The sequence below is a fragment of the Heloderma suspectum genome, chromosome 4 (genome assembly GCF_057233095.1).
Source record: "Heloderma suspectum isolate Gila_16-S chromosome 4, 16-S_ref, whole genome shotgun sequence".
In the NCBI taxonomy this organism is placed as follows: domain Eukaryota; kingdom Metazoa; phylum Chordata; class Lepidosauria; order Squamata; family Helodermatidae; genus Heloderma; species Heloderma suspectum.
In genome coordinates, this window is record NC_139461.1 from 26517571 (window position 1) to 26805928 (window position 288358).

Sequence of the window (288358 nt, forward strand, 5' to 3'; positions counted from 1 at the left end):
AACTCTTTTCCAACAGCACAAGAGGCGACTCTACACATGGACGTCACCAGATGGTCAATATCGAAACCAGATTGATTATGTCCTTTGCAGCCAAAGATGGAGAAGCTCCATACAGTCAGTAAAAACAAGACCTGGAGCTGACTGTGGCTCAGATCATGAGCTGCTTCTTGCAAAATTTCGGCTGAAATTGAAGAACGTCGGGAAAACCACTAAACCAATCATGGAAGGCCTAAATCATATCCCTTATGAATATACAGTGGACGCGATGAATAGATTTCAGGGATTAGACCTGATAGACAGAGTGCCTGAGGAACTATGGACAGAGGTCCGTAACATTGTTCAGGAGGCAGCAACTAAATCCATCCCAAAGAAAATGAAATGCAAGAAAGCCAAGTGGCTGTCTGATGAGGCTTTACAAGTAGCTGAGGAAAGAAGGGAAGCGAAAAGCAAGGGAGAAAGGGGAAGATATACCCAACTGAATGCAGATTTCCAGAGAATAGCAAGGAGAGACAAGAAGGCCTTCTTAAATGAACAATGCAAAGAAATCGAGGAAAACAACAGAATGGGAAAGACTAGAGATCTCTTCAAGAAAATTGGAGATCTCAAGGGAACGTTTTGTGCAAGACAGGCATGATAAAGGACAAAGAAGGCAAGGACCTAACAGAAGCAGATGAGATTAAGAAGAGGTGGAAAGAATACACAGAAGAGCTATACAGGAAAGATTTTAATGTCCCTGATAGCCATGATAGTGCGGTCACTGAACTTGAGCCGGACACCCTAGAGAATGAAGTCAAGTGGGCCTTAGGAAGCATTACTAACAACAAAGCTAGCAGAGATGACAGTATTCCAGCTGAGCTATTTAAGATCCTAAAAGATGATGCTGTTAAAGTGCTGCACTCAGTATACCAACAAATTTGGAACACTCAACAATGGCCACAAGACTGGAAAAGATCAGTTTACATTCCAATTCTAAAGAAGGTTAATGCCAAAGAGTGTTCAAACTACCGTACAATTGTGCTCATTTCACATGCCAGCAAGGTGATGCTCAAAATCCTACAAGCTAGGCTTCAGCAGCATGTGAACCGAGAACTACCGGAAGTACAAGCTGGGTTTCGAAGAGGCAGAGGAACTAGAGATCAAATTGCCAACATCTGCTGGATCCTGGAGAAAGCAATTCCAGAAAAACATCTATTTCTGCTTCATTGACTATGCTAAAGCCTTTGATTGTGTGGATCACAACAAACTGTGGCAAATTCTTAAACAGATGGGAGTACCAGACCACCTCACCTGTCTCCTGAGAAACCTGTACGAGGGTCAAGAAGCAACAGTAAGAACCGGACACGGAACAACTGATTGTTTCAAAACTGGGAAAGGAGTACGACAAGGCTGTATATTGTTGCCCTGCTTATTTAACTTATATGCAGAGTACATCATGAGAAACGCCGAGTTGGATGAATCACAGGTCGGAATTAAGATTGCTGGGAGAATTCTCAACAACCTCAGATACACAGACGATACCACCCTAATGGCAGAAAGCGAAGAGGATCTAAAGAGCCTCTTGTTGAGGGTAAAAGTGGAGAGTGCAAAAGATGGCTTGAAACTCAACATTAAAAAAACTAAGATCATGGCATCTGGCCGCATCACTTCCTGGCATATAGAAGGGGAAGAAATGGAAGCAGTGACAGATTTTATTTTCTTGGGCTCCAAGATCACCGCAGACGGTGACTGTAGCCATGAAATTAAAAGATGCTTGCTCCTTGGGAGGAAAACTATGGCAAACCTAGACAGCACAGTAAGAAGCAGAGACATCACCTTGCCGACAAAGGTCCGTCTAATCAAAGCTATGGTTTTCCCAGTAGTAATGTATGGTTGTGAGAGCTGGACTATAAGGAAGGCTGAGCGTCGAAGAATTGATCCTTTCGAACTGTGGTGCTAGAGAAGACTGTTACGAGTCCCCTGGACTGCAAGGAAGTAAAATCAGTCCATCCTAAAGGAAATCAACCCTGAGCGCTCCTTGGAAGGACAGATACTGAAGCTGAAGCTCAAATATTTTGGCCACCTAATGCGAAGAGAAAACTCTCTGGAAAAGACCCTGATGCTGGAAAAGATTGAAGGCAAAAGGAGAAGGGGACAGCAGAGGATGAGATGGCGAGATAGCATCACCGATGCAATGAATATAGACTTGAGAACACTCCGGGAGAAAGCGCAGGACAGGAAGGCTTGGCGTGCCATGGTCCATGGGATCACGAAGAGTCGGAGACGACTTAACGACTGAACAACAACAACAATTGCTTTTAGGATTAGAATGTAAAGTTGCAACCTACTAAAGGAGAGACCACAATGTGGTAGTACAGCACCAGCTTTGCATGTATAAGGGCCTAGGTTCAATGACTGGCATATCCAATGAAAGGATCTTAAGGCTAGGGAAAGACCTTGCCTGAAACCTGCTGTTAGTCAAAGGGAGACAGTAGTATTGGGCTTGGTTAACCTACAGTTTGACTCTGTTGAAAATATTTAGGGTGGTTAAAAAACATTGTGAAGTGCTCTGTAATGATCTCTCCAAACTGGGTGAGCAGGCATTAAATTACAAATGCAGTTCAGTGTAAACAAGTGTGAAGTGATGCACGTCGGGGCAAAAAAATCCCAACATCATGTATAAGCTGATGGGCTCAAGTGGCAGTGCCTGACCAGGAAAGAGATCTTGGAGTTGCTATATGCATCTAAGGTGAGGCTACACTTGAATACTGTGTACAGTTCTGGTCATCAACAAGGATATTATAGAGTTGGAAAAGGTGCAGAAAAGGACAACCAAAATGATCAAGGGGCTCAAGCAAGTCCTCTTTGAAGAAAGTTTACAGTGTTTGGGGGTCTTTAGCTTAGAAAAAATGGCCAGTGAGAGGGGACATAACAGAGATGTATAAAATTATGGATGAAGAGGCAGAGATTTGTCTCCCTCTTAGTATTGGGGAAAAGGCGGGATATAAATAATAATAATAATAATAACAACAATAATAATAATACTACTACTAGTAGTAATAGTAGTAGTAGTAATAATAATAATAATAATAATAATAATAATAATAATAATAATAATAATAAAGGAACCTCAAGTGTGGCTCTCTGCCTCTCTCACTCATTCTTTCATTCACTGTTTTCGCAGTAGCTGCTCACTCTCAGCAGGGGCTCTATAACTTTGCCTTGTTGTTGGCTTTAGTGGTAGGCTGGTTGCTGTGATCTGGGCTACTGGATGAGGCTTTGGGGCTTGTCAGTTGCAAGGTGGGGTAGGGAGAGGAGAACGCAGAAGCCATCACCCAGTTAATTGTGGTGCGGGAGGAGACCAAGAGAAAACAGGAACGTGATTGGCTAGCTGCAGTGGTGCACTGGAGGGGAAATTGGAGGCGTGGGTGAGAGGGAGACCAACGTGGACCTGTGCTGAGAGATTTTACAGCACTGACTAGAGCAGAGCACTTTCACAGTGATGAGGAAAAGATTCACCCCAATTTGAGCACTAAGTGAGCGTGTTGGAATCTGCCTCCCTGGTGACTGTCTGATGTGGCCTTGCTTGGACAACGTGGAGGGGGATGGGGAGAAGAGGCCCCAAAAGGCCTCCACCCAAGCCTGGTGCACAGCGCTGCCACTTGAGCCCATCAGTGTATACATGATGTTGGGATTTTTTTTGCCCCGACATGCATCACTTTACACTTGTTTACACTGAACTGCATTTGCAATTTAATGCCCGCTCACCCAGTTTGGAGAGATCATTACAGAGCACTTCACAATGTTTTTTAACCACCCTAAATATTTAAAATTAAAAATCTAAATATTTTGAACAGAGTCAAACTGTAGGTTAACCAAGCCCAATACTACTGTCTCCCTTTGACTAACAGCAGGTTTCAGGCAAGGTCTTTCCCTAACCTTAAGATCCTTTCATTGGACATGCCAGTCATTGAACCTAGGCCCTTATACATGCAAAGCTGGTGTTGTACTACCGCACTGTGGTCTCTCCTTTAGTAGGTTGCAGCTTTACATTCTAATCCTAAAAATCTAGCATTATCTGGTTCCTAGAATGCTTCAACAACAAGGTGATGCTATTGGCACATGTGGCAATCATGTGGCATATCATTGCCTCAACCACAAGTCCTAAACACACTTGTTTTTCTGGCACAACAAGTCTTTAGAGTGAGTTTGCAGATTCCTGATAGTTAACGTTCCGAGTGTTGCAGCTGAGGCAGCCAAACTACAATACTATTTGGTGTGGATGGCCACCGCACCAAATGTACTCACTCTGCTCTTTCTACCTCTAAAACATGTTTAACAGCAAGCATCATTAACTAGTCACCCATGCTTAAACAAGTTAAGAGGTATCTTGTGGCTGAAAGAATGAAACACATCCTGTTTCTAGACCAGGCTAAACCACACATGTGACGAGCCCACAAAAGTTAGAACAATTTTCAAGGCTTCCTTTCTTCAGAATGCCAATCACTCATAATTCTCTCAAATTATTACGTTTATCTGGCTTAGCCTTCTTCAGTTCTTGCCATAAAGAGCTCTAATAAATTAAAAAGCTGATGAAAGGTAAACAAAAAGGCAAAAAGAAATGGTTCCCAGCATTTAATTTCCAGAATATATAAATCAGCCTTGCATTTTAGCACTAGCCTAGTAGGCAACCAGGAAATCCATGCAGGCAAATTCTTGGAATTCCATGCAGGCGAGTGACTGGGCTGGTGGTGGCGCAGGGATGGTTTGCTGGATCCTTCACTGGAGCCAACCAGTGTCATATCCGTGCTAGGTTTAGAGGAAGGAACGTTTCTTTCTCCATGTCCATCACAGAAAGATAGTGGTCTGGTGGGGGAAAGATGGATTGCTCTGCCTCCACCAGTCTGCTTGGTAGAAGGCTTTTTTTAAAACTTGCCTGATAAGAAGCTAGTTTTCCCTGCTGGCCTTTTAGATGGTAGTTCCACTGCCCAAGGCCAGAATGGAAATGTAGGTTACTAACTTCTGAGCAGGCTAGTAACTTTTGTGGGCTTATCTACAAGGCTGATATAAATGCCATGATATTCCCACCTGATTCCTTGGCAAGAGTAAATAAATACAGAGAAATTCTGTTTATTAATTTTGCTTCCACACAGTTGGAATAACTCCTTTTGGTGATAGCTAACCGAATCCAGAATGGGCCTGAAGAAAATGTTCTCTAGCCAAAGGATCTATTTTTACAGTACATAGCACTCCACAATTATGCCATACACTGAGCCTCTTACAGTCTTTCACACCATCTACACACATTCTGCTAAAAGTGTAGAGCAGGTACAAACAGACTAGGATCTATGCCAAAGGTTCTTGCCAAACTCAAGCAATGGTTTAGGATACTTAGCACTCAAAACATGCACACCACAAGCAACCGATGTCACTAACTAACCCTTCCCACATCCTTCTAAGACAGGTAGGTCAATGCTAACATTACAGCTTTGCAGAAGTTGAATTAAGGCAGCAACACAATATGCTGAAAGCCACAAGCCATAATTTTGTCCCTTCCCTGAATAACATGCTGTTGTTTGCAAGAATGCATCAGCTGTCAAAAGCACTGAGGTTTTTATAAGATGCAGATTTCTCTCCAACAGAAGTCAGTAGCTGTTGGACTATCTGGAAGGTGAAGATTTCCAGTTGTAGGAGAAATCCCCCTTTCAGTTTTGTATCACATTTATCACTGCAACATTTCCTTTTGGATGTGTTGTACCAGTCTGCCCCCATGTGGCTTTCCTTGGGCACAAAATCAGACTGAGGAATGTAGGGTTATTGCATTAGAGTAAACTTAAAGAATTGTTGGGCAACGTTGCTGTCAAATGAGGGTGGTCTGCTTCTATGTCTTGAGTTTCTCATGTGGGGCATGTTCCCCTTGAGCAGCACAAGACCTTTGATGAAGGCACAAAAGATTTCTAGCTTGGTCTTTAATTGGCTGGCAATTGCAGTTTTGCCCAGCTGAGTGGCTACAAGGGGGCACGTTAGTCTTTCCAACTGAGTAGCACAAAGAGACAAACATGATGCCCCTACCAATCCCAGGTCTTCCCCTGCTACTTCCCCTGCTGTTTGGCCACCTGCCAATGCCAAGTCAGAGGACAATGAAGGCTTATACCGAAGCCAAGGGCCACATCACAACTAGGAAGATCATTGCTGTTCAGAGTAGGCATGGTCAGGCACCAGCTGAGGGCCCAGACCCGGCAGAGGCCCACTGACAAAGAGCCCCCTGGACTTGCTCCTTCTTGTCACCATTGCAACCCGCTGGTTCACCCACCTCGTGCTCTGGCCCAGACAATGGTGGAGCCGAAGATGCCACTGTCTACTTGCTTACCGGTTCTCTGCCTGTCAGGTGAGGTAGCAGTAGCAATGGTGAGAAAGAGGAGGAGCAAAAGCAGCTGGTGACAACGGTGGCGAGAACGCAGACTCACTGAGGGAAGGGGCCCATTGAGGGTGTCTTGCCCAAGGGACTTCAAAGACCTGGAGGTGGCACTGCTGCTCAGGCAAATTTCAAGCCCAAACAGGAAGACCTTTATAGCCCTTCGGTTTAGGAGGGCTCAGTGGCCAGCCTGAGTGGGCGGAAACAGTCCAGAGCCTGAGAAATACTTAACTGCCATGAATGCTCCAGTTCTGTGGCACATGACACAAGGCGGCTGCACACAAAGCCGGTTTTGGCCGGAGTCGCTCCTAACAAAGCCTTTCTTCTGCCCACAGACCCAATAGTGGCAGTCCAGTGGGGATATATTCAGAGACAGTAACATTTGGACTTTGCAGAAAAACGGGGGCTGAGGAAACGGATGCCCTTGGAAGCCTCCATGCACATGTAGAACTCTGTGTGGTCTTTGGATCCTGCCCTTATTGGGGCCCCTCAGAAGTAGGGTACGAAAGGGGGGGGCTATATTCAAAGCTTTTAAGAAACAGAGGTGCACCAACTGTACTTTATCAGGACCACTTAAACTGTGTTTATGGAGTTGATTTCAACACAGAGGAAGCCTAATCGTGTAGCTGCATTTGTTCACATCCATCCCTTTGTTGATTCCTCTACTGTTGAAATGTAAGCCATAGGTTTCTCAGGGCAGAGACCTGTCTTGTTTAAGTGTACTCTGTAAAATGCCATGGATTATTCTCTATCAATGAATACTAAAAAAAATAACACCACAATTAATTTGGACTGTGTTTAATTAGCATATGTATTGTTACATGTCTAATAATGTCAGAAAATAGTAAGATTATGAATAATGCCACAATGGGTCAATTGCACAGCAAGGCTGAATCTGAGCTGAGGCTCAGCACTAGAACCTTTTTCAGTGCTATGGCTCAGTCCTAAAATTCAGGAATAACGATGAAGAGGCTGTGCCTGCTACCGGACCTACAGAGTCCATTCCTTGCACCAGATTAACCAACAGCCTGACTTCCAATCTTTTCAGATTGCTTGCGGCAAAAAGTGTGGAACGAGAATATTTGATAATGTAGAAATTGCAGTTCCTCCCACTTTTTATATGAATGGGCTGCCCATGGCTGCTGTTGCACTCAGTGATGGAATGCACCTGAATTTTCTTCCTTTAACTCCAAATTAGGCTTGTCATCTTTTTTCATTTCTGGCAGGGTTCCTGTGCTTTTAGCATGCAATAGGCAGAAATTCAACACAAGAATTTGCTCCCTGTGTGAAAGGCTCTCTTCTCAAATTTCTACCTGCAATACAGCTCTTAAAAATCACAGGAGCTTCACAAGGGGGAAAATTGGCAGTCCTTTTCTGAACTCCCAGGGCATGCCTGCAGTCAGCAAGCCTTTCCTTTCATTGATTTTGTCCATTACTTCAGCTGTAAAAATATGATATTCTGTATTTGAGGCTTGAAGACTACAGGATATGGAAATCTTCAAAGGCCATAAAACTTTCTTCCCCAACCAGGTGCCCTCTACATGTTTTGGACCACAGCTCCCAGCCAGACAGAGGATGGTAGCCGTAGTCCAAAACATCTAGAGGGCACAGGCCTCTGGGAGGCTGCCATAAAACATAGGAATTCTGTAAGACAGTGTGTGTGCGCGCACATATATATTCCATGCACCTGCTACACAGATTCTCTGGCACTAATATTCCTTCTATATATTCTTACTTGGAAGTAAGCCTCATTGTATTTAGTGGGTCTTGGTTCTGAGAAGTCATCCAAAAGCCTTAGCTGCAGAGTTTTAATCTTCTGCAGATTTGGGGGAGTTGCCAACTTTTCAACTAGCCAATGTAGTTGTATCTTGTAATAATTTGCCAATTTCTGCAAAACAACCCGCTGTTAAAAGGTACATGAGAAGTCCCCCCCACCCCCATCAGCTGCCAACCCTCTATTATGTAGAAGCCCCACTGAATTCACTGCGACTAACTTTGCATGTGGAGGCCGCGGTGGCTTGGTGGTTAAGACGCTGAACTGCAGACTGGAAGGTTGGCAGGTCAGCAGTTCGAGACCCGAGTGCCGCGTGACGGAGTGAGCTCCCGTCTTCAGTCCCAGCTCCTGCCAACCTAGCAGTTCGAAAGCAAGAAATTGCAAGTAGATAAATAGGTACCGCCTCGGCGGGAAAGGTGACAGCGTTCCGTGCACCTCGGTGTTCAGTCATGCCGGCCACGTGACCACGGAAGCGTCTTCGGACAGCGCTGGCTCTTCGGCTTAGAAATGGAGATGAGCACCGCACCCTAGAGTCGGACACGACTGGTTGGGGACACCTTTACCTTTTTTTAACTTCTGCATAAATATGCACAGGGTCAGGCTCTAAGAATCTTAACTTTTGCCTTAAAAAAAGAAAAGAAAAAGTTTTCCTGACTTCTTGGCTTCTGTACTGCAGACACAAGGAACAGCAAAGAGACCATAACGGTAGAAATCATTAGTAGCAATAAACTAAAGCAAAACAGTGCAATTGCTGGGCCAGTGGGTAAAGAGAGAAATATTTAAAGGGAGAGAAACTTGACCGTCATTCATCTTTTGGATTTGATTTTCAAGTTTATTTTTTTTTTAAAGATCTCCCTCCCACCTCTACTTCTGCTGCACCGGTCGTGCACGCGAACCACACGATCAACCCTTGGAGCGACCACACGGCTTCGACCCGCGCAGGCCGCTTCGACACGCGTGCCCTATCACAGGCTAGCCGCTTTAACCCCGCCTCCTCTCCCTCGGATTGGCCAGGGATGGCGCCAAGCCCCGCCCACCCCGCGTCTCGTGGGGCAGAGGGGTCGGCGCGCTTTTTGGATCCCTCCTCCTCCTCCTCGCGCTCTGCTGTTGCTATAGGAGACGGGAGACGAGGCCGTTATTCCGACCCCCCCCCCCCCAAGATGCGGAGCCGCGAAGAAGTGGAGGCCACGCTGCACGTCGCTAAAGTCGACCCGGAGGAGCTGCTTCCCGTCGTGCAGTGCCTCGGCTTCAGCGCCCAGGCGGACGCCGCGGAGTGCTGCCTGCTGCAGCTGGAGCCGGAGCTTTGCGCCGAGCTGGAGGCGGGGCGGAGGTACGAGCGCGCGGATGCGGCAGCGCCCTCTCGCGGCCCGGCGGGGCAGCGCCCCGTGGCTTCCTGGTTTGCCTTTTTGCTCCACAGCGACCCCTGTCGATTCGGAACGTCAATATCCCACGACTACTCCTGTTCAGGCGGGGAATCTTCTAGGGTTGACTTTAGCCGCAGGCTTTCCAGATTATTATCTTGATCTCTCACTTTTAAAAGTACCCTTGTTTACTGTGGTTTTAATGTTTTATATATTTTGTATTGTTTTATTGTGTGCTCTTTGGCTTTAATTTTTGTGAACCTGGGGATGATGGGAATTGCAGTCCACCAGCATCTGGAGGACTGCGGTGGCTTAGTGGTTAAGACGCTGAACTGCAGACTGGAAGGTTGGCAGGTCAGCAGTTCGAGACACGACTGGTTGGGGACACCTTTACCTTTACCATCTGGAGGCCCAAAGTTGGGAAAGGTGAAAATTTTATTTATTTATTTATTTATATTTAATCTCTATACCGCCCAATAGCCGAAGCTCTCTGGGCGGTATAGAAATGAAATAAAAATAAATTAATTAATTAAATTTTCGCCTTTCCCAACTTTGGGCCTCCAGATGGTGGTGGACTGCAATTCCCATCATCCCCAGCCAGCATGGCCAGTGGTTAGGGATTGTGGGAGCTGTAATCCAGCAACACCTGGGGACTGATGGTTGGGAACAGCTAAATCCATGAAAGCCAGTTTTTAAAACTCTTTTCAAATAAGGCATATCTCTTCAGCTTTTAAGGGTGCAATCCTGTCCAGATGGGTGGCTGCCTCCGAACTCGGAGGTGACTGCCTATCCAAAGCAGCACAGGAGAAGCACAGAGGGGATCGTTCCTTCCGCACTTCTCCTGCCCTGCTTTTTCGGCTAAACAGCCAATCGCAGCTGTCTAGCTGTGGGAGCACGGAGGGAGGCTGCTCTACAACACATAGGATGTGTTGTATAGGCAGCTACACTCTCTTCCTGTAGTGCCCCCAACCATGCCCCTTTCTGGCCACTCCGCACTCCTCTTGCGAGCATGGAGGACAGGGCTGTTCACACTGCCTCTGAGGCAGCGTGGAAGTGTGGGGAGGTCGGTTCCCAGAAAACAGCATATCCTATGGCCTTTTAGCTGCTGTCTAGCAGCCATAGGATTGCTCCCTAAGTTGTTATAGTGTGTGATAGTTATTATGTATACAGCCCATCAATGGAAGTGTACTTTAGGGTGCAATCCTATGCATGTTTAGACCGAAAAAAGTCCTGCAACTCGCCTGCTGGGAGTTGTAGGACTTTCTTCTGTCTAAACATCCATGGGATTGCACCTTTTAAGTGCTTTAAAAGCAAAAAGAGGGGCAGAAAGACAGGTTCTTTCCCACAAGGTGCCTACAATCCCCATTTTGACAGTGGGGAAGACAACAAAGTTAATTTCTATGCTGCTTTTTGGAACAAAGGCCCCCAGAGGAGAGAAGAGACCGCGATAGATTGAGATATTTAGCAAGGACAGGTAGGAAGGTTAGCAAATGCAGTCATGCATATTTAGGCTGGACCAACTTCTTCAGCTGGAAGGATGCTAAGGTCCTTGGTGGCAGAGCTACTTAGGAGCTGGAGTTGTCTGTCCCGCCCCCTCCTGGCGGTGATGTCATTGCACCCACCCCTAAGCAGCTTGGCTGGGGAGGGCCAACCCCCTTCCCAGGCACCCCTTCCAGCACACAATGGGCTGGACTGAATGTAATGCTAAACCACGATTTAGCATTATGTTTGAATATAGCCAAAGAGGATCCCATCTAAAGAGGCCTCTGTGCCTTTTCATTTTGCATTGAGAGAAGCACCTGCCAAGCCAGATGCGACATCTCACTTGTTGCTTTTGGCACAGGCAGCGACTTCAGAAAGTGCTGCTGTCCAGACACCAAAAGCAATATGGCAGGTGCCCATCTTGGGGAAGGTGACCGGATGTCTCAGAGGCCTCTATGCTGAGGCAGAAAACAAGATCCTGAGCTCATTGAATTGGGGGCCTAAGAATGATCAGCAAAGAGAGGAGGAACTAAGTTAAGAGGCTAGCTGTTTTTCTTAGTTTGTTTGCTTTTAACCTGAACCAGTAAAATTCACAATTTTGTATCGTAATAATGCTGATATGTAACATTTTGAACAATTGTAACCTAGCATCTCTTCATTAATTTTTGCATGCTGTTTTAAAGTAAATGCTCTTTTTAAACTATTGCTGTACTGAATCTATGCATAATTGTTTTGTTTTGAAGCCTGGTGATCCGTGGAGACAGAGATGAACATGCTGTGCTATGCAGTAAAGATAAGACCTATGACATGAAAATAGCAGATACCTCTAATACGTTGCTTTTCATACCTGGCTGTGAAACTCCAGAACAGCTCAGTGTAGACAAGCCTACTTCTAACATCCTTCACACTCAGGTATTTAATGTGTGTTATTGTCCTTTGGTGCCAACTCCAAGGGGCTAACTATCTTAAAAAGTAGAGTTGTTCCCTCCCCGCTTTAAATATATACTTTTTATTTATCACATTGGTGTTCTTCTTTTCTTCCAAGGAATTCAAGATGCATGTAGGGTTGTCCCACTTTGTCCTTAGAACAATCCTGTGAGTTAGGTTAGCAGAATGAGAAGAACTGATTCAAGATAACCTAAAAAGTTTCAAGGCTGAGCAAGAACCTAAACGCAGGACTGATACATTGGTGGGTGGATGATCCAGTCTATCGAACCAAATAGCCTTTTCTTCCCTGCTAACTCTGTGATTCTGTATTTACAGGAGTGTTACTTCCATAAAGAAAGGGTGAGGGAAAGCGACCATATGAAAGCTACCATTTTGGTGGCACGGCCACGTACAGGAGTTGCTCTTTCCCAGCCTCTCCATAGGGCAAGTCCTATTTGCCTGGCTTTGGTCACCACCCAAATGGCCACCTTCAGCTGGAAACCAGAAGGCTGCATTATGACTAAGATCTCTTGGCTCATCATGATTCCGTTCTCTCTTTTAATACACAATGCTGCACCATGGGCACTTAAGATGAGGATAGGTTCAGCAGTTGGGAAAGGGGAGAAAACAAAGGTATGTTTAAAATGGTTAAAGCAGGGGTGGGGAACCTGTGGCCCTTAGCACATTGTACTCTAACTCCCATCAGCCCTAGTCAGCATAGTCAGGGATGATGGGAATTGTCCAACATCTGGAGGGCCAGAGGTTCTCTATCCCTGCTTTAAAACAATGCCAAAGGATTAGTTAAGAGGGAATGGAACAGATATACACAAAGGACTGAAGTTCTGAAGGACTATCTAATTTGCCAAACAGACACCTGTTGCTGATTAGTGGAGTCCAGTCTCTCAAGTGCCAAATTTGCACATTAAGCATGGCAAATTCCAATTCAGATTCTTACTGTAGATTGCAGGCTTCTCCAATAATTTCTGGGAACTAAGAAGATGTCGGCCTAAATTAAAGAAACTCAAGAAACTTCTAATGGAAAATCCTTATGAAGGACCGGACAGCGAGAAAAAGAGGACTTCAACTAAATCGAAGGTAAAAGTAAGACATGGGTGGGTGGAAAACCAGCTAGAAAAAGATGCAGCAGCTTTTAAAAAATGTATAATACAGATGGATTCTGTGAAAGAATAGAAAAGAAGCAATTGAATTAGCACAGGGTAATAACTGCAACTGAAAAGTGTCCACTGATACTGGACTATCTGCCACTAATCTGGTATGGTATACCTATATTGTTCTTCCCATATGGCAGATTGCAGACAGTGGGAGTAGGCTGAGGGAGGAGGGGGAAAGAGGCTTGCCTAAGGCCACCCCATGAGAGAGGTGAGCTTTGTATCCAGTGCTTCTGATTCACAGCTGTCTCTTATCCTAGAGGTGGGGAACCTTTTTTAGCGCTAGGCCACATTCCTTTAGGTGTAATCTACAACGTATCAGTAGTGGGTTGGGCCCACACTTATCCATCCACACACACCTATATACATCCTCCATACATCAGGATTATGTTTCCTTACTGGGCTTCCTTTCTCAGTGCCCACCAGGGAAACGCAGTGAGCTGCCAATTGAGAAAGAGTAATTGCTTTGTTTATCAGGAACTCAGTAGTGGGACTCTGCAGCCAATCCCTGTCTTACTCCCGCTCAGCCATTTTCTCCTCCCCCTGCTGATTGGCAGGAAACAGTTGAGCTGTGCGGGAAATGGGGTTGCAGAAGGGGCAAGCGGAGTGAGTGAGGCCTGGGAGGAAAGGCTAGCAGGCCAAGCAGGAGGCTGTATTCTCCACCTTTGCCCTAGCCAGTACTAGCTCTCAAAGGTTTATGCTTTATACCCAAAAAGGTTAGTCTCCCAAGGTACTAGAAGGATGTCACTTCTGGTGGTCCTTCTCTCTATGACATGTAAAGCAAAATAACTGATGTTAGTGGAAGTGGAAAGAATGATTGTGTCAGGAGCGCCCTGGCGGCCTCTTTCAGTCTACTCCAATAGCTAACTCAAGACACAGACAAGAGGATTCTTTTCAAGGCTTTAATCCTTTTACAACTTAATGACTCTTTCAGATGCTAATCACTAGCGACTAAGCAAGGAACAGCAGAGTAGCCTATGCTCCAGGTTAGGCAGTTGGTCCCCGTTTGAAGGAGAATCACGGGAAGACCCTGAACGTATGGGCTAGGGAGAGATCCTCCCTCTTTCCCTTGGGTTCTCGGGACGCGACTGTACCTTGTGTGCCAAACGAGCGCTACGGCTCCTTTCCGCGCCCTCCAGCTGTCATCGCTGTCAGCATCGAGTGTCCAGCAAGCCCCCCTCCTGCACTCTCTCTCTGCCAGGGTCACTATCTATCCCAGGAATGCTGGCAGGAGGAATCTCTGCCAGCTGCTGTGCCTGTGAGAGATGAGCGTGCTCCACTCCCATGGATTGCTGTTCCTCCTCAGAATCAGAACTGCTCTGGGGCTCTGTTGGCTCAGTTTCCACCCTGACAGATTGATTTTAAATACTTTCCCTGGGAAGCCTAAAAATAATTTGAAGGTGTTTATGTTAATGTTTGCTTTGTTGTTGTTGCTCACAACATGTCCATCACTTTGACAGGTGAGGCATGTGCAGAGATAGGACTTACATGCTACAAGGACCTGGTGTGGGAGTAATGTATCTTTGTGCAGTTTGAGAGCAAGACATATTCTCTCTCTCTCTCTCTCTCTCTCTCACATGCACCGCTGTGTGGGATCCCTATCAGTAAGGGCTGAGTAATCCACTGTCAGGGGAGATGGGGCAGGTTTTGTCCTTACTGCAACCATGTTCCCAAGTGCGCCATTTTTCTCCCCATAGGAGTGAACAGCAATTATTCATTTATGCAGGGGAAAGTGAAGGGGTGGACTTGAGAGGACATCACTGGGGGTGAAGGCTAAATCTGTTCTCTGTCCCTGACAATGCCAGTGACCCATGCCATTGAGAATACAGTTGCTTCTATCAGCATAGCCCCTTTCTAAGTTCTGTTTTTTGGTCACACAAGATCAGGGTAGGGAACCTGTGGCCCATCAGATGTTGTTGGATGACAGTTCCCATTATCCCTGGTCACTGGCCATGCTGGCTGATGCTGATGGGATTTGTAGTCCAGCTTCATCTGGAGTGCTACAGGTTCCTCACCCCTGCAGAAGATTGTGATGGAAAGCTAGGAAAATGGGGTGGAACGTCAAGAGGCTTTATGTACGATATTATAAACACTTAGTTATATAGTACTATCAATGTACATGGAGCTTTATAAAGTTACATGATCATAAAGTCTAGCAGGAAAGTTAATGTTGGCGTAACACTTTTGTGTATTCTGTTTGCATTCTTTAGTATACTACAGAAGACTTACTAGACCAGGTCCAAGCAAGTGAGGAAGAAATAATGCATCAACTGGAGGTTCTAAAAGCATGTCAAATTAAAGGTATTTGTCTCTATAGAAGGAGAGCACGCAGGTTATATTTTATATATGGAGTCAGTTTGCACTGCTTTTTTTCTCAACTTCTCTTGGAATTCCTCCTTAGTTAAAAGTAACAGTTGCCAAGCCTTAAACGTTAAGGCATAAAGGTTGCCTTCCTTAATCCTACTGCATTGTTACATTAAAAAGGTACACAGAATAGGAAGCGGTTAAAATTATTTGCGTGGATTGTGAGAAGTTTCCAGACATTTCGACAGTTAAGGGCACAATCCTATGCATGTTTAGAACAAAGTCCTACATGCTGGCTAGGAATGCTGGGAGCTGTAGGACTTTGTCGGTCTAGGATTGCACCTGAATTGCACTTTCATTAAGACTTGAGTGCCTCCTGTGCCATATCTGATTTTGGTTATGGTGATTGCAGAAAGTTGCATTATGTAGCAAAGTAACACAGCATTTTCTTATTCCTGCTCCACTTTATTTTCCTCACCTTGGAGTATTATATTTTTATTAAAAGCCAAGTCTTGAGCTGTGCAACATAGGAAGCTGCCTTATACCAGCTGCCTTATACCAAGCCAGAACACTGGTCCATCTAGCCCAGTATTATCGACACTGACTGGCAGCTGCTCTCCAGGTTTCAGGCAGGATCTCCTAGCCCCACCTGGAGGTGCCAAGGACCTGCGTGAAAAGCATGTGCTCTACCACTGAGCTATGGCCCCTCCCAATTGAGCTACGGCCCCTCCCAATTTACGGCCCCTCCCAATGTCTGTCACACAGTTGTGTGACCAGGAAACAGAATCTAGTTCAGAGCTGCGCAGATAAAGTTGGGTTCCGTTCTCAATAGCTCCAGCTGAGCTCTGTGGGATAAAGTAGATAAGCTGTAGTCTTGAACACCATTTGGGTGTGCATGTAGAAAAAACCCTTCTCTAGTCAGTGATGCAAAAGGTCTCTGATGTACATGGACTGCCCCACTTTAAAAAGTGTTCCTCTTTTTAAAAAAAGATGTGGAAGATCAAAGCCTACCTTTCAAAATACCTTCATTAGAGCAATTTTACGAAGTTAACCGTTGATTCTGCTGGCTACAGTTGCTTTAAGCCTTGTTTCTCTGCTTGGCAGGATATTGGAGCATTCTAGACTTTGATTATGAGATGAAATTGTTGAATCATGTAACTCAGCTGATATATACCGAGTCCTGGCCATTCAGCAAGGTTCCTTTAAGTCTCTGTCTTCAAGAGCTTGGACCCCTAGAACCTAAGTAAGTTCTTTTGTTACCTACATAAAGATGTACAGCATTTCATTCTGGAATAACAGGGCTCACCCCCATATTTTGAGTTGTGAAAGTGCCCTCATTCTGTGGTGTATAACCTGCCATTTAGACTGCTAGTTCTCTCAGAACCGCATAGGTCAGACTTGGGTCCAAACTAGATGCAACATTAAGTGCATCATTAGAAACCACTCCAGTTAAAAAAAAGTTAATAGTGAGTGACTGGGTGGCCCTAACTTTTACTGGGAGAGAGGTTTAACCCTTCCCTCTCCAGCCATGATCCCAACGAAGATCCCCCTACCAGTCTGGGTATAAGCCATAGGGAAAAAAACTCCCATTGGGCTCATAGACATGCAGCTAAGGGTAATAGTCATGCCAGGTAGTATGATTTTCATCAGGATTGTGACTGGGGAGAGAAGAATTAAACCTCTCTCCCCACATGCTGCAATCCTGATGAAAATTGTGGTTCCTCTCCTGCATCTACTATTATATTTTTTAAAAACCCTTTTGACATGGTTTCGAATTATGTATTTAGCATCGTGTCTAGCTTGGCCCTTAGTGGATTTTGCCCGCTCTTGTAGCACTGAATGATGGGGTTGTGGAATGCCATCACAGTTGATGGAAAATACGAACACAGCCTTCCCAAACTTGGTGCCCTCCAGATGTTTTAGACTTCAACTCCCATCAGTTTCAGCCAGCGTGGTCAGTGGTCAGGAATTCTGGGAGTTGAATTCCGCAACAATGGGAAGACACCAGGTTGGGGAAAACGGCACTAATGAAATGGGGAAAACAAGCCAGTTGTGAACTCCCTTGGCTGAAAGTCCAATACAAGGGACTGTTCTTGGTGCTCTGCAGGAACAGTCTTCACAATGTGCCCCCCCCCCACTCCCTTCAAAGCAACATAGCACTCTAAACTTGCATATGGTGCTATACCTGCACTTAAATATTTGTCATTACAAATTTAAGGGCAGTTGTTTTATCCAACTACAAGAATTATGAGGATTAACAGAGGTGGCCATATTCTGTAGCCTGCAATAATGTACTTATCTTAGTATACTAAAGTAGACAAATGTCTGTTCCAGGGAAATGATAGAACACATTCTTATGAGTTATGGACGGAAATACATAGATGAAGGTAAGTTACCTCAGCGATTGCATGTTTTAAATTAACAATGATAATAATAACAATTTTAAAAAACCTAAATAAGTAGGTGATATACAACATGTACAAGTACATAATGGTAGACAAAAATAAAGATAGTTTATGTGGCCACATACGAATAGCAGAAGTGTGCATATCAGTCCACCAAACTAGATGTCATATGGGCAGATCCTTTTGTTTATACCCATGCTCTGAAACACAATTGCTATTATGCAAATATAAAATGACTACCTATAAGTTTACCATCACATTACCAGTGTGCGGTGGCTGTAAAAAAAAGAAAAGAAAAAAAGGCAAACTTCATGTTAGGCATAATTAGGAAAGGAACTGAGAATAAAATTGCCAATACCATACTGTCCTTATACAAATCTATGGTGCAACCGCACTTGGAATTCAGTGTATAGTTCTGCTCACCACACCTAAAAAAAAGATATTGTACAGCTGGACAAAGTGCAGCAAAGGGCAACTAAAATGATCAAGGGGCTGGAGCAACTCCCCTATGGAGGACAGTTAGAACAGCTGGGATTGTTTAGATTGGAAAAAAAGACGAGTAAGGGGAGACATGACAGAGGTGTACAAAATTATGCATGGTGTGGAGAATGTGGATAGGGGAGACATTTTTCTCCCTCTCTCCTAATACTAGAATTCGAGGCCATCCCATGAAACTGATTGGTGGGAGATTCAGGACAGATAAAAGGAAGGGTTTCTTCACGCAGCACATAGTCAAACAATGGAATTTGCTACCACAAGATGTAGTGATGGTCACCAATCTGGATAGTTTTAAAAGGGGGTTAAACAAATTCCTGGAGGAAAAGGCTATCAATGGCAACTAGTCTTGATGGCTATTTGCTACCCCCAGTACCAGAGGCGGTGAGCCTATGTACACCAGTTGCTGGAAAACATGGGTGGGAGGGTGCTGTAGCACTCATGTCCTGCTTGTGGGTTCCTAGTCGACAGCTGGTTGGCCACTGTGTGAACAGAATGCTGGACTAGATGGACCCTTGATCTGATCCAGCATGGATCTTCTTATGTTCATACACTACTTAGATCAATGAATCATCATGTTTAAACCTGGGTTTGCCCCACATACATTCCTTGTAGCCACACCTCATTTGAGGAGCAAATGCTTGGGATGAGGGGGCAGAGTACAAGGAGAGTGATAGTGGTTAACATCCTTAACTTGTAGACCCCCTTTGCCCTAAAAATCGGACACCTCCTTTCCTGGTGGTTATATGTTGTAAGCGCAGACCCAGACTTCAACAAGTTCTCCAAATCTGTCCAAACAGCTTAATTTTTAAAGTAACTGGAATTTTTTTCAAATGATTTGGATGTGCTTAAGTTGTTTTATGAGTTGCTTGTGTTTTTAATATTCCTTACTAGCCACAACTTACTTTGAAATGAATGAAGAGAAGATATGCAGAGCAATAGCACAAATGCTTTTACAAAACGCAGTTAAGTTCAATCTCTCAGAATTCCAAGAGGTATGGCAGCAAAGTGTCCCTGAAGGAATGACAACTAGACTGGACCAATTAAAGGTAGTATGAAACCAGTAATTTTACACCTGTAAAAATACCTTAGGTGGGTTGTGGAATTAATGCTCTACAGCTAGGACCAGGGAGGCCAGAGCTGAAATCCCCAACCCATCAAGCTCACTGGGTGACTGTGGGCTGGTCACTATCTCTTGGCCTAACCCACCTCACAGGGTTGTTGTGAGGATGCAGTTGGGAAGGGGAGGACCATGTACACCACCCTGGCCTCCTTGGGGGAAGGGAAGATAAAAATGTAATAAATATGTGGTGTGGTATTTTTCCCCTATATCTTATTGACTTAAGGGTTTGGCCCTTGTGGATCAGTCCTCCAGACCAGAGACTATTTTCTTGTTAAATGTTGAAGATTTACCAGAAGATAATCAGGAAAGATTTAACAGCTTGTTCACCACTAGGGAGAAATGGACAGAAGCTGAAATAGCTCCATATATACAGTAAGTAGTACAAATGCACTCGTGTAGATGGACCAAGAGCATGCGCTTTAGGTCTTATCTGTGCTGGACCTTACAACATCGCAAACATGCTATACATAGCGTGTTGCACTTGGATCTATACAACTGACACTGAATTTTTTTAAGCCTCCTGCAATTCTCTTTCTGCTGGTGTACTGCTAGGATCAGTCTTTCTTTCTCTTTTCCCTCTGTGTCTGACTTGTTTGGGCAAACTGAATCCCTCAAGCTTCAGTTCTCATTTATATGTTTGATATTAGTCAATTCCACCAGTCCTTAACATTTGTTAGCCTCTCCTACCTACCCAACACTCTTTCAGATATTTGGCATATTGTCAGTCCCAAGCCTTTTCTCATTCCGCTGTGATAGTGTTGCTAGCTATCCTTCTTGTCTAAGCACACTGCTTGGGATTAATCTCTGGATTTTTCTTCCCTCACATCTCAGATTCATGCAGTTGCTAAAACGTGTGCCCTTCCTCCATCAACGATGTTGCTAAAAGCTCACCAAATTTCTAATGATCTCCATCGTTATGTAGTAGCAATGTAGAGGGTCTTTAATTTCTGCAACAGTTAAACATGCAGTAGTTAATTCTCATCCACAATATTGCAATAGGCTTTTCACTAATCTTCTCCTCTCCTATAATAATCTATGTGTTGAACTCTACTAACGGAATAATCTACTTCACTGGCTGGGGAATGGTGGGAGCTGTAGGCCTTTTTTTCTGTCTAAACATGCATAGGATTGCACCCTAAATTACTTTATTGGCTTTGCAAACCAATCACATGGCTTCATTTTGCAGCATAAACTTTAGTTCCCCGCCACCCTTTCTTTCAAATCTCTTCTTGCTCTCACTCAATTCCTTCATTTCCTTTTGCATCCTTTCCCACAACCCTTTGTTCCTTTTTCCCAATTCCTGTATTCGACCCAGCATCTGTGCTGGTTGAAACAATGCATTGTCATACTTTACTGATGAATCTGTAACTTGGCTTGGAGTACTTTTGATAACAGAAGCAGTTAGTCCTGTTAAATAGCTTTTGAAATTGCATAAAAAGTGTGTGTGTTCTATTTTTCAGGGACTTATGTTCAGAGAAGCAAACGATTGGTACACTGCTGACAAAATATGCTCGTTCTTCAATGCAGAATGGACTCAAAGTTTATAATTCCAGAAGACCCATTTCATAGGAAGCAACACTGAATAAGAGCTGAAGATACTTTATAGATTATCTACTGGTGGCTCAAATTTGGGATGGGGGGTGTTTTGTTAATGTCAGCAATTTTTGTCACTGGTTAAAATCCCAAGGATCTTCTGTTATGCATGGAACAATATTAAAATGCATTGGAATTCTTAAATAGAATTTTGCAGATGAAACTGATTTGTCTGGAAAAGTTCAAAATACAATGGACAAATACTTTCTTCAAACTTTCTGGAACTACCTCTGTAGTGAATAATAAATAAATAAATAAATAAGGCTGTATTAGAAGTTCAGAAGCAAAAATAAACTCTTCTTGTGTGTTAAATACCATACCATACCATAAATTGGTATGGTAATATAATAGGGGTCATCTGCTAATTTGGCAGGAGCAGTTTAGGGCAGAGAATGGGGCTTTAGGGGACTACTTCCTATTCATGTTTAGACAGCTGGGGAATGCTGGGAGTTGTACAACTTTTTTCTGTCTAAACATGCATAGGATTGCACCCTAAATGACTCTGCCTTTGCTGCCCCTTATACCTGGCACTCCTTTCCAGGACATCAAAATGACGCCGCCACTTCAAAATCTACCTTTGGCAATAGCTCCTTGGCCCTCATACTGAAATTAAACCTACCTACATGTAAAACTACTGGTTACCTTTGGCTCCATCTTCCTCCCATCTCTTTTGTTTCTCCCACTGTCAAAAGTAACACTGTGAGCTCCTTGGGGCAGGGACCTGTCTTTTTGTTTACGTTTCTGTGTAAAGTGCCACGTACATTAGGGGCTTAAGACAAAATTATGGGTGTGGGGAAGAGAGCTATTAATGGCTACTAATAATGCTGGGTATGTGGTACTTCCAAATTCAGAGGCAGTATGCTACTGAATATTAGTGGATGGGGAGCATGAACCTCCATTTCCTTGCCTGTGGGCTTCCCAGAAGTATTTGGCCACTATGGGGAAAAAGGATGCTGGACCAGGATACCTCTCAATGCCAGCTGCTGGGGAACATGAGCAGGAGGGTGCTGTTGCAGTCATGTCCTGTTCGTGGGCTTCCCGTGGGTACCTGGCTGGTCCTTGTGCGAAACAGAATGCTAATCTGGACTGGTCTTTGGTCTGATCCAGCAGGGGTCTTATATTTGCTTAGTTATAAAACAGATGTTGCTAATTTAACTGTAATGAATTTTTTTTTTATAACATCCTTCCCTCTACTTGGCGCCCTCCAAATGTGTTGGACTACAACTCCCAGAATCCCCCCCGCCAGCACGGGCACCAGGTTGCGGGAGGCTGCTCTACAGGTGCATAGAAAGAATTTCGCAACTGATCTCCCAGGACGTCTTCGTTTTACCGCCCCCTCCCGGGCTCTTGGTAGTATCGGCGTGCTGGGATTCGCTGCGCCTGCGCGCGAGGGCGAAATTATTCCCGGCCAGCCAGCCCTTAAGCCTTGCCCTCGCGTGAGATAAGTTCCCAGAGCGAATAAGGAACCATAGAGACGATTCCACCAGGGGACGCGCTGCACGCATTGCGCGCGCATACTTCCGTTTCGCGAAGCGGCCCCACTCGTCGTTGGTGCGCATGCGCTCCATTATTGGATACAATCTTTTTTTTTAAAAAAATCCGCCCCTTCCTCGACCCGTCAGTTTTTCTACCTCAGATAACCTATTGGGCACCTGTGTCTCCCCCTGCCCCCCCCAAAATCCCCAGAAGTACACTATAATAACCGAGGGCGACGGTGACCTATGACCGGCGACGGGAAGCCATAGGATCCAAACAAAATGGCGGCCGTGCCCGCCGAAGGCGATTTGCCGCGTAGGTGTGCGGAAGGGGCCTAGGGAGAGCGCGCGGGGCTAGCGGCCGTTCACATTCAGGCGGTCGGGAAGGGAAGGAGCGTCTCGCCTGCTCGGAGCGTGTCGCCTCAGCCGCGCTAGTGCGGACTTTCCTCGCCAGCCCGGTCGGGAGCCTTGGGAGGAGACGGGGTCCCGCCAGCTATAGCGAGGCGATCCCAGCCAAGACGAGCATAAGTGCCGCCGCCGCCGCCGCCGCCCTGGACAGGGACCTTCCGTTCTGCTCCGCCCCACAGAACATCGACCCGCCTGAAAAGCCCCCGCTTCTCCTGAGGGCAAGCGACGTTCCTCTTAGCAGGACAGCCGCGCCTCCTTGTTGGACCTGAAGGCTAAAGCGTCGCCTGTACTGGACGGATTGCAGACCCTGCCTCAGAACGAGCTGTCCGCCCCCCCATCCCATATGTAGTATTTCAGCTGGAGCTGCCCTTCCCCCCACTCCAGTTGCAGCTTGAGCTTCAGCATCCCCAATCTTATTCTACTCCCCTTTTCAGCAACATAACCTATTGAAAGCAGGACCCTCCAATCCTGCTATGAACCCCTTTAAAAAGTACCCCCATTCTGCGTAACTTTGATAATAAGCCAGCTTGTTATTCCAGCTGTCAGACCTTCACAGAAGCCTTGGCGGTAGCCATATTTCATATTTCAGCCAGATGTTTACCCCCAGATTAGGCCAAGAGGACTGCCTGTGTTATTGTTGGCGTTCCTTTGTAGAGAAAGGAACACGAACAATAACCAGTCCTTGTTCTAGAGGTTTCAATAGTAAACCTAACTAGATACCCATAGGATTAGCCTGGGAGGCTTACTAGCAGGCACACACACACCAGTTTGGTCCAGATTCTCTCCCCTAAATTGAGCCAAGAGGATTGCTTATAGGTTATTGTTAGTATCTTTTTCTCCAGATATCAGATTCAACAATAACCTGGCCTTATTCTAGAAGCATATCCTTGGGTCAGGCAGGTGCCCCTAGAAGCTCCTATCTCTTCCAAGACAGAGATCTCCTTTTGCACTACACAGCGAAACGCCCACAGAAATGGTGCTACTAGTTTGCTTTGGAAGCCCGTAGAGTGACAATCCAGACGTTCCAAAGGCTGTCATTCTTTAACCTGGATAGGAGAAGCTCTGTTTCTAGAAATGATCCCTTGCCTCATAAACTGTCAATAAGTTGCACCATAGGCACTGAGCATAACGTAAATCCTAGTTTAAGAGATCAGTATTAATAGCTTTCAGATTTAAGGAAACACTTTAAAAATCTCCCTTATTCTGTTCTCACTCTGAAGACTGCACTATTTTTTAAATGGGTAATGCTGCTTTTTTGGACATCCCTGAGTAATCTGAGATTTACTGGTGAAAGATCTTTAATGAGAAGGAACTTGCCAAGAAAGGAAGAATTAAAAGTACCTTTGAAAAGATTTCTAATGAGTATAGTGGTGGTGATGTGTGTTTGATTTTCATGAAGATTCAGTGCTGCTATTCATGATGAACAGGAAGAAAGGCGACAAGGGATTTGAGAGCCCAAGACCTTATAAATTATAAGTATCTCATACTGATTTTTTTCTTATGACCATAGTTTGATATTTTTAAAACTGTGTTGAAGTAGACCAGTGTCCAAAATGCACACATTTGTGGAAGGTTGATATTTAAAAAGTGTTGGGGAAACTGGAAAGACTTTGAAGTTGTATTTTAACAAGCAGCTATATTCTATAAATCTAAAAATGTAGGATACTGCATCTTTAATATCTTTCTGATACATGTAAATGTATTTGATTTAGTTTCCTATCCATCAAAATCATTGTCCTTTGTGCCTGAAGGTAGCGCGCAACACGATATTCAACCAACAAATTTAATATTTTATGGGGATTACCATTATTGATGTGGGGTTGTTTAAAATTAACTACTATGATCAGTTTAGTTTGTCAATCAAACTAGTTCTTATATGGTGTTCCCTTGACAACAGAACAGCATAGAACATTATGGAAGTCTACTTGGATTTGAGTTTTGCCGCATCTAATGGTATTGTGAAGAAAGATAAAACAGATAAGAACTATTGGGAACTTGGGGCAAAACTATAGGATACAAGGAATGTGTGATTGCAGTTGGCTGATCAGAATTGGGACAACAGGAAGGTTTTAAAAACCCATGGCTTGTTGGGTTAACTGCTCGGTTGTTTAGCCCCTAAACAGCCCTGCAGTCTAGGTTCGGATGTCACGCTCCTCAACCTATGAAGGAGCCAGTCATGGGTTGTGGAGTAAAAGTGAAAGAGGCAGGCTCCCTGCAGGCAACATGCCTGCTCTCTCCCACTTGTGCATAACAACCCATCAGTTTCTAAACTGATGGGTTGTTGTTACATGAGAACCAGGTCAATATCTTCTCAGTGACCGGGTTCGGACAATCAGCGGGGGAAACAATGCAGCATCAGTTGTTTCCCCCGCATGTGCTGGTCGCATGACGAATTAATTACCCACCCCTTGTCATCTGAACCTGGCATGCAGGGCGGGCGTAGTTCATTTTCATCCACCTTACAACCCACATTGTGCAGTATGGGTTATAGGGTAGGTGAAAATCAACTACGTGCACGCCAGCTTCAGACGACACGGCAACCTGCTATGTGGCATGGGTAATTGGGATAATCCCAGTTGTGTGACCGGTGGGTGTGGGGGAAACAACCGGTGCTGTGTTGTTTCCCCCGCTGATCATCTGAACTTGCCAAGTATGTTTATATTGTCAATAAATTTTCTTGGTGTTTATCACAGTGTTGAATGTGTTACCTACTTAGTGTTAGCTTTCTTCTGAAAAATGTGAACAGTAGTGAAAATACTGTTTGTCCAACATTAATGAGTCACTTGTGGAAGGTGAATAATTCTTTCCACATAATCTAAAAACTATTATGTGACCCATAGGTTGAGGCAGGGAGGTAGGCTAGCAACTTTTCTTTAGCAACTTCTTTTCTAGTTTTCTGAAAGTCTATATATATTTGTCAAGAGTCTTATCTTTTTTTCCCCTTCTTTCTCTTCCCAGCACAACCCACCAGGTGGTCTGTATCAACAGCATAAATTTCCAGAGAAAATCTGTTGTTGTAAGTATATTTAGTGGGAGGGGCTATAGCTCAGTGGTGGAGCACATGCTTTTCATGCAGAAGGTCCCAGATTCATTCTGTGGCATCTCCAGCTTAGGGCACAATCCTATGGCCGCTAGACAGTGGCTAGACAGCCATAGGATTGTTTGGTTTTCAGGAACCAACCTCCCCACCCCCTCCCTTGCTGCCTTGTAGGTGGTGCGGATCGTCCCCAGGCTCCTCACTCAGAAGAGCAGCATGGAGCGGGGATAAGGGGGCATTCCCGGGGTGGGGAGTGCAGAAGTGCCGGTATGACGCTTCCTGTGTGTCATCCGGCCTCCCGCCCAGCTCCGAAGTCCCACGGCTCTATAGATAGCCAAAATTGGCCTTCTAGCTGTGAATGCGGGGTGGCTGGAGCACAGAGGAGAAGATCCCCTCTGCACTCCGCCCGCCCTGCATTGGATAGGTGGTCACCTCTTGTTTTCGGAGGTGGCCGCCTACCCTAATAGGATTACTCCCTAAAAGGATCAGGTAGCGAGTGATGCGAAAGACCTCTGCCAGAGAACCTGAAGAGTCACTCCCAGTCAGAGTGGACAGTCCAGGGCTAGATGGAAAAATAGCTTCCTATGTTCCCATGTAATTGACATAGTGAATGGCTATGTCAGAAGTTTGTAGTCTCTTACTATGACTGCTAAGTGGGTTAACTCTGCTGGTATTTTTCATGTGAAGTATTTCACTGCACCCTAGTTGTTTCTGCATTCAAGATGAAGCTAGACAGCCACTTGTCAGGGATGGTTTGACTTGGATTCCTGGATTGAGCAGGGGGTTGGACTCAATGGTCTTATAGGCCCCTTCCAATCCTACTATTCTGTGATTCTTTCATCACATTCATGCACAGCGTTCTGCTGTACTACTTACAAAACAAAAGAAAACTATGAACAGTAATCTAGAAGAGCGTTATCTCTTTCTTTAGTTAACTAACCTGTTTGTTCTTTACCAAGCTGACCTGCAGCCACCGAGTGCCAATGCTGTAGATTACTGCTGCAAGTGCTCAGTTAATTGCTGTGAGAATTTAGCCAGAGCTAAAATGTGAGGAAATAATTGTAGTCTTAATAGGAGGAAATTAATTTTGTCTAGAATCCATGCCGAAAAAGCATACCTAAGAAGTGGACTTTCAGGTGTTTGAGGTCAGCTTGCACTTCTTTAAAGAAGTGTTGTTTCCACTTAAATTAAGCATCCTAAGCCATTGAATTTACAGAAATTGAAGTCAGAATTTCACCTTGGTTATTTATTATTTGTTTGTTTAAGATGGGCCCAAGCTTTTGAACAACAAAAAGGGAATGTTTTATGGTCTTTTCCAAAAGCCTCCAGGTGGGTTTCTGTGAGGAGTATGTTCCACAATACCAGGGCTACTGTATAGAAAACATTGTTCCAAATTTTAAAATTTATCTAAAATTTATTATTACATTTATGTTTCACCGTTTTTCCTCCAAATAACCTAACACAGCTTACATGATCCTCCTCCATTTTATCCTCTCAACAACCCTATGAAGTAGGTTAGGCTGTGAGTTAGTGACTGGCCCAAAATCACCCAGTGAACTTCATGGCCAAGTAGGGACTAGAACCCAGATTTCCTAAGTCCCAGTCCAACAGTCTAACCACTACACCACACTGGCTCTCATTCTACTATATCTGATATTGGAAGTGTGTTAGTATTTGGAATGGGATTTCCTTGGGTGACCTCAACAGCTAGGCTGGCTCTTTCAGGGAAAGTGCTCCCTAAGATATGTAATGCCTGAACCATTTCCTCATTGAAAAAATAAAATAAAATTCCACTTTATCCTCAAATTCTAGATGGCTTATAATTGGTTCTAAATGTCAATGCTAGCATCTTTAATTGCACTCAGAAATCAATAGGCAGCTGGTTGAGTTTAGCTCACCACAGTTCTTATATATTGCTGCCTCTGGCTGGGCATAGGCTGCCATGTTCTGAATGCTGTTTATGGGCAGCCCCTGATAGTACTGAATCCTGAAATTTACAAAGGCTGGGAAGATTGCTAGATGCCTCCTTCAATGGAGCATGAACAGCTGTATTTCTCCTCCTTGGGTTGATTGAGAGTGGTGGATTTCAGTGGTACATCCTCCTGTTTTTCATGAGCGTTTGTGTTCCCAGGAACCAGTAATGTATTCCATATGCTGTCTTTTTATGTGAATACCCCCAGGCTTTGGAAGAATGAGTGCCACTAAACAAGCTGGGTCTATTGTTTGTCTCAATTACAATGGGGAAAGCTTGAATAGTCTCAGTAGGGTTGGAAGGGGCCTATAAGACCATCGAGTCCAATAGTTCTGTGTGTGTGTGTTTTTTTATGTTGGATTGAGGAAGGTGTTGCTGCTAGAGGATTGTGATCTGATTCCCAGCTGTTTGTTGCAACATCTTGACATTCCCTGTGGAGAAGCTTACACTTGGATTTAGGCGGCTGAGAAGCTTCTCCAGTAGCATGGATGAAGTTTGCAATGGAAAAAAAAAGAAGCGTCCCATGTTACACCAGCAACCACTGTACCATGTTTTTCTTTTCTGTCTGAACAATACAAAAAAGGGCCCTCTAAAATGCACCAAACAATTCTTCTGCGCATACAGATATGTCATTATATGAAGCTGGATAGTTAAGCTGTCAGGCAGACCTGACCAGCCCTCCCTTAATCTGCTGTCCCCATTTCAATGGCCATGCTTTCTTATGATATGGTATATGCACATTTTCAGTTTTACAAGGAAACATGCTTAAAATGGGAGCATCAGCAACTCCCAAGACGCATAAATGGCACAGGGACAATGGCAAAAGGGAGATTTGGTGTGATCTAATAGAAGGTGTTGGATTTGGATCAAGGAGATCTGGTTTCACATCCCTTCTTCAGCTATGAAGTTCCCTTGGCGACCTTGGGCATGACACCTACTTCACAGGGTAGTTTGGGGGGAAATGGAATACCTGCATAATCACTGCCAGGGGTTCCTTGGAGGGCAGGAGGGGATAAAAGTGTGACAAAGAGGAAGGGATGTCCCCTATGACAAACAGCTCTTTAAGGTCTTGGCACGATGTGTGCTACGTGGATTGATTTATGGCTGCTTCCTAAAGCCATTAGTGCTGCAGTTCTCAAACTTCTTGGTGGACAAGTTAATAAATGTGGGGGTTTGGTGTTCTACAAATCAACACAAATATATAAATTATACTTTAATAATCACAGTCTTGCATTTCTAATGTGATGGATTTGCCTGTATTTGTGACCAGAGCTCTGCAAAGACAGGTGTAATGTTTGTCAGCTTTAGCTTCAATTTCAGCTTTCAGCCTACTTTATATTTGGACTTGAAAAGCCCATCTTGCAGAGGTATATGGCCTGGTCAAAATGGCCTCGGTCTCTGTTATCAGGAAAGAAAGAAAAAATCAAGTGCTAGGCCAAGTACAGGTATTCTTGACTATGTTCTGCGACCTTCCCACAGACCACCTAAATGAAGCGTGTGGACCAAAGTTTGAGATCCTCTGCACTAGTGTGTTTTTGTGCGCCAAAGCCATTTCGCAAGTTATGTGAAAAGAGTAGCAGTGTATACACTTGCCTCTGAGAAGGGGACCGATGCAGCAGTGTACAGTGTCTCATGCTGTACGTTGGACTTCCTTTGTTGACCAAAGGATATGTTTCAACTTCCTTGTTGCTTTTTTGACTTCTGACACAGGAGAGTGCACTTTAAAAAGCAGTATGAGAAATGACCTGGGGAAAGCTAGTCATTATTAACCTTTCAGATGATACAGAAAGAAAGTTTTTTTGAGGCTCTAATTCCATGTTATAAAAAATCACTTCAGGTATATATGTCTTCAATATAAAGCATATAGTGATCATTAGAGAAGTATAAAATATGTTTAGCAGTATATACATCAATTAATAATAATATGTATATGCATTCCTAATGTTTTTCTTTTAAATCTGTAGGGCTACGTAGAGCTGACAATATTTCCCACAGTTGCAAACCTGAATAGAATCAAGCTGAGCAGTAAACAATGTAGGATATACAGAGTGAGGGTCAATGATCTGGAAGCAGCTTTTATTTATAATGATCCCACACTGGAAGTCTGTCACCATGAGTCAAAACAGTAAGTAAATGTGTCATACTGGCTAATCTGTCTAGAATCATTATTAATATTTTTCATGTTGGGATATAAAGCAGGCTTCAAATCATGGGTACTCCTTAAACACAAGATTGTAGCACATTTAACAAGTGCTGAAAGTAAGGTAATGAAGGGTGAATCTTAAGAATTTCTCCGATTTGGAATAGGAGTGAGCAGTGAGGTGGCTAGATTTGTTGATGACACCAAATTGTTTAGGGATTGCCAAGAGTTCCAAAAGAATCTCTCCAGACTGTGAGAATGGGCGTTAGCATGGTAAATGAAGTTCAGTGTAAGCAAGTCAGTGTAAAATGATGCATGTTGGGGCAAAAAATCTCAGCTTCATGTATATGTGGATGAGATCCAAGCTGGTGGTCACTCATCTTGGGTTTGCAGTGGATAGCTCAATGAAAATGTCAACCCAGTGTATGGCTGCTGTGAAAAAAGATAGATTCCATGCTGGACATAATTAGGAAGGAATTGAAAATAAAACTGCCAGTATCATACTGCCCTTTTGCAGATCTATCATGCAACCGCACTTGGAATACTGAGTACAGTTCTGGTCACCACACCCCAGAAAGGATATTGTAGAGCTGGAAAAGGTGCAGAAAAGGGCACCCAAAATCATCAAAGGACTGAAGCAACTCCCCTAGGATGAAAGTCAGCAACATCTGGGACTGCTTAGCTTAGAAAAAAGACATGAACCGGGAGACAAGATAGAGGTGTACAAAATTATTCATAGTGTGGAGAAAGTAGACAGGGAAACATTTTCTTCCTCTCATAATACTGGAACCCAACGTCATCCCATGAAGCTCAATGGTTGGAGATTCAGAGTACAATCCAGTGTTGTCACAGCCCTAGCACTAACACAGTTGCGCTAGTGCACATCAAGCCACCTGTTTCCTTTGCACTAGTAAGTGCTAATGACGTTGCGCTAGTATTAATTTACACTAGCGCAACATCATTAGTGCTTTTGATACCACTGGATTCTACCCATAGGACAGATAAAGGGAAATGTTTTTTCACACAGCGCATAGTTAAAGTATGGAATTTGCTACTGCAAGATGTAGTGACGGCTACTAACTTGGATGGCTTTAAAGGGGGATTAGGAGAAGGCTATCAGTGGCTGCTAGTCCTGATGGCTCTGTATTACCTTCAGTATCGGAGACAGTGTGCCGCTCATTGCCAGTCCTGGGGAACACAAGCGTGAGGGTGCTACTGCATTCATGTCCTACTTGTGCACTTCCCACAGGCAGCTGGTTGGCCACTTAACAGAATGCTGGACTAAATAGGCCTTTGGTCTGATTCAGCATGGCTCTTCCCTACTTATGATATCTTCAGGGTTTTGTTGTAGAGCTTGAAATCTGATCATGGTTAAAAAGAATCTTTAAAAAGGGGTTGCAAGCTTCAGTTAGTTTAATTGGTTGCTGTATCAGTTAAATCTTTAATTGACTAATCTGTGCTGGCCAATTGGGGAGGCTGCAATTTAGGGGCACAGTTGCTTCTTTTTTAGATTGTTTTGGTTCTGCTGTGTTGCAATAATAGGGCATTGGTAGACAATTTTCATGATGGCCTTTCCTTTGAATGGTGATAGCACTTGTTTGTTATTTAATTATTTATTTGTTATGTAATTGTAAGTTATCATACACTTTCTGCAGTATCTTAAAAATGTGCCTACATTGAGGTTTTGGTAATACATTATATAAATTTAATTGAATCATTTAAAATGATAGCCCATAGATTGTTTAGAAGTACTCAGGCAACACTTGTCTTCCACTTTTGGTATAGTTCATTACTGCCTTGCTGATTCCAGAGAATGAGAAATGCCCAATAGATAGATGGGTTTTAATGTACTAAATTTTACAGGTGAGAGTTTGTAAGCTTTTGAACTCCCTACTACTGTGCGTCAGGCAAAAAGAGACAGCTGCATTTATATTCTGCATAACTTAGACTACCACCATCAATGTCATAAGTTTGGATAGCAAGGGATCATAGGGAGGAATTGTTGGTGGCTACTTCATAGCTATAGAACTTCCTTTCCCAAGAGACTTGCAAAAGCTCAAGCCCCCTTTGCGAATGTGTCAAAACACTTGTGTTTAAGCGGAAATGTTTTGCTATGGTTAAGTTTCAAGATGGCTGAGATCTTAGTGTGCATTTTCCTTGGATACTTTTATTGGGAAATGATCTTGGGTTTTCTAAAATTGTAATTAAACCTTAGGGTTGGAATGGGCTAGAAAAGTAATTCATTTTATTTTGAACTGACACAAAATAATATTGAGGCCTTGCCATCTTAAATCTTGGGAAATAAGCAATCTACAATTGGGCTGGTTCAGATGTAACACCAAACCATGGTTTGGCGCTGTATGAATGAGTCTTGTGTTTAAACATGCGGTCTGATTCCTTCCTTTACTTCTGGGTTAGTGGCCAGCCAGAGTTTGCAGTTGTATCCAAACTGGGTAAACCATAGATGCCTGCAAACCAGAACTGCAAACCACACTTTGTACGTAGTTTGCAGTTCTGATTTATACAAACCACAGTTTGCCCTGTTTGGATATAACTGCAAACTCTGGCTTGCTGCCAACCCAGCAGTAAGGAAGGGAATTGGAGCAAGTGTGAAGAGGAGGGAAGGTAAAGGAATGACTCTGTGAACACAAAAGTTGTTCACATGGTGCCAAACCACAGTTTGGTGTTGCATCTGAACTGGACTAATATGCCAAACCTGAAAGCTTGAAAGAGAACATACAAATTGCTTTGCCAGGGTCAGATCAAGATCCATCTAACCCAGTGCTCAGCCGCCCCAGGTTCTTCAAGAAACTCACAAGCAGAGCATGGAAGTTACATGGTATACTTTTTCGCTAAGGTATTGGTTCCCCCAAAGGTATAACTTCTGCTGGGTTGTGTTTTTTTTGCATGTTATACAAAGAACAACAAGTTAACAATGCAAATTCTTAACCTGTTTAGATAAGCTTGGTAGGATACTATCAGTCTTGTTTTATATATAATTCTGATTGAATTGCTTCAGTTGTCTTAGTGCATACCTTTGGCAAAATGCCTTTGGACTGATACACAGGCATCCATGTAATGAGAAAGACAGCGATGTTGCTTGCCATTTTCAGGTGAAGGAGAGAAAGGTTACTATAAGAGTTTCATTTTTCAAGGTGTACTATAATTTCGTACGCCTCCCACAAAGTAAGTAGATTTGAAGGAACTTACAGTCACTTGAACTTACAGTTCAAAGTTGGAAAAATATACTAATGGCAAAAGAGTGTGTCATTTTAGATTATATGCAATGTTCAGCAGCACTGACCTTCTGTGACTAAGTCAGGCTGTGAATAATTTTGTTGTTTTTCCCCATATATCATTGGATGATTTATTGCCAGGCATAAAACAGTTATGGATGCATACTGAAGATGTTTACATAATTAACTGCTACGGGGGCGGGGACGATGGTAGAGGCTAGGGTGTCATATTAAGACAAACTACTGTGATCACAGACATGGCCTCACATCTTAGTTAACAGAATTTACACAGAACTTGTGTAAATTACTTTCATCAGAGCAGCCCTTTAACTCTAGGTTTTTGTTACTAAGAAGTGTGGAAGAGTCCCCAACTGCTTAACTAGCTCAAATGATAGTTTTGTGGGAATAGTCTAGTTTAATTTTGCTTATTCCCAAATGTAGCACTGATTGTGCATGGCCTAAGGAAAGCTTTCCCCTTCTTTCAAAACAAAAGCTTCTGCAAGAACAGTTACAGTTATCTATCTTAGCAAACAGTATCCCTGGTTAAAGTATACTTTGATGTATACACACAGACCTCATGTTCTTGACCAGGGGTCCCCAACCTTTTGGGATCAGTGGGCACAGTCTTGACAAACTAACCTGAGCATTCTGTAAGATTTTCCTAACAGGTTTCTGCTAGTTTTAGGTCAGACTTGGGCCATCCAGGTCAGGAGGTCATACAGACCTTTAGTGTTAAATATGAATGAATATATGGCCAAGGGATTTAAGCCCAGATCTGTAGTCCCCAGACATAACCATTTATATTCTACTTACAAACATACCCATAAAATGTCTTATTCACCATATTGGTCCTCTAAATAGATTCCTCTTACACTGAATCACATATTTGAGCAGGACCAATTCACATGTGAAAAAGAGAACAAAACAAATAATGGCTTCTGTAAAATATTAGCCTCTATGCTCAGGAGTCTATCTTTCATTACTTAAAATGTGGCTTGTTCCTGTCTGTGAATACATTGGTATTTAGTATCTAACCACAAGTTCCCTCTAAATACAGACGTTTTAGAAAACTGTCCCTTAGTGTTAATCAGAGGCAGAAAAAATCCTGTATCATATTTACTTTAAAGTGAGTTGAAATTAGTGTCCCTGAAATTAATATCGAAGATGAGCGTTGTGTTAATTATAATTTCTGGTGCTCATTATATGCCATAATCACTAAAAGATTTAAAGATGAATACACCATTAGGACAAAGACACAAATTAAGAACTGCTTTAGGGATGAATTATTTTTGCTAGGTTTGCGTCTGATTCTGGAAAGAATTAAATGTACAGCTAGACCACTTTTACTGGAACATCATATACTTAGGGCACAATCCTATGTATATTTAGATTTTAAAAAGTCCTTCAAGGCCTAGTTGTAGCACTTTTTTCTATCTAAACGTGCATAGGATGGCGCCCTTAATAACTTACAGGAATCAGCTTTATCTCCAAGTTCATGTTATAATAGAACCACTGTTGTAAACTGTGGATATTTTTTTAATCAGGATGTCCAATTTTTGGTACTTCTAATGCCAATAGCCTTCAGGTGACCAAGTCAAGCTTGTTGGACTCTTTCTGAAATTCTGGTAATAATGTAAATGATGGTGGAAGGTTATTGAGAAGATTTTGCGCAAATGCTGTAACTGGCAATGTAGGCATGGTCCTGAGAAAGCAGTTAGGCCTTAGTTGATTATTTTTGCCAAGAGATCCTTAAGGGGCATTCGACCCAGTTTCTTCCATTTGAGTTTTCCCAGTACCACTACCCAAAATTTTAACTGGGAATACCAGGCATTGACTTTGAGACCTTTTACATTGTAGCACGCCTTCCCCTGGAGGTTCCTCACTGGGAATGCAGCATACCAGCACCCCATACCTCTAAATCACTAAGGATACAAGTGATGTGTATTCTCCATGCTGGCTGGGGAATGCTGGGAGTTGTAGGACTTTTTTCTGTCTAAAGTAGCATAGGATTGCATCCTAAATGGCTTGGGCCCTGTAAGTCTTAGAGGTTGCATTTTTCTCTGGGTCCTGTTACAAATGTTCAGAGTTGTTGAGAGCATCTTCTTGACTGTTCGGTTTGTGTATCAAATGTGTATAATGAAGATGTGTTATGAATAATAATTTTGCAGCTCCCTTTGGCTGAAGACTCTCCAACATCTGAGCCTGAAGATTTTCCAGAAGTAATTACCTTTGGGGGGCTGTCTTTTGATTCCTGTAGATAAGCTGGCATGTGGCAGTTCTAACAACAAGTTTAGTGGGAATTCTCTTGGCAGTATTGTTGCTATTTAGCTGGTGTGGCATGCCTTGATCCTTCAAATTTAGATAGGTTAGACAACTCAGAATTTGAAGATTGGGAAGCTAGGTCTAATGTACACATGAATGACCATCACTTGCTATCATCACTTGATTATCTCATTTGATGACTCCTTGCTCAATGTTTGATTTGGAATGGCTCATTCATACAGGAAAGTTGCCACTTGAGCACCATCCATAGTATTGTCAGAGCTAAAAACTGGACTAACATCTATTCTCAATGCTCCAGGATGCTGTCCCTAAGAGGTAGGAGAGATTAGGTCTGCGCTTCAGGTTTGAGGTTCTGCAGCCCCTGAACTATCCTTGAATACTCAGTGTACGCTCTTACCAAGATAAATGCCCAAAGAGCATAATGTTTACTCAGTATGTGGTGGGTAGGGGAATGAGATGTGGAAGGAAAGCTTTAAAATGAGGTCATGTCTGACTTTTGTGAGGGTTTTTTTTTGTTTGTTTGTTTTTTGCTCAACCCCTTTAATTGTACAGTCCCCCAGCAACTTTTGAGGTGGATGGATTGGTATGAGAAAGAAAATATTGTGATTTCTTTTTTTACATTTGAACCTTGTGGATAGTGTTCATGTTGGGCATATTATATTTAACAAGCTGTAATGGAAATCCTAATAAACCTTCAAGTCAAAGGAGAAAAGATTCAGTTGCTATCCTTCCTTTAAATAGTTGAATTTCATTGAGTTATTTCAAACATGATATTATTGCTGTTGTAGGTAATAAGTAATTGTAAAATATATCTTGGGAGAGGAGCTGAAGCATGTTAAATAAAGGAAGGGTGCAGCATATTTGTAAACTAGTTCTGTAAAAAATTTACTGTAGGACCCAGACTAAAAAAAGGTATTCTCTGTTATTCATTAGATCACCCTTTAAAAGATTGTTAGAGGTGTGTTGTAAAGCCACCCAGGCAAGGAACTCAATTGACTGTGAAATTACCACCATTAGAGTGTAACAGGATGTAGATGAGTTAGCATTAATGAATGGGATTCATTGTGGCTAGGAATTGGCTGGCTGAGTCTTAACTCTGAATTTCCATGCATTTTTGTTCCGAACTATAATATACAAAAGAAAAACCTATATGTATAACATGCACAATATATTATATATTATAATCCAAGTCAACAAGATTACCACCACAATAAAAATGATTTCAATCATATAGGCAGTCTGTAGTCATTTGGAAAATCATTATTTTGTCAGATGTGGGGAGGCAGAAATATATTCAGCCTATTCTGTGGCAGTTTTAGTGGCTGCCAAGTTGGCTTCCTGGTCTAACTGATGATGATGGTTCCTGCCTTTTTAAAGCCCTTCTTGGCCTGTAACCAACATACCTCAGAGGCCACCTCTTGCCATACATACCCAGCCTCTGCGTACATTGTACAGGGCAGGCCCCATGCCACATGCAGTGAGGATATGTCAAGGGTAGGCAACCTCCAGATGTTTTGGACTACAGCTCCCATCAATCCCAGCCAGCATGGCAAATGGTAAGGAATTATGGGAATTGTAATCCAAAACATCTGGAGGACGCCAGGTTGCCTGCCCCTCGGAAACATGGAGCAAGAAACGGGATCTTTATCCCAAGGTTCTGGAATGACTGCCCCAATCAGGTCTAAGCTGTACAGCTGTTGTGGCTTTTGAAAAGGGATGTAAAATGTATCCATTTCAAATGTCCTGTGGCTGTTGAGTACCATTTCTGGTTCAGCAGTACTGCTGCTATAGTATGCAATGTTTGAGTGATCATTGTTTGAGACTATTATTTTAAACTGTGTTTTAAACTTGTTCTGGGTGGGAGGTGCTGTCTCCAGCATGTGAAATCCCTTTCACTCCAAACCCAGCTTGAATTTGAATTTGAGGAGACCATGGTGTTCTTCCATGTTGCAGGAGAAATCTCAACTACTTTTCCAATGCATATGCTGCTGCAGTCAGTGCTGTGGACCCAGATGCTGGAAATGGAGAGCTGTGTATTAAGGTGCCATCAGAGCTTTGGAAACATGTTGATGGTAAAGTATAGAGACCCTCTTGATTCTTAAAATGAAGGTGCTGTAGATTTGCTAGCAGCCTATGATAATTTTACATGTATGGTGTTGTGTGTTGGCAGTGGATTAGTGACACTGCAATGCTGGTGAAGTGTTTTTGATCTTGAGTTGTGGATCAGACAAACCATTAGATTAATGGGATTTATGACAAGTTCTTGGAGTTTCTTCAAGCACAATAAACTACTTTCTGTATACGGAAAAAACTATATCAAGAGAAAAATAATCTGTAAATGTTTTCAATAACCATATTTAAAAATAGAAAATCCTGTTTCACTCAGGATTCCTAGACTGTCTTCAAAGATTGCAACATCAACTTTTTATCTTTTTTCTTGGAACATGAAAGTTACAAGCACAGGATGCAAGGCTGAATATTAAGGTTGGGTTTGCCATGTTTATTCTGAGGATGAGTTAATGCATACATCTTTAAAATTTGTCATTTATTGTTGCAGAATTAAAAGTCTTAAAGGTACATATCAACTTTTCTCTGGACCAGCCAAAAGGAGGCCTTCATTTTGTGGTACCTAATGTGGAAGGCAGCTTGGCAGAGAGAGGAGCACATGTCTTCTCTTGTGGATATCAAAATTCTACAAGGTGAGAATTGTTCAGTCTTATCCTCATAGTACCTGCACATAGCACCTGGTTAGTGCAAGCTTCATTAAAATGTCATAGGCCTTGTAATCACAAAGTGCTGTGACAATTAGATATTAGTCTTATTTTGCTTCACAGTTACTTTGAAGTATCTTAGGACCACTTCAGACATGACACTTTCCTTACATGGGTAGGAAGAAAACAAATAATGATATGTATACCGGGAATCCACAGCCAATTGCAGCTTTTCAACTCATGAACAGGCAGTAAAATAGAAATGTGCATATTCTTTACACAATGGGCCAGTTCACATGATCAACCGAGCCACTGTGGTGGCTTGTTTTAATCCCTGGCATGCGTGCCATTTGCCTAATTACCTGCCTGGGGGTGGCTTGTTGTGTCGTCTGAACCCGGGTGGCAACAGCAGGTCATGGGTTATTTGGGGGTTGTTTCACCCTCCAACAAGCCATCCCGCCCAGGTTTGGATTAGGGAAATGGAGCCCAGCACACACTGGGGATTAAAACAAGCCACAGTGGCTTGTTTTGATTATGTGAAGCAGGTCATTACTTTATATAGTTGTCTCTATTAATTAATTAATTACATTTCTGCACTAATTTATGGGAAACGTTATAAAAGAAGGCACCTCTTAACATCTCAACATCAGTGGTAGTTGCATTCATTCTCCTCTTGGTTAAACTTTCAGTATTAAAGACTCAAATCTGTGTTTTGACCTCTAATGCAAATAAAACTGATACAGATGTTGGTATTGTATCTATAGTAAAAGATGATACTAGTTCTACCTGTCTGATCTCTCAATGTTTCCTTGATTCCTTTTATAAAGTAAAATTTAAAAAAAACTTTTAAATTGCCAAAACCCAGAAAGTCTGGAATAATATTCCTTGAAAGGAGGAGATCTAATTGAACATAAAATAGTAACGCAGATGCATCTTCACCTTGATGGCAGATAAGTCATAGGATTAGAGGGTAGCTAAGGGATTGGCCCTAGGTTGTGATGTTTTATCCCAAGACCCAACCAAATCTGCACACACATACAGTCAGTGTCACCCACTTCCTAAAGCTTTACCAGGAAGTGGAACTTCAAGAAATATCTTAGACTAGCCAGACTTTTACTGCTGTGGGTTACCACTTATGCATCTCCAAAAAAGAGGACATGCATCACCAAAAAAGAAATCAAGAGAGGATATCAATTTGCATAAATTTTACATATGTTAATTGATATGTATGGATGCAGATTTAGAAAAAATTACTAAAACTTAAATGGAAATACAATGTATCTCACCATAATGGGAAAGGCTGTGACCTGGTGACCTGTGTGCCTAGCGGCTCAGTCTGCTGTTCAGGTGCTAACTGTTGATGGCCAACTTCAAGGCCCCTCCTCTCCTGACTTCTTATAGTTCTTTATCTTTGTACCAGACCTGGACTGGACAGCCCTCCAAATAGACATCTGTCCTCTATAAAGTAGGACACATGTCCATCCTATGTAGAGCTACATCTTATTGAGCATGACAGCAGCTTTTAACATAGAGTGGAAGCCTCATGAAAGTCCTAAACTGGCTAGGTTTTTGTAGCTCATTGTGTTTTGCGCATGGTAGAATGAAGTTTTGGCAGTTTGGGGAGGGTCACATCTTCCAAGCTACCTATTTTTTTACTGGCAGAATTGTATAATTTTGGTAAAGTTAAGGGCTAAAATGCCTCCAAGTGAAGTAACACAGCATTTTAGGAGTGTAGTCTCAATTTATTGTTTTTAACTTTATTTCTAGATTTTGGTTTTAATGTCCTAACTTTATCTCTAGATTTTGGTTTCCTTGTGTTGATTCATATTCCGAACTATGTACATGGAAACTGGAGTATACAGTTGATGCCACAATGGTGGCTGTCTCAAATGGAGACTTAGTGGAAACAGTGTATACTCATGATATGAGAAAAAAGACCTTCCATTACATGCTGGCAATTCCAACTGCAGCATCTAACATCTCTTTGGCTATTGGACCATTTGAAATTCTTGTTGATCCATACATGCATGAGGTAATACTCTTCACATGATTTTATGTGACATTTTTCATATTTTGGTTGAAGTTCTTGGGTGATAATTAAGATTTCACTCCTGTGATATTGATCGTATACGAATTTTAAATTGGTTATCTTGTTTTGTTTTGAATGTAGTGTTATGTACCCTGAGTTTTCAAGGCTAGGTTTGGATAAAGAGCTAAAATAGATTATTGACAGCCAGAATCAAGCTGGAATGTCAGTCTTTCTCACACTTCTATTTCTTCTTGTCCTGCTTTTTGCTTTGTAAATATTTCATTTTTCTTCTAGGTCTGCTCCCATACCTTTTGAAGAACGAGTTTAAGTTTAACTTGCAGTCAGTTCCAATGATTGGGAGCAATGTGGTACTCAAAAGCTTACTCTGTGGTGCTATTTATTGCAGATAAGGTGCTGTCTGTAGCCTTAAACCATGCAGTTAAGCCTAGTATTAACTCCCATGTCCTATGTTTCAAATGCTGTGGAGGTTTGGTAACATTGCAGTCAAATCACATAGCCAGAAGCTGCAGATAGCCATCTACTCTTGCTATTGTACAGCTCCCAGCTGTCTGACAAGCCTGATACTACAAATGCAGAATCAAAATTACTTTCCTCAATATTTCCCTTGTGCAGAATTTAAGATTTCAAATGTTAATATTTAGCTATTTGCTAATTTACATTTTTAAAGTTTTATTCTTTGTTGTAGGTGACTCATTTTTGTTTGCCGCAGCTTCTCCCACTTCTCAAGCATACGACATCATATCTCCATGAAGTGTTTGAATTCTATGAAGAGATACTTACCTGTCGCTACCCTTACTCCTGTTTCAAAACAGTTTTTGTAGACGAGGCCTATGTTGAAGTAGCTGCTTATGCTTCTATGAGCATTTTTAGGTTAGTATATACGACTCTTACCTAAAATATAGTGGTTTAATAAATGCGCGGATATCTGCTATATCTCATTATATCTTACATCATTGGTAAAGAGATATTGACCTGGTTCACACATAATGACAACCCATGGTTCAAACAACCCATGGGTAGTTGTGTACACGCCAGAGAGAGCGAGAGCGCACGCGTGCACTGCCTCCTGCATGTGTGCCACTTTCATTTTTACTAAAAGATGTACAGTCGGCTCGTTCATTTTATTTATTTTGTTTATTTATTAAATTTGTTAATCGGCCATCTGGCCGGTCACCCGGCCACTCTGGGCGATGTACAACAATCAAAAAACAGTAAAACAGTTCATAGGTTATTGAGCATGACATGCAAACCCTGACTGCGGGGTTGTTTAGGAGCTAAAGCAGTACCTGCTCTCTTCCGCTTGTCCCTGACAGCACATAGGTTGTTTAGCTGTTACGTGCAAACTGCCCCATTGCATCTCATCTTACATCATTAGCATTACATTAGTGGTAAAGAGATATTTCCCTCAAAATCGCTAGATGTTTTATGTCAGCAGATATGCAAATATATCATGCTGAATTTTATTTTTTTTATAAAGGCAACTCATAACCATCACTGAAGTGCAAAGGCCCAAGGATAGTGTTAGATTTGGGCCTAAACTGTGGCCAAAGCTCAACTGTAGACTCTCAGTCCTTCCAGATTTTAGATCAGCTTATAGAAAGGTTACCTTTGGTATCAATCGCACAGAGTGTATTGATGTGGTAAGAATTGTAAATTACACATTGCTTACATTTTAAGTCCCAGTAACTTTAATATGTATGATTTCCAAATTGACTAGTGTCCTATGTAGCCAGGCTTAGAAACATAGGGTATTGCTCATGTTGATTACTTTTAACATGCTTCCAGTTTTAATTTTGTGGCTATAGTCCAAAGTGCATGTGGCAAGCATTGTGTGCTGTTAAATGGGGGACCTTTTGGGCCACACCGCTTTCCTGAAACCGTGCTTAGAGAAGTTGGTTCTGCAGCTCAGCTTCAGAAGTTGCCTCTGATGTAGTACACTGAACTGTTGCCAGTTTGGGGGGGGGGGGGGAAGGTGGAGGTTTTTTATCTATGCAACTGCTATGTAAAGTTGCTGCTTAAAAAAAGAAAGAAAAGTACATCTTATATAAAATGTTACTAATAAATAATACATTTTGCTTTACTTATTTAAATGGGCAGAGTGGTGTGCTTGATTCTCTTGAATTGTTTCTGTTTCAGCATTGTGTATTTGCTTGTTTGTGTTTTTAATTTAGCACAAACCTTTTGCACAGTGCAATGATAATAGATGAGACCCCACTGACCAGGAGGTGTTTGGCTCAGGCTCTGGCTCAGCAATTCTTTGGCTGTTTTATATCTAGAATGTCTTGGTGAGTATATCTTAAAATATATAGTCCATAGGTAGAATTTTGCCTATGAGTATGTGAAACTTTAGTATTGTTAAACATAATGCAGATCAATATTGTGACCATCACAGCAGTCATACAAAAATTTGGGTTTCTTAAATGTATGACATAACTTATAAACTCTTAGGGTGCAATCCTATGGCCACTAGTCAGCGGCTAGATGGCCATAGGATAGGTCGGTTCCCTGAGAACTGACCTTCACCTCCTCCAGTGCTGCCTCGTAGGCAACGCAGATCGGCCCTGCACTCCGCACTGTAAGAGGAGTGCAGAGCGGTGGAAACGGGGCGTTCCTGGGGGTAGGGTGGGGAGGGTGGAAGTGCCGTTCCGATGCTTCCTATGCGTCATCCGGTGTCCCCGTCCCCACCCCCCGCTCCGCCTTCCCACAGCTAGACAGCCGAAATCAGTGGTCTAGCCACGAACGCAGGGCAGCTGAAGCGCGGAGGGGACACTGCCCTGCTTTGGATAGGTAGTCACCTCCGAGTTCGGAGGCAGCCGCCTATGCCGATAGGATTGCACCCTCCATTATATATATTTATTTACTTAGATGTTGGGTCTCTGGGAATTGTAGGACTTATTTCTGTGAAAACGTGCATAGGATTGTGCCCTAAGTTGCCTTTTTCCAGAGAACATATTAAACTAATAAACACCAAAAAGAGATTTAAAATGAATCTCAAAAACATTGCTGTTGTAGCAAAAACTGAGAGTCCTGTGACGCTTGGAAGACTACGTTTCAGAGAGGCTTATGCATATATGCAGCAGCCCCTTACTCTTTATGGGGAGCTGTTGTCAAGGGTCCTTGTGAGGAGTGGGGGTGGGGGGTGGCGCAGAGTTGTTGCTGGAAAGGGGGAAGCTGAAATCGTCCTGGACCTGCTGTAGACCCCTGTTAAAAAAGTAGATGTACAGAGAACCTTGAAATTTGCAAAGGTAGGAACACATTTAACTTGATAGACATGCCCATTCTGGTACATGAATTCTGTAGCTGCCGTTTTCCAAGTTGACTGATACACAAATGGGGATATGCAGTAACTCATGAACAAATGCATATAGGAAGCTGATTTTGGTGGCAAAATATAGGGTTTTTTTAGCCAACCTGGGTAGAAGAACTATTACTAGTCACAGTTATGACCTGTATGTTCTAATAGATAAAATGCTGCATCTGTGTCGTTGTACAAGACCATCCATTTCTTCCCAACTATAATCCAATGAGGTTATTTATTTATTTATTTATTTATTTATTATATTTCTATACCGCCCAGTCGCTGAAGTTCTCTGGACAGTTCACAACAATTAAAACCGCAAAACGCATAATAAAATACAATATAAAATTTAAAAGCTTAAAATTACAATATAAAAGTACAAACCACAATAAAACATAGCAGCAGTGCAGAGGTTTAAAATACAATAACAGATTTAAAACAACAGAGCTGAAAGATGAAAATGTCTGGGAAAATAAAAAGGTCTTCACCTGGTGCCGGAAAGAGCGCAGCGTAGGTGCCAGGTGAGCCTCTCTGGGAGGCTCATTCCACAACCAGGGTGCCACAGCAGAAAAGGCCCTCTTCCTGGTAGCCACCCACCTCACTTCCTTTGGCAGGGGCTCCCAGAGAAGGGTCGCTGAAGGTGAACTTAGGGTCCAGGCAGGCACATATGGGAGGAGACAATCCTTCAGATAAGCTGGCCCAAAACTGTTTAGGGCTTTGAATGTTAATACCAGCACTTCGAATCAGGCCTGGAAAGGGACTGGCAGCCAGCACAGATGGAAGAGTACTGGCATAATATGATCAAGTTGGCCAGGCCTCATTAAGTCTTGCTGCCCTGTTTTGAACCAGCTGAAGTTTCTGGACCATTTTTGAAGGCAGCCCCACATATAACACATTGCAGTAATCCAGATGAGAGGTTATGAGAGCGTGGATAACTATAGCTAGGCTACCTCTGTCCAGATAGGGGTGTAGTTGGTATATCGGTCTAATCTGATAAAGGGTGCTCTGTGCCACTGAGTCCACCTGTGCGTCAAGTGATAGTTCTGGGTCCAAGGTTAGTCTAAGAGATGGGGACTGACTGAAGTGCACAGGGTGAGCTTCAAAACAAAGTAGGGATCTGAACCTGCATCTTCCTGCTGCTAGTCTGGATGTTATTGTGGTGTAAGCTTTTATAGGCGTGTCCTGACTCTTTATCAGATGTGACTTAAAATGAATCTGCCATTAGAAGAACCACGAGAAGTATTTTAAATGTAACCATCAGAGGCAAAGTTGTCCAGTTTTTCAGTAGGTTTGTGATTTTCATGAGACTCACTTGTTGCCAGGACTCACACATTAGTTCACAGCTCATCAGTCTTTTATTTACTTAGATATCTGGCCAAGGTTGTGTCGGCTGCTAAAATATTTATAGTAGGAAAGCATCAAGCAAGAGCTGCTATTTCTGAGTTTAGACTAATCTGTGAATCAAGAGAGATGGCATTCTTATTTTATTTTTGCTTACAGGTCAGATGAGTGGGTATTGAAGGGAATCTCTGGCTATATTTATGGTCTTTGGATGAAGAAAACCTTTGGTGTGAATGAGTATCGTCACTGGATCAAGGAGGTAATGCACCCATTCAGTCAACTGAGCTCCCACCTGGAGTCTATAGCTCAGTGTACAGCTCAGACACTGGTTTTCCTCCTCAGTAAGAATTGGGCCTATTTTGTAAGGGCTTTACCCTTCTACCAAGTGCATGATTTTTTAATTAGTCCAGGCTATCAGGTTGTTTTCCTCAAGCATCTTTATAGTCTCTATCAAGAAGTGTGATGGGTTTTGCTATAAAAGGCAAAATAAATTATTTTTAAATGATCTTGATTTAATTTTCTAGCCCTGCATCCAGTCTCCATTTTTTAAACACCTTCACATGTTATGGAAATATTGCATTGTATGCTCCCAGCCCTGGAAATCACCACTGTCTGATTCTCAAGTATAAATTCACTCTGTCCACTGAGAGTAAAGTACCGAACAATAGATGGAAGAAACACGGGCCTCCTATACCTTCAAGAGTTGGGTAGAAGAGAAAGTATGTGTGTTAGTATTAGATCAGACCCAACACTCCCACATTTCAGGGACAGTCAATAGTGGTAGCAAAGCTGCTTTTCCAGACAGCTTGTCTGCCACTGTGAATCTTCAAGTTGCAGAACCCCAACGAGCTTTTGAGGAAAGTGCTTATCTACAATGGGAAATAGTGGGTCTTGGGTTAAAAGGGGGAGTGTGCATGATCCAAATGCACAGCCTTCCTGTGGTGGGTACATGCATAAGAAAAAAATCATCACTGGATCCCCAGGAATATGTTTTTGATTCTCATATGCCCACTGTATCGCTAGCTATGGTCTTGCCTACAGTTGCTCTTTTCTTTGTAACCCAATACACATTTGCAATATTAATATGTTCTGCATTTCAGGAACTAGACAAAATAGTGCTGTATGAACTAAAGACTGGTGGAGTCTTACTGCATCCAATCTTTGGTGGAGGAAAAGAAAAAGACAAGTATGTTTGGTTAGGCAGTTAATTGATTTATAGGACCATTAATACCCTCTCTCTCTCTCCTCTCTCTCTCTCTCACACACACACACACACACACACACACACACTTTGGGTGAGTAATGAGACCTAGGGCCAAAGGCTTAATTACCTCCACCACTTAATGGTCCCATAAAGCACATCCCTGGTAAATCTTATCCCTGTTTGAATGACAAAATGGAAGTGTGTTTTTTATTTTTAACTGTTAAATGAATATATTAACTGAATATCTGTTAAGCAGTCCAAAAACTGTTCCAATGAAAAGGACATAATCTTATTGGAGACGTGAAATTCTGCTACTTTCACAACTACTAAAATTCTATTAATATCTGATGCATGTCAGCTTTCAGCAAGCTCTGCAATTTGTTAAATAGAGCACATGTAGTGGAAGCTTACTCTTTGTAGGCATGTGGAAGGAGAATGTTTATTGCTCATTAAGTGATGGTGAAATACTAGGTCTTAAGTCTTAAACCATCTTTAGACGATGGTGTACAAAGCATCATCAGTTAACAGTATTGTTCAACATAAGTTGCTTAATGTCAAGTTGTGCCCAATGTCCTTGAAATTGATTGGTTAAAGTAACTGTAATTGAAAACTAAAGGCTGTTTAAACACTTCTTCACTCTGGCTGTTTACCACTGGCTTGCTGCTGGAATCACTAACCGGCTTGCACGTGTCCAGTTATGGTTTAAGTCAGTCCTGTAGGCTTACCACTGTTTCCCCTTGCTGGCTCATAGCAGAGGTTTGAGAGTAATGCAGCTACTCCTGTGTTCGTATCCTCCATAGTATTCAGGCATTCCGTGTAAAGGAATATGGAATAGCCACTATTTCCATTCTCAGCATGATAAAGCAAAGTGGAACAGAAGTAGTTTGCTCTCAGCTAAACGTAGAAGTGGCGCCGTGTATTACTTTGCTACTGAAGGTCACGTAGACGTAAACTGCTACTGTTTTTAAAGCAGTGGGTGAATGATCCATATATTTATTTGCAGTGTGTCTAAATTTTAATTTTAAACCCAAACCTTCAGAAGTTTTTAAAACCTGAGTGAAATGTGTAATACACTACTCGATCTCTGTTTTTAATATTATAAATATTTATAAGTAATAGTTTACAACACTTGAATTATTAGAATCCCATCTGGCTCTTTTACTTTTTGTCTTTCTGTTGTAGCCTGCTGTTAACTGTAATGGGACTTTTCCATAAAATGCAATATAAAAAACCCTGCTGAAATTATCTTGATTTAATTTTCCAGCCCTGCATCACATCTGCATTTTTCTATAAAACATCCTCACACGTTATCATGGGAATACTACACTATGTTTCAGTGCAAAGCCCACCTAGTCATGAGATTGATAGAAAACAGAATAAGCATGGAGTTCATGTTACAAGTAAGTGTTTGGATTATTACTGAGATAGATTTACATTTTACTTTTAAAATTAGTATTTCAAATTTTCTACTTACAATGACCTTTAAAAATGGTTGCATTTAACTGCCTTACATATAAAATGTGCTCAAACATTGGAATATCTGTAGAAGTTGAATAAAACAAAATGGCTGACGCAGGTAGAACATTGGCTGTGTGTATGTCTGTATGTGTTTATTCATTTTGATTTGTATCCTCAGTTAAGCGGTTGGTACTATGGACCCTCTCCCCGACTGAATTTCCCCCTTCCACCTTCAGTGTGGCTTAGGGATACACTTGCACCAGCATTAACTGTAGTTAAAAGCTTACACGATTCTCTACTTAACCAGGATTTGTACCCAAGGTTTGAAGTTGGTTAACAAATCCGGGTTAAGAGGGAGTCTGTTAAGACTTTCATTCAGCCTTTCCCAACCTGGTGCCCTTCAGATGTATTGAACTGCAACTGCCATCATTCCTAACCACAACTGCTGTTGGTTGAAGTATCAGTTCAGCTGCAATCCTATACATACCTAATTGGGGGGGGGGGAATAATTGAATTTGGTGAGGCTTACTACTGAGCAGACTTGTATAGGTTTGTACTGTTAATTGTAGTCAAGACTCGGGTGGAAATTTTCTCTGGGGCATGACTGTGTGATCCCACAACCTGTTCCTGACCTCTTAACCATGGTTAACCCAGAGCCAGCATTACATTTCCACTGGCCCAAGCTATTAATACTTATTTATCTGTTGTATTTGTACCCCACCTCAAAATATCGCAGATGAAGTCGTCACAAGCCAGGCCTAGACCTGCTTAATGTCAGCAGCATAACTGCATCATGTTGCCTTAACTCCAGTTTCTGGAGCTCAGACTGCATGGGCACCTCTCTGCATGGTTAGCTGTTTGCATAATCAACTTGTGTGGTTTGGGCTGATTTATAACCACACCCGGAAAACGAGGTTTCCTCTTTGTGTCTTGGATAGCATGCCATGGAATCAGGCCACAGTTTACAAAAACGATGGCATTCACCATTGACTTAAATGATTCAATCTGTTCCCAGTGTTTTTCACTGGAAACAGTTTAAATAAACTTAAATCTCTTATCAGCATGCTTTGTGTTGCTGTATGCATGCTGTAAGGAAGCCACTTAGAGAATGAGAGTATCAACAGCTGTGAGTCGTGATAGATAGATAAATAGAACCTCCAGTGTAGAGGCAGTATACTTCTGAATACTAGATGCTGGGGACAAGCAGCAGGGGAAGGCCATCATCGTAATGCTTTTCTTTGAGCTCCCAGAGGCATCTGCTTGGCTCCTGTTAAAAACAGAATGCTGGACTACATGGACTGTAGGCTGATCCAGCAAGGCACTTCTTACGTTCGGTTTGCAAACACGATGTATCTTGGAACTGATGTATTTTGTGAAGTGTCTTCACTTCAAAGTAGTTGCAGGAGCGATGACAAGATAACTTGCAAGAGATATGGTTTGAAATTTTGTTCTCCCACCCTAGCCCCCAGGCAGGGTACAATTTAAAATCAATCTCTGAACCATCTTCGGTTGTATCTGACTTTGCTTTAAATTATCTATATACATACAGTGGTGGTGTTGCCACTGATATTTATTAAGGATTTAAGATCACTTTGCCTGTTTTGAATATTGACTAAGGCTATCTTTGTTGTAGGTTTTCAACAAACTATTAAGTCTGGCCAGCACTGCTTCATCCCAGAAGTTCCAGTCTCATATGTGGAGTCAGATGCTGGTTTCCACATCTGGGTTTTTGAAATCTATTTCCAATGTGTCTGGGAAAGATATCCAGCCATTAATAAAGCAATGGGTGTATCCTTTCTCATTCTAGCTCCGGGCTAGTTACCATGAAGATAAAAAGTAGCTATTCCTTAGTCCTGCTAAACAAATGCACTGGAAAGACAACCTTAACTTTGTCTAAAGCATTGCAAATATTGATGTTTAAAAATCTGCTCAAATTGCAGTCTGTCTTTTGTAACGATTCATAGCAGTCCAGCTTACTGTGGCTAATTTGTTTAATTTTCAGTATTGTGGGAGGAGTGTTTTGTAGTTATGTGCTCCCTCTGAAAGACATGCAGTGACTCTGGTTGAATTCAAGGCCGAACTATACAACAAGGGTCCAGAGGATTTTCAGAAATGTTCACAAATCAGATAATGGGAAATGCCACGCTGTGATGTATTCTCAGATGTAAATTCCAAACCATTGTGGCACAAAAGACTTGGGACTGCATATTAATAAGTTCAATCACTCTAATAATTAATAAGAGAATGTGGGTGGTGCAGAACTTGTTGGCAGTTGCAAAGCTGCTTAGTAATACAAATCTGTGCTTTCAGTAGTATTTCAGTTTACCTTGCGTTTAGCTTTGAGATACAGTGAAGTTCACATGCACACACAAAAAACAAACAGTGACCTGGTTTGCATGACACAACAGCCCATCATGGCTTCATTTACCCAGGGGCGTGTTGCGTTCCATGGGTGTTATTTTTGCATGGCACCTGAGGCTTGTGTTGTGCAAGCCCAAGTGATGGTTATTTGCGGGTTAGACCAAATGGCGCCTGGCACAATGTGACAGCCCTGACAGGTAAATTAAGCCACGGTGGGCTGTCGTGCGAACCAGGTCAGTATTTGGTATTTGCATAGGACCCTATTCAGAAAGGTGGGCACATCTTTTACATGCAGGAGTAGAATCTCAACAAGGAGAATCACGTACCCTGAAGTTACTTTTCATAAAGTCCTATATGGTGAATAGGGTCTCCTGTAGTAGGGTCTCCTGTAGTAAATGCACGCACAAGCAATTCAGTAGTAAAGGTGCATCATTGTCTTAAAAGTGTGCTGTGTTTCTCCTCACTTCTCAACTTCTTAATAAAAGCAGTACAAAACTTAGAACTTTAAGGGTCGGTCAGTTGAAGCAAATTCTGTGTAAATATTTGTTTAGCTTTTAATTTAAAATGTGTATTATGTAGCTTAGTAAAGTCACTCCTGTATTGCTGTAAAATCGGAAAAAGCTTTATCCCCCCTTTTGGTGTTAAACTTTTTCAATATAAAAAATCTAATATAATATATGAATTCTAATTAGTATAAGCACAGATCAGGGCTTCATACAAGGTCTTCAAACTGCGCGTCACCTCCCACTTCAAGGTATGAGTTTGAAACGCAAACAGTTCTGAATGCAAAAGCTGTGTGACCTCTTTTAGCAATTGGGATTGTTATTGAAGTGTGCAGCATTTTAAAATCTCCATTTACATTGTACATCCAACTGTAAATTAAAGAAACCATCAGGAATGTTTCCTTCACAAATTTACATGAAGTGAGAAAGTTTTGCTTGTTGTAGGTATACTGCTGCAATTCTGCAAACCTGAGGAATGTAACTTGTGTATCTGTATATCCATTATTATCCTATTTGGTTTGACCAGAGATCAGAGTGGCGTGGTAAAATTTTATGGCAGTTTTGCATTCAATAGAAAGCGAAATGTACTAGAGTTAGAGATAAAGCAAGACTATACGTCTCCAGGGACGCAGAAATATGTGGTACGTTCTGTTTTCTCCTCTTTTTCCTAAAATCTGTCAATTATTAAATATTTGCTATGCAGTTGGGTTTTTTTAATGTTACTACCATCGAATTAGATGAACATCTTGTTTGGTGTTCTGGACCTTATCTGTTAGACAGGAGTTAGTGGCCCACAGTTACTTTAAATACATTTGTTTATTGCATATAATTAATGTATGTTGAGTATCGTTTTCGTTCATATGAGATGTTTTATTAATATAAGAGCTAAAGTTGTATTCAGTTGTGTCTGTCCATTAATGGAATGGCATCCGTCAGCAGAACAGATTCCCCTTGCCCCATGCAGCCCCCCATACAAGGAGCTGCAGGCAGGAGGAGAGGGAGGGAAAGTTCCATTTCATGAGTGGGAATCTGCTTGTGTGGCGCTGAATCTTGCCCATAGTTCACATTTTTTACTCTTTTGCTGTTACCCTCGCTTGAGTTAACTCTTGAGAAAATCTGATACGTGGATGCAGAACTCAGTTATCTCCTGGCTTACTTGTTTCTAGCTGGGATGGCAAAAATTCTGTGTGAGCTCAAAATCTACTTTTTAAAATACAAAATAATGTGGAAATGGGATTATACTGAAGGTAATTGGCCAAAAAACAAAAGTGAGATAAGGAGCGCACAAGGAATGGAACAGCAGTTTTTGACTAGTGCAGGTAGCTCCTGAGGAAGGAGTTCATCTCCAAAACATTAGATGGGCTGGTACAAAATAAACAGGCACTTCTGTGATTTTGTGTCCTTTTTGTTTTTTGGCTACTCGGTGCCTCCCTGTTTTTGCTAAAGGTACTTGGGCCACACATGACTCAGTAGAGAGGCAATTTAGTATAGTGGGTAGAATATTGTGAACCTGGGAACTCCATGCCTAAACACATCTCTGCTTACCCATGAAGCTTACCACCCGATGTTGCCTTGGGAAAATTACTTTCTCTCAGTCTAGCCTGTGAAGTGAAAAAGCCATTCTGAGGTAGGGTGGGGATACAAATATAACACACACAGTCCTATCTTGCTTGCCTCTACATTAAAACATTACTACTGTTAGTGTGTATTTTTTAAAAATATTGTGGTAACAATAAATCTTTTCTAAGGGCCCTCTCAAAGTGACGGTGCAAGAGCTTGATGGATCCTTCAACCACACACTTCAGATAGAAGAAAACAGCCTTAAACATGACATACCCTGTCACTCAAAGAGCAGACGGTATGATTTATAGTGTTTATTATTTTTATTTATTTATTTAAAACATATGTATCCTGCCCTATATCATTAAGATCTCAGGGCTGTGTACAGGTAAATTCAATTTAAACAGTATAAAACAAATAATTTAAACAGCTGAAAGCATATTAAACTATTAAACAAGCTAATACATAAAAAAATAAAAAATAAAACAGTTAAAACAGTGTGCAACTTAGGGAATTCATTTAGCCCTCAAAGACTTTGGTAAAAAGCTATGTTTTAACTTGGCACTGAAATGAAACGAAGGTCTGCACCAATTGGGCCTCCATGGGGAGGATATTCCACAACCGGGGTGCCACAGGAGAGAAGGCCCTCCCCTACATCCCACCATAGGGCATATCTCACACTGGTGGGATACAGAGGAGGGCTCCTCTGACAGATCTCAATCCTCAGGCAGGCGTATATAGGGAGAGTCACTCCCTCAAATAATCAAGGTCCCAAGTCACTTAGGGGTTTAAATGTCATCACTAGCACCTTGAATTCTGACTGGAAGTGTATTGGCAGCCAGAGCAATTCCTTTAAAATTGGTGTTATATAATCTTTACAAGCTGTTCTGGCCATCAGTCTAGCTGCTACATTTTGCACTAGCTGCAATTTTGAGTCGTGTTCAAGGGCAGCCACATGTAAAGTGCATTGCAGTAGTATAATTGGGAAGCTACCAGTGCATGCACTACTGTGGCTAGGTTATCCCTGTCCAGAAAAGACTGTAGCTGGCGGATCAGCTGAAGCTGGCCCCAAGTACTCTGGGCCACGGAACCCACTTGGGGCTGCAGTGACAGGAATGGATCTAGGACTATTCCCAAGCTCTGTACCTGCTCCTTCATGGGGAGTGCAACCCCATCCAGGACAGGTTGTTTACCCAATTCCCGCACTCGGGAACCACCAGTCCACAGAGCTTCTGTCTTGTCTGGATTTAGCTTCAGTTTATTGGCCCTCATCCAGCCCATCACAGCCTCCAGGCACTGGTCCAGCACTTTAACTGCACTTTCATCAGCATACTGGTGACACTGCATCCCAAAGCTCCTAATGACCTCACCCAATGGCTTCATATAGATGTTGAACAGGGGTGAGGCTCAAGAAAAGAATAAAAGTCTGAAATGACAGTGGGCAAAAATAAATCGGGAGACATTTGCTTTGATTAAATGAAGTTTTTATAACTCAACTCTAGCTATCTTATTGCCTGCTTTTATTTAAACATTTAAACTGTATTTGTAGAACATAAAAAAGAAAATGATTTTAATACACATTTTAATCATGCATTTTTTTAAATGCAGAAATAAGAAGAAAAAGATTCCTCTAATGAATGGAGAGGAAGTGGACATGGATCTTTCTGCCATGGAGTAAGTTTGTGTATGAAACGAAAGGGAAGTTGTTCCTTTTCCTGAATCTGATGCATAGGGCTGTCCCAGGCACATAGAATGATACTGGCCCAATCAAACAGCAGCAGTATGAATGCAAAAACCAGGAGCTGAGCTTACATACATCCCACCCACCTCGCTCTGTCAGAGAGACAGTACTACTTATCCATTTAGGAAATGTTTCACACCCCACCCTCCTCATTGAGGAAGTGTTATGGAAACGAAGCAGAGGACATTTAGCCTTCTATGATCCCTAGTAATTCTGTGGATCTGGCAACTGCTTATACTAGCTTGCTGATGGTTACATATGTAACATATGTAGGTTACATGTGTAACAACGATAATGCAAGAAGTGGCCTCTGTGGTAAAGTTCATTGTGCAACTTTAGAGCTGAATAACAAATCCTAAGAAAAATATGCTGAACTTACAAAAATCCTACCTTGAAAGCTCTTCTGTGCAGAAATAGCTGGAATTCCATGTGTAGGTGGTCATGCATGACAATTACAGATTCATGCAGTACACATATGCTGGGAAGCTCCCCAGCATGCGCGCGCGTGTGTGTATAATATGTACACACACACACACACACTCGGACTCAATTTAGACATAACTCCAGACCAAGATTTGGTAGTGGAGACCATCCCATGAGCTTCTGCTCTCTTCCCTTCCATTCTTGGTTTTTGCTAACCATATTTTGCCATGATTCTTGAATTGGCAAGCTGTGGTTAGCATAGTACCTCCAAACAACTATTTGAAATGGGTTTGCAAACCATGGTTTGGAAGCAAGGCGCTAACCATAGCTGGCTAGTTTGAATGGCATGGCAAACTGTGGTTAGTGAAAACCAGAAAGTAGAGAAGGGTACCTGCATGGGAGGGGAGGAGATAGTACATTAGTCTGTAGGTAGGCTCCCAGTTGCCAAGTCATAGTTTGGGCATTACATTTAAGTTGAGCCAGGTTGCATGTTATTTCTAACCAGAAGGGCCTTCTGTGTAGAAGTCATAACATGTGAAGCCATCTTTAAGGTTAGAAGTTCAAGTTTTATGTCTTGCTTCTTACCTATTCTGCCTGATATTTCAAATTATTCTGCATGATATTTCAAATTGTAAATTGTAAGCAACTGTATGATATTTCAAATTGTGTAATTGGAGACATCACATTCAGTCAATTGTTGGTCTTGCAGAACAAGAAGAAAAAAGAGATAATTTTATTTTTAGGATATGAAGTTTAGCAGCCACCGTGTTAAAATATTATCAAAATTCTTTATGTGTTTGGTGCATTTTAAGCCCTAGCCCAAGTTTTGGTCATCTCTTTTAGTGCTGATTCCCCTTTACTCTGGATAAGAATAGATCCGGATATGTCTGTACTAAGGAAGGTAGAATTCGAACAGGCTGACTTCATGTGGCAGTATCAGCTTCGATATGAGAGAGATGTGGTCGCACAGGAGGAATCCATTTTGGCTCTCCAGAAGTTCCCCACTCCAGCGTCACGACTTGCACTGACTGATATACTAGAACAAGAGCAGTGTTTCTACCGAGTGAGGATAATGGCATGCTTCTGTCTTGCAAAGGTGAGAAGTGGGCATGTCAGACAAGCTTCGTGAGAGAGTTCCATCAAATGCTGTCACAGGTTCTAGAAATGTGCACAGCAGCAAAGCGTGTGTAGAATTGGGTAGCTCCTGGGGAATCTGAGCTTGAGCAATTGGAGAAAAGTGTGAACAGGTTTTTTTCTCCCTAGTTGCTTGGAAACCAGGGATTGTCCCTAGAGCAAGAGTGGGTTACCCATCTAAAGCTGTCCCAGACCCACCCCATGTCCTTAAGTCCCTGTATTCATCTCTGTAGCAACTCTTCCCCTATTTTTGTGACACTGTGGTATCCTGTAGCTTGCCATGGTGCTTGCCCAGGATCTGACCAGCTGTTGAATCGTCATATTGAACATAGTAGCAGATATATTTGGTTCTTGGCCCTGTATAACTTTATGTTCACTTTCAAGAGGGGGAAAACAGAGGAAAAGAAGAAGCAACTGGTTGCTGTCTCTTGAGGCTGGAAAAACCCGATTTATGTTTTTCCTTTTTTTCTTCTATCAATGTACATTATTTGGTACTCAACAAAATAGGTGGTATGAAGTCTGCAGACTTGGGGCTAGTGGTTCTAACTCTTCTGGTCTCTTCAGTCCATTGACTACATTTTCCCATCTCCATTCCCCACATCTATAAACAAAATAAGACTATACTTCATATTATTGGCTACAATCCAAAGGACTGCACAACCAGCTCTGTGTACCTAGCTGGACTTTGGATTTGTGTTTTTCAGACAGCAGTCCCCATGCATACACCATACAGCAAAGAGCTTTTTAAACCTGTGGTTATTTCAAAAGTTTGTGACTTGGCATTGAAGGGGTGATGACTGATGTCTGCTGTACCAAGAAAAAAAACATCCAGTCATGCTAAGGGGACATGCAGACCTTGGACACCCTCTTGATAATGGCCAAGGAACAGAATATGCCTTTTCTAGGTACAAAGCTGTACTGCAGAATTCCAGGCTCTTTTACATATTTTTACACATAAGCAGTTGAATAAAAGTTACAACCAACTGACTCAGTATTCAGCCTCATGAAACTGTTTACCAAGAGCTTATACATGACTGACGTGTAAAGAAAACTGCATTATTTCTGTCAGCGAAAGGATGCTGAACTGGTCCCCAACCTCAGTTGCCAGACAAAAGGAGCAAAACCTGCTCAGAGGCTATCTTAGAAAGGGCCTATTTCTTTATCGGATTTGTTTTCTGCTTTCATGCCGGTGCCTCAAGGTGGCTAGCACATAGTTGCCACTTCTTCCTACAGTTGTCTGGCAACGGAACTGTGTTTTTGGAACTGTTCATTATGGAACTGTGAACAACATAATTTAATATAATGAGAAAGAGAACTGTTTAATTTATTTGAAAGTACTCTAAAGTCAATAGCTGATTCAGAACAATTTGCATAAAATGTTATTTTGCAGCTTCCAAATGCAAGTTTTCAAAAACTTATTTGCAAGAACATATGTGCACTCTTGCTTAAACTATGGACTCCTATGTGGACATGCAAGCAAATATTCATTCTCTCCATCATAGATGTAGTTCTTTGAGATCTCATCCAACGGAATGAACTATTAGTACTGTTTTCCATCTCCCCTGTAAGGCAGCCTTCCCCATCCTGGTCCCCGCCAGATGTCTTATGGCAACTCCCATCAGTCCCAGCCAGCATGCCCAGCAGTCAGTGATGATGGGAGTTGACATCCAAAACATCTGGAGGACACCAGATTGGAGAAGGCTACTGTAAGGTAAAGGTGGAATACATTCTCCTGTATCTTTCTGTGAGTTCTTGCATTAAAGAAAGCTGTCTTATCAACTCCTGGGCTACTGTGTTGACAAATGCAATGCATGCTAGTTTCCTCAATCCTTTATTAGCCTATAAAATAGACTTCTTAATTCAGGTTGTTGGGCAGTCTTTGTCCCAGTATGCCGATAGTTAACTTTGCTTCATTGCTCCCTCTGTTTCTCTGGTCATAACTTAAAACTAGGACAGAGTTCTGAATTGTCTGTTCTCTTCGGGTGGTCTTGTACTCTCAGGGTGGCTGAGGCGTGTTTGAAATCAGCATTGAGGTTATTGGCAGGGTAAACTGAGGAAATTGGTAATGCTGATGCCTCTTTCATGACTGGCTTCTGTAGAGATTGAATATGTGGTTTTAACAAATAGAGGAAAAAATCTGTCTGAAATGTAAATGGGAGAAAAACAATTAAAACCTGATACTGATTGTGGGAAGATAATTAGTTGCAGATGACCTTTAAGTAAAACTGTTTCCACACACTATATTTCCAGTTTATAAAAGTGTTGGTGGTGAGAGGCTGTCTGGCTATAGGTAGTACATTCATTTACAGCTCTGTTCAGCCCCACAGAGTTCCTTCGAAGCTTATTTAGGGGTTCCTCAGCGACAAGGATGGTAATAGCAAAGAAGCTGCCTGACAACTGTTGTCTGCTTTCGCCAATCTTTCCTGCCATGCCCAACCATATAGAAGTGTTGGGCGCAGTCTAGGGCACAAAAGCCTGGCTAATGCCTCGCACAGATTGATTGCATGTCCTAGGATGTGCCTCAGAATCCTCTGCTGTACACAGGGATTCTATGGCAAATATACATGAACTCTTTAACAGGCAACCATATGGATAGGAGGGTTTGAAAAATACTGATTTTAAGTATCTACCTGCTAAGTAGTTAAAAGATCTTCTTCACTTCTTGAAGATTTCCTCACCTCCCTGCCCCCCCAGTTTAGAATGTCATTAAGAGAGGAGTTGGCATTAGGGAAGGGGCAGTGAGCCAAACATTTCAGTGTAGTTAGTAACTTGGCTTTTCTTTTCCTTCCTAACTATATAGATTGCAAATTTCATGGTGAGTACATGGACAGGACCACCAGCCATGAAGTCTCTCTTCACCCGAATGTTCTGTTGTAAAAGTTGCCCAAACATTGTGAAAACCAATAACTTCATGAATTTTCAGAGCTACTTTCTGCAGAAGGTAAAAGGTCATTTACCGTCTTATTGTACTTTGCTAAATATGGTGGCTTCCCATAGCAGAACCGGATTCAAAGGTGGACTAGAGGATGAGAAACAGGAATAGCTGTAGTATCTGATACACAGTAGAAGTAGTTTTTTGAAGATACAGGTTGCCCACACTTGAAACACTGGCCTGGTTTGCATGTCACAATAAGCCAGGTTTGCAAGTCATGATAAGCCAAGTCTTGCCCGTTGGAGGACTCCAAGAAGGCACTGTGGGCCAGAAGTTCCTCATCCCTGGTTTAAACAAACCATGGACCTTCCATCCATGGTTTGTCCAGCATTACTTGTAAACAAAGAACTCTAGCTTGTCTCTCCCCCAACAGACCAGAGTCATAAGCCACAGTTTGTTGTTGGCTTATGGCTCTGATCTGTTGGGGGAGAGACAAGCTAGAGTTTCTGATTCACACATCACAGTAAACAAACCACAGAAAGAAGGTCCATGCTTTGTTTAGTCACTCCCACTTGAAGTAGGGGCAATTGGGCAGCATTTATGAGCACACTGCTCATAAACTATACGCTAGCTTACCATGACATACGAACCAGGCCTTTATGTACAGTCCCTTGCCACATCCATCTCAAAAAAGAGGCTTTCGCTTTCCCTACAAAGAAAAGCTAAAGGGATTTGGGCTTTTTAGTTTAGAAAAAAGAAAACTTAAGTGGGTGGTGGGGTGGGACATGCTGAAAGATTTATAAAATCACATGTGGAAAGAGTAAACAAGAAAATTATTCTTCCTTTCAAAATATTAGAACTCAAGGCCATCTAATGCATACACACGCAACTTGCAGCCCACATGCAGCGCTTGGCCAACTTACATGTGGCCCCCGGGCCCCCTCCCCAGCTGATTCATCTCCCTGGCTCCTGCTGCCCACCAGACTAGTGCTGGGGGCAGCTGAAGAGCAGTGCACTGTTCAGCTGTTGCCAGTGCTAATCGTCAGGACAGCAGGGAGGGAGGAGTGCAATGGGATCACAACACACCAGAAAGGAAAGTTTAAAGCTTCCCATCCTTGCACGCTGAGATGGGGTGGGTGAGTGTGTTTTTCTGTGCATGTACGCTTACATGTGAGAGAGAGAGAAAGGGGGAGGGGAGCCCAGGCCCTGCTCATCACTAGCTCTAGCCAGCCCTTGGTGGCAAAATAGTTGCCCATCCCTGATCTAATGAAACATGTCAATTATAGATTCAGCATTAAAAAGAAAGCCCCTCTTCACACCGCACACAGTTAACTTAATGGAATTCATTACCACCACCACTTGTTTAGACAAATTAACCAACCAGGTCCCATCAACCGCTATTAACCATGACAACTAATTGGGACCTCCATGTCCAGAAGCAGTAAATCTTTGATTACCAAGCGCTGAAGACAAAATAGATGATGGCTGTCCATCGTATTTGTTCATGAGCTTTCTGGGGTCATCGGCCTGGCCACTGTTGTAGACAGAATACCGGACTACTTGAACTTCTGGTCTGATCCAGCAGAGCCATTCTTACATTAATTCGCATCCAACATTATGGGTCTAAATCCCAGGGAATGTTTTATATGGTGATCTTGTGTAACACCAATCCTGTTGGAGAAGATTCTCAGTAGAATTAAGTGGTATATTGTAGGGTGTCACATGGAAGACACAAGCCCACTCGTTTAATATTTGAATTAAGGCAATTCCTCATTAATGTTGATCCTTCTTCACAGACAATGCCTGTTGCGATGGCCTTACTGAGAGATGTTCATAATCTGTGTCCTAAAGAGGTTTTAACATTCATTTTAGACCTAATCAAGTACAACGACAATAGAAAAAACAAGGTAAAAAAGTTGCTTAAAAAGTTAGCATTTTCTATTCATAATCCCACTGTTTTGAGGTACAAAGGACAACTATAAGGCAGATTGGCATGTATTTATATGCAATGCAAGTGGGGCCTGCAACAAAATATTTTAGTGTGGAATGCTCCTGTTCAGGGTTCCAGATAGCTAACTATGCCCTCTTTCCTCTTACTCCTTCTAGAGCTAGCCCCGCCTGTTCCCTTCATGCATTCGGAAGGGCATGCCTTAAGGGTGCTTTTCTTTCCCTTTCATCTAATGCCAGGGAGGCTGTGGAGGTCCTGAATTGTTGCTTGAGTGCAGTTATGGATTGGATGTTGGCAAATAAACTGAGACTTAATGCAGACAAGACAGGTGCTGCTAGTCAGTGGAAAAACTAATCCAGGACTAGGAGTTCAGCCTAGCCTGAATGGGGTTGCACTCCCCTTGAATGATCAGGCTCATACTCTGGGGGTGCTCCTTTATCTGGCTTTGCTCCTGGATGCTCAGGTTGCTGCTGTTTCCAGGTGTGCCTTTGCACAACTTTGGCTAGTGCACCAGCTGTTCTCTTTCTTGGAGAAGCAGAGCTGGCTGCAGTCGCACATGCTGTGGTCACATCCAAGTTGGGTTATTGTAATGCAGTCCATGTGGGGCTGCCCTTTAAAAGTCATCAAAACTTCAGCTAGTGCAAAACGCACTGAGAAGGATGTTGGTTTTATCCGCTTCATGGGGCATATTCTGGTGTTATGTGAGCTATGCTGGGTTTCAGTTCATGTCTAGACACCATTTAAGGTTCTGGTGATTATCTATAAAGCCCTGAATGGTTTGGTGCCAGGTTATTTGAAGGACAGTTGGATCTGCGAGTTCTTAACAATCATCATTGGAGGCCTTGCTCCATGTCCCTTTGCCTTCAGAGATGTGTTTCGTTGGGGCATGGAACAAAGCTTTTTCTGCAGTGGCACCAATGTTGGGGAATAGCCTTCCTTGGGAAACTTGATTGGCGCGCTCTCTTTTAGCCTTTTGATCAAGACATTCCTGTTTTGTTAGGCTTTGGAATTGTTTTCTCCACACCCTGCTGGTACGACTAGTTGAATGCTGCTGTGGATTTTTAGCGATTGCTGTGATATCACTGTATATGTGTTTCACCTATATTGTAAACTACCTGGGGGGTGTTTTGTAACTGAAAGATGGGATATAAATCAAATAAATATGTTCTTTGGATTTAGTCCTGCATTTATTCAGACAGAAGTCCCATCAAAGATGATGGGAATTCCCCGTGTGTAACTGAAGGCAGGATTGGAGCCTTGACTAGAGACGCAAGCTCAGTGGAATGCGCCTTTGGCAGGTGCTCTTCTTTTTTTGCAGTGCCCCATTCTGTAGTGCTTGTTTATTCGCATTTTGATATTTGATTTTAGTTTTCAGACAACTACTACCGCGCTGAACTAATAGATGCACTGGCAAACTCTGTAACGCCTGCCGTCAGTGTGAACAATGAAGCCCGGACACTGGATAATTTAAATCCTGATGTCCGCCTCATTCTTGAGGAAATTACCAGGTTCTTAAACATGGAAAAGCTGCTACCCAGTTATAGGCACACCATTACGGTCAGGTATGTTACAGAAACATCTTGAATTCCTGAAAATATATCTGAAAGAAAGACTCCATCTTTTTTTTTTTCTTTTTTCTTCATCCTACTTTGCTGTTTATACTGATGTAGTTATTCTGATCTTAGACTATGTAACTTTTAATAATCTTGCTATATTGTCAATAAACATGCAAAAGCCATGAGATAGAAGAGAGATTTAATAGGCACCTAAAAAGTCCTTCTACAAATACTGCCTTGAGAGAAAATGCATCATTAGGCACTTCTAAAACTAGAGCATTTGTATTACTTGGAGCCGCAGCTTTATTTTCTTTTGATCGTGCACAACAAGAGGCTTCATGTTGATGAGTTAAGTGTGTTCTGTGTATACAGTGTGAGCCAGTCCATGTGCCGTCCCCTCGCAAGCACAGATCACTGAAATGTGAGGCCAGCAATAGGGGAATCCCATGCATGGAGCAACACACATGGGAGGGGGAAGGGAAGGAAGCTGTAAGGAACCAGATACTCTTGATATGTATCTGGATTGCCCCCATATTTACTTGCTGATTTTAGCATAATATGGATTGTATCTTCTCTCCTAGTTTATGTTGCATTGGATAATATACTGAAGAAATTAAATGGTCCCAAGCTTCTTTAGAACTCTTCAGAAATCAAGAAGAATCTTCTCTTATTAATGTCACCCTTTGATAAAATTCTAACTGAGGCAATTTAAAAAACCTCACATGAATTTGTCATATTTTAGAACTTGTAAAATTAATAAGCAATTTGCTAGGATGACGCTAAAATAAAAATGTATTTCCTGTGCCTAGACATTTAGAATTTACAAGACTTTTTTATTCCCTTTCCCTTCACCCATATTCCTAGCTGCTTGAATGCCATTCGCATACTACAGAAGAATGGACACGTCCCAAGTGATCCTGCTGTCTTTAAGTCCTATGCAGAATACGGGCACTTTGTGGATATCCGAATAGCGGCTTTGGAGGCAGTCGTTGACTACACAAAAGGTTTAAAATAAATGTTTTTACTATTCAGTACATTGCAACGTAACTTGCATTACCATTATAAGGTCCTTATAATTTTTATATAAAAGCCAGTTTCCTGTTTTCTCACGCTCTTCCAACAATTTGTTATGCTTTAGAATGATCGAGAAACACAGCCCAAAATAGTACAGTGTGGATGAGAACAGATTTGGTCCTTAATGATCACCGTTATTAAGCACAACTTTTTAAAAGGGTTTTTTTTAAGGGTTCAGTCTAATGTAAAAATTAAATAATAAAAAATGAGCATAACTATACAGAGGGGGTAGCTGAAGATGTGAACAAAAAAGTCAGTATCGAAAGGCAAAGATCTCCTTATCTTAATTTCTGTATCATCATCAAGCTGCTGTTGTGCTGTGAAGTGTGAAGTTTCACAAGTTTGGTGTTATTAGAACACTTACTACTTTAGCCGAGCAACGAGATCATTGGGATTGGAAAATCCTTGTGGCAGCCAGCAATGTATCTGCCCATGTAGAATGCATCTTGTATGTATTAGTATAAATATCAAAGGGCTGCATATGCAGAGTTGCCAAGCTCTTTAGAAAGCAGCTCATGAAAGCAGTTCACCACCTGCTGCCACAGGTTTTCATTTTCAAGCTTGAGGAAACTTCTTCTGCATTGACTTGTCCGCCACAAACAGCTGCATATTCCACATTCTAGGGTGCACACTCAGTTCGTGCCCAGGACTCTTGTGCCTCACCATTGCAGCATGTGAACTAAGTGTATTCTAGAACACGCTCACTTCCCTGAAGCTGTTGTTGTTGAAAATTGGTGGAGCTTCTCTTTCAGGGCAGTTTGCCCAGCATTACTGGTCTTCTCACTGAGGAACCTCAGATAAGCTTTTATGGAGTGACTTGGTGCCATGGAAGACAGGCTGAAAACTACTGTGGTTAGAGCTAGGAAAGGAGGTAGTGTAATTGCTAAAGTTCTCTGGTGGAAGAAGCTGGATTGGGCACTGTTCTGAGCGCTAAGCTGTTCAAGGAATCCTTCCCAGCTGGTACCTCTGATTTTTAGAGGTAGGATACCAACTTGTGGTGGGAGGGTTTTGTGTTCAGGCAGTTGATTATGTGCTCACATTTAACAGGTAGCATTTGGGAGTATATGGAATATATGTCCTTTGGGTGGAGACAATCATGGGGCTCCCATATGAGCTCTAAGCCAGTAAACATAGCACAGAGTAGCCAGAGCACCTATAGGAGCGTGTTTCTGGAGGGACTTTCCCCTCCAGAATGGAAGTACAGTTTTCAAAATTAAATTCAAGAAGTATAAATAACTGTACTGAAAAAGAAGAGAAAAAAATTGAGAGAAAATCTAAATCTGTGAGGGAACAAAGCATAACGTTTGTAGATTCTTCCCCCCCCCTTCCCCCGTCCAAATTTATAAGAGTGACAAATAATCTGTTCTCTGTTAATAACTGTGTTATATATTCCCATTCCGCTTCTTCTAGATTTTTTTCTAATCACTTCTTGTTTGTGAGATTCACTATCTTGTTTAAGAGGTCATACATTTTGTCTTTATAGTTGATCGAAGCTACGAGGAGCTACAATGGCTGCTTAATATGGTCCAGAATGACCCTGTGCCCTATGTCAGGTTAGACTTCCTCACTGGCAGTCAAAGTTGTATAATTCCACTTGCTTTTCTTTATATTTGAGCATACATATTTATTTCTCTTTATTTCTAAGTATATTTTTCAAGTAATCTGTTTCTAACTAGCTACTTAAAGGTTTATTGATTTGGGTTATAAATCTCAAATGAATATTTAAAAAAATCCTATTGCTGTCTTGCCATTCCTCTTAAGAAACTTGCATGGGACTCCCAAATAATATTTGGTCCCAGACTTCCTGAGCTTCAGAAAAGGAAATATATGAGGTGTCTTGTTCCCATAGGGCATGACAATCCAGAGTCAAAAAGAAAAATCTTTTATATTCCACCAAAATGTAAATAGTATTTTGATACTGCTGAGTCAACAGACTGTACTGGTTTCCAGTCTGGATCTGAGGGTAATTTGTAGTTGTTAAGCAAGAGGGCAGCACTCCTCCACTTCCCTCTGGAACAAGAACTACTCATAGCAGAACCCTAAGATTGCTGAGAATGTAGGGAGGCCCTTGTGCTTTGCCTAACAACTCTCCACACCTCTTTACAGAGGCCTTCCTTCTCCTTTTCAAACCTTGGCTAGAGACGGAGGATCTCTTAAAAATTTTCTCCTTTCAAAAAATAAATCCACACTAGTCCCAGTGTACTGGAGCGCATTTGGGCATCATTATATATTTGGATACTAAAGAAAATATAAATTGGCTTCTAGTCCATAGCTGGGGGACAAAGATTATAAATGATACATTTGTAGCTGAACGTGTTGCCTGTTGGTTTTTAAGTTAGAGAGTTTACCAGTACAAGTCTGTACTCCTGGTGACCTGGATAATGACAACCTTTGAACACTGCAGCCTCTTTTCAGGTTTTTCCCTCTTGGTTTCTTTTCTTGTTATTTCCACTGACCATTACTGCCCCAGGATGTTTCTCTAAAATGGCTATTTGAAGCATTTTTAGAATCCTGTGTAAGTTCATTGAACTTAATTTCCTAAGATGATGTGAGCGCCAAGGGACAAGTTTGACTATAAAGTCAAACTTTATAGTTTGCAATCCTTGCAATCCTAATATAAAACCATGGAGCCAAATAAGATTGGAGAAAATGCAAAATCTAGGAATGGAAAGATTTGATTTTATGTGGCTTAAAAGTTGACTGTTCTCTTTTAGACATAAGATATTGAACATGTTGACAAAGAATCCACCATTTACCAAGAATATGGAATCTCCTTTGTGCAATGAAGCTCTAGTGGATCAGCTCTGGAAACTTATGAATTCAGGTTAAATCTTCTTTTTAATCACTTACTATTTTTAAGAAGTTGTCTTAACACACAAAAAGCCTGGTGCTATGCATATTTACTTAGAAGTAAGTCCCATTGAGTACAGTAGGGTTTATTTTACTTTATTACATTTGTAGTCTGCCTTTTCTCCATGGAACTCAAGACAGCATACATGTAGTTCCCAGGCAGTCCCCCATCTGGCCAAAGCTAGACTCGTTTTCATCAAGGTTGCTGAATTATGTGCCTCCAAGCCTTATTGCAAAGGATTACAGTTTAAGGCATACAGATGGAAATCCTTTGGATTTTGTATTCAGTCCTAGCAGAACTTTCCCTACTGTACAGGGTGGTCTTTTGGCTAGGACTGAATTAACCATAATGCTGAGCATGTTCAGGGTGGTATTTACCATAATGCTAAGTATGTTGTTAACAAGAACCCTCCACTATTGTTATTTTCTGGGTTTGCCTTTGTGTAGTGAACATGTGGACCTGTCTTCTTATGATGGGCTGCTTCGGGAGTTTGCTCAACTTAGCAAATAGTGCATCGTGTCACAACAGAGCAATAACAGTCTCAGGGTCAGAGTTGGGGCTCAGTCACTGAGTTGGTACAGTCCTCCTTTACAAACTGTGTTGCAGCAGGTAATTTTAGATCCTGTGTGTAAGTGTGCATAAGTCTTAATCATTTGTACACACACACCCTTTAGAGTTGGTCTAAAGTTGGTGGTTCTCTTCTTCCTCATCCATTCCATGCTTTACAACTGCTTAAACTCACTTAAATCATATCGCCATCATGACTACAGGAATAAAATGGAGTTTGCTTCTGTTGCCCTGATGATAAACACATTTACTTGGGAATAAGCACAATTTTGTTGTATTTTATTTATTTACTGCATTTTCATTCCGATTCAGACAAATATTGTCTTCCAAATAAATAAAACATCAATAAAAGAGACAGGCCTTGCCATCAGGCTTACAAACTAAAATGACAAGACACACAAAGGAAGGGAAGTGGAGGGAAAAGGAAGAGGAGGGAGGTCAGTTTTTCAAAGCCAGAATAAGGGGGTGAGCTATACATTGAAATGCACTTCAGGCCAGGCTGATATTCCCTTGCTGGTGTTCCTGCTTGAATAGCAATAGGTTGCTCTTGTTCCTTTTGCCGATGGATGGGGCCAGAACGTTCTTTCCCCTTCCTTCTGCAGTCCCAGGGCAACTGTCAGTTGGAGCTGAGTGTTCTTTCTGGCAGGGAGACAGAAGTGGCCTTTAGAACTGTTGCTTCTCTGGCCAAAAAATGGGCCAGGTTGGCCTCCCTCTTGGCTTGATGTTATTCCTGGAAAGCAAGAGTGCAGCCTCCCAGTGGCCTTAGGTCCCCTGGCCGAGTGTTAGTAACCACGTACATGCCTACCTGACTATACATTGCCTTTTAAAATGACAAGAAAGAAAGGATGCTGCAGTGGCAAGCAACATCAGTCCTTGCATGCCCCAATCATGCGAACATTGGTGCTGACTCCATGTCGGCCTGTTTGCCACTAAACCCCTGAACTACCACTCTCTGGGTGGTCATTTGGTTCCCCTTGGGCTGCGGGGCCCTGGACTTTGGCCCCGAAGTCCAGCCCTAGCTACACCATTGTGTACAACTATCACTATAGTGCTGGTGGAAGGGGAATACATGGGGAGCAACTCCCCCCAAAAGGACTATCATTTATCTCCTTGGTCGGGGCATAATGTACTGAAAGTTGCAGAAGTGTAATCCACTATCTGAAATAATTTCATAAACCAGGGGAAAAGTTACTGGTTATATACTCTGTTTGCATTTTATGTCAGGGTGGAAACTGAGCCAATAGAGCCCCAGAGCAGTTCTGATTCTCCTCTGATTCTGAGGAGGAACAGCAATCCATGGGAGAGGAGCTCGCTCATCTCTCACAGGCACAGCAGCTGGCAGAGATTCCTCCTGCCAGCATTCCTGGGATAGATAGTGACCCTGGCAGTGAGAGAACGCTGGAGGGGGGGCTTGCTGGACGCTCGGCGCAGACGCAGGGAGTGACGACAGATGGAGGGCACGGAAATGAGGTGTAGCGCTCGTTTGGCGCGCAAACAACGGTCGTGTCCCAAGGACCCAAGGGAAAGAGGGAGGATCTCTCCCTAGCCCATAAGTTCAGGGTCTTCCCGTGGTTCTCCTTCAAACGGGGACCAACTGCCTTACCTGGAGCTTAGGCTACTCTGCTATCTTTCCCCAGTGCAGTTCCTTGCTTAGTCGCTAGTGATTAGTATCTGAAAGAGTCATGAAGTAATAAAGGAATAAAGTCTTGGAAAGAATCCTCGCCGTCTGTGTCCTGAGTTAGCTATTGGTGGGGACTGCAAGAGGCAGCTGGGCACTCCTGACATTTTACACCTTACCTAATGTACATGACATGTTCTTTGTGTTCCAATTAAATTGATTGGGAGTAGATTCAGGGAGACAAGGTAAAGTACTACTTCAAACAACACATAATTAATTATGACTTTTGCTGCCACAAGATGCAGTAATTGGCCATTAGCTTAGATGGTTTTGAAAGGGAATTAGACAAATTCATGGAGGGTAGGTCTATCAGTGCGGTTAGTCATGATTTCTGTATGGAGGTTCCAGTTCCAAAGGAAGTCCCAACATCCTGCTTCCCATAATGGCCAACCATAGGCTTCTGGGAAGCCCACAAGCAGATCACGAAGGTGTTGGCTCTTTCTTGCTAGTGCTCCCCAGCAACTTTTTCCTGAATTTTGCAGGAGAGGTCTTTGAGCAGGATATTTGTGTGTCTTTTTCTGGAAAACCCGTGTGACTTTTTCCCCATGCGCATTCCTTCATGGAGGGGGAAAGCTACACAAGAATAGACTTTCAATTGCTACTGATCTGTATTCCTGTAGCAGTAAAATCTTATCCATTATATACAAATTGGTCTTCACAATTTGGCATGCTGCTTATGGTGCTAACATGCAAACATTTTTAGTGTTCTTCTAGGGGATGTTAATGGCTGTGTGCTCTCTATGCATAATTATTTTTAGTGTTTGGAAGCTTACAGCTGCACCAGCAGGCAGCTGAAGCAGTGTGGGGGGGATAGAACCCGCCTTGGTTAACTTTTTGGAAAGATTTACCAGATGTCAAACTCAGGAAGTAAACAGTTTGGATCTTGCCACAAGAGAGTTCATGTTCCTTTTCCCCCCTCAAGAGAATTGATTGTACTAAAGTTAGTCTTTAACTCGTCGACCTTGTTGTAACAAAAGGAGTGATAATAAGAGATGTTCTTGATTTTTATTGAGTTAAGAACATAAATCTCTGTGAATCATGTGGACCTTTTGTTTGAATTTCACTTTCTGTAAAGAGCAATTGCGAAGTCCCACAGTACCAGTAAGAATATGTCTTAGGATAAACCCCCACCCATCCATTCAGGTTTAATTATTTGAAACTTGTTAAAGCTTAAAAGCCCAAGAAGGAAAACAAATGTTCATGGTTTTTGTTTCCTATTTTGGGAGTGTAAAGTGCTAGAATATAGGAAGCTAAAGCTAGTGAATTTTGAAAAAAAAAACCCAGAAATGACTTATATAAATATTCCGTAGTATTTCACTTTTAATTTTTAGAATATTTTGTATCTGCTTCAATAGTGATCTGAGTGTTCATTAATCAGTTTTAAAGTTAAAATTAGTGTGTTTTTGTTGGTGTAAATGAACAGATTAATTTGTTCATCCTGCAAATACACAAATTAAAGTTTTGTTTTTTCTAGCTACTGTAGAAGCCAGTGTAGATTTAATTATGATTAAGTCATTTGCAAATGGAAGCAGTGACAGATTTTATTTTCTTGGGCTCCAAGATCACTGCAGACGGTGACTGTAGCCATGAAATTAAAAGATGCTTGCTCCTTGGGAGGAAAGCTATGGCAAACCTAGACAGCATAGTAAGAAACAGAGACATCACCTTGCCGACAAAGGTCCGTATAATCAAAGCTATGGTTTTCCCAGTAGCAACGTATGGCTGTGAGAGCTGGACTATAAGGAAGGCTCAGCACCGAAGAATCAATGCATTCGAACTGTGGTGCTGGAGAAGACTCTTAGGAGTCCCCTGGACTGCAAGGAGGTCAAATCAGTCCATCCTAAAGGAAATCAACCCTGAGTGCTCCTTGGAAGGACAGATACTGAAGCTGAAGCTCAAATATTTTGGCCACCTAATTTGAAGAGAAAACTCCCTGGAAAAGACCCTGATACTGGGAAAGATTGAAGGCAAAAGGAGAAGGAGATGGCAGAGGATGAGATAGCTAGATAGCATCACCGATGCAATGAATATAGACTTGAGCACACTCCGGGAGAGAGCGGAGGACAGGAAGGCCTGGCGTGCTATGGTCCATGGGGTCACGAAGGGTCGGAATTGACTGAACAACAACATTTGCAAAAGAAAAGAGAAAAAAACAATCTCTGCTTTCTTATCTCTTGGGAGACTTGTTCAAGTTTGGATGACAAGAACAGCTGAGCTTTATTTCATTGTTTTTTCCCAGCCATTCTGAAAAGTCTTATCAGTGCAAAGGGGTCTGCATCTCCATGGACAACCATACAGTGTCATATGCTGCGGGCTCTTGTGACAGTTATATCCATTAGCATTTGTCTTGTAATTTTCCTCTTTGGTTAGTTTTGTTTGAGACATGTGCTTCTTATCTTGTCTCCTACTTGCATCTCTTTCCCTATTAGAAACTGTCCATTCAGTAAACTGCTGATGCAGCATGCTTCCAGATGTGTCAAAATAATGCCCATTTTCGCTACCTGCATAGTAAACATATCAGTTCACTGGGTGCAGTTGCAGTTTGTTCCTGGCAAATTGTGTAGCCTTCCATTTGCCCTCTACCTGTGGCTAAAACTCAGCACTGGCATTGCTAGTTAGCATGGTCATACAGCTGCTGAGGCCCACAAACTGTTTAGGGGGCACCATCAACCAGAAATGTCAGACACTGCTACCTTCGCTTGGTCTTGTGTGTATGTTCAGATGTGCACTTGGCAGCACAAGTTACAAATGATCTCTGCACAGTGCAGTTGACTGAGCCTCTCTTGGCCTGGTAACCTCTGCTGCAGCCAATAGGAAAGAAGACATAAATGAAATCGTGGTGGCCTTTGTAAACATATAAGCCATCTGCCACTCACTCCTCTCATAAAAATACCAATCCTGACCAGCCAGTACTTGCTCTGGCCAGGCGGAAGTGGCAGAGGGGTGACGTGAGGCAGTCTCTAGGCCAGGCTTCCCTAACCTAGTGCCCTCCAGATGTTTTGGACTGCAGCTTACCAGACCATTGCCTGTGCTGGCTGGGGCTGATGGGAGTTTAAGTCCAAAACATCTGGAGGACACCAGGTGGTGGTGGGGTGCTGGTTTGGGCTGTAGCTAGCTAACCCAGTTATGTGTAGCTCTATTGCAACACACAGATCTCAGGCAAATCTCAGGTCAGCCTAGCACTGCTACAACTGTATGCCTTGCCACCCAACAGCTCAGAACTTGGCTCCCAGTCTCACTGCTGCTGTTCTCTCAGGTAGAATGGCTGCATGTGAGGCTGGTGCAGAGGCACTGGGGCTGGAAGCTCAGACAAGCACAGTGGTGAAGCTGTCGTGTCCGTTTCTCAAATGGCTCACTTCAGATGGAGAGCTTATATAGGAGCTGAAGATCCCACCCCTTCCTGGTTCTCTGCCAGGTCCTGATCTGGGCAGGTGCTTACATGAGCTTTCTCATCTTCCCGAGTAGACCCAAAGTGCAGCTTTACAGGCATTTTGCTAGCAGCCCTGAAGCTTCTTTTGGACATGCTATCTATCTCCTGTGCTCCTGCTACCTGGGGGTGACAGATAGGGGCAGTCTAAGAGCTGGCCAGTAACTCAGCTAGCTGGTGTGGAGACCTGTGATTGGAATGGCTGGGTTGTACTGTTCCTCAATTTTATTTATTACATTTATTAATCGCCCATCTGGCTGGTCACCCAGCCATTCTAGGTTGCTGGCAATCTGCTGGGTCCTCTGCTCCTCTTTCAAGGAGACCCCCATTTCCAGAGCTAGACAGGAGGACCAAACCCTGATTTTTGGTGGAAGTCTGGTTGGATGTAGATGGTGGGCTCCCTGGCAGGCCCCTCTCAAGGATTCTTAGATGGGTGGTAGGGGGAGGCGGTGAGTGCTTTAAATGTGGCTGTCACCCCCCCAAAAAATCCTGGTCCTACTAAAGTTAAAGATCCTTTTGCACTGAATATTTCATACTTCTAATCAAAGGCAATCAATAAAATACTTAGATTGTAATTAAAACTATCAATTTGAGAAAGTAAAGCATTTCCCAAACGTAATGGTAATTCTGAGTGAAAAAAGGTAGTAGAAGCTAGGCTTGCTAGATTCCTATTCTGTCGCTCATTTTTTGCTTCAACGAGACTGCTGCAGTGTGCTTATTATAGGACTGGAAGTCTTAAACAGGAAAAGGACTCAGTTGTATGGCATAAAAATAAATATAAGACAACGGGTTCTTATCCAGTGAGCTCGGTTACGTGCTGGCATGGGTTATTTTTTTTACTGATTCTTGTGACGTTATCTCCTTCTGACCCCATATCATAAGCTGAGTGTTAAAATTTTTAGGAATTTAACAAGCATTCGGGACAAAGTTTTGGGGTTTGGGAGACTGCAAGTCAGTAAAAGTCACTAAAAAAAGCCCTAGATTAGTGAAGGCTGTTTGTGGTCCACAGTGTTTTAAAAAGAGCCCCAGAAAATTTGGCATTTGTTTGAGGCAAGTGTTGTCCTTCTCTGTTTTGTGGAGCATGAGCTACTGTGGGTGGGTGGGAGAGAAGGTGGGGAGACAACATATTAGCAATGTAATTTATGGGGTTTTCTGTAGAATGTGATAGAAAGGCCAGGTGGTGAAACTGCTGCTTGATCCAACTTGACTTAACAATTTCAGAGTTACAAATGGTTATTTGTACTATGGAACATAAGCGATTGGCTCAAGCTAGTTTGGCAAGGCATAGGCTGTTGCTAATAATATTTCTAAGTTTATCCTTTTCCAGCAGGGCAGCCTTTTCTCCCCTGATACTAACTGTGCTGGAACAAGCACTGTATTTTGTTGTAGGCCCATGTATAAATTTATGCATCCTGTTCCGTACAATTCCCTTTATTTGGGAGTTGACCTAGTTTTTAAATCCCAACTTGGTTTGGTTGGGAGGCATGGTGATGGTTGGAATTAATTTGCATTTGTTGAAATCTGGAATAAAGTTGCAGTGAAAATTTTATAACACAATAGTAGAAGCAGAGTAGTGTGGTATCTCCTATTGATCTCTGTTAGGACTTTGTTCCTACTCTTGCAAAGTGGTGTGGTGTGTATAGAAAGAGTGCCTCATTTCCTACAGCCTTGATCATAGTTTTCACCAGAACTGGCTTTAGGAGGTACACGGCTTGACAGTGTGTGCAGATGATTGAAAACCTCTGTTCTCCCCTTCCTTCATAGGTACATCCCACGACTGGAGGCTGCGTTGCGGTGCTGTCGACCTGTACTTCACGCTGTTTGGTCTCAGCAGGCCTTCTTGCTTGCCACTGCCAGAGCTTGGGTTGGTCCTTAACCTAAAAGAAAAGAAAGCAGTGCTGAATCCTACCATCATCCCCGAGGCAGGGGCAAGTGGTCCGGAACCTCCTAACAATCCAAATAATCTGGGTCAAATAGTTGGCTTCCAAAGCATTGTAAGCCATTCCTTGATCTTGCACAATCCTCCCCAGACCTCACAGTAGTTCAGTTAACCACAATCAGACAGGCCTTCATTTTCAGGCTTTGCTCTCTGTCCTCGTCTCATTCTCCTAAACCTGCCTTGTAATGTCAGCTTTAAATCTGTTCTGCTTCCACTTTTTGGAAATAATTGTCTTAATGTGTGCCTCTCCTTATCACCACCACCCTGGCTTATTAATCAAGCCATTAACTTTTCCTCATTCATATCACCCAATAAGTTAAATTTTGTCCATGTCCCTTAGAAGATGTAGGATTTATTCAGTAATCAGTGGCACAGATGTCAGTAGTATATGCCTATGTGGCGAACTGTGCCTCATAGATGAGCGATGGAGAACATCCTAAAGGAGCGTGGCTTTCGCCTTTACATCTAGGCCGAAATGTTTTTTTACCAATATAAATATGCCTCTCAGAAAGAGCTGTATCAAAATTGTTATATGTAAACTTCTTCATACCTGAACACATAAAGGTAGCTGCTTTTGATATTTGTCACAATGTGTCACAAACCTCTTTCTATAAATGTTGTTTAGGAATGTATTGGTTGTTTGGTGGATTTGGAGAGTGACAGCTTTTTGTATTGTATTTAGTAGGACTGATGACTTTTATTCTCAGGAACTACTCCTGCAACTGATGAAATGAGGGGAATTATGTAAATTGCCTCAAATTCCCGGACAAATTATTATTGCTGTTTATGTTCTTGCCACTATTAATCTATTTTTTTTTTGGATGAAAAGATTTTAAATTTCAAGTTTTTAATTGCTTCTTCAGGAGGATGATCATCTTATTAAGGAAACAGCAGTCATCCCCCTTCCTCATCAGCAGGGGTTGAAGCGGAAGGCTGACACACCCCTTGGGTCCCCACTGGAACCAGGCCAGATACTTGAGAAGACTGAAGACAGTAAAGTCAAACTCAAAATAAGAGTAAGTAAATGGTAGGCAATTGGAGAGATTACCTGAGATAGCTGTTTTATCAGAAGTGGCCAATCAGCCCCATTGTTAAGCATCTGATGATACCACCAATCCAATCATGTATATGATTGATGAGAGACCATGCCCCATTTGGAGCATTCTCTGAGGAAGGGGCAGAGCAGCAAAGTAATACTATAACGTTTGATCTTGCGATGTCCAGATGCTAATCTAGTTTAATCTACCCCATAGTGATGGGGAACTGCTAACACTTAGTGGTTGGGGCTGAGCACCCCATTGTCTCCTGCATTCTTTTTAGTTGTGTAACAACTGTATCTTAAATGCCATGAACTGTCCTTCTTGTGTTTTTTTATCCTGCTTAGGGCTCCCTAACTCTGAAAGCATCAAGCTGTTAATACACAGTGATGGGTGTGTTTTTTTAAATGTGCATGCTCATTTTGATAATTTAATAATTTAAAAAATAACAAATTTTCTACAGTAAAATTGGTTCACAACATGTTTAAGGAGATTAATCAACACTCCCTAAAATTCTTCATTTTTTCCTCCTGATGTTACAGTTTTCAAACTCTCAAGAGGAAGAGGAGATTGATATGGACACTGTTCATGATAGTCAAGCTTTTATCTACCATCATTTGAATATGCTAGAAAGACCATCAACACCAGGTTAGTGAAACTGGTGGCAAGCCACTCATAAACTTCACGTTAGTCTTTGGTGTGAATCTCTGGGCAATATCCAAGAGTGCCATTCTGCAAACTGAAATAGTGCTAACGGAGCTCCCCCAAATCTTTCTGTTGCACAAGTGCTTGTACATTATAGTTGTGCAACCACACTTGTACAAAAACAACTTTAGTTGGGTTCTCTTGTGCATAATTCGGAACCTAGTTTCTGCTAGCGTATTGTCATGTGCACCAGTGGAATGACACAGTTAGATACTGCACTTAATGATCCTTTTCCCTAAACCCTGCCTTCTAATCGAAGTGGAGTTCTAGGCATCATTTAATTACAGAGTATGAGCTAAGCACTAAGATCTGATTTCTTACACAGATGGGTTGTATGTGGTAGATGACATCATTATGGGTGCTTCATTCATTCATTCATTCATTCATTCCATTTCTTAGCCACCTTTCAAGACCATAGTCTTCCCAAGGCAGGCTCTCCCATGTTAGCACTCCCTTAAGACAATCTACCATGCTTCACATTCTTTCACTCTAAGTTAGAACATCTATGGCATGGAACACAGCCTGGACAGCTGTAGCCCCTCAAGGTTAAGGAATGACTTGTTAGGGGACATTCATTCTGGCATGTTGTGATGACATCAAACACTATGCCCCTGAAACCTCTTACCAGCAATTTTATGTAGATGTTAAACAGCATCAGAGACAATACTCTGTGGAATCTCTTCCCATGAAGAGCAACAGCATTTTCTAAGCACCTCCTTCTGGAACCAACCCTTCAGTAAGGGTGGAACTACTGCAGAGTGATGCCTCAAATCCTGACTTGTCCAGAATGAATTACCGTGGCTGATGGTATCAAAAGCTGCTGAGAGGTCCAGAAGAATCAACAGGGCCACATTCCATCTCTCTACCACTGAATGTTGTCAACCAGAATGATCAAGGTAGCCTTGGTCCTAAAACTGATCTGAAACCAGACTGAAATGGATCCAGATAATTGGCTTCTTTGAAGAGAAACCAGAGATGATTGCCAACCCCAAAGGGCAGACAAGAGACTGGCCAATAGTTTCCCAAGTCAGCAGATCCCAGTGATGTTTTTTTAAGTAGGGGCCTAATAACCACCTCTTTCAAGTGGCTAAAACATGCTCCCTGGCAAGGATATGTTAATTACCATGCTGGCAACACTTTCTAACTGGGCTTCACAAACCAGGAAGGGGGCAAGTTATGTCATAGATCTCTCCAAGTACCTTGTGTACATTCTCAAGCACATGTGATAGATGCTAACAGGGTTTCCAGTTAGTGGTAGATTCTGCCACTAAAAGGCATTGAGATCAGAATAGATGCAAACAATTTTATCAGCTAAAGTCCACCAGGCTACTTTTTGACTACCCTGAATAGCTCCACAAAATGGCACTCAGCAGACACAACACTGAAAAAAAGTAAGAACCCTTTATCACCAACACCAGCATAGGATAGACTCTCAGATAGCATTCTCTGTCCCCAGTCTTCCATCACTTCGCTTCAGCTGCCATCCCAACCATTTCCATCACCTCTCCAGAAGACCAAGGACCCAACCTGGATCTATTCATTGGGAGAGAATGCTTAGGAGCCATTGTGCTGACAACCCTGATCAATCCAGAGTTCCAAAATTCAACCAGAGCTTTGTAAGGATAGCTTGCCAAGTCATCCAGAGTCTTTCAGAGGGCAATTTGGAAACCTATCAGATCCAACAACCTCCATGGGCAGACTATTTTAATAGATCCCCAGCCCTGCAGAGGTTCTGAGTATCCATCATACTCAGTACTCACCATATAATTATTTTGTGCCTTTATTTTTTTATTGTAAGCTGCCTTGGGTACAGTTCACAGAGAGGAAGATTGTAAATAATCTTTAAATACTTTACTCAAGCCAAACTCTTATGGAAGGCAACATTCAACTACATTTCAATTGCTGCATGCAGTGACTGTTCACCAGGGTGTCAGAAGAGGGGCCACATCTCAGTGGTAGAGCGCTTGCAGAAGATCCAGAGTTAAAGAGAATCTTGGGTGGCAGGGATGCCACTAGTGGCGGACACACTTCTGCCTGAGACCCCGGAGAGCTAATGCCACTTGCACTAGACAATACTGGTCTAGATAGACCAATGGTTTGACTCATTATATGGCAGCTTCCTATGTGTGAAGGTTTTATTATACCTTCTAAACAGCATTTACTATGTTCAAAGGGACCTTGGTAATCCTCGTAGCACTCTTGTAAGGAGTTATCCCATTTTACAAATGACATCTTGAGAAAAAGGGACTGACCACTCATTGAGCCCATGGCTGAGGTCACATATGAAATCTGGTCTCCTGTGTATGGGTCCAGCACTACTTGGTTACAAAGGTGTCTTTTTGAAATGAGTTTCAGATGAGTTTTGTAATTTGTCAAGTAACAAGAGGACAGCAGCTCATCTGAATAATCTGTAAATGTATTGAGTTTAGTCATGACGACCCAAAAGTGGCCTCTAGGATGCTTATGACTTCTCACATTTGACAAGTTTCCAGCAATGACTAGTGTTTTTCCTGTTCTGAGGCCAGTTTTCTAACATACTCTTGTACTGTCTCCACTGGGTTCTTTTAAGGAAACACACACCCTGATTGTTTTATTTTGCTAGGAACATGTAACACATTTCTTCTGGGAAGTCTTAAATAAAAATTCTTACATTGACAGGCCTTTCTTTGTCACTGATATTTTGTGACCACATATTTACTGGCTTTCTTTCAGGCCCTTATAATATGGGGGGTATTGTAATTATTGAGTTTTATACAGCCCTCTTTGTGGATCCCTCTCTCTTTCAGTTGTCCTGTGCTTTGTTAGGTGTGGGGAAGCAGTCTCACAGATCATGAGCCACTGGCTTAAGACACATCACTGAGCCAAGTGATAAGCAGAGTTGGAATAAGTTTTTGTTCTTCTGATGGCAGATAGTGAATTACTGCGATCAGAAGAAGTGAAGGGAGGGGATCAGAGCACATTAGGGGCAAAGGGAGCACGTGAGCCGAAAACCAAGATCTGATCTCTGAACTGTACCACTGCTTCTCACCACTATATCTTGTGGTGGTGACTTCACTTCAGACTTCAGTTCAAACAGAAACTGGAACACAGATTCTGAAGGGTGCATCTAGAAGGGTTTTTTTTTTTTTAAGTTTTGGTACAGTATAGCACCCACAAGTTAGTACCAAAAATGACTTGACTTAAAAAGATATGCTGAAGGTTTTTATCAAATATCCAATGAACATGAGACAATAAAACTGTAACTGCTGTTATTGAGACATGCTATAGAAATAAATGAAGTTTCCAATAAGATTAGCCTGTAAATGTAGTGAATATTTATAGCTCTTTACTAGTGTTTTGTAATACTTGTTCTGTGCTATTCTTACACCCTAACAGGGGGTATAAAATTATAAACAAGAGATTCTGGAGAACCGTGCTGGAAAGTTAACAGATAGTACTTTAGGGACCATTGTATCAGCAGCTGCATACGCCATATTGTTCTGTGTCAAATATGCTGGGAAAGAAATGGGCGCAGTGCAAATCCGTGGAGTTCAGGCCAGTTGGAAGAAATTGATATAGAACGCATAGCAGACAAATAAGCTATTTTGGGATTTGCATTTGTTTGGATATCCCTGGAGCACTGCAAGGCAGTCTTTTGCCTCTAGAAATGAACTTGTCCTTTGACTCTACAGAATATGATAAGTGCCGTTCTTTCCTGAAAAGTTTGTGATTTAACCACATTTTTGAAGACGTGGGGCAAAGTAGTTGAGGATTGTATTCATAAGATTGTATGTCAGTCATTGCCAATTAACTGCCTTGATTCACCTCCCACATAAATGGATATCTGACCCATCAGCCTGTAAGGCCACTGAGTAGTATGGCCTGACACATTGCTTTCTTGTCTAGAGAAGAAACCAGTGTACCACAAAATGTGATGATAGCTTTAAAAAAAAGAATTAGGCAAATTAAAAAAGGGTATTGATGGCTGGAATCTTCATATTCAGGGGCAATATACCTGTAGATCACCAGTTCCTGTGAACAACACAGGAGGTTGCTATCACCATTATACCCTGTCATCTGATTGGTCACTGTTGGATGCGGGGTGCTGGACAAGATAGACACCTGGGGCTGATTTAGCAAAGCAGTCACTTGGTTCTTGGGTTCTACTTGGATATTTGGACTCGGAGGCGACTCTACACATGGACATCACCAGATGGTCAATATGGAAATCAGATTGATTATGTTCTTTGCAGCCAAAGATGGAGAAGCTCTATACAGTCAGTCAAAACAAGACCTGGAGCTGACTGTGGCTCAGATCATGAGCTTCTTATTGCAAAATGCTGGCTTAAATTGAAGAACGTAGGGAAAACCACTAAACCATTCAGGTATGACCTAAATCATATCCCTTATGAATATACAGTGGAGGTGAGGAATAGATTTAAGGGATTAGACCTGATAGAGTGCCTGAGGAACAATGGACGGAGGCCCGTAACATTGTTCAGGAGGCAGCAACGAAATCCACCCCAAAGAAAAAGAAATGCAAAAAAGCAAAGTGGCTGTCTGAGGAGGCTTTACAAGTAGCTGAGGAAAGAAGGGAAGCGAAAAGCAAGGGAGAAAGGGCAAGATATATCCAACTGAATGCAGAGTTCCAGAGAATAGCAAGGAGAGACAAGAAGGCCTTCTTAAATGAACAATGCAAAGAAATCGAGGAAAACAACAGAATGGGAAAGACTAGAGATCTCTTCAAGAAAATCGGAGATCTTAAGGGAACGTTTTGTGCAAAGACGGGCATGATAAAGGACCAAGAAGGCAGGGACCTAACAGAAGCAGCTGAGATTAAGAAGAGGTGGAAAGAATACACAGAAGAACTATACAGAAAAGATCTTAATGTCCCTGATAGCCATGATAGTGCGGTCACTGAACTTGAACCGGACATCCTAGAGAGTGAAGTCAAGTGGGCCTTAGGAAGCATTGCTAACAACAAAGCTAGTGGAGATGACAGTATTCCAGCTGAGCTATTTAAGATCCTAAAAGATGATGCTGTTAAAGTGCTGCACTCAATATGCCAACACATTTGGAACACTCAACAGTGGCTGCAAGACTGGAAAAGGTCAGTTTACATTCCAATTCCAAAGAAGGGCAATGCCAAAGAGTGTTCAAACTACTGAACAATTGTGCTCATTTCACATGCCAACAAGGTTATGCTCAAAATTCTACAAGCTAGGCTTCAGCAGTATGTGAACCGAGAACTACCGGAAGTACAAGCTGGGTTTCGAAGAGGCAGAGGAACTAGAGATCAAATCACCAACATTCGCTGGATCATGGAGAAAGCAAGAGAATTCCAGAAAAACGTCTATTTCTGCTTCATTGACTACGCTAAAGCCTTTGATTGTGTGGATCACAACAAACTGTGGCAAATTCTGAAAGAGATGGGAGTATCAGACCACCTTACCTGTCTCCTGAGAAACCTGTACGAGGGCCAAGAAGCAACAGTAAGAACCGGACATGGAACAACCGATTGGTTCAAAATTGGGAAAGGAGTACGACAAGGCTGCATATTGTCACCCTGCTTATTTAACTTATATGCAAAGTACATCATGAGAAACGCCGAGTTGGATGAATCACAGGTCAGAATTAAGATTGCCGGGAGAATTATCAACAACCTCAGATATGCAGATGATACCACCCTAATGGCAGAAAGCGAAGAGGATCTAAAGAGCCTCTTGTTGAGGATGAAAGAGGAGAGTGCAAAAGCTGGTTTGAAACTCAACATCAAAAAAACAAAGATCATGGCATCTGGCCCCATCACTTCCTGGCATATAGAAGGGGAAGAAATGGAAGCAGTGACAGATTTTATTTTCTTGGGCTCCAAGATCACCGCAGACGGTGACTGTAGCCATGAAATTAAAAGACGCTTGCTCCTTGGGAGGAAAGCTGTGGCAAACCTAGACAGCATAGTAAGAAGCAGAGACATCACCTTGCTGACAAAGGTTCATGTAATCAAAGCTATGGTTTTCCCAGTAGCAACGTATGGCTGTGAGAGCTGGACTATATGGAAGGCTGAGCGCCGAAGAATCGATGCTTTCGAACTGTGGTGCTGGAGAAGACTCTTAGGAGTCCCCTGGACTTCAAGGAGGTCAAATCAGTCCATCCTTAAGGAAATCAACCCTGACTGCTCACTGGAAGGACAGATACTGAAGCTGAAGCTCAAATATTTTGACCACCTAATGCGAAGAGAAAAGTCACTGGAAAAGACCCTGATGCTGGGAAAGATTGAAGGCAAAAGAAGAAGGGGACGGCAGAGGATGAGATGGCTAGATAGCATCACCGATGCAATGAATATGAACCTGAGCACACTCCGGGAGAGAGCAGAGGACAGGAAGGCCTGGCGTGCTATGGTCCATGGGATCACGAAGAGTCGGACACGACTTAACGACTGAACAACAACAACAACCTATTTACTTTTGAAAAGTCATTCATACAATTACTAATTGTGTGAATGGTGTCTCTTCTAGTTTGGCCGTGTGTGTGTGTGTGTAAGGGGAAAGGACAAACAACAGGGCATATGATTCTTAGCCCAGACCTAGCTGTCATTGCTATGTAACATATCAGTTGGACGCGACTTAACGACTGAACAACAACAGCTGTCATTGAGATAATTGATAAAGCATTGCAGCCCAATATTTTATCAGTTTGTTAGCTTAATTAGTTTTTAAACTTTTAATCAGTTAAGTGTGGTCCCCCCCCCATGATAAATTCACAAGAACTTATGAAAACTGCCGATGGCAAACACTGACTTAAGGGGCATTTTGTCTTCCCTTTCACCCAGTAGAAATGCCTCTTCTATTACAACGCGTATGGATCATCTAAAAGCAGAGAAATTCTTATTCTTTCTTCAGAACTGTTGTTTTTATTCGTATGCAGATTCAAACAAATCTAATAGCTTAATCAATTGACTAAAAATTCAGTTAACTAAGATATCCTTAATTAGGTGGACAAGCCTTTCCCTAATGCTAAACAAATGAGTATAGCCCTTCTGAAATCATTATGATGATCAAGAAAGTTTTGTTTTATGTACAAACATTGTGTTCACTGCACACTCTTTGTGACTCTCAGAAAAACTGGGTGGGGTGATTTTTAGTGTGTGTCTGTGTTAATTCATTTCCAAGCTGTTTCTATTCTATCATCATTTCATAGAAATGGGAGTACTGTAGCTCAGGGCAAATAGCCAACCGTAGAGTTTTTAATTTGATTAATGTAGGGCGTTTTATGAGCCAGCTCTGCTTAGTTTTTTAAAAAATCTAAATACAATAGTAACGTTTTTTCTGTAGAAGAGAAACACGATTCTTGAAAATGCAAAATTAACACCCTGTTTTCTGTTTGTCCAGTCTACTGTTGGAATGTTAATTATAACTCTGCCCTAAGTGCAATAGCTTTGAAGGCATCTGCACAAGCCCTTTTTAAGCCTCTGATGTCATTCAAGATCTGACTTCTAATATGAAAAACAGATTTAATTTGCTATTAAATCTTCAAAAACGGTAGGGAGTGTTCCACCCTCCTTGCAGGGATCAAAAGAACCAAAAGACCGGACTGCATTTAATTTTAAGCTTCAGCTTTCAGGTTATATTGCAGATCATAAGATTGTTTGTACATCATACTGCATGTGTGAATATGAAGACTCTGTTCTTGAGCATGGTAACTTGTAAAATCTATTATTTAGTAACTACGTCTTTATTCTTACCTCCATCCAAGGACTCAGGGCAGCATACATGGTTATGTTGTGTGCTTCCCCCTCCCCTTATTGCTATTAAATTGTCGTTGTTCCATCAATGCACATGGTGTCTTCCAGAATTAAGGAACATAGAGAGTTCCCCGCTGGCAAGGAACTTACAATCTAAAATACACAGCGGGGAAACAATCAGAGGGACAACAGAAGAGAGGAATGAATGTGGGCAAATGCCAATACGCAGAGATCTGGTTCACATGTCACAACAAGCCATTGTGGGTTAATTTACAGCCTGGATTGTTTTAGGGTTGTGGGTGGTTAACCACAACAATAACCCAGCCTGGCTGGGTTCGCATGACATGAAAAGCCATGGCGTTTAAGAGGGTAAGCGAAACTAACAGGGCTGACTTACAAACATACATGGTTACAATGAGGCTGTTTATATGTGGTTTCCAACACTGTGTAATGCAGGGAAACGTGGAAGTTCGATGACCTTGGGCTCTTTGAGCTGGCAGAGGTGGTCTCAAGTGTGTCGGTGGAGGAACTCAGGACAGTGGTTCTGGGTGACTTCAAATACCATGCTGAAGTTGTCTCTGGAGTTCCAGCTTGGGATTTCATGGCTTCCATGACACCCATGGGATGTCTCAGTTCATCATCAGCTGAGCACATGAAGCAGGGCATACCCTGGATTTGGTTTTTGCTCCAAGTTGTGAGATAGGTATTCTGAAAATTGTGGGGATCCAAGTAACCCCATTGTTATGGTCAGAACATTTTCTGGTGAGATTTGAACTCACAGAGCTACTTCCCTCCTGCAGGGGTGGGGGACCCATTTGGGTGGTCTGCCCCAGAAGACTGATGGAATCCAATGGATCTCTGAATGCTGTTAAGGATTTTCCATTGGGGAGAGCTGGTGATCCAGCCAAGGCCCTAGTCTCACTGTGGAACAGTGAGATACGGAGGGATATTGACTTGATTTCATCTGAGTGCCGTCTCCAGCACTGTAGAGCTCGCTCTGCTCCTTAGTATACTGGGGAGCTGCAGTCAGTGAAATAGGCTGGACATTGGCTAAAGCGCAAATGGCGTAAGTCTTGAAGCAGTGATGACCGAGCATGTTCTAGAGCAGATAATTGTGCCTATTGCATGGCAGTGCAGGCAGCAAAGAAGTCTTATTTTGCTGCCTCCGTTGCATCCTCAACTATCTGTCCAGTGGAGCTCTTCCTGGTGGTCCAGGGACTATTAACATCCTCCCAAGCAGTTGGGGCCCTGGCCCCTTCAAGGACCTGCTGTGACATTTTTACATCGCACTTTGAGGAAAAAATTGCTTGTCTCTGTGGTGAACTTGATGCTGTTGTTTGCACAGTTCCAGTTGAGGTGTCTGTTGCCACCGTCTGCTAGATTTGGGTTTTGGGTCTCATTGGCTTTTGATACCATCGACCATGGTATCCTCCTGGATTGACTCCGTGGGATGGATATCGAAGGCATTGTGTTACAGTGGTTCTGGTCCTATTTGTGGGGCTGATTTCAGAGAGTAACATTGGATGACCATTCCTCAGCCCCTTGACAATTGAACTATGGGGTTCTGCAGGGTACCATCTTGTCCCCAGTGTTGTTTAACATCTATATGAAGCTGCTGGGAGTGGTCATTAGGGGATTTGGAGCCAAGTGCTCATCAGTATGCTGATGACACACAGCTCTGTCTCCCTGTGACATCTGATTCAGTAGTGGCTGTGCAAGTCCTGGATCAGTGCTTAGATGCAGTAAGGGACTGGATGAGAGCCAATAAACTGAAATTGAATCCTGGCAAGACGGAAGCCTCGTGGATGAGTCTGAGAGATAGGCTCATTGCCTGTTCTGGATGGGGTTGCGCTCCCTCTGAAAGATCAGGTCCATAGCTTGGGGATACTCCTAGACTCATCATTGTCACTGGAGGCCCAAGTGGCAATGGCAGCTCAGGGTGTCTTTTACCAGGTTTGGCTGGTTCACCAGCTACTGCCTCTCCTGGACAGGTATAGCTTGGCCACAGGGGTACAGGTGCTAGTAACCTCAAGACTGGATTATTGCAATGTGCTCTATGTGGGGCTGCCCTTCAGGCTGCTCCAGAAGCTGGAGCTAGTGCAGAATGCAGCAGCTCAGCTGTTGTCGGGAGTTGCCCCTTTTCAGCATGCAACTCATTTGCTGAGGAAACTGCACTGGCTGCCCATTTGGTCCTGGACTAGGTTTAAGGTTTTGGTACTAGTGTACAAAGCCCTTAAACAACTTGGGACCAGGATACCTAAGAGAGTGCCTTCTCCATTACCAACCTGCCCAGTCACTGAGGTCATCAGAGGGCATGCTCCTGGTGGTTCCACATGCACCTGTGGCCCAGTTGGAGTCCACCAAGAAAAGAGCCTTCAGTGTGGTGGCCCCCTTTCTTTGGGGTTGGACTCGATGTTCTTGTAGGCCCCTTCCAACCCTATGAGTCTATGAATTCCCTGCCCATTGAGGTCAGGCAGGCGCCAACACTGTGTCGCTTCCAGTGCCTCCTAAAAACAGTTCTGTTCCAGGAAGCATTCCTTAAATGATCAGCCACAGTTTTTGTTGGCATTTTGTTTTAAATTATTTTAATATGATGTTTTCATCTTTTATCTTTACTATTGGACTTCTTGAGTTCACTGTTCCGGAATCTGTTTGGATGGGGAGCAGTATACAAATGTTGTAAATAAACACAAACATAAACCGGTGTTTCGTAGTGTCCAAAGCCACACTAGGATTGATGTATTTGCTGAGTGATCCATATGGAAAAACTTCCCTTTTATTGCAGTAACACTAGAACACAAGGGCTAGGGTTGGAGGGCTGTTGAAAGCAACAGCAGCCATCATCATGAGCAGCACCCAAATTTGGGGAAATGGTGGAAGACAATAAAGTATATCATAGCTCCCTCTTCTCTTCCCATTTTCTTGTTCTTGGTGTTTGTAGTGGCTTCCATTGTCAGGTATATGGGAAGCTGTTGGCCTTCTCCATAGGGACAGCTTTCCCCTCCTGATTCTAAACATCTGTTCCACAGTGAAACTAATAATTATGTTGGCCTCTGAACATCTAAAACCAGAGGGAGGTGCCAAGTGAATAGGCTAGTATAATGCATGTTCTGTTCCAAGGAATATTAGTAATCACTTCAAAAGCAAACTCCAGTACCTCACCCTCTGCGGTTACTTCAGCTAGTTACTAAAAGAGCATGATTGAGTCTCTTCAACCATTAGGAGAACAGAGCACTCTTGAGGGCAGCAGGGCGTACATTGTCAATGCATTCTCCTTAGAACAATAGGAAGGGAAGTCCTTGGATCGAGTTATTAATAACAGAATTTTGGGTGATAAAGTATAAAACTTCATACATATTGAGAAGTACTATGTGAAGGCTCAGGACTTACAAGCAACTATATAAATATATTTAAATAGAGTGAAAATTGAGTTTGAGGGGACAGAAGCATGAAGAGAGTACGAGGAAATTTTTGCCGTTTGCAACAGGCATGTTCATCTTTTTGGCTGTAGCTGCATCCTCACTGGCTAACAGAATCCTTTTTCTTAATGATTAAGCTTTTTGAATAGTGAACTTCCCCAAACCTTATTGAGGCCTTCATATAGATATTTTCAACTCTAGAGTAGTTATAGATCAAAGTGGGGATCAGTTCTCAATGCTTTATCTCACAGATGTCTGTTTGCAGCACTTTAGGCTGCCTTGTGAAAGGCTTCCTGTTCCATGTGTTTTTGATGTGGCATATCACTGTAACCTCATTTGGGGAGTTAGTGCTAGTAAAGACTACCTGCTGGCAAGGAAGTGAATATATTTATTTATTTCATTTCATTTCTATACCACCCAATAGCCGAAGCTCTCTGGGCAGTTCACAGAAATTAAAACCAAACAACACACAATAAGACAATTTAAAATATATAGAACATTAAAACCACAATATAACAATACAACCACAATAAAACCTAGCAGCAGTGCAAGAGTTTAAAATACAGATTTAAAACAGCAAAGATAAAAATTTAGAAAGCTAAAATGCTAAAATGCCTGGGAAAATAAAAAGGTCTTCACCTGGCGCCGAAAGGAATACAATGTAGGCGCCAGACAAACCTCACTAGGGAGCTCATTCCAGAGCTGGGGTGCCACAGCAGAAAAAGCCCTCCTCCTAGTAGCCACCCGCCTCACTTCCTTTGGCAGGGGCTCACGGAGAAGGGCCGCTGATGATGATCTTAAGGTCCGGACAGGCACATATGGGAGGAGGCGATCCTTCAGGTAACCTGGCCCCAAGCCGTTAAGGGCTTTGAATGTTAACACCAGCACTTTGAATCGGGCCCGGAAGTGGACTGGCAGCCAGTGCAGCTGGAAAAGTACTGGCGTAATATGAGCTCGCAGGCCAGTCCCTGTTAACAATCTTGCTGCCCTATTTTGGACCAGCTGAAGTTTCCGGACCGTTTTCAAAGGCAGCCCCACGTATAACGCATTGCAGTAATCCAGACGAGAAGTTATCAGAGCATGGATAACTGTAGCTAGGCTATCTCTGTCCAGATAAGGGCGTAGTTGGTATACCAGCCTAAGGTGATAAAAAGTGCTCCATGCCACTGAGTTCACCTGTGCCTCAAGTGACAGTTCTGGATCCAAGAGCACCCCCAAACTACGAACCTGATCCTTTAGGGGGAGTGCAACCCCCTCCAGAACAGGTTGAATATCACCTAGCCGGGCAGACGAACCACCCACTAACAGTACCTCCGTCTTGTCTGGATTGAGTTTCAGTTTATTAGCCCTCATCCAGTCCATTACCGTGCCCAGGCACTGATTCAGAACAGCCACTGCCTCACCTGGTTTTGATGAGAAAGAGAGGTAGAGCTGGGTGTCATCTGCATATTGATGGCACCTCAGCCCACACCTCCGGATAACCTCCTCCAGCGGTTTCATGTAGATGTTAAACAGCATGGGGGATAAAATAGAGCCCTGTGGAACCCCATGGCATAATTGCCATGGCACAGAGCAATAATCCCCCAGCACCACCTTCTGGAATCGGCCATCCAAGTAGGAGCGGAACCACTGTAGTGCAGTGCCTCCAACTCCTAACCCAGACAACCTATCCAGAAGGATACCATGGTCGATGGTATCGAAAGCTGCTGAGAGGTCCAGGAGAATCAACTGTTGCATCAACAGCAACATATAGCTAGATTTCAGTGCCTGGAATTAACAAGAGATAACACTTTAAGCAAGTCTCTCTTATTTTTCTATGTATCTATGTATTTTGGTATTTTGTGTTGAAGTTAACTGCATAAAAATTATTGGGGCATTACTGATACCTGATGTCTTTGTTAGTGCAGAGTGTTTTTAAAACCATGGTAGCAAGCAAGGATTTTACCCCAATTTTCACCTCTAAAGCTTACAGAATTGAGGCAAAACAGTAGGGTTGGGGTTTATTTTCCAAGGAACTTCAGAAGATGTTTGAGAGCTTTCACAGATTTGTTTCGTACAGTTTGCTTTAAGTAAATTAGGCTACGATCCCCTGTGGACATTCCTGGGAGTAAGCCAGATAGTAAGATAGATAGACAGATAGACATATATATTTTGATAGACGGCAAAGTTCATTTTGTACTTTTACATTTGGTTTCTAAACTTGTGTTTTGAAATGACTCTGAAATCTGGTATGGTTTAGAGTGTGTTAGATGTGTGTACCCAAATCATCAGGGGCGCACTTTTTATGTTCACGCAATGAATTGTGGATGACAGCTTCATAGTTATAATGTAAGCCTGTAATGTAGAAGCTGTAATCATGTGGTCAGAGGCTTGTCTGGGAATAGAACAAGGCAAGAAATCCAGCACATTAAAGAGATGGTAACGCTGAACAGACAATATACTTGAAATTCTCGCTAACCTGTTAAGCCTTAAACACTGTGGTCCTTTCATACGTTAGAGGCCGTTACCACCTCTGTGTGAACTCTCCAGTCAACTTCAAGGCAGGTTCAACTACTGCCATTCCTATGTTAATCAGAAATGGGGCACAAAAATGTATTGTTGGCGTTTCCCCTCCCCTCCCCTGTGCACACAGGTTCACCACAATTTAAGATTGTTTAATTCAGAGTCCCTATAAGACATTTTATAACATCATAAAATTGGCTGGGCATAGATATGGGGTGAATTTGTTGCTTTGTTCACTAAGGTGGGGAAAATGGTGTTTTCTGCAGTGTTTTTTTCCCATCTAAAATCTAGTTTCCTCGCCTACATATCATAAGAACATAAAAGCCTGCTGGATCAGAGCAAAGATCAATCTCGTCTAACCGTTTAAGGGCGCAGTCCTATTGGGATAGACATCAGCCTCTGAACTCGGTGGCTGACACCTATCCAATGCAGAACAGCAGGAGCACGGAGGGAATCCTCTCTTCTGTACTTCGGCTGCCCTGCATTTTCGGTTAGATGCACAATTTCAGCTGTCTAGCCGGGACATGTCGGAGTGGGAGGAGGGGAGGCTACATGGTGCATAGCAAGCATAAAGGCTTCCACAGCCGCCTCCCTCCCCACCCCCGGGAACGCCTCCTTTTAGCTCTCTCAGCGCTCCATTTCTGAGCACAGAGACTGGTGAGAACCGTGTCACCTACAAGGGGGAGGGGGCAGGAAGCATGGTTTTCGAGAAACCAAAAAATCCTATGTCCGTCTAGATGTTGTTTAGTGGCCATGGGACTGCTCTCTAAAATGCTTTTAAAATATGTAAATGCTTTAAAATATAGTAGATAATGTTGAACTTTGACTACAGGGACTTGGGTTCAAATCTCTATTCATCCATGGATTTCAAGGCTGGCTATTTTCTTTCTCTCAGTCTAAACTCTACCTCTTAGGTTTGACATGAGATTAACATGGGGTAACCCCAAACTCTTGGAAGAATGGTGGTATAGAAAATAGAATAAAATGAAAAGTAAACATAATGTAGACATGAATATAATATAATAAAATGCTCTGGATTCACTAACCCACTGACAGAAGTTATCAGAATCTTTAAATTGCATTCATAACAGATGCTGATTTTTTGGGAAGTCTGAACATGTGACATTTTAATGTCACTCAGGAAAAGCAAGCCGACCACCTGATAGTGGTCAGAACGCTAGCAGAAAGCAAAGCAAGGTCATACACGCAATACACACGCACACACACGCACGCTCACACACATATATATGTAACATTTTTAAACTTTAGTTCTGCAACCTGTTAAATAAAAATTGTTAGGAACCTCAGAAATCCTGAAAAGGCCTACCAAATGTATCTGGGATTGCTAGCTGAACAGAACATGCATGTTGCCTTGTGATGAACATGGAAGATAAAAGGGGAAAGATAATGGTATTGATCCTGTGAAAGAACTTGCCATCATATTTGTCTGGGGTCACAAGAAGAAATGGTATTTGTGTTGGTATTTGCATTCTCTCTCCCTTCATCTTGAATGCTTGTTTGAGTTTCCTTTTCTATTCAGACTGTTGGGCAAAGGTGCTACGCACATGCTGTACTATACATATTCATGTGGAGTTTGGATGCATCAGTTAAAGATGCTTGGGTCATCTGTGGCAGTGAGAGAGGTAGTATGATGTAGACAGTGACCTGGTTCGCATGATTAAACAATCCATGTTTAACCATAGGTTGTTTGGGAGTGCAAGCAAACAAGCATGGTGGCTCCCAACCACTTCTGGTGGGCTAAACAACCCCTTGGGTTCTCCCTGACGTGCAAACCTAGAACTCTGGTTTGCGGAGGGAGAACAACCCAGAGTTAGAACTCACGTTTTGTTCTTGGGTTATAACTCTGGGTTGATTCTTGGTCAACAACCCAGAGTTCCAGGTTCGGACATCACGAACAAGAACCCAGGAACACAGTGTCCCTGGGTTGTTTAGCGCACTGGAAGCAGATAAGCAGTCAGGAGCCAGCATGCTCACTCGTTTCCACACCCAAACAACCTGGGTTGTTTAATTGTGTGAATCAGATCAATACGTTGGACTGGAACTCTGGGAGATTTGGCCTGATGTCATGTTTTTAGCCATAGCTTCCCTTGCTTATCTCAGATTCTCATCTATAAAAATGGGTATCATTATAAAGATATAAGGAATTACATTTTGTTTACTCCAACTGATGGTCTGCCTGGCCTAGGACTGTGTACTGTGACAGATAACAGCTCTTCAGGTCTTTGTCTTTGCTATCGAGTCCTTTAACTGGAGATACCATGCATTGAACCACACACATGAAAAGCATGTGCCCTCCTGGTGAGCAATAGGCTCTCCCTCCACTTTACTTATATCACCTGATTGTTCAAGGTTATGCAGGTGAAATTGGTAAAAACTGTAATGCCATTTTCACAACTTACAGACAGTTTTAGCGTTTGAAAAAGGCTACATGGATGACATTTGATTAAAATTGTTAGAGTGGTAAAGAAGTTGCCCAATACAGCTTGAAAAGCAGCTCTTGCAAAAGCATTCTTAAAACTTGCAACCCCAAAACTGCTAAAATGCATGTGGTGTGTATGCATGAGTTGAATGACTGACTTCCCCAGTCTTCAGAATGTCCTTTGAAAATTCTGTGTGCTGTGTTGCTGTAAAATGGAATTTATGCCAATCTATTCCAGGTAAAGAGCAATCTTCGTTGGAATTGTTGAGCATATTGCCAAAGCCTGTGCCTCCACTGCCTGGTTTTACTAAAGAGTCCAGCTCCTCCAAGCACAGTGAGCACCATCACCACCACCATCACGAACACAAGAAGAAGAAGAAGAAACACAAACACAAGCATAAGCATAAGCACAAACATGACAGCAAGGAAAAAGAGAAGGAGCCTTTCACCTTCTCCAACAGCCCTGCCAGTGGACGGTCCATTCGCTCGCCTTCACTGTCAGACTGAAGCAAATGACTGCAGAGTTGATAGAGCATCTGGAGGCAGTGTGCTTTTTCCCATGTCTTTAGAGTAAAACGTGAGTCACTGCAGTTATTCAGAACCTATGTCAAGATCTAAATTCCAAATTTCTGTTCTGTTGGCCAGCTGCAGTGATCAAGTTCAGGGGGTGGGGAGATAATGTAGTTTAGGGTTCAGAGACATTTTCTATGACAGTATTCTTCATCTGTCCTCCTTATATTTTCCTTTCAAAGAGAGAAGCAACTCCTATTTGTGCGTGTGTCCTACATCCACAGCCCAACAGGGTGTCCTGCCAAAGTGAATTATGTTTTAAACTTTTGATGGCTGTCATGAAGTGTGTATTAAACAGAAGCTGACTGCCAAACCTTCTGGAAAAGCTGCCATTCCCTGTATAGTGTTGTATAATATAATGTAGACTTCCTGAGGCCTTTGTATAATCTCTTTAACCATTGCAGGTGACCCACCACTTTTTTTATTGCCTCAAATGGTTCCTTACCCAAAGTAATAAGTGTTTTTTTTAAGATGCTGTTTTTAAAAAAATAATTATGAGCATAACCCGTTTCAGTTGAACTGCACATGGCAATTGTTTCCATAACGTTTTTCTTAGCAAAAAAAAAAAGCCCCTACTGTGTGTGCTGTCCCCTGTAATCAGACTCATAACTGTATAATGAAGTTTGAGCCAAAAACCAACCCTCAAAAAACTGGCAAAGGAAGCTGTTCCATAAAATGTCAATTAACCTTTAAAATACTCTCCTTGTGAGGGAAAAGCCATTGCAAATACTTAAACTCTCCCATTTTCTAGTCAATTTGCTTGTGAACTCTCTGACAGGATCCATTTAAATGTGCAGTGAGTAAAGTCAAACATGAAGCTGTGACTTAAGCTGTTTTATTACATAAAGTCATAAAATCCAGCAGGTATTCCATTGAAGAGCTTGATAATTATGTAAAGTAGGACTGCTTTTCAACACTTTTTTCATTTCTGTGTAGCACTAGTGCTTGCTTTCTTCCCCCAGCCCCTGATTTCCTAGAATATTTTGAGTTGCTTCTACAATCTGGTTCAGAGCTTTTCTTGTAAATGCAGACTTTAGGTTAAGATTTTTTTTAATTTGGGGTGTGTGTGTGTGTGTGTGTGTGTGTGTTATATAGCCTATTGACAGTGGAAAGAGTAATGCTGATCCATAAAAAGATGAGGGACCCAAGAAGATTTTTTTTAAAAGAGAAGGTAATCTATTAATAAACACTTTTATACAATGTGTTGTTGAGTGTTATATATTCTTACTGTGTATAATTATCAGTGTAAAAACACGAGCCAGTGAGGAAGAGAAATATGCATTCCAACATGCAAGCCTGGGTCTCGTGTGTGTCTGGCTAATGCTGTATTACCTCAAAAGTGCAGTTTGGCCTCCGTTCTGGCCTTTGGGTGTGAGATTATAATAAGCGTCTTGCATAATTACACTGATGTCATTGCTGGTTTTTAGCTGAAGTCTGTGGCAGCTTGCTATTGGTTCAGAATTATCTTTATGTTTAAGTTCTTTGCTTTAATAAGAATTATTTCGCTTGTACTGTTGAGGGGAATGCAGTTTGCATAATTACAAATCAGAAGCAGTACTGTGGGATGCCTCCAAATGGACAAGGAGAAACGGGGTGAACCATACAGAGTGAGGTCCCTCAGCAGGTATGCATTGTATACATTCAAACCACTGAAAGGTGCGGCTGTTTACCCGAACCCATACTGCCAGATGTACATCCATTTATTACATTTACTTAGGGCTCAATCCTATGCATGTTTAGACAGAAAAGTCGTACACCTCCCAGCATTCCTCAGCCAGCCATTTCTGTCTAAATATGCATAGGATCATGCCCTTATTTTTTTTCAAAAAAAAATTAAACCACCCTTTATTAAGATGGATACCAGGTTGGTGTAGAAAGACGTTCAAATTTATAATGGCAGATAGAATATAATAAAAGCAGCAACAACAACCATCATGCAAACAATAAAATGGCTCAACAAAATGATAAAATAGTCAGGAGGCAATACGAGCGTTTTAAATGCCCAAACAAATAGAAATGTCAGGTCCTATTTTCAAAAAGATTGCAATGTCGGGACCAGTTGAACAACCTTGGTAAGACCATTCTAAACTTGGGTTGCCATTAAACAAAAGACCCTTGCCTCCCTTTGAGGTAGATTACACCCACCTATGAAGCTGTGATTTCCAGCATATGCATACCAAATGACATACAGACAACATGATCTAATTATTAATAGCGTTTGACTGGAAAGATGGGTTTAAATCCGCATTAAACCCTGAAGCTCACTGGGTGACCTTGCTAACCTACCTCACAGGTTTGTCATGACAATAAAATGGGGAGGGATTCCTTATAGGAAGAGTTGGATATATTGGTAATAATGCCAGTGAGACAGTCACACATGACCAACTGCATTCAGATTTGACACTAGCCCTATGCAGGCATTTGTCTGCAACACATGAAGGGCTAACGTGGGGATGGAATAGGCACCTCTGACTATCTCATAGATCTTTATGCACTGAGTGTGAAAGTCTGTATAGGGGCTTGTAAGTTCGTTTGGCTGAATGTGCTGCCTTACCAGGGTTCCTGATAGGGATGTGCACCAACCACAAGAATTGGTTCAGACTGTGATTTGGCAATTTGGAAAACAGCCCAATTTGGCTTCGAGCAATTCAGAGGCCAACCATTTCAACTCAGATCCAAATATTGATTTGGAAATCCAAACCTTCATGCTTCCAGTAGATTATCAGTGTAAATGTTTAAAGGTATAACTCCCTGCCCCTCCCCTAGTTCATCAGAAGGGGATGAAATTTGCAGGAATAGTAGCCCCTTAGGAAGGGATTACATCTGCCAGGTTTCAGACAAATAGGTACAGGGGAGATTGTGCTATACGCTTTTAAATTTAGATTCTTTTAAAAAAGGGAACTGCCCATACCTTTTTTATTTCTTGGCAGAGTTGGATGAAATGTGCAGGGATAGTTGCTCTTTCTGAGGGCATCAAACCTGGCAAGTTGTAAGATGAATAGATTCAGGATTTTATGTGCCAGAGCAGCCTTTACAGTTTGGGGGTTTCCAAAAAAGGATACTCTTATCCCCCAGTGTTTTTTGTTGACAATTATTATGAAAATAACATGCAGTATAGAGGGGGCCCTGGTTAAGAAACCTGCAAAATTTCAGAAGTGAACAGGTTTTTTGTGGAAGGGAAGTGTTCAGATTTTGGAGGGGGGCAGGGGGTGTTAAAAGATTCCACGGCTTTTTTGGCAATTTGTATTAAAATCATGTATGTCATAGAGGTGTCTCTAGGCAAGATACCTGCAACATTTCAGAAGGATCGGTGCAGGGGCTAGGGAGTTACAATGAATAAAAACAATTTAAGGCTTTTTTCCTGCTGAGTTGGCACCAAAATAACAGAAAATGCAATAGGACAGGTAGATGATGGATTTGGGTCAGGCAAAGGCAGAAGGACCTGAACATCCAGCATTTTCCAAGCAAGCACCCAATGCCTCATCCTCTAAGGTCCTACAAACTCCACCAAACCTCTTTTAACAGTTCTGCTTCTGGGGAAGAGAACTAGCAAAGAGCACTGAACAATGGATCGGTCCTGTTTTTAACATCCCTTCTGAAAGCACTGGGATTGGAGAGCTCTGGTATAACCATTCACAGTGATCAGAAAGTAGAGCTGTCAGTCACAAAACTACAGCCCCACCTCTCCTTCCTTATATGGAGAGCTTGGGGAGAAATGTATCAATTTTTGGAGACACACTGTCTGTGTCCCTCCAAACCATGAATTTTCGTGAGTGTTTGGATTCGGTCTGCTATTTGCACATCTCCCGAATCTATCCAAATCATCCTGATTTACCAAATCTGAAGCAGTGGAATGTTCTTACAAGCCCCTATGCAGATTTTAACAGCCAATATGTGAAGATCTATGAGGAAGCTGGGGGCATTTTGTTGCACCCCTCTGCTCCTTTAGCCCTATGAGCATGTCAGGTGAACACCTGCATAGGGCTTATCTCTACGACACTAAGGGTGCAATCCTATACATGTTTGGACAGAAAAAAGCCCTAGAACTTCCAGTATTCCCCAGCCAGCTGTCCAAACATGCATAGGATCACATTCGCTGGGGAATGCTGGGAGTTGTAGGACATTTTACTGTCTACATGTGCATAGGATTGCACTTTAAATTGCTGTCTGTGAGGGGGAAACATACTATATGAAACTCCCTTCAAAGATGCATATTAGCTATTCGCAGTATCCATTTTTGCCAGAGAAACACCAGCATTAGAAAGTGTGGTTGAACCAATATGGTGGGGCTAGGGTGTTAAACTAGGAGCTGAGAGACTCAGGTTCAAGTCTCCACTCAGTCCTGAAGCTCACTGAGTAACCTTGAACCAGTCACTCATTCTCATCCTAACCTAGCTCTACAGGTGTGTTGTGAGGATAAAACAGAGGGAGGGTGAGAACTATGTATATCACTTGCAGCTTCTTGGAGGAAAGGCAAGATATAAATGTGATAAATACAATGAGAACAAAGGCATCCTGTGTCTGTGAAACAGGGATAATGCAAAGCAGTGTGATGGCATCAACAGTTCTGGGAAATAGCAAAAATAAATAAAATTGTTTGAAAGCAGCTCTAGCCTGTGCAGACCTGGCGTCAAGGATGGGCACAGTTGGGTACTTGCTGAGAGCCCACACCCCAGCATGGGCCTGCTGACGAGTCCCATGGAGTTGCTCCTTCTCCATTGCAACCTGCTGGTTCACCTGCTTCTCACTAGCCCAGACAATGGTGGTGAGAAGGAGCAGCAGCAGCAGCAAATACCACTGCCTACTAGCTCACTCTGCCTGTCAAGCAAGCAAGTGGTAGCAATGGTGAAAGAAAAGGATGAGGAGCATTAGCAGCTGGTGACAATGATGGTGAGGAGGTTGACTCACTGAAGGAGGGGGACCATTGAGGGTGTCTTGCCCAAGGGCCCTCAAAAGACTAGAGCTGGTACTGACCGCTGTGTTTGTGGTACACTCAAAAAATAAAAAGCCGCTTATTGTAATTATACCATCTGGGCTTCGTACTGTAGGGGGCAGCAGGCACTTTGCATGAGTTCCCCAAGCTGCATGTGATGCTGGCCTGCCCGCTCAGCCCAAGGGAGAGTGCCTTTTTCAGAGTTTCGCCAAACCTGTTAAGGAGCATTATAAGCCTCCCTGATTACAGGGGGATTCCTACGTGCCACTCCGAAAAGGTCTCTGGTGGCTTTGATGTTGTAGCAATGAGTCCAGCTATCCCAATTCTGAGAGCTAATGCAATATATGGCCAAGGGGCTGTGCTGAAAGTCTATCTGCTTTTGAATCTTGCCTCTAACATGAACAAATAGCATGAACAAATTTATTACTGTATTATTACCAGAGAGAGGTCCTTCTAGAATTTTCTGCCAGGACAACGTGGCCAGCCTTTGGTGTTGCACGCTTTGACTTGGGTGTGTGTGGATTTGCTGCTCCACCTCAGGCAGCAAAATGCCTTGGGCCAGCCCTGCATTCCATCCCCATCCTTGCATTATAAGGTTCATAATACTGATCTGCCCGTATGTGTTTATTACTGAGATAAAGTATGTGAAGTACTTTGAACATTCCCTATAAACTAGAAATGGGATTACTGCATTGTATCCAATGTTAGTCCTACATAGAGCAAACCAATGGAAATGAATGGGACTTGGTCATGACTAACTTAAACCCAGTTCTTTTCAATGGGTCTACTCTGAGTAGGACTGAAATTGGATGCAACCTACTGTTGGCTTTTTTGTTTATAGGACAGATTCACTGGAACCCAAGGCTCTGCAAGATATGTTATTAAATCTCCTTTATGCAGAAGCATGCGTTTGGTGCTGAATGATCAAAATGGTCCCAATACAACATGTCACATGTTGTTCTAGTCCAATTCTCCCCCTCCCAAGAAATGTCTCCAGCAGCTTGGAGCTGTCAAACTTTTAAACTGTAGCTTTGTGCAACAGCTTTCTTGCTGGCTTGTGGAATAAAGCTCAGAATGATAGTCTTTAACTGCCAGCTTATGGTGACTGTTTTAAATCATAGTTCACTCTTACATTATCCATCACATAATCTGGGCTGCTTGTGCCCTGTGTGTGAAAGAGTTCTGCACCCATGACAGACAAATTAAAGGTACCGGCACAAATAGTAATAATTTGCTTCATCGTGCCTGCACAAGTATTATCATTTTAAAAGTGGTTTTCCTTCAATGGTTGAAATCAAAGAGGGAGGAACAAAGTGGCAGAAATCACAGAGGTGGCAGAAAGAGCTGTTCCTCTAACCAGGGGTAATGGGGTAACTGTCCCAAAGCAGCTGTACATGGTAGCTGTAGGGAAGGAAAGATTCCACGACTACCCCTCCTCCCTCAACTGTCACCACCAGCAGCCATTCCAGCAAACCGTATGGAGGGAGCTGACAGGGAATGCAGGGCTATCCTACCATTCCTGCTAGCTAGCTAGCTAGCTAAATAAATAAATAAATAAATTCCTTTTCCCTCCCCATTCCTTTGTCCTTGTGTGCTGCGTCTTTTTAGATTGGAGGCCTGCAGGCATGGACTGTCTTGTTTAAATGATCATATGTAAGCCGCTCTGGGACCCTTTTTGGCTAAGGAGTGGCATAAAAATACTTCAGATAAATAAAATGAATAAATAAAATGGGTGTGGGAAGGGGGGGAATGGACAAAGAACAGGCAAAGTAGATTCTGATGGAGAAGTTCCTTCCAGAGCATCTGTATGATGCTGCCTCCCTTACTTCCTCAGCTTCATTCAGATAACTGTTTGAAAGCAGTCTTCTGTAGAATGTGTTATAGCAGGTGTGAAGAACTCCATTTTATTTCTGTGCTGTGTGTGTCTAATTCTGTTTAAAGTTTCAGGCCTAGGGCTTGAAATATGGGGTGCCAGTTTGGACTTCCATTTCTAAGCCCTAGGGGTGTCCTGTAAGGTTCGAGAGTACCCTGGCTCAGGCTGAGATGGACATAACGGGTGGTGGCAGCCTACTTTGATAATTGTTTGTTCTTGCCTACACTGCTGGGAGCCAGGCAACCCCCTTCACAGCAGGGATGGGGAACGTCTGGCCTGCAGGCCTGAAAAAGCTGCCAAAGGTTACCCATCCAGCCCAGTAGCTTCTTCCCCTGGCCCCACCCCCCTCTATCAATGAGGGAAAAGCTCTCATATCTAATCAGTGGCTGATAACTGCTGCCTTTACATTAAAGTAAAAACGTGCAGTCTTCCCACTGTGGAGCCTTTCCACGTTTACAGCGGGCTCCTAGACAGCGATCACGTCATTGCTGACAGGGGAAGCTTTTAATTTTCAAGATTCCATAGAACTCAGTGAATCTCTCCAGATCTTTTTGAGATGGAATAACCAGGAAATACCTCTGGATGTGCCCTGGAGGTTGGCAACATCATGAAAAGGACCGTGAGTGAGTAATCTCAATAGAAGAATAAAAGTTCTGTGTGAAGAAGCCCAAAGTCTTCTCAACACTTAGCAGGGGAAAATACTTATCCCTGATCAGCTACTAATTGGAGACAAGGTCTGGGGGGGCAGAGTGGGGGGGGGCTGGGGAGGAACTTGCTGAGGGGGCCCCACAATGACTCTATGCCTGGATCTTTGCTGTGGGGCCCCTAGTCTCTGGGAGCCAGGCCAGGCCCCATCTATCTTGCCACCTTCCTTCCCGGCTGCAGGGAGTTCGTCCGAAGGCTAAGATCTGGCACTATGCATGCCTCCAACATGCCCACTGTAAGATGCGGAGTGAGGTCGGGGAAGGAACAGATGGCCTACAACCGCCAGGGAACCCAGAACAACCCCCCAAAATTGCAGTAAAATGACTCCTTGGAACTCTGCTTTTTCTGGGAGAAAACCACAGATGGCTGCAAAGTCGCAACTGCGTCATCTATCACGGGAGACCTCGACTCGCGCCTGCCCTGGAGTAAAAGCCCGGTGTAGATGGGGCCTCAGACACACTTCATACAGATTGCCAATGTAGGTACAGCTAGTGAAGTACTGGTGGCCTAACAAAAGCACCATAGATACCTGTCAGGCCTTCTTGACAGGGGCATGGGGGGGGAGCTCATTTTGGAGCCTAATATGGTCACATGACTGTATGCAACTTAAATTTACAGTGTAAGCATGTCTACTCAGAAGTAAGGCACATTGAATACAATCGGGCTTACTCCCAGGAGTGTGTGTGTGTGTGTGTGTTTCTTACTTGCTTTTATTCAGGGTTGGGGGTCTTGTTGTTTTATTGCTGTGTCAAAGATAATTTGAAGCCATTTCTGATGCTAGGGGTATAATTTTATTTTTTCCCAAGTGCTAGTTGGTGGCCTTTCCCCGACCCCCTCCCTCACAACCCTTTTCGTGCTGGTTGGTGGGAATTGTAGTACAGAACATGTGCCACCCCTCTCTTTAAACCTGCTTGGGTTGGCAGTGGTGGTATTTCTTTTCCTTTTTAAAAATCTGCGTGTGGTTGCTTGTGGGGTGGGTGGCTTTCTGATGCAGTCAGAACTCATGCCCATGTTTACCTCTGAGTAATCCAGTCCTTCTGGCTTCAGACCAGGCCTTTATAAGATGGATTTATATTTGTATATTGTGTGTACTGCTTCTTACTGTTGCTTCTTTGGAGGTTTGGAGGGGGTGATGCTCATGTAGAGAGATGTGTGTTTGGATGCTCAGAAACTGCTTGCCATGCTTACCAGCATTTTGGATGTTTTTATGAGTGGCTCTGGGGATATTATTATTATTAAGAATATAAGAGCCATGCTGAATCAGACCAAGGGTCCATCTCATCCAGCATTCTCTTCACACAGTGGCCAACCAGCTGTCAAACAGGAACCCACAAGCAGGGCATGAGCGCAACAGCACCCTCCCACCCATGTTCCCCAGCAACTGGTGTACATAGGCTCACTGCTTCTGGTACTGGAGGTAGCACATAGCCATGTAGTAGCTATGTGCTACCAAGACTAGTAGCCATTCATAGCCTTTTCCTCCAAGAATTTGTCCTCCTTTTAAAGCCATCCAAATCGGTGGGCATCACTACATCCTGTGGTAGCGAATTCCATAGTTTAACTAAGCGCTGTGTGGAGCAGGGCTTCCTTTTATCTGTCCTGAATCTCCCACCGATCAGCTTCATAGGATGACCCTGGGTTCTAGTATTTTGAGAGAGGGAGAAAAATGTCTCCCTATCCACGTTCTCCACACCATGCATAATTTTGTAGACCTCTATCATGTCTCCCCTTACCCTCCTTTTTTCCAAGCTAAACAATCCCCACTGTTGTAACCTTCTCTCATAGGGGAGATGCTCCATCCCCTTGATCATTTTAGTTGCCCTTTTCTGCACTTTTTCCAGCTCTACAATATCTTTTTTTAGGTGTGGTGACCAGAACTGTACACAGTATTCCAAGTGTGGCCACATCATAGATTTGTATAGGGAGCAGTATGATATTGGCAGTTTTATTCTCAATTCCTTTTCTAATTATGCCTAACATGGAGTTCGCCTTTTTTTACAGTGGCTGTACACTGGGTTGGCATCTTCATTGAGCTGTCCACCACAACCGCAAGATCTCTTTCCTGGTTGGTCACTGCTAGCTCAGATCCCATCAGGCTATAGTTGAAGTTGGGATTTTTTGCCCCAACATGCATCACTTTACACTTGCTTACTTTGAATCACATTTGCCATTTAGATGCCCATTCTCCCAGTTTGGAGAGATCCTTTTGGAGCTCTTCACAATCCCTTTTTGTTTTAACTACCCTAAATAATTTGGTGTCATCCGCAAACTTGGCCACTTCACTACTCACTCCTAATTCCAGATCATTTATGAACAAGTTGAAAAGCGTTGGTCCCAGTACAGATCCCTGTGAGACCCAACTATTTACATCCCTCTAGTGAGAGAATTAACCTTTCATGCCTATGCTGTGCTTGTATCTCTGTGTCACCTTTTGCAGTGGGTTACTCCTGGGTTCCGAAGACTACTTTTCTGTGTGGCTCTGAGAATATCACCACCACCACCACCATGATTTGGTATGACTGTGTGGATTCTCCCCCATTGTTTTGCATTCATGATCTTAAAATGGTGGGGATGCACATGTCAGGAGCTGGATTTTGGATACTGTGTAATGGCTTGTTGCTGGTGGAATAGGATAATGTGGAATGTTTTCTGGTGTAGTTCTAAAGGTTAGCCCTTTGCCTCTTGTAACCTGTTGATCCCACCTCTCATGATCCCTTGGTCCCATTACTATGACTAATTCTCTGCCACAGGCCTGTGCCCCAAATCTTTTACATACCTGGCACCGGCCGTGGTGGGGGGAGGTCTAAAGTGTTAAAGCAAATGCTTAATGAAAGAGGTTTTGCGGAAGGATTTGTTTACTGCAGAATAAGTGATTGTGCCATTTTGATTCCTCTGCCAAAGGATGGACAGCATGTTAATGGGCGGGTTTAATAACAAAATGAGGATATGTTTCAACTATGATTCACACTGGAAGATCAAATATGGAATCGTTCCATAACACGGCAAGGATACACATTGACTTTGTTAGTCATAGTCTTTTTCTATTCCATTATTTTAGACAGCCAGCTTGTTCTGTATTTTTTTTTAAGTCTGCTTTTCATTTTTTATATGAGATATTTGAGGGACAGAAGAAGAAATTTCCAACGTGTGTCCATTTTAAAAGCTTGTGCCTAAATGTTTGGGGGTGAAAGTGATAAGACACTGATGCTGTTCTTACATAAAGATTGCCCAGAGCAATCTACTGCAAGCACCATCTTGAGGGTTGCCTCTTCTTTCACTCTTCCAGGACTGTACAAACTACAATGACCATATTCTCAAATCTGTAGAAAGATTCCCAGTAAACAACTTGATTTTAAGTTTGATTATGCAATATCAAAGTACAAGATAGATACGTTGACCACTTAAATGTACCCTTTCTTATGCCTGCATATCTGCTGAAATCCTGTCTTCTACATAACTATCGAAGGCACAGGGGCCTTGTCTTCTTTTGCATCTGTTCACCCTGATATAAGTGGTGGAAGCTCAGTGCAGAAGGTTCCGGGTTTGGTCTGTGGCATCTCCAGGTAGGAGGAGATAGCAAAAACCAACCTGAGATCTGGGAGAGCCCCTGCCAGTCGGGAATAGTTGGCAAGATGGATGAATGTTCCAATTCGGTATAACCAAATTTCATGAAGTACTGACTGTTTTGGGGAAAAGCCATAGTTCAGTGGTAGAACCCATATTTGTGGGGCTGGCCCTCCCATGAGCACGAGTAGCAATGAATTGCACCGCTCCACCCATTGCTTACACCAGGAGGACCGGCCAGCACTACCTCCAGTGGGTGCTCCAGAGAGCTCTGCCAGATGTTCTCCTGCCATGGCATTTGCTGCAGCAAGAGAGTGGCCAGCAGGGCTCTCCAGAGCAGCCACCCTCTGGAGAGGATTGGCTGAGGAAGCAGCTGGTGCAGCTCTTCTGTACAGAAGATCTCCTAGGACACCCCTCTCACAATGCTTGGCTCTGAGGAAGGACCCCCTCAGAGCCAGGCATTTTGGCCTGGCTGGCTCTCTGAAGAGCTGTGCTGGCTGCTTCCTCTGGCGGTGTAGCTCATGGCAGTGAAAATAAGGGGGAGTGGGGGGGCGTGATGCAATGGGGGAAGTGGAAGAGGGATGCAACCCAACAAGGGGAAGGGGGTGCCATGCAGTGGTGGGAAGGGGTTGAGGGAGCACGATGTGGTGGCAAGAAGGGGAAAGTGGGTGTGACATGGTAAAGAGAAGTGGTGGGGGCATGATGTGGTGAAGGGAAGGGGTGTGATGCAGGAAGCGGGTAGGGCGCAATGTGGCAGCAGTAAGGGAAGGAGGGTGGGCAATGCCGAAAGGGGATGAGGTGACGCAGCAGCACCTGTGCTCTCTTGACTCAGGTGGTGGGACAGCTTGCACTGGGGCTGTATATTAGCATGTGGAATGTCCCAGGTTTCATTCAGGCTCAGCCCAAGACATTTTGCTTCCTGAGGCAAAAGACAAGATGTAGGGTGGTCAGGTGTCCAACAATTGTCTACTTGAAAAGCTGTCAGAGGACAGTCATATATTTGAAGGTGTCCTCTATTTCAAGGGTGGGCTGAAGGTAGCTCTCCAGAAGTTTTGGATTTCAACTCCCAGAAGCCTCTGCCAGCGTGGCCAATGTCCAAGAATGCTGGAAGTTGAAGTCCAACAAAACAGGAGATCAACTTTCTCCCCACCACTGCTCTATCTGACGGACTGTCCCGTTGCAATGTATCCTCGCCACCTAACAAGAGTGCTCCTGTTCAGAGTTCCAGCCAGCCATGCCCTCCTCCACTCCCCATCCCCCAGTTTCCTTTTCCAACTGACACTCAACATTCCATATCTACTGCACATGTGCAATTCTGGTTTTGGAGGAGTTTTGCCCCCTTAGCTCTTTTGGGGTTTTTAAAGATTTTTTTGTTCTTCTGCAAATGTCAGGCTTCCCCCGAGCATACTGATACCTCCCTCATGTTTCTCAGTGGCCCCATTTTGGCTACATTCCTGTCGGCACTCACCTCATTGTTAGAGGGAGTAATGTTTTAAAAGTATTTTCTATGTAGGAGAAGCATAACATGTGAGGCAGCCCTGAAAGCGTGCAGTCCAGCACACTTTCCTTACAGAGCTTCATGGAACACATGGGCCTGATGTATTTTTATCTCTGTCTTTTCAGCGTACTTGTCCGATTGTTGTTGTTCCTTTTTTTTTTTTTAATCAAAATAAACAAAACAGAAATTTAAAAATTGGTCTTGCTGTGCGCTATGCCATTAACTTTAAAATTATACACAGAAAACCCAACAATATTTTAGTTACTTAACATTCAAGGCAGGAGAAAGTGCAACAAAGGGGAGATAGGAAACTTTCTTATACTTAGAGGAAACTTTCTTATACTTAGAGGAAACTTTCTTATACTCAGTGAAAACATGTAAAGGCTTTTTTTTTTTTTAATGAGTGTTTGACTTCCAGTTGAGAAGTCAAGGTAAAAGTAACTTGTTTACTCCTCCTTATTATCTCTCCATTATGATACAAAACAGGAATTGGTTTATTCATTTGGACACCTAAAGGGTCAGTCTGGTGGCACAAAAGGTTCCTGAACCTTTCCTAGTAAGTGAAGTCACGGAGAACCTTGTGGGCTTCCTTCCTCTCGGCATATGTGTCTCCTCCATGTATTTTATTACTTCTTTTAAAACACACATTACCAACTTTTGGAGAGCTAGGAAAACTATACTTTCATTCCGCAGACCTCATTTTTTTCATCCATATTTCACTTCAAGCAAAATTCACTGTGAATTTACTGTTTTTGAGGTAAAATGTAAGAGGGGAGTCAACAGTGCTGTAGTAAGATTAGTGACAATTGTCAGGGCATGCGGAAGTTGCCCTCAGCCTTAAGTTGCCACTAAATTTTGCCTCCAATTCAAAGCAACTGACCTCAAGCACCTTGGCTGGAAAACAAATCCTCCAGGTCTAGATGCAGGCAGAGATGCACACAGTAATGTTCTGGTCCTGACACACCACATCTGAGGGGCAAAACAGACATGGTATAGGCTGTTGTCATATCAACATAGAGACCCAGTTTGCACCTAGCAATAACCCATAGGTGGTTAGGGTTATACAGGAGCAAGCCCACTGCATCTCGCCTGCTCACCACTTCTGCTTTGCATCTAGGTTTGAAAACAACCCAGGAACGCCCCATTGTTGGTCAGTGTGACATGTGAACCTGGAATTCTGGGTTGTTGAGGGGGAACAACCCAGATCTTGAACCCATGTTTGTTGTTGGGTTAATTAACAGGTTAGCACACTTAACTATGGTTAGTTATTATGTGTGAATTGTGTCATTATGTGCATCCTATCACATTTAGATGTACATACCATTTCAGCCTGTTAGCTTGTAGTGTTAGCATGCCAGTGACTGGCAGCATAGGTGAGCACACCTAAGCTACCGATAACTAATGCTACAAATAAACAGGCCAGTGCACATGGGAAGTGCAACACATAGAACATTTACATGGGTAAGCATGCACTTCTGGCTATATGGGTAATAAGCATGTACCTGTGGCTGCATATGTCTGTTTCAGCCTTCACCAAATTTGCCTCACGTGATTGTGGAGGGGCCAAATGAGGTAAGAATGATAAGGCATTCTGTAACTTGTCCATGCTCTAGAAAGTGGATGTGATGTGTGTGCATGCTGCTGACCGATCTGAAGAAAGTAGTGTGGGATAACCACACTTCCCCTGTGCTCTGATGCTTCCAAAAACAAAGGAATGCAAAACCTCATGATATTCTTATCACAGAGGATCGCGCTCCAAAGTGTGCAGAAAGTGTTGCCTCAAATGAACTGAGCAAGTTTCACTTTGTGACTGCTTTTTTTTTTAACCTGTTACATTATTGCTCCATCAGCTACATCTTTATCAGAAAGTGACAAATTCGTTTGCGTTCAAAATGCATGGAAATTGTCCACCATTTATTTCCCACATTGTTTACCAGGAAATAGACCTGGAACAGGAAGAACAGGCCAAAGGGCAGTATTAGGACTAGCTGGAAAACTTCATACATCAACAAACATTTTCCGCTATAAAAAGATGTCAGAGTCTTTGGAAAAAGGGAGGTGCCATTCCCGCCCCCCTGAAAAAACCCTCTGCCTAGGGCTTTTTTTGCCAAATGTTTGCTGCTGCATATTGATTATGCTTCATCAGAGGCATTGGAGGGAGAAGGAAGAAATAGGCCTGGAATGCATTTTGCAGTTGTGGATACATAGCCTACACTTATACAAGTCACACATACTCTGTTCTGGCTCTTCCCTTGGGTGAATGGGGAGGAGGGGCAGATCCTGCACACATGATTCCACTGCTCCTTCCACATGTTCATTTTCACATGAAATTGTTGTAGGAATAGAACTATGACATCATAGCTATGATATCATAGAAAGAAACAAAAACACTTTCAACCTCCAAGTTGCAATTCAGGGCCCCAAGTGTAACCCACTAGGCCAGCAATAGGTGACTGACAGCCTGTGGACCAAATCAAATCCACGAAGCAATTGTATCTACCCCCCAGCAACACTCCCAGCCATTTTTAAAAAACAGGGGGAGAAAGTTGCCTACAGTTTCAAATGGCTGTAAAAACTGCTGTCAAAAGCTGAGTGCAAGAAAGAGACCCCCACATGTGAAGGTTATGCTTCTCTTTGGATTTTGTATACAGTGCCCTGGTTCCCTAAAAACATGCTCTCCATTATGAAGGTTTTACTGGGAGCCAGCACTAACTTCACTACATATCTTGAGCATCCTACCCTGAATGTCTCAGGCTGTGCATCAAAATTCTGACCCCACACAATCCACCTGACTGGTATGGTATGGAAGCAGCCATGAGGAACTAGCATGTAGCAGGCTGATTTTCCATCATGTTTACTTGGGAGTAAGTCCCACTGAACTCAATGGGTCTTAATCCTGATTAGATGTGCACAGAATTGCACTGTTAATCTCGGATCCCTCACCTACCCACCAATGGGAAGATGCCTTTTAAACCTTTGGATCTGCTTTTCAATAAAGCATCTTTGGCTGCCTTTACATTAAAATAAAAACCCGCAGTCCTCCCATTCTAGAGCCTTTCTGTGTTTACAGCAGGCTCCCAGAGGGCAAGCACTTGATTGCTGAGAGGGGAAGCTTTTAATTTGCAAGGTCCCATACAACTCAATGAAACAGCGCCATCTAGTGGCTGTTTTAATCATGTAACAATCCGACTTAAAATAAATAGTTCATTAATTCCAGATCTTTTTGAAATGGAATAACCAGGAAATACCTCTGGATGCACCCTGGAGGTTGACGACATCATGAAAAGGACCCGCAAACTTCTGTGAGTTAGCAATCTCAATAGCAGAATAAAAGCTCCATGTGAAGCAGCCCTTTGAGTTTTTTGGGAAGAAATTCTTATGGTTTTGTTTTAATCCAAATGTAAAAAAAATTTTTTCCTGATAGTTCAGGTTCAAAAATAGGTTTCCATATAACAGCACACTGAGTTTATACTTTTATCAAGCCTGCTTCATTCCCTTCCCTTTCTTGCGAGTTATATTTAATACTGCAACTCTTGAATAAAATGAGCTGCTGGAAGAATGATGCACCCACTCTGTAAAAGTGTTTTTTTCCTGTAGATATTCTACCGGTGTCCGCTATAATGCTGGCTCCCAGTAAGTGGCAAAGGAGTCAGTCATTTATTTATGGCAGTAGACATTTGGAATTTCCCTAATTCAAACAGTACCTCAAAACAGAGTTTTCTGGGGAATACAAAATGATGACCACTCTCATTCTCTTCCCATGAGGCCTCACCAAAGTCTTGCAAGACTTTGGCAAAGCTCTGGAGAAGTATCAGGCTTTTGCTACATCCCGGGAGACTTAGCAATGTCTCATGGGAATCTGGGGAGGCCCGTAGAAGGTCTCTTCCCACATGTTCCAACTTCAGTTTATGGGCAGCTGCTGCTCCATTTGCTGACCAGCCTAGCCAGATGCTGGTGGCCATGGAGTGCCTGGCTGTGGAACTGCTGTGGCTCACATTGCCCTCTGTTTGACGTGCATAGGCTTCTGAATTTCAATCAGGAGAGAAAGCTACGCCCCAGCAGCACTATGTAGCCAGGCTGGCAAGGGCCCAGCTTGGCTATGGATTACTGCCTGGCCGGGCAGCTTCCATCACTAGTGGATGTTCCAGTGGGCAATAGTGGTGCTTCTCATTCCACCACCCAGCCCAAACCATCGCCTGAGACCCCTGGTTCAATGTGGCTCTGAATGATAGGGCCAGCTCTGAATGATTTAGATTTCTTGCCACACCTTAGGTATCCCTGGTTGTCCAAATGGGCCTTACATAAGCTTCGGTCCTCCTGGGCATTGGAAGGAGGGTGTGTGCATCCCAAAATATGTGAGATCAACTTTTCTGTGTATATACATTCTAGCCCTGAAATCCCTCCTGGGGGGCTGCCAACTATCCCTGGCCACTCATCACTGTCAGCCTCCTGTGACTCAACTGATGGTTCCAACCCATCATTTGGCAATTGCTGCCTTAGATTAATGTGGCTTGAGCTGTACAGCAGTAGTATGGTGCCCGCTGAACCCAAAAGGTTCAATTAGCAGGAAAGTTTACTCTGAGCTGGTATTTGAGAGGGCCCATCTTGTGTCACATCCCACAATCAGAATGTATGCTTTTGGGCCACATCTATAATTTAGCTTTTTGGCATGGTGTTGTCAAGTTCACTTTTTGGGGAGGGGGGCAGGGAGGAGTTTTAGTTACTGCACTTTGATCATCAACTATGCAGTGTCCTGCTTTTTCCAAAGGATTTCTTGGTCATCTGCCAAAAAAAGTTAAGAGCCTGAAAAACAAGAAAACAAGGTTGCTAGCTAGCTCATAATCTTTAATGAAGGAGACTAACAGCCCACTCCTGTGCAGAATTAGGGTAATGTTGATTTCATCTCTGCATAGGATTGGGCTTTAAATCTCCCTGGAACTCTATACACACTTACTTGAGAGTAAGCCCCACTGAACTCAATGGAACTTACTACCAAATAAAATCTCACAGGACTGTGCTGCCAACTACAAAATAAAGAATTTCAGCCCACCCATTCCTGATTTGGGCTTGTAAATTCACATGGCAAGGTTTGTTTAATTCCAGTAAGGTCACATGCTCCTGTAAACACACTCTCCATGTCAGGGAGCAAAGAGAAGAGCTCATATTTTCCAGTAAAACCTCTAACAATCTTTTGTTACATGGCATTTTCATATCTGATCTAAGATCACAGGGCACTTTGGACAAAGGCAAATCAGCTTGATCTCCTTGTCACAATGCCAGCCAAAAACATTGGCTATTCCTGCACCACCAAAAACGAGGAAATGCATAATGAAAAGAGAGGATAAAAGGTTAAATTGCAACACCAATTTGCATAATATTTACATCTGCTAATTTATACGTGTATATGCAAATGTACAAATAATAACTGTAATTTAAATAGAAATACTTTAATTAATCAGAAGTGGGGAAGACTGACCAGATGACCCATGTGCCTGCTCAGTCTCCTGTCCAGATATTAACTGTTGATGGGCAGTTTCAATGCCTCTGCTCTCCTTTCTTAGGGTTCTTTATTTTTAAACTGGACTTGGACTGGACAGCCCTTCAAATAGAAGATTGTCCTCTCACAGCTCTTCAAATAGAGGACTATCCTCTGTAAAGTAGAACACCTGGCCAGCTAATCTGGGCAAGCTTTTGGGTCTGGCCCTGTCAGCATGCAGCCTCCACGAAGCCACACAGCACTGAATGCAGCCCTTGATCTAAAAAAGGTCTCCCACCCCGATATAGGACTTATAACTATGCACAAGTATTGGAAAGATTGGAGCCCATTCCTATATATGTGAGTAGCTTCCCCGTACACACGTGTGATCTTGTATTCATATATTCAACTGCACAGAGAAAAGTAAGTGTGAACATACGTGTGTGTGTGTGTGTGTGTGTGTGTGTATATATGTATTATATTTCTATACCGCCCAGTAGCCGAAGCTCTCTGGGAGGTTCACAACAATTAAAACCATTACATTTTAGATGATAATATACAATATAAAAGTTTAAAATGACAGTATAAAAACTAAAAATAACCAAATAGAAGCTAACAGTACGAATATTTAAAATACAATACCAGATTTAAATCAGAAACTGAAAAACTAAAATGCCTGGGAAAATGTAAAGGTCTTCACCTGGCACTGAAAAGAACACAATGCAGACACCAGGTGAGCTGCTCTGGAGAGCACTGTGCCACAGCAGAAAAGGCCCTCTTCTTAGTGGGCGCCCTCCTCACTTCTTTTGGTGGGGCTCTCAGAGAAGGACCGCTGAAACTGATCTTAGGGTTTGGGCAGGTATATATGTGTGTACGGACAGCCATAGGCACAGCAGGTATAGCTCTCAGGCAGCTGCCAGAAAGGGCCATAGCTCAGTGGTAGAGCACATGCATTGCGTGCAGAAGATCCAAAGTTCTGTCCCCAGCATCTCCACATATCAGGTAGCACAAGCTGGGAAATATTTCTGCAGGATTTGCTGGAGAGCCATTGTTGATCTGGGGTTTCCATCCTTTTTGGGACAGAGATCCTGAAAGAGAGAGAGAGAGAGAGAGAGAGAGAGAGAGAGAGAGAACTGTGGTTTCAAAGTAGGGAGTTTGTGTTTTGGAGCTCAGACTCCCACTTCTGCCTGGAATTCAAGTTCTTGGGTGAGTTACTTATCTTTCAGCCTCACCAGTTTGCCCTTCTGTGAAATGTGGTGTTTTGTGACAGGCTGTTCCTATTACAGCAACCATTTCGTGAATGGGAACCACCCATGGCACTCTTTCTGAGATTGCACCCATGACACCTTTAAAATTCCAAATGTGCCCGCCAGCTAAGAAGCACTGGGGATCCCTATTCCCTTGCACATAGCCTCCAAAAGAGCCCTATTTTTCCTTCCAGAACTCCTCTAGTCCGACTGCCTGTCTCATATAAGTCCCAGGGTGGTCTAGTCTGCAATTAACCCTGGGCATTCTGAAATCCTGGCCTGGATCTGCCGCAAACATGTCAGCCACCTTCCTGAACTTGGTGCCCTTCAGATGTGTGGGACTACAACTCCCAGCATCCCCCAGCCATCGGCTGAGGTATGCTGAGCATTGTAGTCCCACGCATCTGGAGGGCACCAGGCTGAGGAGGGCTGCATTACACCAACCCTGAAGAAAAATCCTAAACCAAAGGCTCTGCTGAGGCACCCTGGAGCTCGGTGTATCTTTTTATTATGCTAAATATCACCCAGGATGTTCCAGGTCAAGACACATCAGGCCAGGGTAGCTCAGAGAGAGTGGAATAGTACTAGCAAATGAAAGGCTCCACGGCGCCACAGCCAATCTCCCTTTATCTAATCTTTTCCCGCTGTCCTCAGCTAATCCATATTATTCCCCTTGATTCAGAAGGGGTGGGGGGACGCAGACTCTCAGTCAAAACATTATCCCTTATCTCCAATTACAATTCAAAGCCTTTGGTTCAGCGTCACCTATCCATTCTCCCGCTCTGCCCCACCCAGCAATTTACAATCAATCGCAGACACAATACCACAAAAATCCAGGACTCGGACAGTCTGTACAAGTTTCCTGAAGGAGATAGTGCCCTTCCTTACTTCAGGACTGTAACAGGAGGATCTAGTAAACAAGACAGTCAACTCAAACTTTACCATGGACAACTCCGCCAAAACAAAACAGCTAAGTCACAAACTCCATGTTTTGTTTTGTTTTAAATCAAGCATAGTAAATCCAGTACAAAGGAGACGTTTTAAGTTGTTGCAGCAATAATTGAGGGGGAAATGAAGGAATTAGAGAGCCAAGGGTTATTCACGGGACTATGTTTGTGTGGAGAAGGTGGGCTGAGTAGGCCCAAGGTGGAGTGGGCATGTCCATACAGAAATAACTTCTGCTCTCAACTGAATGCTATCATCTCACTGCTACTCCCTGCCCCCAGCATCCACTGCCTGAGGCTGCTGCCTCACTCTGCCTAATGGTAGGGCCGACCCTGTTAAGCATCCCAGATAGCAGGTTCTGGGAAAGAGAGTAGCTAGGAAGCTGCTGCAGAAGGTAGATCTTCATATGTTTGGGACGTCACCTCCCAGAAGCTCTGCCAGCATGGCCAGTAGTCAGAAATGCTGGGAGTTCAAGTCCCAAACATCTGGAGATCTACTTTCCGCCCACGACTGGAATAGACAAGACTGGGCTAGATGGACTAATAGCCTGACTAACTGTAAGGCAGCTTTGTGCAGTGGTGGGAAGTACAGGATGAGAAGTAGGTCGCAGAACCTGCGTGGCTGTTCTGAGCATTGACTTGAGTAGCAGACCTTTCTCCTGTGGCTTGCAGCATTCCCACATAGAACCTCAGAGAGGCTGGGACTTGAGGCATTGATCCTCAGCAATGTACATCTGTGGGGGAGGCCATCTCATTGTCCCAGCACTGCGGGAAGTACGTTGAGTGGTGGTGACATGAGATAGGACCTTCTCAATGGTGGCACCACAATTGTGGAATGCCCTCCCCCAAGAGGTATGCCTGGCACCAACTTCACTATAATTTTGGCACCAAGCGAAGATCCATTTATTCACTTGGGCATTTGTGAGTGGCTAGCTCTACTGCTGACTAATTGGTTTTATATGACATGTTTTTTATTTTATTTTATTTTACTGTTGGCTGTTTTCATATTGTTGTTACCAGCCCTGCAATTTTTTAATTTTGTAATGAAGGGCAGGATAAAAATGAAAACAATGAGTAAATAATTTTGCTTGCCTTGGGGCAGCAGTGGATCAGTTTTAGAGCAATCGCACTCGGTTTGCCTGTATCCTGCTATGCCACCCCACCCCCATGGGCAGGGTAACCCATACAATGTGATCTAAGCATCGGAGTTTATATCTTTCAAGAAGGCCTGCCAGGATTAGTTTCTTTTTTTTTCCTGGAGGCCTGGGTGGGCCTTTTTTAGTACAGGCCTTGGAGCTGAGTCAGTGGTGTGGGCAAGCTCCTCAGAAGTTAGTTCTTCCCTCACGTAATGATAAAGAACCATGTTGCGAAAGTACCTGATACTTTCTGTGTGTTGCCTGGAGAAGAGAGTCTAGGGGTTGACCGCGAGCTGAGCGGATAGGTTCACCCCCACTTTAACCACAGCTGAGGGATATTGCATAGAATACAAGGTGCCTGCATTTTAAGGGCTCCTTAAATGCTCACATAGAGTTCAGGCCTCCTGTATAATAAAGGTAAGGTTGCCAGTCTTTGAGCCAGCTTCGTTAGCTTCGATTTAATGGTGATCTAGCAAGGATGGGCAACTTGTAGCCCTCTAGATGTTTTGGCCTGTAACTCCCGTCAGCTTTAGTCAACATAGTCAATGATGAGGGATGATGGGAGTTGTAGGCCAAAAAATTGACCATCCCTGGTCTACAGGAATTAGTGGGCGTGAATGCATTCTATTTCCACACTGAAAAGCTTCACTTGCTGATCTGCTGATTTTTGTACATCAAACTACAATTAGAGGCACAAGGACGGACCATGGTGGGTTTTTTGTTTTGTTTCGATTATTTGGCAACCACAGAGTTGTTCCACATTTTTCATAATGGAATCCTTATTTAATAACATGCCCATATTTTAAAATAATTCCACATTTTTAATCATTCTTTGGGTTGCAACTTACAAGTCAAAGGTACTATATGCCCCATATGGAGTATGGAAAGTATCTCAAGGAAAGAAGCCCTCTTGTGTAATGGTCCTTAATGAAATACAATAGGTCATCTCCTCTGCCCAACTCCTCATTTAAGACACAGAACATACCTTCACCCGAGCTCCCAACTTGTATTGCACCAGCTGGTCCATTCTCTAGGCCCTAGTTAATTCTTAGTAAGGTTCTGACATAGAATTCCTTCTCTGTGCTGCCCTGTGAGGAAGTGTCTGCTTGCACTTGTTGTACCTTCTTCTGAACTTGTCTTCTCAGCTGGTAACATGCTTTTGCAAAGTGGCTGTATTGTCTGCATTTATTTATTATTTATTTATTATAGTTCTTAATCGCCCATCTGGCTGGTCACCTGGCCACTCTGGGCGAAGTACAATAATACAACAATTTAAAACAATAAAATTCCACATTAAAACATTGTATTTCTAAAAATACCCTAACCCACCCCAAATGCCTGCCTGAACAACTACATTTTTAATGCGTGGCGGAAGCTCATTAAAGAGAGGGCATGGTGGAGTGCCCTAGGGAGGGAGTTCCACAGAGTAGGGGCCACCACAGAGAAGGACCTCTCCCTTGTCCTCACCAACCTAGCTGTCCTGGCTGATGAGACAGAGAGAAGGCTGATGTTGAGTGAGGCTGATGTTGAGTGGCCCATCTGGTGTTGCTGGAGGCACTCCTTGAGATAGGCTGGGCCGGAACCATATAGGGTTTTAAAGGTTAAAACCAACACCTTGAATTTGGCACGGAGAACCACTGGTAACCAGTGCAACACTTTCAGCACCGGAGTAAAGTGATCACGCCAGCGACTGCCTTTAATCAGGCGAGCCACCGCATTCTTCTGTACCAGCTGCAGCTTCCGAACCGTCTTCAAGGGTAATCCCACGTAGAGCTAGGGATGGCGGAGAATTCCGCCACGGATTTCAGTGAGGCCGAATGCACTGGCATTCGGCCCCCCCAAACCCATGGCAGAATAGCCTCCCCCCTGCCATCCCGCGGAATCCCCCCGGGACGAAGCTCACCTGGGGCGGAGGTGGAGGCGGCTCCAGTGGCGGCTGGTTTCTTGGCCGGCTGCTGCGGCCGCAAATGGCGGCCATCGTAGCGGCCGCCATTTGCGTCCTGCCAGGCTGCCATGATAGGCTACATAAGTATCTATAAGTATTTGAGCCGCCTAGTATTTATAAGTATTTATGTTGCCTATCACGGCAAAGAGCAGGGGTGCAAACGGCGTAGCGCAAACGTAGCCTATCACGGCAGCCTGGCAGGACGCAAATGGCAGCCGCTATGACGGCCGCCATTTGCGGCCACAGCAGCCCGGCCGTGGCCAGAATTCCGGCTGTGGATGGCCCTGGATGGTGACCCTGTGGAGCTGCTGCGGAGTGCAGCCGGCCAGGGAGGATTCCAGGGGGAGGGATAGACTGCCTCCCCTCCACCGCGGATGCCCCTGCACAGAGCCAGGTAAGGGATTCGTACATCCCTATGTAGAGCACATTACAATAGTCTAGATGAGAAGAGACCAAGGCATGTACTACCAATGGGAGCAGATGGTCAGGAAGGTAGGGGCGCAGCCGCCGTATCAGATGGAGTTGGTACAGCGCTGTCCGGCTCACAGCTGACACCTAAGCCTCCATGGACAGCTGGGAGTCCAAAATGACCCCCAGGCTGCGGACCTGGTCTTTCAAGGGTAGCCGTACCCCATTCAACACCAGGTCAACATCCCCCAGCCTCCGCTTGTCTCCCAACAAAAGTACCTTGGCCTTGTCAGGGTTCAGCTTCAGCTTATTCCTCCCCATCCAGCTACTCACCGTCTCCAGACATTTGGACAGGGATTCTACAGCCAACCTTGGTGAAGATTTGAACGAGAAGTAGAGCTGCGTGTCATCCGCATATTGATGACACCACACCCCAAACCCCCTGATGATAGCCCCCAGCAGCTTCACATAGATGTTAAATAGCATTGGGGAGAGGATGGAATCCTATGGCACCCCACAAGTGAGTGGCCATGGATCCGGAACCTCCTCTCCCAGTGCTACCCTCTGGTACTTGCCAGAGGGGAAGGACTGGAACCACCATAATACGGTGTCTCCAATGCCCAACCACTCCAGGCGGTCCAGGAGGATACCATGGTCAACGGTATCAAAAGCCGCTGAGAGGTCAAGGAGAACAAGGAAGGAGCATTCACCCCTATCCAAACACCTCCTCATATCATCCACCAAGGTGAGCAAGGCCATTTCTGTCCCATGCCCAGGCCTGAAGCCCGATTGAAATGGATCTAGATAACTGGCCTCTTCCAAGTGTGCCTTCAACTGCATTGCCACCACCCACTCAATCACCTTGGGGATCCAAGAAGGGCTTCTTTAAGAGCGGTCTTATCACTGCTTCCTTGAGGGCTGATGGCATCACTCCCTCCTCAAAGGAGGCATTCAACACCACCCTGATCCTCTCACCCAGCCTCTCTCTGCAGTTCATAATGGGCAGGGAACAAGTAAGCAGGTTGTCGGCTTTACAGATGAAAGCACCTTGTCCACTTCTTCAGAAGGAAGAAGCTGACCCCACAAAACTGGTTTGCCACAGGCCACCTCTCGCTCACTAACTGTATCCACAGCGCACGGAATAACACTCCTGATCCAATCAATTTGATCCACAAAGTGCCTTGCCGAGGCCTTAGAATGCTCCAGTGGTTCCGGAGCAACTGGACTGACCAGGCTCCAGACCACTTGGAACAGCCTCCTGGGACAGCACTCTGTGGATGCGATAGAGGCAGCATAATATTCCTTTTTTGCTGCCTTCACCACCATGTGATAGGCTGAAGATACAGCTCTATCTCTATCTTGTGCCTGATCGTCTTCGGAGCGAGACTTCTGCCACCAGCGCTGTAGTCATCTCATTAGGGATGTCAGAGAATTCCGCGATGGATCTCGGTGAGGCCAAATGCCAGTGCATTTGGCCCCCCGAAATCCGTCGCAGGACGAAGCCCCCGCCCCCCCAACCCACAAAAGGCGCACAAAACGGAGCACTTACCTGCTCCTGTCCGCGCTGCTTTGCAAATGGCAGCTGTCCTGCGGCCGCCATTCGCTTTCTCTTCATAGCCGTGATAGGCTATGTAAATACTTTCGTAGCCTATCACGGCTAATGCAGGGATGCCATTTGCTGGTTTTTTTCCCCCCTGCCATGATAGGCTACGTAAATATTTACATAGCCTATCACAGCTAACTACAGGGATGGAAATGACGGCGGCTACAACAGCCACCATTTACGTCCCTGCAGGGCTGCCCAGCGGCCAGATGTCCAGCTGCAGGTGGCTGGAGCCAGCTGGCGGCTCCACAGCTTGGCCGCAGAGCAGAGCTGGCCAGGCAGGATTCCGGGCGGGAGGACCAGATCGCCTCCCCACCCCGTCGAGGATTCCGGGGGGAGGGACAGAGCGCCTCCCCCCCCAGCGGAAACAGAATGGAAGGGAAGATAAGTGTTCCGTCCATCCCTACATCTCATCTCCTGTTTCGGAGCTCGTAACTGTGGATTGAACCATGGTGCAGTTCGAACCCCGTTCAGGGGAAGAGTGTGTTTCGGAGCCACCCAATCTAATGCCCCAGTGATTGCGGCATTCCAGCCATCCACCAGGGTCTCGACCGAGTGGCCATTTGCATGCTCCAGAGAATCCCCAAGCACGTTCAGGAATCCATTCAGATCCATAAGACTCCTGGGGCAGACCATTTTAATGGGTCCTCCACCCCTGCGGTTGTGGAAATGAGAAGTCCAACGTCACCAGATAGTGATCTGACCATGAAAAGCGGGTGGTGGATATATCCCCGACTTCCAGATCACTCCCCGCTTCTCCAGAAACAAACACAAGGTCTAGCGCATGACTGGCTACATGGGTGGGCCCAGTTGGAATAGGGTACAGCTCCCAGGAAGCCATGGTCTCCATGAAGTCCCGAGGCGCCCCGTGAGGACAGCCTCTGAATGTATATTGAAGTCCCCCAACACCAATAAGTTAGGGGACTGCACACGCACATCAGAGACCACCTCAAGCACCTCAGCCAGGGAGTCAGTTGTGCAGCGGGGTGGGCGGTACACGAGCAGAATCCCCAGACTGCCCTTTGCTCCCAACCTCCAGTACATGCACTCAGCAACCTTGGTCTCCTGGAGAGGGGGTCTGGTGAAGACCAAGGACTCCCAAGTCCCGGTAGATAACAGCCACTCCCCCTCCCTGATCCCCAGCCCTCAGCTGCTGTGCATACCAAAATCCAGCTGGGCACATGGCCGCAAGAGTTGGAGCAGTGGCCTCAGCCAGTCAGGTCTCCGTACTACATGCCAGGTCTGCACCCTCATCCAGGATCATATCATGGATGACAGAGGTTTTCTAGGTAACAGACCTGGCATTGCAGAGCAGCAAACAAAGGCCAGAAGGTGGACTCACACCTCCCCCAGCCATCCTTTGGCTCTGGACAGTCCTGGAACAGGGGATAGATATTACACATCTCTCCCTTGTTCCCCTTGCCCGGCATGGCCTGCCCCAGCAGTCCACCAGCACCTGCCGCCCAGCCTCTGTATATTCTGGCCCCCAACACTCCCCCACTGCCTCCGTCAGATGGACACATGCCCCCTCGCTCCGGCCTATGATGCGCTGCAGTACTTCCCCGTTGTAGGACACTGGTTGTATCTGTGACTGCCTCCGCACTGCAAGCGCTTCGCTAGGCACAGTTTGGATTCGGAAATGCGTGCATGATGTTGTGCATCCAAGTAGAAGTGGGATCTCCCTGTTCTTTTGCAATCTGTCTCTCCGGGGAGAATTCTTTCTGTGAAAACCTCCCCTTGGAGCTTCTGCCTGCACACATCACATCAATTGAAACATTTGCCATTTTATTCTCCCAAAACCTGCATTTTCAACTCTGTTACAGCAGCAGCTTGTACAATCTTGATTGCCTTCTCTAGGGTCAGATCACTCATCTTCTTTTCCATCCATTCCTGTCGCTTGCAGGTAGATGGTGAAGTCCTGCCAGTAATTAAGCCTTAGGAGAGATCTTTCAGCAACTTAGAATAGGGGAAAACGTGCAAAGGTCAGGGAGGGAGCAATCCTATGGCCCCTAGACAGCATCTGGGGGGCCATAGGAGTTTTTGGATTCCTGGATCCGAGGTTGGAGGGGAGGAGACTGGGGAGGCCAGCTTATGATGTATTCTGAGGCCTTCCCCAGCCTCCTTCCCTCCTACTCTGACGTGCCCCAGCCAGACAGGCAAAAAAGCTAATCCAGGCAAAATGCAGAGCAGGAGGAGGGCAGAGGTGAAGATCGCCTCCACCCCTCCTCCTAATCTGCTTTGGATGCCTGTAAGCCTCCACGTTTGGAGGTTTATGAGCATTGGCGTAGGATTGCGCCCTAAACCATCAAACAATCGGCACTTGGTGGGGGAAAAGCAGCTACCACCTGGTGATGTGGGGAAGGCTGTATGGCCATCTGGGGAACCTGGAAGAGCCAGATTGGGACCCCAGGTGGGGCAGATTTTGCTCCTGGGCCTGCGGTTGACACCCCTGCTTTAAGGGCACCTCACCTAGCTGGGTTAGGTGGTTAGGCCCAAGGAATGGGGCAGCGTTCCAGAAAGAGAAGGCAGCTCAAGGGAAGGGGGCCTTTTGTATAGAGTTCCAAATTTTTTTGGGTACCTCCACTCTTTATCTCTTTAAGACAAAGAACATTATGGAGTGTGCTCATTTACATATTCTGATCAGCCTGTGCTTGTGCCACAGTTGGAATCAGTATATCTACTGGCATATTTGTTCTTTAACAGCCTAGGCCCTTGCATGAGTACCCAGAAATAAGTCCATGTTCAATGGCATTGCGTAACTGAAGCCTGATCCTACTTTACTGATTTTTATTCTGTCCTTCCACTGTGTTCATGGTGGCTTACAACCAATTTGAGTGGGCAACTTGTGGCCTCCAGATATTTTGGCCTATAGCTTCTATGATCCCTCAACTTTGGCCATGCTGGCTAGGGGGCCAATGAGAGTTGTAGGCCAAAATATTTGGAGGGCCACAAGTTGCCCATCCCTGTTTAAAGCAATCAAGTCTAGCAAGCATGAACAAAACAACCAAACAATAATAAAAATAGTAGTGAAAACAGTGATCAGGTGCAGCAAATAAAAGCAATCTAAAAAAAAAGTGTAGTGTCAGAAAAAGATCCTCAAGCTGGCATGTCAAATGCCAGCTGGAATGTGTACATTTCTCTGAAAGTAAAACTCTCAGTGTTCAACGAGGCTTACTTCCAGGTAAGTATACATAGGATGGCAACTGTGAAGGTCGACCCTCTGCATGTTTTCTCAGAAGTAAATCCCATATTAGTTCAATGGCATTGATTTCCTGATATGCAAGCTTCGGATTGCAGCCTTAATCCCTACCTGGTAGTAAATTGAACCATTGAACAGAATGGGACTGTCTTCCGAGTAAATAAGTGTAGGATCGTGCTATTAACTATACCTAGGCGGCTCAAACTACGCTTTTGGTACTTTATTTGGAAGAATTGCTATATCACAGCCCTTGCATTTTTCAGTCTGGGCTGTTGATAAGTTCAGGGATGTTTAAAAAACTGCTTAGAGTAATTCTTCCAAAGGTCATCCTGTGAAACTATTCCATTGGAATCTTGCTGGCTGTGCATTGTTAGTTACCTCTGGATAGGAGAGCCTCCTATGAGTGTGGTGGTGGTTAAACTAATTAAACTTGCCTATCAGGCTTATGCCTTTAAAAGTAGGTCTTTGGGGAAAAGCAAAGGAGTCATTTCAGGGAAATGTGTGGTGTGGGCCAGGGGCAGAAAAAAAGAGGGAGAGGGAGAATCAATCCTGGAAGCAGCTTCTGTGTTTGCAAGGCATCTTCCAATTGAACCATTGTCTTCCAAGGACAGCTGGCACCCTGACTTCATCTGCATTGGACCAATCTCAAAAACAAATGATACAGTGGCCAAACAACTCGAGGCATAGGAGGACGGCTGTATCTCACACCACTTGTACCCAGAGGAAAAGCTTTTGCAGGACAGCAGAAAGTGAAAAGAGTGATAAAGGTGCTATCCATTAACCAATGGATAACAAAAGTAAAATGGTAAGAAAATAGATATAGTCTTTCATTCATCACACTATTGTTTGTTGTTGTTCTTAAAAGATTGTTATATAAATATGCAGTACTAGAAAAAACTACTGTGCCTGTTCTATTACTTTGAGACTACACATTGTTTTGCACTTACTTGAAAGTAAGCCCAATTGAATTTTCTGGGATTTGATTCTGAGGAAAGCTCATATAGAGGATTGGGCTGCAAGTAAAACTTCCACAAATGGTCTCGAGAGATTTGGCTTTAAGCTATATCGAAGAAAGTATTTATAAAGGAAGGAATTGCTTGTTGCATCATGAATACTTTGAGAATTTAAGGCAAACCCTGTCTAGTTGTAATATAGATTCAAAGTAGCTGAGTTGAATGGTGTTCCATCTGAGTGCTGCTAAGTCTGCAACTCTACGGGCCCCAAACAGACATTTCTTTAAATCTGTGGCTAGCTGCAGCTAAGTCTCCCCTGCCCCCCCATTTTAACTATAGAGTAGGTGCAGGTGGCCTGATCCAGGTCATAAAAGGCCACCTACCCTCCCAGTCTGAATTTGGGGCCCTGCACCAACCCTAGAGTAAAAATGAAAAGAAGACATAGCTGCTAGACACAGATGGAAAGCAATGTCTGTTTTAGTCCAAAATACGTTTTGTTAGGTAGTAAATCCCAGTTAAATATTTAGGATGCTTAAAACTATGCTGTAAACGCATCTTGTTTTTGTCTTTCATGCTTCTGTAATATCGGAGATAAACTCTTTCTGAGTTCATTATGACTTTACGGTTGTGGTAAGGCTGTTGGCCTCAAACAATTTTCTTTGGAGCAATCCCATAGAGATCAAAGGCATTGCTCTAGAGTAAATGGTTTGAGTTTGGTCTATACCTGCCAAGGTGCTGAGCCTGTGATCCCTTGCAGTTAAGCTTATTTTCTTAGAGAAATGCTGGGATTTCCTTCCCAGTGTGATAAAGCTTCAAACAACCGTTAAGCCTCTTTACAGCTGCATACAAATGGGAAATATTGATTAGAGCACTGTGGTGATAAGAGACCTTGCCGCTCATAGCATGTGTTTCCTAACAAGAACTTTTAATAGCTGGCTTTTTGTACTAGCCTTGTTGTTGTTGCAAAAACCAACAACCTTCTTTCCTCCCCCAAACAACAAAGCACCACAACACCCTAAAATCTGGGATCCTCTAGAGAGAGAAGGTGTTTAGTAATCATTACTCCAAAAAGTTATTTCAGGTAAATGCGTATAGATGAGATGATAGTTGATGTGGTCTTGGGAGTGAGAGATGTTGGGCTTTTCTACAGGAGGCATTTGTCGTGTGCTCATCATTCCCTACTCATGGCATGGGCATCCGCAGGAATTTTTCCAGCAGAGGGCAAAGCTGCCCAGCAGTTTGTGGTTGTAGTTCGCGCACATAGTGTGCACTGCTACAACACACCTGTGCACTTTCCTTGTGTGTGCGCTTTGTTGCTTAGCATCACATTCCATGACATTTAGAAGCCTACACAGTAGTAGAAGATCCTGGGAACTGAACAGCCCTAATGCAGAAAAGTGTTATATTCAAGAAGTATCATGAACTCCAACAAAACTTTATTTGGAGTGAGGAATAAAAAAGAACACTTAGGAACAAGAGACCCACCCTCCATGCACAAAGTACAGCTGTCTTAAGAATTTTATATTATATATTTTATAGCATCACTGCCCTTATAACATTGACAACTTCACATGACTCGTCTTAGAATGATTTCGTTCATCTTAGAAACATTGATAAAAACTCTCTAGAACAGTCTTTCCCATCCTAATGCCCTCCAGATATTTTGGACTATAACTCCAGCATTCTGGACCATTGGCCATGCTGGCTGGGGCTGATTAGAGTTGAAGTCCAAAACATCTGGAGGGCACCAGGTTGGGGAAGACAGCTCTAGAGAATGGTGGTGGAGTTTGGGGGGAATGTCTAGCAGTGGGAGGAAAAATTGGCATGCTTGATCAGAGTTTAAGGTTCTAGAGGAGCCTGGACTACTCATTTTACTTTTTTCATTGTTTTCCCAGCCACTTTTCACATCAGATGACAACACACTTGTGCATGGCTTGAATCTTGAACTTTGTTGTTGTTGTTCAGTCGTTCAGTCGTGTCCGACTCTTCGTGACCCCATGGACCATAGCACGCCAGGCCTTCCTGTCCTGCGCTCTCTCCCGGAGCGTGCTCAAGTTCATATTCATTGCATCCGTGATGCTATCTAGCCATCTCATCCTCTGCCGTCCCCTTCTCCTTTTGCCTTCAGTCTTTCCCAGCATCAGGGTCTTTTCCAGGGAGTTTTCTCTTCGCATTAGGTGGCCAAAATATTGGAGCTTCAGCTTCATTATCTGTCCTTCCAATGAGCACTCAGGGTTGATTTCCTTTAGGATGGACTGATTTGACCTCCTTGCAGTCCAGGGGACTCGTAAGAGTCTTCTCCAGCACCACAGTTCGAAAGCATCAATTCTTCGGCGCTCAGCCTTCCTTATAGTCCAGCTCTCACAGCCATACATTACTACTGGGAAAACCATAGCTTTGATTAGACGGACCTTTGTCGGCAAGGTGATGTCTCTGCTTCTTACTATGCTGTCTAGGTTGGCCATAGCTTTCCTCCCAAGGAGCAAGCGTCTTTTAATTTCATGGCTACAGTCACCGTCTGCAGTGATCTTGGAGCCCAAGAAAGTAAAATCTGTCACTGCTTCCATTTCTTCCCCTTCTATATGCCAGGAAGTGATAGGGCCAGATGCCATGATCTTTGTTTTTTTGATGTTGAGTTTCAAACCAGCTTTTGCACTCTCCTCTTTCACCCTCAACAAGAGGCTCTTTAGATCCTCTTCGCTTTCTGCCATTAGGGTGGTATCGTCTGCATATCGGAGGTTGTTGATAATTCTCCCAGCAATCTTAATTCCGACCTGTGATTCATCCAACCCGGCATTTCTCATGATGTACTCTGCATATAAGTTAAATAAGCAGGGTGACAATATGCAGCCTTGTCGTATTCCTTTCCCAATTTTGAACCAATCGGTTGTTCCATGTCTGGTTCTTACTGTTGCTTCTTGACCCTCGTACAGGTTTCTCAGGAGACAGGTAAGGTGGTCTAGTACTCCCATCACTTTCAGAATTTGCCACAGTTTGTTGTGATCCACACAATCAAAGGCTTTAGCGTAGTCAATGAAGCAGAAATAGACGTTTTTCTGGAATTCTCTTGCTTTCTCCATGATGCAGCGAATGTTGGCAATTTGATCTCTAGTTCCTCTGCCTCTTCTAAACCCCGCTTGTACTTCCGGTAGTTCTCGGTTCGCATACTGCTGAAGCCTAGCTTGTAGGATTTTGAGCATCACCTTGCTGGCATGTGAAATGAGCGCAATTGTGCGGTAGTTTGAACACTCTTTGGCGTTGCCCTTCTTTGGAATTGGAATGTAAACTGACCTTTTCCAGTCTTGTGGCCACTGTTGTGTGTTCCAGATTTGTTGGCATATTGAATGCAGCACTTTAACAGCATCATCTTTTAGGATTTTAAATAGCTCGGCTGGAATACTGTCATCTCTGCTAGCTTTGTTGTTACTAATGCTTCCTAAGGCCCACTTGACTTCACTCTCTAGGATGTCCGGCTCAAGTTCAGTGACCGCACTATCATGGCTATCAGGGACATTCAGATCTTTCCTGTATAGTTCTTCTGTGTATTCTTGCCACCTCTTCTTAATCTCATCTGCTTCTGTTAGGTCCCTGCCTTCTTTGTCCTTTATCATGCCCGTCTTTGCACAAAACGTTCCCTTGAGATCTCCGATTTTCTTGAAGAGATCTCTAGTCTTTCCCATTCTGTTGTTTTCCTCAATTTCTTTGCATTGTTCATTTAAGAAGGACTTCTTGTCTCTCCTTGCTATTCTCTGGAACTCTGCATTCAGTTGGGTATATCTTCCCCTTTCTCCCTTGCTTTTTGCTTCCCTTCTTTCGTGAGCTACTTGTAAAGCCTCATCAGACAGCCACTTGGCTTTCTTGCATTTCTTTTTCTTTGGGACGGATTTCGTTGCTGCCTCCTGAACAATGTTACGGACCTCCGTCCATAGTTCCTCAGGCACTCTGTCTATCAGGTCTAATCCCTGAAATCTATTCCTCACCTCCACTGTATATTCATCAGGGATATGATTTAGGTCATACCTGAACGGTTTAGTGGTTTTCCTGACGTTCTTCAATTTAAGCCGAAATTTTGCAAGAAGCAGCTCATGATCTGAGCCACAGTCAGCTCCAGGTCTTGTTTTTACTGACTGTATGGAGCTTCTCCATCTTTGGCTGCAAAGGACATAATCAATCTGATTTCGATATTGACCATCTGGTGACGTCCATGTGTAGAGTCGCCTCTTGTGCTGTTGGAAAAGAGTGTTTGCTATGATCAGCATGTTCTCTTGGCAAAACTCTATTAGCTTTTGTCCTGCTTCATTTTGTACACCAAGGCCATGCCTGCCTGTTATCCCGGTGATTTCTTGACTTCCTACTTTAGCATTCCAATCCCCTATGATGAAGAGGACATCTTTTTTTGGTGTTAGTTCTAGAAGGTGTTGTAGGTCTTCATAGAACCGATCAACCTCAGCTTCTTCGGCCTCAGTGGTTGGGGCATAGACTTGAATTACTGTGATGTTGAATGGTTTGCCTTGGATTCGTACTGAGATCATTCTATCATTTTTAAGATTGTACCCCAGTACTGCTTTTCCCACCCTTTTGTTGACTATGAATGCTACTCCATTTCTTCTAAGGGATTCTTGCCCACAATAGTAGATATGATGGTCACCTGAATTAAATTCGCCCATGCCTGTCCATTTTAGTTCGCTGATTCCCAAGATGTCGATGTTCAATCTTGCCATCTCATGTTTGACCACCTCCAGCTTACCTTGATTCATTGATCTGACATTCCAGGTTCCTAAACAATATTGTTCTTTACAGCATCGGATTTTCTTTTCACCGCCAGACACATCCACAGCTGAGTGTCCTTTCGGGTTTGGCCCAGCCGCTTCACTCTTTCTGGCGCTACTTGGAAATACCCTCTGCTCTTCCCCAGTAGCATATTGGACACCTTCTGACCTGAGGGGCTCATCTTCCGGCGTCATATCTTTTAGCATTGCGATACGTTCCATGGGGTTTTCTTGGCAAGAATACTGGAGTGGGTTGCCATTTCCTTCTCCAGTGGACCACATTTTGTCAGAACCCTCTGCCATGACCTGTCCGTCTTGGGTGGCCCTGCACGGCATAGCTTATGGCTTCACTGAGTTACGCAAGCCCCTTCGCCACAACAAGGCAGTGATCCATGAAGGGAATCTTGAACTACAGCAATGTTATTTTAGAATTGCATAATTTTCCTTGAACTGCATAATTTTCCATTTTGTGTATGGTTGTACATTAAAAAAAGAAGAAGCCCCGATCAGGGAACAGGTCTACGATTTCTGGTAGATCTGGTGACTGAGTAGCGATAAGGCCTGGGCAGAAGTCTACCCTTCTGTTTTTTCTCAGTGGTTAGACCTGGTACCCAGACAATGTATTTCCACCCACAGCTGAAACCTTCAGTTCTTTCCATGACTCCCTTCACCTCTGTAATGGCCCTTAGAACCAAAGGCCATTACAGGGTTGAAGGGCATGGTTAATACTGGGGTGGGGGTGACCTCCTCAGCTTGCAGCCCACTGCTAGGCTCTGCTCTATGGGCAATGCACAGTGGATTCAGGTACCTTCACAAGGGGGTTGTTCCTACAATATGTGAGAAAACACTAACTTCTGTGGAGCTGAGTGGCACACTGTCTTACCTCCAAGGCCAACACTAAGAGAGAGATGGGAGAGGTTACAGCTGAGCCTCCTGCAAGAGCTAAAAATGGCACCCTCTCTTAAATATATATAGAGAGAGAGCGGGGAGAGGAAGAGAGAAAATCACAACAATCCATTCTAATCCTGCTGCTACAGTTAATTTCACAGCCCCATCTGCATTTCCTTAAAACACACCAACAACAACACTGGACTCCGCTGCAGAGTTGTCATACACTACTCTAAAACACACCCCTCTGCAAAATGGGAATAACAGCACTCGGCTATGTTGCAGGACTTGTGTAACCCACACTGCCCAGCCTCAGCCCTGCCTACTGCAATATGGATATAATAATGATGAACATTTTCTGCACACGTTGTCAAGGTAATTTTAAAACATTAATATTTTTTCTGAGTTTATAAACAAGACCTGAGTCAGAAATATTATTAACTCCTGTCTTTGCTGCTAGCTTTTGTTTTTTGGTAGACACACTACCGCCCAAACGCAACTACAGGAAACTCCTGGATCTCTAAATTGTTTTTTTTATGAGGCAGCAGTGACTTCGTAACAGGGAAACCCCCCAAAGGCTTAACGCACCCAGAAGGGTTAATACACCCTGATAGTGAGTATGTTAAGCATTGCTGTGACTTCATTCATTGGCTAAAAACACAAAGGTGGGAGCAGATTTGTTTCTCACAAAATGAATAGGCAGAATGGTGGCTGCACATTTTGCCTCATATCTTAGTTCTACAAAGGCTAGAGACCTGCTTAAAAAGCAGCTGGGGATTTGGAGATTATGGCTTATCTCCAGGGGGTCAGTTGCCCCTCCTTGCCCTTTCCTGCGGATGCCCATGAGAATGAATTAAATTTGGAATGGCTATTCTCATAATGAGACTGTTAGCCATCTTTCCCTTATTTTCTCTTTCCCAGCCTTTGTGGGTAAAAGCATAGAATTTTAAGGTACTTTCACATATCAACATTAACAGGCCAATCCTATGCATGTTTACATAGGGGGTGGAGGTGGTACATAAGGAGTGCATCTTCCCTTGTGATTCTGGGACCGGCAGGGGTTGTCTTTACAAGCAACACCTGGCCCCACTTCCTAGATGGGCAACATCCCTATTCTCCTCTCCCCGCACCTGTGGGCTGGGTTCACTTGAAATTAAAGTGAACTCCGCCAAGTGCCCATGCTAAGCGGAACAGGATGGATATTCACTGATTTGCACAGTCATACCAAACCAGGGCCTAACAGGTTGTGGCACTGCCTGGCTGGGCCTACCAGAAAGCTGGCCTCGCTGCCCCCTTCCAGGTCCATGTTCTACCATTTACCTTGCAGCCACTCTCAGCTGAGCTCAATGGAATCTTACCCCTCATGCCCAAGTTTAATTTACTGACTTCCTGTGGCTGAGCCTCACCTGCCTATGTTGTAGGGAACTGTAGAGATAGATGGGGAAGGTGTGTGCAGAATGAGGTGCCATTGCCACTCTCATGGAGCTACTTTGGCATGGAGGAGCCTGGTCATCCTGCTGCCTGCTATTACCTCTTTGCCTTATGAGGAGGCGCTCCCACAGTGCTGGTTAAACTCAAGGACTCCCCCCTCCCCGTTTAATTCACTGACCTCCTCTCCTGTTCTGAGCCTTGTCCATGTGGCTGGAAACAAAGTAGAGATAGACGGGTGCACCACAAACAGCCACTGTTGCCACTCTTAGAATGACATCATGACTGGAATTGGGGGGGGGCAATTGCACCCCCATGCCCCTATGAGCAGATGCCCATTACTCATGGTAGTTTAGATGGTGTCGTGACCCTCCAGTTTCACTTGTGTGTCTAACGAGCACTTCCATCGAGTTTTTTTAGAGCAGGGGAAATGCGGCATTTAATTGCAAAAGCAAAAGAAAAAGCTTTTTTCATGTGTGTATCTATACCGCAGAACCGCCTAGAGGTTATGTAGCATAAAAGCAGGAAAGGAAACACTCTTGGTGTAGTGCTCAGATCTCAGTTCTACGAGGAAACTGAAAATAGATACAGTGGGATAACAGCTGATTAACAGTCTTGTGTAGAAAAGCTCCTTAACACTCTGTGCTTAAAAAATAAAGGGGTATGCGATGAAACTGAAATGGTCCATTCTGCTAAGAAACGTTGGTAAGAAATATTAATGAAACCTAGATTTGTTCCTACTTTTCATCAGTGTTTCTTACCAGAATGGGCCATTTCGGTCTTGTAAGATTCTTCTCATGGCAATCAGCGTTCTTTATTCCATGAACAACTAGTAGCTTTTTTACCAAATCTACTTCCATGCAACTTGACTAACTGAAAGTAAGCAGGCAAAGCTTTTCCCATCATTCTTATCTCCATGTTTGGCATAGCTGACGTTTTTCCTATCAGGCTTATGTCAAAGCATACAGGAGTAGAACCAGTAAAAAGGTTGGCAACTCTCTTGGCTTTAATCTGAGGGCTAAACTACACACTATGTTAAATGCATAGCATGTAGATCATCATAACTTTTTATGAGAGCCAGTGTGGTGTAGTGGTGAGAGTGTTGGACTGGGAGCCGGGAGATCCGGGTTCTAGTCCCCACTCGGCCGTGGAAGCTCACTGGGTGACTTTGGGACAGTCACAGACTCTCAGCCCAACCTACCTCACAGGGTTGTTGTTGTGAGGATAAAATGGAGAGGAGGATGAGGATAATATAAGCTGCCTTGGGTTCCTTGCAAGAGGAAAAAAAGGCAGGATATAAATGCAATAAATAAATAAATAAATTTTACTCTTGTGTAAGCATGTGGGACTTTGAGCTGGATTGGGATCACCACACAAAACAGGGGGTAAATCTTCCCATGGAACCACTTTTTTTCTTTAAACTGCTCCCTGGCTTTTTTCTTTAAACTGCTCCCCAGTGTAAGAAAAAAGAGTGTGTGGTGGTCCTGATCCGGATCCTGCATGACTACACAAAAGTATAATAAAAAGTTATAATCACCTAGGTGCTATACATTTAACATAGTGTATAGTTTAGCCCTGAAATATAAGTTGAGCAGGAGTCCCCAACACAATGCCCACAGGTACCTTGGTGCCCACAGGCACCTCTGAAGGCACCTGTGAAGAGGTCCTCAATGTGGTGCCCGCGGACACCTGCAAAACTTTTATTTTAAAAAAAATATCTGTTCTGCATATATCCATAGCAATGGATACATACGAAAGGCATACAACTTTCTAGCTTCAGCAATGTGGACCAAATATGCAAATAGGTATCCATTTGAAGGTGGAAGATAGATGCCGCCCATTCAAATACTGAAAGCATGGTAAAGTCCTCAATCCATTGCATTATAGGAGGTGAGTGTTTATCTTTCCAGTGTTGTAATATCGGTCTTTTTGCTGTCAAAAGGGCACAGAGAATTCATTTACGCTGACCATTGGTTAATTTCCATGAAGCAGGTAAATAATTTAAAGGAGTGTGTACATCACCGAATATTAAAGATTGTTCCAGTACAAAATTTATCTGTGTAATAACCGCCTCCCAAAAAGAAGCAGCTACTGAACATTGGCAAAACATATGTTTAAAAGACGTATTAGCTGTATTGCACTGCCAGCAGTTAGTCAACCTAGAGAATCCCTTATTAAAGAGACTTTGCAGTGCCTTATAGACACGAAACAAATGTTTTTGCTGAATAAGACACAGCTTAAGTTCCATGGATGTGATAGGTAGATGCCAAAGCAGCAATCCACTGGTTAGGCATTTTGTGGTGGTCCCCACATCAGTTTCTCAAATTCCCAAATGTGCTCATGGGTCCAAAAAGGTTGGAGACCCTTGGGCTAGAGAGAAAGAGTAGTTTTCTGAGTAGAAAGGGATCTGGAAGATGTATTGCCTCCCATGGTTTATATACACACTTCTGGTGAAGAAACAATGCAATACAATCCAGAAATGACATGCAAAATTTTTGATCGAAAGATAAATGTGGCCATGTAATATACACCATGAGCAGTAGCCCCACTTAGAAATGCCTGCAACTTTCTGGCTGGAAATAAACAATAGCGAATATTATGAAGTTGTGTTATGCTTATGTGTCAAGCACATACAGCCCTTTGACCGTAGGTGCCAATTGACCTTTGTATCGTACCACTTGTTTTGTGTCACTCCATCGATGATAGAAAAGGGTATGCATGTGTTTGATGGGGGCAGGGGGGACAAGGCTTGCCTAGCAGTCTGTCTCTGGGGTTGTTTACTGAGCGGGCAGTGGGAGGACCTGGCTTGCTGCTGTACCCCCTTAGCAGCAGCTTGCTATGAAGCAAGAATTGGCAGGTGAACCTTGTTAATGCACATTATCCCCTGTGAATCAAGCATATGTTAAAAATACAGGAAAGAAGTTGCTAAAACATTGACAACTGTACCTGTCCTGTTCTTCTCTACTACAAGACATAGTGATGCACACCAATTTTGATAGCTTTATAAGGGGGTTGGACAAATTCCTGGAGGAGAAGGCTATCAATGGCTACTAATCCTGGTGGCTATATGCTACCTCCAGTATCAAAGGCAGTCTGCATATGTACATCGGTTGCTGGGAACATGGGCAGGAGGATGCTGCTGCACTCATATCCTGCTTGTGGGTTTCCCATGGGCAGCTGGTTGGACACTGTGTGAACAGAATGTTGGACTAGATGGACCCTTGGTTTGATCCAGCATGGCTCTTCTTATGTTCTTATGTTCTCCATACTTATAAGAGTCCTTAAGTGACCTGCTTTGACTTTCACCATTTGTGGTTCCTTCCCTGCCAACAGCTTTCACCTGATCAAACAGTTTCTAAAGAATCTTGGAACTTGTGTTCACAGGCACTCATCTCCCATGCTACTAGCAGCCCCATTTGTCACACCTATCTCTGTGTGCAGAAAATCCTCAAGAAATGCACAGTACACTTCGATAATTTCCAGTCTGCGGTGTTATACACAAAGCAAAGTAAGCTGCGCTTGTCTGCAAGGAAAATTCCAAAACCCACAGTTATGCAATACTTTTATTAGGAACCAAATAATATGCACAAAACTGTGGGCAGGTTTTTGAGATCTCCAGATCCCTTAATCAGGGAAGATGTAACAAAAGGTTTGTAGAGGGGAGAGAAAAGGATGGGGGGTGGGGGGAGCTGACGGTGTTGAAATTGTGAGGTGTGCATGGTCAGAGTTGAGATGGAGTGAATGAGGTGACACATGGTTAGGGAACCTAGTGCCGTTCAGGTGTTTTGAGCTACAGCTTCCATAATCACTTGCCATCGGCCATGCTGGCTAGGACTGATGGGAGTTGTAGTCCAAAGTATCTGCATAGCACCAACACCAGATATGTTTGACTATAACTCCCAGCTATGCTGGCTAGGGTATGCTGGCAGTTGGTAGTCCAACTCATATGGAGGGCACCAGGTTAGGGAAGGCTGATGTAGCCTACTATTGCTCTGAGGTGTCATGCAGGTTTCAGGTTATATTTAGGACTGCTGGGACAAAGAGACACATGATGGCAGATTCCCCTGTTTTTTTGCAAATGGGAAATACAGTTCCTCAGATTTGTCTCCAACTTTAGGCAAAACACACAGGTTACTGGTAGGCAGAGAACTGTGTATGTTTCATGATACGGTGTTTTGAAAGCAAATCACTCCGAGGATCCATAACTAGGGATGCATTTACTTTCCATGAAAAGATATCAATAGATCAGACTTCTGAACCAATAAAAACTGAACTGAGCAACCTTCTTAGAGCATACATTTAAAATGGGGCTTTCTGCTTCCATTTTAAATGCAGGATCACGATGGACATGTGCTTCCTCCCCCCCTTACCTGAGTCTCCCATATGTTTCATTATACAGCTGCTAGATGGTGCTGTGGTCTAGCTCCTCTTATGGCAGGTTTTCCTTTTTCACAAGGGAACTAAAGCTGAACTCAAGCGCTGTAATTTGATAGCTCATTATCTCCGATCTTTTAAAGAATGGAATAAAGGTAATTTAGTGCAGGAGATGCCCTGGAAATTAATTATGTCATCTAAAGGGCCCACAAACTTCCATGAGTAACCAACCTCAATAGCAGGATAAAAGCTCTGTGTGAAGAAGCCCTTAATGATGCAAATGAAGCAGGTTTACATAAGATTGCCTTTAAGGACTAGAAACTTCTCCTTTTTAAAAAAGGAAAAAGCCAGTGAGATACTCTGTAGACTTAATTCAGATAGATGCAAAAATTGGTATTGAGCAGGGGCACAGGTGTGATCTTGGATTAAAATGCAGTTCTGCTTAGAAATACCATAATGTCCCTATTTGGATGTAATGGCAGCATTAATTATCTGTAGGGAATTGTGGGGAAGTGTACTGTGCCTGAGCCGCTTCTGGTTTCCTGGATCAATGTAGAAATGCGTTATTAATAGGTTGTTTCTGTGACATCTGAACCCATGCACTTGGGTTTGTTCATGGGTTAAACAACCCAAAGTTAACTCAATAACAAGCCATGGGCATTAAGTAACCTATGAATTGCTGCTGGATGCCACTGTTACAGTGTCAGGCAACTTGATACTCTCCTGATGATTTGGACTGCAAATCCCCAAAGTCTCAGCCAGCATGGCTAGTGGTCAGGGATTATGGCATTTGTAGTCCCAAATATCTGGAGCGCACCAGGCTGCCTATCCCTAGAATACATGGAGCTACCTGGTATGTGAGCCCATAACATGCAGAAAGCAAGTAGGAAATTGATTGGGCAAAGCAAGAAGCCTTAAGAAATAAGGTATGGTGCAAGTTGGGATCAAAGTTAGTGAAACTCGAACAGGAGCAGGCTGGGTGTTTAGGAAAGGAGGAAGAACCAAGGGAATGGGATGCTGGTGCATGAGGGAAGGGGATAGAGGAGACAACTGATTGAGGGGGAGAAAAGAAACAAAGGATGGAGGAAGCAACATCCAAGAAAAAGGAAGGTAGAACCAAGAACTGGGAGTATGAAAGGGACACTGAGGCTGGCACTTGTCAACCCACACAAGTACAGTCCATCTTTATGGCCACATTCTTCCCAATGCCCTTGTCACTGGGTGGGTACTTCCCTGGTATACTGTGCTGACATCTTTGGTATTTTTTCCATGGCTAGAATTTTGCCTATGAAGGGGAACTCCAAATTGCTGCTTGCCATGGGGCTGGTTTGTTATGTTAGCCTGCTCTTAAAAGGATGGTTTCTCCATTATCCTTTTGGAGACCTTGTCCCGAAGGAAGCCATGTCACATTTCGGTAAAATGCTATGAATCATACTCAGGAAACTCCTAGTTACCCTCAAAAGCGGATCATGTTTCACAATAAACATGAGTCGGATCCGCAATGAGTAATTTAAAAAATCCTGCTGTGGGCTTAAGTGTTGTATGTTTTTAAGGAACTGAGTTTTGGGAAGCTTTGGGGGCATTTATTGCCTTCTGCAGCAACTAGGTAAGTATGCTGAACACTGAGGAGTAGGTGATTTGTTCTAACTCTTAGTAGGAGATTACAAGAAATAAAAGCAAACTATGACCACAAAATAGTAGTTGAGTTTTTATTAGAGCTGCTACTCTAGGAAAGAAATCACACAAGGTGGGTTCTGTGCATGCTGACCTTCTGTTGAATTCAATGGGATTTTCTCCCAAATTAGTATGCATAGGATTGTAATCAGTCAGCTGGATCCTATTAGTCCAGCAAAGAGGCCAATTGTCACACCACAGTTTACACCAGTGTGGATAGTTGGAGCCCTATGCTACTCCAGCTGCTTTGTTAAAAGCACAGCAATAAGAGTAGAGAAGTGTCAATATGGCCTCAGTGATGGCTACACCCTTGAAGTTGATAGCAAATGGGTTGTGTTGCCACCCACTAATCATGACTACAGTTGCTGAAGATGCTCCCACACTGGTACTTCCTATGCATGGCAAAGGAACACATGGCAAAGGCAGGAATGCCATCATGTCACAGAACCTATTGGACACCCCCCGCTCCACATAGTCCACAAGTATGCTGCCAGGAAAAGCCCCCCCCCCCCCGCATAGATCTCTGTGCCGTAGTGTATTCTTCTCTAACCTGGTGACCTCCAGATTTGTAGTCCAACACGTCTGGGGGTCATCAGGTTGGGGAAGGGCCATAAGAAGAGCCCTGCTGAATCAGGCCAAGGGTCTATCTAGTCCAGCATTCTGTTCACACAGTGGCCAGCCAGCTGTCGACCAGGAACCCACAAGCAAGACATGAGTGCAACAGCACCCTCTTTAATGACTGGGAGGCTTGTACTGAGTTTGTAGGCTGCAGGTGTCCCAGAGGTGATCTGGAACCCCACTCAGTGTTGCACATGCTAACTAGAGGCATGTTTAGAAATCATGACTATAATGTAAATTCTGTTTATATCTCATCATAGTGAGAAAGACTTGTGAGCAGGTAACCTGTGCAGGCATCAGAGAAAGAGGGAGTGGCTTTGTTAGAAATAAAAAAAAAGATGGTGCTTACCACCTTCAATTTTCCTAAGTACTTATATTAATAACTCTGAAATCTGTTGCCCAGTTAATCAGGAACGCTTTTTTTCCTGGCTGGGGAATGCTGGGAATTGTAGGACTTTTTCTGCCTAAACATGCATAGGATTGCATCCTAAATTGATAAAACATCAGCCCTGATGCAGTTGTAGATACACTTACATGAAGGCAGCTTGACGTTGTCATTTGGCAGTGTTATATTAGGGCACATTAGTAGTAGAAGGAGGAGGGGAGAGAGGATTGAAATGAGCCAAAAGCCGCTGCAAATTGCAGTGATCCAATTTTGAAAATAGTTTAAAAAATTCTCCCAGTCATACTGGAATTCTGGAGGAGTGGCCTGCTGGAGAGAGTGAATGAGAGGGATAATAAAGGAATGGAAAGGGGAGAAGTCCCCTCTATCCCTCCTATGGGCAAGGTGCAGTCTCAGCATTGTGGGGTGCTGTGTAGAGAATAATGCATGTCCTATCAGGAAGACATCTGAGGTGAGATGCGAACTAGACAGGATGGGGGCTTCTGCCAACCAATGGGAGAAGAGACTTGGGAGAACTGGGTTCTAGTTCCCACTTGGCCATGAAGCTTACCGGGTGACTTTGGGCCAGTCACTGACTCACAGCCTAACCTACCTTGCAGGGTTGTTGGAGAATAAAATGGAGAGGAGGAGGACCATCTAAGTCACCTCAGTTTCCTTGCATGAGGAAGAAAAGCTGGATATAAATGTAACAATAAATAAAATTTTAAAGGACAGTTTTTATTGAACTGTATTGTTGGTGGAGTGGGCTTCTGACACCGTCGCATAGGAATTGGGTTGCCAACCTTGCCACTCAAAAATTTGCATTTGGCAGGTGGCAGGGTAAGAGGATCAGCTTTTCCCGTTGATGCATCTTCACGCTGGGAGGGTCTAGCTACCTGTCTTCGTCAGCCATGCAACTTTGGGAGGTACGGGAACCTTGGGAGGAAATGGCGGCCTCCCTGCATTCCTTGCTGCTGGGTCCCTGTTCGTCAGTGTTGCTGTAGCTTTGCGTGTTGATTGGATGGTGTTGCGTGGGGAGCACCCTTGGCCTGCCAGTGCTAGATGGCTGCCTGGTTGGCAGAGAGGACAAGAAAAAGAGGGGATGGTGGTGTAGCATGGACAGCAGCTGCAAGTACGTGTGGCTGGGCGCTTGCTGAATGAGTAACTGAGAGAGGATGACATCGCCTGGGTCCTCTTGCCCCGTTTTTGCATGCTGCAGACCCCCTGGTGTTTGTGTTCGAGGAGATAATGGCGCCATTAAGACAATACTCACTTAGCCAAGGAAGGGTGTTCCATTAGAACTCCTGCCCCAGTGAGCTGCTTCTGTTGCCATGTCTGCTGGGTCTGATCCTACAAGGAAAAATGAATCGTGAGCCAGTGGTACCGATAGGACAGGGGTGCAGAAACTCAGGTGTGGAGGCCAAATCTGGCTGTCCTGGGGTTCCCCGGAAGGCCATGGTGTGTTGCTCGTGATACTGTGCTATGATTGCTGACTGAGTTGGCTGGAATATTGTCCTCTGATGTGGCTTGGCTGGTGTGCAGGAGGGGACAATTATGTGGGATTCTTCATAGTCTCCCCAAAGAAGTGCTTGCTTACAGTTGCTGTTTTGTTGGTGTACGTTTGGGTCAGATTCTGGAGGAATACTCTCAGGATTTCCCCCACAAAAACTGAACTAAATTTTTAAACGCCTTGTTCCTAATTTGTGAAATTGCACAATGGTGAATTGTTAACAGTTCCTTAATTTTTAACCATCTCCATATGAGTACCTTGTGTCTTGGCTATTCTTGTATCCTGTTCACAGAATATTTGGGACTTCTCTTTAAATTCCTTCCCTCACCGTAGCCAAATCTGAAATGGAGATATGGTGCAATTGCACTATTCTGTATTTTAAAAATAAAAACATTGGTTCCTCCCTGACATTCTGAAAACCATCCAGAAGCCAAAATCCCAGAACAGTTATGTCCCACTGTTCTTTTAAAAATCAACATTTTTAAAAAAAAATCTTTCTGCTTAGACAGCAGCATTTACAATCAATAGGTTAAGCGACCAAATGGCACAGCTCTTAAAGTAGGCATGAAGTTTAACTTTTCATAGCTCTCACTATCCTTAAAGTTACTTTAAATTTTGTTATTGTTATTTAATGGGAAAAAATTCTGCAGACGTCATGATATTTTGCATCTTTGTAGTATCCAATTTTAAGATACATTTTGATGTCCTTGTTTGTAACTCTAGGGGACTTGCTGTGATAAAAACCACATGGCTCGTCTTTTACTAACTTCCCTCTGTGCTGCAGCTCTTCTTCAGGATGTGAAACATAATTTAGTAGATTCCCTGATACAAGTTTCTTCAAAACAAAATAAAAAAATGTGATGTATTGTTTTTAGTTGAAACATTGGTTGTGCTTTTCTTTCCCTGAGAAAACAGAAAGTACTGTTCTAACCAACAGGATGTATTTTTTTTTCCTTTTGTTCTTTCTAGTATTTCCCTCCTCTAAGCTTCACAGTAATCACAAAAACATATATGTATCCACAGCGGTAAGTTGATGCATGGTAATCCTGATGAAAGTAAGAGGGATGCTTCCATGCCTTTAAAGCAATGGGAGGTTTGTATGATCATCACAGCCCACCATGGCTTATTTAAGCCACGGTGGGTTGTGGTGTAGGTGGGCAAGTGGCTGGCCATTTTGAATATTCAACCCCCAGCGGGGGTTTGCCATGGTTTGTCATGTTGTCCAAACCCAGTGGAGAGGGGTTGTTTGAGGGCCCAACAACCCTCAAATGACTGTGCAACAGACGATCGGTTATTTGAGGGTTGCTTAACCCTCAAACAACTCTTGCTGCCCAGGTTCAGATGACACAACAAACCATGGCAACCCCCCACCAGGGTGGACTATTCAAAATGGCTGCCTGCACACGCCTCAACTCACCGTGGCTTAAATAAGGCATCGTGGGCTGTGGTGACTGTGAACCAGGTCAGTGTAGAAGCCAGCTTGGAATTGTGCGTTAAACTCTCTTGCCCTGTCCTGCTACCTGACCAATAAGTGCTTATGGAGTTGTGGTCTGCTTGGCCTAAGGTAGTTACATACACATCACTAAAAAGGAGGACAAAAGAGGCAACAGATTTGCATAAAATTTGCATATGCTAATATGCCATATAGATGGCATATTTGGAAATAATTACTGTAAGTAAAGTAGAAACAATACATCTCACCCTAGTGGGGAAGACCGTGGCCAAGGCAACCTGTGTGCTTGCTGCTTAGTCAACAGTCCAGGTGCAAAGTGTTGATGGACAACTTCAAGGCCCCTGGTCTCCCTTTTGATAGCTTTTGATCTTTAAAGAGGACAGCACTTCAAATCAATGATGGTCCTTTTTAAAAATGGGACACATGACACCTCTAGCTTAGCCACTCAATACATTGAACATCATTTCAAGAACAACCCCCCTCTTTTCTTCACCTACGTGAGTGTGCATGTGTGTGTGTTATTATTCCACATATGTGTACTTTTGCAGTTCATAGCTTTTTATGTCCATCAGGTGTACCCGTGAATATAGGCTCTGCAGTGCAGCTCCAAAAAGACCTTTTGTGCATATGCAACGCCATTTGCCATAAGCGGCAATAGGAACTCTGTGCATCAGGATATCAATTACAGCCTTTGCACTTGTGTTCTCATCTCTCTTATCTTCCTGGTTTACTCTTTATATAAGACCCCTGCTTGAATTTACATGAGGCAGCCTCCTTTCTCTCATGGTTTGTAGGATTTCTTTTTTCCTTTCTTACCAGGTGTACAAATATGAACTCTGCATATAGAGAGAGGTGGAAGTTGATATACATTCCTGCTTTGGAAACCTGTGCCTCTTTAGATGTACTTACTGGAGGAAGATCTCAGTCGGTTAACTGTGTATTAACACGACCTAAAGCAGCCTTCCCCAGCCTGATGTCTTCCAGATGTTTTTGACTTCAACTCCCATCGGCCTCAGCCAGCATGGGCAATGGTCAGGAATCTTGGGAGTTGTAATCCAACACATCTGAAGAGCTCTAGGCTGTGGAAGGCTGACCTAAACCCTCTCCTATGGAAGCTATAGTATGGTGGGTAGGAGGGGAGTGGCTAGCTGGCTGGGGATAATGGGAGTTGTAGTCAACACACCTGGAAGGGCACTAGGTTGAGGAAAGCTGGGTTAGGAATTTCTACTGAAGAAATGGAGAATTTTCAGCACACTTTTCAGGCTACAGTTCCTCCAGTTCTTGAGCTGGAGTGGGGATGTGGGGAGGCACATGACAATACAACTGGTATAAAACCAATATACATTTGTGGATAAGTTCTTGGAATCTGGTGTTTTTCATGCCACCACCTTTCTGTGGGGAGGAGTTAATGTCTCATCCAGGTTCCATATGTATTTGAGTGAGGTATTTTCCTGAATCCTGATGCTCTATTTGTATCTAGAAAGAACAGACTGTCCCTATTCTGGCACTAGAGATATACCATTTAATCTGGGTAAAGTATTAGTTTCTCTCTATATGGTAAGGCAGGGGAGAGAGAGTTTGTTAGAGGGTTGTGGTCAGTCTTTGGTAACAGACTTTTGAATACACCAATTGTTGTGGATGGCTTGGAGGACACATCAGACAAGGAATTCATTATCACTTTTGAACAAGAATAGAACAGTAGCAGGAAACTCCTGAGTCTGCCCAGATACAACTAAGTCCAGTGCCACCTGGTGACTAAACTATATAATGACACTATCCACATACCCATTAAAACATCAGATGATTGAAGTGTGGTATTGTAAGCAACCTGAATCGATACTGCCTGACATCAAGAATTTAATACTACCCTTAGTTTTATACAATATACCTTTTGTACATTTGTATATATTGGCTTTTTAGCAAAAGGGGTATATAAACATTAATAACAATAATAATAATGCCAAGTGAGTTCTAATGTCACAGAGTACAAATATAACTTGTAATGTTGACAAGAATTTACTGTATTACATAGGAGTGTTATTCATTCAATAAATATATAGTTTGTGGTACCACTTTGTGTTGTTTTGCTTGAGAGGTGCTTCAGGGACCACAACCCATAAATTAAGTCTTGAAGCCCAGAATACTCAGCTGGGATTTATAAATCTGCTGCTGAGTGGGGTCTGTCCATAGAGCCGCTGTTTTCTCTCTTGCTCAGGTGAGTCACAGACACACCTGTTCAGAGAAGAGAAACAAGCTAGTCAGATGGAGAGGGAATGTTTTACCTGTCTCACCAAGACCAATACAAATTCCCTGCAAACCTCCTTTATGTAACTATTAAAAAATAACAGCCAAATCTTTAGCTCTGTTGCTCTTTCTTTGGGGTTTCTCACTGTGGTTGAAGTGGGTCAAAATTACAGATTTTGCTCCTGCTTTGACTGAGGTTGCTGGTGGCTGTGGGGCTTTGAGGAATGAATTTCCCAGTAGTGACCCACTTGTAAGCTTCGCTTCTGAAGTTGGGCATGCTAGCGCCGTATGTAACCTTTCATCAAATGTTGCAGAAATTACAGGGGAAATGGGAGTTTTATGTTCGCAGTTATGCAACAGCAGCAACAGGGCTGTAAGGGGAATCCAAAGTCAGCAAGTTCAACATGAGAGGATTGCTTGGGCCCGTAGCCAGAAATGTTACAGTCAGGGGCTCCCAAGGGTGCACTGTGCATGTTTCTGGAGGCTAAGCCAATGTAAAATAAAATAAAAGCAAAATAAAGCAATAAATCCGAGCCTGATGCAAGTGATTTATTTATTCAGTTTGTGGAGATGCTCTGGTGTATCCTTCATGCTGGGGTAGGGGCTGTGCCCCGCCCCCGCCATTCACTAGGCACTAGATAACTCTGACCAAAAGCCAACCCTGTTGTTAAAATTTCCAAAGGCTAGCTGGGTTTGTCTGTTGCAGCAAAAACAACGAAGAGTCTCGTGGCACCTTAAAGACCAACACATCTATTCTGGCAGAAGCTTTTGTGGATTATAGCCCACTTCAGCATGTGTATAGAGAAATTTGGAGAGTCTCAGTGTATAGAAAGTTCACATGGAGGGGGCGAGGGCACAGAGAATTGTATACACTGAGGTCAGATGGAAATTAAATGCAAAAAATGACAATTGCATTATTAACAGTGGTCATTCACAGTGCAGCTGTTGCTGATAACACAAACACCTTGGCACTAGGTAAGCCAAATAACATATGTAGTGTGATAGAAGTCCTTTATCCCGAAGCCTCTGGCGATAGACCTGTTGATGAATTCTGACTCTACAGGCTCTTGTTCTGATTTCCTTTTGAAGTTTCTTTTCTTCACAAGGACAACTTTTAGGGCAGGGACAGAGTGTCCTAGGAGGCTGAAGTGTTCTGCCATTGGTTTTTGAATATTGCCATTTCTGATGTCTGCTTTGTGTCCATTTATTTGTTTCTGTAGAGGCTTGCTTGCTTTTCCTATGTAGAAGGCAGAAGGGCATTGCAGACAGAAGATGGCCTTTATCACATTGGAAGATGAGCAAGTGAATGAGCTCGTACCATTGTGGGTGACATTTTGAGTGTTTCCAGATATGGGGATAGAGCTGGCATCTGGGCCCTGGGTTTGTATCCTTGTTATGCGGCCTGTTGTCATTGTTCACCACGTTTTACACTTAGGAAGTATTTTCCTCCTTACGAGTCTAAAGACGTAATCCTAAACAAGATTGCTTAGATGACAAGGGGACTTAATTTGCTGTGTAAGAGTGGAAACTCTTCAAATTGTGCACCTTTTTGTTGGTTTCATGTGCTTTGGATTACCCCATGCAGTGGTTCTGGGCTGTAGCCTTAGCGTGGATTTCTCAAATTTCTGATGAGGCACACTTCACTTGTGCAGCCAAGAAGGATATAACTTCTAGGACAGTGGCAGCTCAAGATACTTCATTGACTGAAACAGAGCACCAAGTGGCACCCCTGTCAGGGCCTTGTAGGTTATAGCTAAGATTTGATTAGAAGTAGCCTAGAAGGGCTTGGGCCTATTCAGTTTCTAGAATGTCAGTCTGTGTCAGCTTATCTCTGTTAGAGTTCTCAGAGCAGGTCAAGGGGGAGTCACCCAACTCCCTGTCCACCTGCTGGTTTGGCCTTGGCAGGCAGGGAGGCTGGAAGCTGTCCGTGAGAACCTGACAGAGGTGGGGTGGGGTTTGCAGAAAGGTCACACAGGTTGAAGCATCACTGCTGGAGGGCTGAGCAGTGACATCCTGTTTAGCCTTTCAGCAAGGCCCCTGTCTAAAAGGCCTTGTCTGTCAAAGGATCTGGAGGGGGTGTCTTACAGACATGCCTTCCATTTTAAGCTGATGCAAAGAGCCTTTGCTAGGAACATCTTGTCTTCATTGCCCAAAGCCTTCTCTGTTTGGATCCATCATCGTCTGGGCTTTTGGAGGTGCACTCTACATGGAGTGGAACTTTGGATTGTTAAGGACTTGCCATGAAAAATTCTGTGAGGCTTTTCATACACTTGAACTCTCATTGCTGTGGATTGTGTGTGTCTGTTTGTCATCAGCTTAGCATACTGGCAGGCTGGATTTGATCTACGACTTCTGGATTTCCCTCTGCCAGAACTCATGCAGTGTGAAGTTGCCAGTGCGAAAGTAGTGGCTCAGAACTCCTTGCGTGTGTGGGTATGCCCTCCCCTTGATCTTGATGGGCCTTGACCATGCAGCCTTGGAGTTAGCAACAAAAGATTTCAAGTTGGTCTAACTCTCTATGGGTGTGGTTTTGTTTTGGCCTTTTCAAGAAGTTATCCCTTGATTGCCTGATGGGTTTATTCCAGGAATCATTCCCTTTCCATATCCGGGGTTGGAACCCCGTGTAAAGATTGCCTGGGTTAGGTACCCAGGAATCCAGAGTCCCTTCCCTTGTGTTCAGAACCGTGGAGAATGACAATGGGGAAACCACGTTGATGAGGACCTCAGTCACGGTAGTATTGTTTAGCTTTAGACTGTTCTGGAATTACATAGAGCTTATAGCTACTGACCATCAGCTATATGATTTCTGAAGAGTGTAACTATTAAGCGTTTGCCGTGGGATTCCCTGCAATAAAGAAGTCTCACTGATTTGGGTGTCCTGTGTCAGATTGCCTGAGCATCTGCGCTGGGGGGATCGGGAAGCGTGACAGCTCCTCTCCGACGTTGGGATCAACACTTGAAAGTCTTGTTACACCATTCAGATATCAACTCTTGCCTTCATCTACCTCTCTAAATTCTTCTCCCTGAAGCACTCTGTTCCATCTTGCCTCATGGTAGGGCAGGCACTGTGTGTGTGGGAGTGAAAGTGAGAGATTTGTATTTATTTGGTGAACTTATATTGTGCCTTTTAAGCAGCTTAAGGCAAATTAATAAATACAGTATATTGAACCATAACACATTGAAACAAAACCAGTAGATTGGCAACTGAAACAGCAATAGCTACAACATGAAGCCCACAGCATAACTATCAATAAAAAGCTGAGTAGAATAAAAAAAAGTTTTAAAGATGGGCTTAAAAATTAGCTTAAAAGCTACCAATGAGAGGTCCATGCACACCTCCTGGATAAGAAATTCTAAAGATGTGGGGTCACTGCTAAGAAGCCCCTGTCCCTGTTACCTGTTGTCCTGGTGATTCCAGCCATGGAGGAGACGACTTCCTGTGTTTCTGAGCTGATCTGGGCATGCTTCCTGATTGGTGAATAACTCCTACACTTCTCTTGCCTCTGGAAGCATCTGAAATGTTTCTGTCATATCCAGTGCAGAGTCTGTTCCTCAGGAGAGGCTCAAATCTCACAGAGCTGCAGCAGGCAGCCACCTCCTGTTGATACATGGTCTGGGTCATAGATGCCTTTATATATTTAAGGTGTTCCTCATGGCACACTGCTAGTTTTATTTATTTATTTAAAATATTTCTTGGTCACCTTTCAGGGCAGAAGCCCTCCAAAGGCAGCATAAAACAGGTATGATATTAAAAATGATAAAAGCACAATAAAAACTGTAAGAATACAATAAAAACAATGGCATGCAGCATTGAAATAGCTGCCTGAAGCTACACAGACCTGGGCCTCATCTACATGGAGGATTTACTCTGGAGCTTCTGCACCTTGCAAATGATCGTGGCACATGACATATACCCCTCTCCGCAGCAAGGGCTGTTTTTCCTGCCTTAAAAGCAGCATTTTCAGAAAGACATTTTCCCTTTAACATGGCTTCTGCGTGGTTGTGTTTGACTGTGCCCTGTATCCCTGAAGTAAATGCACCTTAGTGGGCGTGACTAGGGGTGTGCCTGTGCCCTGATGTTTCATCACTGTAGGTGGGCTGTCCTTTTTTTAACTCCCTCCCTCCAGTCCTCCACTTCTCTGCTTTACCCATTTGCAGCTTCGCATAATGGCAGCTGCACCTTCAGCAAAGTTCAGCAAGCAACAGCTGTAGCATGTGTATATCCACCACTTTGCAGCTTGTGTTTGCTGTTTATCATTTCCCGAGAGTTCCTTCCTTTGACTTGACCTAAGGTGGTCCCCCCACCCCCATGTCAGGAGATCGAAGATTTCTATTTAAACATTACAGCTCACCGAAACTGCAGCTGTCATTATGCAAAGTTCCAAAGGGGTAAGGCAGAAGAGTGAAGGAGCGGGGGGTGGGGGGGATAAAAACATGTTTTCATCTACACAGATAGAGAGGTTGGAATTGAAATTGGAAATTGTTTTTTCGATGACTTAAAAAAAATCAGTGTGGATAGCCTCTAGAAGACACATCTGCTCGGAAGTAAATCACATTGACTTCAATTGCACTTACTCCCCCTATCACGAGGCACCTCCCATCAACACTCTGATGTAGACCGGGGAGAGCTACATAGCACTGCCAAGCATGGTTACTTCCTAGGAGGATACAGAGCTACCGAAGGGACGGTCAGTGCCTGCACTTCCCTTAGGAGATCCAGCAGCGAAGTGGCAGCGGAGTTGCATTGCCGTGATCTTTCAGCATGCGCTACATTGGAGTGGGGGGGGGAGATGCACTTTTCCTTTAATTTTGGAGTGAAACGGCTGGGGGCAGGGGGTGGCTGTAGGAGAAGAGAGAGGATGTTGGAAAGAAAGAAATGCAGCTCAAATCGGATGCTTTTGGCTACGTTTACTGCCTGCACGGTATGTTCAATTGTATTGTTGAGAGCTTACCTGCTCTTGTTTTAAAACCCAGCAAATCCAACCTAGCACACACATACATGATGCATTGCCCTTTAATCTCCGCTTATCTGGAGGAGTGTACCTGCATATAGGGGTGGGTGAGGTCGCTTTGCCTTCTGTTTTTGCATCTACTCGGAGAGAGAAAGTGAACGGGAAATTGTTTTGGGGATAATTTTTTACTGTCCGCTTATCCACTTCACTGCACCTACACAATTGATGATGTTCCATTCTACTCACAGGACTCCCCCCACCTAACCCTGAACTAATGTAGTTTCAGGTGCTGTTTGCCAGATGAAAGTGGGGGGTTTGCCTAATGTATACACCATGTGCCACGGTTGGAGCAAATTCGCATTCAGGAAAATCTGGCTTTAAATGGAATCGCATCATAAAGCGTTTCTGTGTAGATGGGGCCCTGGTTCTTGCTTCTCTTGACACATTTGCTTCCCGAAATCGTTATGCCCTGATTGATCTCTAAGGAGATCTGAGTGTGCAATCAAGCTTCCATTTGCTTATCAGTTACTGGAATAGGAGCCGTCTGTATAAACCTGATATGCATCTAAATGCGCAGCTGAGTGTCAATGTATTTGAAGGTCTACCTGAACCTATCTGATCTTTAAGATTTGTTTCAGAGACCCTCCTCCAGGTGTCCTTCAAGACCAGTCTGAAACATTTTGCTGCCTGAGGCAAAAAAACAAGACGGTGCCCACCCTCCATCCCATGTACAGATGTTGACTGGGCTGGCAGTTGAATCTTACTTTCAGTACTGGCAACAGGGCAGCATCTTCCACCACACTTGAAGGCAGCGGGCTAGCTTAGGCGGTGCAGGCCAGGCCATGTAGCACACACAGCTCCGCCTCTAATGCTTCACCACTGCTTCCTGCCCCTGAGCATCTACTGCCCGTAGTGGCTGCTGCCTCACTCTGAGTGATGGTAGGGCTGGCCTTGTGCTTTTGTCAGAGGGTATGCAGGTGGTGATTGGGGAGAGGGGCTTCTCAGTGGTGGTGCCCTGTTCAGGGAGCATCTTCCCCAGGCAGGTTCATGAGGTGCCAGCATTGATGTACTTCAGATGACCAGCTAAACGCCTTGGAAAATGTGGTTGGCATGTCCGCTACTGCTGTCTTATTTTTAATATATTTTTTAATGTTTATGGTTGTTACTTTAATGTGGTATCATGTTCCTTCTCAGTCTTCTCTTCACTAGGACTTCAGGCTCCCTCAGTCAGAGTCAGGTGCAAAATAGTGGCTAGGTGTGGGGAGGTAAGTGCCAGTCTATCCAACTTCTGGGCTAGCACCCACCACCTCCTTTACATAGAATGGGGGTGGATGGCCACCATCTTGTCTTTTGGCTTAGGCAGCAAATGCCCTAGGCTGGTCCTACATGAACGATGACTGTTTGATTCCACCATAGGGATGTGCGAAACCCCCTTACCTTGAGTCCACAGGGGTTCCGCGGGGGGGATCCGTCCCTCCCCCCGGAATCTGTGTGGGCCGGCTCTGCTCTGTGGCAATCCTGTGGAGCCGGCCGCCGGCTCCGCTCCGCTCCGCTGGCGCGACGGCCGGCCACCATTGCTGTGCCATATCGCTGGGGTAGGGTAAGTGAGTCTGTGGATGCAAATGGCGTAGTAGACTAAATGGCTGCATTTAGGCTAATCTACCAGCTTTATGGCTGCAAATGGCGTCCACTACGCCATATGTGTCCCTGTTTTTCCCCATGATAGGCTATGCAAATATTTGTGGCCGGCTCCGCGGGATCAACACACAGAGGGAGTCGACCTGCATGGATTCTGGAGGGGCATGGAGGTGAGTGTTCCGTTCTGCCATGGGCCCCTTGGAATCCGGCCTCATTGGGGTCCGTGGCGGAATTCTCCCCCATCCCTATTCCACCAGTGCTTTCCTGCACAGCCCAGTGTAAGGAGGGGAGAGAAGATAGATCTGGATCACCCAGAGATCTATCAGGAGATTGACAAGGGTTTTTGACTTGCAATTGTTTTAAAAATCACTGCAATAAAATAAAAAGGCTTCCTTACCCAACCAAGCTAGGCTGCTGAAATGAGTAAAGCTCATGGGAAACTTAAGATGGATTTTGTATGAAGTGACAGTGGAACTCAGTTGTAGTAGTGAAGGCATACTCCTGGACTAAACATGTGGTCTGAGACACCCTATTCCTTAATTTTAAGTTAAGTATCCATGTCTTTGCTGCTTCCTCCTAACTCTTAAAGCAGGGTTGGACAACTCTGGAGGGTCTGGAGCCAATTTCCACCGCCACCCCCCCCACCCCAGAACCCACCAAGGGCCTCACATCCCACTGACACCAAAATTGCCATTGCTGAATTTTGGCACCATTTTGGTGGCAAGAAAAAAGCCAAGGTGCACCATGCTCCCCAAAACCTTGTTTTCCATTAAAACAAGGTGTGCACTCCCCACAGGTCTTTATTAAAAAGGGGAGATCCACCTTTTCTTCTTGCCATTGCTGCGTTTTGCCACTGCTGAATTTGGCAGCAAGGCAGGCGATTTGGGGGTAGCAGTTCCTGCAAAAAAAGATGGGGGGGTACATTAAGACCTATAAGTAGCTTTGCTGCCATTGTGCCATAAAAGAGGGTTAATAGTTGATCCTCCTACTAGAGGATATGCAGCAAAGCAGATTCGTTTGCCGCATTTTTAAACCACCCGCTAATCCAAGTACTTTCAATATCGTCAATTGTAGGATAGATGATAGGAAATGAGCTAAATATATAATCTAAAAATGTACATTCTTGCTGACTATTGGTGAAAGAAGAAATTCTGTTTTAAATAGTATTGGCGAATTCATCTATGCAAAATGACAACGAATGAGAGTATAGTGTTTGAGGGGATTTGGATGAATGCTTTGGTGAGGGAAACCATTCTTTTCTTCCAGTTGAAAGGCCAGTTCATTAGTAATATAATCCTCCGCAGTCAAATTCTGCTTACAGAGCGATTAGCACTAGTTGGACTTGTGTTTAATGAATTCCTTCTGTATTGCTGGATGTCTTTTGCCAGAACATCATTGGGGAATATCAAAGTTCATTTAATGCTATTCAGCACCTTTATGAGAGCAAGAGCCCTATTCTGTGCATGTTTAGACTAGGGATGTACGAAAGTCACTTACCTTTCGCGGATTATGTTGACGGGGGGGAGGCGTTCCGTCCCTCCCCCCGGAATCCTCGATGGCGGGGGAGGTGATCCGTTCCTCCCCCCTGGAATCCTCCACGGCCGGCTGTGCTCCGCGGCAGCTCTGCGGGGCAGCCGGCCAGGCCCAGCCAGGCCAGAGCCATCCGCAGCCGGATTTCCGGCCGCAGAGGGCTCTGGAAAAAACAAAACTGTGTATGCAAATGGCGGCTACGGCCGCCGCCATTTGCGTTCCTTATTTTTGCAGGCGAACTATGACGGCGAAAATAAAGGGGAACGCAAATAGTGTAGCGGGCGCTATTTGCGTCCCTTTTTGATTCACCGTTTTAGCCTACGTAAATATTTATGTAGGCTAAAACGGCGAATCAAAAAGGGACACAAATAGTGCTCGCTACGCTATTTGCATTCCCCTTTATTTTCGCCATCATAGTCTACGTAAATATTTACGTAGATTCAGATGGTGAAAAATAAGGAATGCAAATGCCGGCGGCCATAGCCGCCGCCATTTGCGTACGCGGTTTTTTTTTTTAAACCCACCCAGCCATGATAGGTTACGTAAAGATTTACGTAGCCTATCATGTCGTTGTTTTTTTTTAAAACCTAGCCATGATAGGTTACGTAAATCTTTACATAGCCTATCACGTCTTTTTTTTTTTTTTTTTTTAACAAGACTGGAAATGGCGGCGGCAGCCAGTTGGAAGACCAGCTGCCGCCGCCGGAGCTGCTGCCACCCGGAAGATCCGGCCCTGGTAAGTCTCATCCCGGGGGGGATCCGTGGGGGGGCGGGGGGGTGGCAGGCTGTTCTGCCACGGAGTTCGGGGGGCCGAATGCACTCGCATTTGGCCTCACCGAGATCTGTGGCGGAATTCTCTGACAGCCCTAGTTTAGACAGACATAAGAGAGCTGGTGTGGTCTAGTGGTTAGAGTGCCGGACTGGGACTTGGAGGATCCAGGTTCTAGTCCCCGCTTAGCCATGAAGCTGACTGGGTTATATTGGGCCGGTCACTGACTCTCAGCCTAACCTACCTCACAGGGTTGTTAGGATAAAATGGAGAGAAGATGGACCATGTAAGCTGCCTTGGGTTCCTTGCAAGATGGGAAAAAGGCAGGATATAAATGTAAGAATAATAAATAGCCCTTCCTGCATTTAATTTTGTTACTGAAGTGCTCACAGCCTACATCGTGTGGTCGGGGTTGTGGGGAGAAATTGATTGTACCTTTTGAATGTGTTTGGAGACAGATGCTTACAAGGAGCACCATAATAGGTGAAAAGAACTTTAGCCCAGAACTCCCAGTGATTGCACCTTTGGTTTAGCTCTAGTTGCTGTTTCTCCCATTCCACTTTTCAGATTCAGAAGAAGTCAAAGCCAGTACTGTTAAATAAGTTCACTGTTTCAGTGTGCTCACCTATAATAACCTCGGCCAATAGCAACTAAAAGCTACATGTGTTTACCGGTCCTGGCTCTGAAAACCAGGCCAAAGGTGTCCCCTGCAGGCCCAAAATCTAGTCAAAGAACATAATTGGCTCTTGGTTTTTCTGTAGCTCCAAATCGTAAATATGAAGTATTGGGGGCATGTCTGCTGTGTGCAGGTCTTTTGTGATGTGGCATTTCCAACACTGTCAGAAGTTAGAAGTTGACCCCACCCCACTCACACATCACAATAGGGATGATGGAGCACAGTGGAAACCTGTGGCCCTGGGGGATCCCATGCAGGCTGCACTATCTTCTTGTTCGCTTCCTTCTTCCATGTAGATGGATTGGGATTTCAAAGTAGGCTCAGCTTGGATTCCCTATGGGTTTGCAGAAATACAATATATTCACTAGCAACTCCAGTGTGGCTCCATCTTAAAAAAATTAATTAGGTTGTCAGGTCTCCGGGAACTCAGCAGGGAGGAACCTGGGAAAGAGAGGCTTCTAGGGTCACTTAATTACTGGCCTGTAATTGCTTTTAATTCTTGGCTCCAAGTACAAAATATGAAGGAGGCGTTTGAGGTCAAGTTCAATGCTTTAAAGCAGGGGTGGGCAGAAAGTAGATCCCCAGATATTTTGGACTTCAACCCCCAGCATTCCTGACCATTGGCCATGCTGGAAGGGGCGTTTGGGAATTGAAGTCCAAAACATCTGGAGAGCTATGTTCTGTATACCTCTGCTTTAAAGCACCATTCATTTGGAAAGAGAGAGTGACATCCACTATAAGAAGGGTGTATCCAAATAGGAATGGGTTCAGAAGAGGTCTTTGGATGTGGAGCAGTATACAAATACTGTAAATAAACAAATAGGATGGCAATGAAGGCGGTCAGGGATACAGACAAGTCCTATGAGGAAAAGTAGAAGGAACTGGGTATATACAATTTAAACTGTAAAATAGGGATGGGCAAACAAGCAATGTTCACATTTACCTAGATTTTCTTAGCATCAATGTGATGCTAGTCTTTTCTTAGATTTCCATGTGTGCTTGCGATTGCTATTCAATTTGTGTGGATGGGAAAATTGCCCAAAACACAATCAAACAGGAAAATTGTGCAAGCTTTAGTATTTTTCAAAGTTGCAAAACTTTCCTCCATAGACTAAAATGCAAAATTGCGCATTTTAAAAATTGTGCAATTTAGATTTGTTTTTTTCTCTGAAATTTGTGCAGTTTTTGAACGTGAGTGCATGTTCGAGAATTTGCAAACATTTTTGGAGAATATGCATTGCACTTTCAGGCCCTTTTAAATCAGGGTGCATCCAGATGGAGGGTTCCTAGTACTACCAATCAAAAGACATTGGTTGCATCTACACATCACAGTAAGCCAGAATTACAAAGATTGCCCCATTACTTCTGTTGCAAGGCAAGACCAAACAACTCATGGCTTATGATTCTGCCTTGCCTGGGGAGAGGCAAGCCCGAGTTCTTGATTTGTACATCTATCTCCAGATATCAAATTGGTGCTAGGGTGGCCATGAGTCCTCTTTTACAGAGGGCAGTTCTCTATTGGAAGGGCTGCCAGAGGACTCCTCTGTTTTGAAGGTGTCCTCTGTTTAAAGGGCTGTCCAATCCAGATCTGTTTTAAAGACAACCATCAGAAGGGAGAACTGGGCCTTGAAGTTGCCCATCAACAGCACCTGGACAGCAGAACGAGCAAGGCATACAGGTCACCTGGTCTTCCCCCTTATGATGAGATGCATTGAATTGCTATTTAAATTATAGTTATTCTTTCTAAATTTGCACCTATACATATAGATTAACATATGCATATGCAAATTGGTGTCCTCTTTTTGTATTCTTTTTTTGTGATGCATGTCCTCTTTTCTGGTGATTCACAACTGGGCACCCTAGCCGCCTCTGAAACTCTCCCTCTCCTCAGTCCCCCATGCCTTGGCCAGTGTCCAGTGCAATTCTCTTAAGAAGAGTTTTGGCATTCAGCTGGAAGGCTATAGCCACACATGACACGACAGTGCTTTTTGCATCTCCTGAACCTAAATTGGCTAGAGCTCACAGTCACAACTGACTCTTAATATGGCTCTCTTCTTTTCTGTCCCATAGTAAATGTAAACACATGACATGCACAGTGGGAAAAGAGGTATAAAGGCTCTCCTGTGATGTGTGAAAACGGTTTATGCCTTGCTGTGCTGCAGTTCTGCGAAACCTCATACTGCTTAACAATATGTGTTTTAGGCCATGCAGTCCAGTGTAAGCAAACATGACTCTGGTTGAGAATAAACTGGGCATCTCTTTGTAGAATCTAACGTATAATTTCAATGAGAAATCTAGGCTTCTGCTGAATTGTAATTGCTTTGCCACGTAAACCGCAAGGGAAAGATACAGCTGCAGAATGGGGACTCGTGCGTGTGTGTGTGTGTGTGTGTGCACGCGCATAAGATATATATCAGCTGCTAAAAAAACTTATACGTAACTGTTCAACAAAGCCAGCTTCTATTAATGCTATTTGGAAAAAAGTGGATTCTGCTTAGTGCTGCTCTAAAAAAAATCACATGCATGGTACAGCCCGTTGGTATGTTCAAGATGTGAGGAAATTGTGAGTTTATGGTGTTGGGGATGCTGTGGTTGTGTCCTGCGTGGGGGGGCAGGGTTGGAGTAGATTGCCAATAAGATCCCTTCCAGCTCTGTGACTCGATGAAATGACATGGGGCTACCAGGCAAGAGCAGCTGGTTCATGAGGCTGCATGGGGTGATCTTGATTCTGGGCCTATTGCAATCCATTATCAAAGCTCTCTTTGACTTCAGTCATCCAGACTTGGTGCCTTATTACGTATGCGCTGCAGAAGCTGCAGTTGACTTAATTAAAAACACACAAACAAATTGCGCTGGAATCTGTAGCACGAGCCTTATGTGAGATCATTATTAAAGAATCTAGAAAAGTGGTGAAGGGTTGTTTTTTTTTTGAGTTTTTTTTTTAAAAATAGGTTTTAGACAATCACTAGTCTGTCCCTTTAAGTGTGGTTGTTGGTAAACAGTTTAGTGAAAGCTGTTTTCATCAGACTGAAGAAAAGAAGCTGCTAGTCACTACCTTGGTAAATAATTTGCCTGACCAAATAAACTTTAACTGTCAGTTTGAACCATAGCTCACTATGATAATGTACTTTGTAAATAGGATTGCTTATCAAAGACAGTAACAGTGATGCCTTTTAAGACTGGGATTTTTGCTTAAGAAGAGCCCTGCTGGATCAGACCAAGGGTCCATCTAGTCCAGCATTCTGTTCACACAGTGGCCAACCAGCTGCCTGTGAGGAAACCCACAGGCAGGACATGAGTGCAACAGCACCCTCCTGCCCATGTTCTCCAGCAACTGGTGTACATAGGCATACTGCCTCTGATACTGGAGGTAGTATAGAGCCATCAGGACTAGTAACACAGAGCCATCAGGACTTCAGAAGTTCATTTGGTTGGTTGCGTGTGACATTGTGATTCCAGTCCATGCTGGTAGCTGCTAGCCATGCCAAATATTGTGTTAGTGGAGTTTGTTCAAGTTGTCATTCTTCAGGGCTCAGGACCCATCCTCAGGTCTCCAGCACTTATTCTCCACTCAGAGATGGTGCTTGTAGAGATGAGGTGCCTTTGGCAGGAACAGTAACAGCCAAATTGGGTTTGGATCTACCCTTTCTCATGATTAGAGCAGATCCATTGAGCTCAATGGGCCTTAAGTCATCATGACTGACACAAGTCCCACCGATTTCAGTGGGTTAACCCAATATCTGTAATACATAGCATGCAGTGACATCCTTTTTCCTTACTCAAAAGTCAGCAAATGGGGGCTTGTTTCCTAAGGAAATTGCAGGTTTGGGGGGACTTGATTTAGATAAGAACCACAGCAGAGGGAAAAGGGGAAAGGCTTCCTGCCTCCATGCTAGGGTCCCAATGTGGATAGCATCTCCCATGCTTACTTGTGAGTAGGAAAAAAGGTGTAGCTGCATGCTGCATATTAAAAGTAAGGTCACATCTTTGCCCTTTCATGTGCTGCAGCTACCAAGGTATATTTGTAACTGTCGATATCTCATTGTAAGAAAAGTTGTGTGTTCCTTTTCTTTAACAAAAAGAATGAGCACCCTCTCAGTTTTTAAATTAGTGGATCTTAGGATACTGCAGAGCAGAATAAACAAATAACAGTATCCAAACATGTGGAAAAAAGCCATTATATGATGTAGTGGAGGGTGTGAGGCTTACACAGTGAGCTTTGATATGAGAATTCGGGAAATGCTTGTAACACCCGGTTGTCATCTGTTCAAGGTTGGGGGGAATGAGAGAGAATAATGTGGAATGAAAAGTCCATGAGACTGCAGTCAAGTGCACACTTTCCTATTGAATGCATTGGAACTATCTTCAGAGTAAACATGCATAGAATTGTACTGTCAATCCCTATTTAGTCATACCTAGTGTTACCCATTGAAATCAATGGGACGTGAACATTGACATCAATGGGTCTTAAATTCAACAGGGTGTAGGTTTGTCACAACTAACTCAAGTCCCATTGGCTTCAATGGGTCTACTAATTGATTTCAATGGGGATCCAACCCAACCTGCCTAGAAACTGGCAAACTTCTAAAGTTTTCAATCAGGGCAAAATTCATGAGTTAGTCCTGAATAACTCCAGTCCTATTGATTTCCATGGTCTGCTCTAGGAATGACTAAGTCTGGATCCAACCCATTACACAATCTCTCTCTTTTTTTTTTTTCAGTGCCAAAAGCTGTAGCCTACAAGGCATTTTTCCCTCTGCTGTTTTTACTGGGATGATGGAAACGCGCGCGCACTTTGGTTTTCTCTCTCTCAAATCGTATTACATTAGTGAGAATAATGAAATGAATATGGACTTATTGGCCACAGAAATATAAGAAATGTATGTGTTGCCAGAAGAAACCACATAAGAGTGAGTGTGAGTGTGTGTGTGTGTGTGTGTGTTTTGGGGGGAGGGGAATCGGGAAGGATGAATCCCGCAGCTTCTTGTACTGGAGAGCTGCGATTTGTGAGTGGAACATGATGAAATCTCCCCCTGGACAAATCACATTGAGCCTGTCAACCTCACCAGGTGGGATTAGTTGTAGCTAATAGACTGAGCAAACAGAGTCTTGTGCTCAGTTTAAAGAAAAAGAGAAGCCACTCTGGAGGCTTTTTCAAGCATTCTCCTTAGTATGGCTAAGAAAAACCGTTTCCAGTTACATCAGGTAGGAGCGGGTTTTCTTTAAGGAGGAGCGAACCGATGTCTCTTGAGGAGGGAGGTGGAAATCTTGCCCGAAAAGAAATGGGTTTTTGAGTGTGGAAATGGAGCCGTTTTATTCATAAATTGCCTTCTCAAGTTGCATCTCTTGTCATTGACGGTTGCAGTAATGGGAACTGTGGCTAAAAGGCAACACGGAACAGCTGGTTTATTCTATTTTAATCATGAATATTGGGTGTCCTTAAAAAGGAGCTCCTGGCTTGCTTAATTTGTTAACTTCTGCGCTCTTGTCTCTCCTCTTATTCTCAGGTGATATCCTTGTTCACTTTTGCTGTTGGTGTAAACGTCTGCATTGGATTTACAGCGAATCGTTTCAGAAGATCTGGCGAAGGAGGGGAAGAGATTCCATTGTCAGGTACAATAATTACTTAAATTGTCCATTTTGTAGCACCTTGACGCGCGCGCGCGCGCGTGTGTGTGTGGGGGGAGGAGGTACAAACGGCTCAAAAAATGTAGTTTTACTGTTCTTTTCTGTTCCGGAATATATCAAAGGTTATGTGAAAAAGCTTGAGTTTGTTGACCTTCAGGGCTCACTTATAGGTAACCTATTTACTTCTCTCTGTGTGAGAGAGATTGGGACAGACATATTCAATTTATGTTCAGGGTCTGAGGTGAATTAGGGTTTGTTTTTGTTTTTGGTATGTGTGCATTTACATTCAACAATCTCTTCTGTCACTTCAAATAAATTTTATTCAGTTTATGCTGACTATAGTAGAATATAAGAAAAGTTAATAGGGCTAATTTTTAAACACACGTAGTCCCTTCTCATAGATATAATATGCACAATTCCTGTCTGATTGGATTAGTTTGTGTTTACTGATGGAAAGAGATTTCTTATTATCTGCTAGATAGTCATGCTGGCTTCTGAACAGTAGACGGCCAACAACTGGCAGAACAACAGAAAGTGGGGAGAGGAGGAGAGGGAGCAAAGAAAGCAGGTGTTCAATGTTAGAAGTTGCATGAAGCAGATGTTCAGTAACTTGCATTTTTCTTTAAAGTTGCATCCCTTTAATTTTAAGGGGGAGGGGAGGAAAGGCATGCTAGGACCTCTTTTTCTCCACCTTCTATATTTTGTCAGAATGAAAATTAATGTGAAAAAAATAGCGGAAGGGAAGTACTGGTTCACACAACATTTAATTCATCTATCAAATTCACTTCCACTGGCTGTACAGTGACCACTAGCTTAAAGGGCTTAAAAAAGAATCAAGGAAGATCGGTTTATCAATGGTTATTAGCCATGATAACCGAATGAGCTTCCATATTTGGAAGCAGTATACCTCTGAATACCCCATTCTGGGGGAAACAATGCAGGAAAGGCCAGTGCCTTAAGGGACAAAGAGCCTTGCTGGGCAGAGCAAGGGCCTGTTTAGCTTGTCATCCTGTTTTCAGTAGTCAGATTGAAAACCAGATGCCAGTGGCTAGCCAGATGTATGGACTCCACAGCCCTCCCTTCTTGTTTGACCCCAGCATTGGGTCTTCAGAGGTGTATACATTTGACCATGGAAGTTTATATCCAGTTTGCAAGCTTCCCAGAGACATCGGGCCACTTGGCCTGCTCAGAAATCTAGCTGCACGTTTATGTTCTTCTGGATCGGCAGTTCTAATGTACTTAAGTAGTGTTCCCTAGTACCCTTGACTGGTACTGTGATTTGTTCAAAATGAGGCTATGGGTTGGGCAATCTTCCCCAAGCTAGTATCCTCCAGATGTGTTGGGACTGCATTTCCTTTCATTCCCGGCCAGTATGGCCAGCCTTTCCCATGCTGGTGCTCTCCAGATGAGTTGGGACTGCAACTCCCATCATGGGCAATGACCATGCTAGCTGGGGACAATGGGAGTTGCAGTCCATCACATCTGGAGAGACAGGCTGGTTTAATCTATCAGACATGAAGATTTCATCTACAGTACTGAGCTTCTCTGGCAACCTACAGCTTCAAAGAATTTGCTGCTGTTTAGAGTGGTGGCTGTTAATTAATTGGACCATTAAAGAGTTTTTAAAAAGCATAAGCAAATCTGAGCCTCATTCAGGATAGCTTCTGACTGACTAATTACCAACATGATAAAAATGGCTTTATAAATTCGAATGTCATTAGATCTTGATGTTCCTTTGTGGACAGTTCTGATGGACACATCACAAATGTGCCCAACTCTATGCTGTATCATCCCTTTGTTGTTGTCTTTTTTTTTTAATAGTACACAAAGCCTGTTTACATTTGAGCAGTGAAACTGCATATTGTTGCTGGCTATATTGTAGTGACCACAAGCAGAACGTGTGTGTGCTTTCCTTGCCAAAGTTGTTTCTAATGTATCAAAGTAATGGAAACAGGATGTACAAAATGTGAGATCAGAAAGCCTTGTGTTCCAGCGACATAAATGGGAGAGCTGAACGATGGTCTGTGAAAAGAAGGGTGTGCTGTTCTGCTGGATAACTTACATTTAACTGGTAACAAATGCTCTGATCAAAGGCGCCTGCATTAGGCTTTGATAAGCACACATGATTCTGATTATTAGTAATGGAAGCTGCAGATGGGGAAGAGGCTCTTAGAAATGGCAAGCTGGACGACTGTGGCAGAGGCCTTCTTCACCTCTGCTTAGCTGGCTTGTGCATTTAAGTAATTAACATCCCTTTTGAACCAATTCTACTGTCCAGTCCAGCTGCTTTCTAAGCTAACATGGAAAATGACTTCCCCATCTGTCACTGAAGATAGCTTGTGTTGTCCTTGCAGGTGCTGAAGAGAATACTTCCAAATTCCAAACATATGGCCAGAGTTATTGAAGCAGCCCAGCTGCTGTTGGGAGTTGACTGCACACTCTTCACACTGATGTCTGAAAGCAAACTACCTTTTAGGAGATCAAAAACACACACACCAGTACTTTTGACTGTTTGGCCACTCTGTTCAGTGTCAAGAGTGGACAAAACACGAATCTTGACTCTGGCAACTTGCACGACTAGACATATATACTTGGAAGCTTTACGTTGTGCGAGCTGCTGTAGATTAGATCTGGGAACTCCTGGTTTGTGTGGTACAATTACTAGGATAAGGTCAACCTCATGAGTGGAAAAGTAGCAGAACGTAATGTGTGCTGGCCCGTTATGGTTTCCCCCCTAATATGCCCATATAGATATAGGCATTTATATGGGTTCTCTAAACCTGCATTTCATGGCCAACAGATAAGTGGTTTTTATTGTTATCACCTTGAAGCATATTCTTAAGTGTCGGAAAGGTTTTCATTAGCAGAGCGAATGTGGATCTCTGTTTCTCCTACATATGCTGGAGCAAAACAGTAATTTCTTCTGCTTGAAAGTACGTAGCTCACTGTGGCATCACATTATTATGATTCAAATTATAGCATCCTTGCTTCGTAATACCATGCATTGTGACCTTGTCTTGTCTTAACTGCATTTTTGCAGAATGCTTACAGATAGGAAACTGCTGATCCATACTTTTGGAAAACCACAGACACATAGCTATGCCCTTGGTTTCCCATTGTTGTGTTACAGGATACTACGGTATTCAGCAATATTCTTATTGTGAATGTTTGTGTAGCAGTTAGACTTCTTGGGTTGGATCCAAACTTAGTTATGCTTATGGCAGACACACTGAAATAAATAGGATTTAAGTTAGTCATGACTAACATAAGTCCCACTGATTTGATTGGGTCTATTCTAAGTATGACTAAGGGTAGAATCCAACTAAAGCCCTCCTTAGACTAGATCCAGTGAAATGAATGGGACTTGTTAGTCATTACTAACTTAAGACCCATTCGTTTTAACTGGTCTACTGTAAGTAGGAATTTAGTTGGATTGTACCCCTTGGGTCCTACTCAAGTAAAGTGAACTGATACTATGCAACTACCCTAGGTGGGTGAATGAGACCAAGTCTGTTTCACAGCTGTTTACTGAGTCAAGCCATTGGTCCATCTAGTCCAGTATTGTTGTCCCCTGCTTCCAGCAGCCCTTCAAGTTCTGCCAGTCCTTCTCTTTAACTGGAGATGCCAAGGACTGGACTCAGGATCTTCCACATGCAAAATAGGTGCTTTGTCACTGAGCTATACCCCCTTCCATCCCATAAAAATCAAGGAAGCATGATCATGACTAAGATTCTTATTAAATCATTTGCACTACCACAGATGAAATCAGGGGCGGGCTTAGAACTGGAAGTGTTTTTTTTCTTCTGCCTCTTCATACTTTTTTCATGTTTGCATTTAGTAGGCAGCACCATGCATGCCTAAAACTGCTAGTAAGGACTGGTGCGGCCAAAGCAAACAGCTTAATCCTTGGTGTAAGACTAGTGTGGCCACTTAGGCATCACCAAAAAAGCGGAAATGTATCATGAAAAAAGAGACCAATTTGCATAACTTGTACATATGCTAATTTATATGTATAGATGCAAATTTAGAAATAATAACTAATTTAAATAGAAATACAGTACATCTTACCATAGTGGGGGAAGATTGACTTGGTGACCAGTATAAAAAAGAGACAAAGTCTCAGGATGTATTATTTTTATTCCTCAAAGTAGCCCCTACTTTGAGGAATGAAACTCTACATATTTTTCTACATCCTGAGACTTTGTCTCTTTCTTTTCCCATCGGGTAATTTGGATGTTCTCCAGTTTTGTCTGAGTCTAGGTGACCAGTGTGCCTGCTCAGTCTGCTGTCCAGTTATTAACTGTTGATGGGCAACTTCAAGCCCCCTGCTTCTTTCCCTTCTTAAGGTTCTTTATGTTTAATGTGGACTTGGGCTGGACAGTCATTCAAATAGGGGAGGCCTTCAAATGGAGGACTGTCCTCCAACAATTCTTCAAATAAAGAACTGGCCTCTGTAAAGTAGGACACCTGGACACATATGAGGCTTATGTTCATGTACTAGAGAGCTGGAGTTGTGAAGAACATTTCTATTATAAAAGAACTTAAAAAAAATGTTACACCTAAAAATTTTTTTTTTAACCCATGTCTGTTAGGGAAACACACTAGGGCAGTGTGTTTCGCTAATTAAAAACGCTGTCTCTTGAAGGGACCATGCTTTGCCCTTCCTGCAACTGTATTTCTCATTTCAGCCTGCTTAATTGCCCCACTGAGTCCAGTGGAATAAAATAATGAGAAGGGAGTAATAAAAACTGAGTCCTCTTCGTGTTAGACCCATGTGTAATGGTGTAGAGAGAAGAAAGTGGAAGCCACCAAGTGGTGGAGGCTGGTTGTGTACAATTATTGTAAGAAAACACAGGATTCATCACTTTCAGTCTGGTCACGCTACAATGTAACAGACACTTGGAAACTTACTGGCATGCATATTATATATTGCATATGCATGCATGCATTCATTTCACTCAATCTGCAGAAAGAGGATGTTGTAGTATTAAATGGCTTGGCTTTCATTCTTTCTCTGAAACCTAACAATAACTGTTTACTCCTGCATGTTTAAAAAAACGCTTTATAACTTTATCAGAATCTGACTAGATGCCTCAAAGTCTGGGAGACCCACTCCAAGCATTACTTCACACATTTAAAGAGGAAGTGAATATCTGTTAAAAATGTTAACATGCCACCTTCTTGTAACCACCTCTTATTACTCAACTCCCCACCACTGCAGAAACTTGCTACGAACCCAAAGTCATGTGATGGGGCCCTGATGCTCTCCACAGATCTTTGTCCTTCTCCCAACAGTTACTTGAAGGACCTGTACCTCTACGGGCCCCCTACCGCCATAAACATCTCTTCTTCCTTCTCTCTTGGCCAAAGAATTTCCAGTTCTTCTTCAACAATCTACTTACTTTGCGTCCAGTATCCATAGTCTTTAATTTACATACTTTTGGTCAAAATGTGGGGTTTGAATGCAAAGCTTGGGATTTTGTTTGGCACAGAATACGTACGGCTTTGATTTATTGCAGGTTAATCCAGGATAAGAAAAGTGACTGGAGATCATACCAACTTTTTGTTTAATGAGCTTTCTCCATCTATCTCCATTTCCCTTGCCCTCTCTCTTATTGGACAATGCAGTTGGGCTGTTAACTACCTACTGCAAAGAGCAGTAGTTAGAGCAATCTTTAACCAGCCTTGGTTTGCTTGACTTAAGGTATCCTATTTTTCTTCCTCCCCCTTAGCTGTACCCCCAGTCTTATCAGATTCTCCCTGGATCAGTACCTCTGGCTCCTGCAAAAACAGATGCTTTGAACTTCAGGAGGCAGAGCCACCAGCTTGCCGCTGTGACAACTTGTGCAAGAGCTACACCAGTTGTTGTGCTGACTTTGATGAACTATGTTTAAAGACAGGTAGGATAGCTCTTCGCTGCCTGCTTTATGTAAATGGTTATAGCCAATGGGAGTTATCACGACCTCTCTTGCCACTCTTTGGGCCATGACATGTTCTAGCCTTTTTCCCCCAGTGCATGATCCTGGATCTTTTTCCATAACAACTGGGGAAATTTAATCAGTGCTCTGCAGAAGTAGTGGCCAGGGTCCTAACTGCAGGAGTTTCATCCCAAAATCTTTATATGTCTGGGCTACAATTCCCAGCATTTTAAAAATTGGCAGTGCGTATTTAATAAGGACTCTGAGCAGCAACTACAATAAATGTCTCCTATATCTACAATGTCTACAATAAATTATCTCATATATTATCCTGGATGTGAGCCCTTTCCCCACCCCATTACCTGTGCCTTGTATCACTGGCCCTCCAGCCCAGTCCATGCCCTCTAACTTGCTTTCAGATAGGCTCTCATCTAAACCAGCTGAAAGAGTTCCCCTTTGTAATCTGAAGTGCTACAGCCCAGACATGGGTTCAGTGACCATTGGCTTTTATCTCAAAGATCTGTGATATAAGTATCTTTAGCACAGTGGAAATTGTAGCTATTGAGACTTTAGAACTGGACTGATTTCCACTACTATTTCACACAGGCACAGTCAAAGGCAAGCACTTTTAAGTCTGATAGATTCCAATGGGGGAAAGAGTTAAGCATGTGTATGTTAAGTCTCTTCTATGGAAAGTTCTTATGTTAGGCTGGATTGTGGCCTGGTTATTTGGCATTTGATGCAAATAAACCACTGGACCTTACTCTGGGATGCTTCTGGATGAGGCATTTATTGTGAAATTGCTGTGGCTTGTTCGCTCACATTTTATGGGTGGCCCACACAGCGATTTCATCAGTTTGTAATCCACCTGTGTTTTCCCTTTGTGCTGCCTTCCATATTTTGGGATTGAAGCCTGTGTCATGTTTAATTCTCACCACTTCATTCACTATAAAAGGAAAAAGGGAGGAAATGCCCTAAACATACCCCTTTGTTTTATATACTCTCCTTATGATGGGGAGTTTCTCATTAAGATTAGTTTAGGTGACATAAGCTTTGGAATGTCCAGAAGGATGTTTCCCATATTTCACTGTAATGCCCAACAATCAAGGCTGGAAAAGGAGTAAATGCCCAGGAAAATAAGAACAATGCTATGCAGTGAAACCTTTTCTTTGGACTATCAGAGTAATAGACTGTGCCATTTGCACTGGTTCCCCCAGCCTCCTCTGTACACAGTGCAGATGGAACATGGGCATAATTTTATGGATTGCAGTGGACCAAACGCATTGAAACAATCCCTGGAAATTGGTCCATGCAGCCATGTCCTTATGGATCACACACTTTGCAGTCCTTCTGTTATGCTTGCAACAACTTAAAAGGTATTTTTCGCTACTGTTCACAGATAGTGAACAGATTCAGTTTGGCAACTTGCCTAGGTAGCCATCTGCCAAGAATGTGGCTGAGCAGGGCTTTGAAGCCTGGTCTGAACCCTTCACATATTCGGCTGGTTTCGGACATCATGCTAAACCAGGAGTAGGCAACCTGGTGTCCTCCAGATGTTTTGGCCTACAACTCCCATTGGCCCCAGACAGAATGGCCAGTGGTCAGGGATTATGGGAGCTGCAGTCCAAAACATTGGGAGGGTACCAGGTTGCCTAGCCCTGTGCTAAACCATAGTAACAGCGTTCCGTGCACCTCGATGTTCAGTCATGCCAGCCACATGACCACAGAAGCGTCTTTGGACAGCGCTGGCTCTTTGGCTAAGAAATGGAGATGAGCGCCACCCCCTAGAGTCGGACATGACTGGCTGGGGACACCTTTACCTTAAACCATAGTTTGACATTATGAGAATGAGCCGCAGCAAGCCTCAGGCACACATTCTCTCCCCCCACTTTCCAACAGAGCTGTGAGAAGGAGTGCAGAAGCTTTTGCTTATGTGAGGGGTGGGCAACTTATGGATAGAGATGCTTGTGGATAGATATGCTCAAACATTTCCTTATGAATGAAATAAAAGTGCAAGCATACATAATGCTTTGCAGCCCTTATTCTGCTTTTCTTTCAAGGTTCCATTGTATAGATGAGACAGTGGGATTTTCCCAAATCTTCCCAACAACGTGGCTAAGCTGGGATTTGAATGGCATTTTTTAGAGCAAGAGTGGGCAAAAAGTAGATCTTGAGATGTTTTGGACTTCAACTCCCAGCATTCCTGACCATTGACCATGGTGGCAGGGACTTCTGGGAGTTGGTCCAAAAATATGGAGATCTTCCTTCTGTCCAGCCCTGTTTTAGAGTCTCAGGGCTCATCTATATTTACGTATTTAAACTGGTTCAACAGAGAACCCTTTAACTGTGTTCTATGGGAGCCGGTGGGATGTGGATCTCTAAAAAACCCAGAATTCTCAGCACTGTTGGTGGGCAGCCATGCCAGTTAATCAGGTATCAAAATCAGTGTAGATCTGTGGTGGAGGTATGCTATTTTTTGTACCTTTCTACAGCAATTTAAAATTTGCTTCAGTGGAAGTATCAGCAAATGCTAAATGACCTCTGGGCAGTTGTTTTGCCTCAAAGATGTTTTGTATCTTTGTGCGTATGTGCATCTTTTAAAAAAATGTTTCTTATATTTTCACTTTTGTGATCTTGTTAGTTGGAGGCTGGGAATGTACAAAAGAGCGTTGTGGAGAGACAAGGAATGAAGATAATGCTTGCCACTGTTCTGAAGACTGCTTGTCCAGAGGAGACTGCTGTACTAACTACCAAGTTGTTTGCAAAGGTACCTGTTTCTGTTCCGCTCTTTCTAGTACAACAATCAAAGCACTCTAGATAATACTGCCCATATGGATAACCACATGGGATAACCACATATTGGATGGGAGGTGCGAGTCATCTAGTCCAGTGGTGGACAGGAGGTAAGATTGGGATCTACTGGTAGTTCTCTGAGCGATCCTGCAGTAGATCCGCAAGGATTTCTGATTCCTAGTTGTCGCAACAACTAAAAAGCATTTTCTACCTAAATGTGGTTGCTGAGAAAGAATGGGGAGAAATCAGGAGTTTATTTTAGTCTGAGAGAACTTGTGAGCTTGTTTCTGAGCTGAGAATGTGCTCAGAAGCACCCTGTTCCTTTGATTAATTAATCAATTAGCATTATATCCACCTTCCTCAGCTGCTATTTTGCACTTTGGTGGATCTCAGGCTTCCAGTAAAAGAAAGAAAAGAAGTACATGCTGCTAGCCTGAAGTCTGCACACCCTTGATCTAGTCAAAGCTCCCTAGCCTAAAAGAACAGCTTAAGGAGCCTTGACATCTGTAGCTGGTGTCATGTAGCAGCCAAGACTGAGCTGTGAATTGAAGTCCCTCGTTTGGATCCTCCATCTGAACTCACTAGGGGGACTTTGGCTTCAGTCCCCTCCATCTGCAATATGGGAGAATAACAATGCCTGCTTTCTTTACAGCAGCCTTTACCTAACTTGGTATTCCTCCACATGTGCTGGAGTGCAATTCCCATAGCTTGGAAGTATGAGAGTTGTAGTCCAACACATCTGGAGGGTGCCATGTTGGGGAAGGCTTCCTTACAGGCTGTTTCTAAGGATCACAAATAGACAGCCAGTGTGGTGTAGTCATTAGAGTGCTGGACAGGGACTGGGGAGATACGGGTTCAAGTCCCCACTTGGCCATGAAGCTCACTGTGTGACTTTGGCCCAGTCACTGACTCTCAGCCTCACCTACCTCACAGGGTTGTTGTGAGGATAAATGGAGAGGAGGAGGATCATGTATGCCGCCTTGGGCTCCTTTGAGGGAAGGTGTGATATAAATGTAACAAACAAATAAATAATGTATGTGAAGTGCTTTTGAACACTTAAAAGTGCTATACGAAAGTAAGGGTCAAACTACACAGTATATCAAATACGCAGTATCTACTTGACATGTATTTAATATATCTTTTGGTTTGACCCTCAGTGTTTATCCCACATCCTTTAAATCATCAAGGAAGAAACTGCCATGACATCTGTAGTCAGTTTATTGGATTACTTCAGTGTTGAAATATTATTATCTTTATTTGGGTTGGGGAAATAACATTTAATATGTCTTCACTCTATTTCCTCTGTTCAAAGGCCAAATAAAGTGTTCTTCAGACATTACTTTGTAAATGTAACAATGCAGTTTTCAAGTCCTGTTTTTGTTTTTGTTTTGCGGTGCTTCTCCTGTAGATGAGGCTGAATGTTTCATGGGGCCTCCAGATGTCTTCCTTTGAAATAACTGATAGCAAAAGGTCTCTGTGACCTTGGCTGTACTACAGAATAACTTTAATTTCATCCCTTTAAAAGTTGTGAATGCATCTGTCCTTTCTACTTTTGCATGAGCTAATAACTGATGTATTTTGCCTATCACTTTTTTACTTAAGTCTTCCCTCCCCTCCCCTCCCCACCCCTCCCCACCAACGTCACAGCAATGGTAATAACAAAGAGGGCTGTGTGGCACCTTAAAGACTAGTGCAGGAAAGCTTATGCCATAACAAATCTGTTAGAATTTAAGATGTCACAAGGCTCTATTTATTGGGTTTGCTGCAACAGACTAGCATGGTTACCCCTCCAGAAGTTGTTTCCACTGGTAATAGTAACTTTTCAAGTTTGTTTTGTGTTCCTACTCGCTACAAAGTGGAGATAGCTGAGGATTTATCTTCCATTGTTTGCATCACTAAGGCCACAATCCTATGCATGTTTAGACAGAGAAAAGTCCTACAACTCCCACTATGCCCCAGCAAGCCATGGCTGGCATTCTGGGAGTTGCAGGACTTTTTTCTGTCTAATCATGCATAGGATTGCATCCTAAATCTAAGTTTGTATTTTAACATTGAGGTTGTTCCAGGCAGGGTGTTGGAAAGAGTGGGATTAGGACAAGGCTTGTGGTCCAGCTACTCCACTACCCAGAAGTCACTTTTGACTTATCTTTAACATGATAAGTGTATGGCTGCCAGTTTCCTGTGTCTCCTCTCTCTTCTTCTCCAGTGCTTTTGTGGAAGAACCTTGTGGGATTTCCTGATGCTGCCACCAAATGTGGCGGGGCCACATGTAGGTTATCCCACTGATGCCACAAATGGGAAACACCCATATAGGTTTTTTCCCCAACACACTTCCCTTTATTAAAACTTGGAGACTTGGGTCTATAGAACTCTGTGATGCAAGGCTTCTCCAAACTCCCTTTCAGAGAAGCCCTCAGGAGCCACAGTCCAATGGCGGGTGGGGCCAAAAACACCAGCATAATGTAGCTTAAAGCAGTTATTGCCAGTCACTAAGTCTTAGGAGAGACAATTTTAGCCTTTTAGAATGCAGAAAAAAACTGCACAAATGCTGAGAAACCACCAAGCAATTGGTGAATGGGGGAAAGCGGGTGGAGCCAGGGGAAGGGAGTATGGCCTTCTGGGGAACTGGAGAGGGCCAGATTGGGACCCTAGGAGGGCTGATTTGGCCCCCGTGCCTGAGGTTCTGCACCTGTGGTTTAAGCTCTGCTGCAAAAAATTAACCCACTTTTAGAAACCCAGTAGCCTTGTTCCTCTGGTGTAGGCCTGGCACAGCCACTGGATGCAAGATGAACAAAACTAAGACATTTTTAAGGGAATAGAGTGTTGTTTTTCAAATAATAGCATGGGATTGCTTAAAGGTGCATTCATTAAATATCCTTGGTTACTATTTCTAATAGATAAGAGAGTCTTCCCCAGCTAAACAAGCTCTCCATGGCTTTTCCCTCAGACTAGATTTCTTTAAACTCCACCCCACAACCAGGAACAGACGTTGTGCAGCAGGGGTGGGGCAACTTGTGGCCCTCCAGATGCTTTAGCCTACCGCTCCCATCAGCGCCAGCCAACATAGCCAATAGTGAGGGATGATGGTAGTTGTTGGCCAAAACATCTGGACAGACAGAAGTTGCCCCACCCCTGCTGGAGGGGCTGCTTTGGGAAGGAGGGGTAGGGAAATCCACTTCCATCAGTGCAGTTGATCCAGTGTAAATCTGGATGCAACCCAAAGAACCTAGAGCAGTGGTTAGCAGCCAGTTATTAACAAGGGCTATACTGAATCGAGGAAAGGCCCAAGGGCCAAGAAAATTGACTGTGCCCACTGGTTAATTTCCATGGGGTGGTGACATGCAGGCAAAGGGCTCTTTTAATTCCTGCCTCCTGAGGGCTAAACTACATGCTACGTTAAATCTGTAGGATGTAACTGATCCTAACTACTTATTACTTTAGTGTAAGCATGTGGGCCCTGTTCCAGATCAGGATCACCGTGCATGGGTAGTTGTTTTTTTTTTTAAAAAAAAAACACCTTCCCACCTGGCCACTTCCCCCCTAAATTTGCACACACACACCCAGTAGAGGAGCTATAGAAAAAAGAATGGCACCAATGGACTCCCGTGACCCCCATGGATCAGGGGCTTGTGTGCTTACACTAAAGTAAAAAAAGAATTTAGGAGCAGTTACACATTTAACATAACATGTAGTTTAGCCCTCACTGTGAGCAGCAACAGTAGTTGAGACAGAATCCTTTGGTTTTGTTTGGAACATCCCACTTTTCAAGCAGCTGTTCAAAGCAACTTACAGCAACAGAGTGAGGCAAAACCCTACAATTATATAACATCAAAATGTGTGTGGTCTATTTTTTTTTTAGTCCACATAACTAGAAAATGTGTTGGCTGGTCAGAAATTGCTGTAGGGACAAATCCCGAAGGTTCAAGGGGGAAAGGATCGGTTTTATAACACTTCTGGAATGAAAGCAAAAGTGGAACCATTCCTGAGGGCAGTCATTCCATAGCCTCTCAGCCATGACTATAAAATTCCTGTTTCCAGTCACAGATTTTCATATAGCTCAAAGAGACGGTAACCGAAGCATTGGCCTGACTTGACATACAAAGATGGTGGAGGATTAAGACAGGGAGAGAAGGTCTCTGAACTATATAATATGTGAAATGCATTTCATGTATCTGATTTGGTTTTCAAAAAAGGAAAAAAGAACCCTGACCAGGATCGGGACCATGAGGTATGGGGAGGAGAGTTTAACCCTTTTTCTGCCATGCCATGGTACAGTAAAAATTGCCAACCCAAAAGCTGCTCTTAGCCCCAGAAGGGAATGCTGCTGGACAGCAATTGATCACATTCTAGGAGAACTAAGTGCTTATGGCCTCAACATAATGAGGAATGAGGTAGAATGACATAAAGATGTCCTCCTTGGAGGTCAAGGCTGAAGAAGGGAGGGACGTTAGATAGTTGAATGAAAAAGAAAAATAGTAATGAAGAAGACTCTCACTTCAGGAGCAAGGCTAGACCCAGGGCATCATGGCTTATATGGCTTTGATGGGCCATGGGGAGAGCCCAGGGAATTTGGCTGGATATAGAGAAGCTGTTTTAAGCTGGGCAGTAGAAGTAGTCGCCCAGGGACATTGTATTTCTTCCTTTGAGGTTTTAAAGAAGACCAGAACAGTATCGATCATGTACAGTTTGTATCCAGGAAATCCAGCTACTGCACAGAGTTTGAGTCATTTTACAGTTCTGTGAAATCCTTGGTTGAACAAGAGAACTTTCCTCAGGAGTCGAAGAAGAGTGAACTGAAAAACAAAACACTCCTAAGCTTTGAGAGAGGAAGACTTGGAAAAAGAGTCAATCTTTGGACTAGAAAGAGCTGTGGAATATATACCAGGGATCTTTTGCTACTAGGAATTAGATGTTGGAGAAATCTGTCTAGGGGGTGAAGCTTGCCAAGATTTAGTCTTAGACTTCAGGTCGCTTTCCCGCAAGCTGGCCCAACTCGATCTGCATCGAGTTGGGCCAGCTCATGGATTTGCTTCTTTAAAAAAAGTGTAAATAAATGTGCATAGATTGCGTTTTACACAATATGTGCAAATTGGTTTTTTACACACACACACACACACACACACACACCCATCCTGAAAATGTTCCCAGATTTCGGGAGCAAACACCTGGCTTGATTTGCAAATGCAGGCGACGTCAAGGGCACTGCAGGAATCTGTCAGGCCTAAAAAGGGCCAGATTTCCTGGAGACTGACATCCTTTCTAGGAATATAGGAAGCTGCCTTATACCAGGCCAGGCTATTGATCCATCTAGCCCAGTATTGTTGACCCTGATCGGCAGTGGCTCTCTGGGGTTCCAGGCAAGATTTCCCAACTCTACCTGAAGATGCTGGGGTTTAAACCTAGAACCTTCTGCTTGCAAAGCACTCTATCACTGAACTATGGCCCCTCCCTACTTTAGGAGGCTGGTAGTGAAATGGGAGTGGACTTTGTGATCTGAATAAAGAAAATTGGGAACTGGTTGGACACTAGGTAAGGAAGAGGTAGGACTACTCTTGCTTCTAGACTGCTTTTAGTATTAATACTTTCTTCTACTGTCCTTGCTATGAGGTTTTAAGATGTTTGAGGAAGGGGTTTGCATAAATTGTTCAAGAGCCAGAAAGTAATATCTGTTTAAAACATGCACAGCTTAGCAAATATGCATCCTTCCTCCTACACACCCTTGTATACAATACAGAAGCGCAGGGTGCTTCCAGAAGGCTTCTATTGTGCCATCATTCTGCCACATTCGCAGAACTTTTACAGGGGATCAGGTGCCACTGCCTTCCATTTGTAACCCTCCTGCTTTTTCCCACTGGTTTCCATGCAACAATCCGCTAAGGAAGAAAAGCTGGAATAGCTGTGCAATGTCTTTTGATAGGTAGTGTTAGGAAACATCTATCTGGAAGCACCCTAAGACTGTCTAAGATCACCCAAGTATTCAGAAAGGCAAGCTTGGTGCTGCAGCTGCAATCTAAGGTGCATTTACCTGAGAACAAGCCCCAGTTTTCTCAGTGGGACTTACTTTGGCGAAACATGCATTGGATCTGGCTGCATGTCACTCACTGTCTTAGCTGTGGGGTTTTCTACACAAGGCATTTATTGTGCACTCGTCATTCTCAGTTCATCATTGTTTTGGGGTTCTTTAGATGCTGTGATTCTCCAGTTTCACTTCTGTGTCTAGAGAGCACTTTCCACACATTTTTTTTAGAGCAGGGGAAGTGCAGTATTTAATTGTAAAACTGAAAGAAACTGCTTTTTTCGCTTGCATATTTATATTATTCTGCTATACCACAGTGCCACTTAGAGGTTATATAGTGGAAAAGCAGGAAAGGAAACGCTCCTTGTGTAGTGCTTGGATCTCAGTTCTGTGACAAAATCAAAAGTAGATAAGTGGATTAAAAGCTGATTAATGTAACTGGAATCTGTAACTGTATAGGCAGTATACAAAATATTTTATATATAATCTCCTTTTAGGAGAGAGTCATTGGGTTGTGGATGATTGTGAGGATATACGGACTCCAGAATGCCCAGCAGGGTAAGTGCTTTATTTTATTTATTTAAAATAGCAGGTAGCAAGTATTGGTTTCCACTGGTTGGTTGCCAGACCAAAAGAGCTTGTCTGGGTTTTGTTGTTGTTACTGAAATACGAGCTGCTTTATTCAGCTCCAAACAGGTACTCAAAGGTGAAGTACAATACGTTCAAATCCTCCTTAACAATTAACATGCAACCCAATAAAATAAGCAGAGAGCACAAGCAGCAGTAGAAGAAAGAAGAAGATTATGAGCAGTTTCCAGTTTATAATCGGCAACTGTTGCATTTGTAACCCTCCTGTGTTTTCCTACTGCAGGAGAAAAAAAAACAAAAAACAATTAATGGGGGAAAGACAGAATAGCTGCACAATGCCTTTTGATTAGTAGCGCTAGGAACCCTCTGCACCCATTATGTGCATTGTGAACCCCAGCACCTTGGATAGCTCCTTTAGAGTTCTGACTGAAACCCAGGGTAGATTCAGAGCCCCACTGACATCGGACCCACCAGCCTCCGCTGGTTGTGTAGCTCTTCTGTCTTTTTGCCCTTAACGGATTTTCTGTGGTAAGAAAAATGGTGGAATAAGCAGTGGGAGATCATGGGAGGCTTACAAATGGAAGATGGCACCATCCGGACCCCCATAAAATTTCACGAAGGAGGCAAGGCAATTGGACAATAAAAGCCTCGTCTAGAAGCACGCTAAGAAAATGAGTTTGTGCTGGGTTTGGGGGGCGGGGCGGGTTGCATTTATTCCAATCCTGTCCTTAAATGTATATTGAGACCAGTAATACTAAACTAGTTCATATTGCCACATGCATTAGGATTAATGCATGTGGTAGCCTTAAATTCTTTGTGGTAGCCTTAAAGCCTTATTTTGCTTTACTCTTACTTCCACATTGTTAAAAATACTGTGAATCAAGGTGAAAACATTTCGGAATTATTTTGAGGCAGAAGGATCAAGAAATGTTTGTCTTGAGGTAAAGGAGGAAGGGAGAATAGGTTGGGGTGGAAATTAAAGCAATTCTGTGGTCTGGCTACTTATTATAATTGATACCACACTCTTTTGGAGGCTTTTTAAAAATAAAAATGAATACTTGGAACTTACTTTGAATTCCAACGCAGTAAGAAACATTCAGATTAGTAATTTAGGCTGCAATCCTATACACCCTTACTTGGGAGTAAGTCCCATTGACCACAATGTGGCTTACTTTGAGTAGATATGCATAGGATTGCACTGTTAATGGATTGTAGATGTAGCACTATGTCCCAGGTTAAAATATTTAAAAACCATTCAGGATTAAGATGAAACCTTAAAAGCCAGTGACTCTTAAAATGTTTGAAAAGGCACGTACCATTACATTCTAATTTCAAATCAATCTTAATGCATATATTATTGTCCTAACCCTTTGACATGTACTCTCAGGCTGCTTATATTTGCTTAAGGAAATCCTATATTTGCTTACTGGGGAGTAAATCCCCTTGATCAACGTGGGGCTTTCCTTCTGAACAATTCAGCCTTTTTAATGTTTTCTCGGGGCAATTATGGGACCCTCCTAGCTGGTGCAGTGGGAACCCCTCAAAAGCTATAGCTGGTTTCATTCTTCCGATTTGTTCCCTTGTTTGCCATGTTCTTACTCCAGCCTTTAGCTCAGTAATATATCTTGCACTCCAGTTTTGTTCGCCCTCCACTGATAATCTTCTCCGTTGATGGCTTTCGTGCTTCATACATGAAGAAAGGTGACAAAGTGATGCGCAACATTGAAAAACTAAGTAAGTGCATATGTCTGACTAAAGCAAACATTTAATCTTTTCATCTCCCATAGCATTTGCTGGCATATGGAACACTTGAGTATATTTTCACAAAGAACTTAACCTGATTCCGTACCAGTTTATCAGTCAAATTCCTTGGGTGGAAGGAACAAATGTTAAAGTGTTTTAAGTTTGTAGAGCAGATATGCCCTAAAATAGGGTCATTATTTTATCGCATAGAAGTTATATCAAAGGCTGTCTAGTCTCCTAACCCAATGCTACTCCTAAATTGCAGTCTTAAAACAAACATACTGGGGAGTTAGTCCCATTGAAGACAGTGGGACTTACCTCTGAGTAAACATAGGATTGCACTGTTAGTGCAGGTAAATGCCATGTTTCATTACTGACTTAGATGGTGTCCATCTTATGTAATCATAATTCTCTCTATGGGCTCCTTCACATGGAGCTTTTATCCTGCTATTGAGATTGTTCACTCACAGAAGTTGGTGGGTCCTTTTCATGACATGATTAACCTCCAGGGCATATCCAGAGGTATTTCCTGCTTTATTTCATCACAAAAAGATCTAGAACTAATGAACCATTTTTAAAACTCGGAATGTTATGTGATTAAAACAGCCACTAGATAGCGCTGTTTCATGGCATTCTATGGAACCTTGAAAATTAACAGCTTCCCCTCTCGGCAATCATGCAGTCACTGTCTGGGAGCCCGTGATAAACGTGGAAAGTTTATCCACGTTTCAGAACGGGAGGACTGTGGGGGTTTTCCTTAGTGTAAAGGCAGCCTATATCTGGCATTCAGGTATGAGTGCTAAAGTTTCTGTAGCCAAAACTGTATCATCCTAGCAAAAGTGGGAGAAATTTACAGGCTTGACAGGGCCCCAAGGTTTGCAGAAGTACAAAACGTATGTAGAAAAGCAAATCCTAGAAGAGCGGCGAGGGATACCGAAAACAGCCCGAGAGTACTCAGTAGCCTCAGAATGCTGGCTGTGGGGGAGAAAGACCAAGAAAACTGTACGGTAGGGGGGAAATGGAATGGTGGACCCTAAAAGAGGGTGTGGCCGAACAGGAACATTCCACACTGCAACATTGGTTGCATGTTCCACTCTTTCTAATGTAATGTAGTAGTACAAGATGTTTTAATGGTGGCTGCTTCCAGGTTTTCATCCTTTGCTCTGTCTCTCCTATGTTGAATTTTAAATACTAAGATCCTGAGGGGACAAACCTGTGTAGTCTAATACTTGCAAAGCGACATGGACACTGATGGCGCTATTATAAATAACTATACTTCTTACTGCGTTTTCAGGATCCTGTGGAACGCATGCTCCATATATGAGACCCGTCTATCCTACGAAAACCTTCCCTAACTTGTATACTTTGGCAACTGTAAGTCATGTTGTTGGTTTTATGGGTGTAAAGGACAGTTGTTAGCTTTCTGTAAATAATAAAATGGGGGGCAGGGGAGGCAAGCTTCTGAATATATTGTGTCTTGGTTTGAAATGGGGAAAGAAAAGGTCACTGAACTTAAGGGTGGTTTTGCATATACCTGTGAAAGACCACAGTAGGCTCTCATACAGTCTGAAAGACTGTGGAGTGTTAGAGGTGTGTATGAATACACCAAGGAGGACTCTGGTGGGAAACTGGCATTTAAACAGTTGAGCTTTGTGGAGGTATGAGAATATTTGACCTGAACCATCATTCCCCCATAACAGCAAATTCTGGGTGTAAGTCTGGAAATGAAATGCAGCCACCCAAAAATAAAGCAAGAGATTGTTTATACTTGGGGAAACTCTCTAGGTACTTAGAACTGCATACATTTAAAAGAAGAAGCAGCCGTGTAAGCTTCCAGTGTCTGTGAGCTTTCAGGACCTTCAAAATGTGGAGGGCACAGAGATAAGAAAATAGAAGAGTAACTAATCTTATTGTGCAGTGGGAACTTCAGGGTTCATATTGAGATCTATGGGCAGCACTTTCTTCTATCTGGGTGGGTGGGGGGAGGGAGGGAGAAGGAAAAAAGGATGTTAGATTTAGTCTTAACAATTAAGTCTGGGGTTGAGGGCAGTTAAGCCATGGAATGGCGAAGGCAGTGGTGAAGGGAGGAACTGACTGGCTTCAGCCTCTAACAGCTTCAACAAGGGTCGGGAACCTATGACCTTCCAGGTGTTGATGGATTACCACTCAGAGCTTGCAGTTCATAAGGTTAAACCCGCCTCCTCCACCGTATTATAATAAAGTACTCAGGTCAGCGAGCTCCAGTCCTAAACCTGCTAGCACTATATCGCACGGGGGGAAGGTGGGGAAGACTGGTGTCCTATGCAAATGCCAAATAGACTGGTCTGGAGCACTGAACAGGACTGGGGAATGGGGATACACCGCACCATTACGTATAACTAGGTTTGGACTTTGTTAGAGCAGAGATCAAGTAAACATTCACTGCATTATCTCTCTCGCTTTTTGCTAACTCTCAGGACTGCTTCCTGCATCACACTTTACCTACGCTAATGTACACCCGTTAAAGCGATGATGTGTGAAGAACACACACACGTGCCTATTTTGCACTGGCAGTCATGGTGTTCCGGCACACGGTCAAATAAGCATATGCTTGCTCTTCACGCATGGCTGTATGCAGTCATGTAAAATGTTCCCAAGTGCAAAGTGGTCCTCTGTGTGCGCGCATGTGCAGTGGTGGATGTACGATGTTTTATCCAGTGTTCCTTTGGTATCCATTTACATTATTTACCTAATTGTTCTACTTGAGAAGATTGTTGTACCAGAAAGATTGATTACATGCATACACGTTCAGTGTTAAACTGTTATTGATGCCAGATCAGTGCTTGAAATATATAGGAGGCAGATGGGCCTCAGCCCCTTTTAGCTACAGTTCTTAGAAGGCTACAGGTTGATGCGGTTAAAAATGAGGGAAGTTAAGGGGTATGGTGTTTGTGCTTTATTAGCGCCCCCCCTTTTCCAGCATAAATTCTGAGCACTGCATAAGATTCCCTATCATCGTCACAGCCTAGGAAGGATGCATTTTTGGGGGAAAGCCATTCCCCCACTAGGATTTCAAAGCAATTAAAGCTATTTTACTGAAATGGGTCATTTTGCAGAAATGTTGCATACTGAATAATCTGTTTCATCTCTTAACACTATTTTTTCAGCCTCCTTTTGATCATAGTGCCTATCGGTCATGTTAAAAAAATGAATGGGAAGTGTACATAATAATGTAAAAGTTTATCTAACTTTAGCTTGCTTTCACACGAAGGGGCTCTATCCTGAATCTCATGGAATCATTGGAAATTCGATGTACGACCCTGTGTTTGATGCTACCTTCAGCCTTCGAGGCCGAGAAAAATTCAATCACAGATGGTGGGGAGGTCAACCGGTAAGTTTTGGTTTTGTATATGTTAGTAAAAAGCGCATCCCAAAATAATAATAGAAACTGTTATCTGTGATTGTGTGTGTTGTTAAAGCTCCTGCCTCTAGCTCTTCTGCTCTCACTTTGGTTGGATTGGGGCCAGTTACACTGAAGTTAGTTGTGACAAAAATATTGAGACTTGGTAGGTGTGCGTAACTTTTCCTGTTGGTTTGAATGGGTCTTAATCACAACTAACTTCTAGATGGATCAGGGCTGCTGAACTGATTATGCAGACAAGCCTATGGTAGGAAATTCATGGTGTGTGTGTCTGTATGAAAGACAGAAAGAATAACAACAGAGTATTAAAAATACATATTTTAAGCTAAACATTTCGGGTTCCGCCCTCATCAATAGCTGTGCTATTACATGGGTATCAGGAATGGCAGTTTGGAAAGCCTGGAGATGAAAGTTCCTTAGGAAAAAAATGATTGCAAATTGTCCTCAAGATTAAGGCCATTGGGACGAAGAGTTCCGAGTCTATAGATCCAGAAATTTCCTCTTTTGTCAAGCATATTAGGGTATTTATTTTGTTTGTTCTGTTGGAACCCACTGTAAATCTGAGAGACTATTTGCAGAAGAGTTTGGGGCCCAAGCACAGTGGTCTTTGGTTGACCCCTACAGGCTTACCTGACAGTGGCTGCAACACTCCAAGGCTGGTGGGAAGCTGCCATTTTAATTTCCCACAAAGCCCTGGAGTGTCTGTTGTAGTTTTAGTTGGGGGCCTTATGGGAAGTTTAAATGGAGGCTCACAGACCCAGCTTTCTGATCAGGAGGACCTGGGGCTGGTGTCAGCACTGGTGGGCTCTGCTGGGGCACTGGAATTTTATTTATTTATTTATTAATTACATTTATATCCCGCCTCGTTTCCTCATGCAAGGGACCCAAGGTGGTTTACATAATCTTTGTTCTCTCCATTTTTATCCTCACAACAGCCCTCTGAGGTGGGTTGGGCTGAGAGTTCGTGACTGGCCCAAAGTCACCCAGTGAGCTTCATGGCTGAGTGGTGACTAGAACCCAGATCTCCCAAGCACCAGTCCAACTCTCTAACCACTTCACCACACTGGTTCTCTATTTTATATACCGTCTGACTGAGAAGTGCTCTTAGGCATTTACATTCAGTTTCACTTTTCTTGAGAGACTTGCTACTGCTCTGGCATCCTTTACTTAAAATATACTCTTTGAGATATGTGTTCACCCTTTTCAAACCTTTACTTTAAAGTGTGCTTTATTTTCATCCCAGGAGGAAAAAGTGAGTCCCAACCAAAACACTGGACCTGATATTGAGTTGCCTTTGTTTGCATGATGCTTTGATATCCAGTCCTTTATTTTGATTTTACACACAGCTTCTAGGTTGTAAACTTTTAAAAATTGTTGTGATGTGGGGAGTTTGTGTGTGCTTTATGCGGCCTCTATGTAGGCCTTAATAGAATTTGATCTGTTTTCTGTCTTGGCTGGGTCTGTTTCATGCTGCTGCTAATGATTTTCCTATGTTTGTATATTTTTGTATGTTTTTAATTTGATTCATTTTGTAAGCTGGCCTAGCAACTTTATTGAAGGGTGGGAGTCCAAATCTCTCAAATTTGGTTTAATTCCTCCTTAAAAACAAAAACTGTGATGGAGTTTTGCTATGTTGGCAAAATGCTATTTCCCCATTTACTCTTAATATTTAACAATAAAATTTGGACAGAAGCCACTGCTGGGTACAGCTTGGTGTGGCAGTGCCAAGAGTGTCATGGGTCAGGACCTTTTTGAAAAATGTATTGCCATTGGCATATCCAGTTAATGTGAATTTGGCCTTATTAGTAACTTCAAAAAGGTGGGTCGGAAACAGTTCACCATGTTATACTTTCAGAAATTGAAAGCAAAGGCAAAGGGCGAATTCAGCATGAAAGTTTGATCTATGGCAGCCTTCCCCAAACTGGTGCCCCCCAGATGTATTAGATCACAAGTCCCAGCTTTGCTGGCTAGGGATGCTGGGAGTTTTAGTCCCAATACATCTGGAGGGCACCAGGGTGGGGAGTGCTGATCGATGGTCCTTGCTATAACAATCATGTTGAAAAAGGGACAGGGCGTTCCTACAAGCATCCCACTCATAAGGCAAATGGAGCCTATTTTTCTTGGACAGTGTTCTCGGAGATGACATTAGCTCTTAATACTGTAATGGTGTTTTGGTTGCTCTTATGGCTGGAGGCCTAGCCTTTTTGCCAGGCCCCGAAGAGGGAGGATCATTAAATGCTTTGAAGCTACATCTAAAACTCCAATCTGGAAGGTTAACAGCCTATAACTGCAAATGGACAGGTGGTGGAAATTTGAGGTGCTAAGAGATGAATGATGAAGCAGAGCCATGCCTCAGCCCAGGTTTCCATCCAATACATTCCTCTGCTGCATAGCCCGTGTGTAGGTGACCTGATGGTGTGAGTGATAAGCAAGAGGTCATACTTGAGACTTCTGAACTCAATGGCTGAGCTACTGGGGAATCATGACTGACTTCTAGATACTGGGCATTATTTCTGCCACCAGGGTGGCCGAAGAAATTTTGCTGCTTGAGGCAAAGGACAAGATGGAGCCCATCTGTTCCACATACAGAATCCAATCAGACTGGCAGTTGAATCCTACTTCAACACCGGTGACTGGAGAGTGACTTCCACCACACCTGAGGGCAACAAACAAGCTTAGGGATGCAGGGGGAATTGTGGCCCCCTGAGGTGGCCACCTCATCCTGCCTTTACTGGTTGCTTTTATAGTCCTGAACACAACTACTCGCATGGTGACAATTATACTGTATTTCCTCCTAATGTGCTACTAAAATGATGTGAGCAGAAAATTGGTTTCTGTGTGCTACTTTGTAGGTCAATTCTTTTAGTTTTAAAACACCATGCACAATCTCTCCTTTAATTACCAACTTTGCACCCATATATTTATTTATTACATTTCTATACCACCCAATAGCCGAAGTTCTCTGGGTGGGTCACAACAATTAAAACCATAAAATATATCATAAAGTACAATATCAAATGTAAAAGTTTAAAACTACAGTATAAAGTACAAACCAAGATAAAACCTAGCAGCAATGCAGATATCTAAAATACTATAAAAGATTTAAAACAAGAGAGCTATTGCTGCTGGTCAGGTGTAGATGAAATTTGGAATCCCCTTTTTCTTTGACAGGAATGTCTTTGGACAGACTTTTTGCACAGCACTCCATTAAGACTTGCGGTGCATTAACTGTGTTGGTCTTGTTCTTAGAAAGCTGGGGAAAAGCACAAATGGTGCGACAAAAACTGTGGTCACCTTAGGCTTTTTTTTGCAGTAAACTCAAAACACACACAAGGCTTTACTACTTGGGCCAGGGAAGAAAAAAAGAGTATGTATAGACAAGAATAGAGGCTCCCATGGAAAAATTAAAGCAGGGAGCACGTGGCCCTCAGGTCACATGTGCCCCCTGGCCTCAAGTACAGCCCCCACTGCCCCTGAAATTGTTGCAGCTGTGGCAGCACCTAAGCAATTTGTTTGCTGCCAAACTTGGGGGCAAACTACAACGTTGGCCTTAAAAGGCCAAATTTGCTTTAAAACAAGGCTTTAATGTTAAGGTTGGCCTTCTTAGGCCATCATCACAGTTTGCCACCGAAATCTGGTGGCAAACAGCCAGTTGTTTTGCTGATGCTATTGCCACAGAAATTTGGTGATGTGCAGTGGCCGAGTGGTGGTGGCCCCAAGGGGTCCCAGGGGTTGTCAACCCCTGGATTAAAGGATCATTTCTGTCTGAAAGTTGGGGATGTGCTTTGTTTATGCTTAATGTTCTACTAGTTTTGGAGAACATGTGGCTTTTTTGTTTGCAAAGGTTCCTGGCTGCAGAGCGCGTGCTTCTGAAAACTTTGGGATGCACACAATGGAATATAAAAGAAACTGGAAGGATTGTACCAAACACAAAGCACTTAACAGATCTGGAAATTCTCCCAGTAATTGAAAGATCATGAACTCTGTCCATTTAGCTCTACCCAACCTAGTAAACTACATAGGGACTGTATGTGTCTTGCAGCTGTTCTCTATGTTGCTCTTCTTGAAACCTTAAATGTAGTTTACTGTTTTACTGCAGTTCAATCAAAGCTGCAAGTCCTTTGTATATCTGCATGCACATAAATGGGTTGTATCCAATCCTCACACAGGTGGAAGTCCACTTGCGCAATGGGACTTCCGTTTGTGCAACAGGTCTTCCCCGTCCATTCCTCCCACCTACAGCCCTGTGCACGTGCCCCAAATCTGCTCTGGAGGCTCCCCTGACCCTCCAGAGCAGATCTGGGGGCTGCATGGGGGGCTGCAGGGGAAAGGAAAACCCATTTCATTAGTGGATTCCTCCTGCTGGCAGAACACCATTGGATACAAGCCAATGCCTTCTCACATGAGAATTGGGCATGTGGTGGTCACAGGAAGATGGGCTGGGAAGCCTTCATGTGGTGGTCCACTCTGCAGCCTGTGTTGAGCCGACCTTGTGCCTAGCTAGGAAAATGACACTTCTCAACCGGTGCTAAAAGCTGAATCTTGTGCAAGATGGTAGATGCTCACATGTGCAATCAGATTTCTGTGAGGCTAGGAGCTAGTATTGACAGGTTTTAATTGCAAACTTCAAATGTACCACTGATTGTATGACTAGTACCAGTGACTTCAGTATATTTATTTATTTCATTTCTATACTGCCCAATAGCTGAAGCTCTCTGGGCAGTTCACAAAAATTAAAACCAAAAAGCGCACAGTAAAACAATATATAAAAGCATTAAAACCACAATATAACAATACATCCAGAAGAAAACCTAGCAGCAATGCAGAGATTTAAAATACAGATTTAAAGCAGCAAAGCTAAAAGACTAGAAAGCTAAAATGCTAAAATACTGGAAGAATTAAAGGTCTTCACCTGGCGCCAGAAGGAATACAATGTAGGTGCCAGGCGAACCTCACTAGGGAGCTCATTCCTCAGCCGTGTTGCCACAGCAGAAAAGGTTGTCTTCCTAGTAGCCACCCGCCTCACTTCCTTTGGCAGGGGCTCATGGAGAAGGACCACTGAGGATGATCTTAAGGTCTGGGCAGGCACATACGGGAGTGTATAATGTCATCTTTATATGTGCGTCATTGTTGCAACCCAAAGGGGTGGGGGAAGAGGCGGCTGCCTTAAACACCATTTTTGTGGAAAGGTGGGATATAAATTTAATAAATGAATAAACCTGCCTGTATTATCAGAATTTTATATTTGTCATTGTGACGTTTGTTTGCCTGTTTATTTATTTAAATGCTTATATACTGTTTAATATATTAAAATCCCTAAGTGGTTCACATTAAAATACAGCACAACAATATAACAGCCCAGATAAAATAATAAATAATTAAAACATTTAAAGACTTTACGGTACTATAACAATAACCAACCCCCCTATACTCCTACTCCAAGTGCCCCTAAAGGATGGACTCAAGGGATAACTACCAGGGAGAGGACCTTTTTGGTAATAGCACCCGGTTAAGGGACAGCCTTCTTGGAGAGGTTTGCCTGGTACCATCCCTGTGGTCCTTGTGGCGCAAGGTAAAAAGCTTTCTGTTCACCGAAGCCTTATAAATAACTCATGTCATCTGGGCTTCTTGGTTTTAAAATCTGTGTTCTTAATTTCTGAGATTGCTATGAGTTTGGTTTCTTGTTTTTGATTTTATGGTTTTATGTTTGTTTGTTGTAAGCTGCCCAGAGAGCTTTATGTGGCAAAATATGAATGTCATGAATGAATAAAATATTTTTATGCTGCTTAACCCAGTTGGATACAAATGCTTAAATTCTAAGGTGCAGAACTGGAAACCAGCATTGTGGACTTTTTAAATAATAAATGTTCTTTATAACCAAAAGTCTTGAGCCCTTTGTAATCTGCTTATATTTTCTTAATTAGATATGGATTACTGCTGCTAAGCAAGGAGTGAAAGCTGGTACATTCTTTTGGTCTAAGTAAGTAGTCTTTGTTTTTTGGAAAGTTAGAGGACACACACAAGAGGGAATCAGTTACATAGTTCCAATCCTAAACTTGGAAGCAAATGCCATAAAAATTGTCAGGGCTTTATTTCCTAGTAAAGATAGAATTAAGCTGTAAAATTAGTTTCCCTAGCTCCATGTGTTAGTAGATTTCAAATCAGGCAGCATCTGTTTTTTTCACTTTACCATTTCTCTTCAAAATTTGTCAAATTATATTTATAGTATGCCTTTATGAACTGGGTTCATAATGAATTCCCAGTTAATTATTTTGTGTGTTTCCAAAATGGTTCATTAAATATTAAAGCAGGGTCAAAGAAACTGCTGTTCTCCAGAAGTGGTTGGACTATGACTCCCATCAGCCCCAGCCAACATAGCTAATGCTCAGGAATGACAAGAGTTCTAGTCCAACAACTTCTGGAGGCCTACAGGTCCCCCCACCCCTGGCTTTGAAACAACTCTATAAGATACTTCTGGAGGGTCGTTATACCTCTCTTTATACCGCTATATAAAATGATGAACTTTTTTGATCACTATGAAAGAAAAGGAATTTTACATAGAACTCTGAAGCCACCTATATTCCAATTTTGGTGCCTCCCTTGATATGTCATATTAAAACAAAATCTTCCCTATTAAGGGAGGCACCAGAATCAAATGTGTCTTGTTGCTGTTCAGATCATGGAGTGGGTTCCAGTCTACATATATGCAGTGCTGTTGCCTACAGGACCAAATCCTGTAATGAAATAAAGATGTTGCTGTCTGCAGTGAACTAAGGGTGCTTCCAGATGAGGCTTTCATTTGTTCTTGCGCTGCCGCCTTCACATAATTTATAGGAGGTCCAGATAATGTTGTCTTCTATTCGTTGTCTTGTGTTTTCTCACTCTTCTTCCATCTTTTTGCTGACCACAAAAAAATGGTTAAGGAGGGAAAGATGGAACTGGTGCACACTTGGTGCTTATGCTCCTGCCAATTCTCTTCCCCTCCGCAGATTCTGTTGCGCGGTAGTGGGTCCCGCTGATCTTGGTGCCTGAGTGGGACCCACCGCTTGCCGAACAGAGGTTTAGCGTTTCCCAGAGGAAGCCCTGAAATGAGTGAAAACGCTTGTTTCTCGATTGGGACAGGTCTCCCTTATGCAAGCTCTGCCAGCCTGTCCTGTTCCAGAAACAAGTGTTTTTGCTCATTTCTGGAAGCACTACATTTTCGTTCTCAAAGCAGTGGGCGCTGCTTGCGGATGGGAATTGACCAGGTGCAAGAGAATCGGTGGGGGTGTAAGTGCCCCTTTGGATTTTGCCCAGTGTTTCTCAAGTGGTAGTTCTAGCAGCTGTCCATCTGGAGACGGAAGCTAAGAGACAAGTAGCTAAAAGACAAGTAGGAAACTTGTTTTCAGCAAGGATTCCTATTTACTTCCAGGGTTAAAAGTCATATAGCAGTATCACTTTTCTTCTAACAATACTGTTACTTAGCTGAGAGGGAGAGAGGTTAGGCTGAGAGGTTATGATTCACACAAGATGCACTTCATGGCTGAGCTGGGATTTGAACCCAAGTCTTTGTTCATGTCCAATACTACAACACACTGAGTTTCTCTACATGGGGCTTATACCATGTGATCAAGATTTGTTATCCATGGAAGTTTGCAGGTCCTTTACACAACGTCAACAACCTCCAGGGGCCCTCCTCTGGTTTATGACCTTTAACCTGCTCTTACAAAGCATGAGGAAGGTCTGATTTTTCACATGTATGGAGTGGTTTACTAGCTGTGTACTTTTGTAATGGCACTATAACAGCAGAGCCATCTAGTGGCAGTAAAATGAAACATATAGAACTCTCAGGGAAAGACCAAACAGCCCGTGTCAGCCTGTATATGGAGCCAATCTTAATCCTGCAAAGAATCCAGAAGCAGAAGCTCTGGTAAGTTGCGGGATCAAAGGCCTGGTGTGGTGAAGCCTGATGTCTCTTGGATGAATCTCTTCTCAAAGTCTCAACTCATAGCAAGGTCTCAACTCAAAGCAATGTGAACCATGCAATACTTGTATGATTAGAACATATGATGAGCTCTGCTAGGTCAGACCAAAGGCCTGCCTGATCCAGCATTCTGTTCCCATAGTGGCCAACCAGATGCCTTTGAAAGCCCGCAGTAGGACATGAATACAATAGTACAGCAACTGAAATTCAGGAACATGCTGCCATTAATAGCCTGATCCTCCATGAATTTGACTAATTCCCTTTTAAAGCTGTCCTAGTTGGCTGCCATTGCTACAGTTTGTGGTAATGGATGTCATAGTTTGACTATGCAGTGCATAAAGAAGTACCTCCTTTAGTCCTAAATCTCCCACCATTCAGCTTTATGGGATGATGAAGCTGGACAGCCACTTGTCAGGGATGCTCTGACTTGGATTCCTGCATTGAGCAGGGGGTTGGACTCAATGGTCTTGCAAGCCCCTTCCAACCCCACTATTCTGTGATTCTATGATCCCAGGTTCTAGTGTTATGAGAGGAGAAAACATTCTCACTCTCCATATTCTCCACACCATGCATAATTTTCTCTACCCCTGTCATTCATGTTCCTCCCTTACTCACCTTTTTTTCTAAGCTAAAACCCCCTACAATCTTGATTATATCACATTTCTGACATCTTTCCATCACAGGCGTAAACATTTCTTTTCTGCAGGGAACTCCAGGAGCTATAGACTTGTGGCAGAGAGTTTTAACAGAGCGGTCTCTTCTCTGCACATTTTGCCAAACCACCATGATTCCCAGGCTTCTTTGGGGTTTTGGAAGCAGTCCCAATTAAACTGGTATAAAACAGACAGAGATTTATAGTGCAGATGTGCTCTCAAAGCGAGCCACAATATGGAGCTCAAACGTAGAGCATCCACAGGCAAATACTAGTGTAGCTGGTGTCTTATACTGTTTTCTTCTGTTCTAGTGTAATCTCTCACGAGCGCAGAATATTAACTATACTGCAATGGCTAACTTTGCCAGACAATGAAAGGTAGGTAATGCCCAACCCCCCTCTTAAATGTATTTTGTATGAGGGAATGGAATGCAAGCATTGCCAGTACCCTCTGCAGACTTCTAACTTTGATCAGCCATGCCTATCCTTCTTGACAAGCTCATGACGCGAATGCCCTATTATTATTAATTACACGAGTTAATGTTGGTTGGTGTGTTTTTCTTCTTTTAATCCTGTTTAGGCTAATGTGGCTTAACCAGCGTTGCCGTCTGAGTTTTGGGCAGATGTCATGGTTCTTAATTGTGTTGTTGAGTATACATGGCAACAGGCACTCTCCGTGGAAGTTGTTGTTGTACCTTTTTCCTCCGTCTTACGGAACTATGGAATGTTTCTCCATGAGATTGTGCCCGCATGCAGGAACCTCTCAGCATGCATGCCTTCTAATAGTTTTAATGAAGTTATGGAACAACACATTGTCAAATCAAACTGTGCAAAACGTATGACAAGGGTTTTCTTCTTGTTCTTTTCTCCCCACTAAGGCGAGCTGAATTTGAAAGGATTGACTTGAGCTGACCTGCTAAGGCAGCCTTATCTAACCTGGTGCCCCAGATAGCTGGGGGATTATGGGGTTTGTAGTCCAGTACATCTGGAGGGCACCAGGTTGGGGAAGGCTGTGCTATGGAAAACTGTTCTGACAAAATGTTTTTCTTTTCTTTTCAGGCCTTACACTTATGCATTCTATTCTGAACAACCAGACCTCGCTGGCCACAGATATGGTCCATTTAGCCCTGACGTTAGTATAGTTCTTCTTTTCCCATTGATGGGTTCCATGCTTTGCCATTACAGCAAAGCCTGCCAAAATGCTAATCTTTGTCTGAATTGTTCTAAGTTGCTGGTTTACTCTCCACATCTGTACACATTCAGTGAGGAGAGAGCCTTGTTGAAAATACAGAGGCTATATTATGAAAACTACAGGAAAAGTTTCCAGCTGTTAGAAGTCCTCAGGAGTGTCACATTTGTTTTTTGGGGGCAGGGGCAAGATTATCAGTCAAGTCTTACAGTCTTGGATACATTCAAAATTTAATGGAAAAAAACTGGTGGGTGAAAAAATCATTTGTTACTTTTTATGCTTAATAATAATAATAATAGTAATAGTAATGTTATTTAATGCTGGTCACTTCTCTGTATTCTCTCCCCTCTTTCTTTTTAAGGAAAGGGATTTTTTCCTATGGCATGTATACTTCATAGGTCCATTTGCATGGTCTATATTATAAACACTAGAGCCAGCCAAGTCACTTTGCTTCACGCAGCACGTGCTGTACAGAGCCACTCAGCCAGTGCTGGGAAGAGTGTCCACTCCTTCCAGCAACCAGCTGAGTCCCTCATCACCCACATCCCTGTGTTATCTCTGATCTCAGATCGGAGTTAACAGCAAGGATTCCTCCAGGGAGTGGAGCTTGGAGGCTGGAGGCTCCTTATGTATGATGTATAACAATCACTCAGTGGGGCTGTTCACACAACATGCTAACCCACACTCACTGGTTGAGTGTGGGTTGTTTTGAACCATGGCTTAGTGTGTTGTCTGAATGCAGCTAGGTGGCTTGTTAACCATGTGGTGTGGCTTATTTTCTCAAACAAGCCACCTTGAGAACCCATGGTTTGTTTTTGGGTTGTTCCGGTGGTTAACAAGCCACACTGCATGGTTAATAAGCCACCTTGGCTGCGTTCAGACAGCACAGTAACCCTTGGTTGAACAAACAACCCACAGTTCAAACAACCCACACTCAACCACTGAGTGTGGGTTAGTGTGTTGTGTGAACAGCTCCAGTATGTAGCATCGGTGAGTTGGCCATAAATATAGGCGATCCTGAGGACTGAAAAATCAGCTGCGGTTTAAAACGCAAGTGAGTGGGTATTGCCCTCCACTAAATGGAGTCCCTGGAAGCCCCTCTCTGGCCACAGTCCACACAACCATGCAAGTAGCTCCATGCTTGTGTTGTTTGTGTGTGTGTTTTGAATGGCAGCCCTACCCCACATGTCAAAACACTTAGGAAATTGAGGGCCAAACTTTGTATGTTAATCATGTGGTTTGCTCTTGAGTGTAAGAATTCCTCGCCATGCCCGCAAGTAGCTGGCAAAGGACCCCGATCCGGAGTGGGATCCAGGCAGGGGGGTTTTAACCCTGTGGCCCCAGCACAGTCCCAATCCAGATTGGGGCCCCTGTGCTGGGTATTCATGGGAAGGAAACCTACAAATTGTGCGGTAATTTGGCCCTGAGAGTAGTTTCAAAAGGTTTTGTTACAAGTGTGCCTGCTGCTTAAGTCCTATCAGTAAGATTACTTGCTAGGTTACATAGTGCTTCAAATACATTATCTCAATAATTCTTACAAAACCCTTGTAAAATAGGTTAGTATTGCAGTCTCCATGTTAAAGATTGTGAGTTGTGGCCAAGAAAGAGAAGGTAGGTCTCTCAGTGAATTCATGGCCAATATGAACTTTGAAACAAGGACTTTCAGCTCGAAGTTTATGTTCTTAAGTATTCTGCTACCTCAAACCCTAGAGGTGCAATTCCATCAGAAAGACCCACATGGTCCACCCTTGGTCACAGGTGTTGAGGACTGTTCTCCCAGCTACATGCTGCACCACAGGTGGGAGAACATATAAAGGGCGTCTCAGTGTTGTATTGAAGGTTTTAGGGGCTGCTACCTGGAGGGTCAGCTAGGGATCATGGTGAAATTTGATTGGTTCACATTTTAATATGAACCGACCTAAGTTGCACTCCTTTAACTAATACATGAACTAGGACACAATTCTCCTTTGATTTTTGCACTTCTCTGAATTTTGTGATGTAGTTCCCCAGTAGTTCAAAAAATGCATACAATAGGGCAAATTGCATACAAAAATGCATATTTTAGGAGGAGATAGTGTATAAAAGGAATATGGTAGGGGAAAGAGCTCGCAAAAATGCGTATATTAGAGAAAATTGTGTGTGAATTTTCATGTGCAAGGAAATGCATTTTTGTTTGCACTTTAAAAAATTTGCAAGAAATAGGATGGAATGAATGTGAGCTTGAAAAGAAAATGCAAACATTATAGAAAGTAAAACAGATAGATCTGTCCAGCTTGAGTGAAATCCAGCACACAAAACAGGTTTTATCTACCCACTGGTGGGCTGAACTGTCTTTGAATTTTCTATGTAATACTCTGCTGAGGCCACTTTGTGAGGTAAAATACATACATTAGCATTCCAGCTGCTAATGATAAAGAGGTCTTCTACACAAGGCATTTATTGTGCACTTGTGATTCCTTACTCACAGTTGTTTATGTGTTCTTTAGATGATGTCGTTATCCTCCAGTTTTGCTTGTGTTTTTTTTTTAGAGTGGGGAAAATGGGGTATTATTTCTGAAAGTGAAAGAAAAGGTATTTCCCTACTTGTGTAACTGCAATATTCTGCTGTAGAACAGCGCCATCTGTAGGTTATGTAGTGGAAAAGCAGGAAAAGAAAAGCTCTTTGTGTAGAGCTTGGATCTCAATTCTGCAATGAAACCAAAAGTAGGTACAGTGATTAACAGCCTCATGTAGAAAAACTCATTGAAAATTGCCATTCCTCATTTAGGGTATTAAACAAAACAATCAGATTCACCTTTTGGGGTGGGGGTGGGGGATTTGAAGCTTAGTGTTAAGGTTGTCCTCTGTAGTAGCTTGGCCCATAAATCATTTTAGTGTATTAAATCTGTGAAAATCAAAGTTCAAAGTTGATTTCAAGACCTTGGAATTCTCTCCCTAGACAGACCTGCCAGTTCTCATCCCTTTTATTTCCAGCTCCAGTGGGAGAGCTGGCCATTTCTGCACCAGGCTACCAAGTGCTCAGAATGTCTCTGTAGTACAGCACCAAAGCTATCCCCTGTATCACCATGTTTGGAGCTGCAGAGGGCCTGGGGATCATCCTCACATTTGCTCTGGAGTCCCACAACTGTGGCGATGATTCCTCGCCCACTTTGAGCTCCAAAACTGTAGCTGGGCAAGAGGAGGCAGGGAAGATCTACTCCTGTGCTCATGATGTTGGTGACAACAACCTCTTCATCTTCCCCAGCTGCAAGTTTGGAGCTCGAGAAGAGAGGGGCAGGATCTTGGCTTTTGTATGTTTTTTGCTTGGGGACCAAGGCCAGCCCAAATTTGTTGAATCCTGCATAGGTTGGCCCCCAAACATGCAACTGGTGTCAAAGTGACTGAAAGTCAAACTAGATGTGATGTGGGAGATGCAGTAATGGATCTCCCAGTTTATGTCTTGCCATTGTTTTCTTTGCTTTAAGGCAGCCAAGGGAGCCCTATTTGGCTGCCGTGACGAGTATCAAGGATATTGGCTCAATTATATGAGAAACAATAAAATTATAGAAAGCTGAATAAAGAAGGTGCCCGTAAGGTATCTAGAAGTCTTCTAGGCAATCTCTTCAAAACCAGAGCAACCTAGTTCAAGCTAAGGTGGGTTAGAGGATTGCAAGATTAACACTAAATAGGAGAAGGAAAAGGCTTCACAAGAATAACCCACTGCGACATCTCAGTGCGTAACACAGCAGCTGATATGTGCTTTTCTCTCATGCTGTTTCCCCCATGTTTAAATCTTCCACCCCACTCACAAGATGGTGTGTGTGTGTGTGTGTGTGTGTGTGTGTAGAAGGCAAGTTTCTAGATCTGCCACATCACAGCAACTTTGGCATCAAGTTTCTAAATTAATATTTAAAGAAGTCAGCACAGCTATGCAAGCTGCACAGATGTTACATTTTACTATGGGCAGAATTATTTTTTTAAAGAAAGGATAGGAAGCATTTCATGTTTCTCTTTCTTACCTTTTTCAGTTTGTAAGGAGCTGTGAAAGTCTCATAAATCACTTAGGAGGAAGATCTCATTGGAGACCCCTCAGGGTTGTTTGCTTAGTAATCATGATAGTTTGGCCATCACGCACTGTCCTCGGCTCTTGCCTGCCCCTGTCCTTTGTACAGAGCTGGCTGCACTTTAAGCATTTGGAACAGATTTGAGCTTCTTCTCTCTGAATGGTACTTGAGCAACACATTAGAGCTTGGAAGAAACTTTAGGGAGAAAAACCATTTAGGTGGGTTTTTTTTTTTTTAACTCTCCTGTGCACTGGGGGGGGTGGGTGGGTCAGCGTAACTAACCCCAAAGACTTCCCCCTCTGAGTAGCGTCACTCCACGTATCCTCTTATAATAACGGGTTTGGTTGTTCTGTGACATTTCAGCCACTGCCCCATTGAGTGTGTGAGAGGTAATGGGGTCAGTTAGACCCCAATAAAAGTGAATGGGGGTAAATTGTAGGGAGATGTTGGGTGTGTAAATGACCCATAATACATAATAAAAACCTGTCATGATCTGAACTTACAGTTATCACAACATTTCATTACGTTGTTGTTGCAGTCATATAAGGAGCTGATCATCTTTCAGTATGCCTTTTTTCCTTGCTGCTCTTCTAGGAGTTTAAAAAATAGTCAGCCATTGGGGTTCTGTGTGACTTCACAGATAATATAGTATTTATGGTAATTTCATGGTTACACCACTAGGACGTTTTGAGTTGGGAGGCAGGGAGAAATACACACAAAACAATAGGGTTGAGCGCCATAGCTGGGTTATCTTGATAAAGTTGTTAAGATAAGGAGATGTTGGCTTTTCAGAGGCGATTTTGTTTGCTTGTTGTGGTTACAGCTAGACAGCTCATTGGAGCTGGTGTGCTGAGATCTCTCACCAGTCCCAAAGTAGTTTCCCTGGGTAGTGTCCAATGTTCCTCCTACACAGAGTAGACCCACTGAAATGAATAGGACTTGTTAGTCATGACTAACTTATCCCATTCATTTCAGTGTGTTTACTCTGCGTACGACTAACATTAGATACTACCCATTGGCTCTCCAGCCATTTCTCAGATTAATTCAACTTGCTAGTGCTTATCTTTAAAAGCCCTACATGGTCCGGGACCCAGATGTTTGCTGGCCTGCCTACCACACCCTTCCCCAATCTGGTATCCTCAAGATGTATCAGAGCACAACTCCCGTCATCCCCATCCAGCACTTCTAGAGGTCACTAGGCTGGGGAAGGCTGGTCTACGCAATCACTGAGGTTGACATCTGAGAGACGTGTCTGAGTGAGTATGGTGGATGGCGACTGTCAAGAGAGCCTTTTATTTTTGGCTCCCACTTCTGAGATGATCTCTCCCCACCCTAGGAGGTTCACCTGGCACCCACACTGTTCTCTTTTCAGCAACAGGCAAATTTATTCCAAGTTGTGTGTGTGTGTGTGTTTTAATCTTTTTAAAAAGTCATTTTAAAGCTATTGTAATTTTTATTTATTTTTTAGCTCCTCCTCATTTGCTTATTAACTGGCTTTTATCTGTCTTTTGCTCTTGTTATTGATGCTTGCATTGTGTTTATCATGTCATTGGCCACCTTGTGAGCATTTGTAGGATACAGATTTAATGCTAGATACATTCCCTCCAGGAGTCCATAGCCAGAAGTTAGATCAGGAAAATCACTGATGGGAAAATGCATTATCTTCCTGATGCTTCATTTTGATTGCATCTAGGAGAGTAGTACCAAAAAAAGAGTTGCTCCTAGAAAGGTCAGGGATGTCTCCTCTACAAGGAAAGTCATTAAGGTAATCTCTATGGGAAGTGCAACCACAAAGGGAGTGTGAAGGACGTAATGCCAACATACGTGTAGGCTTTGTTGTGAATACAGTGTGTTACTAATTGACCTGCTAGATGTTCCCTTCATATAAATTATTGATTCCTCTTTATCTTATATATTACAGATATAATATAAACGTCGCTGCTATATATAGTTTCTGTGCCTTTCTAGGTTCCAGAATAATCGGGTCATTTACCTTTTGATGCAGAGTATTTTTGTTTGGTGTGCGCTGTGCTGATTAACAATACAGGAAGGTATCTGCCCAATAAGCAGTAACCTTCTATAAAATATTTTGCTTCCTGCCCCCCCACCCCCCACAAACTGGAATTGATATCCCAGACATCTGACATTCTTTTTTTCTTTCCCTTTTTCCAAACCTGTGACTTAATTGGAATCTATTTGGCCCTGATACCTTATTAAAGTACCTTTTTCCTTCTGAGCATAGGAGGGTTAAAACTATTCAGTATCAGAGAAACATTTGTTTGTGCTGAACTTTTGATTTGCACTGGTATGTGTCACAACAATTAGACAGATGAGCTTGGAGGGTGAGAGCTTTGCCTGTTGATCTCTCTCCCGCAGTGTTTAATGCTACTTCTGCACATTGCTGGGTATTTGAGTGCTTAGGTATTAGAAGTACCATAAACTACGTTACAGGAGAATTGTGTATGCTTTGACTGTTGTCCACTTGTGTCTAAGGGCTTGGACCTAGACTTAGGCGCATGCATCAGAGCACTTGGAAGGTGGTTCTGCTCGATTTGTAGGGATCCTTCCACACCACAGCCTACCCTCTGAGTAGCATTTTTGGGTGGCTGAGGCTGTTATAGGGAGGAGCGGGCATGGAAGTCCACTTCCATCAGCCCCATTGCATGTGCCTAAATCTGGATCCCATGTAGTATGTTTAACAGTAGCACTTTGCTTGATTGGATATGAAGCTAAACCAAAAGAGGCGGAGGTCGGTATGTGGCCCATATTAATTCCACTAGACCCCAGTCTGCCATATAGATAAGTAACAATCAATATGGGGGATTGGTATAGTCCCCATGTGACTTGTTGGGGTCAGGGCACAGTGAATCAGTGTGCCTGAGGGCCGAAACAGAAGTGACAAAGGAGATCTGTGACCTGTCTGAGAGATCTGATCACAGCTCTCCTGTGTCAAGTCTGTTGTAGCACTTGAGAAATCCACCATCTGATAAGCATCCCTAGACCATACGTTTGCCTGTTTCAGCACAGTTTGTTATGTACTGTTATGGGAAATTATCCTTCAAGGTAGAACCTTGGCTGACCAGTTCCTGCCTCTTTTTTGGTGTGATTCCATAATTCTTCCTTCTACAAAGCAAAAGAGGTATTAGGCACCTTACTTTCCCCCTTGTATTGATATCTGTCCTCATTCTTTCAAAGTGAGGCTAAGGTTTGGCTGGTTAATAAAGACATGGCTTTCTTCCTAGCTCTAACTTCTTTAGAAAGAGAAACTATCACTTTGTGAATGTATGCACAAATTCACACTCTACTCTGAGCATATGAATCGGACAACAAACCCATGTGCTTAAGGACTGTTCTGCTGCTCCTCTAACACGCTACCCTGGGATGGTGATTCTGATTATTAGAACCACTTGGTGGCACAGTTAAGGCTCTGGCTGCGCTTCTTTTGGAAAGAGTGAGTAAACTGTGACAATCCTTCCTTTCCCCCCTCCCCTGCTGCTCTTTTCATCAAGACTGCACGAAGCTTGAACTCTTCCTCTCTCTCTCTTTTTTTTCCCCCTTCAAAAAATGAAAACTCTGAACGGCTTTCTGGAGAGAGACAAATGGAATTGGATTAGCATCTCCCTTCCAGCTGCTTGCCTAGGAAGCAATGAAACAGCATGGCAGATGGTAACACTATTTTTCCTTCCAAGAACGCGGCTCTGCAATTTGAACAACAAAGACAGAGAATGGCTAAGCAGATAGGAACAAATGGCATTGTAAATCACTGCCGAGTCTCAAACCTTTTGCTGTGCTTCCTTTCTTCTCCATTTTTTGAATTAGTTGCACTATCTTCCTGTATGTGTCATTTTGCACTCTTCTGAGAATCTGATCCTAAAAGATGCCAAGAACTCTCATTGGAATAGTCAATTGGAGTTGCATGCAACGTGGCTTCTTTTTAAGATCAGTTAAAGTAGTATCGAACAACTGTGCACTGCTTGGTTCTGCAGCTCTTCTTTTCAGATGGTTTCCCCTCTTCTTAATACATGGACGGTTCACTTCACTCCCTCCAGCATCTTTCTTTATGTTCTTCCCCAGCAGATGCCGCAATGATTATGAGCAGTAATATAAGCGCAATGTTCACAAAAGCTACCTGGCTAAGTAACAAACTGGTACTCTCCAGGTGGTAACACAGGGATTTCTTCTCATTAGAATTTTTTCTTTTAAAGATCAAAATGAAGGATAGGGCAGTGCTAACTTCTGCCAGACTTGTCAGATAGGAGCACGGTGTCTTCTGAGCTTTTTTAATTTGGGCATGTCTCTTGCTGCATGGGACTATTACCGATTAGAAATCTGGCTACATAGAAACTAACATGAAAAGATGTTATGGCCTCATACCATTTATTTGAACTGCGAGCCATTGATTATCAACATTTGAAGGCATAAATATATGGAGCACCTAATGACAATAAAAAAGCAAAAGAAACATAAGCATGAAATGGGGCCTTTTTTCTATAAAAAATAAAAACAGACTCCTTTAGAGTGTTGTTTCTTATGGGTTCTAGAGCTATTCCTACAAGTAACTAACTCCTTCCTTTCAATCTTCACCCTGACTTGTCCTTTGAACCACCTCTGGTGGCTTTAATCAAGACTTTCATGTACCTAGATCTGCTGACACAGGTAGTTGTTAACTATCTGATGTTGGCTGAGATGGGCTTTTTCTGAGTCCAGGCATCTCTCTCCGCCAGTACAGGAGAGTAGTTTTGGCTCACCTCTTACTCCATCTAAAAGACCTAAGAGAAAGATCACTCCTAAGAGGAGACAGAAAAGACGTGTTGGTCCTTCAAAGAGAAGAAGAAAAGTGCCTAGAACAGAACAATACTCTGCGGAATCCCGTCGGAACAAAGTAAGTTTCCAAAACTGACACATATCAAATTCTGAAGCCCTTATACAGCTTGATTTATTTTTTTTAATTTTTTTGGCAACTTTGGAATTTTCTTCTTCAAAGTTTCTGTGCAGCCATGTTGAATGTATGTCAGCAGACTGCTACTACATAAGTAGCAAGCATAGTCTGACTTCTCTCTCTTTCTCTTTTTTGGAGTTGCATCCTTCCTATATTAGCCCGTTTAATAAAATCCATCTTCTTAACCATTTTTTAAAAGTCACAGTAGGGGCACCAACAGTACGTTCTGGTACAAAGGTTCATCCAAAGTTCTTCATCCACAGGTGGAAAATTCTGGACTAGCCTTCAAAATCAGGCTTATTATCATGCTTGATGTTATCCTTTCCAGCCAAAAATTTATTCCTGGAAACTGAGTATCTACCCATCTGGAATATTCTGCTAATAGTACCTGGGAGTTACTGAAAAATATTGCCAGGTTTCTTCCTTTTAGGACATGGGACAGAGCTGCTGTTAGTATCCCCTTAGCTGCTTTCTCAAGAATTGGTCTGTAAATCTCTTTGATTTCATGGCCAACAACTTAATAATGGCAGCAGCTGTTTGAGAAGACTAAAGGCTTCTTGGACCTTGATGAGTGTTTTGAGGCAGTGAAAATCAACAAGTGGTGTCAGGAAAGATTTGCGCCAGCCAGGCATCTAATTATTTGGGTAGTTGCATCCCAAGATTAGCAATGTTCATTTGGACAAGTAACAACATGCTTGTGGGGTAGTACCATATCCGTAGAGTGTTGCCATTCCAGCGTTAGGCTCCATATAGGCCACGGAGGTGACTTAAGTTTAGTTTGAGAGCATTTGAGGCTTGGCCCAGTTTCTCCAGCTGTGGATCTGCAGAAGTAGACGGATCTTGACGCCTATGTGAGTGTACTTATTTTATGATATCAAATGTCTTATCCTGGTGAATTTGGACATAGGATGTTAATGTGTGTAACTGGCCGTCCTTTTCTTCTTGGCAATACCATTGCACTCTTTTTTAGAAGTAAATATTCTCACAAAAACAAACAAGCCAAAACTGCCCCAAACCACTCATTTGAAATTAATGAGTACTTCCCATTCAAACTCCTAAATTTAAAGCTTGTACATTGAAAGGGAGGGGGTATGGAGAGAAGTTGTTTCTATGTCATTGTTTACTAGGTAGCCAAAATACAGTATTAGATTGGTAGGAAGAATTTTCCCACTTGCTCCTATTCATAAATGGACAGCTACTCAAGTTTGCTTTAAAATGTATTTAAGTAAAGGGTGTACAGCTTGCAGGCTGCATGGTCTCCCTTTGTGAAGTCTTCTAGCTTCTTGTAAAGAATCTGGGAGAACCACATTTCATTTTAAAAAAGCACATTTCTGCAATCATGGTTGGAGAAATATCATGACAAGAACATCTATACTGGATCTCAGGGATGCGTTGTTCTCTGTCATAGTTATTTTGGCTATATACCTATTGTCTGCTTTAAAAGATGGGTTTCAGGAATCTTTAATTTGCCTAGCTAAGGAGTAACAAAAAAAAATAGTAGGAATAAATAAGCTATGAACAGACGTATCACAACCTTGTCTAAACTTTAAAAGCCTTGTGTGAGTCATTCCTTAATATTAGGCTCCAGAAACAGTGTCTGTATATTCTAGCCTAATTCACGAAGGTTGGTATTTCCATATGTTCACCTTAACCCTATTAGATCAATGATTTCCCCTTGTGATAGGTCGGAATCCACTCTTAGGTTGTGGATTTCATGGACAATCTTCAAATATGGTAAGTTTGACTTGACTATGCTCATGTATGGGATAAGCAGGGCAAAGAACAGAATTAAAGAGAAAAAAATACCCATGAAGGTGAAATTATCAGCATGCCTCTAAATATCAGTTGTTGGGGAATAATAGCAAGAGAGGCTATTGTTCTTTTTTGGCCTTCCTAGGGGCATCTATTTGGCCACTGTGGGTAACAGGATGCTGAACTAGACAGCCTTCTAGTCTGACCCAGCAGACTTTTCTTACATTATGTTACTTTCCTTTGGCTGATGGGTAGTGTAGAAATGTAGTAAATACATAAAATAAAAACTGCCTTACTAGACTAAAGAGAAAGGACATTATAAACATGCCAGCATTGTGATAACACCCCAGGTCAAAAGGCAGGGGGTTGGCTTTGTAAAGTCTATTGAAAGATAAAAGGTAATTAAAAGACAGCTAATTCTCATTCTTTGTGCTAATATATATGTGTGTGTGTGTATATATATATATATAGATGTTGAATCCGCTAAGAGATATTGACAAGATACTGGGACAACTAATGGATGGACTGAAACAATTGAACCTACACCGATGTGTCAACATTATCTTCGTTGGTGATCATGGTAAAAATAATAATAATAATAATAATTTTATACAAAAGTGAAGGCTGAGCTAATGTTTTGATCATTTGATCCATAGAGATACTGTCTTCCTCACCAGGAAACCTTTTACCCCTGGGGCAGCTATCAGGGCTTGTACCTCCAGTTGGCCAAAGAGATTGGGGCTCCTGTTGGTGTAGCACCCACCCTGCTGCCTAACAGCATCTCTGACTGAGCTGGCTGAAGTGGTCTTAAGTGTGGTGTTGGAGAACCCCAGAACAGTTGTCCTGGGTGACTTCATCATTCATACCGAAGGCACGGTCAGTGGATCAACTCCGCATTTAATGGCCTCTATGACAACCATGGGACTGTCTCAGTTAGTTATTGGCCTAACCCATAAGGCAGGACAAGCCACCAATTTTGTCTTTGCCTCAGGGATTGGGAGGGGTTGTTTGGATATAGGAGGGGTTGTGGTGACTCCATTGTCATGGTCAGATCACTTCCTGGTAAAGTTTAGTTTTGCAACATTTATTCCCTCCTGCAGGGGTGGGCCCCCTGTTAAGTTGGTCTGCCATCTGAGACTTCTGGAATCAGATGGTTTCCAGAATGCTCTAGCTTGAGCAGGTGATCCTGTTGAGGCCCTAGTCTCTCTGTGGAATGGTGAGATGAAACAGCCCATCAACATGATAACTTCTGAGTGCCCTCTTTGATGATGTGGAGCCCAGGTTCTCTGGTTTTCTGGAGAGCTCTAAGCGATGAAACAAACTGGATAATGGCTAGAATGCAGATTGTGTAAGACTCAATGTGAGGCCGACCAAACATGCGTTTGAGCACATAATCTTGCCTACTGCATGGCTTACTTTGTGGCTTCCATTGCATCTTCAAGTAGCCATTCGGCAGAGCTTTTCTGGGTGGTATGGGGATTATTAACATCTACCCCGATCAGAGGCCTGGTGTGACAAATTTGCGAAGAATGTTGAGGACAAAATTGCACACCTTCATAATGATCTTAATGCTGCAGCTGTAACAAGTCCAAATGAGCTGTGCAATGCACCATCTTATCAAGTTTTGTGGGATAAATTCCAGCTTCTGCAGCTGAAGGAGGTGGCCAAGATGCTTGTAGCAGTTTGACCCACCATATAATCTTCTCAATCCTTGCCCATCATGGCTTATTCGAGCTAGCACAGGGGGTTGACTGGGTGGGTCCAGGGAGTGGTGAATGCATCATTGCATAAGGGGTGGTCCCTGCTGCCCTTAAGGAGGTAGTGGTACAACCACTCATGAAAAAAACCTCCCTGGATCGAGGGGTTTATAATAATTACCACCTGGTGGAAAATATTCCCTTTTCGGGCAAGGTACTGGAGAGGGCGTCAGCGACTCAGCTGCAGGCATTCTTAGAGGATACTGATTGTCTAGGCCCATTTCAGTTTGGGTTCTGGCCTGGTTATGGAATGGAATTGGCCTTAGCTGCCCTGACGGATGATCATTATGAGGGGGACAGAGGGACTCTGTTACTATTACTCAGTCTCCTAACAGCTCTTCATACCACTGATTGTGGTATTCTCCTGGATCGCCTCTGTGAATTGGGGGTTGGGGGGCACCATTTTGCGGTGGCGCCAATCCCATCTACAGGGAAGGTTCCAATGAATAGCGTTGGGGAATCTTGCTGTCGGATGCCTCAAGATACCATCTTGTCTTCAATGCTATGTAATATCTATATGAAGCCAGTGGGTGTGGTCATTAGGGGATTTGGGGCGAGGTGCCATCAGTGTGCTGATGACTCCCAACTCTATTTCTCCATTACATCTGAATCAGGAGAGGCCATGCATAACCTAGATCGATGCTTGAATGCAGTGGTGGGCTGGATGAGGGCCAACAAGCTAAAGTTGAATCCTAATAAGATGGAAGAACTGTGGCTGAGTGGTTCCCAGGTCTGGGAATTAGGGGAGTTCCCAGCTCTGGATGAGTTGTACTCCCCCTGAAGGAACAGGTTTATAGTTTGGGGGTGTGCCTAGATCCATTGCTGCCATTGGAGGCCCAAGTGATCTCCATGGCTAGGACCACCTCCTCAAAGTCTAGGTTAGTATGCCAACTACACCATTTCTGGACAGGGATAGCCTGGCCACTGTGATCCATGCATTGGTAACCTCGACTGGATTACTGTAAGGCGCTAGTGTAGAACGCTAGGTTACTGACTCGGGTGCCTTACCACACACACACTATGCCTATGGTAAAGGGCCTACACTGGCCTACACTACCAGTCTGCTACCAAACTAGGTTTAAGGTGTTGGCATTAGTATACAAGCACTATACAATCAGGACCAGGTTACCTCAAGGAATGTCTCCCTCTGTACCAACCTCCCAGGCCACTGTGTTCTTCAGGGGAGGCCATGCCACGGCCTATGGATTTCCACTTGGTGGTCACATAGAGATGGGCCTTCTCTGCAGTGGCACCCACCCTGCGGAATGATCTCCCCCCTGAGGTATATCAGTCCTCAACACCTTAGGCTTTTATTGAAAACTTATCTATTTGTTTTGGCTTTCCCCCGGCCATGAACTATCTTTTTGTACCAGCCTCCTGATACTGGTGTGGGTTTTGTCTTGTTTTGTTTTATTCTGGTGTAAATTGTTTCAGGATTTGTTTTCACACGAGAAGCAGTATAGAAATACTGGAAATAAATAAATACATTTTGAATGAAGTCCTCATGTAACATAATGAACACCATTGATGGCATCATTGGATTAAAGGCAAGAGTATGAAAGAAATTAAAACACTGAAGATTTAAAGGAAAGAAGAAGATGAAGTGATAAATGTGTTGTCTTACAGCAGTTTGTTCCCTGGACAAACATTTCAGCTCTTTTGACGTCTTTAAAGATAGCTTTGCTTGGCAATTGTAGTTAGTCTTTCCTATAGCAAAGCCAAGTTCCCAACATTGACTGTGTTCGCACAATATGCTAACCTACATTCAATGGTTCAGTGTGGGTTGTTGTTGAACCATGGGTTGTTTGTTGAACCGTGGATTAGCATGTTGTCTAAAGCCAGGACATTTTCTGCAGGGTGGCTTGTTAACCATGCAGTGTGACCTATTTTTCTCAAGCCACCTTGAGAATCCATGGTTTGTTGTTGGGTTGTTCAGGGTGGTTAACAAGCCACACTGCATGGTTAACAAGCCACCCTGCAGAAAATGTTCTGGGTTCAGACAACACACTGACCCGTGGTTCAACAAACAACCCACGGTTCAACTACAACCCACACTCAACCATTGAGCGTGGGTTAGCATGTTGTGTGAACAGCCCCATTGCAGGGTTGGGGGGAACTGTACTAATGTATCAAGCAGTTTGCTGGGAGATGAACTTCTAGAAGATTTTAAAAAAATGCCTTCTGCCCAGGCAGAGGAAGATAGTTCTGGAAGATAGTTCACACTGAAGACTTCACAGCTCTTTAACCAACCTATTAATTTGAGCTGCAGTCAAATTAAGACTCTACTTACGCTGATGGAACAACAGGTACAAACCCACAATAAGAGTTTGGCCAGGACATGGATGGACAAGGCTGTTCATGATCAAACCTTTAATTCCTCATTTGAGCATAGGGTGTTGATGGCTAATACCATGGTGCAGTTTCAAGGTGGCTAAGGGTGCAATCCTGTGCATCTTTAGACAGAAAGAAGCCCTACAACTCCCAGTATCCTCCAGCCAGCTATGCAGGCTGGGGCATGCTGGGAATTGTAGGACTTTTTTTTGTCTAAACATGCATAGGACTGCACCCTAAGAATATCAAAATCAGTTTTACCTTGTTCTAGGCAGATTAGATGAACTCATATACAACATTTTGATTCTTTAATTTGTGTTGTGTAAACCAAGCCAAGAGTAATGCTGAACAGCTATAACTGTGGTAACTACCAAAAACTTTGGCTATGTTGATTAGACTCCTTTGGCTTTAGTTCAGAACTTCAGCTGTTAGAACTGTTCTCATGTTGCTAAGAGGGTTTTGTGGGGTAATCAGATTTTTGTAAAAATATTTTAACTTCTGATTTTTTAAAATTTAATCCAATATATTAATATCTTTCATTGTTAAGGTGGCAATCCTAAAATGCTTAATAGGGAGAAGCACCATTTAACTCAGTGGGACTTGCTTCTGAGTAATCAAGTTGAAAGTTGTGCGGCAAGTCTGTGTTAATTTTTCTTCAATTCCTTATAAATATATGTTTGCCATAATTCTTTGAAATTATATGTGTAAACTATTTTTTTTTTAAAACTTCAACAATGTGATATCTTTTTTTCACTGTAATTGCGATCTTTTAAAATCCTAGTAAAATCTTAAAGATTAGATACTTCTGTTTGGTCTGATATCCAACTGTGTCGTTCCTCTAGCACAAATGATGTTGCACTAGTGGAAACTTGGTTCTGAATTATGAACAAGAGGAGAATCCAGCTAAAGTTACGTTTTCACAAGCACAGTTGCACAAGCGGTTGGTTGTGCAAACAGCTGCACAAGCAGCTGTTGTAACCTGTTATGCAACTATTTGCATAACAGGATGCACAGGTGCAATGCACAAGTGTAATGCACAACAGAAAGATTTGGCAGAGTTCCGATAGCTTTATTTGTGTTTGCAGAATGATACTGTTGGATACTGCCCTGTAACTGGAAGTGTTTTGGGAGAGCTGACCCATTGGATGGTGGGTACCCACTCTGAAGCTAAAAGAGGGAAATGATTTATGAGCCCCCCAAATCTGTTGTTCCCTTCTGTGTTCTCTCAAATAACAAATATCATCTTTTGAAAATGTAACTTATTTTGCAGGGATGGAAGATGCCACTTGTGACAGGACTGAATATTTGACTTCCTATCTGTCTAATGTGGAAGACATAATTTTGGTACCTGGAACACTAGGACGTATTCGACCCAAAGCGAACAGTAACATCAGATGTATGTTGATTTTGCAATATTCTCCCTGTACCTTGGAGTGTGTCCTAGTTCTCCCTGCACTGCCCACTGCCAAGAGCTATGGTAGCAAGGAGATGTGCTCTGTCTTTAAGTTAGAGAGGTCCTTCTGACTTCAAGGATTTGGAGATGCTGTTGATGTTTAGGAATGACAATGGCTGTATTGACTGATAGATAAATCCTCATGCAAGTCCATATTTTTAAAAGGCTTACTATTTAATACTTCACTACACAATGGGTTGGATCCAAAGAGCTGTGAGGAGAAAGACACATTCAGCTAGTATTGTTTTGCAAATGTTTGCAAAGATGGTGTGCATGAGTCCACACAACTTCATAATATGTAGGTTCTAGAGTAGTAGTCACGCTTGTGTGAGCAGAAGTTAATCTTTAAATATTAGTTTGACTTTTCTTGCACATTGCTCAAGCACAAGGTATGCATGAGCTTTTCGGTGAGCAGAAGATTCCTTCTATGTGCGAGAGCTTCAATAGAAGCCATTCCATATGGAAGTACTAATTCTTGTACTGAGAACTTCTGCCAAAAGCTCACTTGACCTTTCTCCTCTTTTCTCTCTCTCTCTCCCCCCCATCCATATAACAGTTGACCCAAAAGCCATTGTTGCCAACCTCACAGTAAGTATTTGCTTAGTACACATATTTCCTTGGAGTTACGCATTATGGGTGCACAGCACTCAATGCTACTTGGGATCAGACTGCGCATTATGTGAATTATGTAGCATGTAGTTGACCCCCCCCCTTTGTTTTTTACTCTAGTGTAAGCATGCGTAACACTTTGACCCTAACTCAGGGCTTAGGCTAAGAGGATGCTCATCAGATTGTATAAAGCATCCTAAATCAGTATGGAAGAATGCTTGTCACGATTTCCACTGTTTGTTGCTGGTGATGGATTTTTATAACTTTGCTAGATTACCTGTACCTGGTTGCTGTAATTCTCTAAACAGAATGTTTATCTCAACTATCAGAAGTGGAAAATACTTTTTTTATTAGTATATGCTTTGCCACTACTTCATCGAAAAATTAGAAATCCCTTTAAATAGTAGTAGTAGTAGTAATAATAAAAATAATAAAAATAAATTTCAAAATGAGCTTGGATTTGGCATTGTGCTCTTCGAAAAATGGAAGCTGAATGAGTTCCCACGTCATTGAGCTACTTTTTTTCCTCTCCATCCCCATTTTAAAAAGCAATAATGTATGATGGAGGGAAAGATATTAAGCAAGCAGTGTATAATTCATTTCAATCAATTGTAAAGGCTTCTTAAAACACCTGAGGCCCAAACTGTGGGTTTGGGTGCCATTTGCTGTGCTTATAACCAAGAAGCCTTAGCTCACTGGGTACTTAATTCATATGCCTGCAGAAGCTCACCGGTTCAATCCCTGGCATCTTCAGTTTTTAAAAAACGGGATCTGGTTGTAGGCAATTGGCAAATCCCTGCCTGAAATCCTGGGTTGCTGCTGCCAGACAGAGTAGCTAATACTCGGCTAGATGGGGCCAGTGATCTGACTTGGTATAAGCTTTATAAGAGATGGGGCGGGGTGTGCAATAAACAAGATTCCTGCTTCTCTCTGCAGGTGGACTGGATGATAACCCGCAAGCAGTGGAAGCTGTGGCTCCAGTATCAGTGGGGCGGTGAATCTGCTCTGTGTTTCAATTAGAACCAGTCAGAACTCCAAAGGAGCTCTCCAAGTTCTGACTGGCTCTGACTGAAACTGGAGCAGATACACCGCCCCACCGACTTTGGAACCACCAGCTTCCGTTGCCTACAAGGTTGCCTTCTAAATTTGTTCTCTTTGTTTCAGTGCAAGAAGGCTGACCAGCACTTTAAGCCTTATTTTAAGCACCAACTTCCCAAACGTCTGCATTATGCGAATAACCGAAGGATTGAGGATGTTCATTTGCTGGTAGAGAGAAGATGGCATGTGGCCAAGTAAACAGACATTTTCCTCTCCTTGTGACTTTTTTTCTTTTGTTGAAATTTCCCATTAGCCAAACCTGACATCTGCAAAAACAAGGAATATTCTTAGGTCCCTAGCCATAGCCCCGAGATCAGCTGCGTTGTTATGTCTGCACCAGGCCTATGTGGCTATTGAGACAAAGAACTGTTGCCTGTTGATCCACTGCCCCCAAAGGGAGACAGTCCTAGAGATAATGATAAAAGTATACCTTGTACAGCTTGGACTCAGAAAATATTGTATGAAAAACACAGGTTCCTCTTGTAATATCGCCTCCTTGATTTCCTAAGCACCACAGATATAACAATAGGAATAAGTATCAACATTATAAAATAACTTAGCCAGCTAGACTAAGGCTTATCTCGAGGCTTGAGTAAGGTTTCTTATAACATTTTCTCATGGAGTCTTGGTTTTGTTGAAACATTAACTTCTTGTCCTTAACAGAGAATGGCCAACTGGGGGCCAAATTTAGCCTGCAGCATGGGGCTTTTCTACACAAGGCATTTATCATGCACCCATCATTCCCTACTCCCAGTTGTTTATGGGTTCTTTAGATGACATCGTGTCCCACCAGTTTTGCTTCTGTGTCTGACCAGCACTTTTGGCGAGTTTTTTTAGAGCAGGGAAAATACGGCATTTAATTGTGAAAGTGAAAGAAAGTGCGATTTCCTCTTGTGTATGTGTCCCATTCCACTATACCACAGTGCTGCCTAGAGATTATGTAGCAGAAAAAGAAAAGCACCTTGTGTAGTGCTTGGATCGCAATTCTGAGATGAAACTAAAAGTAGATACAGCGAGTTAACAGCTGATTAGCAGCCTCGTGTAGGAAAACTCCAGGGTTTTTTTCCTCCTGATCCTTGGTGGCCCTGCTCAGTTTTTATTGAAAGTGTGATAAAAATGTGCCCACAATTACTTGTAAGGAAAACGTCAACAACTGTTTACAAATGTTCTGTGAGACATTCTTAATGGTGCATCTATCTATCTATCTATCTATCTATCTATCTATCTACCTACCTACCTATCTAATCTATCACCTCTCCATCTATCATCTCTCTATCTATCATCTCTCTATCTAAAATGATTTCTAGGCCACTTTAAGGTTTTGTATGTAATACCCCAGCGATGCGCTTACTATAAGATAATGCTATCTTTATGATGGTGCCTGATAAATGGACACATACGCCACTAGAAAGGGAACAGGTTGTGCTCCAAAATATATGCTTCCAATCCCTGGACCACAGTCTGGAAAATAAAAATGGCTCTCCAGAATGCAAAAGTTGGTCATCTCTGTCCTAATAGAGTTGGGAACAGCTGTGTTTCTCTACTCCGTTTGGAGTCAGATATGAAGCTATATTTGAGCTCATTGCTGGTGTGCTAAGGAGTTTTCTTAAATACCTAGGAGGCCTGGAGAAGGGTATAAGAAATCAACATCAACATCAACACCACAAAAATGCATTTTCCATGGAGACCATGGATATGACAACAAGATCAATAGCATGCAGGTAAGGGCAACAGAATCTTTAGAGGTGGGGTGGTGGTTGTGGAAGGTAGGCTGTAGCGGGCAACACTGGCATGCATGTAGAATATTATTATAATTTATAATATAATGATCTGCCACAATCCAGCATTCTCCCTGTGGATAGCAGCTGTATGGAAAAGGTGGAGTAATCCATACTGTTTAAAAATGATTTTAAAATATTTATCTTGGCATATTGTATTCTACCCCACATTTTGATCTAATTGGGTCTTCAAGGTGATTTATGTACAGATGTTTTAACCCTAGACTTTAGCACCTAGGCTTTGGAACTCCCTTCCAAAGGTGACCAATTTCACTTCCTTACCAATGAGCTTCTGGAAGTTGATAAATTCCTTCCTTTTTAGGAAGGCCTTCAGGGGGCAATTGACTTGCTCTTTTAATCAGACTCTGCTTTTTAATATTTAAAATATTTTTATTACAGTGTGTTGTGTTTTTTTGCTCCTGTTTCTTGTTATAGAGGGTTATTTTTAACAGTTAAATATTCATTTGTTATGAGCCACCTAGAACTCTTCAGAGAATAGGTGGGATGTCATCCTTGGCATTCCCCGTTCAAAAGGATCAGATAGCACAGCTGGGAAAGACCTACAGTTCTGGTCACCACACCTAAAAAAGGACATTCTAGAGTTGGACTAAGTCCAGAAAAGAGCTACTAAAATGACCAAGGGACTGGAGCAGTTCCCCTATGAGGAAAGGTTACAATTGGGACTGTTTACTTGTTTTTTTTCTAAACTAAAGGGAGACAGGATAGAGGTGTACGAAATTATGCATGTTGTGGAGAATGTGGAAAGGGGGACAGTTTTCTCCCTCTCTCATAATACTAGAACGCAATGGGTTTATCCCATGGAACTGATTGGTGGGATATTCAGGACAGATAAAAGGAAGTCCTGCTTCACATAGTTTCCATAGTTAAAATATGGAATTCAGTTCCACAAGATGTAGTGATGGCCACCAATTTGGATGGCTTTTAAAGGGGACTGGACAAATTCCTGGAGGATAAGGCTATCATTGCCTACTAGTCCTGATGGCTCTGTGCTACTTCCGGTATCAGAGGCAGTCTGTCTATGTACACTAGTTGCTGGGGAACATGGGCAGGAGGGCGCTGTTGCACTCATGTCCTGCTTGTGGATCCCCCGTGGGCAGCTGGTCGGCCACTGGGTGAACAGAATGGTGGACTAGAGGGACCCTTGGTGTGATCCAGCAGGGCTCTTTTTGTGTTCTTATGACTCTGGACAGCCACTGGTAGTCCAAGTACACCATCCTGGACTATATGGACTGGTAGTCCAAGTACACCATCCTGGCCTATATGCTCCTTGGCCTCAACTGAACTTCCCTCTGGCTTCTGAGATTTAATCTGATATTTTTCACACACTTCCGAGCCTACCGTTGGCGTCATAATGGCTAGGGGTTCTAAAAAAGAAAAATTAAATGTTGTGATTTTTATGAGGTTGGATTATGTACCAAATACAAAATTTGTGTGTGTTGTGCTTGTGCAGGACCACAGATTGCACCCAGCCCTAGTTACATGGTTGGTTTTTCTTTTCTCTCCCCCATTTTTTCTATAGACTGTCTTTGTAGGCTATGGACCTTCATTCAAATACAGGGCAAAGGTACCGCCATTTGAGAATATAGAACTTTACAATGTTATGTGCGGTAAGCGGCATCACTTTATTTTTGTATTAAAAAATCTGTATTTGAAAACAGATGTGCGGACACCTAAACTTCCATTTTTGCAGCAGGATTTTTGGTGGAAGGGCAGAATCCTAAGTCTCTTCTGTGTAGGGGTTTCTCAGAACAATAACAACTATTATTACTATCATTATCCATCATCACCACCACCACCACCACAGATTTTTATCCTGCCCTTCAGCTGGCAAATTAATTCAGGGAGCCCCACCAAACCTGTTTCAGATTGGACTTGTTTTTTCTATCTCTTCAGCCTTATTTCAGTTTGTCTCCACTTGCCAAATTGACACAACTGCTATTTCAGATTATGCTGTGGTCTCATTAAAGTTCCACTTAGGGGCTTTCCCCAGGTCCTTAGCCCCTAAACATCTCCCTATTGAATGACCATGTGTTTAAGATGCAGATGGCCACTGAGCTGGAAGCCTATTTTACCCTAAATGAGGGGTCCACATCCTCTCACTCTACAGAATGAGTGGCATGCAAGTGTTTATGAGAGGTAGAATCATCGCATATGCTTCTGTTAAAAAAGGGAGTGTGCACTTCAGGAGAACAAGCTCAAGTAAGACACTCCCATCCCAATTTGCAGCTGACCCCTCCTCAGCACTCCATGAAGCTCTTCAGAAAGCAAAATATGACTTAAATAACATTGTCTTCTAAGGCGGAATTTGCTTTAACATGAATCCGCCAATGGTATTAGGAAAGAGGAGACAAGCCAAGTAAGATATTGGCGTATCAGCTAAAACAATGCCAGACCAGAAATTACATACCACTGATCAAAGGTAAGGATAACACCACAGACACAACACCACATGACATAAATGCTCAGTTTCAAAAAATATATATTCAGAGCTTTATAAGAAAGACAGGGAGCCAAAAGTAGAAGCAATTCCAGCATTCTTGCCTCAACTGAGTCATCCAAAATTGAACAGTCAACATGGTGAGTTCCTGGCTGACAACAAGAAGAAATCAAGAGGGGTAACCAGAAATATGAAACCTGGAAAGGCTGCTGGCTCAGATGGGTTTTCTACAGAATAGTACAAAGCCTAGGCTACCATTGTTGTTGTTCAGTCGTTCAGTCGTGTCCGACTCTTCGTGACCCCATGGACCATAGCACGCCAGGCCTTCCTGTCCTGCGTTCTCTCCCGGAGCGTGCTCAAGTTCATATTCATTGCATCGGTGATGCTATCTAGCCATCTCATCCTCTGCCGTCCCCTTCTCCTTTTGCCTTCAGTCTTTCCCAGCATCAGGGTCTTTTCCAGGGAGTTTTCTCTTCGCATTAGGTGGCCAAAATATTGGAGCTTCAGCTTCATTATCTGTCCTTCCAATGAGCAGTCAGGGTTGATTTCCTTTAGGATGGACTGATTTGACCTCCTTGCAGTCCAGGGCACTCGTAAGAGTCTTCTCCAGCACCACAGTTCGAAAGCATCAATTCTTCGGCGCTCAGCCTTCCTTATAGTCCAGCTCTCACAGCCATACATTACTACTGGGAAAACCATAGCTTTGATTAGACGGACCTTTGTCGGCAAGGTGATGTCTCTAAATCTCTTGGAATATTTTTGAAACTGAAGCATTACAATGGACATTACAAAACGCTCCCATTTCTGTCATTCCCAAACCAGGAAAAGATCACACTAGTTGTGCAAAGGATAGGCAAACTCACTAATCATGTAGACACAAAAATCCTTATGGTGGTGTTGGCTAATATAGTGCAGGAACTAGTGACACCGTTAATGCACACTGCTCAAGTAGGATTCATTTGTCATAGAAAAGGAGTGGGTAAACTGAGATTATTAATTGACCTGATGACTCTCAACAATACAAGAGAGGACCCAGCCACTGTAGTCTCACTGATGCTGAGAAAGCCTTCAAGAAAAATTATTGGCAATTTATTTTCACCACCTTGTCATGCTTTGGGTTGCCTCAAGAGTTCTTGAAATTGATACACATTCTGTATACCACTCCAAAATCACACGTTCTGACCAGTGGAATCCTTTCCTGCACTTTCCAACTGGAAAGAGGCACCCATCAAGGCTGCCTCCATTTGATCTCTGTCTAGAATTCCTGGCATGTGCGATCCCACAGAACAATAACATACAGGGCTTTCCCCACAGAGTACAAAACTATACTGGATGTAGATGACATGCTGGTGTTCATTAGTCAACCAGATACCTCACTGCCAGAGCTGATTAGAACCATTGACATGTTTGGGACATTATCAGGATATGCAATCAATTGGGCAAAGTTGGATCTCATGCCTCTTGGAGTTAATGCTTGTCCCAGTTTATTTTCCAAATGTCAGTTCAATTGGTGCCCAGATGTCTTAACCCACCTTGGAATAAAAGGCCCTAGGGATTTCACAAAAATGGTTAAGCTGGATTTAAACTCCCTACTAATAGACATTTCTTTAAATCTAGACAGATGGGCCACACGTACCTTTAGCATATGGGGAAAGATGAATACGTTTTAAATTCACATATCACCTCGTATAATTTACATGCTCCATGGCTTGTCTCTGTTTATTCCCAAGTTATAATTTCAGAAATTTAATGCACTGTTCTGTAAGTTTATTTGGGGACCATCCCCATCATGTTTCTCCCTCCAAAGATTGCAGCTACTAATCATGGAAGGGGCTTTAATTTACACCCTGGACAATGGAACCAGGCTTTAACTTCCATTCAGACTTAAAATTATGTTTAATCTAACAAAAGCTGATATATTGCACATATTGGACCGCTCAATGCCTATTGAGGAAAATTTAGCAACCCCAGACACCTGCTGGTGCTGCAGCACAGTGGGGGTCCCCTTTTGGTTAGACCTCATTATACAAATCACTTTTCTATTCAGTGCATCACCGGAAATCAAGGATGTTCACACATTCCTAAAGTATATCCCAGTTGTTTGGAAATTGTCAGATGGCCATAGGAAATGGCTGCTCCAGGCCCTCATGATAGCCAAGAGGATGATACTTTAAGGCTGGAAAGAAAAGTCCACCCCATCTATAGCACATTGGACAGAAAGTCTCATGATCTTGGTAGCCTTCGAAAAACATACTATTACTGACAGCTTTGTTCTGACAAATATACAGATATTTGATCAGCGTATTTAGAATTATATGTGTAGTAGGAACCAGAGGAAAAAACAGACCATACGGTAACAAATTACTGTATTTGTGTGTGTCTTCTTTTTCACAAGTGTTCTTTTAAAATTATAATTCTTCATTGTAAATGTTCTTGTTCTTGTTTTGATGTCATATTGATTTTGCTGTTAATGTGTATTATCATAAAAAGGCTTTGAATAAAAAAGTATTAATACAAAAATAAATAAATTCAGGCGACTAACAATTTTTTTAAAGCCATAAAATCTAAATAATGACAAATGGCAGGCATAAAAATATATAGCAGTCAGATAGAATCAAATCAAACAAATTAAAAAAAATGTTGCTCTGGAAAGGCAACTGAGTTGGCGCCAGGCCAAGCTCCCTGGGGAGGGCATTTCAGAAGTGGGGTGCCCCAACTGAACAGGGCTTTCCCCAATGATCCACCTGCCTGACCTCCTGAAGGCCGAGGGAGCCAGAGGCGGGCCTCCACAGATTATCCTGGTAGCCAGGATCGTGGGAGATGGAACTTCAGCTACCAGCAATTCATTGTATTAGTGAATCAAACTGAGGAGGACATCAAAGGCCTTGTTGCAATCACAGAGTAAACTCCTATAAACTGTTTCAAATTTCAGATGTCAAGTCAGTAGAGTGTGCTAAGGCTCTTGGCAAAAATGAAAAATTCCCTGCAAATTGGAGGGTTTCCAGCACATTTCTCTCCTCCCTCTGCTATTCTACCATTTTTCTGGAGCATTTTCCTTCTACTGCAAACTGCATCAAGGCGTGTAGATTGCACTGTAGCAGACAAGGACACATTGGTTAAATCCAGTTTGTCAAAAGTGTTGAAAGCATGGTGCACAGGCCATGTAACACGTAACCCCTGTTCAGACGTTCATACCCTACATGTGATGGTAGGGATCAAGATTGCCCTGTGCTCACTTGATGTTTTTGCATTGGACTTCATATTTGCATAGGTTCCTGCATCCATAGAGCCCATAGTGTATAGGCACTATAGGTAAAAGTGAAGTGTGCTGATGGTGCAGATAGGCTCTGTGTGCATTAGGTTTTGTGCACATGGTCCCCATGTTAAGTCCAGTGCATGAATGTCAGGTGGAGATGGGATGTGTCATGGGGTGGGCCAGGCCAATGTGATCCCAGTTGTATGCAGGATTCAAGTGGTTTTGCAGGACTTCTCTGCCATCCATTGGGTTCTTGCATTTTGTGGCATTCTAACACTACACCAGCCTTCCCCAACGTAGCACTCTCCAGATATTTTGGACTGCAGTTCCCATCATCCCTGGCTATTGGCTGTGCTGTTTGCGGCTGATAGGAGTTGTAGTATGAAACATCTGACACACTGCCCTGGGGAAGGCTGCACTATGCTCTCGGAATGCCAAGAAAAGGATCCTGAGCTGTGGCTGTGCAGATAGGGGCTGGTTCAGTTCTGAATGAGTGTAGTGGAGTATTATGGTACAGACTAAGCAAGCTGCAGTGTGGGGCCAAATGTGCCCTGGACACTGTGTCCCTGAGTGCACTGCTCGATTTCCCATATGAGAGAGTGGTTACTACTCACTCCACCGGTCAAGAAGAACAACACTGCACTTGGAAACAGTGCAGCAGGAGGAGCAAAGCAGCTCAGCCTCTTCCTACAGGAAACCCATGTGCACGATCCAGATGTTCACCTTATCTGTGCACTCAAAAAGAGAATCTGTGCATGCCTCTGCTCTGGCGGACCGGGCCAAATGGCTTGCCGTTCAGTTTACAGTTTTGGAAATACAGCCACAAGCTGGCGCATCAAACTTTAATCAATACTTATCTTATTTACAATGGCATTTTAATCTCTCTCCAGATCTACTTGGATTAAAGCCTGCTCCTAATAACGGGACCCATGGAAGCTTGAACCACCTCCTGCGGAGCAGCACATATAAACCGGCCATGCCAGAAGAAGTTGCAAGGCCGCTCTATCCTGTAGCTACAACAGCTTCATCTGACTATGATCTGGGATGCACATGTGATGACAAGGTAAACTTGTGGCAGCTGTTGGTACTTGGAGGCTCATCAGGCAATTACCTTTTAAAGTCTGCTACAAACATGTGAAATACGTAATGGTGCCAGATGTGTACTGGAGCCACTGCCAGATAGAGAAATGAACAGTTTTTCTGATCTGCTGGGTCTGCCCTATAACCTGTATCTGTCCATCATTTATGGTGGCCACTTGTGAATCCCCCAAAAAAGAGAAAAAAAGAGGACAGCAATTTGCATTAAAAAAAATTCTTATGCTAATTTATATGTATAGTTGCAAATTTAGAAAGAAATATTATAATTTAAATAGAAATATAGTACATCTCACCATAGTGGGGAAAACTGTGACCAGATATCCTGTGTGCCTTGCTTAGTCTGCTGTCCAGGTACTGTTGATGGGCAACTTCAAGGCCCAGCTCTTCCTTCTGAGGGTTCCTTATCTTTAAACTGGACTTGGACTGGACAGGCCTTCAAAATAGGGAACAGTCCTCTAGCAGGCCATCAAATAGAGGACTGTCCTCTATTGGCCACCCTGCCATCATTGTTTGTACTAGAATTGATTGTCTTTGCAATTAGAGATGCTTTGAATTAGTCTCTTCTGTTTGAATTGCATTCAAATATAAACCGACGCTTGCCCCAGTTGAGTTTCCTTAAATGTAGTAATAGGCAACCTGGTGCCTCTGGATGTACTAGACTGCAAATCCCATAAGCCCAATCAGCATGGCCCAAGGTTGGGGATTATGGGAATTGTAGTCCAAAACATCTGAAGGGCACCAGATTGCCTACTCCTGTGTTAAAGAAAGAGGAAAAAATCCTAGACTGGATCTTTCATCTTGATCTGTTTAAGCCAGCCTTCCTCAATCCAGGGCCCTCCAGACGTGTTGGGCTGGAATTCCCATACTTTTCAGCCAGCGTGCATGGACCATGGGATGATATGAGTTGTAGTCCAACACATCTGGTGGACACCAGGGTGGGGAACACTGTGTTAAACCATTGAAGACTGAAGGGGAGCATCAACCCATAGCCCTGTCTTGTGGCAGGCATTCTTGATCAAGATTTGGAAGGTGGAAGGGCAGCCTTATGTGGGGAGCCCAGTGGGAGATGTGAGAGAGCAATGGAAACGGGACAGCTCATCTACAGTTAATGCTCTGCTGACTGGCTAGCAAAACTCTAGTATATCCTTTGCAGCACCTAGTGCAGTGTGGCTTTCACAAATTAGGAAACATTACGAGTAAGCCTTTTCACAGGGCTAGTGTTGCTTTGCTAGGTAAATATTGGAGTTGGGAATAAGAGAATGTTCTCTTAGTTCAGCTGCCAATCTTCTATGTGCTGGTTTTGTTTCTTTTTAAACAGAATAGGTTGGATGAACTCAATCGACGTCTTCATATCAAAGGAACCGAAGGTAGGGACATTATGCCCAATAATCAATGAATCAATGTTTGTGTGTGTCATATGTGTAATCTGAATCTTTTTTTCCATACATGTGTCCTACAAGCTGTAGTGTCCTGCCTTGTGCTATGGCATTGAAACAGTGAAAGAGTGCCATGGGCTGAAGTGGTTAGACTCTGATCAGTTGAAATACAAAAAATGGTTCATTGATTTTGATGTTGGTAATATGCAAATATATATAAATAATTAATAACATTTGCAGTTCAACTAATGAATCAGCTCAGGACACAATCCTATGCATGTTTAGACAGAAAAAATGCTGCCTGGAGAATGCTGGGAAATGTAGGACTTTTATCTGTCTAAACATGTGTAGGATTGCGCCCTAACACTTCTCTTATTTTTGATTGATGGCCCTATATACTTAACTAGAAATGCTATGGGTGAGCTCTCCTCCCTGCTGCTCTTGTGAAATCAGGAAGTAGCTCAGCTTTCTTTTCAAGCCAACCTAAATTAATTCCCCTGCCCCCTTGAGCCCTCTCTACCTTCTCAGTCCCACCTCTACCACCCCACTTACCAGTGGGGTGCAGTGGTGCTCTGGTGGTAGCAGTGAGCTACAGGGAAGGAAAACAAGACAGGGGGCCCTAGCATGGAGCCAGGTCAAACTTTCTCAATGAAGATATCATTTGCCCAAGGGCTATTACAATGCTATCGAGCGCAGCAGGCAACTGACTGGGGGAAGGGAGGAATGACCTTACTCCTTCCTAGGGGTGTTGGAGGAATCTGTTTGGCGGGGGGGGGGGATTTGATGGGTTTTCCTAGGTTCCCCCCCCAGATGTCATTTTGGTTCCTGCTGCAGTGCCCAACTTGATCTGCAGTGAATTGGGCCATTCATAGATTTTCTGGGCATTTTGTGTATTTTTCCCTGCAGGTTCTGCAATTTGTGCAAATTTCTGAGCAATTTGTGCAATTCGGCCGTAATTTCTGCAAATCACTCAGATTTGTGCAAATTGCAGAACCCGCCTGAGGAGGATGCACAAAAAAGGTTCCTGGTGTTCAGGGGAAAGCTTGCAGCTTGGTTCGCAGACACAAATTGAGCAGCATAAGCCAGGAGCTTTATCAAGTCCAAAAAGAACCGAATTTCCTAGCAATGGACATCTCTACTCCTTCCTTGCTTTTTTTGCAGCTTGTCCTAGCTAGAACACTGATGTGTGTGTGTGTGTGTGTGTGTGTGTGTTGCGACTCAGTGGGGTTTAGGGGCAAGCTGGATGAGAGGAAGTCTGAGGTCTTACTAGCCACTCTGACTTGGTTCACAGATCATAATCATTCCTGGATTGGGCCCAGCAGCAGTGAGTGTGCTGCCTCCTGTACGTTAGTTGCTTCTGCTTTGAATCAACAATGACCCATTCCTGGGTTGTTACCTTGACATTGGAACCTGGAACTCTGGGTTGTTTAGGGGTTAAGCAACTCAGTTAACGCAACAACAAGCCATGAGCCGGCCCAAGACATTTTGCTGCCTGAGGCGAAGCACATGATGGTGGCAGCCCCTCCCATTCCATGTACAAAAGCTGACTGGACTGGCAGTTGAATCTTCCTTCAAACACTGGCAATGGGACAGCAGCTTCCACCACACCTGAAGGCAACTGGCTAGCTTAGGGACTGCAGGGCAGGCTGAGTGGCCCAAAGCTCTCTCCTCCAACACTTTGCAGCCACCTCCCAGCATCTTCCCCCTGTAGCAACTGCTTCACTCTGCCTTGTGGTCAGGGCCATGGGATTGGCTGTAGTTCCCAGCTGAGAGTATACATTTGGTGGCTAACCTGGGCTTGCCATCACATAATATATAAAAAGACTCTAAGGCCATCTAATGAGTTTATAGCAGAGGTGAGATTTGAACCAAGGACTTCCCAGCTTAGTCTTAGCCAGTTTTCCCCAACCTGGTGGCTGCCGGGTGTGTTGCACTACAACTCCACTCACAGGCATGCTGGCTGTGGATGGTGGGAATTGTAGTTCAGCACCTCTGGAGGGCACCAGGTTGGGGAAGGCTGCTCTTAGTTATTGCACTACACTAGCCCCTCCCAAAGTATTGCTGTAAAACTTCCCCACAACACAGTGTTGATAGGTGTGCGTGTGTGTGTGTGTATGTGCAGACAACATATGTGCCTAACTGTGGTGCTTTGTGTTTTATTTTTTATGAATGTATGTATTCAACTTCTTAGTTCCTGCATGGTTTTCTTTAACTTACAGATAAACACCTCCTATATGGACGCCCTGCTGTTCTTTATCGTACAAAATACAGTATCTTGCATCACCATGACTTTGAAAGTGGCTACAGTGAAACGTTCCTGATGCCTCTTTGGACATCTTATACCATTTCAAAACAGGTCACTATGTTTGCCTGAATCTCTGTTTGGATGGGAGGGGCGGGGGGAGAGAGACCATAAAATGTCATTGGCAGATTGGGTAAGAAGAAATAAGACAAAGGTGCTTTAAGCACATGCCATGACCAAATGACTAGAGAAGACTTGCCCATAACCCTCTGAAGACTGACAGAACAGCTTAAAGCCCACAGTAAGAGTGCTTTTTGTGTATGAAGTTCTGTTTCTAATTTCTGGAGCTTTTTGCCGTTGCCAAGTCATGAAGGCATGCATTCCAAGTGAGCAAATAATCAAGCAAGACTACTTGGCACAATTAATTTGTATAGCACCATCTGTGAAGGTGGCACTTTTCTGAATAACACAGACACAGAGACCAGCTCCTGCCCTGAGTAGCTTTCCATCTAGATTTTGACAACGAGACAGACAACAGGGAGAGGGGAGAAAAGACAGAAGGAAGGGCAATTGGAGTGGTGGTTTTGAGGAGGCAATGCCATTCTAAGGGCCTGTTGTCACTTGAGTTCTTGTGGTATGTAGACTCAGATGCCAAATACACAGGCATCCCATCAACTCTGAAGAGGGGTGTGGGTGTGTGTATGCATCCTGGCCATGTTCCTTGGTTACTGCTTCAAAGTACTTTAGGAACAAAGCTGAAAATACATGCAGGCATTCTTTTTCTGGAGAAGGTAAGTAGATACTGCTTCATATAACACGTAATTAATTTATGGAATTGGCTGCCATGAATCATGGTGGTGCCCACTAGCTCACATCCGGGGCGGGCACTTGTGGTTCTCCAGATGTTTCAGCTTACAAAACCCATCAGTCTAAGAGCTTTTCTTCATGATGCACTTGTGATTCCTTACTCACTGTTGTTTACAAGTTCTTCACACCATGTCATGATCCACCAGTTTCATGTCTGTTTTTTAAGAGCACTTTCCCAGGTTTTTCTAGAGCCGGGAAAATGGGGTATTATTTCTGAAAGTGAAAGAAAAGGTAGTTTCTTATTGGTGCATTTGCGGTATTCTGCTATAGCACAGCGTCACCTAGAGGTTAACGCAGTGTAAAAGCAGGAAAGGAAAAGCTCTTTGTGTAGCACTCGGATCTCAATTCTGCGACAAAACCGAAAGTAGATACGGCGATTAACAGCCTTGTGTAGAAAACCTCCTAGCCAGCATAGCCAATGGTGAGGGATCATAGGAGTTGTAGGCCAAAACATCTGGAAGGTTACAAGTTGTCTACCCCTGGCTTAAATGGCTTCATGGAGGAGTGGTCTATCAATGAGTTTTAGTCTTGATGGCTATAGGGAGCTTCCATGGTTGGAGGCCACTGAGTGTTAGCTGCTGGGGATGATAGCAGGAGATGGAAATTGCACTCATGCCCTGCTTTCTGCAAGTATTTGGCTGGCCAATGTGGGTAACTGTGTGTGTGTGTGTGTGTGTGTGTGTGTGCGCGCGCGCGCGTGCGTGCGCGCAGGGACTAGATCCCTCTTCAGCCATCCTTCTTTCCAGTGGTGGTGGCTGGCGGCTCCGATTTTGGTGGGTGCGTAAATCCATTCTGGGTTTCAGTCAGAACCAGCCAGAACTCTAAAGGAGCTATCTAAGGTGCTGAACCTATTTTTTTTGGGGGGGGGGTTCAGCACCTTGGATAGCTCCTTTAGAGTTCTGGCTGGTTCTGACTGAAACCCAGAATGGATTTATGGCCCCCACTGCCTCCTTCTGTTCTTCGGAGGTGTGTGTGTTTATACTCAGATGTGCACAAAGTGTTGTGAGAAGTGGCCCTCAAAGGGTTGCTAAATTCCTTTAGTTCGTCAGCTTGTGGGCAGGGGGCAGTCTTGTATTTATTGATTGCCTGTAAGCTGCTCTGGGGTCCTTTTCTGGCAGAAGGGCAGGATAAAAAAATGCTAAATAAATAAAAATGCTAAATAAATAAATAAATATGTTACAAGGGCCAAACTAAACATTATCTTCACTGTATAGTTCTTGGAGTTCAGGGTGTTTTTTTCCTTACCAATTGCCAGGTCAGAGCCCCTGATCCAGATTGGGACTGCAGCAGGGGGTAAAGGGTTAAAGTCCCCTACCTGCACAAAAAGGTCGTGCTCCAGCTCACCCCTCACTGCACTGGCAGTTGGTAAAAAAAACAACAATCCCAAACCCCTGCACTAAAGGCCAGAAGTATGCGTCGAAGATAACGTGTGGTTTGGCCCTAAGAACGATTGGCAATAACTGAAAGCACAGATTACTCCAACGCTATTTTTGTTCTCATCGTTACTGCTTAGTCCAACACTACTTTTTTTATTGCTAGCCGAACCTTTGAAGTGCCTGCATATAATATATATCTTGCAATAACTCTTCTGTCATAGCAGAGTACAAAATATGAAACCCCTATATAGTGTCAGGGTGGACACTGAGCCCATAGAATCCCAGAGTAGTTCTGATTCTGAGGAAGAGGAGTCGCTCCTGGGAGAGGAGTGCGCTCCTCTTTCCCAGGCCCAACAGCTGACGGAGATTCCTCCCACCAGCATTCCTGGCTTAGATAGCAGTCCTGGGAGTGACAGAGCGCGGGAAGCAGACTTGATGGATGCGCGACGCCGACGCAGAGAGCGGCGCCAAATGGAGGGCGCAGAAAGGAGGCGTAGTGCTCGGTTGGCGCACAAACAATGGCTGCGCCCAGAGGATCCAAGGAAAAAGGGGAGGGACTCTCCCTAGTCCTTAAGTTCAGGGGTCTGCCAGTAATTCCCTTTCAAACAGGGACCAACTGTTCCAACGTAGAGCATAGGTACTCTGCTGCTCATATCTAGTTGCTCATAGTAGAGTTGTTAAGTTGTAAAGGAGGAATAAAGCTTTGAAAAGAATCCATTTGTCTGTGTCTGGACTTGGCTACTGGATTAGACTGAGAGAGGCCTCCAAAGAGCCCTTGACATATAGCACAAAATATATTATAGGACTTTGCAGCATGCACAGTGCTTTGCAAGTCTTAATTATCAAGTTCCCTGTTTTATAGAATGTGATTTGTCTGAGCAACTTGGCACATTAATGGCAGGGCTTTTAGCGGGTCCAAGTTCAACATTCTCAGTTAGACCAGGCTGTCCTGCAGAAAATACTGAGCAGTTTTAAAAAGGGATATGCTTGGATAGATCTTCTCTGAAGAGCAGCAGACGAGTACTTTTTCTCTTTCCTTCTCTTTCATTGCAGGCAGAGGTCTCTGGGATCCCAGAGCATTTGGTCAATTGTGTTCGGCCTGACCTGCGCATTTCTCCAAGCAATAGTCAATGCTGTACAGCCTACAGAGTGGACAGACAAATTTCTTATGGATTCCTTTTCCCTCCCCGTAAGCTTAAACAGGACATGTGGCACAACGGCTACAGATCTTGATATTCACTCTGCATATGTGTCGATATAAATACAGTTACGAAACTTGAGCTGGGATTCAAAGAAAGGATGTGAATGTACCGAGAATGTTTTTCTCTTTTGCTGCCGCAGTTCCCATGGCTGAAGAGGCAATGCTGCTGCTTAAATGGAACAGCAGCACGACTCTTCGGCAAAGTGATCTTGGGAAGTGTTGAGTGCGCACATATTTGCAAAAGAAGGTGGAAGTCTGTCTCCCCCGCTCCCCAAACTCTTGAGATATTGGTGTGTAAGTGCTCTGCAAGCCAAGAAATGTATTTAAACTGTGGAACTTAACTACCACAAGATATAGTGATGGCTACCAATTTGGATGGTTTTAAAAGGGGTTAGACAGATTCATAGCCTATCGGTGGCCGCTAGTCTGGTGGCTATGTGCTGCCTTCAGTATCAGAGGTACTATGCCTCTGTACATCAGTTGCTGGGGTACACAACCAGGAGGGTGCTGTTGCACTCCTGTCCTGCTTGGGGGTTTCCCATGGGCAGCTGCTTGGCCACTGTGTGAACAGAATGCTGGAAAAGATGGACCCTTGGTTTGATCCAGCATAGCTCTTTCTATGTTCTTATGATGGGACACACAAACTTTTTCCTCTATTGGGACTATAAAACGCTCACATTCTGAAAATTGCTTATTGCTGCAGAAAGAGAAAACCTCTTTCAAGATGCTTTGCAAAAATGAATGTTCTCAAATGGCTACAATTCATTTAAGTAAAGTAACTGGAAATTGGAATTGGCTGTTAAGCAGCAATCTTTATTTTTGAGGTCTCTTTGGTTACTGAAGTACGAACTGGTGAACATTTCATGAGGATTAGCCATCCTTTGGGTGGAGGGCTGAACACTTCTGGCCAAAATGGTCAAGGCAGGGTGAGGAAGGAGGAATTGGGCTCCAAGGTCATGCACCAAAGGGTGCACATCCTTGGGAACCCAATTTTTACGCACACACACACACCTTTCACATTCCTCCAGTGACAAAGGCTGATTGACCAAAAAGGGCCTTTGGTGTGTGGAGAAATTCAGCTCTGAGAACAAGTGTCCTCCGGTTCACGTCTGCACAGCCTGATCCCCCCCCCCGCTTGAACTTTTGGTGGCAAAGCGCTGAGCCCTGAGCCTCATTGCTGTTGAAAGGCTGATGGGGGATAAGAACAGAGCTCTGAGAACATCAAAGGGCAAAGGGCTGTAGCTCAGTGGCAGAGCACATGCTTTGTATGAAAAGGTCACAAGTTGAAGCCCTGGTATCTCCAGGTAAGGCTGGGAAACATCCCTGCTTGAAACTAGGGATGTCAGAGAATTCTGCCACGGCCTCCAGTGAGGCCGGATTCTAAAGAATCCAGCCCCCCGGAATCCATGGAGCAACGGCCTCCCGCCACCTGCTACCCCACGGAATCCCCCCGGGACGGAGCTTACCTGGCGGTGGATGCGGCAGTGGATGCGGCAGCGGTGGATGCGGCGGTGGCGGTGGCTCCAGCTGGTCTCCCAGCCGCTGCTGGGCTTCTGTGGCCGCACATGGCGGCCGTCGTAGCGGCTGCCATTTGCGTGGCTGCCTTTTGCCGTGATAGGCTATGTAAATACTTACGTAGCCTATCATGGCTTGGCAGCCACACAAATGGTGGCCACTATGCCATTTGCGTGGCTGCCTTTTGCCGTGGTAGGCTATATAAATACTTACATAGCCTGACATGGCTTGGCAGCCACACAAATGGCGGCTGCTATGCCATTTGCGTGGCTGCCTTTTGCCGTGATAGGCTATATAAATACTTACGTAGCCTCTGCAAATGGCAGAGTCGCCGTGGAGTGGAGCCGGCCGGGGAAGATTCTGGCAGGAGGGACGGAGTGCCTCCCCCCACCGCTGATGCCCCAGAACAGACGGGTGAGTGGGATTCGTGCATCCCTACTTGAAACTCTGGAGAGTTGCTGCCAATCAGTATAGACCAGAGGTGCAGAGCCTCAGCCCCAGGGAGCTAAATCTGGCCCACCTGTCATCCCAGTATAACCCTCCAGTGTTCCCTTTCGATGGCCACCAATAAATCGATGATTTCCTGGCTTTCGTGCCATTTCTCCTCTCTTCCAAAAGGTTGGAATGCCTCTTGTAAGGCTTAGTTACTGGCAGGAAACGCTTTAAGATACAATATGCTGGTATTTTGGGCACTGTCCCTTCTGCTTTCAGCCTTGGCTACCACTGAAACGAAATTCGGCCCTCTAGCAGAAAGAGGTTCAACACCCCTGGTATAGACAATGCTAAGCTAGATGGACCAATAGATTGGCTTGGTATAAGGCAGCTTTCTAAGGTGCACAATCTCAGAGCCCCTTGGGATTCTTTCTGTGCTGAAGGAGCTGCCCATGATTTCCTCAGTGGAGGCTGGTTGCTCTGATTTTGCTGGAGCAGTGAATCCATTCTGGGTTTTAGTCAGAACCAGCCAGAACTCTAAATGAGCTCTCCAAGGTGCTGAGCCCCATCTCCAAAATAGGTTCAGCACCTCAGATAGCTCCTTTAGAGTTCTGGCTGGTTCGGACTAAGGGATTGACCGCTCCACTGAAATGGGAGCCACTGCCCTCCACTGGTTTGCTGCCAAATGTAGCCTTGTCACCCAGTTGCTCCGTGGAATCAGAAGGTGAGGGGGACCCAGGAGTGGCCAGTTTCCCTGGCCTGAGAACTCTTAGGGCAAGGAAACTACCTCCTTAGACTCTTCCCACCTGGGAACTCCTTGTGTTGGTTGAAGGAAAGCATGCTATTTTTGCTTCACCATCCAACAGAATTTCCCTGCAGCTATAGTGACTGTGCTGCCCTCTGTTGCTGGAAATATTCCCTGGAAATATCAAAGAAGCATGCATGGGTAGCCATCGTTTGGGTGTGTTTGGTTTTGGGGGGAAGGGGGGAGCAGAGGGTTGTTTCAACCCCATCATATTTTTCTCCAGTTGTAGGAGACCTCTGCCACAAGTAGGTATCATCACTTATCCCCCAATACCTCCTCAGTATTTATTTATTACATTTCTATACCACCCGATAGCCTAAGCTCACTCATCTCCACACTGACACTGAGGCTTACCAATGTAAAGGAACTTTGACAGGACATGCCAACTCTTTTTGATTTTGATTTTCAGAACTCAGTTCCTCAGCAGAAGCAAAATATGATGCTTTTCTATTAACAAATGTCATTCCGGTGTATCCTGCCTTTAAAAGTAAGTGCCCTCTGTTTATTATTTGCTTTGGTGAAATCCAGCTTCTGGCTCATTGACAGTCATATCTATTACAGTGGTGGTGAAAAAGGAATTCATTAAGTTAGGGACCTAGTTGTCTCCTCTGTGGAGGCACAATCTTTATATACATTTGTACAAAAATAGTGATTCCCCCCCCCACAAATCTCCCTCCCGCAAAGGAGAAAATATTGACAGATTTAACAAAACCATTAGAATATTCGGCTGCATGTCTAATGCATTCAGCGGCCCAAGGTCCACCCATGATGCCATTAGAATGCTGTATCAGGCATGTTCTACCCATGAAACTATTAGAATACATCGTGCTTTTCTAACAACATTAGTTTCTGAGGCACTTCAAGGACTGATCTTGTGCATTTCCAGGGCAGATGAAAAAAATCTATATAAAATTTTGACTAATTAGATGCTTTTTTCAGGTTGTAGAGTATAACTATTTTATTTAATTAAGGGAGCAATCCTATGCATGTTTAGACAGAAAAAAGCCATGCTAGCTGGGGAAGGCTGGGAGTTGTAGGACTTTTTTCTGTCTAAACATGCCTAGGATTGCACCTTAAAAATTTAAAACTGCCCTTCATCTGAGGATATGAGGGTGGTGTCTTATAATATCATGTGATGCAGCATTCATTTCATACTATCTTAATCACAGGAGCAATGTCAAGCATAGGTTATATGTTGAGTGTGCAGTTAATAGCTTTTATTCCCAATTGTACTTTTTACCGCTTCTGTGTGCTGCTTTTACCGCTTCCAGTATGAACCTACCCATACATTATGATCAGTATCTGAGGCCCTCCTCTGAGTGCCTTTTCCAAGGGACATGTGGAGCACGGCAACAAGGGAGAGGGCTTTCTCGGTGGCGGGCCCCCAGTTGTGGAATGATCTCTGCAGTGAGGTGTGCCTGGCGTCGAAATAACAATGTTTTCATCATTTCAGCACCAGGTTTTCCTCTACTTCTAGGCGCTTGATGGCATATGATGGGCCTTCTTAATTTAGGGCACAATCCTATGAAGATAGTCAGCACCCTCCAAACTCATTGTATGCCCCCCCCAGTCTCCTCCCCTCCCTACCTCCGGGAATGCCCCCTTCTCTGGTTTCCGTGCTCTCCAAGCACAGAGACATAGCCAGAACCACACTGGCTACAAGGGGGAGGGAGACGGGAGCATGGTTTCTGGGCTTTGAGGTCAGAGCCCTGTTTCCGACCTTGGAGCCCACAAACGGAACAATTCTACACCCACCCAGGCGCTGTCTAGGGGACATAGGATTGCTCCCTTAGTGGTTTTTACTGGGTCCTGGCATTCTGTATTGTTTTAGCTGGTTTAAATTGTTTTAACTCTTTATTTTAACCTTTGTTGTAAGATGTCTTGAGTCTTTATTGAGAGAGAGGCATCTAACAACAACAACAATAACAATAATAAAGTTTTCATTTTGTGGGTGTGTTTTTGTTTTTTTTAACCTAAAAACCAGTATAAAATACTTTCAGTAAAATACATACATAAATACCAGGTTAGTTTAACAGAGAAGCACTTGCTTGTTGCATAAGCCTGCACTTTATGCCTTTGGAAGCATATGTGCTATAGTTTCATGTGGATGGGCATGCCGTCTCCTCTACCAACAGCGCTAGGAATACTGGTGGTGGTCCTTCAGAAGAAGGGGAAAATGTGCTCCATTCTGAGATCCTAGTGTTACTATTACTGTTATAGCCTGCCTTCCTTCCAAGGAGCTCAAGACAGTCTGCAAATGCGAATTAACTCCATGTTTAAGTTTCACAACTGCCGTGTTGGAAGAATAAAAATAGATTCAAACCGTAATTGTCTTCCTGGCCAGCAGGCATGCAACCTCTCATCCTTCATTGTGGAGCTAAGTAGGCTATACATAGGGGTGTGGGGAGATGCACTTAAAGCTCCTGACCAGGGAAGGATATCAGTAGTTCCTCAGAAGGGGAACATGGATTACTTGCATTTCCATTGCTATAAATGCCAGGACTGACTAGGACTTAGCCCTAGTATTTGTTTTCTAAGCCAGGACAGAATCCTGGAAAGTATATTTTATTTATTAATTTATAAAACATTGTTGTACTGCCTTTTGGTTAACCTGGTGCTTAAATAGTGCTAACTTTCTCACTTGTCTGGGGTGGACAGTCCATAAATGGGGCACAGCTGCTGAAAAGGCTCTTTCTCTTTCTGTTTGCCGCCAGCCTCACATCTGGCCCGGTGGGGGTGTGCAGCCAGAAAGTGGCTTCTGTTGTAGATGTTAATGTTTGGGCAGGTTCATATGAGAGGAGGCGCTTGAGCCTTTTGCAAGAAACACTGCATACAACTATACATGTGTTAAGAAAGTTTTACACTCCAGATTATTTAAAAGTGTAATCTCAGTGAACCTCAGTTGATGCAAATGTGTGCTTGCGTGCATAAGGCCATGTGAGAAACTGCAGAAGAAGAACGCATCTTGTTTTGTAGGGAAAGAACAATGCGACATCAGTGTAGTGCCCATTTTAATGCCAGCCTCAGAATGGTACTGTGTATTTCCTTTGTTTAAAGCCTGGCCTAAGGGAGGAAAATGAGAGGACAAAACATGGTCACTTGTTTTTCCCTCAAGGAGATAGAAAATGAATCTGCAGTAAAGCTATAATCTACTTATTTTTGATATTTGACCAAAAAGCAAGGAAAAATCCTGTCAAATACTGTGCCTATTTTGGAATACATATGCATAAGCCCAAAACTGATGTTGATTATGACACATAATTTTAAAAAGTTTTTTTGTTTTTACATTTTTTATTAAAACTGAGTATTTTCTTCATAAAAATCCCTATGTTGTTGTTGTTCAGTCGTTAAGTCGTGTCTGACTCTTCGTGACCCCATGGACCATAGCACGCCAGGCCTTCCTGTCCTCCGCTCTCTCCCGGAGTGTGCTCAAATTCATATTCGTTGCATCAGTGATGCTATCTAGCCATCTCATCCTCTGTCGTCCCCTTCTCCTTTTGTCTTCAATCTTTCCCAGCATCAGGGTCTTTTCCAGAGAGTTTTCTCTTCGCATTAGGTGGCCAAAATATTTGAGCTTCAACTTCAGTATCTGTCCTTCCAATGAGCACTCAGGGTTGATTTCCTTTAGGATGGACTGATTTGACCTCCTTGCAGTCCAGGGGACTCGTAAGAGTCTTTTCCAGCACCACAGTTCGAAAGCATCAATTCTTCGGCGCTCAGCCTTCCTTATAGTCCAGCTCTCACAGCCATACGTTTCTACTAGGAAAACCATAGCTTTGATTAGATGGACCTTTGTCGGCAAGGTGATGTCTCTGCTTCTTACTATGCTGTCTAGGTTGGCCATAGCTTTCCCCCCAAGGAGCAAGCGTCTTTTAATTTCATGGCTACAGTCACCGTCTGCGGTGATCTTGGAGCCCAAGAAAATAAAACCTGTCACTGCTTCCATTTCTTCCCCTTCTGTATTCCAGGAAGTGATGGGGCCAGATGCCATGATCTTAGTTCTTTTAATGTGGAGTTTCAAACCAGCTTTTGCACTCTCCACTTTCACCCTCAACAACAGATCTTCTTCGCTTTCTGCCATTAGGGTCGTATCGTCTGCATATTGGAGGTTGTTGATAATTCTCTCGGCAATCTTAATTCCAACCTGTGATTCATCCAACTCGGCGTTTCTCATGATGTACTCTGCATATAAATTAAATAAGCAGAGCAACAATATACAGCCTTGTCGTACTCCTTTCCCAATTTTGAACCAATCGGTTTTTCCATGTCCGGTTCTTACTGTTGCTTCTTGGCCCTTGTACAGGTTTCTCAGGAGACAGGTAAAGTGGTCTGGTACTCCCATCTCTTTCAGAATTTGCCACAGTTTGTTGTGATCCACACAATCAAAGGCTTTAGCGTAGTCAATGAAGCAGAATAGACGTTTTTCTGGAATTCTCTTGCTTTCTCCATGATCCAGAGAATGTTGGCGATTTGATCTCTAGTTCCTCTGCCTCTTCGAAACCCTGCTTGTACTTCCGGTAGTTCTCGGTTCACATACTGCTGAAGCCTAGCTTGTAGGATTTTGAACATAACCTTGCTGGCATGTGAAATGAGCGCAATTGTACGGTAGTTTGAACACTCTTTGGCATTGCCTTTCTTTGGAATTGGAATGTAAACTGACCTTTTCCAGTCTTGTGGCCACTGTTGAGTGTTCCAAATGTGTTGGCATATTGAGTGCAGCACTTTAACAGCATCATCTTTTAGGATCTTAAATAGCTCAGCTGGAATACTGTCATCTCTGCTATCTTTGTTGTTAGTAATGCTTCCTAAGGCCCACTTGACTTCACTCTCTAGGATGTCCGGCTCAAGTTCAGTGAGCGCACTATCATGGCTATCAGGGACATTAAGATCTTTCCTGTATAGTTCTTCTGTGTATTCTTTCCACCTCTTCTTAATCTTATCTGCTTCTGTTAGGTCCCTGCCTTCTTTGTCCTTTATCATGCCCGTCTTTGCACAAAACGTTCCCTTGAGATCTCCGATTTTCTTGAAGAGATCTCTAGTCTTTCCCATTCTGTTGTTTTCCTCGATTTCTTTGCATTGTTCATTTAAGAAGGCCTTCTTGTCTCTCCTTGCTATTCTCTGGAACTCTGCATTCAGTTGGATATATCTTGCCCTTTCTCCCTTGCTTTTCGCTTCCCTTCTTTCCTCAGCTACTTGTAAAGCCTCATCAGACGGCCACTTTGCTTTCTTGCATTTCTTTTTCTTTGGGATGGATTTCGTTGCTGCCTCCTGAACAATGTTACGGACCTCTGTCCATAGTTCCTCAGGCACTCTGTCTATCAGGTCTAATCCCTTAAATCTATTATCTCCACTGTATATTCATAAGGGATATGATTTAGGTCATACCTGAATGGTTTAGTGGTTTTCCCTACGTTCTTCAATTTCAGCCGAAATTTTGCAATAGGAAGCTCATGATCTGAGCCACAGTCAGCTCCAGGTCTTGTTTTGACTGACTGTATAGAGCTTCTCCATCTTTGGCTGCAAAGGACATAATCAATCTGATTTCCATATTGGTTATTGACCATCTGGTGATGTCCATGTGTAGAGTCGCCTCTTGTGCTGTTGGAAAAGAGTGTTTGCTCTGATCAGCGTGTTCTCTTTGCAAAACTCTATTAGCCTTTGTCCTGCTTCATTTTGTACACCAAGGCCATGCTTGCCTGTTATCCCGGTGATTTCTTGACTTCCTACTTTAGCATTCCAAACCCCTATGATGAAGAGGACATCTTTTTTTGGTGTTAGTTCTAGAAGGTGTTGTAGGTCTTCATAGAACCGATCAACCTCAGCTTCTTCGGCCTCAGTGGTTGGGGCATAGACTTGAATTACTCTAATGTTGAATGGTTTGCCTTGGATTCGTACTGAGATGGTTCTATCGTTTTTGAGATTGTACCCCAGTACTGCTTTTCCCACCCTTTTGTTGACTATGAGTGCTACTCCATTTCTTCTAAGGGATTCTTGCCCACAGTAGTAGATATAATGGTCACCTGAATTAAATTTGCCCATGCTTGTCCATTTTAGTTCGCTGATTCCCAAGATGTCGATGTTCAATCTTGCCATCTCATGTTTGACCACCTCCAGCTTACCTTGATTCACTGATCTTACATTCCAGGTTCCTAAACAATATTGTTCTTTACAGCATTGGACTTTCTTTTCACCACCAGACACATCCACAGCTGAGTGTCCTTTCGGCTTTGGTCCAGCCACTTTACTCTTTCTGGCGCTACTTGGAAATACCCTCTGCTCTTCCCCAGTAGTATATTGGACACCTTCCGACCTGACAGGCTCATCTTCTGGCGTCATCTCTTTTAGCCTTGTGATACGTTCCATGGGGTTTTCTTGGCAAGAATACTGGAGTGGGTTGCCATTTCCTTCTCCAGTGGACCACATTTTCTCAGAACTCTCTGCCATGACCTGTCTGTCTTGGGTGGCCCTGCACGGCATAGCTTATGGCTTCACTGAGTTACGCAAGCCCCTTCACCACAACAAGGCAGTGATCCATGAAGGGGAAAAAAATCCCTATATCAGTGTGCTAGTTAGAGAATGCTCTAGAGGTGTAGATTAATATACATTCCTGATAACCCCTTTTATCTATTCCAGAAAGTAATGAGCAAGGCCCATTTTGTTTTCAATGGTATTGGGTTGTCCCCATCCCATACCTGTTTCTCATTGCAATTTTGTCCAGTGCTTTTTAAATTAAGTGCTAGCAAAATGCCCATCAAAATGCTGGGCTAGGGATGTATGGAGGCTTGGCTAGTGCATTAGAAACTATGTATCCCTGTGCCCTGTTCACCTGTATGGGGTCCCTGGAATGGCCATTCAGTGTTGGTGCTTACATCAACAATATCTCCATGTGCAACACAGTGCATGTTCTCTATAGAGCAGTGAATTGCAGTTGTTTGTGTGTATGAGAGAGAGAGAGAGTAAAGGGGTGCAATTTCCGCAGGGATAAGCTTGCTCCCTGCCCCTGGTCACTCTGCCTATCTACATAATTCTATCCTGGGCTCTGTTTCTTGATTACATGATCATGGGCTTTTCTATATGAGGCATTTATTGTGTGCTCATCATTCCCTACTCATGTTTTTTTATGGTTCTTGTTTACGAGTTCTTTAGATGAAGTTGTGACCCTCCAGTTTTGCTTCTGTGTCTAACCAGCACTTTTGGCGAGTTTCAGAGCAGGAAAAATGCGGTATTTAATTGTGAAAGTGAAAGAGAGCATGATTTCCCCTTGTGTAGTTGTGCTATTCCGCTATACCACAGTGCCACCTAGAGATTATGTAGCAGAAAACCAGCAAAGGAAATGCTCCTTGGGTAGTGCTCAGACAAGACTGAAAGTAGATACAGTAGATGAACAGCCAATTAACAGCCTCATATAGACAAGCTTCATGTAAGAGAACGTTGAGAAGTTGTCTATATAATCATATGGGACCTGTAACAAAATGTTGCAGTATGGAGTGGTTCTGTAAAGAATTTCAGACACTCCATTCTATTCCCTCCCATTTTCCATTCTTTCCACACAAAAATCAATCAGCATTCCTTGCCGACTGAGCATGCTCAGTCCTCATTGGCCTGTTCTTTTATTTTGCGGGGGAGCTCTCCCCTTGAAGGTTTTTAAAAAGATTTCTTGTATTTCTGCAAACCCTGGCATTCCTTTGAGTTCACAGTTAATATACATACGATACTTTCTCAGGTTGTTTTAAAGATAATCTTGTATCCTTTTTTAACTTTTTTATACAGAGGTGTGGAATTACTTCCAACGTGTTTTGGTGAAGAGATATGCCATTGAGCGGAACGGAGTCAATGTTATCACTGGACCCATCTTTGATTATGACTACGATGGTTTGCATGACACACCAGACAAAATAAAAATGTAATAATCTTTTGTTCTAGGTTGCAATCCTAGACACACTTACCTAGGAGTAAGCTCACCAGGATAGGATTGTGTTGCCCTTAGTGGATTCTTTCTTATTTGTAGGAAGGGATAACTTTCTGTAGGATTGCATCAGATTGGCTTGGAAAATAAGCAGTTACTTCCAAAATTAAATGAATAAAATAGTTATTTGTATTATTTAAAAATCTACACCCCATTTTCCTTTATAAAATAAGCTTCAAGCCTCTTACAAAACGTTCATAAAATACATAAAGCGTAGTAAAACAGTCCCCCCCATCAACTTCATGCAATAAATTCATTCAGCATAAACATAGGAAGATAGACCCATAACCCACTCTAAAAGCTATGTGGAATAAAAAGGCATTGGCCTGAAATGTGGGCCAACAGAACCTCTCTAGGAAGGGAGTTCCACAATGCAGAGGCTATCTGAGAAGAAGCCATCTTGTGTTCCAACCGTTTTGCTGAAAGTGATAGCAGGGCCTCTGATGTTGGACCCAGGGGGCAGGAAGGCAGAATTGTATGGGAGGAGGGGGTTCTTCAAATATCCTGGTCCCAAATCATTTAGGGCTCTGTAGGTAAGGGCCAGCACTTTGAATTGTTCCCAGTGCAAATGAAGGAAAACTGGGCTGATACGATCACTCCAGAAATCAATATGGCTGTCACATTTTGTACCAGCTGGAGCATCCAAGTGCTTCTCAAAGCCAATCAAATGTAGTGTGTGAGCAAGTAATCTGGTATGGATGTGACCACAACATGTCTGACAGTGGCTAGATCTGCTTCATCCAGGAAGGGACATAAGTTGGTGCACTAACTCAAGCTGTGCAAATAGCCTAGCCACAGTGAACACCTGAGCATCTGGGGGCAAGGCTGGGTCCAGAAGCCTGGGTCCGGCTGGTCTGTCAAGTGCATCCCCATTCAGAACAGGTTCTATCCAACTCCTGGTTCAGCTCTCTTGCTGACCAACAGTCTTGTCTGGATTAAGCTTCAGTTTATAGCCCATGTCCAGTGTGTTATTGCATTCAGACAGCAGTTCAAATTTTTCACGTTTCCTTGGCCTCTGATGAAAAGAAGAGAGAGATAGCTGGGTATTACCCCCAAATTCCTGGATAACCTCTTCCCAGTGATTTCAGTGTTGATGTTAATTAGCTTGAGGGATACAGTGGAATCTTGTGGGACTCCATGGGCCAAGGGTTTGAACAGTAGTTCCCCAGCATCACCTTCTGGGATCTGCCCTTCAGATAGGACTGGAGGAAAGTGGTGCCCTCAGTTCTCATCCTAGACAGGCACCCCAGAAGGATACCATGTTTGATGATATTGAAACGTGCTGAGGGGTCCAGCAGAACCAACAGTGATGCAAACCCCCAGCCCAGGTTTTGGCAAAGCTTATCCACCAAGGCATTTTGCCTTTCAGACTTGGCCTGAAGCCAGACTGAAATAGATTCAAATAATCAGTTTCAACCAAGGAACTCTAGAGTTGAGTCCACACACGCCCCCCCCCCCCATACAAATGTCTTGCTAAGAAATGGCAAATTAGAGACCAACCAAGAATTATCTAAAAGGGTAGGGTCCAAAGAGGTGTGTGGGGGGGTTTAAATAGCAGAAATCTCCCTGTTACTTCCTTTTCAAAGTAGGTGGTAGTATGCCTTCTACAAGAGAGGCGTTAAAATCTCCTCTGTGTCTTTCACGAGGCAGGGTGGATTCAGGTTGAAATAGTTCTGCTATAACACATACAAATAGCTCCTACTTAGTTTTTGAGCAAATCCTTTCAGCCAACCCCTATCGGTATCCACAGACTCCCTTCCCTTTCCCTTTAAACCAGGTTTACTTAGCCAAGCCAGTAATAGTGAGAGCAGAGGTGGTGCACTACTCCTAGGGTGCTGTGCTAGCATGAATGGCCCTTGGGGAACATTTGTTTTCCCAAGGTTCACTGCTGGAAAGTCTTCTGTGGTTTGGATTGTAATCCAAATCGGAGAAGAATTAGGAGGCTTTGCAATGCTATCATCTTCTTTGAAGAAGTTTGTCTCCAGGCTCCAATGCAGTGAGGTTCACCAGCATCTCTGCCTATTTAGTTAACTTCACTAACTCCACAAGCCAGAACTCTTTTGTAACTCGTGAAAAAAACACCAATCAGTCTGCCTGAGTTAGCTGCCGCTGGGAAGGACTTCTTAGTGCTTTCCTATTATGTTTTAAGAATAAATATTAGAATTTTCCCTTTGAAAATGATTGTATATGGAAATGAACAGTCCATGCAAAGGTGGATTGTTGTTTTTGCCTATTTGCATATTTTCCCCAACCTATATTGATTCCTTGTGTATGAGGATTTTGACTTCCTTCTGTACAATTACACAATATCCTACATATCTTTTCCAATAGGAAACAAAACCAGTGGTAGTTCTTTTCTCAGAAATGTTTCCAATATGTCTCCCTTTAGATGTGTTTGCACAAAAAAACCAATTAAAAATCGTTCCTATCTTCTAGCTTTGTGGAAGGAAGTTCAATCCCAGTTCCAACCCACTACTATGCTATAATCACAAGTTGCTTAGATTTCACTCAGCCTGCTGATAAGTGTGATGGACCGTTATCTGTGCTGTCGTATATATTCCCGCACCGGCCTGACAATGACGAGAGCTGTACCGTAAGTCCAAACAGATTCCTGTTGCTTTTTTTTTTTGCAATACCAACCAATAGAAACAAAAGCTGAAATAACATCTTTCAATCTTGTTTGGAGTAATGTTCAAGCTTTTGGTCCACACAGTACAGGTCTGGAATTCTAAAACTGGGCCAAAGGTTGAACAAGTCAAACTTGCAGCCAATATTTTGGGGCTGGAGTCCGGAATGGGGGTGGGGGGGTGCATTCCAAAACAGATGCACAGAAAGAATAAATGGGTATGACTCAGACTCCCATTCTGGTGGTGGTAGGGCTCCTCCCTCTCTCTCCCTCTAGAAGAAGAGCTGATTTCTGTAGCTGTTCCTGCAGCCACCATGTTATTTACCCAGAATGCTGCAGATGCTGTATTCCAGGACAAATGGCATCCATTAGTGGAGGCTGCCATTTTATTTTTTGGGTGCTGCCATTTTTTCTCCAGAATATCCTGGAACAATGCAGTCTCTCAGGTATTTTGGAATAGCTGTAGAAATTAGCTTTGCGGCTACAACAAGCAGCAGCAAAAATCAGTGGTTACCGACAAAAACTCTTAATTAAAGCGAGTAGGAATAATGAAACCAATATGAGTACAATGAATTGATGATTGTATTGATTTTCTTCACCACCTTTCGAGCACATGTCCTCTGAAAATATTCGCAAATTGTCGAACACATGCTCACGTTTGTTTTGTTCCTAATTTGCACAAATTTCCTCATTAGACTGAATCAGCCTCGCTTTAATCTATGGATGAAATTTGTGCAAATTAGGAAGCGGCACAGATTTAGGGTGATTTGTGCAACTCTCCCATTCAATTGCTGCTCAGTTGGTATCAGTTTCCCATTTGTGCAAAGGAAGCAGCAATCACAAGCAGGAATCGGGCATGAGATGGACGGTGAGACAATATTCAGAGAATCCTAGTGATCTTGAACATTGCCCGTTCACCCATCCCTACTAGAGAGCCATCGGGGATGCTGTGGTTCAGGGATGGGGAATTTCTGGCACTCCAGATGTTGTTGGACTCCCATCACCTACAGCCACCATGGTCATGGATGATGGGAGGTTTTATTATTATTCTTTCTAAAATTTATAAACTGCCTTTCCTCCACAAGGAATCCCAGGGCAGTGCACAAAATATTAAAAACAGTCATACAAATCCAATGTAAAAACCATACAGTTATACATTAAAACACAAATTACAACAGCAACTTTTTAACAAGCAAGCCAATTCCATTTAAAAATACATTAAATTAACTTAAATTAAATTAAAATTAAATTAAGATGTTAAAAAGAATCTAAATGCCTGGGCAGCTCTCTCTTTCTCAGATCTCTTACCTGTTCTTTACAGGCAGTGTTTATTAAGCATATTTGCACAGCAAGAGTGTTCCATTGTGAAAATCAAGCAGCTAGCTGTTTGGGTTTTTTTTACCATCTGCATCTATTGACTTAAGCTGCAAGTAGGGATTTGCACTCTGCTTCTTTCAGATGGGAGCAATGTGGTACACTCTAGGGGTTTGGATAAGCCACTTAAAATAACATACATCACAACTTAGCTAGAGATGTAATAATTAATCACTAGTAGTAACATTGGCACTGCTATCAGTTAAAAAAAAAATCCCTTTCCAAAGGGGTGGGGAGGGAGCAAGAGAAATGAATGTGAGTAGGTGCTGTTATATGCACTCCAACAGCAAACTGCATGTCGCAGCCAGTGTGTAATGAAGCCCATATATATAATTACAAACTGAAAAGCAGCCTTTTGATGCTGCTGTGCTGAATTGCAGAGTGGGGGGAAGCTAGTGCCTTGCTGTTTCTTTTGCTGGCTGTTTTTTTCTGTTCAAAGTCTCACTCCAGGTGCATGTTTATAGAGGGGAGGGCAGTGGAAGCCGGTGGCCCTGATTTCAGTGGGGCTGTATTGCATTCTGGGTTAGTCAGAACCAGCCAGTTCTCTGAAGGAGCTATCCTGGGTGATGAACCCATTTTGTGGATAGGGTTCAGTACCTTGGATAACTCCTTTAAAGGTCTGGCTGGTTCTGAGTAAAACCCAGAATGGTCTCGCAGCCCCACTGAAATCAGAGCCACCAGCCTCCACTAGGGGAGGGGTATGATTTGAAGCAGCAAAAAGCCAACAGGTCAAGGTTAAACCACCCCCTCCCTCCCGCCCAAACCTCCAAAAACGTAGCTTCCCAAGGGTACTGTTCAGTTTTTATTTCTCTTTTTGTCCTGGAATTTTATTTTATTTTGAAATAAAGTTAACGAAATAAAGGCAACAAAAAGAAGATCATACGCAATAATAAATCAAGATCACTGAAGAAATAAAGGAGTTTACTAATTATAACTTCAGATACAAATTTAGACATAATTACTCTCAATTAAATAGAAATGCAGTACATCTCACCATAGTGGGAAAGACTGTGGCCTGTGTGTGTGTGCTTTGCTCAGTCTGATGTCCAGGCACTCACTCTTGAATGTACAACTTCAGGGCTTCTCCTCCTCCTCCTTATGGGTCTTTACCTTTTATCTGGGCTTGGACTTGGCAGCCCTTCAAATAGAGGGCTGTCCTCTGTAAAGTAGGACGCATGGCCACCCTAGTTCTGATGCTGTATTTAATTAGTGTAAAGTGTGTGCGTGTGCGGGGGGGGGGGGATTGTTTAGCAGGAAGCTTTAAACATAGAGAAACTGACAGATTTTTTAGTAGTAAACATCTGATTAAATATTTCCATAATACGTTGATTCTGAAAATCTGGAATGCATGTGGAAGAGTTTCCTGCTCATGTATGCTTCCAAACCAAAGCCACTTATTAAGTTAAAGTAAGTTAAAGTCAGAGGAGAAATAGGGAGTGATCTTAAAAGGAGGGTAGGGGAGGATACAGTGCTCTGTCCTATTTTTCTTTGGTCTTTAGTTTGATTCAGTGATCAAAAACCTGCCAGTTTAAGACCAGAGTTAAGACTATCTCATGTTGGCTCATGCTCTGCAAAGCCAGGAAATTGGAAGCTAAGGCTCATGCCTTAATTGACATGCCCCGTGATCAGTGATCATGTTGTGAAATGTCACATTGCGTTTGCTTACAACTTACCTTCCATACATCCACACTTTTCCTGGGCCTTTCAGGCCCAGGTAGGGACTGAAAGATAGGGACAATAGAGTGCCTGGGACCAGCAAAAATGCCCCATGTTGTCCTGTTCCTGTATTGCCTTATGAAGCATATGGGCCTTATTGTATTCCTAGAGGAATCCTCCTGTGAGTTGACACATGCCTATTTGTTGCTTGTAAGCAAGAACAATTTGACATCACACAACATCGTTACTGATCATAAGACATGTCTGTTAAGGCATCAGCTTTAGCTTCCAATTTCCTGGCTTTGTGTAGCTTGAGCCAACGTGAGATAGTCTTTACTCTGGTCTTAAACTGGCAGGGTTTTTTTAATCATTGAATTCCCTTGCTATGTCCCTGTATGTCCAGAAAGACTTACTTCTGAGAAAGCCTCCTCAGGATTCCAACATACCTTTTCCCTTTGCTTCCCTATCCTCTCTTCATCAGTGATCTATCAATCAAGTGAGAGTGATTCCCTGAGCCTTCAAAATTACCTCACTTTTATCTCAGATGTAGGGGTGTATGAAATACTCACCCCATTCCTGTTCGGGCGTCCGCAGGGTGGGGGGAGGCGATCCGTCCCTCCCCCTAGAATCCTCCCTGGCCGGCTCCGCTCCGCGGCAAGTCCGCAGAGCCGCTGGCTGGGCCTGTCTGCTGCCGGGCTGTGGACGCAAATGGCGTCCAGCATAGCCGACACCATTTGTGTCCCTGCTCTTTGCTGTGATAGTCTACGTAAATATTTATGTAGCCTATCACCAAAAAGAGCAGGGACGCAAAAGGTGTCAGCTATGCCGGATACCGTTTGCATCCACAGTCCGGGCCAGTGGACGGATGGCAGCGGACAGACCTAGACCAGCTGTCAGCAGGTAGGATCCGTCCGGGGAGAATTTCAGGGGTGGTGGTGGGGGAGTAGTTCGTTCTGCCACGGACTCCGGGGGGCCGGATTCTAAAGAATCCAGCCGCATTGGAGTCCGTGGCGGATTTCTCCGCCATCCCTACTCAGATGACAGTTTCCTGCTACCCCTCCCGTATTGTCAGAATGCTGACAGAAGCACTGGAATTCCTCTCAAAACACTGGAATACTGGCAGCGTTCTAGCTTCAGAGTGAAACTGAGCATGGCTGACATAACTTTGCCAGCTGTTGCTGCCATAGGCTTTCATGGGACAGAAAAACCTTAATAATTTTGAACCACTGTTTAGAACTTCACCAAACCAATGAAAGGCAAATCTCCTTGACAAAACCAAATAAATACATCAGTTGTTTTCAGCAAAATTTGGAAGAAATATATAATTTGCTGAGTTGGAGCTTGGAGGAAAATGTGTCAATTTTCAGCACTGTTTAACTTGCTGTATGTGGCAATTTTTATTGGATTGTTTGAAATTTTGCACAAGCATAGACCTCATCGGATAGATCATGGATGCCACATTTCACATTATTAGTTGAACCAGTGTCATTTTTATAAGCAGTAGAATTCTGAGGCTTGCAATGGCGGAACTTAACTAAAAGGGCACTCCCATGCCCCTTTAATACTGATCTGTAGTAGTTTTAAACAGTAACTGAATTTTCTTTCAAAACCACAGCAACAAAAGTATTGGAGCTGCAACCAAAATCCATTTGAGTAAAGGGTCGTCTTATACGAAGTCGTAGCATTGGTCCATGTAGCTAAGTATTGTCTGTTCTGATTGGCGGTGGCTCTCCAAGGCCTCAAGCAGAGATCTTTCCCAACTCTGTTTATCCTTTTGATACTGGAAGATGAACCTGGGACTGACTTATGCTCACAACACATGTTCTCCCATTGAGCGGTGGCCTTTCCCAGTTCTTGAAGGTCCAAGTCCCCGAAATTGAGTTCATGATCTTTAAGTTAAAGCAGGTAGATGATCCAAATATTGTGTTACCTCTATCGGTCATACCAGGAATTTAGCATGGCTTTGTTTCAATATTAGAGTTATATTTTTTCTGTAATACAAGGCCAGGTTTCTGACCTGTTCTTGGGTTGTGTTGATACATGCCAACATTCTGAGCAATTCAGTTTTTCCATATCAGATATCCTTTTATGTTTTAAGACTTTCCCCAAGCTTGATCCCAGACATATTCACTTGGAAGAAAGCCCCACTGACTTCAGTATGGTTTACTCCAAGCAACTGAGCACAGGAGTGCAGTCTTTACGTATTGTCCGATCACGTTTCCTTTATCAGCAGTCTCAACTTTTTCACACCTGGCTCCCATATTTAACCCCAACCAACTGCATGAGACCTACTTTTAATTTTTCTTTAAAAAATGGGAGCCAAAATGGTCTCCCGTTTCTGCAGCCTCATTTGCAAAATGGGATGAAAGTTTCATGGGTTTCACATTACCAATGGCAGAGGCCACAGAGTTCCTATTGGTAGCTGCCATACTGCCCAGAATGCCCTTGAGAATGATGTCTCCTTATTTTCAGGATATAGTTGTTCACATTCTGAGTTAACAGCTATAACTATCCTGCAAACGAGGAGAAGAAAGGGAGGGGAAGCTGGTGCTAATTTTTGCTCTGAGTGTAGTAGGAAGTGAACGTTTATTTTCATTTTATTTATGTACCACCCAATAACCAAGGTTCTTTAAAACCATAAAACCTAGCAAAATACAAACATTAAGTCTAAAACAGAATAAAACCAGGAACAGCATAAACCCTAAAATTAAACCAACAACAGGAAATAAGCTCTTCTAGACAAAGCGCTCGTGATTCCTTACAGTTGTTTACAGGTTCGTTAAATGATGTCATGAACTTCCACTTTTGCGTCTGTTTTTTCAGAGCACTTTCTGGGGCAGTGGCAGTTAGAGCAGGGAAAATGGGGTATTATTTCTGAAAAGGAAAGAGACCGTGATTTCCTCATGTATTTGCGCTGTTCTGCTATACCACAGTGCCACCTAGAGGTTATGTAGTGGAAAAGCACAAAAGGAAACACTCCTCATGTAGTATTCGGATCTCAGTTCTTCAGTGAACCCAAACATAGATGCAACGGATTAATAGCCTCATGTAGAAAAGCTCAGTATTAGTGCAAAGAGTTTTTAAAGTGTTAAAAGATTTAAGATTGAAAAGCTTTGGAAAATAAGATGGGTTTTACCTGGCTCCAGGTGAGCCTCTCTGGTGAGGCATTTCATAACCAGGGCACCACCACTGAAAAGGCCCTCTCTTTAGTTGCCACCTGCCACACTTCATTTGGCAGGGGCATCCAGATGAGGGCCTCAGGAGATGTTGTTAAGGTCTGAATAGGTATGCATGGGAGTCAAGATGTTTAAAACCAGCCTTTCTGCAGATTCTTCCCAACAAATTATAAACTTGCTCTACAAAGACCATAAATAATTATGGATGGTGGAACACCCTCTTTAAAAGGAGAGCACATCCTAAATGAAGTTGTCTTTGAATTCTAGAGTTCCTCTGAGGATGAATCCCGGTGGGTTGAAGAACTCTTGAAAATGCACACTGCCCGAGTACGTGATATTGAGCAACTTACCAGCTTGGACTTCTTCAGGAAGACCAGCAGAAGCTACACAGAAATCCTTTCTTTAAAGACATTCATGCATACGTTTGAAAGTGAAATTTAACTATCTCTTAAACTCTGCCGTTCCATCCTCTCATGAAGTGGTGTATATTTTTATATTATATTTATTAATTTGAAACAGGACATTAAAATTATTAGTGTGTTTTAATCTTGCATCAAATCTTAAATATATTACAGTTGTGTCAGGTTTTTTTGATTCTTTAATGTACGGCATATGTTTTTGTTTTTTAAAGAGAGAACTCTTGGAGTGTTAGTAACACTCGAGTTTCTTGGTCAAAGCTTTTTAAAATGGTGCTGCAGATTCAATAACTTACTCTGAGGAAACTTAATTTTTCCAGCACTCCCTTGCCTCATTCTTTTCTCTTTTTTTTAGTCCTGTACTGTGTATCAAACATGTAAAATGACAATTACTATTAACTATGTGATAGATGTATTTAAGCTCCATAGAGAATAGAAACGTAAATATAATAAAACCACACATTCAGTTTTTTACTTTGTGTTCCTTTGTTGTAGAGTAATTTGAATATCTAGAATTTGCTATCACTGGATGTAGTGATGGCCACCAATGTGGATAAGACAAATTCATGGAGGATAAGGCTATCAATGGCTACTAGCCTTGGTGGCTATATGCTACCTCCAGTGTCAAAGGCAGTATGCCTATGTACACCAGTTGCTGGAGAACATGGGCGGGAGGGTGCTATTGCACTTATGTCCTACTTGTGGGTTTCCCGTGGGTAGCTGGTGGTTGGCCATTGTGTGAACAGGATGCTGAATGAGATGGACCCTTGGTCCGATCCAGCATGGCTCTTCTTATGTCAAGCCTTCCTCCCGCCCCTCCCTGGCTCACATGTTTCCAGCCTGTTCCTTACGCTGTGTGCAAACAGAGTCTAACTTACTACATGAACCTAAAAATTATCCTCTGATTTTTAAGCGCTGAAGACTGAGGCTGTTTCTATATGAGGCATTTATTGTGCACTCATGATTGGTCACTTACAGAAGTTCACGGGTCCTATATATAATATTGTCATCCTCCAGGGCACCTCCTGCTCTTTGCAAGCTTATTGCGTTTTTTTTCATGACAACAAAAAAACAACATTTTCCCTCCTCCCGCTATGAACCGCAGTAAATCAGTGGTGTACGAAATGCTGCTTTATCGAAGCAATAGCACAGTGCCATCTAGTGGCTTTATAATGAGCCACATAGAACTTTCCCAGAAAAAAAGGAAAACATGACATGGGAAGGAGCTGATCATAGTCCTGCAAGGAATGCGGAAGCAGAAGCCCCAGTAAATTTGAGGGCTTTTAGCTTCATGTAGAGGGAGCTGGAATATGCATATGAATAAGAGACTTAAGGTGCAATCCCATGGGGATAGGCAGCCACCTCCAAACTCGGAGGCGACCGCCTATCCAGTGCAGGGCAGGAGAAGCATGGAGGGGATCATTCCCTTCACACTTCTCCTGCCCTGCATTTGCAGCTAGACAGCTGATTTCAGCTGCCTAGCTGCGGGAAGGCAGAGCGGGGAAAAGGCTGCGTGTCATACCAGCATTTCTGCCTTCCCTGTCCCGGAATGCCCTGTTTTGGCTGCTTCGGGCTCCTCTGCGTAGCACGGGGCTGTTCCGCACTGCCTGCGAGGCAGCGTGGAAGGGGGGGGAAGGTCAGTTCTCCGGGAACCGACCTTGGAGCACAGGCGCTAAGGTCAGTTCCCGGAAAACCACCTATCCTATGGCCATTTAGCCGCTGACTAGCAGCCATAGGATTGCACCCTTAGGCTGTCAACATCTGTTGAAATATATATTTATTTTCAGGCAAATGGGCTGAGCCTGGGAGTCGGGGGTGGATCCGTAATGCCCTTGACCCAGCCTTTCCCAACTTGGTGCCCTTCAGATGTGTGGGACTAGCAGGGCCATGATAGGGGTTGCATTCCCACGCATCTGGAGGGCACCAGGTTGGGAAAGGCAGCCCCAGTCCTTTGCAGTGCTGTTTGTTGCTCTCACAAGCAGCTCCACACCAACATTCCAAGGGATCCAGGAGACACTTGGATACTAGCATGGGGAAGGTGAGCCAGGTGACAAGGCTGCTGCCCTCTTCTCGTCTGCTGTACTGCCATCTCTGGCTCAACAGAGCTTGTGGTGGGCAGCTTACAAAGGAACTACATATTCATGTTGTAGCACAGCAACATGGCACACAGGGGCTGAGCTCCACAGTTTGGCACCGTAGTAGTGCGCATGCTTGTGTTAGAGCCATTCACGCATGCACACCAGGTGACAAGGCTGCAGCTGACCTTTTCCGGCCTCACTAATACAAAATTATAGCACCACGTCTCAGATTTGGGTTTTACACACCATTCTTGAGCGCCCCAGGGTTCTGGTCAGCTGACAACCCTACAGAAGGCATCATGTGACTATGTTACTGTGGGTGTGTAGAGATAATAAATGATCATAATCCAACAGTCAGACTTCCTATGTTCACATGAGAAAACAGAGGTGGACATTATTATGGACACCTCTCCAACCTGTGCATCTGGATCCTTACTAGTGGACAACATGCTATTTTAGAAATGTTGAGCACAATCCAGCCAAAGCTACTAAGCACTTTGAGGCAGCTACCCTACATGCAGCAAGGCTGCTTAAATGCACTGGGTTGGATCCAGAGGACATTAGTCACATTTTAGACCCTTTGAGATCAGTTATAGCTAACTTGTTCCACTGATTTCGATGGGACTAACCTTCCTCTGGCTCCAACCTGTTGACTTTAACATTTTTGTCTGTGTTTCAGAGGTGTTAGAATTCCTGCTACTGCTCTTCCTGCAGATGTATTGAGGACTTTGCTCAAACAAGCAAATACTAAGATATTTCGTTTATGTTGTTTTTGAGCATTTCTCCTAAGCTATGTTGCCTAGGAACAACAATAAGAATGGAGAAAGCAAGATTGTGTTACTTTGGTCTAAAATATAGGGAACTGCAACATTATGGCTTGTATCCAAAAGATGCCTTGCATGAGTGGGAATCAGTTGACATGACACAGACTCTCTGTATTCTGCCAGTTTTATATATGTGTGTGCACGCGCGCGCGCGCACCCCCCCCTTCCTGCTATCATCTCCCATGCTGTTCAGGAGGGTCCCCAACTTGGTCTGGCCCTGCCATACAGAAGCAATTTCCTCCTAGCAGCACCATGCTGGTGGCTGGGTGGGGTGTGGGGAGATACGAGGGCAGGAATTGGTGTCTGAATGTGCAGCAAGACCATTTAAAGCACTGGCCCTGCCAGAGGAGGGGGTAGCATTTGGACTCCAGGTAGCAAAATGTCTTGGGCTGACAGTACCCCCAACCCTTGGGCATGGCTTTTTGGGGGTACAGCGGGGAGGATGGGTTAGGAGAGCACTTGTTCATAGAGTTCCAAATGAACTTTCATGTGCATCACAGACAGGTAGCCCAATCGGGGTACCAACATCTGCAGCGGATCCTGATTTGAGTGTATGTATAGTGGCAAATCCAGGCGGACTGCCAGGTAATGTGCAAAACGGCCCAGAAAGAATGAGAGAGAGTGTGAGAATATAACAGCCCTGCTAGCTCAGACCAAAGGCCTGTCAAATCCAGCATCCTTTTTCCCATCGATAGGGTGGCCTGGGGGTAGGCAATGTGTTGCCCACAGATGCCAATGTGCCACCAGACCCTTCCTTAGTCCCGCTGAGGTGCCCTGTTCCTCCCGATTTTTAAAAAGATTAAAAGCCGTTCTTACTGGCACCTGAGATTGCTTCAAAGTAAAGCGAGGGCTTGCAGCAGAAACTACCTTCATTTCCCGTTTGTGCTTCTGGGCCCTCTGTGGGGCTCAGAGAGATTCTTAGGGAACGACGGATGGCTACAGGCTGATGCTGTCTTCTGCAGCACACCCAGCCACCAAGAAAAAGAAGGGGTGAGAAAAAGGGACCCCTATTGCTGCTGTCTAGTAAGTGCGGGGGTGGGTGGGGGAGAAATAAAGAGAGCAGCAGAGACTATGGCAGTGAACTGGAGCAGGGGGCGGGGGCTGGTAGCAGTAATACAGCAGAGGGGCAGGGAAGCCAGTAGGGGGGCAGGGAAACCAGAGGTAAGTGAGTGGGGGAGACCACTGGGACTGGGGAGTTCAGCAGGAGGTCAGTGGGGGCTAGGGGAGCCAGCTGGGAGAAACCTGGGGCAGGGACCTGGGGGGATGCCGCCTTCATCACCCCCCGCCCCCAATTTCCCTGTTGCCTCTGAGCTTAGTGGCAATCCTCACAGTAGTTGGGGGCGGGGGCGGATTTTCTCAACAACAATAATCTACGGTTCCCTGTTGTAATGCGTGTTGATTCTACACAGATCCTGAACGGTTGCCTGGATATTTGGACTCTGCTTGTGAGAGCGGCTATGTGGAATGTCTTGATGAAGGCCTGTACTTCAGAATTTATCCCCACACCACTGTTGGGGAGGACAATGTGCTTGTATGTCTTTGTGTGTGTGTGTGAGAGAGAGAGAGAGAAGGGGGGAGGGGGAGGTAAAGATGTTCCGGAAGGGGCAGGGATTTTGGAGGGATCCTGAAAGAGTGTTTGTGTTTTCTTGTGTGTGCTTGCAGTTTTTATGTGTAACTGGGTAGATGCGTGTGTGTGTGTGTGTGTGTATGGGTGGTGTTCTGGGGTGAGAAAGAAAAAGAGATGGGATGAGTTGGCTGGCAAAGGGTGGGGGAGAAACTAAGAGAGAAAAGCTGTTTGCCTTCTGTTAAATTGGTTTCTGTTGGTGCAGAAAAGTGGTTTCAAAGGATGGTTCTTTGGGGCAGATTACTTGTCCTTTGTGACTACCCTCCCCCTCCCCCACTGCAGCCATTTTGTTGTGGTGCCCAGCACTGTTTCTCAAATTGACAAATGTGCCCAGGGGCCCGAAAAGGTTGGAGACCCTTGGGGTGGCAGCTTCCACAGCACCAAAACAGAAGAAACACGTTGTCAAAAAGGAGGTCACCAATTTACATAAAACGTGCACATGCTGTCCTGTCTGTGTAAGTGCAAATATAGAAATAACCACTATAAAGAGAAAAACCAATACCATTGTGAAGAAGACTGCAGCCAGGTGAAGTGTGTGCCTGCTCTGTCTGCTGCCCAGGTGCTCTTGACAGGCAAACTCAAGGCCTCTGCTCTCCTTTCTTATAGTTCTTTGTCTTTAAAATGGATTTGGCCTAGAGAGCCCTTCAAATAGGGGATGCCTTCAAAGAGAGGACTGTCTAACACGGGGGCCCCAACGCAGCACCCGTGTGAGCTATTGTGCCCGTCGGGGCTCCAATGGTGCCCTTGAAGTTCTCCACTCCCTGCGCCCTTCAAAAATGTGTTTTTATACATATCCTTGAAAAATATTAGGACACCAGGTTTTACTTCTTGTTCCTGAACCTGTTGCTGATCAGCTGTTAGGCACGTAGGAAGAGAATGAAAGCGCTGCTTCCTGGGCCCGCCCAATCTTCTGCCCACACAGACCTTTCCCCATTGATCTCTTTCTCTCTCTACCCAACCTCTAGCCTCGCTATTTCTCTCCCCCCACCACCTCTTTACCTTACTGTTTCTCCCCCCTCCTAGCATCTATCCTTGCTCTTTCTCTCACTATTTCCCCCTCCCTCCCAGTCCTCAGCCTTGCTCTTTCTCACACTCACCCCTTTATCTTGCTATGGTGGTGAACAGAGTTGGCTGAGCCTGGGTTTGAGGTAAGGAAAACGTTTTCCTTTTGGGGCTGGGGGCATTTTCCTTTCCTTTGAGGCTGGGGAAAGATAAGGATGAGCAGAACGACCTTATGTAGGCTTACTCAGAAGTAAATCCCACTGAGTTCCATGTAAGCATCCATAGGATTGCAAGCTTAAATGAGTGTTTTGTTGTGCTTCTGTGGGGTCAAATATGTATGTTGGCTTTGGAGTTCAGACTCTTCCTCTGCTTGTACTAACTTTAGTGGGTGAATTACTTCTCTTTTGACTAGCCAGGCCTCCACAGCAGCCGTTATGTGATTAGTCACATCCTCCATGAGAGCCATTTTGTAGTGGTGCCCACAGCGGTTTCTCTCCCGGTTGTGCCCACAGGTCCAAAAAGGTTGGGGACTCCTTCAAAGAGAGGACTGTCCTCTGTAAAGTAGGACACAGGATAGCACCCTACCAACCAGATGCCTCTGGGAAGCCCACAAGTAGGACATGAGCGCAATAGCCTTCTTCTGCTGATGTTCCTCACCTACTGATATTCAGGACATGCTGCCTCTGATCCTGAAGGTAGTACATAGCCATCATGACTAGAAGCTATTGAGTGTTATTTAGTGGAGCTGTGAGGGATTTGGCCATCTGATATCTCCACTGTATTATTAGGCAGCCCCTTTCACTATTTTATAGGGTGAACTGCAAATATTCTCAGTTTCTGAGGACGTTCAGTGGTCTGACTAATCCTTATTAAAGGAGATGTCCCAATGGGCCCATGATTATAGACCTCCTATTGAAGTGAGCATTGATTCTCACAAACATGGATTAAAAGCACAGGCCTCTCCACAGAGAGGTGCCAGCAGCGGCTATGATATACTTCGCCTTTGGAAGGGAACCACAGTTTCCAGTTTTCAAAGTCGGTCTGTCTCACCATGTTCTTGGCAAAGCGCACAGTCGCTTGCTCACACAGTACAGTTCCTAACCCGGCACTAAAAATAATGTCAATTGATTTTCCAGAAGCAGCCATACACCGCTGAAAACAACCTTTGATCTTTCAGAAATAGGTCTGAGGCCTGCCGTTCACGGAATATATATCAATTACTTGCCTTTTGTGCATCTGTGGTCTGGAAAAGTAATTGTACGTTTCTGCAGTTTGGGACTGTTTAGCTCAGAAAAAAGGCAAGTAACTAAAGGGGAGACATGACAGAGGTGTACAAAATTAGGCATGGTGTGGAGAAAGGGGGTGGGGAGAAAGAAGTGCTTCCTTTTAACTATCCTGCATTCAGCTTCCTTGTTTGACCCCAGGTTCTACCATTACAAAGCAGGGAGGACAACTTCTCCTTCTCTCATAATTCTAGAACCCAGGGCCATCCCATGAAGCTGAATGGTGGGAGATTCAAGACAGATAAAGGAAGGTATTTCTTCACACAGTGCATAATTAAACTATGGGACACCACAAGATGTAGTGATGGCTGCCAACTTGGACAGCTTTAAAAGAGGATAAGACAAATTCACAGAGGATAAGTCTGCTAATGGCTACTAGTCATGATGGCTATGTATTACCTCCAGTACTAGACAAAGTATGCCTTTCAATACCTGTTGCTGGGGAACATGAGTGGGGGAGTGCTGTTGCAGTCTTGTGCTACTTGTGGACTTCCCATGGGTGGCTGGTTGGCCACTGTGGGAACAGAATGCTGGACTAGATAGGCCTTTGATCTGACCCAGGACTGTTCTTCTTATGTTTTTATGCACTTTGTCTTTGCCTATTACACATGAGCTTCTCTTTGTTTGCAGTGCATAAATCCCCCTGGCCAGAAATAGTTGAACGGTTAGCTACCTCTGATACTCAGTACATAGATATATGGGATACTAGCTTCTGATTTTATTCTCAGGGCCAAACCACAGATGATGTGGGATATCTGTGCTTCATCTCCTGACATGTTGTGTTTTTCCATTAGTGCAGCCATGGAGTGGGGCTTCAAATTGATTGGAGTACTGGCACTGGAGGAGGTATTTAGCGCTTTCCCCTCCTGACTGAAATTGGCTCTCTCCTGAAGCTTCTATTTGTCCCACAGGGGCTAATAGTAGCTGGCGGGGGCTTTGAAATGAGGAAAATGATGCAAGGAAAAGAGCTAAGCACCTCTCCATGCTGCATACCTGCTTTGATTAAATTTGGAGCCCCCTGCAACTGCTTTAAGGTACTGAGTAGCCAGTGAACTACTCCTACTGTCAACAACAATTCCCTTTCTCAGGATTCCCATTCACAGCCCTGCTATCCTGCAGGCAAGGGCAATGGCTCAGTGGCAGAGCACATGCTGTGCATACAAAAGGTCCCAGGTAGGACTGGCAAGAGTCCTGTCTGAAACACTGGAAGGCCCGCCACCAATCAAAGTAGACAATCCTGAGCTAGGTGGACCATGGTCTGACTTGATATAAGGCAGCTTCCTATGTGGTCCTCTTACCTGGAGACACCAGGGTTGAACTGGGACCTTGTACGTGCAAAGTGTAGGCTCTGTTATTGAGCTATGGCCCCTCTTTGCACTAAATCTCTCTAACAGAAGGCCCTTCTCCTGGGTCTTCTTCTGGGCACATCTTCACATAGTGCGTAGTTAAACTATGGAATTCACTTCCACAAGACGTAGTGATGGCTATCAATGGCTACTAGTCCTGATGGCTCTATGCTACCTCCAGTACCAGAGGCAGTCTGCCTATGTACACCAGTTGCTGGGGAACATGGGTGGGAGGGTGCTGTTGCACTCATGTCCTGCTTGTGGGTTTCCTGTGGACAGCTAGTTGGCCACTGTGTGAACAGAATGGTGGACTCGATGGACCTTTGGTCTGATTCAGCACAACTCTTCATATGTTATGTCCCCTCCCTGCACTTTTACAGAGGAGCTTTAGATGTGCTGGCTTTCTGACATGTGTATCCGCTATAGATTTAATTGGGATTACTCTGACCCTTTGGCTCCAGAATCCATTTTGGTTCTGGAAGGCCTGACCTGAAAAGCCTCCAGGAATATTGTTAAGGGGTGAACCACTGCAGAGGCTGAGGAACCATAGAATAGACTTGCTGCCTCCTTGATTAGATTAAGAGGGTTGTTGGCTGGGATGGGGGTGGGAACCTGATTACCATGCTACCACCCAGCTGACAAACGTACCCATGAGAATTTGAATTGATCAGTCAAAAGTCTTGGTGGGAAAAATGGTCCAGTCCTGAAATGTCCGTACCTCCCAAACAAGTCGGCAAAGTCCGGCACTACCTGACCACCTTTGATGACAACTTTTTGCCATCTTATTATGTTACATTGCTCTGTATAGCAAGCTAGATGTAAAATTAAGCAAGAGGCAGGAAACCTCTTGGTTTGTTTGCAGAACCAAACTATTGTTCCCTTTCTTTTAACCCATCAGAGGTCCAGCTTCTGAACTGTCAAGCTCTTTTTCTCAGTGCTATAACTGCTTTGGAGTTTGTGTAGTTGTTGTTCATTCTTTTTGCTTGGGCATTGCTCATGCTGATGTGTCTGAATTCTGAGAATAATCCAGAATCCAGTTGGCTTTAATATTGTTCCTTTTCCTAGCATAATTCTCTGTTCACTCAGGTGCCTCTCCCATGTTTCCAGGGCCAGAGCTCCCCTTGTGCTTTCCAGTTGAACCCTCTTAATTGCTGCATTCACCCAGAGAGATCCATTACCTTGTTCACCCAGAGAGAAAACTTTACTAACCTTGGTAAAGCATGCATTGAGTCCCAAAACCGGGTTCCATGTGTGCAGGAATGCAGTTTGAACTATGAGGCCACACAGACAGTTTGCAATCTCTGTGTAAGTTGTCTGCTTTGAGTCTGAGGGAGGTGGTCAAGAAGTAAGCTTAAGATACTGGGAAGCAGCCACCAAAAAGTTTCAAGCTGAATGTACAATTTCTGAATTTTATTGGACACTCTAATAACAAGCTCCATCACCAAGGTTCTCCATCAAAATCCACTTTTAACCAAAATTGTGACGACTCCGAGGACCCTAATAACAGCATAGTCTCCATTTGTTCTCCCTGTCATCAGCCGTCTAAAAGCTTTTCTTTCTGGTGTCTGTGGACAACACTGGCACATCCCGTTGTCAACAAGACCACTGAGGTTTTTCACCCCATTTTGAATTTGTAACCACGGTAAACCAGAAGGCAATCTGTGCCCACATTTTTCTAACTTTTGGCAACCAACCAGGAAGTGAAGTCCTTTGGGTTCCCCTTCGTCTGAAGTCAGGTAATTATAGGTGCTCCTGCTCTATTGCTTTTCTTTTCTTCCTAAACCTATCCATTTCTGTCTCTGAGACCCACTATTGCCACCAGCACCCAGGCTCCCTAGGTCCCACAGCTTTCCAGTCCCCTGTCCTGCCACTTCTATAATGCCACCTTCCCCTTCTTAGTTGGCAAACTCTGATTTCCCCCCATTTCCATCTTTCTCTTTACTAGTTAGGCCTATTAGAACTAGTATATTGACCTATGTGCTAGGAGATGGGTATATTAACCAAGCCATTTCTTTCTCCTGTAACGAATGTGCATGTGTGTATGCTTCGAAAACAAAAATCTGTAAAAAAAAAAAAAAAAAAAAGTAGGGTTTTGGACTTGGAATGAGTGTTTGAGCTAATTTCCTCAATTTAGAAGTAGCTATTTCCTTTTTGTAAGAGCATAGTGCATAAATCTGATATATGTGCACTCCACGTGGCTGGTTAGAGGCCCCTTTACACATGCATTTGTCACCACATGTGTATATGTGGAAGTTCATGCATCTGTGTGAGTGAGGTGTATGGCAACACCACCTTCGTAGGTAAGGCAGGCCGTGAACAGAGTGGGGGCCTTCCGTGGAGTGGTGCTGCACTTAAGAAAAAGCCGTTGGGGGAGACCAACCTGGCACCTTCACTGGCCGGATCTAGGCACCATGCAAAGACTACCTGGTTTCCTTCTGCTTTGGGTTGAATCCTGGGAAATTAATCTGTTGCTCTAGCCTTCCACAACCTGGTGCATTCCAGATGTTTTGGATTTCAACTCCCATCAGCCCTAGCCAGCATGGACAGTGGTCAAGAATGCCTAGAGTTGTGATCCAAAGTAGCCCCATGATGGGGAAGGCTGCTTCAACGTCCCCTCTGATACTTTATTTTACTGCTGCTTCTGTTCTTGAATATTGCTTAGAGTGGTTGCTATTTTATGATATTGTGAATTGTATTACAATTATTTTATTTTAAGCGGCTTTGATAATACTTTTTTTTGGGGTGGTGGAAATTATGTATAAACATTTAAATGGGAGGCTGCTTCACCTCTTTTAATGCTTTCTTGGGTTTTTATTTCTATTGTTCATTGAAATCATAAAAATGTTGAACTGAGTTGGAGAGGGAGAGGACTCTTATTGTCCAAATATTTATCAGAAACTGCAGTGGCCTTTGGATAACTTTGCATAAACAAGAATTTTTATCTTTACAGGAATGGCTGATTGATCAATTTGTTCTGGCTGCTCCCTGAAGCTTTCTGGTAAATGAAGTGACACTGATCGTACACAAAAAAAGTGAAGGAGGGCCTTCCATTACATTTTAACTTTCAGTGCTGGAATTTGGGGTTAATTTTATTTTTTTGAGTAAGCAAAACACACACACACACACACACACACACACACACACACGCAACCCAGATACTGAATATATAAAGAATTGTAAGTCTGTTATTTGTTATGCCAAAATCAAGCTAGAGCATAAAAGGGCCAGCTATCTGCGGGAATTAACATTCTTCCCTGTAAGGCAAGTTTTTACTGAGCTTAGATTTCAACTGATGCCTACTGAATACATGGCCGGCAGATTTTCTGAAAAGCCAGCAGAGTATCATTTCTGTGTATGTGGATTAAGCCAAATTGAAGATGTAGTGCATTATAGTTTATACTGTCCTCTATGTAATTCACCTTAGGGTTAAATTCATTCCCCCTTTTTAGACCTCTCTAGAAAGCCTATCTCATGATCTTAAGATCAGATGGCTGCTGGTACATATATAGAAAATGGTCAGTTACAGAGTAGCTTTGTTCTTGCTAGCTGCAACAAAGAGGGGCCTTTCTAAATTATATCAGTGACAAAAGCTAAGGGGAGTTTTTTTCAAACATATGCTTAAAACCTTTTCTTTGTATTTCCAGGCCCTATTTGTGTTTTATTGGATTGATTGTTCAACCCAACAAATCTCTGGATAAAAGTAGTTAAGGATTCAGTCTGTGGCAGTAGAAGAGAATGAAGTCGAGGTTGCTGCAGAAAAGCAAAAAAAAGTGTCCTTGTCCATCCTCCAGGAAATAAAGCCAGACTGCTCACTTGAGGGAAGGATATTAAAGGCAAAACTTAATGAGAAGACAGGATACCCTGGAGAAGATGCGGATGCTAGGGAAAGTGGAAGGCGAAAGGAAGAGGGTCCGACCAAGGGCAAGATGGATGGATGATATTCTGGAGGTGACGGACTCGACCTTGGGGGAGCTGGGGGTGGCGACGGCCGACAGGAAGCTCTGGCGTGGGCTGGTCCATGAAGTCACGAAGAGTCGGAAGGGACTGAATGAATAAACAATAAAAAGGCTTTGGCTTTTAGTTTGTACCAAAACATTTACAGAATCAGTCATGAATTTTCATGTTGCACCATCTAGTGGTAGCACAAATGAAAAACATCAGCATAAGCAACAATTAACTGTAATACGCTAAAACTATATTCATATAGTATTTAATTGTTCCCATTATTTATACCATACAGATGAGTTAGGATGTGGATGATAACTATGCCTACTCCTTACCTTGGCTGTTGCTTTTTAAAAACCCTTTTGGACCAGTCACCAGCTGTTACTTTTGGTAGCAGCGTTTTCACTTCGCACACATGCTTAAATATGTGGCTCATGCATGCTGTTGGGGTAGCCTCGTTGTACTGTTTCACAGCTTGTTGCATGTCAGATAGGATGGCAGTCCTTACACTATATCATTCCTTCATAGCCATCCGCTAAAAGCCGAGTCCAGGGATGCAGGACAGGAGGTGGCAAAAACAACATGGTGAGCAGGCAGTGTCATAGAATCGTAGAATAGTAGGGTTGGAAGGGGCCTACAAGGCCATTGAGTCAACCCTCAGATATGTGGGTTGTCCTGGAACCCATTTTCCTGTGTGAGGCGTGGTGGCTCCAGTTTGGGGCAAGACACCCTCAACGCTTCCACCTCAGTCACCACCACTGCCACCAGCTGCTATTGCTCCTCCCCATTTTATCATCATCGCTACTGTTTGTTTGCTCGGCAGGCAGGGCGCCAGCGAGCAAGGAGGCCGTGGCATCTATTGCTCCTCCTTCTCATCACCACCACCATTATCTGGGCCAGAGTGAGACGCAGGTGAACAAGAAGATAGCAGTGGTGAAGAGGAGCAACTCCGGGGGCTTTTGTCAGTGGGCCTCTGCTAGGGTATGGGCCCTTGGAAGGTGCCTGACCATGCCTACACTTGACGCTGGCCCTGTGTGTGAGTCTATGAAAGGGTCTGCTCTCTGTCTTGCCCACCTAGTAGAGTTTTTGAAATAAAAATTTGGCAGTGCTGTCATTGGAGATATCCTCCTCGTATGCATTACAATGAGTCTTTGTTCCCCTTAACCTATCTTAATGGGCCTGCCATTAAGATATGGGCCTGCCATATCTAATTAAGATAGGTTAATTATCCTATCTTAATGGGCCTGCCCACTCTAATAAATTCTTCTAAAGCAGCTCTCCTTTGCATCCTGCCAGTATGGGTTGTGTTTGGCTCCAATGGCAAAGAGATTCTTCTCTGTGCAACACATCCAGGTTCCAGAATCCACTACAAAGGAAGGCTCACCTCTCCCCTACTCTGTGGGTTTTCTGACAGGCATTTGGCCTGTCAAGTTGTTAATTTTAAGCTTGTTTCCATGTTGGTTTTTAAATGGTTTCTTAATCACTCAGAATGATCTCCCCTCTCTTACTGCTTTAATCTGGCTGGATCTAGGCTAACTTAGTTGAACTTAGTTCTCACTGAAAGCAATGGGAGAAATTAGACATGATTTAAGTCCTTTTTGTTTCAATGGAAACTCACAGAGCAATCCTATGCTCACATTACATCCAGTGGGACAGTCAGAGAGAGGTGCAGGGCCCCATATTATTATTTAAAATATTTCTTGGCCGCCTTTCAGAGCAGAAGCCCTTTCAAGGTGGCATCCAATAACCAAACACATAATAAAAACAGCTATGGTCTTTAAAAGCAATAAAAACACAGTCAAAACAGCAAAAAATAAAAACAGCAGCAGCATACTGATCAGGGAAGGCTGAAGTAAAATATTATGTTTTCAGGACCTTCTTAAAAGCCTGCAACAATGGGGCCTGCTGGATTCCCAACGGCAACTTATTCCAGAGGTGTGGGACCACTGCAAAAAAGGTCCTCTCTCGTGTGGTCTCTCACCTAACAGTTCTCACAGGTAGGCAAATGAGGAGGCCCTCTCTTGCTGATCTTAAAGTGCAGGAAGCCTGGCATGAATGAGCAAGACCGGCCTCCCAACTGCAGCGGGTCTGGCTTATCACGTTTTGAAGTAGTAACATTCCATCTAAATTTTAGATCTGAATGTTCTCAACTGGATTGATAGCAAGATCTCTGGCAGCCATTCACTGCCTTTCCATTGCCAGAATGCAAGGTGAGAATAGAGTAGGGATGTACGAAAGTGACTTACCTTTCCGTGGATTATGTTGATGGTGGGGGGGAGGCGCTCCGTTCCTCCCCCCGGAATCTTCGAACAGCCGGCTGTGCTCTGCAGCAGCTCCGTGGAGCAGCCGGCCAGGCCAGAGCTATCCGCAGCCAGATTTCCAGCCGCGGAGGGCTCTGGGTAAAAAAAACCCAACAACCCACAATCAACCGCGTATGCAAATGCGCCATTTGCGTTCCTTCTTTTTACCGTCTTAATCTACATAAACATTTACGTACACTAGGACGGCGAAAATCAAGGGGAACGCAAATAGCGTAGCAGGCGCTATTTGCGTCCCTTTTTCACGGTGAATGAAAAAGGGACGCAAATTGCGCCCGCTACGCTATTTGCGTTCCCCTTGATTTTCGCCGTCATAGTCTACGTAAATGTTTATGTAGATTAAGACGGTAAAAAGAAGGAACGCAAATGGCGGCAGCCGTAGCCGCCATTTGCGTACGTGGTTTTTTTTTTTAAACCCACCCAACCATGATAGGCTACGTAAAGATTTACGTAGCCTATCACGTCTTTTTTTTCTTTTCTTTTAAACCTAGCCATGATAGGCTACGTAAATTTTTATGTAGTGTATCACGTCTTTTTTTTATATATATACACAAGCCTGGAAATGGAGGTGGCGGCAGCCGGTTGGAAGACCGGCCACTGCCACCGCCCGGAAGATCTGCCCCAGTTAAGTCTCGTCCCGGGGGGGGATCCGCGGGGGAGCGGGGGTGGCAGGCCGTTTCGACACGGAGTTTGGGGGGCCAAATGCACTGGCATTCGGCCTCACTGAGATCCGTGGCGGAATTCTGACATCCCTAGAATAGAGGCAATGGGTTGAGTATCAGCCCTACCCAGTGTAGCCAGTGGTGAAGGAGGATGGGAGTTGTAGGTCAGAATATCTGAAGGGGCCCATGTTACCCACCCCTACTTTACAGCATCTTTTCTCTCTTCCCTGGCTTGCCTGTATGGGGTGATCTGTCCAGGTACCCCCAGTTACTGGAGTGGAGCTTGGTGTTGGGCAGTTATCTTTGGCGTCACAAGGCAAGGTACCCATTAGGGTTCTGGGCAAAGAAGTGTGAGCAATGTATCTCTGCCTGGTCTGGAGACCAGCTGTTTTGTGCCAAGTGCCCCTTTTCCATAGTTTCTCCTTCCTGAAGTTCCCCCTTCAGAGCATGGAGTATGTACAACATGGAGCCAGGTATAGCCCCATGTCATCTGAGTTATGGTCTCCCTGTGTGGGTTTTTATATACTGGTGGTGCGCTGTGAGCAGGTGCTGAGTTATAGCAGCCTTCCCTAACCTGGGACTCTGTGTTAGACTGCAGCGCCGATCATTCCCAGCCAGCATGGATACCATGTCCTCTGCGTGGTGGTGGCCATATGGGGTGCGATGGCCATTGACATGGGGGCTGCTATTTTAAAAATTCCCCCTCCCATTCATGCTAATGGGATGGAAATTTCCTGCAGCAGGCCTGGGGGTAGTATAAAGCTGCACTGTTGACTGGGGCATGGCCATAGATTGCATATATAGGTCATCTTTCTCCCCTGTGTCACCCATAACTCTGCCCCATTTTATCCCATTCTACTGACAGAAGGGGAACTTCTGCAAAATCCTACAGTTAGAGCTGCAGTCAGTATATCTACAATACTGGATTGCACCCAAGTTCAATTAACTTAGTCTGCATCCAGCCCATTGCATTTTAGTGTTGTGCTTTAGCCAGTGGAAGTTGGTGGTTCTGGTGTCAGTGCCCGCGCCTTGGATAGCTCCTTTAGAATTCTGACTGCAACTTGGAGCAGATTCACCACCCCACTGACATCAGAGTAACCAGCCTCCACTGGCTTTAGCCACCTCAAGCAGTTTATTGGTGAGACAGGATACAAATACTTTTAAGTCAGCCTTTCCCCAACTTGGTGTCCTCCAGGTGTGTTGGACGATACAACCCCCATGAGCTCCAACCACAGTAGCCAATGGTCAAGAATGCTGGGAGCCGAAGCCCAAAACATCTAGAGGGCACCAGATTGGGGAAGCCTGATCTAATATACCTGACCCACTAAGCACTTTCTGCTTAATGAACAGCAAGCAGATGCCCCAAATACGTCTCAGAGTCCTTCGCATCATACCTTTAGCTTTTATTCAGTAACATTTGAACATTTACAGAAAAATAAGATTATACTATGCATGCTTTGTTTGCATTGCCATTTCTATAAAATATAGCTCTACTTTAGAGATTTACAAAGTTTGCTTTCTCGCCAAGAAAAAAGGTCAATCCACAAGCTTCAGAGTTAAACACAAACTGACTACCATTAAATTGGGCTGCAGAAAACTGGGGCAATTGGCAACCAAATGCTAGTTGAAATGGCCTCTGCTAGGATCTGCAATACTCATATTTCAAGCAGACCAAATCTTAGTTAAATTCACATAAACATTACAACATCACCTTCAAGTGCACACAAATAAATTTCAGTGCATTGACACTTGCTCCACATACTTAGGACTGCAACTCTTGTCCTGCTGTGACCTACTTTTTGAAGTTTTTCCTTTTGTCAAGACATATGGAAACATCCACAAAACCAGTTCACATGCCAAGATCAACAACAAAAAGAGAGTGATCTAATGTTGACTTGAATACAAGTATTCATTGTTGGTCTGGCTTCAAGACCTGGGATGCAAACACTGATGTAGGATCTCCTATCACTGACCCCCTCCCTTTCTCCTAGCCATGCAAGGGTCATCAAGATGATGCCATGCTCAAGAAACAATATTAAATGCCTTCCTTGGCTGCCTTTAAAGACTGAAGTCTTCCTAGTTTCTTTAAGACAATAGTGCCATCTTGGGGACTTTTCATAAACCAGTTGAGTTGGGCAACTTACGTTACTCCAGATGTTTTGGCCTTTAATTCCCGTGATCCCTCACTATTGGTTATGCTAGCTATGGTTGAGGGGAGTTGTAGGCCAAAACATCTGGAGAGCCATAAGTTGCCCAGCCCTGAGGAAAGCTAGTGAGGTGGTAGTTGACTGGGAGAGGTGTGTGTCTATGTGTGCATGTACACACATACAGCAGCTACTGGAATGAGGGGAACAAGAAAGGAGGGTGAACTGGTACATGGGTGAAATGATTGACAGGAAGTAAGAACTAAGAGGGAGACATGCTGTTGCGATCATGATCTGCAAAAGCGTGCTTGTGGTTTTGCCCTTATAGGGAACTGGCTTTGGTTCTCTCCTGAGAAAAACTCACTTGCCTGACTTTGTTGTATCAGTATTAAGAACTTTAGCCTGTCATTCTGCAGACACAGACTGTGCTCAACTCCTGGCTGTTTTGGTGGGATGGTTAAGGCCACTAAGACTACAAACATCTTGCCTGTGGAGTTTATGAACAGTTGTCTCAGCGAGAATGTGGATATATGACTCGAGATGAGCTGGTACATAAAGCTGAGGAACAAGAACTTGTAGTGCCTGCTGTTTCCAAAAAAATCTTTATTCTAATACTCTAAAGAAATGCTACGGGAATATTTGGATGGAGTGAGTGAGTACTTGAAGCAAGAAACAATTTCTAGGACCTCCACAGGAACTAAGATGAATAATTTGGGGTGCAATTATGAATGTTTAGACAGGAAAAGAGTCCTACAGCTCCCAGCATGCTCCAGGCAGTAAGACTGACTAGGGCACGCTGGGAGTTGTAGGACTTTTTTCTGTCTAAACATTGCACCCTTCTATAGCCAGATGAAAATTAGATTGAATCTGAAAGTACAGCATTCGCACCCCACCCCCAAAGGCTGCCAAGCAGAAGAAAAAAAAAAATCCAGTTGTTATCTCCAGTTCAGATGTTAAAATTGCCTAAATGCTGTTTTTTTGTGTATTACTCATTTTCCCCTTTTGAAGGAGTCATTTCCAGCATCTGGATCAGCCTGCTCAACTGAGCTTTCTAAAGAAAGTATTGTTATCCTGAGGACAGTTGCCATGACAAACACAGGTGCTGATGGACATCACAAGATGCTTGATGTTGCCTTGAGGACAATGGAACTCCACCTGGATGGTTTTGGTGGTGTGAGGGGTGCAACATCGGCCATCATTACAGACGCCACAGTAACGGGGTTTATACATCTGGATGCTAGTGCAGTTCTTGTATTCCAGGTGGATGGCTGCGAGGGACTTCTTGGTCCGGACACACCTCTTACCCTTCTAAGAGAGAACAAGGTATCACTTAATGGCTATACAAGTAACAGCACAGGATTGCCCTGACCTGCTAGCAAACCACAAGATGTTTTAAGGTAAGTTGCTAGACTGCCTGTAGTGGATGGTAGAAAGAAGATACTCAAACAGTGCCCCATGTAATGAAAGTAGGAACTAACATGATTTAGAAATGGTTGTATGGGGGAATCAGTTCTGGGTGACACCAGCAGGGAAAGGTTGCTAAGGAAAGGTTGCTAAGGGGTATCTGACTACTTTCAGTTATGTTTATAGTTTGGTAGCAGCACTGCAAAATAAAGTTTTTCCTAATAATTCACTCTCTCTGGTTCACTTTATAATCTTGGAAACATTACACCCCATTCTAGGACAGTGGTACAGCTAGGTAATTTTATGCCCCCAACCAGTGGAGGCTGGTGGCTCCAATGTCGGTGGCTCCAATGTCAGTGGGGCAATGTGCCCACTCCGGATTTCGGTCAGAACCAGTCAAAACTCTAAAGGAGCTATCCAAGGTGCACCTTGGATAGCTCCTTTAGAGCTCTGACTGAAACCTGGAGCAGATTCACTGACCCACCAGCACTGGAGCTACCAGCCCCAAATGCAGCTGTACCCCTTTAAACAGCCATATATATTACTTCACTTGCAAAGCACACAGCTAATATTTATCTTTTCTCCCTCCCCCCACCACTGCTATTCTGTGGTTTACAACTGCTTCTACATTCCTGATATGCTACAACAAAACTAAACCTTGCCAAACATGATAAAAAAGAGAAAGAAATACTCAGGAGTATGTGTAGTCTTGCATTTTAAACTCACTTAGATCAGACCAACATCATGCCTAAAGAAATAAAATAGTTTGCTTCTGCTGCCCTGATGAACATATTTACTTCAGAATAAGCACCATTTTGTGGTAGAGAAAGATATATTTTAAAAGTAAAACCAACAACATGTGCATTTGTAACCATGCACATGCCAAACTAGCTCCCACATTATAAAACATTAAAAGAAAATATGATCAAAGGATGCTGAGATGAGCAGTGTTAGTCCCAGTGGGCCCCAGCATTCCCATGCTGGTCCAGTTGCCGATGCCAGGACTGTTTGCTGCTGCCCCATCATCTACTGCTCCCTGGGTGGACAATTGGCCCCCCCAGGCTTTGGGGCCCAGACTTCAGCCCTGAGATCCCACCCTAGCTCCACCGCTGATCCAGATATGTGGTGAACTGTCAAAGCAGAAGCACTCACTTAGGTGAGTACCCCTGCTGGAATGGCCGAGAGCAAAACTGAAGCAAACAACCCCCCCCCCCCCCCGCAAATCTGCCCTCAGCCAAACAATCTCCCTCCTCCAAGGGAGAAAAGCCTCACCATAAGGCAGGGGGATGGTACAACAGGCAAAAGGCTCTCCTTGAGTTAGGAGACACCTGCTGGGCTTCTCCCTTCTAGTCTGAAAGTAGTTTATTAATTATAATTATTTATTACATTTCTAATCTGCCCAATAACTAATGTTCTCTGGGCAGATAGAATTAGTAGTCTGGTTATAGAATGGTGTAGCTTGTCGCAGAGGGAATCACACTCTTTGGACAGCTGGAAACACCACTGAAAGGGACTTTCAAGCATTTATATGCAAGAGCCATGTGGGAGGTCAAGGGGATGTAACACTAGCATAGCAACCCACACAACTGTTCTGTTCAGCATGGTTCCCACTAGGGAAAGTTACTGCTGCATTGTGGGAGATACACTATGCGAAAGCCTAGATTGTGCCTGTGATGTATGTGGATTCAGGCTAAGGGAATGCCCCCACACAAAGCCAGCTATGGCCTGTAATACTGTTCTTATACAAGTCATGATGTTGCACTCTCAAAGCTGAGTCAGCTTTGTAAATACAATGACAAAGGTTATGAACAACATGGTAATTCTTGCCCCGTCCCTCTGGACCATTGGCTAGCTGCCTAATGAAGCAGTGCCCCATGTCCCCCCCAAAAGCCTATTCGTGCTCTGGTTGTGTGCGAGGTAACTTTTAAAACTGCACTGAAGATGCACTTGGGCTTAAATTGCAGTATGTTACAGAGCAGGGGTGCAGAACCTTCCCAGTCCAACCCACCCAGGCTCCCCAAATGACCATGTCCCCATCTACTGGCCCCATCCCTTCCCCCAGCCACCAATCTTTTGGGGGTTTCCCAACTTTTGTTTAGCTTCCCCCTATTCTAAAAGATTGTAATGCCTTTCCTAAGGCTTAGTTATGACAGTAAGAGATTTAAACTCAAATATGCTGGTATTACTGGCCTTGCTTCCTTTTGGCCCACCAACCCCAAAAGCTCCAAATGCCCCCCCAAGTTTTTCTGAAATGGAATTTGGCCATCAGGCTGAAAGAGGTTCAACATTCCTGATGTAGAAACGGCCGAGAACTATTTCCATGTGGTTGCAGCTCCATTTTAGAAGTCATTCGTGGATGTCTGAGCATGGAAGTGATGCCCTATGAAGCCAACCTGCCAGCAATGCCATAAGTCACTCAGGGGGCTCATGACTGAGTATCACTACCCTATTCCTCCATGCCTGCATGGTGGGTGCTTTTTTAACTAGTATGTAATTATAACTCTGCCACACCAAAGACTTGCTGGTCATGTTCAGCCATACCTTCTCTGGTGGTTGACTCTTTTCACATGGCCGCACCTTGCAGAGCCTGGTCTGCTTCACCATCTCACATGCTGGATTCTTGTTGGTGACCCGAGTGGAGAAGCCCATTCCGCAACTCGTAGAGCAGGCGCTCCATTCTGTCGTCTGCTCAATACAGTTAGAACTTGAATCGGAGGCCTCAACCCCAAGGGTGGCTTCTTGTCTGTATGCTAAAGGCAAGATTTATTTATTTGCTTACAGCATAGATGCAGGCTGCCTAATAACATTTCTCTCAAGGAGGGAGCGCTCATGGACATAAAATAAGAAAATACAGTAATAAAACTGAAGACAGATACGGCCGCACTGTTATTTCATACCTCCAGCAATGTTTTGGGGGCTGTTGCTATCACTGCTCAACGCCCCGCTGGCAAATGGATGCTGGAAATGAAAACCCAGCATACAATGTCCGGCTCCGGTATATGCCCAACTCTGCATAGATCCATTCAACTTGCCCATTCAGTCGTGGGCGTTGGGCTCCCCGCACCCCAACTGTTATTTAGTACATTTCTGATTCACCCAATACCCAGTGTTCTTCAGGATGGATTACAACCACTTAGAAAACCAAAATGCCATTTTAAAACACAGTTAAAATATAAAATTTCTAACTCATTTTATATTGTTTTATGGTGTATTCTGTGGTATTAATTTTTGTGAACCACCCAGAGAGCTTTGCAAATTGGGCAGTATAGAAATGAAATAAAGTAACGAAATACAATGCAAACATTTAAAAGAATAAAATACAATATAAACAATAAGCAGCACAGGAATTGATAAAACAGCCATAATAACATAGAACTTTAAGTCCCTAAAATGCCTGGGAGAAAATAATGGTGTTTGCCTGGTGCTGAAAAGATAACATAGGTGCCAGGCGAACCTCTTTGGGGAGTTTATTCCAAGTGGGGTGCCACCACAGAGTGGGCCCTCTCTCTTGTAGCCATCCACCTCGCTTCCTTTGGCAGGGGCAAAGTCAGCCAAGTCAGTTTTTGCCAAGTCAGCCAAGCAAGACTCATGCTATTCAGTGTTGACAGCTATCTTGGATTCAAGCTATGCCTGTTTATCCCTATGGTTTAGACAAGGTCAGCTTTTATGATTTGTCAAAATGTAATACAACTTGATTGCTTTATGTCTGGAACCATAAAACAACTTAATTAAACAGTTATTACCAGATAATTTTGTTTGCAAGCGTTGGCCCAATCATGAGAAATTAAGGCTTGTCAAGATATCCATTGTGTTTATGATACTGTCTCACTGACATCACAGCATATGTTTAAGTTGTAAAAATTCAAACATTACTAAACTTTAGGGCCAAAGAACTAGTATTATGAAACCAATGGTAGAGCACAAAAATGAAAAGTGACCTTCGAACATGGTTGAGACCGCAAAGAGCAGTGACTCCACATGATTTTAAGAGATATATTTGGATTTATCACCATCTTAGAGCCCGAGAAAGCTTGGTTTAAAGCTGTTTTGCAGCATGGAAATAAACAAACTACATTTCCTCATCCTCTCATACAAGCATGGTGTCCAAGATACTCCAGTCTCTCAGTCCAGCTTCTGCTCGTACAAAAGCAAGCTTTCGAAGTTAAACTTTCGCTCCATTGAATTGAGAACCAAGGCGGTATCAACATATGTGGCAGAATGGACTATACCACTTCAGATTGCAGTGCCTGGGGGACTTGAACATTCACCAGACCTACATTTAAATTGCCATAGAAACAGAAAACTAGTACAGCAGCAGGGAAAAAATAAGGTTAGAGCCTTTCACCCCAATGTTAATTTTCTACTTGGAGTGAGTTTATCCCTGGAATGGCTTTCAAAAATGGTATCTACTACCTATAGTTTTAAGAGTCCATTCTACAACCTCATTCTGCTGCATGTACAGTAGACCTGGCTTATTTCCAAGAGTAAGTAGTCAGAAGAGAGTTTCTAGTCACCTACAATAGAGATGGCATCTGTACAGCCCACCCTGACTTTGTATGTACTAACCACAAAGCAGCCTTGCTAGTAAGATCACAAAAGTAACTGGCCCATTAATTTTTTTTACTAGCCCATTTGTTGATTATTGTAGCACATCATGAGCCTGGAAGTACAGAAACAAGTTTTCCAAAAGCTTCTTTGTATGGAGAGTACTTACTTGCCAGAAGCAAGATAGAACATAGTTATTGACAAGCCTGCCATAATGGCTAGCAGGCTCCTATAGGGAGGTTAAAGTTTGCCATTTGCCAGAAGTAGGTTTCAGAACATCTTGCATTCACCCGCTTAAAAAAGGAGCGGCTTTGCCTTGAGTATCCTCTCCTAACCACTTCCCACTCCAGATATACAAGGAAGCCTGTATATCGAAGGCAGGATCGTGGAGTACAGAGCTGGCTACTGCACACTGGAACTGTTGCAGTATCCTGACACAGATCTTCTTGCAACTCGGTTGATGAGCTTTGGAACAAATGGCTTGTTTGCAAGCATTCTCACTTCAGATCAGGAGTGGGGGAATCACTTTCAGCCCTAGGGCCAAATTCCATGTTGAGGACGTTTGCAGGGGTTGCATTCCAATAGTGGGCGAGGCCAAAGACAAAAGAGGTGGAGCCAAAAATACCACCACATTTTAGCTTAAAACTCTTACTACCTGTAACTGAGCCTTAGGAGAAGCATTCTCCTACAACAGGGAGAAAAGTGCACAAAACCCAGGAAACTAATGGATTGGTGGTTGGGGGAAAAGAGGGTGGAGTCAGGGGAAGGGTGTGTGGCCATCTGAGGAATCCCGGAGGGCCAGATTTAGCCCCCAGGCTGGAGGTTCCCCACCCCTGGTTTAGGTTAAATTGAGGTACATCAGAAGGATGACACATTTCTGATGTTCCAGTGGAACCAGCCGCTACCCGGAGTTCTTCTCAAGTTTCTCTATGGCTGGTACTGGTGACTAAGCCATTCCCTTGAAGGGAAGCAAGCCTCACAGGGCCTAGTTGTTATCTTCAGTGAAGTCAGGCAGCTGCAAGAGAGCCTTATAGAACTAGCTTTCGGCTTTCAGTTACTCACCCGCCATGGCAAAGCCACCCACGTCGACATCTTTAGGGTCACATGACCATTGCTCACAGCACTCCCCGGGGACTTCAATTCTCCTCGGGAAGGGGCAATCGGGGCCAGGAAGCAGCAAGTCCAGGTTACAGCGGGGTACGCAACCTATCTGCCCATCTCGGCATGTACAGTGGTATTTACAGTTTGGCTGGAACGTCTCACCACTCCGGTAAATAACTCCATCAAACACACAGTTGTCTCCTTCGAGGTCTGAAGCAAAGGAGGAAAGCAATCAAGCTGTATGTGAACTTAGCACAGGCGAGCACCTGGCCAATGTTGATTCCACTTGCTATGAAGAAAAATTGCATGCAAAGCTACCTGTCAAAGAGCTGGGTATGCAGATATGGTTGTAGCACATGGTCTGGCTGTATAAATTTGATCTCTTTATATGGCCAGGGTTTTACCTGCTTCTGAAATTTCAGTAGCACTCATCTGTGATCAGAAGCAGCCAAGCAAAATATTTATTTAATTTCTACATCGCCCAATAGCCGAAGCTCTCTGGGCGGCTCACAAAAATTAAAACCAAACGGCACACAACGAAACAATATAAAATACATAGAACATTAAGACCACAACAATACAACCATAATAAAACCTAGCCGCAGTGCAGGAATTTAAAATACAGATTTAAAACAGCAAAGATAAAAGTCTAGAAAGCTAAAAGGCTAAAATGCCTGGGAAGATAAAAAGGTCTTCACCTGGTGCCAGAAGGAATACAATGTAGGTGCCAGGCGAACCTCACTAGGGAGCTCATTCCACAGCCAGGGTGCCATAGCAGAAAAGGCCCTCCTCCTAGTAGCCACCTGTCTCACTTCCTTTGGCAGGGGCTCATGGAGAAGGGCCGCTAAGGATGATCCTAAGGTCTGGGCAGGCACATATGGGAGGAGGCGATCCTTCAGATAACCTGGCCCCAAGCCGTTAAGGGCTTTGAATGTTAATACCAGCACTTTGAATCAGGCCCGGAAATGGACTGGCAGCCAGTGCAGCTGAAAAAGGACTGGCGTAATATGAGCTCACTGGCCAGTCCCTGTTAATAATCAAGAAATCTGCATTTGTCTATAATTTAGGGCAGGGGTCCCCAACCCACGGACCGGTACTGGTCCGTGGCCTGTCAGCAACTGGGCTGCAGGGGTGTGGGAAACCCCCTCACCTTGAGTCCACGGGGGGTCTGCAGGGGGGAGGCAATCCGTCCCCCCCCCAGGAATTCTTGCTGGCCCCAGCTGGCTCTGCTCCACGGCGAGTCCGCGGAGCTGCTGGCCGGCTCCGCCCGCTGGCGGACTTCCGGCCGCTGGGACGCAAATGGCATCTGCTACACAGACGTCATTTGCATCCCTGTTCTACAAGTAATAGGCTACGTAAATATTTATGTAGCCAAATACTGCAAAGAATAGTGGACACCATTTGTGTCCCAGCGGCCAGAAGTCCGCCAGTGGAAAACGCCCCCCCCCCCCCCCCCCGCTCCGTGGAAAAATTGGACCGGTCCCTAGTGCCAAAAAGGTTGGGGACTGCTGATTTAGGGTACAAATGCCAAGTTTTTGGAGATCAGATTTTTGGAGGAATTAATTTTCCTGGTGCAGAACACCGGCAAGCTAACAAGCCATCTCTAAGGGCTCCTTCACATGGAGCTTTTATCCTGCTATTTGAGATTGCTCCTTCATGGACGTTTGCAGGCTCTTTACATGATGCTATGACCCTTCAGGACGCCTCCTGCACTAAATGCCCTTTGTTCCATTTTTAAATAGATTGCAGATAATGAGCTATCAAATTACCCTGTTGTGTTCCTGCTTCAGTTTCCTCCTGAGAAGAGTTAAAGTGGCAAGAAGAGGCGAGAGATCAATGAAAGATAATGGAAGACTCAGATACGGGGAGAAGGAGCAGGGAAAGGAAGCAGTGAAAAAGGGAGTTGTGATCCTGCATTTAAAACGGAAGTAGAAAGCCCTGTTTTAAATGCAGGATTTTAGGCTGGTGTAGAGATGCCCAACTCAACATCATCATCATCATCTCAACATTTAAGTCAACATTAAAACTCAACATTAAAAAAACTAAGATCATGGCATCCGGCCCCATCACTTCCTGGCATATAGAAGGGGAAGAAATGGAAGCAGCGACAGATTTTATCTTCTTGAGCTCCAAGATCACCGCAGACAGTGACTGTAGCCATGAAATTAAAAGACGCTTGCTCCTTGGGAGGAAAGCTATGGCAAACCTAGACAGCGTAGTAAGAAGCAGAGACATCACCTTGCTGACAAAGGTCCATCTAATCAAAGCGATGGTTTTCCCAGTAGCAACGTACGGCTGTGAGAGCTGGACTATAAGGAAGGCTGAGTGCCGAAGAATTGATGCTTTCGAACTGTGGTGCTGGAGAAGACTCTTATGAGTCCCCTGGACTGCAAGGAGGTCAAATCAGTCCATCCTAAAGGAAATCAACCCTGAGTGCTCATTGGAAGGACAGATACTGAAGCTGAAGCGTAAATATTTTGGCCACCTAATACGAAAAGTCACCGGAAAAGACTCTGATGCTGGGAAAGATTGAAGGCAAAAGGAGAAGGGGACGGCAGAGGATGAGATGGCTAGATAGCATCACCAATGCAATGAATATGAACTTGGGCACACTCTGGGAGAGAGCGGAGGACAGGAAGGCCTGGCGTGCTATGGTCCATGGGGTCACGAAGAGTCGGACACGACTTAACGACTTAACAACAGAGATGCCCAAAGAGACGATTAGTTAAGCACCTTCAGATGTTTGTAGTGTCTCATCTGTAGTTTTGCAGAATCCTGGCCTTGAGTTTTATCCCATCCACACTCCCCTTGATTGTATTCCTTACAGTTCCTTATCTTTTCCGTAATGCGTTTGTTTTGCATCCCGTGGCTCCATCGTTTCTACTGCCATCTCCAAACGCTGTACCATTTGCCTCCTTCTGCAGCTAGAATCAAGTAGGAACACTAACCAGAACTTCTTAATGACTGCCGAGTTCCTAGAGTTTACTCAAGTTGCAGATTTAGAAGTTTGCACAAGGTTCTTGACCAGCTTGGGAACTGGGTCAAAAGCCCCCAAACATGCAGCAAACACACACTACAAACAAAGCACATTCCATAGTTGTGAAGTTATCAAGTAGTTGGGAGCCAGGACGAAAACTGGATTATGCTCTGGGATGTTTAGATGTGGTTGCATCTAACCCAGAGTTAGGCATATAATAAAGTGTGGGTGGTTAAGGCTGCAATCCCATACACATTTACCTGGGAGCTAGTCCCATTGGACTCAATGGGCTTAGCTCCAGGTCGACATGTACCTGCTTGCAGTGCACATGGCACTCCTAAAATATCAGGTCATCACTGTGTGGCTGAATGAGGAGGTGGGAGGGAAGCACACTACCTCAATTAGTGCTCAGCAAACCAAAAATACCACTGTGGGATGGAAATCCACCACATTCTAAAGAGTGATCTCCACAGGTTACTCATTCAAGTTCCATTACATCTATAATATTGCCTATGCCACAATCCTTGCCCCAGCTTTCTATTCCAGCATATTCTACTCTCAAGTAATTATAATTACATCCAGGTGTAGTGTAAGTCTAAGTCACCTTTGCTAAAGTATTTTGAGCAGCATAGAGGCGTTTGTTAGAACCTGGATACACCAAAGCAACATATAAATGCCAAGTGTTGCTATTATCGTTGCATATTATTGTTCATCTGCAGACCGGAAGGTGGGCAGGACAGCAGTTCGAGACCCGAGTGCTGCGTGACGGAGTGAGCTCCCGTCTTCAGTCCCAGCTTCTGCCAACCTAGCAGTTTGAAAGCAAGAAATTGCAAGTAGATAAATATGGACTTGAGCACGCTCCGGGAGAGAGCTCAGGACAGGAAGGCCTGGCGTGCTGTGGTCCATGAGGTCACGAAGAGTCGGACACGACTGAACAACAAAAATAGGTACCGCCTCGGCGGGAAAGGTAACAGCGTTCCGTGCACCTCAGTGTTCAGTCATGCCGGCCACATGACCACGGAAGCGTCTTCAGACAGCGCTGGCTCTTCGGCTTAGAAATGGAGATGAGCACCATACCCTAGAGTCGGACACAACTGGTTGGGGACACCTTTACCTTTTTTTTATTATTGTTCATAACACACCCATCACCACCAAGTAACCCTAACATTCCCCCTACACATCCAAGACCAGGACAAGGGCTGGACAGAGCCCTAGCACATCTCATTTTAGAGAGTCACACTCAAGAGCAGGGCTGGACAGAAGGTAGATCTGCAGTGCAGTAGGTAGCCTGGCACCCTCCAGATATTTTGAGATACAACTCCCATCAGCCCCAGTCCTCATGGCCAGTGCTAACGGATGATGAGAGCTGTAGTCTAAAACATCTAGAGGCAACCCTGTACTACAGCCTTCCTCAACGTGGTGCCTTGCACATGTGTTAGCCTTAGATTACAACTCCCAGAATCCCCCAGCCACCTGGAGAGCACCAGGGTGGGGAAGGATGCTGTAACAGAAGATCGTTGGATGATTTGTAATAGATCAGGAAGCATTTCTGGCTCCCAGTTAACAACAAAAGCCCTCTCCCTCCCAGTCCCGAAGGGGTTATTTATTTTATTTCATTACATTTATATCCCACCTTTTTTCCTTTGAGGAACCCAAGGAGGCATACATAATTCTCCTACTCTCCATTTTATCCTCACAACAACAACCCTGTGAGGTGGGTTGGGCTGAGAGTCTGTGACTGGCCCAAAGTCACCCAGTGAGCTTCCATGGCCGAGTGGGGACTAGAACCCAGATCTCCTGGCTCCCAGTCCAACACTCTTGGTACATAGTGGCTATCACGGGATACTGGAGGCCATTTGCTCCATCTTTGAAGCACCATTTGGCACCTGGCTCCAGCTGCACCAGCGAGCCACCCTTTTGCACCTGGCTCTGACTGATGGGGCTTCGGCTCCAGAGTTGATCGGCAAGCCTGAAGTCCGCCCGCGCCACAGAATCGACATCCCTGCAGCTCCACGTGGGGCAGAGAGGGAGGGGCGGGCGAGGCAGCACCGGCTCACCCCAGCCCGCACAGACTTACCCATGCAGACCCCCAGGCCCGTCTCGGTGCCTGCCCCGCGGTCGCAGTAGAGAGCGCTGCTCCCGTCGCAGGGCGCCCTTTCGGAACAGCTCTCGCCTCGCTGTCGAGCGCAGGCCAGGCAGCAGGAGCAGCCGTCCAGCACGGTCGGCACGCCAGGCGCGCAGGCAGGCGGATCCGCGGGGCAGTCGCACGACGGCGGGCACGTCCGCTGCTCCCGGCCGCGCACCTGCAAGGGGAGGGGGGCGAAAGCGAGACGCGCCGTCAGCAGAAGCCGCCGGCGGCCGGCCCGACGCCAGCGGAGGCTGCAGCGCCGCTCCCACACGCGGACAAGCCCCATTCACCGTGCACAGGAGGACGACGAGGAGGGCCAGCGCGCGGGGGCCCGGCCGGCTATCGGCAGCCCGCGGCGCCCGCATCTCGGCCAGGCGCTCCCCGGCGGCGCTCCGCATCGCGCCTGACGCGCATCGCCACGCGCGCCCGCCCTTGGGGCCGGTTTATATACAGCGCCTCCGCAACCCGTCCTCCTGTTGGACGACGCCGGAGGGCGCCGCAGCCAATCCCAGGCCGCGGGGTCGAATTCGGGCTCCCGTCCCGCGCTCGGAGAGTGCGGGGGCTGAGGCGCGCGCAGGAAGGCAGCGGGGCCTCGTCGGGGCTTGGGCCGGGCCCGAAGCGCGCGGGGGCGGGGTGACGGTGGAGCCCGCCGCCCGCCAGCTAAGGAGCGCCGGCTGCAGTTGCGAAGAGCCGCACTTCTGCGTGGGGCGGCGGTCGCACCTTCTCCGGGGCTCTTCCCAAATCTTCTTTCTAGGCCAAGACCTGGACACGCGCCTCAGGAGTGAGAGATCGCTTCAGAGCAACCCGGTGCCCAGGTGTTGGATTGCAACTCCCATCATGCTGCCTGGGAATGATGGAAGTTGTAGTCCAGCGCCTCTGGAGGGCACTGTGCTGGCTGAGAGCGATGGGGGTTGTAGTCCAGCGCCTCTGGAGGGCACTGTGCTGGCTGAGAGCGATGGGGGTTGTAGTCCAGCGCCTCTGGAGGGCACTGTGCTGGCTGAGAGCGATGGGGGTTGTAGTCCAGCACCTCTGGAGGGCACTGTGCTGGCTGAGAGTGATGGGGGTTGTAGTCCAGCACCTCTGGAAGGTGCTGTGCTGGCTGAGAATAATGGGATCTGTAGTCCGGCACCTCTGGAGGGCACTGCTGGCTGGGAATGATGGGAGCTGTAGTCCAGCACCTCCAGAGGGGACCACGTTGGGAGAGCTGTTTCAGGGGAGGGGGTGTGGCTCAGTGGTAGAGCACCTGCTTTCCATGCAAAAGGTCCCAGGTTCAATCCCCAGCATCTCCAGAAAGGCCTGGGAAAACTCCTATGCAGGGATTCTGTAGCGTGGCTTTTCGTATCTTTCAGTGGACTCTGGGCACTTCCTTGCCTTGTCTTTTTCTGGGGGTACATAATAAACCCAGCAGCCCTGCTGAACAGGTGGGGCTGGATGTAGCCAGTACCTGCGTGGGAGTCTGCCTTGAGTCCCCATCCTGTGGTCCATGATGGAAGATAGGATATAGATGTAATAAAAGAAATAGCTGCACTAATTCCCTCTTCACAGAGGACTGAAGGAACTGGAGGAAGTGTAGGGCAGTCTATAGCAATCTGTAGAAGCCATTCAAACTACATTTCCCAGGATTCTTTGCGGAGTCTTTAGACCAGTCACTGATTTCAGCCTCACTATTTCCATCTGTAAAAAGGGGGGAATAATAACCACTCACAAGGTTGTTGTGTGAGGGAAAGGCAGATAAAATATGCAAAAACACAGTAAAAAGTGCCATAGAAAGTATTCTTAATAATAACATGTTGTATTTGATAGCATACATAGGGCACACTGGACATCTTCCTGCATGTATAAGTCCTAATGGTGTGGGCTGATTACATTTCCACAGTATGGGAACTAACATTTTGTTGCTGGGAAATGTGTTTCTTCCTGCAGGTTGCATGTCGCCTGCAAAGACTATGGTGCGGGACATGGTTGAGAGATTATATCAGCCTCTTGGGGTGATAGCTGTGATGTCACTTGAGTAACAATTCCTGTTTTCTTGTGCCAGCATCATTAACATCATTTATTTAAAAAATAATTTTTAAAAGCTCACTTATTTAGGATCTGATCATGTATTTATTTAAAACCTTTCTATCCCGCCTTTCCTTAATGTTTTTTTTTTTTTTAATGCAAGGAAAGCTTCTAAAATACTCAATTCTACTGGTACAAAATGCTTTGTTGCCTGAGACAGAAAATTCAAATAGCATGCGCGCGCGCGCACACACACCTGTATACATGCTAACTTTCATGGGGGCACAGTCCTTCAGGAAGTTCTCCAACACAAACCGACTTTAAATGTCACCACCCAGGAGACATTCTGGCGGATTCTGTCCTGTGGATCTCTTCTGTCTTACTGTCTGCCAATGATAGTGCCCCAGATATGCTCTTCACCTTCGTGATAGAGGATACATCGGTCACTGGCTGCTGTATACCGCACTTGGACAAATAAGGTAGGTGGATGGGTACTGTTGCCTTCATGGCCATTTCTCAGTGGCATCTGGCATGCTGTAGTTGGAAACGAGGTGCTGGACAAGATAGACGCTTGGCCTGATCCAGCAAGGCTCTTCTTATGGTAGAGGTGTACAAAATTATGCATGGTGTGGAGAAAGTGGATAGGGAGACATCTTTCTCCCTCTCCCATAATACTAGAACCCGGGGTCATCCCATGAAGCTGATTGGTGGGAGATTCAGGACAGATAAAGGAAGCCTTGCTTCACACAGCGCATAGTTAAACTATGGAATTCACTTCCACAAGACGTAGTGATGGCCACCAGTTTGGATGGCTTTAAAAGGGATTGGTCAAATTAGTGGAGAAGGTTATCAATGACTACTAGTCCTGATGGCTATATGTTACCTCCAGTAGCAGAGGCAGTGAGCTGCTGTACACCAGTAGCTGGGGAACATGGGTGGGAGGGTGCTGTTGTACTCATGTCCTGCTTGTAGGTTTCCTACGAGCAGCTGGTTGGCCACTGTGTGAACAAAATGCTGGACCAGATAAGACGCTTGGTCTGATCCAGCAAGGCTCTTCTTATGTTCCTATCTCATGAGAGAGCCCTGACTTCCTTCTCAAAGTGCAACAACAGACCCAGTTGACAACAAGATCAACAATTCATAAATGATTTCTATTATTATAAATATTTCCTATGGCACTATGCATTTGTGCATATCTTTATCCATCTTCCCCCCATGTAACAACCCTGTGAGCTGGTATTAAACACCCCCCTGCCATTTTACAGATGGAAATTGGTGAATGCCAGGTTGGTGAATGGTAAGACAGCTGCCATCCAGGACAATCTTGGATGAGCATGCTGACCTGGCATGTATTACAGAGACCTGGTTGGATGAAGCTGGGGGTGTTAATCTATCTCAGCTTTGTCCCCCAGGGTTTTCTGTAGAATAGCAGGCTAGACCTGGGGGGTGGAGTTGCTGTGGTCTGTCATGGTACTATCCCCCTCACCAGGTGCCCTGGCCCACAGTCTACTGGGTTTGAGTGTGTTTACTTAAAGGTGGGTGCTCGGGACAGAATGGGGATTCTGTTGGTGTACCGCCCACCCCACTGCCCAACAGTCTCCCTTGCTGAGCTAGCCGGGGTGATCTCGGCGGCGGTGATGGAGTCCCCTCGGCTTGTTCTGCTGGGAGACTTCAACATCCATGCTGAGGCTGCCCTTTCGGGAGTGGCTCAGGATTTCATGTCCTCCATGACGACCATGGGTCTGTCCGAAGTGGCTTCTGGCTCCACTCACACTCTAGACCTAGTTTTCTATGCTGAGCAGGATGACGGTGATCTGGGTGTGGAGGAACTTTCTGTTGTTCCGTTGTCATGGACAGATCACTACCTGGTGGGGTTTAGACTCACTGGAACTCAGTGCCTCTGCAGGGGTGGAGGAACGATTAAGCTGGTCCACCCCAGGAGGCTGATGGATCTGGATGGTTTCCTGACGGCTCTCGGGGATTTTCCTGTTGCCTCGGCAGGCGGTTCTGTTGAAACCCTGGCTGATCTGGAACAGGGAAATGGCCAGGGCGGTGGGCACAATCGCTCCTGAGCGTCCCCTCTCACAGACTGGAGCCAGACCAGCACCCTGGTTCTCTAGGGAACTGGTGGCGATGAGGCGAATGAGACGGAGACTGGAGCGACGTTGGTGGAAAACTCGGAATGAGTCTGATCAAACACGGGCTAGAGCTTATTTGAAAGCCTACTCTGTGGCAGTGAGGGCAGCAAAGAAGTCTTTCTTTTCTGCCACCATTGCATCTGCAGGGAGCCGGCCGGCAGAGCTGTTTCAAGCGGCCAGGGGCCTTCTACATCCTGGCCCATGTGATAAAAATTCTGACCACTCAACAGCCCGCTGTGAACAGTTTGCTCAGCACTTTGCTGATAAAATCGCTCGGATCTGTTCTGACTTGGATGCTGTAGTTGATGCAGATCCTGTGGATGTCACTTTGGCTCCTGCTTGTTCACTGTGGATGGATTCTTTTCGATTTGTGCAGCCCGAGGATGTGGACAGGATCCTTGGAGCGGTGAGAGCCACCACATGTATGCTGGATCCTTGCCCCTCTGGGTTTATTAAAGAGGCCAGAGGAGGACCGGCTGAGTGCATAATGGGAGTGATTAATGCCTCTTTGGAACAAGGTATTGTTCCATTATGCTTCAAAGAGGCGGTTGCGAGACGTCTGTTGAAGAAGCCTTCCCTGAATCCTACCATACTGGATAACTATTGTCCAGTCTCTAACGTACCATTTTTGGGCAAGGTATTGGAGTATGTGGTGACCTCCCAGCTCCAGGGGTTCCTGGATGAAACAGATTATCTTGATCCATTTCAATCTGGTTTCAGGTCTGAGTATGAGACGTATACAGCTTTGGTCACCTTGGTGAATGACCTACACCAGGAACTGGACGGGGGGAGTGTGTCCCTGTTAGTTCTGCTGGACATCTCAGTGGCATTTGATACCATCGACCATGGTATTCTTCTGGGATGCCTTGCTGGGATGGGACTTGGGGGTATTGTTTTACACTGGCTCCATTCCTTCCTAGTGGGGGCAAACTCAGAAGGTGGTGTTGGGGGATGCCTGTTCAACTCTGTGGCCATTAGCTTGCAGGGTCCCTCAGGGTTCTATTCTGTCCCCCATGCTATTTAATATCTACATGAAACTGCTAGGAGAGGTTGTCTGGAGTTCGGTGCCACCAATATGCTGATGACGCCCAGCTCTACTACTCCTTTCCACCTGATTCCAAGGAAGCCATTTCTGTCCTTAACCAGTGTTTGGCATCAGTAATGGACTGGATGAGGGAGAACAAATTGAAACTTAATCCAGACAAGACAGAGGTGCTCCTGGTCAATCAAAAGGTAGATCAGGGAATAGGGATTCAGCCTGTGTTGGATGGGGTTACACTCCCACTGAAGACTCAGGTTCACAGTTTGGGGGTGCTCCTGGATTCAGCCCTAAGCCTGGATGGTCAGATTTCAGTGGTGGTAAGGAGTGCTTTTGCACAGTTAAAACTAGTGCGCCGACTGCGCCCATTCCTGGAGATGTCTGATCTGGCCACCTGATGCATGCCTTAGTTACATCCCGTTTGGATTTCTGCAACACCCTCTATGTGGGGCTGCCTATAAAGAGTGTTTGGAAACTGCAGTTGGTTCAAAGAGCTGCCGCCAGACTGTTGACTGGGGCTGGTTACAGGGAGCATACAATTCCCTTGTTAAAACAGCTTCACTGGCTTCCAGTCTGTTTCCGGGCACAATTCAAAGTGCTGGCTATGACCTATAAAGCCCTATATGGCTCCAGTCCAGGTTATCTGAAAGACCGTATCCTCCCTTATGAACCTGCCTGTGTCCTGAGATCTTCTGGGGAGGCCCTTCTCTCAGTCCCACCACTGTCACGTTTGGTGGGAACCCAGGAGAAGGCCTTCTCAGTAGCTCCCCCATGGCTGTGGAACAGCCTTCCCAGGGAGGCTAGGATGGCTCCCTCCTTGAGGTGTTTCCGGAGGCAGACTAAAACATTCTTGTTCCAGCAGGCCTTTCGGACATAGTTGGAACCTGGGGATAAGCTGCTAAAATGCTGTTTAAATGCTGTTTTAATGTTTTAATATAATTTTAATTGTTAAAATATAAATTAAACAATACTTTTGTATATTTTCATATGTTTAAATTGTATACGTTTTAATTTTTGTAAGCCGCCTTGTGTCCCAGTACTGGGAAAAAGGCAGAGTAGTAGTAGTAGTAGTAATAAAGTGAAGCAGAAAACAGCCATTTGTCCAAGCACTCCCATAGTAGAGTTGGATACGAACCCCACTTTCTCCAGATCTAGCACTCCTGTCTGCTATGGTGCTTTGATTTAAGCAGGTCTACAGCCTGATCGCTTGGTTTATTCATTATCGTCTGGCAAAGAACCTGCCCTGGCCCAATGGAATTCCTTGCTGCTCAGATGGTGTGCAGGTCTGTTGTTACAGCATCGCAGGCTGTCTGTCATGGAGAGGAATGGATCCGAGTGTCAGCTGCTCTTGCAGAAATTAATTTACCAATGTACACCAGGGCAGATTTGTGTAAATACTGTCTAGCTAGGTTGTGAGGCCGTGCAATCCAGGAGATTTGCCCCAGTATATCCTGGTACTAAATCCTGTGCTTGAAATCAACAGAATGTGCTTAATCATAGAATAGTATAGTAGGGTTGGAAGGGGCCTACAAGACCATCTTCTACACAGCATGTGTACATCAGGAGATTTTAAGTCCTAGAAAAGTGCGTTTAGGATAAAAGCCTTTTTTCTGAACATTTTTCCTTTTAAAAGAACCTCAGGGATGATGATTAGAGAGGCCATCCATTCGAATGGGTGGAGGATAATGATAGAAAGATAGGAAGAAATTGGCTGCTCATTAAAAAAGGAAAAAGACAAGAAGTAAAGCTGGCTTTTTATTAATTATTTGCACTTTTAAAAAAATCACATTATCACCTTCATGGTCCGTACCATAAAGAACATTTTATGGTCAAATTGGAGCACCCTTCTCCAAACTGTGCCTTCCAGATGATTTTGGACTACAACTCCTAGCATTCCTGACCATTGGCCATGCTAGCTGCGGCTAATGGGAGCTGAAGTCGAAAACATCTGGAGGGCAGATGTACTAATGCAGCTTTCCAAAGTTGCCTTTGGTAGGGAACAAATTGCTTATTCCTGACTCCCAGCAGAAAAGCAATGCTTCCTTCCCCCAGGACAATTACTTTGTGTGAGAATGCATAATAACGCCAACGGTTCCCAAAGTATCTTCTCTCAAAAGTCTTACACTCTTCAGTGATTGATCAAGAGTGCCAAAAATATTAAAAAAGAGAGAGGAGGTTATTCTTCCATCTGAGGCATTTGAGGGCTGGGGAGCAATTTTCCAATGGGATAGCAACTGGATCAATAAGAATTCTGGCAAGTAGGACTACTTGGGATTCCATCCAGGATTTTCAGTTTTAACTGGGTCATGGATCAGTTTGAGAACTGAAGCACAAGAACAAAGCCAGTAGTGTGTGGTGGCTAAAGTATTAGGGTTGAATGTGTGGGAAACCCAGATGAGCAGAGCCATCAGGGGGGTTAAATGTCTTTCAGCCCTAGGGCTAAATTCAATTTTGGGGAAGATCGGGGGGGGGGCATATTCCAGTGATGAGTGGGGCCAAAGCAAAAGAGGGTGGATATCCAGAAATACACTAAATATCAGCATATTTTAGCTTAACTGCCCGTTAACTAAGGAGAGGCATTTCAACGTTTTAGAATAGCACCCCCCCGAAACCACCAAACGATTGGTAGCTGGAGAAAAGGGGGTGGGGCCATCTGGGCAACTTCAGAGACCTGATCTGTGACCCCACACTAGGGATGTATGAAAGTCACCTTTTCACGGATTCTGTTCATGGGGGGGGGAGGCGATCCGGTCCTCCCCCCCAGAATCCTCAACGGCCGGCTGTGCTCCACCGGCCAGGGCCATCCGCAGCCGGATTTCTGGCCGCGGAGGGCTCTGGGTAAAAAAAAAAAAAGTGTACGCAAATGGCGGCAGCTATAGCTGCCGCCATTTGCATTCCTTATTTTTTGCCGTCTTAGTCTACGTAAATATTTACGTAGACTAAGACGAAGAAAAGAAAGGGGAACGCAAATAGCGTACTGGGCGCTATTTGTGTTCCCCTTGTCTTCGTCTTAGTCTACGTAAATATTTACATAGACTAAGACGGCAAAAATAAGGAACGCAAATGGCGGTGGCCATAGCCGCTGCCATTTGCGTATGCGTGTTTTTTTTTAACCCAGATGTGATAGGCTACGTAAGTCTTTACGTAGCCTATCACGTCTATGGGGGGGGGGAGAAAAAAACACACTGCAAATGGCGGCGGTGGCAGCTGGTCAGAAGACCAGCCACCGCCAAAGCAGCCACTGGAGCCGCCGCCATCCGAAACATCTGCCCCAGGTAAGTGTCATCCCAGGGGGGATCCGCGGGGGGTGGGGGGTGGCAGGCTGTTCCGCGATGGATTTCGGGGGGCCGAATGCACTGGCATTCGGCCTCACCGAGATCCGTCGCGGAATTCTCTGACATCCCTACCCCACACAGGCCTGAGGGCTTGAGGTGTAACACCCTTGCTATATATGCTCAGCCCCGGAGAGGAGGGGAAAAACACACAAACTGAAAATTCCAAAACAGTGTAAAAAAAAAAAAATTAGTGGAGGCTGGTGGCTCTGACTTCGGTGGGGCCATGATTCTATCCTGGGTTTCGGTCAGAAGCTGCCAGAACTCTAAAGGAACTATCCAAGGTGCTGGACCAATTTTGGGGATATGGCACAGCACCTTGGATAGCTCCTTTAAAGTTCTGGCTGGTTCTGACTAAGACCCAGAATGGAATCACAGCCCCACTGAAATTGGAGCCACCAGCCTCCACTGCAAAGAAGGGAGAGGGGGGGCCCACCCTGTTCCCCTAGTGTCACTGGAGACACCACCAAAGTCCACCAGTCATGGACATAGCCAGTGGTGATGCCCACACAAAAAGGCAGCCAGTGAATGAAAGAATTCCTGCATTGAGCAGGGGGTTGGACTTGATGGTCTTATAGGCCCCTTCCAACACTACTGTTCTATGATTCTATGAGAATGGGGCAGTGGAAGCTGGTGGCACTTGATGGCAGTAGGGTGGTGAATTTGCTCCAGGTTCTGGTCAGAACCAGTCAGAATTTTAAAAGAGGTATCCAAGGGAGGAAGAGGGAAATTGCTGTGACCACATGTACTTAATTCCGCCCCTTTGGCATCTTTCTTGAGCTGCTCAGAGGACGGGCATATAAATGAAACTGTACTAATCAAATAAAAAAGTAAGGATGCAATCCAAAGGGCTGGATGCACCTGATCTCGTCTAATCTCAGAAGCTAAGCAGGGTCAGCCCTGGTTAGTGCTTGGATGGGAGACAACCTGAAATCAGGCTTCCTGCATTGAGCAGGGGATTGGATTCGATGGTCTTGTAGGCCCCTTCCAACCCTATGATTCTATGGTTGTAGGACTTTTTTCTGTCTAAACATGCATAGGATTGACCCTAAGGGTTTCACGGTATGCTAGACCTGTAATTGCCTGTTCATTCCCCATCTATCCCTTTGTCCCACTGTAGTTCAATGTTTCTTGCTGGCTTTTGTAGTGCTTCAAACCTTCAGCATTAAGAAGACCATCAGCCTTGAAGGCCTATTTTCTCTTGACCAGCCTTAGAACTAAAGAATGGCACCAGGAAATGATTCATGGCTACAGGCAAGAGGTCTTTCGTCTGTTGCAGTCTTCCCCAACCAGGCACTCTCCAGATGTTTTGGGACTACAGCTCCCATAATCTCTGACCACTGTCCCTCCTGGCTGGGGCTGATGGGAGTTGCAGTACAAACCCTCTGGGCTGGAGAGCACTGACCTGTTGCTCGTTCTTAAAAGGTTCCTGTTTGAGAAGAGGTGGCCATCCCACGGCAGTCATTTGTGAGATTCCTGGCAGAGGCATGCCAGATTCCAAGCCGCAACGCTGCCTGACCCAACCTAAACCTCATCTAGATCCAGAACTGCATATTTGCTTCCTTGACCTGTCTCCATCCATAACACATTTGGGCTAGTGGTGATAGTTCTGAATCAAGCTATTCCAAAGGATTAGAGAGCAAAATCTCTGTACTCTGTTTTAGGAAATAAGTATCTCGCACTCTGTAATTTATTGTTAGCTTAAAAATGTATTTCAAGAATTTTAAAGCCTCCTCCTCGGATCCTAAGACTAGGAAGTGAAGAAGTGAGGTTGTCCCTTATTCCAAAATGCTATAATATCTGGTATACATTAATTTAATGAGAGCTCTGCTGGATCAGGCCAAAAGCCCATTTAGCTGCAATCCTGTACACACTTACCTGGGAGCTCCATTGAAATCAATGGGGCTTAGTTCTAAGTAGACATGTGTAGGCTTGCTCTGCTAGTCATTATTCTGCTTCCAGCAGAGATCACCTAGGTGCTTCTGGGAAGCTTATATGGAAGGTAAGAAGGCCAGCAGTCATAGAATCATAGAAGAGTAGGGTTGGAAGGGGCCTACAAGACCATCGATGAGTCCAGCCCCCTGCTCAGTGCAGGAATCCAAGTCAAAGCATCCCTGACAGATGGCTGGGACCAAACAGTCCTCCTCTGTTTGTCTACAGTATCTGATATTCAGATGTATACTGTCTCTGCCCATGGAGGTTCCATTTAGCTCTATCAGGCAAGTTATATGGGAACAGGAAGTAGACCCAGATGCTAACTCTGTCCCCATATCTACTCTGGCAATGCTATTACAGGACCTAATAATAGCATCCAGAACATCAGGGACCCATACACCAGCTCATCTTCCAAAGTGATATTTGCCATCATTTGCCGACAATGCTCTCCAGATGCTTTGGACTTCAACTCTCATCTGTCCATGCTAGCATGGCCAATGGACTGGGAGTTGTAGTCCAAAACATCTGGAGAGCACTGGGCTAGGGAAGGCTGCCTTAGTACATTCTACAGAAGACAAACGAGCCAGTCCCTCCACACACACAAATGCATGGACACCAATCTGACATCAGAAATGGCAACATTCAAAAAGTGGTGGAGGACCATTTCAGACTTCCAGGACATGCTTCCGTAATCTTAACATGGCCATTTTTGAACAAAGAAATTTCAAAGTCAGATTTCATCATGAAAGTGCTGAACAAGAATTCATTGAGAGGTTCAACTCTTATCTCCTGTGGCTTGAATAAGGACAAATACTTTTTATCATGCTACATGTGTTCATCAGTTCATTAGGGCAGGGATGTCTGTGTTACCACCCAACAACTGTTTCATGAATGGCCACTGTTCAGGTAATTAGCCCTGTCTGTACTTTCTGCATTTCAGTTCCCTCTGGCCTGCATTTTAGCTAGATGGGCTCATATCCCTGCTTCCCTACTCCCCTCCCCACCCATGGGAACACCACCTTTCTGTCCTCTCTGAGGTTGCCTTTGTGACCTCGGAAAGGCAACCGGCACAGTTCTCTCAATGCCAACTGCAAGGGGGAAGAGGAGGGGAGCTGAGACCCCTGAGTCCGTGGTCAAAGTGCTGTCTCCGATCTCAGATCCAGGACTCCAAAGTATCCTGTGCTCCCCCACCCAAACTCTGTCTAAGGGCCATAGGACTGCTCTCTTACTCTTTAAGGTTCCATAAGATGCTTGTTGTTTTAGCTGCAGCAAACTAACATGACTACCCCCTATCGAAGTTGTTGGCGTAGTTCTAGAAACCTACAACTATTTCCCCTGACATGCTAGATTTCTATGTGCAGGGAAGACACAAGCAGAAAAGGAGAGAAACCTGGGAGGAGTTTGCAGAGAATGCAGAAGTGAATGCAGAAACAGCATAGATCAGAGTGTTCAGCCAGCCCAGTATTATCTACTCTGACCAGCAGTAGCTTTTTGAGGTCTCTGGTGGAGGTCTTTCCCAACACCTGCTACCTGACCCTTTTAACTAGAGATCCCAAGGATTCGACCTGGGACTTCTGTTTGCAAGATACACCCTCTAAGCTATAGTCCTTTCACAAGAATGCAGACTTGGTCCTTGCACTGATGACCATGTAAAGCTGTGGTCAGCAATGGGGTGCCCATGGGCCCCAATGTGCCCACTGACACCTCTCTTGGCACCACCAGGATCTCTGCCCCTCCTGGTTTTTATCTTATTTCTTAACATTGTTTTTAATTGGGAGGCTGGCATGTTTCAAAGCGAAGGGCTGCCCTCCAGCACCATCTTTGGGTTCAAAAGAGTGGTTTTGTGTTTAGAGCTCAGACCGCACCTCTACCCTGTACTTAGACTCTTGGGCAAGTCAAGGAGATATCCCATGGCCCCTAGACATTGTCTGACGGGCCGTAGGATACTGGTGATTCCCCTTCCCAGGGCAGAGACAGTGCTCTGACCCCGGAAGGGGGAATCAGAGGTCCGATCCCCCACCCCCTTGCAAAGAACCATGCAAGCTGACCTCTGAGGTTGGAAAAGCTATCTCAGAAGGGGGTGAAAGGGTGTTTTGGTAGGCAAGGAGGGGAGGAGACTGGAGAGGCCAGGATACAAGCTATCCTGAGCCTCTTCCAGCCTCCTTCCCTCTCACACCCGAAGCGCATCTAGCAAAGCCCATCTAGCAAAAAATGCAGGGCAGGGAGGCAAAGATTGCCTCCACCGCTCCTCCTGCCCTGCATTGGATGATCAGAAACCTCCAGGTTTGGCGGCTTCCAATCATCAAGGGCACAACCAATAGGATTGTGCCCTTTTCTTTTAGTCTCACCAGTTTGCCTTCTGGGAAATGAATGTTTTTGCAACTAGCTGTGTCCACCATGGCAACCATTTTATGTATGGGCAAGCCCCTCCCAACCAGTCTGTGAGAGCACCCATGGCATTGTCTCAAAATTCCAAATGTGCCCACTGACCCAAAAAGGCCGGGGACCCCTGACATAAACCCTGGTGAGGTTCCTGGCGTTGGAAGCCCCTACTGCCAGTGGGTGTTTCTTGACCATCCTCTCCCCTCCCTAGGCAAGATTAAAGTACCTTTGGGCTCCCCCATCACTTTGGTTAAGCTCAGCCTATGTTTGCTGCCTTGCATGGATCTCATCTGTGTAGCTTCCCCAAAAGTTTAAGCTGAACCTCTACAGAAGATTCAAATGGAGCACAAGGGTCTAGTTCTCAATGAAGTGGCTGACCTGTGTCAGACTTCAGACTGCAGGTGACAACTCACATGACTGAAGCTCCTCCCCTCAAAGAACACCCTCCGCCCCCATACACAGAAGATTAGTATGTCAAGGAGAAAGATTTTAGCCAAGCCTTCTCTCCAACTTTCCATGTGGAGGGATTGGTACAGCTTAGGGATGTACGAAAGTGACTTACCTTTCGCGGATTATGTTGATGGTGGGCGGGGGAGGCGTTCTGTCCCTCCCCCCGGAATCCTGGCCGGGGGAGGAGACGCTCCGTTCCTACCCCCGGAATCCTCGAATGGCCGGCTGTGCTCCGCAGCAGCTCTGCGGAGCAGCCGGCCAAGCCCGGCCTGGCCAGGCCAGAGCCGTCCACAGCCGGATTTCCGGCCGCGGAGGGCTCTGGGTAAAAAAACAAAAACAAAAACAAAACAACCGCGTACACAAATGGCGGCAGCTACGGCCGCCACCATTTGCATTCCTTCTTTTTGGCCATCTTAATCTACATAAATATTTACATAGACTATGATGGCGAAAATCAAGGGGAACGCAAATAGCGTAGCGGGCGCTATTTGCGTCCCTTTTTCATTCACCATTTTAGTCTACGTGAATCTTTACGTAGGCTAAAATGGTGAATCAAAAGTGGACGCAAATAGCGCCCGCTACGCTATTTGCGTTCCCCTTGATTTTCGCCGCCATAGTCTACGTAAATATTTATGTAGATTAAGATGGTAAAAAGAAGGAATGCAAATGGCGGCAGCCATAGCCGCTGCCATTTGCGTATGCGTTTTTTTTTTTTTAAACCCAATCCCAACCATGATAGGCTACATAAAGATTTACGTAGCCTATCACGTCTCCCCCCCCCTTTTTTTTGAAACCTAGCCATGATAGGCTACATAAATCTTTATGTAGCCTATCACTTTTTTTTTTCATAAGCCTGGAAATGGCGGTGGCGGCAGCCGGTCAGAAGACCGGCCGCCGGAGCCACCGCCGGATCCGCTGCCGCCGCCGCCTGGAAGATCCACCCCAGGTAAGTCTCGTCCCAGGAGGGATCCGCGGGGGCGGGGGCGGGGGGGCAGGCCATTCTGCCACAGATTTCAGGGGGCCAAATGTACTGGCATTCGGCCTCACCGAGATCCGTGGCGGAATTCTCTGACATCCCTAGTACAGCCCAGCTACAGTGATGCAGTCACAGTGACAGCTAAGCTGTCTCCCTGCTGCCCTGCTCCAGTATTTTGGGAAAATCTTTGTTTAGCTGTTAGCATTTACTAAGTAGGGGTGGGAAACCTGAAACCCTTAGCTGAATTTCAAAGGCCCTTTGCAAGTGATCAGATCTCTGGCAAGAGTGATCTGTTCTTCCCCTTGCAGCTTGCTGGGTGAGGAGGACAAGAGAAAGAGAGAGAAAAGGGGTGGCCCCATGTATTTTTGGCTCTGGCCCCACACTCTCTTGGTTTCAGTCTCACCCCCTGGTGGCACATGTCCCCTGACAGATTACCCCTAAGGAATGCAACTCCCAACAGAAAAAAAGGTTTCCCACTGCTGTGGTAGAGATAGAGAGGGCTGTTGATTTGTGAATTGCCTATAGGGAAAAAAGTGGGGGAAGATGCTGCTAATTTAGAAAGAATGTGGCTTCATCTTTCATCTGACTAGTTTGTGGGTCAGCTGTAGTTGAAATGAGTGCCCCCCCCAAGTGTCACAGCAGTAAAAATAAGTGATTTACAAGGCAAAATCACCCTGGCTGCATCCTCTGTAAAGGTTTTTACTGCCCCTGTTGACTATAAACCACAGAACTATGTGGCTAACCAAATGATGGTTTTGGCACCAAGATTTTTTAGAAGACAAGTGGAATTATCTTGGCTTTAGAAGAAGAAAAAAGAAGGAAGGAAGGAGTTTCATTGGAATGTATTGCTATGCCAAGATCAACAGGTCTCTTTAAAAATAGCCCTGTGTGAATTTATGTCTTTGATGCGCATGTCAATGGAATTTTGAATGCTTATTGTGGCACTTACCTTAGGACAGTGGCATGTTACATTTAATACAATCAATTATATATGTTAGATGGCTTGGAGGGAGGGGGGGATGTTGCTTCTTCCAAATTTCATTCTTATCAGAAGGAGACGTGAAATAGCAAACCCCACTCCATTGGTTCAGCTGGGACCAATGGCCATTTGGCTCCTTGTATCCCAGGAAGTCAGTGGTCAGTTCCACCTGGCTTCATCAGAGACACAGGTGAGATAGCAAAGCTGACTCCCATCAGCTTGGGTGAGAGACCAGCTGCACTGTGGCTCCCCTTCTCCCCAAACTGCCCCCTCTTTGGCCATTCCAGCTGGTCATTATAACTATCGTGTAACTTTACTTAATGTAAGAATTAGTACCTACATTTGCTTGTTTTCCTCTACCCTCTCCTTCCATTTTCCCTTTTGTATTTCCAATTATACTGTAAGTCCACTTCCAGATACCAACCAAAAGGCATTGTGCAACTATTCTTTCTCTCCTTAACAGAAAAAAAAAGACAGAAGAAGTGGCAGGAAAACATGGGAGGGCAACAAATGGAAGGCATTGTCATCTGAATCTCCCATAAAATTCCATGATGGAGGCAGGGCGATTGCACAATAAAAAGCTTGTCTGGAAGTGCCCCCTTAGAAGCACCTTTTACTTAGAACCATTGATTTAAGTGGAACATACACTCCCACCATCCTTCCAAGGTTGGACAGGCAGAGACACACTTCTTTCTTAAATAATCAATAATGCGCAGAACAAATCAGGGAATGACATCACCACCCTTAACTTAGAAAACTGCATAACTACGAGATGGTTCTCTTCCTACTTGTCTAATAATTTTTTCAGTGTTTTCCAGGTGGACTGTCTTTCGCCACCATTGACAAGACTGGAATAGGGGAAGGCAGCTGAAGTTGTTCACAGAATTCTGCAAGCATTCAAACAGTGGTGGGAAGCACCTTGGATAGCTCCTTTAGAGTTCTGACACCCCATGGATATCAGAGCCACTGATCTGTGAGTGCCCCTGATCAAAGGCTCACAGCATTCTGAATAGCTGTGCAGGATGAGTCCTATTCAGGGGTGCAGCTAGGTGAATTTAGACCCTGGATTGTAAAAGTAAAAAGAGTAAAATTACGTAGGGAGGTAGTGGGCTCTTCCACACTGGAGGCATTCAAGACGAGGCTGGAGAGCCATCTGTCAGGGACGCTCTGACTTGGATTGCTGCATTGAACAGGGGGTTGGACTCGATGGCCTTGTAGGCCCCTTCCAACCCTACTATTCTATGAAAATCAGCATCTGTAACCATGCCCAGTTGGCAGCCCCCTGGCAATACAACATTTTAAAAAATAAGACAAAAGTGTCAGCCCTGGTAGGCTCTGGCATTCCTATGGCAGCCCAGGGGTTGACAGGGGTCATTTGGGAGCCCTGGACACTGGGCCCAACATCCAGCCACAGCTGCAATGCTGGCCATATTCTAAGATGGGATGCAGAATCTCAGGCCTGCAGGCCAAAACTCACCTGGCTGCAGTCCAAACCTCTGGGGTTCCCACATAGCCCTGGCCACCTGTTAGTTGCTCTGCCAGAAACATGCTGGCAGAGCAACTTTAGTGAATCTCTCTGTGCTAGCAATCGAACGGAGCTTCTAAAGGAGAAAGGTTATGGAAGCCATGTTTATTGATCAGCTGAAACCCAATATCGAGGTGAAGCGTGAGATGAAACAAGCCATGCTGTTTATTAATGCCGCTTGATTTGCTGTTAAATACAGGTGCTGCTTGTTAATCTTTGTTTCCCCCACTGATGTTTGGCTTGTTCCCATTTTGTTCTGGTTCAGTTTATAAGTGGTACTGTAGCATACTCTTATTTGTGACTGAAGCTAGCGTTTTATGCCCAAATGTTTTAAAAAATCTGTTTATATATCTTTAAATCTATAAATTGGGTGGTCATTTGTTTTGCTTTGGAGCACCTATCATTTGATAGTTTCCCCATTTTTGCACATTTTCCCCATTCTGAAAGGTTGAAATCCCTCTCCTAAGGCTTAGTTACTGAATGTAAGAGCTTTAAGCTAAAATACGCGGACATTTTTATTATTCAGTTAGCATGTTTATATACTGCCTTGCAGTCATATGGGAGCAGACATTCCATCAGGTACCCAGGTCCCAAGCCAAGGAGGGCTTTAAATCAAATTGATTCTCTGTTCAAGGAGAGAGACTGTGAATTTTGCTTGGAAATGGACTGAGATTCAGCACAGTTCTCTAAGTTCTTTGATACTTGCATTCGTAGACCACCATCTGGAATACAGAATGCCCCACCCAAGAAAACAGATGTTTGCTGACCATGCCAAATGCATTATATAGCACAGCCTCTCCCAATTTGGTACCCCCCAGATGTTCTGGAATACAACTCCCATTATCCCCGACCATTGGCCATTCTGGCTGGGGTTTTTGGGAATTGTAGTCCAAAACATCTGGAGGGCACCAGGTTGGAGAAGGCTGGTGGAGCACATTCAAAATCTCTCTTCACAGAAACAATTTCATACCTGTTGGCTTCCACAGAAATATCAAAGGTGAATTAAAACACTGAATAGTGTGTTGTTCATTTAAAATGTTCCCCTTTCCCCTTAAAGACGTGCCAGAAGGTGTTCCGTTTGCTTCCTGGTATTTGAGGATTGCAACTGCCGTTTACATGTACAGCCAAGTCAGACCCAGATGTTGTATTATACGTCCCTATTTATGGGGGCTTCCCCCTTTGAATAAATATTCACCCTACACACCTAAGGAATACGTGCATAATGCCATCATAAACTAAGTTCTCTTGTTATATCTTCCCCACCCATCTTGTTTATTTAAATCGCTAGCTTAACTTACTCTGAAAGTTAGCACATGGGTATAAAATTTCTCATAGCGGAGCTGTGAGCTACACCTACAGAGAGAGAGAGAAAAGAGAGGGAGAAATTCTCATAGCAAACTGTGATAAAGCTCCTGTGCACATTAATAGTGCTAGTTCCAGGTTTTTGGGGGGCTCTTGGACAAGACACCCTCCATGGGCTCCCTCTCTCAGTGAATCCACTTCTCACCACCATTGTGTCAGCAGCTGCTATTGCTCCTCAACCTCTTTCTCTTTGTTGCTACCGCTTGCTGGCTTGATAGGCATCTGCTGCTTCTTCTCACTACCACCATGGTCTGGGCCAGAGTAAGAGGCAGGTGAACAAGCAAGATGCAATGGGGAACAGCAGGAGCAACTCCAAGGGGCTCTTGTCAGTGGGGCCCTGCTGGGGCGTGGGCCTTTGGAGGTGCCCAACCATGCCCATCCTTGACACTGGCTCTGGAAGACTATCAGGGCAGGGGGCAAGTTGGACTTTGGGCAGGGACTTCTAGAGCCAGAGTGCAGCCATTGAAAAGTTCTTGTTGGCCATGATTTTGGAACACATATGGCAGGCTAGGGGGCTGATGATCTTTGAGCTTTTCTACACAAGGCTCTTAATCGCTGTATCTGCTTTCAGTTTTGTTGCAAAATTGAGATCTCAGCTCTGCACAAAGAGCCTTTCCTTTCCTGCTTTTCCGCTACATAACCTCTCAGTGGCGCTGTGCTAAAGTGGAATAAAGCACATACGCAGGAACCTACCTTTTATTTTGCATTTAAAAATAATATGTCATTTTCCGCACTCTAAAAACCCCCATGAAAGTGCTCTTAAAAAGCGAAACTGCAGGACTATGTCATCGACTAAAGAACCTGTAAACAACCATGAGCAAGGAATCGCAAGTGCGCAATAAATGCCTCATGCAGAAAAGCTCATAATACTTAAGTAGCCTTACATTGGGGAAGGGGGTCTCTCAGGTTCCAAACTATGCAGGAATTTCAAGGTCATAAACATCACTTTGAATTGGACCCAGAAACAGGCTGGGAGTCAATGCAGTTTTTTGGGCAAATAAAGAAGAAACCAGCAAATCAGATCGATTCAGTCTCCATTCTGGCCACTATATCCAGTCCAGAGAGCAGATTAATCACATCAGTCCTTCTGTTATTCCACATACAATTGGGCAACCTTTCTCAACCTGGCACCCTCTGGATGTGCTCAACCACAGCTCCCATCATCCCGAGCCAGTATGGTCACTTGGCATGTTGGCTGGGGTGATGGGAATTGTAGTCCAACCCATCTGGAGGGCCCCAGACAGGGAAGGCTGACATTTTCCATGTGTCAGGCCTGTAGGCTATATAGGGAGTGGCACAGTTGTCAGATAAACAT

The 288358-nt window shown here is 44.0% G+C and overlaps 4 protein-coding genes across 12 annotated transcripts; 3 read left to right on the top strand and 1 right to left on the bottom strand.

Annotated features, from left to right (window-relative positions):
• The first annotated feature begins 9214 nt into the window (after positions 1–9214).
• DSCC1 (DNA replication and sister chromatid cohesion 1) lies at positions 9215–21332 on the top strand. Of its 3 annotated transcripts, XM_084848888.1 has the most exons (10): positions 9215–9495; positions 11752–11920; positions 12272–12568; positions 12896–13030; positions 15315–15405; positions 16513–16651; positions 17743–17795; positions 19203–19357; positions 19655–19803; positions 20892–21309. In XM_084848888.1, exons 1-10 carry the CDS (start codon positions 9326–9328, stop codon positions 20998–21000), a joined length of 1467 nt encoding a protein of 488 aa, XP_084705014.1. In that variant the 5' UTR covers positions 9215–9325; the 3' UTR covers positions 21001–21309. The 3 variants fall into 3 exon arrangements, with proteins under 3 accessions (XP_084705014.1, XP_084705015.1, XP_084705016.1); XM_084848889.1 differs by lacking the exon at positions 12272–12568 and having other exon boundaries at positions 20892–21332; XM_084848890.1 differs by lacking the exons at positions 12272–12568; positions 16513–16651; positions 17743–17795.
• Positions 21333–24239: 2907 nt separating this feature from the next.
• TAF2 (TATA-box binding protein associated factor 2) lies at positions 24240–121000 on the top strand. 5 transcript variants are annotated; one of them, XM_084848893.1, is made up of 26 exons: positions 24240–24379; positions 25869–25923; positions 29881–30041; positions 37529–37647; positions 38133–38274; positions 40087–40318; positions 41022–41206; positions 42508–42621; positions 45135–45234; positions 46076–46161; positions 47444–47579; positions 49271–49425; positions 51028–51142; positions 52250–52359; positions 53670–53735; positions 55069–55321; positions 58160–58300; positions 60028–60138; positions 61548–61741; positions 62600–62739; positions 64293–64362; positions 65524–65633; positions 73097–73326; positions 74135–74287; positions 74851–74956; positions 120807–121000. In XM_084848893.1, exons 1-26 carry the CDS (start codon positions 24324–24326, stop codon positions 120974–120976), a joined length of 3510 nt encoding a protein of 1169 aa, XP_084705019.1. In that variant the 5' UTR covers positions 24240–24323; the 3' UTR covers positions 120977–121000. The 5 variants fall into 5 exon arrangements, with proteins under 5 accessions (XP_084705019.1, XP_084705022.1, XP_084705021.1 ...); XM_084848896.1 differs by having other exon boundaries at positions 120802–120884; XM_084848895.1 differs by lacking the exon at positions 120807–121000 and adding an exon at positions 109799–109969.
• On the top strand, positions 120874–240021 carry ENPP2 (ectonucleotide pyrophosphatase/phosphodiesterase 2). Of its 2 annotated transcripts, none has more exons than XM_084848898.1 (25): positions 120874–121000; positions 155561–155666; positions 161414–161581; positions 164241–164366; positions 170906–170966; positions 172633–172730; positions 174034–174113; positions 175990–176109; positions 182064–182119; positions 185067–185132; positions 185814–185886; positions 197149–197257; positions 202036–202161; positions 202775–202806; positions 203992–204119; positions 205544–205646; positions 207244–207331; positions 212308–212480; positions 213834–213882; positions 216111–216247; positions 219430–219565; positions 222739–222816; positions 230100–230232; positions 232732–232888; positions 239395–240021. In XM_084848898.1, exons 1-25 carry the CDS (start codon positions 120980–120982, stop codon positions 239566–239568), a joined length of 2598 nt encoding a protein of 865 aa, XP_084705024.1. In that variant the 5' UTR covers positions 120874–120979; the 3' UTR covers positions 239569–240021. The 2 variants fall into 2 exon arrangements, with proteins under 2 accessions (XP_084705024.1, XP_084705023.1); XM_084848897.1 differs by lacking the exon at positions 120874–121000 and adding an exon at positions 155167–155258.
• Positions 240022–255994: 15973 nt separating this feature from the next.
• CCN3 (cellular communication network factor 3) lies at positions 255995–269344 on the bottom strand. 2 transcript variants are annotated; one of them, XM_084848899.1, is made up of 5 exons: positions 269215–269344; positions 268874–269099; positions 263781–264029; positions 260715–260923; positions 255995–258077 (listed from the first exon to the last, which is right to left on the bottom strand). In XM_084848899.1, the coding sequence occupies exons 1-5, from the start codon at positions 269320–269322 to the stop codon at positions 257808–257810; spliced, it is 1062 nt and encodes a 353-aa protein (XP_084705025.1). In that variant the 5' UTR covers positions 269323–269344; the 3' UTR covers positions 255995–257807. The 2 variants fall into 2 exon arrangements, with proteins under 2 accessions (XP_084705025.1, XP_084705026.1); XM_084848900.1 differs by having other exon boundaries at positions 256011–258074.
• Between the last annotated feature and the right edge of the window lie 19014 nt (positions 269345–288358).

What these genes read in the sequence shown, in the direction of transcription:
- DSCC1 (XM_084848888.1), top strand. Translation starts at nt 9,326, where the DNA reads ATGCGGAGCCGCGAAGAAGTGGAGGCCACGCTGCACGTCGCTAAAGTC. An exon ending in GGAAAGGGGAGAAAACAAAG is followed by an intron (nt 12,569 to 12,895) that starts GTATGTTTAAAA and finishes TTCTTACTGTAG; the next exon opens with ATTGCAGGCTTCTCCAATAA. An exon ending in CTTGGACCCCTAGAACCTAA is followed by an intron (nt 16,652 to 17,742) that starts GTAAGTTCTTTT and finishes TGTCTGTTCCAG; the next exon opens with GGAAATGATAGAACACATTC.
- TAF2 (XM_084848891.1), top strand. Translation starts at nt 24,324, where the DNA reads ATGATGAACAGGAAGAAAGGCGACAAGGGATTTGAGAGCCCAAGACCT. An exon ending in GGATATCAAAATTCTACAAG is followed by an intron (nt 38,275 to 40,086) that starts GTGAGAATTGTT and finishes CTTTATCTCTAG; the next exon opens with ATTTTGGTTTCCTTGTGTTG. An exon ending in AGGCACACCATTACGGTCAG is followed by an intron (nt 61,742 to 62,599) that starts GTATGTTACAGA and finishes CCATATTCCTAG; the next exon opens with CTGCTTGAATGCCATTCGCA.
- ENPP2 (XM_084848897.1), top strand. Translation starts at nt 155,226, where the DNA reads ATGGCTAAGAAAAACCGTTTCCAGTTACATCAG. An exon ending in TGAACTATGTTTAAAGACAG is followed by an intron (nt 161,582 to 164,240) that starts GTAGGATAGCTC and finishes TGATCTTGTTAG; the next exon opens with TTGGAGGCTGGGAATGTACA. An exon ending in CTACCAAGTTGTTTGCAAAG is followed by an intron (nt 164,367 to 170,905) that starts GTACCTGTTTCT and finishes ATCTCCTTTTAG; the next exon opens with GAGAGAGTCATTGGGTTGTG.
- CCN3 (XM_084848899.1), bottom strand. Translation starts at nt 269,322, where the DNA reads ATGCGGAGCGCCGCCGGGGAGCGCCTGGCCGAGATGCGGGCGCCGCGG. An exon ending in GGGCCTGGGGGTCTGCATGG is followed by an intron (nt 264,030 to 268,873) that starts GTAAGTCTGTGC and finishes CCTTTGCTTCAG; the next exon opens with ACCTCGAAGGAGACAACTGT. An exon ending in AGAGTCAACCACCAGAGAAG is followed by an intron (nt 258,078 to 260,714) that starts GTATGGCTGAAC and finishes GTTCTCTCTTAG; the next exon opens with AAGGGTAAGAGGTGTGTCCG.